The sequence below is a fragment of the Equus asinus genome, chromosome 4, assembly GCF_041296235.1.
Source record: "Equus asinus isolate D_3611 breed Donkey chromosome 4, EquAss-T2T_v2, whole genome shotgun sequence".
NCBI classification, from domain to species: Eukaryota; Metazoa; Chordata; class Mammalia; order Perissodactyla; family Equidae; genus Equus; species Equus asinus.
Window position 1 is genome coordinate 19,991,077 of NC_091793.1, and position 281,639 is coordinate 20,272,715.

Here is a 281,639-nt window from a genome sequence, read left to right on the forward strand (position 1 = left end):
TCGGTCACCCCAGATCCTTGACATGCCTGCTCTGTGCCAGGGCCATGCTGGACAGAGCCAGGCTCTGCTGGCCATAGTCCAGTGAGAGAGACAGAGTGGGACACAATAAGAGGACAGAGTGATCCTTGCCAGGGCCGAGGAGTGCCCCGAGCAGCTGGGGGGACCAATCCAGCATCCAGGGAGTACTTGGAGAGCAGGAGGTATGCCCCAAGTCCTGCCCGGTTTTCTGCTGGAATGGAGCAGAGAAAGGGCACTCCTGGCCCAGGGAACTGGCTACAAAGTTGCAGAGGAGAGGGGCAGGAAGATCACGAAGCAGGAGGAAGGGGCAGGGGCTGGAGAGCTGGGCACCACGGCCTCTGAGTGCCAGGCAAGGCTATCATTACCTTCCCTGTGCCTGTGCCTGCCCCGTGACACATAGGAGCACCTACCCTCCAGGCACCCAGTGCTCACCCTTCCCTGTCCCCTCTGAGAAGCCACCAGACCTCTCTGGCACTCCCCTGGGCACAGGGTGGGAGGTCACTCTCATTTGCCCTGTTGTGGATGACTCCTGCCGAAAAATTCTTCCTCTCCCAGAGCTGAAATCTGACCGCTCTCCAGTCTGTGCCGCTCCCCGGCTGCCCGGTCCTGACTCGGGGCAGGGAGTGGGGGCGGGAGGGGGGGGGGTAGGAACAACTGCCCAGGGCCACGCGGAGTGTCGGGGAGGAGCCGGGGCACACAGATGTAGCGTTCCTGGCCCCTGCTCTTTCCCGGGATTCTGCAACGAGGGGACGCTGCCCATGGGACTCTTCAGGGGTCCCGGGGCCCAGAGGGCCTCTGAGCATCTCCTCACTCCCTGAGCTGCAGAGATCTGGGGTCCAGGCCCGGCCGTCCTGCCCGCATCCAGAACAGTGCCAGCGACCCGCCGAGGCAGGCGAAAGTCTGTCTCCGCGGCTCCTGCGGTCAGCCCCGCCGGTGGCACCTTGACCGCCGGCTGACGGGCGCCGGGAGGCGGGGCTGCGGGCCGGGGGGTGGGGCCGGGGCGAGGGGCGCGGCCGGGCGGGGTCAAGGAGCCGCCTTAGGGGCCCCAAGCCTCAGGGTTGCAGGAAAGAGGCGGGGCCGGAGGCAAGTGGAAGAGATGGGTTCAAGGCCGAGGGGCGAAGAAAAAGGGAGGTGCCGGTGAGCCGCGGGACTAAGATCCACGGCGCACTCTTCAAACTCTGGGTCTCCGCGCTCAGGCGGGTCCCTGACCGCAGGCGCGTCCCCAGCCAGGAGGGGCCCGGACGCAGGGCATGGCCCTGACTCTGGGGCAAGGTCGGGGTGCGCGCAGGAAGCCTCTCCCGGGACTCTGGGCTGGAGCTGACCTCCGAGTTGTGTCCCCGGAACGGATGGGCTTGTGGGGCAGGCGGGCCGGTCCCGACTGGACGCGCTGGTCGGCCGCCGCCGAGCCCAGTCCTCTCTGGGTCTGTCCCCCGCGGCGGACCTAGCGGGCGGCTCCGGAAGGCACGTTCTCTACGGCCTCTGGAGGGTCCTGAAGGGGGAGACTATTAGGGGTAAATAGGGCAGAGGGATTAGCTATGACGTCTGGAGTGGGAGTCCCCGAGGCAGGGGAGGGGAGGCCCGGGGACAGGGTGCGTGGGGAATTGGCCGGGAGGCTGAGCCCGAACTCCCAGCACCCCCCTCCCCCCATTCCGCCTCTCCCTCGCGACCTCAGGAGCCCGGGCGCCCCCTCCTTCCCACAGGCAGCTGGAGCCTGAGTCACGAGCTGCCTTTCAGGGAGACAAAGGAGCCGTGGGTCCTCCCCTCCAGACCCCCTCCCGGTCCTGACGTCGCATCTGCGCCAGCAGGGAGTCCATAGTCCCCTGGAGTCTCTGCTTCTTGGGTAACCCTCCATCATGGAGGAAGCGGAAGCAAAATGGGCTTGGGAATGAGGCCTTCGAGGCTGGTGGATGGCGCCGCAGGGGCCATCGCCATCTTCTCAGCACGGGGTTGGGGGGGGGGGTGTGGGGGGGAGCTGCCCACGAGGCTGCATGTACCTGGGTGTTTTTCCGTGGGGGGCCCATCAGCTTGTCCCTGCAACCCATCTTGCAGATGAGAAAACTGAGGCATAGAAAGGTTGAATGGCCCTATTAGAGCGGGAATTCCATCCCATGTTAGTCTGGCTTCAAAATGAAGAACAAGTAGGAACTCTCCGTGTGAGAGGCTGGAAAGGCATTCTAGGAAGCAGGAACAGCCTGTGGGAAGTCCTGGAGGCTCCTGTAGGAGTCAGGGCTGGGCAGGCATAAGGCAGGAGTTGGGCAGGCATTGGTGTGCTGTCAGGGTGTAGGAACACTTCCCTGGGCTCCGTGCTGGGCTCCTCCAGCTGCTTTCTGTACTGAACTGGCCAGAAGGTAGGTTTGGGGCTCACAGTGCAGGTTCCAGGCCAGGCCCTGGTCCTTCCTGGCTGTGTGCCAGTCATGGAAAATCATTTCCCCTCTCTGGGTCTAGAGTTTCTAGAAAATCCCAAATCCCCTGGCCCAGGGGTGGGCAAACTGTCACCCACCATCTCAAGTGGGGACTCTGAGGCTGGTCGCAAGCTTTCCCTAATGTCCACGACCTCTCAGGACCCTGAGCCTTGCACAGCAGAGCTGGGCACTAGGAGAGAGCTCAACAGTGAGGGAAGAGCGTGTGTGCCCAGGGGCATCCACACTGACACACTCGTGTACATATGTGCCCACAGCTAGCCCCAGACAAGCACACTCTCGCTCTCATTCGTGTGCACACTCAGACACCCGCACGCTCGAGCTGCCAGCACTCGGAGCTGGGGGTGGGGCGGGTGCCCTTCAGGCAGAGACACGGCTCCTTTGCCCGCCCCACGGGGCTTGCTGCAGATGCCAGGGGATATTTTAAGCCTGGATCAATGGATGATTTTGGTGACAAAGGCTTGAGGGGGCAGGCAGAGGAGACAAGGGGCAGGTGCTCCGGTGCCTAGCTGCGGAGAGAGAACCCACAGTCCAGGGAAGGCGGCCTGGGCAAAGGGGTCCCTCCTCCGCTGGGCTGCTCCATCTCAATCCCCTTTCACAGCACCTGGCTGGGCACCTGGGGAGCAATGTCAGCTGAATGGATGGTCAGATCCCAGGGCTCAGCCAGTTAACCACAATCTGTCTTTGCAATTGCCCTTTTCGCCTCCCCCCTACCACCCCCAACAAGGCTGTGTATTCATAGGAGAAGGCATTGAGTGCCTGGCAGAGACCTGGTAGATGTGTGCGTCTACGGATGCTGGCTGACCGCTGAAGCAGACTGAGATGAGGAGGAAGCCATAGGTGTGGGGAGGAGCTGGGAGTTGGACATCAGTCCCTGGGGGGTGAGGGGGCTGGAATCCATCTCATTGGACAAATGGATATATAAACATAAGTGTATATATATATAGGCAGGACCCGATGGGAGTCAACATGAGAGGGCAGCTGAGCAGAACACCCAATGATGCCAGGACAGTGGGGCAAGAGAAGGGCCCAGGGAGGGGGTGAAATCCAGGGGAGAGCATTGAGAGACTTGCTCTGGACCCAATAGTGTCACCCTAACTGGGAAGAGGCCACAGTCCTCACAGGGCAGAGACAAGCTTCTGTAAACCTAATGCCCAGCAGGGGGGTAAGAAAGGGGGGAGAAGTGACCCCCCTCAGAGCTTGGTAACCTGGAAGGCAGCTTGGCAGTGTGAGGTGGGGGCATTGACACAAACCAGATAGTTCGTGCCAGGAATTCTATTCCCAGGAATCCCCTCTAAGGAAGCAGAAAAGGATGCACCAGAAAATATAGCTACAAAGTTCTAAGCAGAATAAGAGACTGAAAGTTTGACAGCAGAAAGTAAACTAGAAACCAGTTACAAAACAGTCTGTAAAGTGTGACACAGTTGAGCCTCAGCTGTCCCTGGTGATGGGATTAAAGCAATTTCATCTCAGTCTTTTGCTCATCTATTTTCTTTTTCTCTAAAATTGTGATAAAGTCTTTTAATGGGGTGAGGTCTACTGGATCCGAGGCTGTTTATGGGTGGATGGGGGGGCAGGCTGTCTTTGGCCAGGCACAGGATTCACCCTGAGGGGGAGGGCCTTGCAGGAAGGTCACCACTTCCTGTCTCAGCCCACTAATACCTGAAATCAGCCTGTCAGCCCCTCATCCCGGCAACAGAAAGACTTGATCCTCCTTTAAATGTAAATCCTTCTCCTTCTTCCTGCCTCCACCTCCTCCGTTTTTATAAGCTGATCCCTGTCGCTGAGTGAAGGGAAGATGCAAAGGGGAGCAGGAAGGACCCTAGGAGCCCAAATTCTTCATCTCATAAAAACTAGAGACTAGAGTCACTTCATTCATTCCTTCAGCAGATATGGAGAAGCCTGCGCCGTGTGGGGACACGCAGGGTGAACTGGACGCCCAGTCCTTGCCTTCCTGGTGTTCCCATCCGGACAGTGGGAGGTACCATATTGACCTCTGCTTCCTGGAAGGGGCGATTATGAATCTGCTCCCCAGGATGAGTTTTTGACGTTATGACGAGAAATTGAGGCAGAGAGAAGCAAGGCGCCGCGGCCCGGCCACATTTTCCAGTTACACCCAATTTAGAGAACAAGATGGAGCCACGCTCCAGGCCAGGTCCAGGTTCCATGCCCGCCCCCCAGTCTCCTTGACCCTGGGCTAGAGAACGAACCCAAAGGTCCTGCGCGGTGGCCATCTGCCAACGGCCCCGCCCCCAGGCCCGGCCCCGCCCTCCCCATCGCAGACTGGGCTAGCCCAATCCCCTTCACCTCACCGGAGGGGCCGAGAGATCCCGGGAGGGCGCCCGCCAGGCCATGCCCATCGCTGTAGCGGTGGCGACACCCCCAGACCCCAGTCCGGCGTCCAGGAGGTTCTGGGACCAGGGCGCGCGCCCCGGGGTTAACGCTGCGCCCCAGGCAGCACGGAGAGAACTCATACTTGGCCCTCTGCGGCGGCTCCGTAGGAGGTTTCCTTCCCATTTGACAGGCGGGAAAATCGAGGCGCCAAGAGGGGAAAGGGTCTGCCTCACGTCACACCTCTGCCTCGATCAGAATTGATGGAGGGGACGCGAAGGAGGTGGTGCTGGGGCAGCAATGAGCCCCCGGAGCGGCTCTGTCCCCTCTGTGCGCACCTGTAAAACAGGGGCGCGCCGGTGGCGGGCCCGAGGTCCGAAGTAACAGTCCCGAGGGCCGGGAGCTGAACCCCCTGGAGCGCCTGGTTCCGAGGAATGTTTTTGGGCGGCTTTCGGGGAGGGTCCCCGGTGGGGCGCCCCAGCCGCGCGGGCCCCGCGGCGCCCCTGCCCTCCCCTCGCGGCCGCCGCGCTCCTCCCCCGGCTCTGCCTCGCGCCCGCCCGCCCTCCTCCCTCGCTCCCTCCCTCCCGCGCCCGCCCGAGCCCGCGCGGAGCCCGAGCCGCAGCCAGAGCGCGGGCAGCGCGGAGCGGGCGGCGGGAAGACCTCAGTGTCAGGCGGCCCGCCGCCCCCGCTAGGCCCGGGACCCGCACACCCGCCGGGCCGGGGACAGGCCGGGGACGGCGCGCAGTTGAAGACCCGCCGCACGGCCCGCGGGAGTCTCAGTGCGCGGACGGGCCGGCTCGGGTCCGAGGGGAGCCCCGGCCGAGGACGTGCCCACCGGAGGTGCGGCCCCCCGAGCTCCCGGCCGAGCCCACCTGGGGCTGGGGTGCTCGGAGGAGGCTGACGGCCGAGAAGGCGTCCGCCGGGGGCGAGCGCGATCCCGGAGAGCGCGGAGGAGCCGGCCGGAGCCCGGGCGGGAGGGAGCCTCGGCGCGCCGCCATGCGCGGGGCGCTGTAGCCGAAGGCGCGGGCCCGATGGAGCGGGCCGGGGCGCGGGGGCTGCGGGTCGGCCGAGGCCCGCCGGGGCTCCAGCTAGCGCTCGGGCTGGCGCTGCTGCTGGCGCGGCCGCCGTCGGGCCGCGCGGGGGCCCCCGAGGCACAGGAACCCGCAGCACCCGGGACAGAGGCCCCGGCCGGGGGCGACCGCTGCCGCGGCTACTACGACGTGATGGGCCAGTGGGACCCGCCCTTCAACTGCAGCTCGGGCGCCTACAGCTTCTGCTGCGGCACGTGCGGCTACCGCTTCTGCTGCCACGACGGGCCGCGGCGCCTCGACCAGAGCCGCTGCTCCAACTACGACACGCCGGCCTGGGTGCAGACCGGCCGGCCGCCCGCGCGCGCCCGCGACACCGCCGCGCCCCGGGACCCCAGCCGCGAGCGCAGCCACACGGCCGTCTACGCGGTGTGCGGTGTCGCAGCGCTGCTCGTGCTGGCCGGCATCGGGGCGCGCCTGGGCCTGGAGAGGGCGCACAGCCCGCGCGCGCGGCGCACCGTGACCAGGTGAGCGCGCGCCAGCCCGGGCCAGGAGCCGGGATCCCCGCCCGCCCAGCCTGGACGGCCCTGCTGCCAGCTGGGCGTCCCCTCGCGACCCTTCATCCTTCCGGCCTCTCTGGAAACTCTGGTCCCCTCAGCAGGGTCCTCCTCCTGGTGTTTCCTCCCTGTCTCTGTCTCCACATCTGTGTCCCCACCCCCACCCCCCACTTCACGGAGCGCGACAGCTGATACCTCCGTGTCTCCCCTTGACCTTCCGGCGGAGCAGGCAGGGAGGGCTGATCGTCCCCGGCCAGAAGGCACAAGGTCTGCGCGCGGGAGAGGGGGCCTGGGGCCGGCCCCACCAGCGCGGAGTGAGGGGTGTGGGCTGACAGAGTGTTGGCGTCTTGGGCGGAAGGGAAGGGGCCTTTATTATAGCTCTGGGCTCTCTCCCCTCGGGCTTCTCTCCCCTTTTCCCTCCCTCCTTCCAGCTCCCTCCGCACCCCCCATAGCTGTGACTCAGGCCTGACCTTCTTTCCCTCAGGCCTCCCCCCCAACCCCACTCAGTAACCCCAGGCGGAGGTCAGGGTCTCCCCCCGCGCAGAAAGGGTGCGGAGGGCGCAGATTCGCTGCTGCTGAGGACAGGACAGGTGCCGGCTGAGTTCTGAGCATCGTGTGAAGTGAGCTCTACAGGACCCAGGGTCCCTTCCTTAGCTGGGATGGGGATTCGGATTCTGTGTCCTGACCTTGGAGCTCTTACTCACACCCCCACACCCCTATGCCCCAGCCCACCTCTGTGCCCTGCGGCCTGCGCCCTCCTCACTCACCCAGGTTCGGGCCCCCTTGGCCATGTGGGCTGCTGACACAGTGTGCGACAGGCTGGTACTTAGAAGTCATGATAGAGAGAAGTGCCCATGCCTGGGTGGGCAGGTGAATGCTTCCCCCTCCTAGACCTCAGGGGCAGGTGAGGAGGGTTTCCTGGGCACTCCACAGGGCTCTTGCCCGCCCCCTGCCACCTAGCCCCTCCCCCGGACTCTGTAGGGCAGAGCTGGGGCTGGAACCCGGGCCTCAGCTCCTACACTGCCTCTGCAACATGGAGGCTGTCAGCCTGGGTGCTGGATGCTTCAGCCTGGGTGCTGGATGCTGCAGAGGCAGGGCCCAGGTCTCCTGGGCTTGGAGTCCCTCATTTTGGGTGAGGGGGAGAGGACAGGTCATGTCCTTGACCAGGATGGGGCAGCAGGAGCTGAGGGCCATGATGGTGTAGAGGAGGCGACTGGGGCAGCGTAGCCGACATATTCACCTGGAACCCACTTCATCCGCAGGGCACAGAGAAGCAGGTCTGGTTATGCCTGAGGAAGAGCTGCCCCACCCCTGATGTGCTGTGTGGCCTGGGACAGTCCCTTCCCCTCTCTGGGCTTTAGGTTCCCATGTGCCCTGATTTCCTTTTCTCCTCTGGGGAGACCTGGAGCCCCACTCGAGCTCATGTATGAGTGTATTCTGAACCCCTGCCCTCCTCCAAAATCTCACCTTTAATTCTGCCATGTCGGGGTTGATGGGCAGGGAAGGCTTCTCCGAGGGCTCGGAGGGGAGATGGAGTCTGTCCCTGGAGAAATTCTGCGCAAAGGCCCAGAGACATGGAAATTACTCAGGTGTTTGGGAGAGCTGACTGGTGGATGCTTCCAGAGATGAGACCACAGGAGTGGACAGCTGAGGAGTGGGCAGGACACAGAGGTCAGCTCAGATGGGCACTAGGAGGCTTTGAGCCTGCCACACTGCAGCCAAACTGCGCCCACGCCAAGTGTGTCCCACCTCCAGTGTCCTTCTTCATGACCCAGCCATTTGAGGCCCTGGCCCCAGAAGGAGGGTCAGACCGAGCTAGGAGAGAATCACAGGTTTGGGGCACTGAAGGCAGCTGGGCTGAAGGCCGGGCCCGGCTGTCTGTGGGGAAGGCTCAGTCAGATGCTGTCACAGCTGAGTGGGGACTGGGTGTCCTGGTACCCGGGGAGGCGGCTGCCCAAGGTCACACAGCCTTTGGTGCCAGCCTGCTACTAGGGGATCTCCTGGCTCTCTCCTCCCCTCATCTGTCTGTCCTCCATACCTGTGCTGGTAGCAACGTCCCAGGACCTGGTAGAAGCCCCTGCTGCAGGAGGGGACTTAGGTAGGCAGAAAAAGAAGGCTTCCTGGAGGAGGAGGGATTCTGGTGGAGGTTGAAGAGTGAGCAGGAGTTCTACGGGAGGAAAGGATGTTGTCAGCAGAGAGAGCAGCACGAGCCAAGTCCAGGAGCCTGATAGGCTCACAGAGCTTGTGTTGGAGAGGAGGCTCCACTCGGAGGGTCTGGGAGAGTGGGCTCCAGCAGGGGAGAGGCGGGGAGCCTTTGGAAAACAAGGTGGCCCTGGTTACATGCGACCCCATTAGAGTTTCCTGATCTGTTCTGGGAAATGGCTGTGTTGGGGCCACAGGTTGTGCCTGGCAGGAGAAACTAGCTGTGTCAGATCAATCACAGGGCAGAAGGGAGGCCCAGAGAAGGTGAAAGAGCTGCACGCAGGGAGACAGTGCTGGCTGGGCTGGCCTTTGATGGGCAGGGCCTGGCAGACAGGAGAGCAGGGGACTGCGAGGCCTGCTTCTCACCATTCTCTCCCCGCAGGACACTGACAGAACTTCTGAAGCAGCCGGGCCCCCAGGAGCCACTGCCTCCACCTCTGGGGAGCTGTGTCCAGGTGCAGATGGGCGATGGCCTCCCCGCGGGCTCCCCCCACAACGGCACAGGTGAGTGGGCTGCTGGGCAGGCATTTGTCATCTACAGCACAGGGCCCCCCTCGGCTGCCTCAGGCCTGGGAGCCGGGAAAGGGGTGTGCGGAGGGGTAAGAGTCGGTCACCTCGGCTCGGGAGTGGAGCCTGTTTCCCAGATGGAAATGAGCTGCCCACCTCTGCAGGTGTGTGAGCAGGGGCTGGGCTAGCAGGTCAGCCCCCTTGGTGGAGAGGGACCCTCCTAGGGATCCTGCAACCTCTAGCCTCAGGAACTTCGTGAGGAAATTTCCAGATTCAGGGATCCCTGGCTGAGGCTGTGGGTCTAGGCTCTGGCTTGGTGCCCTGGGGTCTGCCTGGCCTCCTGTAGGTCTTTTCTTCCAAGTGGGCGCCTCATTCTTGGCCTCTCACTGGCCAGGCGGACTTGACAGCATCCCTCACTCCCCCATCCTAATCTGAGGATTAGAATCCTCAGACACTCCCTCCATCTCCGCGGAGGGCAGGGCCTGGGTCAAGGGCCTGGTTGGAGCCAAACATTCTGGCAAGTTCTCATCCAGTAAGTTAGCACCCACTCAGGGCTGGCTGCCACTATCCCTGTGATTCCGAGCCAGGCCCTGTCCCGGGCGCTGGCGATTCCGCCGTGAAGACCGCTTCTGCTCTCAGTCTCCGCCAAAGAGCCATCCCACAAGCTCCCATGGAACTGCCGTTGGGGAGGCAGCTGCGAAGAGGTGGTTGTGCAGGTGCAGTGTCCTCGGGTCAGCGGCCGAGTCTCACTTTACTTGTCCCCTCCCCGCTCCAGACAAAAAACGCCCCAACAACGCGCCGCTAGGGCCGGCGACCCCCGGACCCCCGCGCGGCCCCCGGCTGCAAGGCGGCGGCAACAGGACACTGCAGCCCGACTACGCCAAGTACGCCACCCTCAAGGCCGCGGCGCTCAAGGCCGCAGGTGAGTGGCCGGGTTTGTACCTGGAGCGCCGGGTCCACTGCACCCCAGATATCCGAGTTCCTAGATTGCAAAGCTCCGGTGTCCCAGTTCGGAGTTACAAAGTTCCCAGCCTGGCGGGTCAGCGGCTCCAGGCAGTTTCTGTACCGCCCCTTGCAGCCAACCAGCTCCCACGCCTCGGCCGTACCCCACGTCTGACCGGCGCCCGGCTGGGACGCCACCGCGCAGCCAGAGCGCCGGGCGCGGAAAGCTGGGTCTCCCGCGGCCTGGCCCCGCCCCGCCCCCGCCTCCCACGGTCTGGCCCCGCCCCGACTCGCCCTGCCCTGTCGCCCGCAGAGGCCTCCCCGCAGGACTTCTACCAGCGGTTCCCCGCGACCGAGCCCGCCCCAGTGACCCTCCCGGCGCGGGCCCCGCGGCCTCCTGAGGACTTGCCGGCGCTGCTCAACGCCTGCCCCTGGGCCCCGCCGGGCTACGCGCCCCCCGCCGGTGCCGCCCCGTCGGGCCACTACAAGGCCTGGACCGCCGGCCGCCCGGCTCGGCTCGCCCCCCGCGGCCACCTGGCGGCTCAGGCCTCCCCCGCGCCCCGGCGGCCCAGCCATGCGCCCCGGCGCCAGTTCAGCGTGGAGAAGCTGCCCGAGGCCTTCAGCCCGCAGCCTCCCGGCCTTTACAGCAGCGCGAGCCGCGGACCCCGACATCTGAGCACCAACAGCAAAGCGGAGGTCACCGTGTGAAGACGGGGCCGCTGGTTCTCCTGAGGCATCGCATCGCCAGGAGCCTTCGTCTACCCGGAGTCGCCATCGGCCCGGTCCAGGGACGAGGCCACGGGGAGGGGCGCCGACCAGAGGCCGGCCCTTCCACCTGCCCAAACTGGACTGCGGGCTTTGGAGCCTGCAGGGCTAAGAAGGGGCCTACTGGGTAAGGCCAGTGGTTCTGTCCTGGGGGTCCCAGGGCCAGGGTTCCTCGTGTAAATAAACCCTTTCCTGTGGCTCCCACCCCAGAGAATAAAGGCGCCCCAGCTTGGCTCTGAGAGGCGCTGATGGCGGAGGCATTGGTCATTGACTGGACAGACGGCAGTGTGGGCAGAGAGCACAGCATGTGCAAGAGCAGAGGACTGCTCCCGGGAGCCGCTAGGCCTGTTCTGGAAGCCAGGGGGAAGTGGCTGGAGAGGGTGATGGGGCTGAATGCCAGGCTTAATGTGCATAGCAGTGGGAGGCCTGGGAGAGGGGGCAGTTAGGCTCCAGCCATCTCTAGGCTCAGGCACAGGGGAGGGGGTCCGTAGCCCTCCAGAGGGTCCATGCCCCTTACTGGAGGTGAGCCCCCTCCAGGTGGTCACCAGCTCTACAGCTTGAGTTGGCTTGAGCCTGGCTGCTCCTCATAGACATAGTCTGGCCCTGAGCCGGCCCCTGGTCTGCAGGCCACTTGGCCAGCTTGGTCCAGGGCCACCCCCCTAATGGGTGTGGGCAGTGGGCCGGGCAGACAGCTGGCGCTCAGGATGGGGGAGCCTCCTCCCAGTAGATGCTCTGGGGGAAAAGGGGATGGGGATGCTGGACCCAGAGCCTTGGCAGTGCCCCCACCAGGGTGCACACCACACATGCTTGGCACTACCAGCTCACCCGCTTCCTGCCAGGCAGGCTCCCAGGGCATTGCCAGCAGCCTGCATGCATCAAGTTCCTCTGTGCCAGGTACTGATGGGGAGGTTGAGGCCTGGGCTGTGCCTCTCCTTGTGACCTCAACAAAGCCACCCAATTGGGCCTCAGTTGCCCTCCTGTGTACCCTAGGCGTGGTATACTCTTTTAATAACAATGGTCACCATTTGTTGCTGCTTTTCTTCATTTAATCCTCACAAAAGCCCCAGCAGTGTGTAGCTTTACAAATGAGGACCCTAAAGTTTTGAGACCTAAGGAACTTGCCAAGGTCACCCAGCTGACTTCAGTTTAGGACTGTGTATTCTGCCACCACTGTGACACCGATGGTGCAGTGGCAGTTGGGAGAGAAGGGAAGGTTATGAACATGTGTGTTGGCACAGGGGCCCCTGCTCCCAGGGTGCAGGCAGTATCAGACATTCCTCCTGCCTGCCAGGCTGCCCCGAGGCCCCCAAACTCACCAGCTCTTCACCTGTAGGAGGGTCCACTTCCCTGAAGGCTGTTGAGGAAACCAAGGCCCAGAAGCCCTGGTCCTGCCTGCAGTGATCGTCCCCATGGTTTGTAGGGGAGACAGCCCTCACACCCTCAACCCAGGGTGGGGGAGGGGTGCCCCCAGGGTCTATCCCGCAGCTGTGTAGAGCCGGGGGAGGGGGGTGGGTGCTGAGTCATGGAGCCTGCCGAGACACACAATAGGATCAGATTCCTGGGTACATCGGCCACCCACAGCCACCCTCCCTGGTGATGCAGGCCCTGGCTGGGATGTGCCAGGAGGTGGGGGCAACCTCTCTGTTCATTCTCACTCCCAAGGGTCCTGGATCTCCATCCCAGGGGGCCAGACTGAGGCCATGGGCATTGCCTCCACTGGGAAATCTGCTGTAATCACTGTGGACAGGGACCAGCTGCAGCTGGGTCCCTCCTGGCTGCTCTGGCTCTTGGGACAATGTGGCCTGCTGTGGCTGCCCTTGAAAGGGAGTGGCTCAGATGCCCAGGGGGCAGGCCCATTTCTCAGCCCAGGCTCATTCCCACATGGCACTCCTGAGCACCTGTCCACAAGGCCCGGCACCCTCCCATCCGCACCACTGCCTGTGATCTTGCCCCTCACCAGCCTCACAAGGCACTTACTGTAAACTGGCACATAAATGAATCATTAACCGGCCAATAAACCTATGGGATTATAATCAAAGGCAGGGATTGTCATCCCCCTTCTGCACATGTGGCAGTGGAGGCCGAGGCGACGTCCTATCCAGGGTGTCCCAGCTGGGAAGTCCAGGAGCTGGACGTGGATGTGACTTTGGGGCCAGTGAGCCCCCTCAGCGGCTCCCTGCCTCCAGGGAGGATGGGGAAACTAAGGGGCGGTCTACTCAATAGGCAGGAAGTTGATCTCTGAGGGTGAACTCAGAAGGGCTTAGCACCACAAATCCCAGAGAACTGCCTCTGTCAGCCAAACGACCAGCTCTACGTACTGGATACAGTGACCTCTGACCCCAGCAGCAGCATGGAAAGCCCTTTTATCCCAGGCCCTGTCCCAGCCCCGCAGAGTGTGCTAGGCATCTGGCACTGGAAGGAAGGGGCCAGGCTGCAAGGGCGGGCAGGATCCTAGTGAAGCCTCTTGGGGGCCTCTCAGCAGGCAGGGAAGGGCTGTCCTCAGTCCCCAACCCAGTGGAGGCCAAGCCGTGCAGCCACCCGGCAAGTCACCACAGCAGTCACACTACAGACCCTCACACACCTCATGCTGGGTGGCACCAATCTGTGTTTATTGAATATCCTATGTCCAGGACACGGTAAATGATTCCACATCAAGGAAGCCATAGGTGTGTATCCCCCTTTTCAGTGAAAACCCACCCCCTCCCACCCCTAAACAATGATGAGAAAAGGCACAGTATATACACATGACACAAGGGCTGGCTCACCTGGCAGTGGGCAGGGGCCGTAAATTCCAGTGAGGGGGAGGGGCATGAGAAAGTGAGGGAAGTAGATGCTGTGTTTCGCCTGGCATTAGGCATCAGGGGAGCCCCTGATGTGTACACCCCAGTCTGTGCAGGTTTGGGGGGGCCCTGCCCACTCTCTGCCCCAACCAGCCTGAGGGGGTGAGAAGCACAGGGAGAGAGGGAGGGCAGCCCCTTTGTCTCCCAGCAGGCTCTGGGGTCCCAGGTAGTCCTCAGCCCCAGGAGAAATGGCCTCAGGGGAAGCACCGAGCCAGGGGATCCAGAAAACTGGCACCACTTTTCCTCCCAGGACCCCCATCAAGGCAGGGGACCTCTTTCCTAGTGCCTACCTTGGGCAACCCTGTGCCCACCCTAAAAGGGGCCTGTCAGTGGGGAGGGGTTGGGAGCCAGTCCCTGCCATTCTGGCTTACTTTCAGGTCAACAATTAGGGATAAAAATAGACTATGGAAGTAGGAGTTGGTGTGGGCGGGAACTGAGGACCCACACTGAAGGCCCCTGGTCCCCAGTCCCAGTGGGTGGCTTCATCTCTCCCAGCCCCCTGGGACTACCCTGAGCTTAGGCTCACATCCCGGGGGGGGCAGGAGAGTGGGAAGGAACAGGACAATTAAATAAGATACCATTTATTTTTTAAAAAATTAAAAAATAATGCCGACATTATTTCATCCATCCCCAGGCCTGCCCCCTGCCTCCCACCCGCGTCCCCAGGGCTGGGCTCCCTCCTTCCCTAGCTGTCCTGTGTAATAAAGAAAAAACAATGCACTGGCTTTGTCAGGCGCAGGGGAGGGGACACAGACCCAGGAAGAGAAATAAAGATGCCACAGCAACTTAGCCCAGCAGCACGGCAAACCCGAGCACACTGATATAAAACATTCGTATAAAAAGGAGGGGAGGGCGCATGCTGGGCACAGTGCCAAGGGCAAAGCGCTCTGGTGCCCAGAGACCGATGTCCCTCAGCGGGAAAGCCTGATAAAAAACGAGGAAGCAGGAAAGGGGGGAGAGACGTCCAGAGGAGAGAAAACCTTGGGAGGGCTGGAGGCAGAGGCCGGGCAGCTCGGCAGCTCCCCCTGCTGCTTTCAAGTCAGGGTACCCCCAGTTCCTGCCCTGCCCTGCTCTCCTCTCTCAGGCCCACCAGGCCCTAGACCATGGGCATCTATCCAAGCACTTTAAGGGGCTCTGCCCAGGGGCCCACTGGCATGAGGTGGTCCAAAAGCTCGGCAGGTGACAGCTCAGAAGATAAGGCTCATGCCACGGCTCCCAGAGTGAAGAGGGAGAGAGAGACGAAGAGACAGGGGGAGTGAGGGAGAGACTGACAGACAGAGGGAGGACAGAGAGAAAGACTGAGAGATAGAAGAAGGAGGGGGAGAGACACAGAGAGAGAGGGAGGCGAGAGGGAGAGGGAGAGACAGAGGGAGGAGGGAAAGAGAGACTAAGAGGCAGTGGGAGGAGGGAGGGAGAAAGTGAGAGTCAGAGGGAGGCGGGTGGGAGAGACTGAGAGACAGAGGGAGGCAGTGGGCTGAGGCGAGCAGAGCCCGGTGGTCAGGAGGCGGCGATGGCAGTGCCACCCCCCAGCTTGACAATCATCTGCTGGCAGTCGTTGCAGGAGCGCCGGTCGCCGACCTTCTCCAGGGTACGGGCTGCCTCGGCCAGCAGCACGGCACGCTGGCCCGGGGAGGAGAGGAAGGAGAGGGGAAGGTGGCGGCAAGCCAGCAGGATGGCGGTGGCCCGCTCTCGCTGGCCGGGCCAGGCGTCCACCTCTCCTGTGGGAAGGATGAGATACAGGTAGGAACTAGCCACGGAGAGCCCACTAGGATGCAGGCGCTGTTGCAGGGGCTTGGTGTGGACTCATTTATTTAATCCTCACACCCACCCAGGGAGGTGGGCTCTAACGTCAGCCCTAGTTCACAGATGAGAGGAGATGAACTTGGCTGGCATCACAAGCCTATCACTCTGTGATGGGGTCTGAGATGCAGTCTGCCTCTGGGGCCCATGCTTCTACCCCGGCTCCTGCAGTGGGACAGCCTCAGCCCTCTCCTCCCCACTCCTGAGGCTAGACCCACAACAACTTGACCAACGTCCACCCCTAGCCTCACAGTGCCTTCATGGATGCTCCCCAGCAACCCACCAGATGAGGCCTTGGATGTCTTTTATTCTCACACCCTCTGAGAACACTGCAGCTGTGGTCACACGCTACGGCTGCTCTTAAACTGGGGTTTAAGTGCTGGGCTGGGCTCCTCCCCTGCTCAGGCCAGGCCCCCACCAGGCCTTTGAGCTGGAGTGCTGGTTGACTCACCGTGCTTGGTGTTCTGAGCAGTGCGCCGCCGCAAGCTGTGCTCCAGCAGCTGGTGGGTGCGGGTGGGGCTGGCTCCTGCCATCAGGCGCACAGTGGCTTCATGCAGGAACACCTGGGGAGGTGCAGGCAGGACGCACTCAAGCCCTGGGTCCTCACCGTCGGTGCCCCAGGAGGCACGTCTCCCTGCGGCATCTCGTCTGCACCTGACGACACCCCTCTTCCTCTCCACACTACCCTGCCCTGCTCACCCCTTGAAAACGACCTCTGTCTCCTCACTCTGACCCCCGATACAAGCCAGAAACCTGGGTGAGCGGCAGGGTAGTGTGGAGCCCAGCACAGGCCAGCTGGTGGGGACAGAAGCAAGACAGCGAGCTGAGCAGGAAAGAGGCAGAGGGCTGCGTTCCTCTGCTGGTGAAGAGGAGAGCGCCAACCCGCCCTCTGGGGTGGGAGGACAAGTACCTGGGTGAAGCCTCAAGTCCTGGGAGCTGCTAGGTGAGAGTCAGCAGCTCTTTTGTAAATATGAGTCACTAGGGGGAGAGGGGCCAGGCCCGGGTCTCGAATTTCTTAAAATCTCAAGTTTCTTTTATCCCTTAATATCTCAGGCTGTGGGGAGGGTCTCAGTGCCACCGAAGAGTTCCAGCAGGGGACGGGCAGGATGGAAATGGTGTTTCAAGAGGCCTTTGATGCCTGTGCCCTGAGCAGACAGAGGGCTACCAAGCCTTGGGGCATACTTCCTCTTTTCCACAGTGAGGGGTGGTTCTCTGATGATTATGTTTGGTCTGCTGTGTCTGTCCTGGCTCGCTGCAAACAGTGGCCACAGTGTAACCCTGTGAGGGTCCCCATAGCACTGCAGAGTGAGGGCAGCCTCACTCTGAGCCCTTCTTTTTCATGCCCTTCCAAACACAGCCCTTCCCCCTCAATGACACTTCTGGGTTCCTCACTTGAGTTTTTGGAAAGTAATTCAGGCAAAAATATGTCAATTATATCACTCTAATTAGCATTAAAAGTAAAACAAAGAAGGAAATGATGTGAGTCTAGTAAGCCAAGTTATACAACTACCCTCAGAGACTCATCTCAGATCCTGTGGCCTTTGCCAAGGGGATGTTATGCAGAGAGTCAGGCAGCAGAACTGAAACCCCCAATGGCTCAGAAAAAGGATTAAATGCAGTTCCAGGGAGATTCTGCCACTCTGACGCCAGTTATGAAAGCCAGAGTGGAGCTCCCTTGTGTCCTCCCCGCCCTACTCCACCAGGAGCCCCTCCTTGCTCCCTCAGAGCCTGTCCTAACCCGGCGTTTGTCTGATGAAGTGGATCTGTGCTGGCCTCTCTGTAGGCCATGTAGCCTGCTCACCACCACGCTCCAGGGCGGGGCACATGGCAGGTCCTCAACTACTATGAGCTGAACAAAGGGACACATGCACCAGCCCACTGATTGACAGGTCACCCAGCTGACCCAGAGGGCCAGCTCCACAACCCCACACTGGTGCCGGGCCCTGGGACCTCAATCTGCCCTCCCCTGGCAGCCGGCTGGCCCTCACCTTGCGGTAGGCTGGGCGGAAGCTGTGCGCTAGCCTACGCAGGCTGCCCAGGTCCCGCTGGAAGCCAGCCAGCTCAGTGCCCGATGCTTGGTAGGTCTCACCCAGGGCCTGGCTGGCTCCTGCCTGCTTTTGCCAGAGGGCTGTCCGCAGCGACAGTAGCAGGTCACAGGTCAGCAGCTGGACCACCTGTGGGATGAGCCACAAAGGAGGAGTCAGGTGACGGGCGCATTGCTGGGGCAGGGGTCTCAGTACCTACTGGACCCTCTCCAGCCCAACACTCGGGAGCCCCGGGAGAAAGTGGAGGGCAGTTGAGGCGGCCTGGAAAACACTGCACAGGGAGCAGGAGAACAGCCGAAGGGCAAACTGAGGCTCACGGCATCCAGTCCTTTCCATGGCCCCAAGTGGGAGACCTGTTCTCCCCATTCTGCAGGTGAGGAAGCCGAAGTTCGGAGAGGGACAGAGCTTGTGTGGGTACAAAAGTGGTAGGGGCAGGAATAAACCTTTGTGGGTCTGCCAGGGTCTGCCAGTGTCTGCCATGGGTTCCTCCCACCTCATGGGAGCCCCACCATGGCTGGCCTGAAGACTGATACCCGAAAGGTACCAAGGCCCTGCCCCTCCAGTGGAATCAAGAAGCCTGCAGTGGCAGCATAGCCTGGAGATGGGGGAAGGAGAGGAGAGGAGGGAGGCTGGGCTCACTTAACAGACGGCAGCCAAGGCTCGGCCCAAGTGGCCTCTGGGGCGGGGGAGACAGGAGCCCAAGAAGGCAGGACTGCAGAGCAGTTAATGCTCGGGTTTAGACCCACTGACCTGGATCAATCGTGCTTTTGTCACTGACTAGCTATACAACCCTGGCACATAACTGAACCTCTCTGAGCCTCATTTTCCTCATCCACAAAATGGGTACCAAGGGCTCTTGTGAGCGTTACATGAGAGCACTGGGTGTGGGCACTATGCCTGGCCCTCAGACACATTCAGTCAACACTGGCCACTATTAGGCACGGATGCCCCACCAGAATGGACCTCACTCTGCACAACACCCATGAGGCTGGGCCGCCTACCTGGCTCCCGAGGCCCAGGGGAACCAGGCAGCATTGAGAGTGAGGAGACAGCCGAGTCCTTTCTGAGATGAGTCACATGTGGCCCTCAGGATCAGACCAACTCCCCCAGGCCATTCCTCATCTCATCCAGCGTGGCTTTCCCCTTCTGCAGGGTGCTGGAACTGGGGAGGTCCCAGTGCTACCCCAGACCCCATCCTGGACCCTGCCCTGGGCCTGCTCGGTGCCCTGACCCTTGGCCACACTGTTTTCTGGCTGCTGACAGCCTCAAGGGGACAGGGATGAGGTCCCCTACCCCCCTCAAATAAAACTGGGCAGTTCTAAGTGGTGAGCCCTGGGGGTACCCCTTTGGGTAGGGGGGAGCAGCCTCGGGCTGGATTGTGCCCTCTGAAGGTCATCAGGCTCCACGAGGTCCCCCTTTTCTAGGCCCACTCTCCCACACAGAACTGCCACCCAGGAATCCCAGCCCCAAGGATGCCCGCAGTCTCTCTCTTGTTCCCCTGACTCAGCTGAGACTGTTCTCTCATGAAGAGAAATACTACGAGAGACCAGCAGAGGAAAGGCACAAAGTGAGAGGCGGCCCCCACAGGCCTTTGCTTTTGGGCCCTTTCTGCACATAGTGTCCTAGGTTCACCTGTGTCCAGGGCCACTGATGACCTTTAGCCAGAAGTGCCAGCCTAGTCACCTGGGACCAAACCCCAGTGAGGGGCTCAGAGTCTGACCCTCCAGGATATACCTCGCCCTCCATTTCTGGAGTGAAACCATGCTCCTCTCAGGTGAGCAGACAACACTGCCCTTCCAGTTGCATGCATCCCACCTCTCCCCTCTCCTAGGATGGCCATGCTTTGTACCAACAGTGACAGGAGAGCCCTCTAACAAGACATGGGTGGGTAGTCTCTCGAGGGCCGGGCAGGCCTCTGTGATGCACTGTGGAAACATTGCATGGGTACCGCCAGAACATGCAATGCAACTACAATGCACCACAGCTGCCCACCAGGAGGTGTGCAGCCAGCCACGGAGGCACCCAGGGCAGCCAGTCGGCTCAGGGACTGTGTGGGTGAGGGGGCAGAGGCCCACTCCAAGGCTGGCCTGCAGGGGCCTGGGGAGTCATGCAAGCTGCCTGGAGCAAATGCAGAGCCCTGGCCAGCTGCGGCTCACCTGGGCTGACACAGAGCCGAGGGCCAGCAGGATCTGGGAGTCAGGGAGCCCAGGAAAGGTATAGGTGGAAACACACTTGCCCCGAGAACTAAAAAGGGAGCCCACCTGGGCTAGCAGGCTACATTCTGGGGAAGGGGGCTGCTAGCCTGGTTTCTGTCTCTCAGGCAGCCTCACAGGCTGGATAAGTTCAAGGCGGGCTGGAGTGTTCTTACCCACCAGAGCTGAGCACCTCCCTGAGGAGCCAGGTAAGCCCCGACTCACGTGGTTGAGGGCGGGGTCGCAGGTGGCCCCGCTGACATTGAGGCTGCTCCACAGGTGGCTGCTGGCCCTCTCACAGTGGCAGAAGGAACTCTGCTGCCCATCTGCCTTCCCAGAGAGTGAGGCGTGTATGGCTCTGCAGGTGTGGAAGACAGCCTTCACCAGGGGGCTCCTGGGTGGTGAGAGGCAGGAGGTCAGTGAGTGTCACCTGGGTAGCATGGCCAGTAACCACCAAACCCCAGACCGCCATGACATGTGGGTCTGTCGACTCAAATGCTGCCATAATGGTTCCAGGTCCCCAGTTCTAGATCTGAAATGCTGGCATTGAGTGAGGGTGGTCCCTCTACTCCTAAAGGACTTCCTTCATTCCAGGATTCCCAGGGACAAGTCCCTACCCACAGGCGATCACTCTCCAGTGAGGGAGTTGGATAATAAAGGCATCAAACACTGAATATGCAATGCCAGGCAGGGCAAGCGCCAGGAAGAAAAGTCAATCAGAGGAAGGGGGTGACATTTTATAAAGGATAGTCAAGGATGAGCTCTCTGGAAAGGTGACACTTGGGTAGAGACCTGAGGGAACTAGGGGAGCGAGCCATGTAGATTTCTATGGAGGAGGGCTCCAGGCAGAGGAGCAGCATGTGCAAGGGCCCTGGGTGTCTGAGGCATGTGAGAATATCCAGGAGCCAGAGAGGGTGGAGAGAAGGAAGTGAGGGGAGTGAGGGAAAGCAATCTGCAGAGTCAATCATGGCCGCGCAAGGCCCTTCCCAGTCTAGCCACGGCCCAGCTCTTCTGACCTGGCTCCAGGCAAGTGAAGCTCATGCCCTCTACCCTTCCCACTCCTGTGCCTCTGCTGACACTGGCGCCTTTACCTGAAATATACTTTCTCACTCATCTCCTGAGACTTGTTCCACCACTGGGCCCCTGGTCCACCTTCTCCTGTCCTGCCCACTCCATTTCCTGCCCCTATAAGCATCCTCTGCTGCCCACTGGGTCAGGCCCTTTGTACCCACCTCTGCTCCCCCAACACCAAATCTTGGTTTTTTGGGCCTCCCTCCCTCACCAGACGCTGTATGAACTCTTGGAGGCTGATCTACCTCTGGCCCAGAACCCCTCCTAGTGAAACTGAAGAAATGCACTGGCTGCTTCATGGAAGGTACGGCTGGCCTGGCAAAGGAATTGGCAATAGCCCCCTCCACCCCCAAGACGAGCATCTGAACAGGACGGGCCACTGCCTACTTGCTTATGGCCATAACTTGTTAGCTTGTTCACTGCAGCCTCCCAGAGCCTAGAATGCAGCTGGCACCAAGTAGGCCCTCAGTTATGTATTTGCTGAATAAATGATACAATCATGGAAGGGCTGCAGGAGACCCCAGGATGGGGCGTGTGGCCAAGAGGAAGGGATTAGAGACCCAGGATCAACCACCAGGACTACCACTAAGAAGCCATCTAAGACAGTCATTCAAACAATCTGTACCTCAATTTCTTCATCTATTGAGCGGCCACAATACTACCTGCTGCTACTTGTGGTGACATAAAGTTGGCTCCATTATTTGCACCTATTCTCTAAGGGGCCATTCCCCCAGAAGCTGGTGTTAAGCTCTCTGGGGAAACTTAGTCCGTTTTCACAGAGCAGAGGGGAGAGAAGGTGGGAAGGCTGGGGTTAGGGGAGGGTTCCCACAACATCATTATCCCTGAAGAGCAAAGGGACCCCAGGGTGATGATATTCAGGGGGACGGAATGCCTGCTGAGGGTCTTAGCTGTATGCCAGGGCTCTGTTGCTTAGAAGTGGGGTGACTTTAGACAGCTCACCCATCGAGCCTCGGTTTCCTCAGGCGCATTGGCTGGGAGACAACACACAGGATGGAGTGGAACACCGAGCTGGATGCAGGGTGGGTGCTCACTAGTCAGGGCGCTTAAGAATGGGTTACTTAAATGAAACTGGGGTGTCAGACCTACTTTAGGGAACCTACCCAGACCCACTTTTCTCAGCTCCCTCCTGCTCTTCTGGTTAAGAGTCTGCTTGACAGGAAATCCTACAGCCTTGGCACTGAGGGAGGACCGTGTGGGGCCTTTTTGCCTTGGAGCATTTTAAAGTTTCTCTCGAGTGGCAGAAGATGTCAGGGACACTCAGATCTAGTCAGACACAGCTAAGGTGTCAGCAGGCAGGGTCTGCCTGTCACTACAGGCCAAAGGCCCGCAGGCATGAGTCCCCAAAGAGGAATGTCAAAAGCTCTCTGGTTATGCCTTATGCCTTGTGCTAAAAGTCCTTTTAATGATATGGCCGACGGGGGGAACTGGCGACAACGCTGGCACATGAGCGAAGGTTCCTCGGGCCCTCACAAACCCTGTGCTGGCTTGTCACTACCACCATGAGCTTCCGAAGAGGCCACCCAAACCACTCTCCCTCCCCAATAGCCTGTGGCCCCACGGAGGCTGTGGGAAGAGGCCCTGGAAGCTGGGACGACACATAGAAAGATGTGCCCGCCAAGCTAGGTTTCTCTGTGGTGCCCTCTTCCTCCCTCACTTGATCTGTCTACCATGCAGTCCCTAGCCTACCTGACCCTACACCCCGATGGCCCCCCAGGTCCAAACCTGCTCCTTCCTGCTAACCCAGACAAGCGAGCCTGGCACACTGGCTTTTGAGATTCCCCTGGAAAGAAGCAAGTAAGTGATCAAGGAGGCCTACGCACTCTGTCACTTCCAGGGCCTTGGGGATACGCTCGACTTCAGTAAAATGAGCGCGCACAGCTGCGTCGTCTCCCTGGAGCCAGCTGATGGCCATAGTGATTGCAGATGTCCACCACCGACAGATGACGTCTGGACCTGGAGGGAGCAATACCAAACATTACTTACAGGAACCAGACCTGTGGCACTCAGCCTGACTGGCTGCACCTAGTTCCCACATGGCACAGGCCACCTTTACCTTCCGGGCACAGGCTAGGGGCCTCTGGGATGCCCTCTCACATTGCTGGTGGAAGCACCAACCAGCACAATCCCTCAGCAATACGTATCAAGTGCCTTAAAAACGTTCACTCCTCTTAACCTAAGAGTCCCATTTTTGGCAAACTATCACAAAGAAATTGGCCTACCTAGAGAAAAAAAATTTAACAAAGATGTCCACTGTAGTATTATTTTTAAGTAAAAAGCCGGAAACAACCTAAACTTCCAATAGCCATGAAAAATGGTGTTTCCAAAGTCTCTGTAGTAATAGGCTCCTGTTAGAATCTTTTAAGTCTTTTCCTCTCTGAGGTTTAGTTTTCACAGCTGCAAAATTATACTAGTGACCTTGCAATGCCAGTGGGATGGACGTATAAGATAAAAGGCCCAAGAGTGCATTCTTTTCTAAATTCTGAAATAAAGACTGGCCGTGAGATCAGTGGTCATGATGGGGTGGCTGTTTTTCTGGATCCTTCCCTCTGTAAGGAGACTGGCCAGACAGAAGCTTGACACTCCCTTTCTACCAGCTGCCTTAGAAGCTTGAGGGGTGGCAGCTGATGTGCCATCACCCTGATGGCAGTTCAGGGATAGAAGAAAAGAATGTACTCCTGTCAATTCAGTCAGTGGGTTGCGCTGTGTCACCCAAGGCAGTGGGCAGCTGGAGCAGTACAGACACCCAGATAAAGGTCTCTTCAGCACTGTGTCGGGTCCAAGATCAGCCTCGGGGGTTGCTCCGAGGCACAACCTAGAGGAAGGGGCACTGTGCATCTGAAAGGTGGGCCCCTACTTGCCTCCAGCGCCTGGAACATTTGCCCCCATTCTGAGCATTTGGGAAGGTTGCTGACTTGCCCCACCAGCCAGGGCCCAAAGAAGACATTCACTCACTTACCATCCCACTTCTAGGAGAATCATTATTTCCTGTCCCTAGAAAGCTGCCTAGCAGGGGCTAACTATGGGTCAGGGCTGTGGGGGAGCCATACATACAAACCTCAGATCCAGAGAAGATTCTCGAGTGTACACTCATAACTAACCCTGGTCCCTGGGACAAAAGAGCTGTGAAGCACTGGATGAAGAAACCTGAGGCCCGTGGAGCCGCCCTGCAAGATACTTACCAAGGGCTGACTTGAGCACAGAGCTGCTGGAGAAAGGAGGGGTCACAATCCCCACAGAGTCCACAAAAGAATTAAGTAATTTTAGGTACTCCAAAGCACTGGAGAATTCACTAGAAAGAGAAGAAAAGGTCCCATATACATCAAAATGTACACAAGGATCACACTCACGGCCTGGCTGTCCAGCCTTCTAGCTCTAAGAGCCAATGGACACTTCTGGTCCCTTCTTCCCCATCATGCCAGGCATCTCCTAAGCCCTGCCCCCGACACCATTCACACTTTCCACAGGCCTTCCTTCTCACGTTTCTGACACTCTTCCCACTGCCAGGAGAGCCAGCTATTCTCTTTCATCCTTGGCCCCGACACCTGACTCTTCCCCTCAAAGCCCAATTCAAATGTCGTCTCCTCGCAGAAGTTTTCTGATCTCCCAAGCAGAACTGCCCTCCCCTCCCTACTGGGGTGCACTCCAGTCAGGACCTGGGCCTTGTATAAGAAAGACTTTGGCACCTGTCTGCCTCTCGGGTCTTAATCTGTGAAGGAAAGACTGTGCTACTGGGGTGCCCAATAACTATGTCAGAGCTCACACAGGGCTCTCATAAGGCTGCTGGGTTTGAGAAATAAATACGAGGGACCATTCAATTTCCCTGCAGACCCTACACTGGGCTTGTTTCACAGCTGCCCTTGAACTTCCTGAGCAGACGGCCCAAGGCGAGGGTGTCCTGGGGATGTTACCAGCTCTCTTCTTCCTGATCTCCACCCTTCTTCTTGGCCTGAGGTTTCACCAAGGACTCCACAGCTTGCTCCAGCAGGTTCTTGCAGAAGGCCTGGTGAACCTGGGCAATGGGGTCAGCTGAAGAAGAGAAAGGCCAGGACAAGTGTTAAATGGGTCTTACTTATAAGCCCATTTTTGTCTTTATAGAGAAAATGGAGAGTGGATAGAGGAACCCAGGGAATAGCTGTCTCCTCTGAACAGGTAACAACTCCCATTTCTCAACCAAACCTCAGAACTACCTTGTTAAAAGGTCGGAAGGTGGGGGCAGGGGTGGGGAAGGTGGTCAGCCCCAGACTGCAGAGCCCAAGACCACCTGTGGTTCTGGACTGGTCCAGTGGGGGGGAGTGTGTGTTGTGGGGGCTGTGGGTCGGGGGGGAGGTTGCTGTGTCTCCTGGCACGGAGCTCAGTATTTCCATTCAAGGTTGGGAACTGTAAGGTGGTGGCCACAAGCCTTGCCAGAAAACGGAAAATGGAGAGCTCCTCCAAGTCTCAGAGGCTGCCTCTTCCCCTGTGGCTCAGGAAGACAGCCAGCTGAGGAGAAAGAAAGGGTGGCTGCTGCCTTGACATGACAAGGAAGACCCTGCTCCTGTTCTCCACAGCATTTTCATGGGTCTTGAGGTCAGTGATGGTCTGGTTGAGCTGATTAAACAAGGGGCCCTGAAATGCTTATGACAGCTGACTGTCACTGACAAGTCCCCACTGGCAGGCCCAAAGCAAGGCATCACGAGCCCCTTCCCTCCCCTTACACGCACAGATGTGGGCCTCAGTCTGACAAGGACAAGGAGCCAGGACACTTAGCCAGGGCATGAACACATTCTGGGCAACAAGGCCTAGAATCAGAGCCTGCAAGAGGTGAGAGAGCCAGTCATAGTCTACGGTGTAGACAAAGCAGACAGCAGGGACGGGGTGGGGAGATTTAGGATTGCTTTGGCTTTCATCCTTACTTTCTGGTGTTGCACACCATTCTTATATCGTGCAATAAAGTTATTAAAAAGGAAATACAGTGGAACTCCACCAAATGTCTGATACACACCCCTGTACCTGCCGAACATGCTTCACTCTCCTCAGACTCCCAGTGTAGAGAGGGGAAAAGCATGCAGAAGGCAGAAAGCCACTGGTCGCTCCAGTCTCAGTTAACCCGCCCAGCCTTTACAGCTCTGAGGCTGGGCGAGTCGACTCCAATCACTGTCAAACACCAGGGACAGCAAGCTAGCATCCCCTCCCAATGCCTGGAGCCATGTCTCTGCCACCACTCTGAGCACTTGACGACCGCCTGTCGCCTGTTGTTCCTTAACTGCTCCATACCTGTCTGTCTGCTTTTCAATGGGACCTGGAGACTAGGGCTAGAGAACAACTCCACACAACCTTTGTTCCTCCAAAGTGCCCAGAATGAGGGCGAGAATACAGTTGGTGCTCAATCACAATTTAGTAATGTGTGGCAGTGTGACTGATGTTAAGATCCCCAGGCTTTCAATGTCAGAGAGAGGTGAGCTGCAAACCCAGCTAAGGTGCTGACCAGGCTCATGACCTCCCTGAGCTTTGGGGAAAACAAGACTGAGACATCCTGTCTCTCTACACAGCTGGAGCGCACCCTGCAGCACTGGTGGCTTTCATGGCTTTCCTCAATTCCCAACAGCTGCAAAGGTGTTCTCACCTGGGTTCCTCTGGGCACAGTACAGACTCTCCTTGGCAGCTGACTTCACTGACCAGCTCCGCTCCATGAAAAATTTCTGGCCCAGGGGGTGGCAGAGCCAGCGCAGCGAGTCAGGGACAGCACTGCGTTCGGGGCCACACAGACTCTGGGCTCGACTGAGGAAGTAGCTCTGTGAAAGGACAAGAACCATGGGTGACACCAGGGTGGTAGAATGCTGGCTGCAGCCATCATGGGGCCATCAGATAGCACTGCCACGGTGGAGGCAGGATGAGGAAAGAGCAACAAGAGGGCTGGGACCCTCATGTAGCTGGAAGTAAATACCACCTCTGAAACTAGGGCAAGTGGCTCCAGTGGAGCCTGCCAGGCTTGATGAGCAGCTACAAACCCCAGCAGGAGTGGGGACAGAGCCTCAAGGCACCTGTGGGGCCCCTGCTGCAACCTGTCCTGCTGGGTCTGCCTAACCCTACTAAAATCTTGTTCTCGGCCCTGCTGGCATTCAACCTAAAGAGCTGAGGAGGGGTCTCTGAGGCCTCCCAGCTACATTTCCACCCTCAGCCCCATGAGGGTCATGGTGCCCAAGGTAGGTAGGCCCTTGCATCCTGGAACTTTTTCTCATCTGTCATTTTAATTACATATCTTCTAGGGTTTTCTTTTTGAGGAAGATTAGCCCTGAGCTAACATCCGCTGCCAATCCTCCTCTTTTTGCTGAGGAAGACTGGCCCTGAGCTAACATCCGTGCCCATCTTCCTCTACTTTACACATGGGATGCATACCACAGCATGGCCTGCCAAGCGGTGCCATGTCCGCACCCGGGATCTGAACCGGCGAACCCTGGGCCGCTGAGAAGCGGAATTGTGCGAACTTAACCGCTGCACCACCGGGCCGGCCCCTCTTTAAGGGTATTTTTTAGGCCAAATTGTATTCTGCTTTGACTAATTTTTCATCTCTTTTACCTCTGAGTGTAAAGAGTTTAGAACAGGTACACAGCAAGCGGTCAGTAACTGTCATTTACCATCCACTGTCACACTAGAAAGTCACGAGGCAGCCCCGAGGCTCGTCCAGGACCCACAGAGGCATGCGTGTGTGTGTGTTTGTGTGTGTGTGTGTGTTTGTGTGTGATGCCCTTCCCCCAAGGTTGGCCCTGCAAGGGCTTTGTCCAGCCCCCTAAAGAGATCCCCATGCCATCCCTGGATAAGCCCCTGACATGAACACTGGCCTGCGAGGAAAGACCAAGAAAGACTTTGAAAGCCTCCTTGCTGCACAATTCAAAGAGTCAGTGTCCCAGTCTCTCGGGCCCCTCCTTTGCCTGCAGGATAACATCACTCCAGGGCCCCTGGAACAAGAATTGCAGGGACAATGCCGTCTATCCATGTTTTCAGAAATTCCATCGTTTTTTATTCTTTATTCTAAAACCCATGATTTCCAACCCATAAACCCACTCAATACAGGCCAGCCTATTATTGAATGAGGAGCTTAGCAGAGAAGGATGGAAGGGAGGGAGAAGCATGAGATGCAGGGAACTCAGGCCTGCGGACCTCTACCTTCACACTTCAGCCCTTGCCTCCATAATGAGGGCTGCTGTCTCCTTGTCTGGTTCGGTCTGATGGTTCTGACCTTTACTGGGCTCTAAGTAGCCATCAGCTAATATAGCGGCTTCCGAAGACTTGAACGCCAGGGTCAGAAATAGCACCGCCAAAGTGCCACTCAAGAACACAGACCAAGAAGACTGCCTCTCTCCAGGGGAATCCAGCAACGGCTGCCTGATTCCAAGAGAAAATGACCTGGCCAAACTGCTTTACAGACACACTCTAATATTATCACAGCACTTACGGGACCAAGTGGAGCATTTCACCTAAATCTCTAGTCACAGGGCCAGAGGTACTAGTGGCCTTTCCTCCTCTTTGCTGACCGCCATATTTGAAAAAGGGCGCCGGAGAGCAATGCAGAGGATCCCAGGACCTTCTCCCGACCCTCAACACAGCACTCGCTGAATCTGAGCTTGTAAGTGTGATGGCTAGAGAAGAGTAGCTGAGCAGCCTGAATGGGATGGAGTTTGGGGGTGGGGTGGTGACAATTCCAGGCCCTCTGAAGTCTGAGAACCCGAACAGTTGCCCCCAACTCTCTCCCAAGAGCAGGTGCCTGATAAGCCAAGGAGCCTGATGCCTGCTGCAAGGGAAACCAAGGACCACTGCCTCCTCAGAAGGGCCCAAACATCACCAACAGAAGCAGAAACAAAGCCTGGTTAGTTGGTATTGCAAGAAGAACCCAGAGAAACCATTTAGAAAGTCATTAAGTTAAAATATATTTTTAAGCTTAATTGTTAAAAAAGAAAAGAAAAACCTTAGTTATAACAAATCTCAGTGGGAGGGGGAGCTTGAGTTTAATGGTTTGAATTAATAAGAAATATAAATCCTGGGATAGTGATCCACAGTATGGCTTCTAGAAGGGAAATTGAGAAAATAACTTCTGTTGTTCTTTTAATTTTCTCGGCATTATCACCCTGTGATAATTTTCCTAAATTTTACAGACACTGCAAGTCTCCCAAGCTGGGGCCTAGGAGCACTCCCTATAACTTATCTGCTAACTGCCAAATTGAGCAGCTGTGGCAGGAGACTCAGAACTGCTGAGATCCTGAGGGCCACCCTGTACCCCCGGGCCAGTCCCAACTCTAGGTTGTGTCCTCCTCCCATACTGGTCTGACCCTACGGTTCTCAAATTCTGTGCCAAGGCACTCTGAACCACCACAGTGAATGCGAAGAGGTGTCTAGACAGTTTACGTTTTTAGGTAAACAGAGCAACGCTCAACAGGAATTGGACACCATGTAAACTACTAGATGGAGGTAATTCACAGTCTCAACATGAGATTGCATGATCTTCCTTTGGATGGTGTCCGGTCTTGTGAAGCTGAGTTTTCGAAGGTTGTTGTAATAAAAAGCAAGTTCTGTGTGAAAATTGACATGAAACAGGAAATGAAGGTGGTGGTGTCCAATCTGATTTCAAAGTTTGATTTTTTTTCCCCTTTTTCTCCCCAAAGCCCCCCAGTACATAGTTGTAGATTCTTCATGGTGGGTCCTTCTAGTTGTGGCATGTGGGACGCTGCCTCAGTGTGGCCTGATGAGCAGTGCCATGTCCGCGCCCAGGATTCGAACCAACGAAACACTGGGCCGCCTGCAGCGGAGCGTGCAAACCTAACCACTCGGCCACAGGGCCAGGCCCTGATTTCAAAGTTTGAGAAAGCACATGCAACAGGCACATGCATCCCATTAGTAAGTAAACGGTTATTAAGAATAAAATAAATGGGCCCAGCCCCCTGGCTGAACGGCTGGGTTCACACGCTCCGGTTTGGAGGCCTGGGTTCACTGGATTGGATCCTGGGCAAGGACATAGCACCCCTCATCAAGCCATGCTGAGGCAGCGTCCCACATAGCAGAGCCAGAAGGACCTACAACTAGAATATACAACTATGTTCTGGGGGGCTTTGGGGAGAAGAAGAAAAAAAAGAAGATTGGCAACAGATGTTAGCTCAGGTGCCAATCTTAAAAAAAAAAAGAAGAAAATAAAAATATTATTTCTTCTTCATTTTTGTGTGTTATTTTTTTCAAATAGCTAATAAGTTGTCAAGACACAAGTATCTATTAAGATGTTTGTACCTAACAAACAGAACTGTTAGGTATTTCTTTTACCCAGGGAAACCATGAAAAAAATTACTGAGATATAAAGGATGCCATGAACTGAGAAAGACTGGGAACCTCTGGTCTAAACCATTTTTACAGAGGCCAGCATTTCACGTGGCCCCAAAGCCTCGCTCATTTGCTAGCTAAATATATTCCACCAAATTCAAAGCTTCTTTCTCTTTAAGAAAGTACCATCTGGGTCTCTTAATCTATGCCCTCCCAGGAAAAGCAAACAGATGAGAGGGGCAGTTACTTTCCTAGAGATCAGCTCCTCTCTTTTTCCTACCCTACTGAAAAAGCACATTTAGCAATACCATTAATGTTGCAAATATTGATACCTTTTGACCCAGCATCACCACCTCTAGAGATTTAACCTCAACAGGTCCTTGTACAAGTGGGTAAGACAGTGTGCAAGGATGGTCCCTGTAGCACTGTCTCTAACTGTAAATGCTGGAAAGAACCCAAACGTCCATCAGCAGCAAACTGGCTTAATCAACGTGTGGGAGCACCAAGTACCTCTATGGAATAATAAGGCGACCAAGAAAGAGGCCCAAGACTTACGGTTTGGTTGAAGAAAGTAGGCGGCAAATAGGGTTTCTGGTAATGATCAGATTAAATAAATTCTAATGCATATATATCTTAGTACATGCAGGAAGAAAATTCTGAGGAAATACACATCAAACTGTTCACTACTTTTTCGGCATATCAAATGTTTTCTGGGGGGAAACCATTAAGAGAACCATTCTCCTGATGCCACACATATGCCTTCCTCAAATGGAATCTCTAATTCTCTTTAAACGGCAGCTACATCTCAGCAATAAGGACAACCGAAACCCCAGTGGGACTTTTGGGATGACGAGATGATCCTAAAGTTTATATGGAAAGAAAAGAGCAAAAACTAATCACTAATGCTGAGAACTGACACTCCCAAATATCATCCCATATTATAAGACTTGACCATTAGGGTGTGAGGTGTTGGTGCACTGTGTTCATCCAGAAGCAGACACAACATACAGGGACAGTCGATTTATGAAAAAGGTACAACCCGGCGCAGAGGGGAAACGATGGTTATTTTAATAAGATTCTGGGGCAGGGAGATAGCCACATCGAAAAAAAGTAGATCTCGCACCCTTACCCCTAACTCAAACAAAAATCAATTCCAGGTGGGTTATGGACCTATGTGTGAAAAGTGAAAAATAAAGCACCTAGCAGATAATATAGGAGAATATCTTCCTGACTTTGAAGTAGGGCAAAGATTTAATAAACAAGACATAAATGTCTAGCTGTAAAGGAAGAGACGAATTATCTGGACCTCATGAACATTAAGAACTTGTGCTCATCAATCAACACCATTAGGAGAGAGAACAGGCAAGCCACAGAGTGGGAGAAGGCGTATGCAAAGCACATATCCAACAAAGGATCATAGCCAGAGTAAAGAACTCGAATCAATAAAAAGACAGACATCCCAAATGAAAAATAGGTAAAACACTTGAACAAGGTTTCCACAAAAGAGACTATCCAAATAGCCAATAAACTACCCAAGTGGCCAATAATAAGGTGCTCAACATCATTCATCACCTGGGAAATGCAAATGAAAACTACAAGACGATACCACCAGAGGGCTAGAAAACCAAAATGACACTTTCATGTGTTTGGTGAGGGTACAGAACAGCAACAACTGAAACAACTCTCCTACACCGCTGGCAGAGCGGAATTGGTACAACCACTCTGGAAAACTGTTAGTCGGCGTGTACTAAGGCTGAATTTCTGACCATGCCACTCCTAGAAATGCAGTCACATGTTCACCCACGGATGAACGAAGACATTCACAGCAGCCCTATTCATCAGAACCAAAACCAGGAAACAACTCCAAAGTCCACCTACGAGAGTCTGGTCATACAACGGAACACTGTAAAGCAATGAGAATGGACAGTCTGCAACTATACACAACAACATAAATGAAACTTAACATGACACTGAGTGAAAGCAGCTAGACACATACAGTACATTCTGTACCACTCTCCTTATATAAAGTTTCAACAGAGGCAAAACTTCTGAGGTGATGGACGGCAGTTACCCTGCTGGAGGGCTTGGGGAAGGGGTCCAGGGAGGCTTCTGGGGTCTTGTTTCTGGGGTTCTGTTTCTTGATCTGTCTGCTGGTTCTATGGGTGTGTTCACCTTGTGAAGTCACTGAACTGCGCATGAACTGTATCCTTTCCTATGTGCACACTGTACTTCCGTATAAAGTTTACAGGAACAAAAAACAGCAGATTAAACTACGCGACAGAATTCAGAATAATGATTACCTCTGTGGGGGCAGGGGGACTGGAGAAGGCCTATAGGAGGCCTCTGGGGGTGATGAGAATGTTCTACTTGATCTGGGTGGTTGTTACACAGGTGAATTCACTTTGTGAAAATTCATCAAGCTTGTAAGTTAAAATGTGTGCATTGTTCTGTATGTAGGTTGTATTTTGATAAAATTAATGTCTTCAACGTACTTTTGGGGGGCAGAGAAGTTATAAGTATGACATCGGCCCAGAGCACTAGGACAAATAAATGGAAGGGGGGAGCAGCCTGGTGGATGCCTCCTGCTCTGGGCCTACATTCCCCTTGCCCAGAAAGCCCCCCTGACTTCCCTGAAGCCGGGGTCAGGAGTTGAGAGTGCCCTCTGGGCAGCCAGATCAGCCCCACCCTCGCATTCATCCTACTGTCCTGAAGGCCTGGTCCTTGTCTGGATGCCCTGCCAGACTGTATGCTCCCCAAGGACAGGGCACATGTCCTGCTCACCGCTGCATTTCAACTCCAGAAAGTGCCTGTCCCAAAGCTGGGACTCAGTAATGTTTGCTGAACAAACATCTTATCTGGGGTCACAGAAACAGGGTCAAGACACAGAAAGCACACTGGGCTTTCCCATGCCCTCTCTCACCTAGACTATGGTGATGCACTTCAGGAAGCATCAACGTGACCACAGGGCACATCCCTGATCATTCTCAACTCATCAGTACCATTACCGAGATATGGAAACAAACGGAGACGTGAGCTCTCTGTTCTGAACACAGCTGATGTATTCAGCAGCCTACCCAAAGTGGGCACTGAATAAAAGATGCCTGTTTCGGCTGAAGCAACAGAAAGCCTGAGGTCAGCAGATGCTGTGAACTAGTTGATAACAGGACAGTGAATTATCCAATTATGAATTCCCAAAGCTGGCTCCATACCAAGCACCTTGGAGGAGCCTGATAACCACAGTTCCCCACCCTGGGCCTGACCTGAGCTCCTCGCAGACATGCACTGTTTTACATTTCTGGATCCCTAGTGCTGTGGGATCAACAACCCAACAAATACCTTTTGAATGAATAAAAGAACAAGGAAACACAACCAGAAAATTCCAAGAATTTTTATGACCACTTGAAGGGTAGAAAAGTCGCATATTAACCCTGAATATGGATCACTCTGTATCACTGAATCAACCTTCTTACCTCAGGGCACCAAAATGTCCCACCTCTGCTGGTAAGGGCCAAGAGTGAGAACTTTGGTCTGTTTTGTTCGCTGCTGGAAGTATTTGTGGAATGACGCATTGAGTAAATGTCTACCCCTCTAAGTGGTTAGCAGTGGAGGGCAGGGTTCACAGCTATATTTGCATCTTAGCTCCTGGCTGGGGAAGGCACTCAGAGAAGGTGTGCAGAAGGTTCGCAGAAGGGAACTCACCGCCAGGAAGCCCAGCTTGCCTCCACACCGGGTCTGGAGCCCCATGGCGGCAGTCAGATGGATCTCAACCAGCATACTTGGCGGGATTTTCTCCTCTGCACATTCGGCCAGGTTCACAGCGCACAAAGCCACGTGTACATCTGAACAAGCAGATCCTGCAGGAATCTTTCCTATGGCGGGCAGAAACAGACACTAATGTCGACAGATCCCCCAAACTCAGCTTTTTCCTGCTTCCTCTAGCACAATCAGAGCAATAGCAGAACCAAAGGAGAAAGAACATGAACTCTGATCAGCCGGCTCTGGAGAGGATGTCAGGCCCTACAACTTAGTAGCTGTATGTTTCTTTTTACCTCCCAGGTTGTTGGGAACAAGAGAAAATGCACCTCATGGCATACAGTTCTGTATAAACGGGAGCAGTTACGGTTGCAGGTCGTTGTACAGGACTCAGAGATATGCGCTGCAACATTTTCCAAAACAGTGTCAACAGCACAGCCATATTCTGCTAATACGGTCCTGTGTCTCCAAACTTTGCGAGAGGTAATGAAAAATTTAAAAATAACCTGATCTGAATTTGTTTTCCTTTAAACAGACCCCATAATATATAAGCACACACCCTTTCGAGGGGAGAAATTACACAAAACTGAGCAACGACGGCCAGATACATCTTGGGTTAGCAGGTGGACAGCCAGGAAAGGCTTACTACACCCTCCTGCACAAGGACTACACAGCTCATCTGGGGTGACCCTGAAGTCAGGGGCCAAAGTGCCCTTGCACAGGCACAAGGGCCCATCAAGGCTCTGAGGCTTTTGCATTATCACCTGCTTTGGTCCTCACTACAGGGCCAGGAGGTGGCCAGGGCAAGCAGTCTCCTCCCTTTGCTGAGGGGAAGGCTGAGCCTCAGGGCTGGCCCCATGTCAAAGGTCCAGATGATGGCCAAGCCAGGCCTCTCATCCTCACCCAGCCCTGCATGCTTCCCACTGGGCCACCCCGCCTTTCTGGCCTTTTTATGACAGCAGAGAGACCTTAGCCTCCATACTTCACTCTGCACAGATGAGAGGTGTCAGTCTCCCCTAGAGGCACCACTGAACTTTCTCCTTTGGGGGAGGGAGGATGGAGGGGAGTGTGGGAACCACGCTTCAGTCACCTCTGTTCCCTTGGTGCCTTGCACAGGGCCTGGCCCATGGAGTGCTCAGTGAACGTGGAGGGAACGAGTGGCATGAACTGTCCCAGCTGGAATTCTCCAGAACTAGACAGTTAGGAGGATGCAGCCTCCTGATCAGAGACCTAGGATAGAATGAGCTCCATTCCCCAAGAGCGCACTGAGGGGCAGAGAAGAGCAAAGAGGGGAAGAACTGCAGATAGGGACCCTCTGCTAGACTCTACCATGAATTAGGTGCTAAAACCCCACAGCTGGCCCCACTGTCTCATCTCCCATTCACTCCTCCACCCCTCGGCCAGAAGCTACCACAGCCACCAGGGCATTTCCACCTTCCTGTACCAGTGCCCACTGTTGCTTTCTGGCCCTCATTTGATCAGACATCTCAGCAGCAACCTCCCTTCTTGAACCCTCCCTGACTGCTTCCCCAACACCAAGCCTCCTGGCCTTTCCTGGCCCCTCTGGGGCAGCCTCCACCCAACCTCCCTGTCCTTGGCCTGCCCTTCACATGTAGGCATTCTTCCAGATGCCCTTGAGGGTCCACTTTCACCACAAGCGTCATCAGCTCCCAAGGTTTTCATTCTCACCTGTAGGCCAAAGGCCCAGCTCCCTTTCTTGGACTGAAGATCCAGCACGTCCACCTGCCCGCTGAATATTTCCCCTCAACATCTCACGGCAAGTGTCCCAAATGGAACTCCTCCCCTTCTCCCTGGAAAATTGCTCTTCTTCTTGTTTCCCTCACCTTTCTTAGTGGCAACACTGTTTACCCAAACTCTCAAGCAAGAAACCAGGGAATCATCATAGCTGCTCCTCTCCTTACGCTTCACATCCAGTGATTCTCGAGTCCTGTCAATCCCACCTTCTACTTTCTGTCTGTCTGTCTTCTTGGCATCTCTCTTCTCATCTGCATTAGCTCCTATTCAGCCTCCCCGACGCTAGCCTGAATCCTCTCAATCCACTCTCTACCTGCCATCAGAGTGAATCTTCTAAACTCCAGGAGCACAAATCTGATGATGTCATCATTTTCTGAATGCCCTTCACGCCCTGGCTCCCATCACTCTCCCCTTGCACGGCTCACTCTAGGACTACTGAAATATTCTTCTCAAGAGCCACCCCAATAGGCCAGCCTGGTGGCTGAGTGGTTAGGTTCGCAGGCTCCACTTCTGCAGCCCAGGGTTTCACCGGTTCGGATCCTGGGCGCAGACATGGCACTGCTCGTTAAGCCATGCCGAGGCAGCGTCCCACACAGCACAACCAGAAGGACCCACAACTAGGATATACAACTATGTACTGAGGGGATTTGGGGAGAAGAAGAAGGAAAAAACAAAAAAGACTGGTAACAGATGTTAGCTCAGGTGCCAATCTTTAAAAAAAAAAGCCACCTCAGGTGGGGCTCCTCCTTGGGAACATCCCTCTGCCTGGAAGGCACATCCCCTTCTGGAGAGATGGTGAACCTGAGGCACGCTTCCATGCAAATCAAGACTGTCCAGAAACCCTTTCCTGAAACCCTCCCCAACAAGTTCCTCTCCTTCCCAAGTGAAGCCCGATCCTTCTGCTACCTCTGCCGCACTGAACTGTCATTCACTTGCTGACCTGTCTGCTTCTCTATTAGAGCAGGAGTTTGTTGAATGAAATAAATGATCATATTTCACTGAATATAAGATGCTATCAATTTTAAGTTTCACCATTAATTTAAGTACCATTCAGGAAAAAACACTGCCAACTCAACCATGATATGCCATTGTGTAGAGGACACAGCCCAAGTGTAGGGATGTTACTATGAAAAAATGTGCACCTTAAATTGATGAACTACAGTAATGAGTCATCTTTACAGCTACGGATGCAAGTGGAAGGTTTGTCTAACCATTCTAAAAGAGCAGTGTTCAAGGGGCTTCAACTGGGGCGGAAACTGGCAAACCCAGCCAGGGTGGAAAGCTGGCGTGGGGCCCCGTGAGGCAAGCAAGCAGTGGGGGCCACCCCTCACCCGTGATGTGCAGCTGGTGCAGCCTGTGATAGGCCAGGGCTGCATCCCGGGCACTGGTCTTGGCTTCGTCCTCAAAGCCTGCTGCAGTGGCCCGCCAGCGCTGGAAGACCTTCCTGAGCAGCCAGCGCACCAGGCGCAGCTTCTGCAGGCTGTACCGGATCACATTCCAGGAGAGGCTGCAGGCCAGGTCCAGGCGGGAGGTGGGCAGTGCACGGCCCAACACTGATAGGCACGTTTGCAGGTTTGCAGCGGCAGCTGCAAAATCCCCCTAGAAAGCAGCAAGAAGGTGTGATGTTTACTGGCCTTGCTGTGGCCCTTTTGTTTTCCTTTAACAGAAACTTCTACTCTTCCTTCATGCTCCAGATTATCAGATGCTCCGTGAAGAAAATCTGGGAAAATTCAGAAAGCTACAAAAAAGTAAAACAAATCACCTGCAATTTTATCCCCCAGAAAGACTGCTGACCTTTTGATATATTTCTCCCCAGCCTTTTTACTATATTGGGATTGTACTGCGTTCTGTCTTTGAGCAAACAGTATTCAGAGTTTCCCATAGTAGCTGTTATACATAAGATGATAACATGGATTTAGATGAATTACGTGATCTTTTAGGCTTTTAGGTTCTCAAAGTGTGGTTCCTGGAGACCAGCCACATCAGCCCCTGGGATCTTGTTAGAAATGCAAATGCTTGGCACCTGCTCCCCAACCTACTGAATCAGAACCTCTGGGATTGGGGCCTCCAGGTGACTGTGATGCCTGCTGAAGTTTCAGAACCACGGTTTTGGGCAAATACACACAGCTAAACTACTCTAGGATCTGGATGAACTACTCTTTGCCAACCTGAGAGGATCTAATGGGAAGTCTGTGCTCTGCACTGAAGACTTCTTTCTCTCTGTTTCTCTCATTACAGGGGCTAGAAGACTCAGGCTACACGGTCTTGGGAAACAGAAGTAAATGTTCGTCTCCTTTCCTGTCACGCAGCACGTATGGTACCTGCACTTTCCCTCCTGCATCACTGCAGGAAAGTGAACCACTACGAGGGGAAAGTGGATGACAATGTTCTGAGAGTGACAATCTCTAAGGTGGTGGCAGTGTCTTTCCAGCCAGGAGAAGTACCTGTATTTGCACATTCCAGAGGAGGCGGGCCTTTCTCTGTGTCCCTTGGCTCCTCTTCCCTGACTTTCCCTTGAAGGTTGGCTGTTCCCAGGGCTCAGGCTTTGGGGCTCTTGCCTCTTCCAACTCACCAATCCAACTCTCCTGGCAGATGCACAGCATCCAACACATTGTCCTGACCCATCTCAGTGCCCACGGCCTGTCTCCTGGTTGCTTCTCTCTCTGCAGGGTGCTCTCACAGCAATTCCGAGCAACATGGCTTCGACAGAGCCCACCACATCTTCCAGCCTCCTCCATCTTTGAGCCAATGTCACTGTCACTTTTCTTCCACTTTACATTTCAAATATTTCCTGAATTCACACTTTTCCTTTCAATTTCAGGTCCCTGCCATCTCTCACCTGGCCTATTCTAAGAGCCCCCTAACTTACTTCTGTGCACTTCATGTTTTCGTCCTACAACCCATCCTTCATACAGCTTCCAGAACGACAGTCATAAAACAGACCTGAACCTGCCTCTGGGACATACATCTCGGGATACAGTTCTCTGGGAATAGTCCTGCTTCACGGGGTAAGCCCCCAAGAACCACATCCATATTCCAGTAGCCACAGCCCCTGGCATGACTGACAGATCCAGGCTAGTCAATCAGATCCTCTTGTGGGCACTGCCGCTTGCAGCAGGGGAGAGAGGTCCATGGTTGACTGCTGCTGAGGAGTGTTCTGGTTCTTGTTCCTCCCGAGACATGGATGTTTAACTCTTCCTTCAATGCTGTGAGTTGCCCCAGAATCCTTCCCATGAACTCTCTTTTGTTGATTTCAAAAGAAAACGCTCAGCTAATTTTCCTGCTCAAAAATCTTCCTGGTTCTCCAGAGAATAGGGAAAAAAAACCCAAATCAGTCACTATCAAAGACTTCTCCAATTTCCGCCCTAGGTGCACTGCCAGCCTTACCCCTCATCATTCCCTGACATAGCCTATACTCCAGACATATCCAACTACTTGCTAGTTCCCAAGCAGCCCATCTATTCATGCCTTCTTCTTTGCTTGGAAGGTCCCTCCGGCCCTTGACTGCTCTGCTTAAGCCCCAGATTCCCTCAGCCAGAACGCCTCTCTTCAGCCCCAAACTCTTACAGCACTTTATTCTTCCTCTGTCACACTACAGACTGCAGGTCATCTCGTGTCCATGGAATTATTTACGCATAGGCGCCCTCTGCTCTGCTGCCCTGTGACTGTTAGGGGCGGGGTCCCTTCCTCCTCTCACCCCCATAGGCACTGACCACAGGACTATACACTGGGGTATTCAGTCTAAGTTGCTGAACTATCAGCTGAGCCTTGGAGAGGAAGGGGAAAGGCAGACAGCAGAACTTACCCTGGCAAGGTCCAGGTCTGCCTGCTTCCGGTGCCTCCAGAAGGTGACTGAGGAGCGTGAATGCGGCCGGATCACTGGCTCCCCGTGGACCAGCAGCTTCACAAAGACGCTCAGGACAATCACACCATTTACCAGCCATAAGAGAAGTGTTGGCATCATCCAGTCAAACCAGCCCCCAGAACCTAAAGAGCAGTGTCTCAGCTGAGCCTGTGAGGAAGCGCCTCCTGGAGCAGCCCTGGGAGACTACAGGGTACCTGACTGACCCTTGGCATTGTGTCAGGGAAGAGCCTTCTACCTCATTTTCAGAAGAAAAGGCCCATAACAAGCTTGCTTCATTTAATAACAATGTCTAAGTGCCTAGGATAGGAATAATCAGCAGTACGGGCAAATCATGGACAATGCTACAGCCTAAACAGGAACCGGTAGCCCTTGTCACTGTGGAGCTGAGGGCCACAAAAAGCTTTGTTAGCCAATGGGTGGTTAGGCCATTGGTTTCATGACTCAGGCAAAAGAACCACATCCTCCTTCAAATGGGTACACCATCCACTGTCACCCCACCCCACCCCCCATAGTTACAGCAATGCAGGGTCCTGATTTGTTTTGCCTTTTCTGACTAAACTTGGGTTTGCCTTGTTACTTACAAAATGCGATTTATGCCAGTCCCTATCAGACGCCTACCAGCAGGTGGGGGCTTACTACAAAGCCCTTTGGGACTTGGTGGACAAGCCGAGCAGTTTGCACACAGGGCCCTTCTCTTGCCACAGCAGTCTACCCATGCCCAGGTGGCACGAGGGCCCCCCCACCTACCTGACTCAAGTGACAGGACGCTGCGACCAGAGCCTGAGTACGAGTGCTGGTCAGAGTCGTGGGCCCCTCCCCATTGCAGCAGGGCAGTCAGGGGGTTAAAGGAGAGGCACAGGAAGGTGAGGACACACAGCAGAATGCGAGAGCGGTCCACCATGCCCAGGGCTACGGGAGGAGAGTCCGGCTCATCTTTGACCTTCAAAACAGGGGCGCAAGATTAGAATGAATACTGCGCGGGTTTTTACAGTATTTTACTTTTATTATATATTTTGGGAAACAGATTATGAGATTTACATTCAAGATCACTCAGTCAGGCAGAAATGAAGCCAGGAGGGATCTAAGACGTCCACAACTCTCCGACCGCTACTCAAACACCGGTGCACTCACTCACCTGTCGCCTGGGGAAAGAACACGTCCCAGGAGCAAAGGTGGACAAGATCTGCTTTCAGAACAGAGCTCTATCACAAAGAAACACACCACACGATTCTGTTTCTACGTAATTCTACAACAGGCAAAATTAATCTAAAGCGACAGAAAGCAGATTAGAAGTTGTCTGAGGCTGGAGAGGGGTGTGTGAACTTCCTGCAAAGGTATACGAAGGAGCTTCTTGAGTGACGATTACATAAGTGTATACACTTGTTAAAACTCATCGTTCTGTACGACAGGACTGTATGATACTGTAAAATAGGAGTATTTTATCACATATAAATTATACCTCAATAGAGCTGGTTAAAAACCACCTTCAGTGTGGATCTATCTAAAGGGGATTGCCTGTTCTAAAACCATAACATGGCTTTTTTTTCCTCCCCCATTTCACAGAGGGAGAATTGGAAGCAGAGCCCGCCTGCCTGGAAAGCCTAGAGGAGCAGCAAGGGAGGGGGGCTGAAGCCGAATCTCCCCGGAGTCCAGCGTGTACACACCACACCACTCCTTTTCAAGATTTTAAGACCATTTGAATATTTCTGATGATTCAGACACCTACCTAATACAATATACATGTCATATGGCCTTTTGTTACCAAACAGAATCACATTCAGGAAATATTTCAAAAATAGAGCTTCCTTAGTAAAATTAAGTACACGATACAATAAACAGTTTGGTCAGAAATATACGCTAGAAGGGAACTTTATGCTTTCAGAGTCAGAAACCGCCAATGTCAAAATACAGTGCAGAACCCAGTGGTCTCCACAGGTTCCCAGGCAGATCCTTAGGCTCGAGCCTCTTTTAACTAATTCCATTAAACAACAATTGCCAGGGGCTTTCTTCCACCATTAAAGGCCCTTGCTTGGAATGTTATTTGTTAGACTGCAAACTGTAACCATTTTCAGAAGAGGACCCAGAGGCAGCCTTGTCCTAGATCAACCATCAGCCTCACAAAGTCGTCTTGCCAGGCCCATTACAGGCGGAGGGAAGTAATGAGGCGCCTCCAGCAGCTCCCAGCACCCACAGGACAGCTGCTGTGTTCTCGTTCTGGATCTGGCCCTTATTCCTCTCTCATGAGCCCTTTCAGCAAGGACCAGTTAAACCAGACTACATTTAACCAGTTACACTGACTCTGGGGGGAAATAGTAGGGGCTGTCTTCTTTCTTTATTCTCAAAGACCGGGCTAATTTCACAGAATTCCTGTTCCTGCAAACAGGCCCTCTGAACACCTGGCCTGGCCCCCTGTCTGCAGCCTCCCCACTATTAACTTAGGGGAGATGGGAGAGATTCTAGGGGTCGGGGGCTTTCGAAACCTCATACCTTTGCATCATCCAACAGAGGACTTCCTGGCTCAGAGTCGATGGAGTAGGGGGAGAAGCCGGCCTGGGACCCTGAGTCAGAGGCCGGAGGGGACATCAGAAGGACATTCTGATTAAAGTCATCGATCTTCAGGTCCACATCATTGTCCACCAGGCTGCCTAGGTCGATGCCTTTCAGGAACTCTGCAAAGAAAACCCCACCTGGCAAACAGTCTGTTTTCAAAGAGCCCCACCTAGGCTGGGGCTGGGCTGGGCCGGGAGGCGCATGGTCCCTGCTCCTGCTTCACCCCAGAAGGCACCTCATACACATCAGTGGGCCCTCCCCAGTGCCCAGCCAGGACTTCTCCTACAACCAGAAGGCTGATGACCCTTTTCTCAATGAGCACACTCACTGTTTTTCTGATTTGCCAGCTTCAGCACCATGTTCTCCTGGCGCAGTTTATGATTGACCTGTTGCAAGTATTTGATGTAATCAATGGCCTTCCTCAGAACGCCAGACTTGTGCATCTGGGAAGGAAGACAGGTGAAAAAAACAGTGTATCAGTGCAGGCTGCACAGCGAAGAGAGCAGAGGCTGAGAGCTCATGGAGTGAAAGCATGGGTCTGGAGTAGGAGGTGCTCTCCCACTGATTAGCTGTGCTACCCAGGACAAGTTACTTGATCTCTCTGAACTTCACTTTCCTACTCTGTGAAGTGGAGATAATGACGGTCTATGGATCATAGGCTTGCAGTGAAGACTAAATGAGATAATATGTGTAAAGAGCTTAGCCCCTGGCCTGGTACATAGCGACAGTAAATAAATATTAAATATTACTTCTACGTCCTATAATAATCCTAGCATCAAAACAAACTTTAAGGAAAACAAATGACAAACAAAACCCAGAGCATTGCTGGATGGTTATCTTCAGCAAAGGCATACTAGTACCTCTCAGATTTGTAGGCTACAGGGAATATGAAATTTTGTTTCAAAATAGAGGTGAAGACAAACGGATAACAGGTAAAATCTCCTATGTGCCAGAAGACACATTCACAGAAACACCAGAAATATATGCAAAATCAATTTCTCTGTTCACTGGTGGTCAAAGACCCAATCGTCATTTTCTCTCTTCCTTAAAAGGTAAAAATATTGCTAGCCACTCCTGAACACAATTAAATATATGCCAGCAATGCCATCAGCTGACTCCACGGCACACACAATTGTGTACCTGGCCCCTGGTGAGTGGCAAGCATCTCTCTGCTCGTGACGCTAGGGTCTACGATCACTGCAGAGCAGAGTCCAAGGTCCAGACAGGGCACTGCCTTACTAATCCCCAACAGTCCCCTTATGTTAGTTAATATTTTACAATCTTGAAAAACACCAAGATGCTTTAATAAGAAAGCACCTCTAACTCTTCTTGAATTCACTCTGCTTGGGCCTGGGTCTTCCCTAAATTCCTATGGCAAAGATAGGTAGAGGGGAGATGGCAGGGCACCAAACACCATTTTGCTTGCCACCTACTTTGGCATCCGTCCCCATGACCAGATCCTTCAACTCAATGATTTTGTCATTGATGGAGGAGCGATACCGCTTCTCAATGATGTTGTGTGTCGTCCGCCTTTCTCCTTCTTTGGGGGGCTCCAGCTGCTTCACTCCCCCGGGGACCTGCTTAATGGGCACTTTTTCTTGTCCCATCATCACAGGCATTGTGGTCAGAATGGTTCCACTGCTGCCCACCAGAGTCTAGAACAGGCACAGACACAGGGCAGAATGACCCCTTGGTTAGTCTGAGTAAAGCAACCTCACAACCCACACCTTCTAGCCTTGGACACACAGCATTTCCTGGCAACACTTCGTGTGGTCTGACACCGTTCCTGGGATAGTTAAGTCAAGAAGCCTTAGGAGCCACAATATCTCAGTTACCTGCCCCTTTCAGAATCAACGCTGATAAATCACACCGCAATAAGACTAATGTGGATAAATATGTCTTAACCTTTGATGTAGGGGTGCCAGAAACAAGACAAAGCAAAGTCTGCTTTGCTGTCAATCCAGTAACCACCTCTGAGCTCACACAAAGCGCACTACAGCCTCTGGCCCTAAGGAAAAATTTCTCCCGGTGTATGACACATTTTCTCCTCTCACATAGCAGTGAAGTAACTTACTACATTTCCCCATACAATTTGGCCATCAAAAGGCTCGGGGGCAGAGGTGACACTCAATCAGGGCCATTTTATTAAATAAATAGACGAACCATACAAGCTCCCTCTTTTTTCTCCCCTCAACTCTGCTTTCCCTTCTCTGTTTCTATTTGTACTAATTTTAGTTTTATTTTCTTCAGTAAATGGTCTCAATAGCCAAATGGTCAACAAACAAATAAAAAGCTGCTAACTTCCACAGCCATCAAGAAATAATTCATATATAATAAAAAACACATTTTAAGTGTACAGTTTGATGAATTTTTACGTGTGTATATAATGTGTGTAACCAAGATAACCCAGACCCAGACAGACCATCTCTGTGCCCTCAGAAACTTCCTCATGCCTCCTCCCAGCACTGCCGGCCCCTTCCCCACTCTAATCACTGCTCTGACTTCTATTACCACAGCTTAGTTTTGCCTCTTCTTGAACTTCATATAAATGGAATCTTCAGCATGAACTCTTTTGTGATAGGCATCTTTTGGTCAATACACTATTTTTGAAGTTCAGCCATGTAGTTGTCACGTATCAGAGTTCTTTTGGAGGAACATTTGGATTGTTTCCAGTTCTTGGCTTTTATGAATAAAGCCTACTTTTGAATTTTGATTATCTTTTACTCTGTTAGACTCTCTTCCACGAGACGCTGAAAGTGGCTGAGACTCTACAACTGAAGGATGGGTGCCTCCCATGTCCCTCACCTCGGAGCCCCCCACGCCTGACGGGCCTAGGGTCCTTCAGAAGGCAAACCTCCATCAGAAGGACCTAAGAAGGGGATGGTCCTGTGTGGAGCTGTTGCCCAGGAACTGGGGCTCCTCTACTGTACCTCTGTCTCCCTCATAGACCCTCGTACTTCCATATAACATGCATTGGTGGTACTTCTCAAAGGGAAAAAAAAAAACTAAAAGGGGGGAACATTTGCAATTTGATACACTCCATAGAGCTTTGCACCTACTCAGTATGTAGAGGCTTTGTTAACATCTCTGAGGCCTGACACCTCCAAGAAAGGAGGAGGAGGGTGGGTGAAGAGGGCAAGGGGGAAGGTAGCTCTTACTGGTACTTGAAGGGCAGCTGTCTGGATGGGGGTGGTGAGGGCAGTGAGGGCAGGGTTCTGGACTGCAGCCATTACAGGGCTGCCATCTGTCTTCAATGTGGTCAGAACAAGGGAATCAGTCTTGATGATCTGAGGCTGTACCAGGACCTGGATGGAGAAGGAAGGCAAAGAAAAGGCAGGTAGCATTATTTTTCTATTTTGCATTAGCTTCTTATAGCATCGACCCTCCAAGAGAGAATGAGAAAATAAAATTTTCATGAAAGTGAGAATCAAAAAACAGGAAATCTCCTAGAAGCCATTTCAAAAGCTGGCTAATTTGTACAGTTCAAATACTGGGTTGAGAGGGAGAAAGTGACTATAGCTAAAGAGGGTCTTGGTTTTAAGGATGAAAGGCTTCAAGGAGAGCAGTGCCAGTGGCCTAGCAGGGGCAGAGCAGGCATGGCTTGGGGTGGATGGCAGAGGGAGAGAGGTCTGATTTTGGACAGATTCAGGAAAGCCAGGAACATGGCTGAGAAGCAACAATGATAAACCTGGATTACTTTTTAAAGATAAATTAGTTCATTAGTAAGAAAATATAGCCCACTACGATACATGACTTAAAAACACTCTGACACATTTCTTTCTAGTTTTATACCCGTTCTATGTGTAAACGAGTTAATAACCCGCATTTACTAGGTCTATGTGAGAGCTAGCGTACATCTACAAATGCGATCTCAGCCAGGTCTAGACACCAGCTCACTGGTGCCTCTCAGGGTCCAGGTGCCCCTACCTGCCCTAGTTTGTAGACCACCTCTTCAACCGAGGACCAGCCGACAGCCCCAACTAATGCCTCCCTGAATCCTTGCCAGCCACCTACCGGGACCTGCTGCACCTGGGGCGCAGCAACTGTCTGCACCGTGGCCGGGGCGAGGGTCTGCAGCGTGCCATTGGCCGTCTGCGTCAGCACCCTCTGGGCCTGCACCGTCTGCACCTGCTGCTGGATGGTGACTGGCTGCATCTGGGAGGATGTCACTAGGCTTTGGACTTGAGGCTGAAGGACTTGGGAGAAGAGGAGAAAAAAGTCACACGGATGAAGAATGCATTCTGTCACCGTAGCTGCAGCAATAACCGAGGACGGAGCGCCTCATGATCCCCACGCCCACCTGCTGCTGAGGAAGACATGCACAGCCATTTACGAGCTGGTCTAGATAAGGAGAACATCCCATCAGGGCTGCATCAATTTCTGAGGGAATGAGTACATATTATTTTATTACTCTGGGTGCTGGGGTGGTGAGGGAAGCTAACCAGCAAATGACTAACCCTAGCAAGGGAACTGACAGATGTTAGGAACCAACAACTCCCTGGGGCTTCATTTCCTCCCACGAAATGGAGGGCAAGTGTACTTTAGGATGACTGTCTCAGCTTTTAGCCTTGATGCCTCCCCCCCCCCCCCCAAATCCTCCAAGCCCATTGAAGAACTGTCAGATGCTTTGATATTCAAAGCAACACTAATCCCGCCCAGGGTTCCCCACAGGGTCAGAGGGAAATTTGATGAAAAGGCACTGGAACAGACGCAGCACAACACAGACAGCCATTCACTCGACACACACCGAGGGCCGAATATGAGGCTTGCTATTCACAGATGTAGCACCTATGTTAAAAGTCATATTCTTCTCCGTAGTGGATCCTTGGGAGATGTTTGTTGAGTGAATGGTTCTCAGTCTATAGGTGCCCAGGGTAAGTGTCAAGACTAATTTTATTCATGCCTCCTGCTCTAGTTACCAGGACAGCCCTGCATCTGCTATGCTTGCTGGAACCTTTGACCAAGCATCCTTGAAGCAGGCAAAGTAGATATTAAGGTATTTGAAGAGGCAGAAAGTGAACCATTCCTGCACCACTGTTCTTACTGCTAGTTACCAAAAACTCCCTTAGATGAGACCAAACTGATAGATTCTGTCATTCCCAAAGAGGACAGAACTATTTACAGTCTACCTCAGAAATGTCTGCAAATTGTCACATAAACTTTTGAACCAACCAGTCACTATCATATATGACTTCTGAATCACCTTGAAAGCTGGTAGCTGCATTCTGGTATATCAAAGGCTGCTGGATGATCCTTGTCTGGGGAGCGGTGCTGAATGTCGGGGTGATCATTACTGTCTGCTGCTGCAGCTGAGCTTGAGGCTGGGGCTGGGGCTGGGGGCGGGGCTGAAGAACAGGAGTTGCCCTCGGCGGAGTGGGAACCGTGGGAACAGTAGTGGGGGGAACCTTGACCTGCAGGGCTGGAGTCTGGGGGGAGGCAGCTGAGGGAGAGAAGGAAGGTAATGGGACCTGGCTGAAGGACCGCTGCATCGAGGGGTCCCCAGCTCCGCCACCACTGCCACCGCTGCCCCCGCCACTGTTGCTGCTGCTGTTGCCACTACCACCACTGCCAGAGAAGGAGCTGCACAGCTGCTCTGAGAACAAGTCGGGGAATTCTCCCACTTGATTGCTGACAAACTGCAGCATCTCTGTGAACAAATGAAAAGGAGTCATTTTATTGCCATCCAAAAAATATATTAACTTTCAAATTTGCTTAGAAACTGAGGCATGAAAATCCAATGGCTTTCCTAAGACTATATCAGAAATGGGTTAGGAAACCCTCATCTCCCTCTTGTATGGGGAATCACCTGGACCAAGATGACCAACCAAGGGATGACAGGACAGGACTTCATCAGTTGATGTTCTTTTTCCTCCTCATCCCACCTCCAGGCCCTTTCTCCCACTTTGCTGATTGTTTGTATCAGGCCTAATAGGAGCTACCTCTGTGCTAGGTGAGTGTTGCTTCTGGAGAGTACTGCTGGTCTCATTCTACAGTTGGGGACACTGGGGCAGAAAGTGGGTAGTCATTGTCCTAAGGCTTTAGAGCTCAGAGGACACCTTCAGTCTCAGCACTGCTCCCATGGCAGAACAGAACAGCTGCAAAGCTGTGCCAGACCCTAACTCTCCTTCACCCCAGGCAGCCTTCGCTCCTCACCACAGGCAGGCTCTGGCCTTCTCTCCAAGATGGGCATAGTCCTGGGCACTGTTGGTACCCTCAGGACTACACAAGGATGATGAAGTTGATGGCCCCTGACCCATGGATCTTTAGAGGTGGGATGGATGGAAAAACCATCCATAAAGTCCAGAACAGGGAAATAACTTGGCCAAGGTCACACAGCTCATCAGAGCACAGCCAGGATTAGAATCAGTTCTCCACCTCCCAGCTTTGTGTTCTGCTACTACACCACAGTGCACTCACTGCCAGAAGGTCACGGCAGAGCAACCTGGGCCCTGGACTCCATGCTTTAGAGGGCCCACTCTGACCCTCCTCTGGTTGTGTCCCTTCCCTTTGGGCACCGAGTCTGTGAGGCCAAGGGGATATCCACTTAGAGACCATGCCTCCCTTCTAGATCACGCTCCAAGTACCTGGGACCCCCAAATACCCGGCCCAAAGAGCCTCAAGCCTGTGTCCAGAGACTCTTCCCCTGTTCATCCTCCCAAAGATTTACCAAAACTCAACTTAACCCATGACGTAATGCCTTGACTCCTTCCTTCTCATAGGGCTGGCCCCCATGAGGAGTCTGGGGCCTGAGCTTCGTCCCAGGGGTTTTCAGATCTACAATTCTCCACACTGTCCGCATTCCCTCCTCTTTCCTCTCCAATGCATTCCCAGGAAGCTACTGCTTGTTCCTGAACTGTGGCACCCTCCCTTCCAAACACTCAAGGCCACACAATGCTCTGATGTGGTCACCAAAACAAAAAAGCAAAAACACCATCTCCATTCATTCCCAAACCTCCACCAGCAAGTCCCTCCCAGGCCTCTAACAGTGTGTGTGTTGGGGGGCGGGGGGGGCGGGGGGGGGGTCTGGGCTACGAAGAGCCTGATGTTAGGCAAGCAGAAAGCTACTGGGGGTTTCTAGTGTGACCTCCATACAGGATAACTGGAGTTTAGCAGTTCAGCACCGCAAGTGTCCAGTTAGTTCAACCTGCTGCCAAAACAGCATCTCAGAGGATTAAATGACAATGTAATAGTAGTATTTCCCAACACCTCAACACTCTGCTCTGACCCCACTCAACCTGTTGTATACAGGAGGAAGAATCGGGCAGATTGCCACAGATACTGTAAGTTGTACCAACCAATTCCAATTCCTGGTAGATGATTAAACTAAGAAATGTCCTCAAACTCAGCAAAAAATGTAAACAAAACACAATTTAGAGCTGACACGTTCCAAGTACAACTCAAGATTATGAAAAGCTTTAAGAAAATGATTAAGAGAAACCTAATAATTTGTTGAGCTTTTCTCATAAAATCCCAACTCTGGGGAATCAACAGAGAGGTCTGCTTTGTGAGCCAAAAGAATGTCACTCCCTGGCTGATTGTTTTAATCCATGGAAAGCTAAGGAGGGTAGAAAGCCAAAGAGGCCAGAGGCCTGGAAGATGGGCACAGGCTTTGGCACTAGGTGGGTCTCAAGGGGTCCACCTAACCAGCTGTGTGAAGGTGGGCAAGTCACTTCTCTCTAACCGCGGTTTCCTCACCACCAAAGGCTGCCTTAAGGATATTCACTTGGCTTCTTGGTTGTGGGGATTAATACAATAATTTATGCAAGTGCCTGGTGAGGGGCAGACCCTTGTAAAGGTCCCTATCAGTGGTGCTTCGGGAGCACCTACTACACAGAGCACTTGGCTCCACTTCTCTCATCCCGGTCGAGAGCTCTTCAAGACCTTGGGGAAGACGTGGGCTGGTGTGGTGAAGTAACCTGCAGAGGTCACAAAGCAGGTTAAGAGTGTGTAGGCAGATGGGATAGGAATGTTTAAAGTAAAAAAAATCCTTTTCAACTCACACATGTCGAGCTCTACTGGAGCCATCTGCAGCCAGGCAGATGGGCACTGGGCTGAGTGGCGTAGAGGGGCCCATCAACACGGAGCACTCGAAGGCAGAAGTAATGGGAAGAGGCTCTTTGAGCCACTGCTCCAGCAGGGTGCACAGGGCCTCCCCGGGACCCCATCTGGTCTGTAGTGACAGAGAGGGGGAGGCCCCACCAACGGGAACGAGGCCTGGAGAAGGAGACACAGGAGGCCTACCCCAGGCGCAGTTTTGCTCTGTGAAACCGAGCTACACCCCAGGGGAGCATCCTAACGTCTCCTTGCTGTTCCCTGTTCCAATCGTTCGTGTGCTGTGATTATACAGGCTCTCATTTCCACAGGGAGCCCAGAAACCGAGGAGAGGGAGGCCTGGGAGGAGGCACAGCTTTCATGAAGCTTTGAAAAGAAATTCCAGTGCCTGCATGATGAGCTGTGGCCCCCAAAGCTGAGGGCCAGACAGGCCCTCTTTGGAGATGGGCAGGCCACCTTCAAGGCCTGCAAACCCACATTCACCTCGCAGAGGTGCTCCTGGCGGTCACCCTCCCCCACCCAAGCCACACTCTCGTTTTTTTAGCTGCTTCTTAAACTAAGGGTTAAGTTGCTTAATAAAGTAAGCTGGGTCCCAGGAAACTATATCTGGGTGTTGGTCTCTTTAAAATCACGTAACCAAAATTAGAGGCTCGGGCTGTCACTCGTGCATTGTAGCTCAACCAGGGCCTCATCCAAAGAGACCTCAAGTTCACATGTACTTTATGAAGCTTGTGACCTAGAGGTAACATAAATCACTTTGCCCAGCTCAGCCTAGTGGCATCAACCTGAGAATGAGGTAGCCTGAAATCTGGTTGGAGTAATTCTGGCCAGGAAGAAGGAATCTGTGCCCCAAATAGAGTAACAGTGTCTCCAAACTGTAGCCAGTCAGTCAGTCAGTCAGTCAGTCAACAATCCTGTAGTGGGCGTTTGTTACCTAGCCCTGTTAGGTGCTGGGAGAACTATTTTACAAAGGTCATTTACTCTTATATTTTGTATTTACTATGCATCTTGTGTTAGGCAATGTTTTAAAGTAATTTTCTTCTTTAAATCAGAAAAGTAACAGATTCACTACAGAAAAATTTAGAAAAAAGGTAAATGAAAAAAATAAAAATCAAAAATCATCCAGCAATTCTACCTCCCTGAGACATGCACTGTCAGTGTCTTGATGTGTGTCCTTCCAGACTCCTTCTATACAAGGCTTGCTTGCACACACAAGCAATGCACACATATGCAAATGGTTTTACAAAAATGGGATTACACTGAAGATGCTATTTGGTACTCTTTCTTTTGCTTAATAAAACATGAAGAGTTCAGTGCCAGCCATTCTGGATGTAACGTTATCCTTTCTGAGAGCCCCACAGTACTGTATTGTATTGATGCACTAGAATTTAACCACTTAGTGATGATGGATGGGTGTTTTCAATTTTTCAGCACTAGTAACAACTCTTAGAAAAATCTTTTCCCACTTATTGGATTATTGTCTTAGGATAAATTTCTGGAAGTTGGATGGCTGGGTCAAAGGCCAGGTGCTTTGGAAAGGTTATAACAATCTATTATGCGCCTGCCAGCATTTCCACACATCTATTTCTGCCCATCAGATAGTGGGAAAAAACAATATCTAATTGTTTTGACTTGCATGAAAGAGTACTAATTAAGGCTGAATGTCTCCCCCAATTTTATTGGCCATTGTATTTCTTCCTTTGTAAACTGCCTGCTCTTGACCTTTGCCTATTTTTCTATTGAGCTATTTGTCTCTTTTTAATGATTTGAAAATGTTCATATATTATGGACATTTGTTCTTTCTTATATATTTGCAAATACATGCCCCACTTTGTTATTTCTCTTTTAATTTGTTCAGGAAAAAGAACAACATGGTGATTTAAGAGTTACCATGGGGGCCGGCCCTGTGGCCGAGTGGTTAAGTTCACATGCTCTGCTTCAGCAGCCCAGGGTTCGCTGGTTCGGATCCTGGGTGTGGACATGGCACTGTTCATCAGGCCATGCTGAGACGGCATCCCACATGCCACAACCAGAAGGACCCACAACTAGAATCTACAGCTATTACTAGAGGCTTGGGGAGAAGAAGATGACAAAAGAGAGAAGAAAAAAAAAAGATTGGCAACATATCTTAGCTCAGATGCCAAGCTTTAAAAAAATAACATAAAAAGAGTGACCATGTGCTAACCTTGTAACATGCGGCAAGTTTTACCTCTCTGAGCCACAGTTTTCTCATCTATAAAATGTGGCTAACAATTATACTGAACTCACAGGGTTGTTCAAGAGAATTCCCACAGAATCAACAGCATGGTACGTGGCACTTAGTATTAGCCGGCACGTTATTCAGTGTTTTTTTGACAGTCAGTTTTGCTTTGAGTCTTGTTTTGAAAATGCAAATTTGTTCCAATGCATTGGATATATTAGGAAACAATTTGAGCATAACATGAATTTTGTGTTTACTTATGCATGAGAGAAACACTAGAAAATGCTGAAATGAGCCACATAGGAATACACAAAGGGTACGTACACACCCCCCAAACATCTACCAGCTTCGCTGGGTTTCCGCATGTGTTATAAACCATTATCCATCCACATCTCGGGTCAGAACTTTCCATTCGACTTTAGGGAGCCCTCCTTCCATCACTTCACAATAACTCACAGGCTATAACCTTTCAATGTCCAATTCCACAAGCAAACCTCAGGTCTTTTTCAAGGTAAAGTACCATATTTATTGTGGTATTTATATATTTCTTAGGCACTTAACACCTGTAAAACTGTTTTATGAGGTTCTTATCTTTTTTTAAAAGTCTTTTTACTTATTTATTTTCTTTTTTCATCACCTCTGAGGTTTTTGAGAGTTGTGATCCTAATCCCATTTTCCCCATAAGCCCTGTGGTTTTTATTGCATGATTTTGCACAGTGCAGTGACTTTTAGGAATGCACACATTGCATTACAGCAGAACTGACTGTACACAAAGCTTAACATTGTGTAGTGGAATTACATGGTTTTGTGTTACACTTTAAAAGTCCCTAATCTCCAAGATAATAAGGATATTCACCTAAACTTTCTTCATTTACTTTTGTTGACTTATCTTCCAAATTAGAGCTGCCCAACAAACTTAAGAACACAGAAATAAGCACGGTGTGTGATGTGTGTAGGCCGCTGGGAATGAGATGGACCACAACTAGAGGGGGTGAGGGAGGTAACCACAAAATCTAACTCCCAACAAGTATCTTTGAGCAACAAGTGTCCTGCTTACAAGCTGATGATGCTAACTCCCCTCCTAGGATGTTTTTTCTAATAATGAAAAAAATATTAAAATAATTTTTAAAAATCAAATGTAGACCAGTATCAAACATGAAGGTCAATAAGGAGATAACTTTTCATTTCTCCACCATTCTGCTATTTGTGACCTCTACTGCTTTCTCAGGACCTAAAATATCAATACCCCCATTCAAGTCACCCAGAGGAGCAGTTAAGGATCTGGGGCTGTCAACCACACCCTTCAACTCAGAAGCCCTGAAATGCAAGCAATAACATAAGAAGTGTAGGAAGAGTTGTAACAGGCAAATTGGTGCCTAAAATCACTCCACTCAAACACCAGGCGGCACCTTCATTTGGTTAGCTCGAGCACAGGGACAGCCTCGTGTACTTCAAGGGGGTTCTGGGTCACCTTCCTGGGGAAAGGGAATCTGGAGGAGGTGCGGAATGACACAGGATGGCAAACTAGTGATGACTCAGGCATCCTCTATTTTAAGTTAGGCATCAGTGAGCTCCTGTTACTGGAAAAGAAACCACAAAGGAAATTTGGGTGGGGAGGTGGGAGTTCTCAAATGTTTGTGTCTCATAACATACACAAATGTGTCATATATTCCCTTGCGTACATTAAATATTACATAAAACGTAAAAATCAGGAGAAAAAGAAAGCACAAAGAGAAGCCAAAGTCATTTTCAAATGGTCTTCTGGTCTGATCTGTCCCCACCTGCTCCGGGTGGGTGTCAGGGGCAGCCTCAGAAGGCCCCAGCTTGGCTGGCCAGTCCTGGCTTCTCTGGTCCAACACAGCAGGGGACCTGAGCCAGCTCTCAGAGTTTCAACCAGGACAGTGATCTTCAGCACCACCTTCAATTGCTCTTTCTTCTTTCCTCTGCTCTAAGTTCACTATGAATTTCTGGCAGGTCTCCTGTGGTATCACTGAGTTCTCCCTTTGCTCCACTTCCACACTCGGCCTTGATTTCAGCCACAGCCTCCTACCCAGTGACAATCATCTTCTCTGAGTATCTTGTTGGTCCAATAGTCTTTCAAATCAAATCAAATCAAATTTCTCTCTCTTTTTTTTTTAAAGATTTTATTTTTCCTTTTTCTCCCCAAAGCATCCCCGGTACATAGTTGTATATTTTTAGTTGTGGGTCCTTCTAGTTGTGGCATGTGGCACGCCGCCTCAGCATGGCTTGATGAGCGGTGCCATGTCCGCGCCCAGGATCCGAACCGTCAAAACCCTGGGCCACCAAAGCAGAGCAAGCGAACCTCACCACTCGGCCATGGGGCCAGCCCTCCCAAATCAAATTTCTTAAACATGAGCTTCAAAGCCTCCTACCAATTGCTCCCTCCTACTCCAAGGGATTTCACTTCCCACTCAACTGAGCTCATCATCCACCCCAGAAAAACACCCACTCCCTTTTTGGCAAATGCCTTTGGAGGGTGGGGAAGCTTTCTCTGAATGCAATTGCCATGCCTCACCTTTTCTGCTTCTTACCACCTTCTTCCTTTCTGAATTTCACAATTCCATTTCAAAACACCTTAAAATTATCTTCACCAAGGACTCTTTTTCACCTCAGATCCAGCCATCTTTTAGCTCCTGAACCTGGATGACTTATTTGTTAAGAAAAATCACCCAAAACTTGAAAACAAGGCAAAAATACTACAGCACTGTCTAACCTGCCCACCTTAAGGTCATCTGATGCTCTATGGAAACAGAAATTTGTTTGACTTTCTATTTACTACTGATTAGGCCCACATTCTGTAAAGTCAGATGTTAACTTGTAAAAAATTGATAAGTTGCAGATGATTTCTGTCTGGTAAAAAAGATAATCTCAAAGGCTTTGTTTTTATTGCCCTGTAGGAATTAACTAGTTTTGCATCTAAATTTGCAATCTTATTCCTAAATTTGTTTTCCTGCTATGCAAGTATCAGTTTCTTGCACTCTCCTTGGATCCAGCTTTGTCATTCTGCTGGTTTTCGCATTAAAAATCTTAAAAAAAACCTTTGACATATGCTGATGATATATTAGTATGTTTTTAACTTTTTAAAAATTTTATTTTGCCACATTACACACAGTAAGTTATATTTTTAAATGCTTTTCTTGTATCTTGTGCTCCATAAGCTCATGAACAAAATCTTCCATTCCTCTGTACCTCTCCAAGCACTAAGGACTCTGATAGTTAAAAAACCTGGCATTACTTCACGGAAATGATTCCAAAGCAACTTTCATGCAATCTATAAAACTGGCAATCATGTTTTCCGAACCAAAACTGGAAGGGACACATCACCTCACAACGGGACAAGATATTTTTGACATTTAGATTATCCTGGAAAATCTGGACAAGTCTATGCAACTTCTGTAAAGCTTCCACTTTTGGTGAAGTAGGCATACAAATGCAAAAGGATTTAAGTGTGTTGAGCATCCACTGTGTGCTGACCCACAGAGATGGCAAAATACCCCTTGACCTCAAAGAATTAAGTAAAGTAACACAATACCATCTGTGGTGATTGTCATAGCAGACAAGGAGGACGCAGGGAATGTGATAAAATCCCTGACTCCAGCAGGAGAGCAGCTTCCTGAGGGAGCTGGATTGAAGGCTGATTGGGATGCAAGATGCTTTCTAGGCTCAGGGAATCTCATAAGCCAAAACTCAGAGGCAAAGAGCTGCATGGTGGGCCACTGAAGAGAACAGGTGACTGGCAGGGCACCAGGCTGGGCAGGTAGTCAGGGCCAAATTATGAAGGGTTCTGTAGCTCATGGTAGTGAACTTGGTCTTTCTCCTTATTAAAGAAAGAAAACCACAGCAAGTCATCCAACAATACCCTAGTAAGGGGAGCCCCTCCAGCTCAGCAGTTGCCCACTCTGGCTTGTACAGGGGGCCTGCTGGCCTGCCCAGAGGCCCATAATTTTATGAACTCATTAGGAATCATTCTGAGCAAAAACCAGGGCTAAATTTTGACCTGGGAGGAGAATATCAGAATAGCTGAAATTAAAACTCCAATGACTTCATTAGCTGATGAAGAGAACCTTCTGAAAATCGATTAAAGAAAAGTTCTGGTTGTGTATGAGGCTCTAAAAAATGATTAGCACCAGGAAACAGTCCACCTCTAGGACTGTGTGAAGGAAGTGTGGCAAAGAATCAGACTAATGGAGGAAAGCGGGATGTGAAAAAGCTAAACCAAGAACTAACTGGAAGGCCAAGCAGAATGGGAATTCCCAAATTTAAATTTGAAGAGAACTGGCTAAAGAAGAACTGGCTATAGAACCAGCAAGACCGGACCGTGAATCTAGAAATGTAATGGCTGTTCTGCCCTTGGAAAAATTCTAATGACTCTCCCTGAGACTCAGTTTCTTTACTTGTAAATATGGGAATAATCCAGGTTCTGATGGGAAATATATTAATATATAGGAATATGTCCAACACATAATAAAATGTATTTGACTCTTTCATAGCTTTTTTTTTTTTAACATAACAAATTTGAAAAGGGGAACATCTCCAGGTTAGAGTCCAGTTTAACCTTTGAATAAAAACCAGTGGACAGGGCTGGCCCAGTGGCGTAGTGGTTAAGTTTGCATGCTCCTCTTTGGCAGCCCAGGGTTTATGGGCTCAGATCTTGGGCGTGGACCTACAGGGCCAATCTTCCTCACCAAAAACAAAAAAGAGAGAGAGAGAGCCAATGGTCATACTACTGATGTTTAAAAGCAAAAACAACTCAGTGACAAAGCTAATAAACTTTTCTAATTAGAAATCATATTTATATTTTACTTAAATGTAAAAAAGGTGGTTACGACTGAAATTAAATTCATTTCATATTGAGTCTATTGGACAATGTAATTAGAGCTACCACCAATCCCTACTTAGTATACTTTACATCAATCCTGAGACCAGTATTGTTATTCTGCTTCACAAGTGAGAAAAAGAAGGTTCAAAGGAATTAAATAGCTTGTCCAAGCCCCTAACACAGGCTCCTAAGGGACTGAGCCGAGATTTGAATTTAGATTTGTATTTAGGTTTGTCTGAGTTTCTCCTCTATGCACACCAATTTCCCCTATAAAACAAACACTTCTTGGATTTTACGTTTATGCTCATCACAACTTGGGAGAAAGATGCAAGACAGACCTGGGATAACGATAAAGTAAGGAGAATCTGGGGGTGTGTGTGGAGGGGGGCACTTACGTAATCCAAGGCATTCTTCCAATATTAAGTTCAACGCTAACAGAAGACTAATCTCAGGGTAAGCACCCATCTAACTGACTCGTCAGGGGAATAGGGGAGAGATTTTGGCTGTGTGTATTTTGCAAATACAGCTTCCTATCCAAATTATTAAATTATTCTCCAAATGAGACCTTCTGCCCTGAGAAAATGCTCCTTTCTAGAACAGTCTCTGTCTCTTTTTAAAAATAAAGAACAGGGGCCGGCCCCGTGCCTGAGTGGTTAAGTTCACCCACTCTGCATCGGAGGCCCAGGGTTCACTGGTTCGGATCCTGGGCGTGGACACGGCACAGCTCATCAAGCCATGCTGAGGCGGCATCCCACATGCCACAACTAGAAGGACCCACAACTAAAAATATACAACTATGTACTGGGGGGCTTTGGGGAGAAAAAAGGAAAAATAAAATCTTTAAAAAAATAAAATAAAAAAGGGGCTGGCCCCGTGGCCGAGTGGTTAAGTTCGCGCGCTCCGCTGCAGGCGGCCCAGTGTTTCGTTGGTTCAAATCCTGGGCGCGGACATGGCACTGCTCATCAGACCACGCTGAGGCAGCGTCCCACATGCCACAACTAGAAGGACCCACAACGAAGAATATACAACTATGTACCTGGGGGCTTTGGGGAGAAAAAGGAAAAAAAAATAAAATCTTTAAAAAAAATAAATAAATAAAATGAAATAAAAAATAAAAATAAAGAACAAATCAATAAAGACACATCCCTTAAGTCATGTATTCAACAAACGTTAACTTAGCCTACTGTGTGCCAGACACAAAATTAACCGCCTTCAAGAGGCATAAGTTCTGGTGGAGAAACCCTGCGTAAACATCTGCCAGGGATGGGTGTTAAGCATTAGGGTGAAAAGAGGTGCAAACTGCAAGAGGAATCTGCTGGAATATGATGCATAAAAAGCTTTGTTGGGGCCAGCCCGGTGGCACAGCGGTTAAGTGCGCACGTCCCCCTTTGGCAGCCTGGGCTTGCTGGTTCAGATCCCGGGTGTGGACATGGCACTGCTTAGCAAGCCATGCTGTGGTAGGCGTCCCACATATAAAGGAGAGGAAGATGGGCATGGATATTAGCTCAGGGCCAGTCTTCCTCAGCAAAAAGAGGCGGACTGACAGCAGATGTTAGCTCAGGGCTAATATTCCTCAAAAAAAAAAAAAAGCTTTTGTTGTTGATTTTTACTACTATTTATCTCATGTCTGTGTGTGAGTACATGGTAAATTTATATGCAAAATGTAAACATGATTTTTATTGGAAAAGAACTTCATTAGCACTGTCACCCAGCTGTTTTTGCTTTTAACATCTTGCTAGCACTTTCACACACTGTGTTATATAATCTTCAAATCACCCTGTGAAGTAGCTGTTTCAAGCGCTCATTTAGATGAGTTAATATTCGTATTATTAACAGTGCCTGGTGCATAATAAGTGCTTGAAAAGTGATGGTGGTGGTAGTTGTTAAACAGGAAGAAACAAGTCCAAGTCCAAAGACTCAGGCAGGCGGGTAAGCAAGTGGCAGACTGAGGTAGGAACCTCCTTCTCCCTCTTCCAAGCCTGGTGCTCTTTGCGGAAGCACCCTGCTCCAGGAGCGGTCCAACAACCACACTGGGGTGCTTCCTCTCTGGAGTCCCTCACTGTGGCTGGGCTCTAGAACACTGCAGTCAACAACCAAATGCCACACCAAAAGTCCCCACCTGTGCAAGAGCCTCACTCTGTGTCCCAGCCAGGGAAGCCAGGCCTCCAATCCTTACCTAACTCCAAATTAGAGGCATCAGATTGTTGGCACCCTACGTTTTAAAGGCTGCCCATCTTATTCCATTTATTACTTTTAAATGAATGCCTAATCTTAGAAAGGGGTCCAGGCTAGACTCTGAGAACAACAACTAAGAAGAAAAAACTCAAGCCAATGAGCAGTAGTAATAATAAAAATAGTATAGGAATTGTTATTTACTGAGCTCTCACTGTATGTCAGCAACCGTGTTAAGCGCTTTGCACAGATTTCCTCATTTAATCTCCACAACACTTTGAGGTAGATGCCACTATCACCTCCACTTCACAGGCAAGAAAAATGAGGCACAGAGAAGTTAATAACTTGTCCAGCGTCCCAATCAGCAGCTGGTGGAGTGAGGATTTAAAGCCAAGCTCTCAGCCACCACACTGTACAGGCGTTTTGGTTCTATTATTGTATGGATGTCACCAAACAGAGCCTGGCAGCAGGCAGATGCTCAGTAAGTGCCTCATTCAAGAATGAGAAAACACCCCAAGCTCAGGAAGGAAAGGTGTGTCATCCAGGTCTTCCTGTAATTCCCAGCTCTTCGTCTGCTCCCGCCCTGCACGGGACTGTTCTCTGTTTCACTCTCCTGGAACAAGAGACTGAAAGGTGAGCAAGACGCAGAGAGTGAGACTCCAAGGAACCGATCCTGCACGATCTTGTTCTGTAAGACGAGGGTCTCGTCTTTCACAATGCCCGGTGACGGGGTGTCAACAAAGTCTAGCACAAGCCACTTCGCCTGAATTGTCCTCCTCCTGGGGGCAGAGTCTCCATAGCAGGGGATCTCAACCTTTTTCAGTCCTTAAACCATTCAGGCAAAAATGAAAGACTCCAACGACCCATCATTCTATCCTTCCACTCACTACCACACCTCCAAATCTCTCTAAGACTAAAAACAAAATACTTGCAAAGCAGCTTATTAAATCACGCTACAAACATCCACCCAGCGCCTGCGTATGCTGTGTACTATGGTGCTGGGAGCTGAAGGATCCTGAGTGCCTTGCGTGGGACTCGGCACAGAGCAAGGACTCCAGAGTGTTGGTTCCCTTCCCACCCCCCAATCTCACAGGGAAGACAGAGAAACCCAACTAACTCCATTGATGGTGAAAAGGGCAAGAACAGACAAGTGTCTCACAAAGAACAGGCTTTCAGAGAGTAAACCCTGGCAGGCAGTAAAAGCTGAGCCTGGAAGAACGAAGACAGCATTACCAGTTAGAGAGAGGTATTGAAGGCAAAGGAAACAGTCTGAGCAAAAACCACAGCACCAGGAAATGCCCGTAAGTTGCTGAAGTCGAGAGTGTGGAACAGAGTGGAGAGGTGGAGCTGCTTACAGTTAAGCTGTGAAAGGCCTTGATGACACCATACGGCACCAGGCTTTTATTTCAGAGGCAAGGAGAGGCACAGAAAACCTATGGGACATTCGCCGCTTTTGTTTTGTCTGTCCACCATCTGACCCTCTTCTCCATCAGCACCCTAATCTTCCTTTTGGAGAATTCCATTTGGAATTCCAATTTGGGCGGTCTTGGTGGGTGTCAAGGCTTCCTGCCAGTTGGCTCTGATTAACGCATGTTCCCACCAGGAACGTGACTCTTGCAGGAATGACCCAAGAAAGCAGTGGACAAGGCAGAGATCACCCAGGAAAGCAGGGACAAGGCAGAGAGCACCATGGCGGAGGGGTCCTAACGCAGTAGCCCCTGGGCTTTCCTCAGCTGCACTCTGCTGCTGAGCCTCCCTTGGTTCTGGCCCATTTCCCAAATCCGGCCCTCCAGTTTTTCTGGTCAGTTCATGCACCATCCTTCTAATAAACTCCTTTTCTGTTCAAGCTAGCCAGAGGCAGTTTCTGTTGCTTATCACCAAGACTCCTGACCAATACAGAACACACTGAAGACCAGAGGGACTTGAGCAAAAGTGTTTGACAAAGATAACAACAGTTATCAAGACTATAGTCTGCAAATCACCACACACAGGAGCTCCAGCGCAGGGGTGAAGCCTGTCAAAAAGGGCTCTCTGCTCAGCTTGAATGCGGCTCCTCTCTCCTTCCACCTCTTAACCCTTAAGACCTCAGCTTACCAGACACCTCTACTCTGCAAGAAGCCTTCTCTGATGCCACCTCTCCCCTAGTTAAGTGCCCCTCCTGGACGCCATCCCAGACGTTCCAGACTCAGATCTTTGGGGGTGTACCCTGGTGGGTTCTTAGGCACATTAAAGTTTGAGAACTTCTGTCCTGTCCTGTACTCTGGCCACAGTGAATCACACGTTCCTGGAACACGCCACAGTATTCCCAGCTTTGGTCCAACTCTGTCAAAATGAACACCCAGCCCCTTCTTCTAAAGCTTGTTCACTCATCCTTCACAACTCAGTTCAAATGCCGAAGTCCCTGGGAAGATTCTCCTAATTGTCTTCCTTACTGCTCCCAAAACTTGGAGTCTGTCCCTCTGTTATGGCCTCTGTTGCATTTTGTTTCATATTATGACTGGTCACTTAGTTGTCAGCTCCTTGAGAGTTGAGACTTATTCATTCCTCTGTAAAACCCCAAAAAGTTTATAGCACTGTGCTGGGAATAGAGTGGATACTCATTCATGCTGAACTGGATGGAACAAACTTTAAAAATTAAATTAAAAATTTAAAAAACAACTTCTTGGGGCCGGCCCAGTGGAGTAGCGGTTAAGTGCGCACATTCCGCTTCGGTGGCCCGGGGTTCGTGGGTTCGGATCCCAGGTGCAGACATGGTACCAGGTGGCAAGCCATGCTGTGGTAGGTGTCCCACATATAAAGTAAAGGAAGACGGGCATGGATGTTAGCTCAGGGCCAGTCTTCCTCAGCAAAAAAAGGAGGATTGGCAGGGAATATTAGCTCAGGGCTAATCCTCCTCAAAAACAAAACAGAACAAAACAACTTCTCACCAGAGCAGGGGCTCCTAGACAGGCTTCTTGAGTCAGGGTATCTCGTACCTCATTGCCACAGGGCAGGGAAGAGTCTGGGATCCCATGTCAGAGGCCCAAGTTTAACTCCTGACTCCATTCCATCCGCATGGGAAACCTCGGGCAAAACATTTTCTCTCTGTCTCAGTGTCTTTATCTGCAAAATGGGAATAAAAATGAAGCTTCTACCTCACGGCACTATTAGGAAGACAAATATATCAGCAGGACTTTCGTAAAATGGAAGACCTCATAGGAATGTTCACACAGGAAGAAGCCTTAGTTCCCCTTGCTGCTGTGGGGTGGGGAGGGCTTGAGCTGAGTAGACACCAGTTTAACAAGGCAGTTCCACATCTGGTTCAGCAGCCATAATTTCATCACTGTTCTAAACCAGACTCTGAATTCAACAGACCAGTTCCACAAAGCTAGATTATAAGAGACATTTAGACACATATTCATCAGCAATTCCAAAGGTCTGAGAGATGCAGAAAGAGTTCTGTTTTCCAGTTTCCAAGCCCTTCAATGATTTAGGATTAGTTTCTAAACAGAGGTTCCCCAGAGAGCCTTACCATGAGGCCCAGGCTCTAGGATCCTGCTACTTTTTAAAAAATTCCATCATGTCAACAAAGTTTAACCCTTGAATCTTGTGGCTAGAAATGGAACACTTTACCCTGCACTCTGTGACTACTCCTCTGTGTCCTGCCCACCACACCTATAAAAGCTCTTTCAAAGGAAAAAATAAACATTCTAAAACTGTATTCTAAAAAAAGGCTCCTTGGCCTTAAGAGTCAACTTGCAAACTGAAGTTCCTCATTCAGTCTCAGAATCAAAAGAGAATGTTAGTTCCTGTCCTCTTCCTTGTATGTGCTTTAGCATACTTAATTCTTGCAGCACCTGTGATGTAGAAATCCCCATCACCACCTTACAGCGGAAGCTCAGAGAAGTGCTGCAGAACCAAGGGGAAGTCACTTTAAGTGCCCAGCAGAGCAGACCCTTCATGATAAACACACATTGACTGAATGTGCACCTGAGCAGAAGACCCCCGGGGTCTCTCTAGCTTCAGCCCACCATACCACCTTGTGTTCACAACTTAGCAGCCTGCTCATATCAAACAGGGATGTGCCAGGGAGTAGAGGAAAAGTACATGGGTTTGGGGGTTGGGCCATTCTCCCACTTACTAGTGTGATCTGGGCCTCTTCATACCTTGAACTGGAGAAAGCATTAAAAGCAAAAATGTACATGGGACAACACAGGCGAACGGTTGTTCACACTGTCTGAGGGCAGGGACCTGCTCACCCTGCCAGCGCTGCACCCAGAGCCCAGCACAAAATAGGCCCCAGGTAAAGGTCTCCACTGCAGGTCTGACCAGACAGTGTTGGGCATGTAGTGGCTGCTGCCCACACAGTAATTTCAAAACCTGGTGAATACAGGTTTTTTGGAGACAGTCAATAACTAATAAAGGCCAAGATGAGTCACATTCACCCAGAGAACATCGATGCCCCTCAGAATAAATGACAATACACCTGTGGAGGATCAAGATGAAACGGCCCCTATTCACTATCAAATATATGCATGTAAGAAGAATTAAACACAACAGAAAAGAGCTATCACAAGTTGAGGTCTAGCTCTGCCCAAGAAATAATTACAGAAAGGTCACCCAACTAGCTCAGAAAAACTTGATTGGCTTTAAAAAGTTCAAAGGAAAGTATTATGAGAAATGAGCCTATTCATGACAAAAGGGCATTTCCTAATATTCTGTAGATTTTGGTGAAAAGTGGTCTTAAGAGAAATACAGTGAAAGGAAGCAACTTTCAGAACACCATTTATAGCGATGGAAAGCCCCAAGAATTTTTATGTAAGGATGCACTGAAATTTCAGGACAGCAAGGACTGCCACCTCGAAACTGCATGAAAGAGAACGCAGACAGAACAGAGTCCCAGTGAAACAATGTAAAACGAGAAACCATTTTTCAAGTCTCCCAAAGCAGAGGGCTGAAAATAAGAAACTGCCGTATCTTAAGGAGCAATTTTAAAAGTAAAGAGAGTGAGCAAACCAGATAAAGGACCATTCCAAAAAACCAAAAGTGGCAAAAGTGCAAGACAACTGCAACCACTAGGGTCCTGGGTAAGCAGAGGGACATCTGAGGCATGGGACAAGATGGCTCAGAAAGTTGGTTGCTACCCACTGACTGTCCAGTGGTTGCGAGTACAGAAAAGTCAAGTGAGGACCGGGAGGCCAGGACAGAGGGGTACTGTATGTGTGCATTGTCGAGGGGCTGGAGTGGCGTCAGCTCTCAGCTGGCCTACATGTGGCAAAGGGGCAGAATAAAAGGCCTAGAGTTCTGGACTCTGGCTGGAAGCTGAGGGAAACAGGCCCTCTCCTACACTGGTGGGGTATAAACTAGTACACCCACTGTGGAGAGCAGTCTGACAGGATCTCTCAAAACCACAAATGCACAAAGAGCCAGAGAGAGTGTTAGTTCCGCCCCTTCCTTTTATGTTTTATTTCATTGGATTCTTGCAGCATCCATGGTGTGGATATCACCATCCCCACGTCGACCCAGCAATCCCACTTCTGGTCATTTTTCCTGCACCTGCACCTGTACCTGTGCGAAATGAAGAATTGACAAAGCTATTCAACACAGCATTGTTTTTAATGGTAGGACTGGAAACATCCTCAAATGTCCACTAAAAAGGGACTGGATTAATGAATTATAGCACATCTACACAATGGAAAACCACGCAATAGTGAAAACGACTGGAAAGATCTCTAAGATATATTGTTAAGTGAAAAAAAGGGCAAGGTGCAGAGAAACAAAGCTTACAGCAGGCTACCTATTTGTGAAAAAATAAAAAGAGGAGCAAAACTGAAAATCCATACTTATTATTTGCTTGTATCTGCATTAAGTAAGTTCTGAAGGAGGTGAAAGAAACTAAAAAATTAATTACTTGTGAGGAGGTGGGGGTTGCGGGCCCTAAGCAGATGGTGAACAGGACTGGGAGCAAGCCTTTTCACAGGACTCTTAAATACTTTTAATTTTGCCATATGAATGCATTACCTTCTTGAAAAAATAAAAATATTTTCCAAGCAGTAAGTCCCAATCACCACAGTAATCTATAGCACGGGAAAAGTTTTAAAAATGAAAGGGCTACAACTGGCAGTGTGTAAGAGCTGTAACACAGCTCTTGCCTTGAAGAGTCCTCTTTGGGAAAGACACACTAATGAACCAACTACTCATCGCTCATAGGTGTTCCGAGTGACAGTCCTTATATTAATGAAAAACCACAAATGATGCAAATGTTCCACAGGGACACGGATATGCCAGTGTTTGCCTATTCAGATGGATTGTATTGCATTATATGGCTATTATCCCTCAACTAATTCAGCATTTAGCAACCTGTAAGTGAAAATGCTGCAGCAATTTGTATGTACATTGATAAAGTTCAGGCCAGAATTCAGAGAGATACAGACAACTTAATATTCAGGAAGTGTTATTTGAATAAAGTTGCTTAAGAATTTCCTTTTTTAATTACAAAATTGAGGAGAAAAAAGATCTAGTGGAGACAGAAGAAAAATATATATATTTTAAAATGCCAAGACACGAGCTGAGTACTCATACTCATCCTCAAATGACATGTCATTCTCAAATGACAGAAAAGACTGCTCAGTGAGAGGTAGGCAGCACCCAAGAGTATTAGGCCAAAGGCCTGGGTGTGAATGTGAACGATGTTTCTCAAGGGCGAGGCCAAACAGACCCAGGAAGAAGGAGAAACCCAAACAGACCAGTTCAGTGGTCTGAGCAGAAAAACGTGTCCCAGGAAATGGAACTAGATGATAGATGAGTTCAGGAGCTAAAACTGGGTGGAAAATAAATAAGCTGTGAGCAACAGCAGCTCTTTCAACCCAAACATTAGCAACAGTGATATATATTCAAGTGTCAAAACAAAGCTAATGTCTTGAAAAAGGTATACACAGGGATAAAAAGTAGATCTGTGCTTCACCTCACCAAGCAGTTTTTCCAAAGTATGACTCACTGGAGAAATGTGAAGTTGGTTTCCACTCCTTCTCCTCACCTCCAGCTCTCAGTGGTGTGCTGGCCACACCCTCCCAACACTCACCCCTGTCTCAACAGGCAGGCCACTCCAAACTTCCCAGTGATGTGGACACCCAGACTGGGGGCCCACCCAACACCCTGAACTTGAAGTGCTTTCCTTTCCTCATTAGACACACCTTTGCAGAGAGCCTCTTCAGGGCCAGGTAGTCAGGGGACTCTGCCAAAGATGGAACTGACTGTCTGCAGGGAAAAGGCAGCAGAGGCCCAAAACAGTACCACCAAAAGTCTCAGCAACTGGAAGTTCCTCTGGGTGTAAGGTGGGCTGCCGGCAGGAGGACTGCATGAATGCAGGTATCTGACAGAGTGAGCCTTCCAGAGCCCACCAAGTAGGGAGAGAGACTGACAGCTCAGTCACAGCAGTGTACACCGTCATGGAATTCAGAACACCAAGGATAAGACACGATCCTACAAGCTTCCAGGGGAGAAAACAGGTCACACGCAAAGGATCAGGAATCAAAATGGTATCAAATTTCTCAACTACTAGAAGCTAGAAGACAACTAGGCAATGCCTTCAAAATTCTGATAAAAAATTATGTCCAACCTAAAATTCTAAACTCATCCAAACTGCCAAACTGGAATGACGTTAGAATAAAGATGTTTTTAGACAAGCAAAGCCCCTCAAAATTTACCTCCAATGTACTCTTTCTCAGGTAGCTTACTGGAAGATGTGCTTTATCAAACTAGGGAGTGAAAAAACCCAGAACGAGGAAACGGGCATCAGCATCGCCCCGGGGGATGATTAAGGGCAGTCCCAGGATAAGTGCAGGGAAGCAGAGCTGGACAACCATCACATGGGGCAAAAAGAGGGAGGGCTTCAGGAGACACATTAAAAAGGGGGATAAAGGAACTGACCACCATATTGAGAGCTTATGTCACAAGATTTAGGGCTGAACTGTTAGTCATGGGAACATGGAAAGTAAGCAAGCAAATAAATGGGGCTATTATAAGTCCTAGGAGAATACAAACAGCCACAAAAAATATAGAGGATCTACCAAGAGACATGAAAACATATGTCTACACAAAAACTTGTACGCGAATGTTCACAGCAGCTTCATTCTTAATATAGCCAAAAAGTGTAAACAACCTAAACGTCTATCAGCTAATGAACGGATAAACAAAACACTACACTGCAACATGGATGAACCTCAACCTTCCTTCTAATGAAGGAAGCCACATATTGTATGATTCCATTTATATGAGTAGGCAAATCCATAAAGACAGAAAGTAAATTAGCTCAATGAACAGTTTCTTCAACCTTCTCCAAAGAGAACAGCTGCCTCTATTGGCCCATCACCCACTCCCTCCCAACTCCTTTCTGGTTTATCTAGTCTTGGACTCCTTCATCTGACTGCTGTGTCAAAGGGCAACCTCCTAAGTGCCAAATCCCACGACTCGTTTCACGGCCTTGTCATCCTGGCTGTCCCCTGCAGTACTGTCTCCATCATCCATCCACTAACAGCTCCTCAGAAAGCTCACCTCCTCTTAGTTTACTGTTCTACCCTCGCCTGCTCTTCCCTCCCGGCTCTGTCTTCTCCTCTCTCCTCGACTTCTCAACAGTGACTACTCCTCAATCTCCATGCCCAGTTTTGACCTTCCCCTGAGTATCTGCCTCACATTTCCTACTGGAGGGACCTCCCCTACCCCAGCACCTCAATTTCAGCCCACTTAAGACACATTTTCATAATCTCCCCAGACCAGCTCTTCTTGCTGGCTTCTGAACTTTCCCAATGTCCCAGGATCAAAGCCTTGATGGGATCTTAGAATTCCACCTCCGCTCTGCCCTCAGGGCCAAGTCTTCACTGATGCCATTCTTGTCGCACCCATCATCTTGCACAACAGCCACTTCCTACCCAAATCCCATCATTCTTAGTATCGTTGTCTCACACTCATATAGCTGCAGGTCCCCCCTAATTGGTCTCCAGCCTCCAATCTTCCTTGCCCATCACCACAGTAGAATTTTCTTAGAACCCATGCTTAATGTGTCATCACTCTACTTGAAAATCCTCAGCAGTTCCCCGCCTACATTCCACAAAACATGTGTCTGGTATGAAGACTCTCCATGATTTCACTCCAACTCACCTTTCAGACCTTATCTTCTACCGTTTGCTTACACACACCACAGACGACAAGAAATCACTAGTCCTTATTTATTTCTAAGGCAGCTTGATCCTTCTTCTTCCACATGCTTGTCATGCTGCTTCTGCCACCCATTCTTTTGGGACCAGCAAAAAGGTCACCTCCATGACTGTGCCTTTCCTGATCCCAGAGAAGAAGATCCCACCTCTCTGCCCTTCCAGAAGACCAGGCTTATCACATTGCATGTGGCCCTCTCTCATAATACAGATATCTACCACAAAAGGCGTGCTCTAGCTATTCTATCATAAGAGACCTGGGGGTCTGGGACAACAGAGCATTCTGCAGTGGAACAAGGCCCTGGAGATCAACTACACAGGATTTGTTGGGCCTACAGTTTGTTTCTTAAAAAATAAAACAAAACTTGAGCCAACATTTAAAAATCTGGATATTTCACATGAAAAGCTAGACCTGGACATCTCTCGAGAGAGAGGGTAACCCCTCTTCCAAGAGCCCTCCCTTGCCTACCCAGTCTACATTAGGCTACCCCAATCACTCTCTAGAACAAGGACCCATTTAATTTTCTTCACGGTGCCCTGCCAAAAGTGTTTGTTTATGTTATTTGTTCAGCTTGTGTTTCCTCCAAGAACTTAAGTTAAGAGACCTTGTCTGTCTTGTTCAAAGCTATCCTCTGCACTGTGTCCATCATGTACTTAGAAGCCACTCAAGAGATGTGCTGAATGAGCGAATGGATACTGCCTCCTTGGGCCCATACCCTCGAAGGGCACTAATGGACTGCAGCAGGGCAGATGTTGCCAAATGAAGGATTCTTGCCCACCCAGATCTCCTAGAGGTAGGCACGAGCTCTCCAGGTTGCAAGTACCCCTTCTCCCCCACCACAAACATACAAAGGAAGTATATGTATTCGTACCCAGACTCCCTTCTTCCTCACCTGACTTGCTCCTAAAAGCACATTGGCTAGCCATTCCTGATCTAACCCAACCCCAGGGGCTGTGTCTAACACAACTTAAAATCCTGCCCAGCCTGCTGGATTCCATGTGCATTCTACAAATATTTAGTTCTAGGTGTGAAAAATACAGCACGAACAAAACGAAGCCCCTGGCCGTCATGGACCTGACCTTCTAGAGGAACGGATGCATAAGTATTCAGATATTTGTATCTGCAGACTACTGGCCTTTAGCTTGCCCAACCCTTCTTATCCTTCAAGGCCTAGGTCAAGGGCCACCTCCTTGGTGTGGCCTTCCTGGTAAGGCAGACTTTACCGAGCTCCCTTGACGCTGACTTTCACTTACTGCTCTACACAACTGTGAGCTGTTCTACACTTGGCACTACAGTTTTACTGTTATTCATCTCAAGCTCCATGATGCCATAAAATTCTATCTTTTCTTTCTTTTTTCTTTTGAGGAAGATTAGCCCTGAGCGAACTACTGCCAGTCCTCCTCTTTTTTGCTGAGAAAGCCTGGCCCTGAGCTAATATCTGTGCCCATCTTCCTCTACTTTCTATGTGGGACGCCTGCTACAGCATGGCGTGCCAAGCGGTGCCATGTCCGCACCCGGGATCCGAACCTGCGAACCCCGGGCCACCGAGAAGGGGAACGTGCAAACTTAACCGCTGCGCCACCGGGCCGGCCCCAATTCTATCTTTTCTATCTTCCATGTTCCCTACAGCTCAGAAACTACAGCTGGCACTTGAATACCTGTTGACCAATTGAAGACAGGGAGCCACTTTTTCCCAAATCTGATATGGGGGCCTGTGAAGCCACTGAACCACTGTGGTAGTTTCCAGAACATACATTTTACTCAAAAATCTATGGGATAAAGTTAACACTTAACCAGTAGATAATTTAACATATTACGAATTAGAACAAATATGGATAGATTACGGAACGGGAGTGCAAAATGCACATGAATTTCTTAGTGTGAACTGGCTGGTAGGCAGCTTTGGACATACTTCTTACTGGCTGTATAACTTTGGGTAAGTTAACGAAGTGCCTTGGGCCTCAGTTTCAGGATCTATGAGAGAGGAGGAGAGTAGTATAATATATTGGTCTCTACCCAATGAGACTGTTGTTAAAGATTGAGAACAGAATGTGTACAAGTGCTTAACACAGTGCCTGGCACATAAGTGCTCAAAACATGTTAGCTGCCCTTGTTACGTTCCAAGGACCTCCCTGCCCCATTCATTAACACATCTCTGTATTTAGGAGCACCTAGTGGGAAAGTCTTCAATTAAGGGTCTTACCACACTACTGGGATGACCAAAAATGGAAAGCAAGGACAGGCCAAGGGATGAAACATTACAGAAGCAAAATGGGAAAAGAGGATCCTTTTCAATTAGCTGCTGCCACTTATCTCTTCCCCTAGAAGAGAATCTGCTGCTGCCTTGGTTTCTTCATCTGTACAATGGGATGCAGCCATCACACCTGCCTGCGAGGCTGTAGTGAGATCCTAGACATAGAGCACTGTGTAAACTCAACAGCACAATGCACCTGAGTTACTGCTTAACAGCATGGGTTCTGGACAACCTAAGGTGAGTGACCTTAGACAAGTTAACACCTCCCAGCCTCAGTCTCCTGTAAAATAGGAGCAATTAGAATATGTATCCCGGGGAATGATAGTGAGGAATAAGTGAAATAGTATAGAGTATTTGGGGCCTAGAACATCAGAAGAGCCCAACTATTTAGAGTTATTATTATGATTACTAACCTATTCATTGGACTCCTCACCCCCAGGGGTCAAGTGAAAGCCTGATGTAGCGACACCAACACTAGCCCAGGAACTGGGCTCTGTAACCAGCTGGGTGACCTTGGGCAAGTCGCTGCCCCTCTCCAAACTTTGGGTTTCCGTGACCACAAAATGAGAGCATTGGAAGAGAGGATCCCTGAACTCCTACCAGCTCTTCCACTCTGATGTTAAGGTCGCCGGAACAAAGGCCACCCGCTCCCCAGCCTGTCCCCGAGGAGCCACAACACAAAATCGCTGCTGCTCAACTCCCTGTGTAGTGCCACAGGAGGAGCGCCCAGGTCTCCATCCCGGAGAAACGTGTCCACATTCCGCCGCCACCCCTCGCTTCACCAGCAACTTGCTTCTGCAGCCCCTCGCTGCCCAAAGTTTCCCCAAGCACCAGGAGACCCGGCCATAGCTCAACCGCGGGAAGACCAGGGGTGGGAGCGCGGAGCCCGAGGGCTGGGTCCCAGGAATCCCAAAGCTGCCCCGCGGCCAGGCGGGAAGTGACAGGTGCGACACGGGACCGCGGGCGACGCGTGTAGGCGCGCGGGGGAGGCCGCCTCCGCTGGGCCCCCGCGACGCCTCCGGCTCCGCGCTCCGGCCCCACGACTCGCTCCGCTTTCGGACACGAGGCGCCCGGAGCGGATCCCACGGCCTGCGGAGCGGAGCGGCCGGGCGAGGGCTCAAACCCGCAGCGCGGGGACGGGGACGGGCAGGGCACCGCCGGGGCGACCGCGTGTGCCGGTTCTTCCCGCGCGAGCCGGGGCGGCCGGGGGGTGGGCGCACGCGCACCCGCGCGCGCCGCCGTAACCCCTTCCTACCCGCGCGCCCCCGCACTCCCACCCACCCAGCCGCCCCTCACCGTCAATGTCCCCCAGGGTCAGCTCGTCACCCAGCTCCGTGAGCGTTTCCATCGTCTCCAGACCGCCCAGTTCGCCGCTCTCGTCCATCGCCCAGCTCGGCGCGGAGGCCCCCCTGCCGTCCCGCTCAAGGAGACGTGGGGGCGGTGCTGCCGCCACCGCCCATGACACCCGACAGCTCCTGCCCGGTACCGCCTCACCGGCTGGTGCCAGCCGCCGCCATGTTTGCGCCGCGGCGGGAGGGGCGGGGCGGGCTTCCCCCGCCCCCACCCGCGCCCTCGGCGGCCCCGCCCCCAGGCCGCGCGCCCCCTTGTTTGTTGTCAATGGGACCAGGCTCGTCGAGGCCAATCGGCGCGCGAAGTGGCGCGTGGGGTGATGGCGCGTCATCGATCAGCAGCTCAGATTTGCATAGCGAAGTCCCTCCCCTCGCGGCCTCGTAGCGGCGGCGACGAGAGCCCTCCGGATCCTCAGCCCAACCTCCTTCTCCTGGTTTAAAGGAGCCGCTCCCTTTTCCGTTACGTCTGCTCCACAAGCTACTCCATCCACCGGCCGGGGGTTGAAGGGTTAATAGGCTCCACCCCCGCCCACTGGCCGCCTCCGGAGCAAGTTGTAAGCACATTACATCATCTTCCCAGCTGCGCCCCCGCCTGCCCGCCTGGGAGAGCCGGCAGAATCAAATCTGCTCCCCCAATACTGGGGCCCGGAGGAGTCGCCTTCCTCCCAAGCCTCTTACAAAGGCGGAAACAGAGGCCCGGCGTGGACCGCGAACTGCCCAAGTGCAGAGCGCATTTTACAACCTCCGCGCCTTTGCACCTGCCGCGACCACGCTCTTGCTCCAAAGGTTCTCACCCCGGAGCCTCAAAACCGCCTGCAGACTTTCAAAATGATGCCAGTGCCCGGGCCACCGCAAGCCTCCTGAGGTGGGGCCCGGGCATGAGCGTTTTGACAAAGTTCCGCAGGGATTCTGACGCGCAGCCCACCCACGGATTCTCACTCTTTAAGCACCTCATTGCCCCATGTTGCAGCTGGTCACGATGTAAACAAACTGCTAGGAATTTATTCTAAGGAATAAAAATACGAGAACTTAAAGAAGTGCACAAGAATGTGTTGCAAGACGTTCATCACAAAGTCCCCTATAACTGGGAAAAATTGGGAAGCCCAATATGCAACTGGATGAATAAATTCTATCCACACGATGGAGTACCATAGCATCGTTAAATATTACGTACATAAATGTATATCTATTGACAAAGACTTTCACAATATATTGTTAAAAGTGAAAGTACGTTCCCTGCCAGTCTGTGAGAGGCAGATGTTTCCCTGTTAACGGTGCACAGGCTGTGTGGAGGCAGATACGAATGCACTTATGCAGTGTGACCTGGGGCTGGTTAAATAATTGTTCTAAGCCTCAGTTTTGTCATCTCTAAAACGGGGGCAAGGGAATAGTGCCCCCTCATAGTTGTGAAGATTAAATGAGATCATTTGCACATTCGACAGTATTTATTAAACATCTCTGGCAGGCAAAAAGACAGTTCCTGCCCTCTGAGAGCTTCCAGTCTAATGAAGAAAACAGACATTAAACAAAAATAAAAATAAGTAATAGATAATGGTACAAATGATCAAGGGAAAGGAATGGGTGTGATGAAACTGTAACAAGGAACCTGACTTGGGATGTCAGGAAAGAACTCTGAGTTTAAGATAAAATCTAAAGTTATGAGGAGAGAACCGCATCTGGCATAGCCAGGGGAATAGACAACATGGACAAAGGCCCTGAGGCAAGATGATCTGCTGCCAGCCAGCACTTGGCATAAAGCCTGGCATATAGTAAGTGCACATACAGATAGCTATTGTATTGAAAAAACAGGGATCTATGTGCTCACATGAAGGGCAAACAGGATGGAAGGCCCAACAGCTGAGTGTTAGTCACGATTATGGGAGTGGTGGGATTTAGGATGAACTGGTATTTCAGTATTGTCTAAATTACTTTTTATAATGAACATGTATGTGTAACATAAGAAATCAAGTGTCTTATTTTTTGGAAAAAAAAAAGATAAGAATGTTCTCTTCATTGCTTACATGCAGGAGAGTTGGTGTAGGCTATACCAATCTCACCCTGAAACAAAAAACCAAACCCTGCTGCCGTTTTCTGGACCAGGCACTGAGCTGGACAGTACCATCTTCAGCTGCGCCTCAATGGTTCTCACAGGGTCCCCACCCTGTAGGGTAAGTGTCTGCTAGCCTACCATATGACTCACTTTGGTCCAGTGCCCTCCCATCCCAGAGCCTCCGTTGCCAACTGCAGAGGGCTGCCTGAGCACCAGGAGGTCAGGTAAGTGGGCACAGTGCCTCCCACTCTGCAGCTGTTCCCATGGCTTCCACCTGGACCTGTCCCAGAGGCTGTGGTGCCTAGTAAAGTGGCTTGAGGGGGCACAAATGAAGGCTCAGTAGAAACTGCGGAAAAAAGATGGCTGCACTAGACCCAGCCTCAGCAAAAACACGGACATTCTCCCTTTGACCCTGGATCTCACCTAACTGAACATCTCTTCCAGTTAGCACTTGCCCTGGCCAGGAAGACAACAGAGGCTGGCTCTCAGGGGTGGAGCAGCCTTAGACATGTCAGGACCTCGGTTCTTCATTTGAAAACCATTACGTCCGGAACGTCCACCACAGACTGGGTACTGACTACAGGTCACAGAAGAGAACTTTGCACGTTTTTTCATTTGCTACCTTTCACGCCTCCCCTTTTAGGCCTCTGCTCACAGTGCCTGTCTCCTTCTCCCTCCTCCCACAATCTTTTAGGATTCAGTTCAGGTGTCACTTCCTCCAGAATTAAGCAAGAGCATGTACCCCACTGTTCAACACAGAGGTGAGGCTCAGAGGTGGGAAATAACAAGTCAGATTTTGGATAAGCTAAAACATAAGGACTGAGGGTTATCATCAGATGGCAACAGGGCAGGTACCATCAGCTTTGGGGTCTTAGAGGATGCAGCTGCCAAGAACAAAAGAGCAGAGAGGACAGACTAAGCTGAAAAAAACTCTTCATTTAAGGGGCAGGTGAAGAAGGAGGAATCAGGATGAGACAGAACAGACTCAGACTGAGGGTAGAGAACGAAGACAACAAGTGGCCCAAAAGCCTGGGAGGATCATCTCCAGAAGAAGGAGCTGTCAACAGCATCTCTCTGAGGGCAGTGATTGGGGACAGCAGAAGATGTGAGGCTGGGATAAGGAGGGAAAAGGGCTGAGGACCAGGGAGATTTTGCCCCAGGGGACATCTGGCAATGTCTGGAGACATTTTTTGTTGTCCTGAGAGATTCCACTGGCCTTAGTGGATAGGGGCCAAGAATGTTGCTAAATATCCTACAACACACAGGACAGCCCTCCTCACAAACACAACAAAGAATTATCTGGCCCCAAATGTAAATAGTGCCACTGTTGAGAAACCCTGCGTTAGAGGATATTGGGGAGCTCCCAGACTCTCCAGGGATGCCTCAAGTTGGGCCTGGAAGCTCAGCAGAAAGAAGCAACATCCAAGAGCACTCTGAAAACACCACTGAAGACATCACTGTTGGCCACCATTGAGCACCACTGGTGCAGCTCTGGCCACCAGAATGTCCCCACTGCTGCCCCTGGTACCTGTGGCCCCTGCCTCCCACCAGCACAACTTCCACACAGGCTGGTGCATCTGGTTGGTGGCACTTCAGTCACAGAACTAAATCCTAGCTGCAAGGAGGCTGGACAAAGAAGTGCCCTCAGGCCTTTATAGCTCCTGGTGGGGAGGTGGGCAGGTTGTGCCTGCAGTAAGACTCAAGGTGGAGTTCTGCGAACAAGTGATCACAACAGTCAACAATGGCAGCAAAGAGAAGGAGAGCGGGGAAAGCAGAATGGTTCTGTTTGTTTGTTTGAAGGTGTCAGATGAGAAAACTTGGGCCCATCTGAGGGCAGAGAGGAAGGAATTGACCAAGATGGAGAGAGGCTGAAGGTGGTGAAGGAAGAGCCCAGGAGGATGAAGGTGCCAGATGGGGCAGAGGTGAAGACAGGTAAGACTGGGCCCCTCTCTTTGGCTGCGCATACAGTGGGTACCCAACAAGTCTATGGGACAAACAAAGAACCACCTGTCACTGACAAGTCCGGCCCCAGCCTCAGAGAAACAGTTTAGGGCTGGGCAGAGAGTTCAGACATTATCAAATTCATTTTGCCAGTGAAGCCACAAAACAGGGAAGGGGTGGCCAGGGTCACTCAGCAAGTCTGATGGGCTGAGACAAGCAAGACTCAGGTCTCCCTTGGGCTTTGTCAGTTGTGGGGGGCTAGGGATTCTGGGGATGGGCGTGTGTCTATCTCCTCTGAAGAGGCAGACCCTGGCTTGGCAAGGTCAAAGAGGCCGGGCTAGATTTCCCACCAGAGCCCCTCCCTCCTCTGCCTGGGAGGGGCACAACTGAATGGCAGCTGCTCACTCAAGGTCTAACTCCTTCTGAAGCTTCCCTGCCCTATGGCCACTGGTCTCTGCTTGCACAACTCCTGAGACAGGGAGCTTGCTGTCTGACCAATCCAGGTCGGGGCAGCCCTGCCATTACAGGAGGATTACAGCACATCCTCCTGCAGAGCTGCAGCCTGTCCCCCAACAGCCCCTACCCACAGGCTAAGGGTCTCCCAGCGTTGTCAGAGAAGACAGGTTGACTCTTCCCTGTGCCTGCTCAATGACTATCCCCAGATATCTGAAGACAGAGATCATGTTGCTCTGAGGTCATCTTGAGCTAAACACCCTCCCACGACACTTCTGATCCTTTCCCAATACTGATCCTTCATCAAGGACAGTGATAAGAAAGGAAGAGGAGGCCTGAGCCAAGTCCCTGCTTTGCTGCCCAGCTAGGGCCAGGGGCTCCTCCTGATAGGGCAGGAACATCCTCTAAGGTGGTCTCTACATTTCTCAGGGTCCATGGTCGTCCCACCCAGACCCTTTGTCACCTGTCCTGTGGAGGGGTGCACAGATCCCTGGGGCCCAAACCAGCCTCAGTTAGCGCAGAGGGTTGGCTGGCTTTTATTATGTCTCTGCCGAGGCCGGGGGCTGAGACCTGTGCCTGGTGGCTTAGTGACACAGTGGGGCCAGCAGCCAGCTGACCAGCATTCCTAACCCATGGGGAGGGTCCAGCCCAGGATCCCTTCTGCCTCCCCCAGTATCTCCACAGGGTTAGGTTTGCAGCGTAGCATCCTCTAAAGGCCCCCTCGACGCCTCCTCCAGGGAAGCCCCTGGGATGAAATCCAGCCCTCTGCGACCCAGTCCTTTCAGCGGGAGCTCAGAGCCGGCTGCAGGGGGCCAAGTAAATGTGGCCTCCCCTCTCACAGGGACCGGCTCTCACCACCAGTCGATGTCACTGCATCCTGGCCATGCTGCCTCCTCCTCTTCCTCTTGACTGGCCTCCTTCTGACCCCTTGAACCCTGGACTGCTCCAGGCCTATAACTCAGACTGGGATCGAGAGATTCGTGGGCCTTTTCGGATCTCTTTCCGCTTCTCCTCTTTCTTTCGGCGTTTCTCTTCTTCCTTCAGGGCCTTCTGGAATGGGTCGGTGCTGGAAATGAACTAAGGGGAAGAACAGAGCAGTCCGATTTAGTTTGCGAGCAGCAAACAGTACGCTCTGGGCTAAGCCACTTGGGGCTGGGGGGACAGGAAGGTTACTTAGACATAGGCCCTGCCCTCAGGGAGCCCACAGACATGGAGACAGTTAAATGAGCTTGGGAAAAACTGCTGAGTGGGTCTTGAAGCTTGTGAGCAAACAGGGTGAGGGAAGAGAAGGACATTTCAGGGAGAGGGACAGGTGCTGAGTGAACCTGCAGGGGGCATCTGAGAAACAATAAACAGACTCCTCCCAGGGTGAGGGGGCAGAGTCCCCAAGCCAACCACAGGTCCCTGGAGCCCTGGCTGTCACACCCTCAAGCAGCAGGGGAGGGAAGCCAGGTGAGAGTAAGGGACAGCAGGTGTCTTGCTGCTTGCAAACAAGTTGCAGTGTCTAGGCAACGGAGTGCACAGGAAGCAGGTAGATCAGAGGTCAAACTGGCAGACCCTGAAAAAGAGGTGGTAAGAAGAGGAGAAGACAATGGTGCCCAGGACATTGATTCTATAGTGGATGGATGGCGGTGCCAATAAGGAGGCGGAACACGGCGGGAGCCGGGGTGGGAGGAGGATGAGGACTTCAGTTGGGGCATTCTTCAAGTGCAATCCCCAGACCCTTTGTTCTTCTCCCTCGGCTCTCTCCAGACTGGCTCATCTAAACCTATGGCTTCTGTTACGCCTGTATGGTCAGTTAGACCCCAAATCTACACTTCCATATCTAAAGGCCTGACACGTCCACTAGGATGTCCCAAATGTGCTCCAAACCTGGCATGGCTCCATCTCCCCTAATCTCAGTCCTCCTCCAGCAACCATCCTCATGAACAGTGGTGCCCCAGACCCTAGTCTAGGCGAGTAAGGCAGAAACTGAGAGCCCCCACCCCAGCCCTCTCCCTCCACACTGAGTCCATTGCCAAGCCTGGCTCACTTTAAGCCCTAAGTATCTCTCAAACCCATCTACTACTCTCTGTCTCTCCTATTGCTACTCCCATCACCATCTCCACCTCTTCCCCAATGACTGGGAGCCTCCCAAGGTCTCTCCACACTCACTTTGGTCCTTCTCAAGCCATTCTCCTCACTGCAATTAGATCTTTTCAAAATGCAAATCTGATCATGTCACACCCTTGCTTAAACCTTTCCACACTCTCCATTACTGGGGATAAAGTTCCACACGGCTGTATCTGCGGGTCCACCCTACCCTGCCCACCTTCTGTTCCTCCCTCACACTCCCCACCTTTTGGTTCTTGGATTCCCTGTGCACTCTCCCTTCCAGGCCTCTGCACATGCTGTGAGCCCAGGCCCAGAATGCTCTTTCCAGCCCCCGCCCCCTTTGCCACATTAGCTCCAGCTCAACTGTCACTGCCCTGGGGGACCTGCCCTGACTCCTGGGTGGGGTGGGGACTGCCTCCTTCTCAGTGCTTCTCCCTTGTGACCACCTGCTTCGTGCCTGTCGTCCCCACTGGATGGCACACTTCATGACAAGAGGATGGTGTCAGGTGTTGCTCACTGTGCCACGAGCCCCTAATGCAGGGCCTGCCTGGCTTATATAGCACTCAGCATGTATTTTTTAAATGAATGTGTCATGTTAGAATATGAAATACAATAGTACCCAAAACTCAGGTAATTATGATGTAAAATATGCCCATTTTATCTGTCCTTTGGGGAAATTTGACAAATGTTTGATCAATGTAGACATTAAAAACAAACTAGGAGCTCCACCTTGTAGAGTAATCTACCTACCATGTTAGATTGAACCATGAGCCTGGAAGATTGGGTGAAACCAAGGTGTGGTCCAGAGAGGATACGATGTGCTCAAGTCACACAGCAAGTGGGAGGCCCAACTGGGACTAGCCCGAAGGCCTCCCACCTCCCTGCCCAGTGCTTCCCCTACTACGCTCTACCTCCTATCCCTACAAGTTAATTGTGATCCCTTTGGGAGGGGTGAGGAGCTGGGAGACCCCTCAGGCCACAGAGGACCCCACACCCTCTGGCTCTGGCTTGGGAAAAGCAAGTCCAGAGATCCTGGCTCCCCGAGTCCTAACTGGCTCAGCCTCATCAGGGGAAACCAAACCTAGTTCAGTTAGAAGAGAAACACTGCCTATCCCTTTCCCAGATCCCTTCCTCACTAGGCCTAGCTAAGGCCTACTGTAAGTTCCTGATGCTAACCTCAAGCAGGCCCTTTGTGCTGCCTGGCAATCCAGGACATTGCCCTGGTCAGCCCGCTCTCCTAAGCACACCTTCTTTTAGAGCCTCCTCACTAGCAGACCATGCCCTTACTTCCGATTTCACAGAGAATGGAAGCACTCAGGAGACAACTTCCTCAAGCTCCCACCGCCACACTCACCAACCCATTTGCTTCTGTGTCCACAGCCTTCCAGGCAAGGCTGACCCTTCCCCTTGGTACCAGATCTCTTTTTCCTTCCTCACTTCCTTAGGGATGAGGCTCCAGCAACTCTCCTACCGCTGCACCATCACAGTCCTTCCTGCCTCATGGGTCTCTCCTATCTGACTAAAATTTCTCCTGGAACCCACACTCTCCACCAGCTATTCTCCCATTGGTCTGCTCCTCTTGGGAAAAAAAAAAAAGTCTCCAAAAGGTTGATCTGTACTTGCTGCTTCCACTCCCTTACCCCTCACTTTCTTGAAATCCAATCTTTTGTCCCCACCACTCCACCAAAATAGCTTTTGTTAAGATCTCTAATGGCCTGTCTCCATGTTGCTAAACCCGGCAGCCAATTCTCAGGCGTCATCTTCCTTGACTTCCAGCAGTGTTTAACAGGCCAATCGCTCCCTCCTTCCTGTAACTTTCTTCACATGGCCTCTGGGAAACAACTCTCTCTTGGGTTTGCTACTATCCTACTGACTGTTCCTTCTCGGGATTCTTTGCTAGTTCTTCCTCACTCTCCTACCTCTAACTACAGTACGTACGTTCCAGGCCTCAGTCCTCAGACCACTGCTTTATCTGCCCTGACCCCAACCCTCCCCAAGTGATGGGACATGATCTGCTCCAGTGGTATCAATATCCTCTTCGTAAGCATGACTCTCACATTTGTAGCTCCAGTTTCAACCTCTTCTCTGAAATTTAAAGTCATATATTCAACTGCCTCCTTGACATCTTCATTCAGATATTCACCAGGTCCAGAAACAAAGTTTTGATCCCCAATTCAGGCCTCAACCTGGTCCCACCAGAGTCTGCCCATTTTAGGAAATGGCAGCCCCATTCTTCCACATGCTCAGACCAAAAATCTGAGTCATCAGTGCATCTCTCTCACTCCACATCTGCTTCCTTAGCAAATCTTATTGGTTCTACCTTCAGAACAGAACCAGAATCTCACTATTCCTCACCAGCCCCACTGTTATCACCCTGGTTCAAGTCATCATTAATTCCTAAATGGACAAGCATAGCAGCCTCCTCCCCAGTGTCCTTGTTTCCACCATGATCCCCCAAACTATTCTCCACACAGCAACAGGCTGATCCTTTAAAGGGGTCAGTCAGAGCTCATCACCCTGCTCTCCATGTCTTGGATTAAATGCCAAAGCTCCTGAGAAGACCTCCAAGGGTCTTGTGATCTGGTCTACAACTCTGACCTCATCTTCTCACACTCCCCACCTCTCCAAATATGCTTCCAACTCAGGGTCTTTGCACTTGCCACTCCATTAGCCTGGAATGTTCTTCCCCCAGATACACAGCTGGCTCCCTCACTTCTTTCAGGTCTTTTCAGTCAGAACTTCAGTGCCCAGTCAGGTGAAACAGCAACCGTACCCCCACCTTGTCCATGGAATTCCTTAACCACATCCCCCTACTTTTTTCTCCTTAGCCCTTGTCACCACCTACCATACTATATATTTTTAATTGACCATCTGTCTCCTCCAACTAAAGTGCCACTCCCAGGAGACAGGGCTAGTATGCTTCTCTAGTGGCTAGGATTCAGTTAGATGCTCACTAAATGCTGAATGAATGCATCTCCTATGCCTCTGAGCCTTTGTGCAAGCTAGTCCATCTGCCTGGAAGGTCTTCCCTGAGCTGGTCCACCCAGCAACTCTTATTTATCCCAGAGCCTCCATCGCCTACCTGCTGAGGCTGAGTCAGGCTCCCTCTCAGGGGTCCCAAGGCTCATCATGCTTCCTTCATCCACTGATACAGTGATCACACTGGATAGGGACTGTGTTTCCCTGCAGCCTTCCCCAACAGACTGAGCATCTGAAGAGCAGGGAGAGGGCTAGCTCCTTCTGGACAGGGACAGTGGGCAGCACACCACCTGATACGAGTTGGCTTACTGATGGGTACATAAGTAGGAGAGGACTCCCAAAACACTCACCAGCATGGAGGGAGCACATGAGGGGAGACGAGCAAACCTGGGCTGCTGCTGGTGGACAGGTCCACATTGGATACCAAAACGGGAGTAAATTCTTTGGACAGTCCACAGCCAATGAGAAGTCAGGAAAGTATGTTGCTGCTATGGTTATATCCAAGCACAACACATATTGATGAAGCTAAACTAAATGTATCCTGGCACCCATCCTCTCTGTGGTCCATGTTCTCCCTCTCCTCCTGTATGAGGCATTCATGACCTGCAGGGCAAGGAGACCCAGCATCACAGCAATAAAGCATCTCCATGGACGCCCCTTCACTGGGAAAGGTGATCTGCCATGGCCTTGAGCCTCCCTGCATGTTCTTGCTGAGTGCACCAAGAACCCAGCCCTGACTGTTCTTACCCAGGCCATTTATCAGGGTTGTGATTGCAGCAAGCAACTTTGGGGCATGTGTCATCTCAGTTTTACATGAAGGGGTGGCAGCTACCCTAGTGGGGAAAACCATATCCTCCACTCTGCTGCCTGAAGCAAAGCCACTGACTCAACAGGGCCCATGATTCAGAGGTTCCTCTAAATACTCAGGCTTGGTACACTGATTGTTCACCTAAATTAAGAGCTAATGGTGCTGTGCAGAAAAAGAGTTAACATAGCCAATGTGACTGCTATCCTTGAAATGCCTGCTTCCAAGGTCGGCCCTTGGCTGACATCTGAGAACTTGGATTTTCGAAGGGTTCCCACCACACTAATGGATAAGAGTGGCTCACTGTGCCTAAGCTATTTGTGTAAACAATGTGGTTTATCCTAAACACCTGCTTTCCTTCTGGGAGTCTGGAATTTTGGTATGCATGAAGCAGAGGGTACCCACATGACCAGCTCCCAATAAAAATCCTGGGCACTGAGTCTTTAATTGGCTTCCCTGATAAGACAACTATTCACACGTGTTGCCACAACTTGTTACTGGGGGAATTGTGTCCTGTGTTACTCCACTGAGCAGACTCCTGGAAGCTTTACCTGGTTTCCCTCAGACTTCGTCCCAGGTGCCTTTCCCCGTGCTGATTTTACTTTGTATGCTTTTGCTGTAATAAATCACAGCTGTGAGAACAACTCCATTGAGTCCTGTGAATCATCAAACTTGTGGTGGTTTTGGGAACCCTCGACACAGGTGTCTGGGCAGCAACAGCCATCTAGCCCCAGTGACAACACTGGAAGGCTAACTGTCATAAAGGCCAGTCAGACAATGATCTTGACAAATGCACAGTCCTGGTCACTCATTTAGATGCCCAGAGTAAGGCCCATTCTCTGATGAGACTGACCAGGATCAAAATGCTGACCAAGCCTACACTGCCCAGTTGACTGGCATTGCCACCTAAATGCATCATTGTATCAGATGTGGCAACACACCTGCCACCATGGACTGGCACAAAGCAGAAGATTCTGTTTTTCTGGTTTGACCACCTAGAGTCCCTGGCTGGAATAGTAGGGCCCATGTGGGCCAAGATGGAAGATATAATGTATCTCCAAAAATTTTGTAAAAATGCCCTTGTCTCATTCACATCTGACCCTTCTGGACAAAAGGTCTAGGTGAAAGTAAGGGATGATTGGAGAAAAAGTGAAATTATAGGTCCTGGGATATAACACATGGATTTTGTGCAATAATCCTGGCATCTGGAGAGGGGACGCCTTAGATCCCAGGAGGTGTGGGGAACAATTAATCCTCTTTGTCCCTTAGATCCAGCACCACCACTTGGCAAAACAATCTTAGGGTCTGCCCAAGCCAAGTGGCAGCTGCAGCTGACAATCTGACCAGCTGTTGGGTGTGTCATTCTCAACCACATGATAGGAAAACTCACATGGACACAGTCAGTACTTTTCTGCTGTGCCTGCTCCTGAAGTGACCCTGTGCAGACACACAGGCCAGTGCAACCTTGTTTCAATTTGACAGATACAAATCCATCTGCTTCTCCTGATGCCTGAGCATCCTTAGGTTATGCCATGCAGGGCAACTGAGGCTGCAATTCTGCAGTGACACTGCCCTCGGGGCTCAGTCAAATAATGTAATGGTGACCCAAATCAAGTGTAACATGTGGGAGACCGTGGGCCATAGAATGTCTCTCCACTGGGGATGAGGGTTGCTTTGGGTCCATCCAGTGACCCCTGTAATTACTGACATCAAAGATCAGCAGATCAGTCTAAACTCTTGTGTAGGTGGTAATGGATAATAGATTGGCCTTAGACCACATTCTGATTGTCTAATATAAGACCAACTGGTCCCCCCAGGACTTATCATAGCTGGCTGAGTCCAGGACCCTGGAACATATGGTTGAGATCAATACTGCAGGGTGGCCTCGTCCTGCTCGAGTTCTGTTGATGGCAGCCTTAATCAAATGCAGTATGAGACAAATTGAACAAATTTGGTCCTAGCCTCTACCAGTTGGATTAATCAGACTGAATAGCACGTCCATGTGGAAATTTGAGTTAAGCCAAAACATGAAGGCCTGAGGGGTAGACCGTGGGGGAGGCAATCTGCCACGGCCCTGAGCATCCTTACAAGTTCTTGCTGGGTACACCAAGAATGCAAAGCCCTGACTACTCTGTACATGGGCCATTTCTCCAAGTTGTATTTACAGAGAGCAACCTTAAAGGAGGAGGTGATGTCTGCCCCCAAAGAGCAGGTTTGCTTCTGCTCACTGTAAAGGCAGTGAATTTCCCAAGCTCAGTGTGTTCCTTGGCTTAATGCAAACACACTGGATGCAGAGCATCTGCCTGGGCCCCTCTGTGTCACCCCTGTGGGACTTGGGGAGCAAGGGGAACCCACATGATCAGGCCAACAGTCTAGATACTGCTTTCGCTGTAATAAACTCTGATGTCTCCAACCTGTCAGCATCTGTGAAACAGTAGCAAGCTAGCTTGTTAGCTCACAAGCAGGGTAAAATCCTAGACCCCCCCATAGACCCTGACGCCCCTCCTTAAACCAGGAGAGAGCCTGTGACTTGAGTCCAGTCCTCCAGCCCTTCCTTCTTGCCCCTCTGGCCCTGCGCTGCCACCTCTGATCCCCTCCTCCCTGCTACTCTATGTGTCCCTATCTGTCGTCCTACCCTGCAGCCTCCAGCCCTCAGAGCACACCTCAGCCACCCAGGACAAGAGCATGTGCCGGAATGGGGGACAGAAGCTCAGCTGGGTGCTCAGAGATTCAAGGGCAGAGGAGAATGGCTTGACCTCCCCTGGCTTCCTTGACATTCGCCTGATATGTGGTGTCTATCATGCACTGGGACAGGTATGTGCACAGTCTATGAGTGCCCTCATAGCTGGGGTCCACAACCCGTGAACAGACAGGGAGCCTGAGGTTAAGACAGTGGCAGCAGCTTGTCCAAAAGCACCAGTGAGTGAGTGATGGTTCCTGGACCCAGACCCAGGCAGGTCTGACTCCAAGTCCAAAGCCCTCATACTCCACCCTAGGTGCCCCAGCCCCTGCAGGACCTGACCTCCCATGGCCCAACAGAGACAGAGCAAACACAGCCACAGGCCCCCAAAGCTCACCTCCGTGCGGTCTACTTTAAATGGGTTCTGGAAGTCAGAGTCTTTCTCGCTGATCCCCAGCTCCTGGGCCATCTGCAGATGAGGAAAAGCTAGTCATCTTCTGCCTTCTCCCTCTTGCTCCCTGCAGGCCACTCCCTCCATGTTGGGACCCAGGCCCACTGCTTAGGCAAATGTGAGCCAGGTGACAAACCCAAGTCAGCACAGAACCCCTTGAGATGGCACCTCAAGGTGCCCTGAGGGTCATCACAGAAAAGGTAACCAAGGGCTGACATTCAGGCCCAAGTGAAGGCAGATGTGCGGCTCACAGTGCACCACAAGACACAGGGCTCCCGGACCTCTTCTGCCGTAGTCCTTACCAGGGTGAGGATGGGCGAGTGGGGCCCCTGGTCAAAGACGCCTGACTGGTTGCAGAAGCTGATGCCCCAGCGGATGAGGAGGTTCCAGTTGGAGTTGCGGTCAAAGTAGTGGTGCACGATCCTTGGGAAGCGCAGCACCACATCGCCGAAGAAGGCCGTGTTCTCCACCACTTGGGAGAAAGCTGGCGAGAGGACTCTGATGAGTGGCCAGGGCAGATGCCCTTCTATTGCCCTCCTGGCCAGCCCCATGGAACCCTCCAGAAAACTGAGGCAAGCCCACTAATCAGAGAAGGGAACAGTGCCTGCTGCTCATAGGCTGCTGACCATATGTGCACTGCACGCTGAGGGCTATATGTCCACCAGATCACCAACTCCTCAAAACCACCTTTAGAGGGAGATGTGGCTGCTGTTCCCATTTTATACATGGGAAACTGAGGCTCAGACGCTAATGAGTGGCAAATCTGAGCTGCAAACCCAGACCATGCTCTTTCCCCTGCATCTCAAGGCTTAGGAGACTCCTTTGCTTTGGGGACCAGAGAAGTGGATATCATTTTGCACATGAACGCATATGCATCACATGAGGCTTTGCTGGGCCTAACCTCCCCAACTTGGTATCCAGATGTCCAGAGTTGGGCCCTGGTGTTAACACAAGTACAGTGTCTATGAGGGATCAGGTGTTAGGATGACCAGGGAACATGTCTGGGTTTTTTGTTGTGTTTTTTAAAATGCTCTTCCAACTTTATTTTATTTTAAATGCTTCTTAAGTTTTTATTTTGAAATAATTTTAGACTTACATAATACACCACAAAATTCCTTCACTTGGCTTCCTCTAATGTTACCATCTTGCATAACCACCGTACAACTATCTAAACTAGGAAATTAACATCAATTCAAGACTATTAACTAACCCATAGACTTTATTTGAATTTCATCAATTTTCCCACTAATATCCTTCCTCTGGCCAACAGGTCAGTTTAGACTGAGTTTAGTGTCCATTATGGTGGCAGGTCCCCCCCAACCCAAGCTAGCATGAAGAATAACTATATACCCAGCCCTAGGGGTGGCCCCTGTTCAAGTGACCCCTGCAGATAAGGCCCAGGCAGCCCTCACTAGCACTGGCCAGGCAACACACAGAGATAAGCAAACTCCTCCAAAGAGATGCCAGGTTGGGTCTGAGACAGGTGGGGCAGAGACCTCTGGGCTTCAAAACAATCTTGAACCTCAAAGAACTCAGAAGTTATCTTGGTTTACACGTAAGAGCCAGGGCAAACCACTTGTCCTCTTTCATCTGGAAAATGGAGGTAATAGTGCCTTCCTCAGAGTTACGGTGGAAATTAGAGATGATATTTGTAAAGTGCCCACCATTCAATATGTAAAGGCTGCTTCCATCCTCTCTGACAGCGTAATCTCAGAAATTTTATTGTTAGAACATAACCAGTTAACAGGGGGGAAATTAACACTGGAGAGAAATTCTTGGAAGGGGGGATGAAAGGGCACAGAATATTCTTTTATCTGATTTGTCTACGTGTGTCCCACCTTGTCTCAAAAAGGATTTAAGGGGATTGGGGCTTTTACAATAGTAGTAAAGAGCAGTGATAACTGACCCACTGGCCAGTCACCACAACAGGCCTCAATTTTTTCTCCTGTGAACGGGAACAATCCTTATCTTCTCTACCAGAAGGATCAGGGTGGTGGAGAAGGCAATGATCCTGGAATAGAAGTGCGTAGAGGCTCCTCTCTGGCTCCCCTGCCCCCAGCACAGGACAGCACAAGGGAGTACATCTGCATCAGGGACAAAGAAACTAGCTCTGAAGTGCCCATCCACCCATGGGGACCACTTGGAAGGTGCCACAAGAGGGTACTTCCAGAGAGAAAAAAAGAGTGACAAGAACAGGAGGGAAGAAGCAGCTAGTGAAGATCAAGGTGGTGGGAGGAGAGGGCGAGATTGGGAAAACCATACCATCCTTCAGTTTCTCGTCCTGGGGGAAGAGCCCATCAGGGACCACGTCTGCAGCAATGAGCACTGTCCGGGAGTCCTCCAGCACCTGAGGGAACCCCACCTGGGCTGAGTGGCTTTGCAGAGGCCTTCACAGACTAGCCCCAGCTCCATTTACTTAAACCCTACTTCCAATCTTTTGTGCATGCAGCTCCCCCCTCACTGAACACCATCCCCTTAGGGAACTCCTACTCATCCATCAGTGCCCAGATCAAAGACTAGGCCTGCCATGAGCTGCCCCCTGCTGTACACACCTTAAAGAGCCCCTTGAGCATGACATCAAGGATCTTGTACTGCTGGTGGACATCATTCAGCTGTGCCAGGTTTTTCAGCGCCAACAGCTGCTCCCGTCGCTTCACCTCAAACATCTTCTTGTCTGAGCAGCACTAAGTTAAGGAGCTGCCACTGATACTCCTGCCTCGATAATCTAGCGGTCCAGATCCAGAGGGCCCATTCTTAATCAGTGAGTATCTGCAAGGGCCATAGATGCCCATGGCTGAGACCCCCCACACCCCCAGCCCAGAACAAACGGTCTGAGGAGCTTACGAATCCTGCAATGTATCATTTGTCCATTTCACAGAGGATTCCACACCAACAGCCTCAGGATCTGGCTCCCATCCTCCTCTCCCATGGTTTTCCCACCATCTCTCACAACTACCCACTGTTCCCACAACTTCTGTTCCTATGCTCACACTGTACACTCTGCCTGGGATACCCCTCACCCTTCTCCATGAGTTTCTATTCTTTCAAGATCTAGTTTAAAACCCATAGAACAGTATTTCTCCCTGACCCCTCCCATCTTCCACTGGAGTGCTGATCACAGAGTACAACGTGAGGCCTGTCAACACCTCAAAGCCAGGGACTAATCCTGACTAAACTTTGTGTCCCCAAGGCCTAACCCAGAATAGGTGGCCCAGTATGCCAGGGCCTGCATCTCCTCCCAGGGTCTCATCCACAAAGTGTAAGGCACATGTATAATCCTCAGAGCCCTCATGGCTCTGAGAGATATGTCTTGCTCTCTCCATTTAATATATGGGGAAACTGAGGATTAGAAGAAATTGACTTAGTGAAACATCTGGTTAGAGCACCTTACCTTTCCTTCCCTGTTCCCATCAGCTGAGTCTGCTCCATCCCTGGAATCTCCCAAGGGGTAATGGGTACAGAGAGACCTCATCTATATACCTCTCAGAAACAGCTCATTAATCCCACCTCCAACCCCAAAGGATACAGATCTCCAGGCTCGGGTTCAGGGAGGTCCTCAGGGTGCCTGTGACTCCTGTCCCAGAGAGAAGCAGGACAAAGAGGAAGGCCAGGAACTGAAGAAGATCCATATCCAAGACCCTGGAGCTATGGGGGGAACCCAGAGAAAGGAGGTAAGACCCAGAGCTTGGTGCTATGTAAAATAAAGAATGAGGTGAACAGCAAGGAGGGAGTACTGGGTGAGGCATTGTGCCTGGGGAAGGAGGGGCTGGTCAATATCATTCCCTCTCAAGACCCCCATCCTGGCCTAGCAGGACCATATCTGGTCAAGGAGGCCCAAGCAGTCAGAGGGGACGTAAAACTTGTGGGGTTTCCCTCCTTCTTTGACTCTGTCATAAGAGAGAAAGAAAGGATTCAGAGCAGGAAGGGAGGCAGGGCAGCCTTGGAGTAAGAGGGCTGCTACTCACTCACTTTGGAGCTACAGGCACCACAAGCAACACCTGCTCCTATTCAGGCAACATTCTCCAATTATTTATTGAGTACCTGCCATGCTCTAGGCACTGTTCTAGAGCTGGGAATATAGCAGTGAATAAGACAAACAAAACACCCTGCATTCGTGGTACTTATGTCCCTAGTAGGGGTAAGATAGAACTAATAAACACGTAAAACAAACACAGAAACAAGAGAGGGAGTCAGTGGGGTGCAATATTAAATACAGTGGTCAGAGGAGGCCTCACACTCAGATAACAGCTGTCCAATTTTACCAATGTGGAAACCAAGGCACAGAAAAGTGAGGTTGACTGCCCAGTCACTTCGCTATTCCCAGGCTAAACTAAGTCTAAAGAGCATAGGCTATCTGAGAGCCGGCCACTCTTCTACCAGGACACCTGCCCTAGGAGAAAACTGCTGTTATTGGCAGTGAAGTCCCAAAGAGGTCATCCAGAGAACCGCCCGCACCCCATGCAGATGAGACAGCCGAAGCCTAGAGAATGAGTAGTCCAAATTTACCCAGGATCCCCTATCGTCCAATGTCAGATTCAGATGAAGCAGACCCGGGCTAGGGTAGATTTTGGGGCCAAGGGCATATCAGATATAATGAGTGAAGCGAGGAAGAAGTGGAAAAAGAAAGCCACAAAAGCCTACGACGTGGGGCGGATCCTGCTTTCTCTATTATTTCTCCCCCTTATCCCGCCTCTCAATCCTGCTCCGCGCCCCGTGAGTCCCCAGAACTCAGAGTGTGACTCTGAACCCATTCTGCAGGAGTAACGTGATGGCAGGCACTGAGCCCGCTACCCGGGCTGGCGGACCCGGGTTGCTGCCCAGAGCCTCTGGGGCTCCCGGAGGAGAGAACAAGTCTTTCCAATGAGAGGAGTCCGGGGCCGCGAATCTCACCCTCAACCCCCTGCAGCCGGCTGGGGAGGGGAGGCGAGAGGGGAGAAAGTCCGGGGGTCGCTCAGTCCCCACCCCCAGCTCCCACTGGGAGCCGGCCCCCCCGACGTCCCCGTCCCCACATACCAGGCCGGGCGGTGCGGGAAGGGGCGAGCGAGCGGGTGAGGAGGCCGTCAGCATGCAGCTCGGCTGGAGGGTCAGCGGGTAGACCAGCAAAGGCGCGCAACCCAAAAGTACCGGCAAGCGGCAGCTCAAGGAACGCCGAGCGCCGCCCCGCCCCCTGCCCCGCCCCCGGCCAATGAGCACTGGCCGCGACAGGCGCTCCGCTGGCCTCACTTCCGGCCCCGCCCGCCAGGCTCGGCGCGGTCGGGCGCGCGGTCCTCCCACCGCCGCGCGCGGCAGCTCGGGCGCCTGGTGCTCTGTTACCGTCGGTTGGAGGAAGTTAAGTCTGCATGGGGTCCGTGCCCGTCTCAAAGGGCGCGTTAGCAAACTGGGGCCTTGACCCCGGCTGGGCGGCCTTCCACGCGCCCTCCTCGAAACTTTTTCGTCAGCTCACAGTGTTTTAAACTGCACTTGGCAAGATGAGTTCAGTGGGTCGTGACTGGCACCTTTTTTTCCTGAAGTAACCTGCAGTGCGGAATTGGCGCACCCCCTGCTCGCCCCCGGTCCGCCACGCTCCAAACCAAGTACGTCGGGGCCTTCCTCGTCCGTGCGTTAGGGCGGCGTGCAGCCCAGTCTCGTGCAGGGCTAGCACAGCCAGGCCTGAGGAGGGAGGGTGGGCGAGCCAGTTACGGCGCCAGGGCACTCGGCAGGCAGGCGGGAAGGGAGCTGGGGGCGCACGTGGGCTGAGCCCGGAAGGAGCGGGCAGCTGTGGAGCGCAGAAATTAAAAGAACCGCACACGTGGGTAACCAAGTCAGCAGCTCTGAGGAGGGCCGGGAGCCAGGGAAGGCCGAGCCGGGGCAGTTTCACTCAGCCAGGAAGGCTGAGAAGGATTTGACCTGCTCGCTTCCTTGCCTGGAAATTGTACCTCTCTGCACCTTCCCGTGAGGTGAGGCAGCATTACAGTGCCTCTCAGAGCACCTGGAACACAGCAGCCCCGGACACGTGGACTTTCCATGCCCTTCCGGCCCCGAGGATGGCCTGACGGGGGTTTTCTAGGTACGACGGAGGCAACCAGCTGGCTCTGGTGCTCCTTATGCGTTACCCAAACAAATCCGTGCCCTCTCTCCCTGAGGAGGCCGTCCATCCCGGCTGAGGATGGAGGAGCCAAGGTAAGCTGACAAATGTTTTCGGAGAGCCCACACAAGCAGGTGAGTGCATCCTTTTATTTCCTGATTCCATTTCAACAATGGAGTAAATGGCTCCAGATGAGTGGCTGCAGTTGTCATCTCTTGTGCCCTGGCTTTGTCTTCTCTAGGTCTCAGTTCTGTTTCTGGGCCTTCAAGTCCTGAGGGTCAGTCTCTGATGTGGGACAGGGATACAGCCACCCCTCCCAGGCAGCTGGCAGCAAACATGAGAGGAGAACAGCAGAGAGGTGGGGCCAACCATGGGAGAAGCACACTTCAGAACCCAAAAAGGGCAAAATGGTCAGAACAAGAACAGAGGTGCTCCTAAGAATGGTGGGATGGATTAAAAAATTGGGACCTGAACACCTGGGCTAGGTTGTTGCTATACAACAGGGAACTATTCCGTGGAAGGGAGGAGGAGGAGAGCCAGGGAGGCAGCCGGTGGGGTGGGGAAGAAGCACCCCCATACATACACATACACACACACACACACACACACACTCACACACTCTTCCACACCAAAGTGTCCCTGGAGCACCACAACAACCCCGGAGAAGGCCTCTGACCACTGCCCACAGCCCCAGTCTTTCTCAGGGCCATGCCAGTAACCCAGCACTCCCCATGTTGGGCTGAGGGAAGCACCTGTGCCCACCGGAGTTGGGTAACTTTGTCCAAAGCTCTTGGGGAAGGACTAGCTCCTTCCTGAGTTCGGTGATATGGCTTTGGAGACAGGCAAATCTGGGGTCAAATCCTGATGTTGTCACTCTGTGATCCTGGGCACATCATTTGACATCCCTGGTCTAAGATACAACTACAGTAACACTCTTAGCTGCTGTGAGTATTACATACAGTGCATGTAATGTGACTGGCCCTTGGTAGGAACTTAAACATAACAAGTCATTGTCATTGCTATCACTGTTAATTATTCTCACCAACCCCTGCTAGCTTTAGAGGACAGGACTGTAGACAGTACAGCTCTCTGTCCTGAAGCATGATGCCACAGCCTCCCATAGCCTGGGTGACCTTGCCCAGGCCAAAGCTCCCAGATGCAAGAAAGGATACAGCATGTCCTGTAGGGGTGGCTGTGCTGAGAAGGCCCTGGGGAAAACATCCTCCAAGGAGGCCTGCAGGGTCTGGGCCATGCAGTGATCAGCCAGGAGGCCCATGCTCTGGACCTGATGGGAGAAGACGGCAAGAAAGACTGGCCTTCTCAGTGCCCCCTCCATACAGGCCCTCTCTACCCTCACCCCCCTGCACACCTGACCTCCCACTGGCTGCTTTGGCCAGGGCTCCCACCCTCCACAGAGAAGATGGTGTGGAGGGTCTGTCTCACAGTGGCTACACGGTATCCCCTTCCGACCCACCTGCAGAAAGAAGCCACGCAGAGCCTGGAGTGTGATGTTCGAGAGAGTAGAGAGATCAGCCAAAGCTGCACCTTGCAGAACGTGACCCACCTCTTCATGAGAGAGGACGCTCCTGCTCCGGAACCGCACAAACTGGCCCAGGGAGAGAAGCCCCAGACATGCAGTCATTTGGCATCTCCTTCATTCATAGTCATTTCCTGTGCTCCTGCTGTGCCCAGCACTGGACCAGGGACACATCTGAAGTCCCCCAAACCCTACCTTCAAGGAGCTCAAGAGCTGGTGGGCAGGGGTGGGGTTGGGGCATGAGAGTGCGGTAAATGAGGCAGACCTGAGAGAGGTGGCCCTGCTGACTCCCTCAGTCCCTGCCCCCACCAACCACCCCTCAGCCTTGCTCTCACACTCATGGCCAAAATGGACTATGTGGTTACACAAACACACCACTATGTGCTCGCATACCTGCTTCTCACTTCACTACCTGGAATACTTTTCCTCTTCTGCCTATTAATCCCACAAGCCTCAGCTAAAATGTTACCTTCACTGCTAAATGTTCTTTCATTTTATTAAAGAAATACAGGCATTAATTGAGTGCTTACTACATTCTTATTCACTTCTCCCTCCCAGCTCAGGCAGAAGCACCTATTTTCTCTGTGTTCCCACACCAACCACTGATTAATTCATTGATCCACTGCACTATTATTCACCGGCTTGCTGCTTTGTTGTTTATCTAACAGGCACTAACTACATGCCAGGCACGTAGCATATCTTCTACTATACTCTACCACTAATAACATATTTTAACGATTAGTTTCCTTGTCTGTCTTCTTCTCTATACCAAGGGACCATTAAAGGCAAAGCATTTGGTTCATCGACATCTTTGGTACCTAGCATAAGACCTGGCATACAGTAGGGAGCCCTGGTCAATGTTTCATGAGTGAGTGAATGAAAAAGAGTGTCCAGGGCTTCCGGGGTGAGGAGATGCGGACATTTAGAGAAATTCTCTGAGCAGATCTCTTGTAGAGTGAAGGCCTGCCTCACCCCTCTACCTTCTTTGAGGGCTAGGGTTACCTAAAGTAAAGTATCCCTGGCTTCCTCAGGACCACCCAACTCAAGACATTCTTCAGACCACAAGACCATCCTTCCTGCACTTACCAGAGTCATGAGCCTCAAGATCTCAGGTCTAAGGAAGGAATTCTCTCCAGCATCCAGGAGGGTAAACAGCAAAAACCGATTCCAAGGCTGGGAGGCCACATGGAGTGCTATGGGAAACATCAGTCACCCTGGGTTGTTAATGCTGCCTTTCCAAAGGTCTTGGGACACTGCTAAAGAGGACTTTCTCCTATTGGCTCAAAAAGGGGCTGCTCAGCTAGAGGGAGGACATTGGACAAGCTGACCCCAGGAGGTTTCTTTCTTCTCCAGGCTTCTGTCCACCTATGCTGCCTGGCTCGGGGAGACCACATATCCCTCTATTGTGAGAAGCAGGCAACAAGAAGGGCATTGCCACTTAAGAGCTTTGTGACCTTGGCTGGGCAAGTTACTTGACCTTTCTGAACCTCAGTGTCCTCATCTATATAATGGGCATGACAGTGTGTTTGCAGTGTTGTTAACAGAATTAAAGTGAGTGTGAATCACAGAACAAGGGATGGGTGTCTGGAGCAGGACGGTGGCAGGGGCTGGCCTCCCTCCAATCTCTCGCATGGGAACATCAGAAAATGGAGAGGGTTTCTACCCATATCTGGGCTCCGGGCATGCAGGTAGTCAAGCAAGGCCTCCAGGCAGCCAACACAGGCATGGGACAACAGAGGGTCCTTCTGCAAACAAATAAAACCCACAAAAGTTCATGTTAGATTTTGCTGCCAGTGAGTTTTGCTGCCAACCAAGGAAAAACGTGGTTTTCAGAATAATTTGGACTTCAGAATTTTGGATTTGGGATTGTGGCCCTGTTGAAGAAACGCTTACTGGTTTCTTCTCTCACCCACACAGAGAGCATTGTGCTTATACTGGTGATTCACCTACATTCAGAGACTGCTTTGTTTCAGAAAAAGAGAGGTGCCCTGGGCCCCACTAAGAGATTCAGAGATAGTAGACTCTAAGAGCCTCACAGTTTATCTGAGCTAGTGGGTTTCAACCTTTTTTAAAGCAGCAGAACGTTTCACTCAACAAAATTTTAGGCTCTAATAAGCATATCAAAAGTTCTCATTATCAGTCATTAGGGAAATGCAAATTAAAACCACCATTACCACTATACACCCACCAATAGCTAAAATTAAAAAGTCTGATGATACCAAGTGTTGACCAGAATGTGGAGCAACTGGAACTCTCATATACTTCTGATGGGAAGGTAAAATGGTGTAGCCACTTTGGAAAACAGTTTTATGGTTTCTTATAAACATATACTTACCATATCTGATAGGCAGAATTTTAAGATGGTCCCATGACCTTTGCTCCCAGTTGTTAGTCCCGTGATTATGTTACATTTTATGGCAAAAGGGAGACTGAGTTGGCCCAATATAATCACACCAGCCCTTTAAAAGCAGACTTTTCTCTGGCTGGTGGCAGAAGAAGAACTAGAGAAACTGGAAGCGTGAGAAGGACTCAACATGTATTGCTAATTTGAAGATGAAGGGGCCTGTGAAAAAGAATGTGGGTAACCTAAAAGAGTTGAAAGAGGCCCCTGAGGAGGAAGTGGATTCTTTCCCAGATCTCTGGATAAGCACCTAGCCTGGCCTACACCTTGATTTCACCCTAAGTGAAGAAGCTCGTGAAGCCCACCCAGACTTCTGACTTAGAGAATTGTGAGATAATAAATGGGTGCTGTGTTAAGCCATTAAGTTTATGGTAACTTGCTACACAGTAATAGAAAACTAATAAGTCATTTGACCCAGCAATCCTACTCCTAGGTATTTACCCAAGAGAAATGAAAACAGACATCCACACAAAGATTTGTACTTCAGTATTAAGAGTAACTTTATTCATAATAGGCAAAAACCTGGAAGTATCAAATATCTATCAATAGGTGAGTGGATAAACAAATTGTGGTACAGCCATATAAGGGACTACCACTCACAAATAAAAAGAAATGAAGTACTGATATACACAACAATATGAATCTCAAAAGCATTAAGCTAAGTGAAAGAAGCTAGACACACAAGATCACATATTGTATGATTTCATTTATATGAAATTCTAGAAACAGTAAAACTAGTGACAGAAAGCAGATCACTGGTTGCTGAGGGAAGGGGACGAGGAGAGGGGACTGACTACAAAGGGGAACAAGGGAACTTTTTGGGGTGATGGCAATGTTCTATAACATGATTGTGGTGCTATTTACAAAACTGTATATATTTGTCAAAACTCATTTAATTATACACTTAAAATCTGTGAATTTAAAATTCATGTAAGTTATAGCTTAATAAAACATTCTTTTACATGTAAAAACAAACAGAAAAATCCTATGCTCTCCTCATGCTACTCTTTGGAAGGCAGCAACCTGGTGGTTAAGGGTATGGGGGGCAGATTTGGGTTTGGATCCTTGCTTAGCCACTTACCATCTGTGTCACCCTGGCCAAGGTTACTTAACCTTGCTGAGCAGGGATAAAAAGATTACCTGGGTTGCTGAGAGGGTTAGATGAAAAATGGATATAGAATGTTTAACCAGTGCCCCGCACAGAGTTAACACTCAATAAATGGTGAACATCTTAGTGAAATGCCTAACAGGGGAAACACTCTCCCTCTTTAACAACCCCTGAGTCTCCTCCACAGAACCCCTAAGGCCCCCAAGGCACTCAGTTTGAAGTGGTTGAGCTAATCCATTCACCTCATTCTACAGCTGAGAAAACTGAGGCCCAGTGAGAAAATACTTGACCTGAGGACACCTGGCTAGAAGATGGCAGGTCTAGAACCAAATCCTAGACCTTGTGCTCTTTCTCCTTCTCTAGTCTAAAATTAACTCTTAACCAGTGGGCATTTCCAGCTTCTTGCCTGGAACCTAAGACCACACAGCCATGAGCCAGCATGCCCCAGTTTCCCCACCTAGTGAGGAGCTGTGGTGCTAGAGCCACTCTCTGACCCTGAGTCCATATTACCCCACACAACCAGCAAGGGCCCCCTGGATGGTGGGTGAGGAGCTGGGGCTCCTGGGTGCTAGGAAAGCCAGGAATTACCACTCAGGTAACAATGGCTCCTCTTCACAATGCACTTCTTGGGACACTGAAAGAATATGGATTTTGTAGTCAGAAAGACAGGTTTGAATTCTGACCTAAAAGTGTGACCCTAGGCAAATTACTTAACATCTCTGGGATCAGTTTCCTTGTCTATAAAACTGAGATGATAATTTCTACCTTACAGAGAAGCTATGATGAATAAATAACATGTCCAGTGCTTGCACAGAGTAGGCACTCAGTAATGTCCTCTCCCCTTCCTCCCCACCTCCTACTCTCCTAGAACCTTAATCTAACATCAACATCTGCTCTTCTAGGAATGATCCTTGAGATCAAAGCCTAAAGTCTTGTAAAACTAATTAGCTCACTGATTTCCAATTTGGTAACAATACACTCCATCCTACCCCAATCAGAAAGCGAAGTCTGAGCACAGAAGATATCTGTCTCTTTCCTGCTAAGGTTCACCCTTTCCCCTTCTCCAAGGCTCCCCATGGATGTAGCAGCTGGACTGGAATCAGACAAGTAAGCCTGAAAGCACTAAAACCAGCTGACCCTGGTTACCAAATTATAGAAAGAAAAACCAACCAGTCCAGAGAAACTCATTCTGAACCTCCAGGTGCAGGGCTAAATGAAGACCTCTAGCTGCTCTGAGGGGGCTAAGCCACTTCAAACCTGATACTTGTCAACACCTGTTTAATGAATACTTAAAGGTATGGCTGAGTACTGGGGCAGCAGGACTGAGGAAGCAGCCTGTGGAAGCGCCTCTCTCCCCTCACTCAGCTCACTCCACTCAGCCAGTCCAAGTCCCTGCAATCTCACTCTCCTCCAGAGATAGGGACTAACCAGAGCATCCCCCTGGACTCACATTTCCTTTCCTAGATAGAGTAGCACCCACCTCTCCCCTCCACCAGCTTCTCTCTATGGAAGGAGGAGTGACTAGTCCAACTGATACTCTGAAAGGAGAAACCCTCAACTCAGCCTCTACAGCAGACTCTCATTTGAACCCACTGTCTACAGAAAGGGTATGCTTTGGTCTACTCTCACCCAAAGGGTAGGCATACCAGGAAGTGAGGCATGAAGTCCCAGGGTTGTCCAGCTTTGCCTGTGACTTGGTAAATACATTTAATTCTGGGGTGAGGTTGTTGGAAGGCCACTGTGGCCATATATACAGCCACTTTCTCCCATTGGCCTTACCAATAAAATAGAGGTTTTGATCTTTGTCCGATTTCTGTGTCTACTACCCAAATAGTTTCAAATTGGGAAATGGTAGGATATGGGACCAGCGCACTCCTCATTAGTCCTCTAATCCCAATCAGGGTCTCTCCTCTGCCCCAAATAGTTTATGCAGTATTTCCTTCTAAATACACATGATTCCTGGAGTTCTAGTCAGTACGTTTTTTTCATTACATCCCCAGAGCTATTTGTGTGCTCCTAGCAGAATGGAGTACCTCCCATCTCTGCCCAGGAAATGAACCTCTGGGAAACTTCATTTGCTCTGCTCTTCCTCCACCTCTTCCCAAATCCTTTACATCTAATCCAGGTCACCTCACAAGTTCTGTGACTGTTGCAGTCACATGACCTCTCTGAGCTGCAGTTTTCTATCTCATAGGGCTGGCTTATGTGAGAACCACATGAGATCGTAGGCAGGAAAGGGCTTGGGAAACTGAGAAGTGCTAACTGTATGATGTTTGCTGACATTCCTATTTTTAATTTTACTTCCAGTCTCTTTCACCTCAGTGACTTGGGTCTGTCATCCTACAGTGCACTCCTGGACCTCTGTTTCGTGAGTATTCCCTTCCCCAAAACAGAATCCCAGCCTTGGAAGAAACTTTAAGGGTCACCCAAACTGACACCCTTCAAGCCCTGAGACACCTGGTTTCTGCTTAGAAACCCCCAACCACCAGCCACTCCTCTCCATTCCTCCCAAGGCAGCCCATTCTATTGTTAAACAGTCCTGGCCATGAGAAAGGGCCTCCTCCTGTAATCACTGGTCCTGTAAGACCAGTTCAAACTGACCCCATCTTATCAACAGAAGGTTTTTCAGGGCCAAACCAAAAATTTGCAAGTCCTGTAGCCAGAGCGTGCACAGAGGAGAAAATCTTGACCTGAAATGACACCAGAACCAAAGATTCTCCCCACCAAGGAATCAAAGGACCAGACACAATGTCAGACTCTTGTCAGAAGCAAGGGGTGTCCATTAACTAGAAAGATCCAGTGTTAAAGCCCCTTCCCCACCTTACCATAAATGTTTAAAGCCCTCCAATTGACACCTGCCCTGCTAGCATTTCCTTGGTACCACGTTTCAGTGTACGAGCCTATTCTCCCTAACCTCTTAAATTTTGCCCCAAACCCTGAATCGGGGAGACAGATTTAAGAGCTTTGCCTCCTGTCTCCTTGCTAGTCAACTTCGCAATAAAGCCTTTTCTTTTCTCAAAAACTGATGCCCTAATAATTGGCTTTTTATGCACATTGGGAGGGCAGAGTACCCCAATTTTGTGTGGTAACGCTCCTGTCTTCCTGCAGCTCTACCCGCTGGCCTAGGTCTGCATCTCCGAAGAAACCCAGAACAAACTTACTTCATTTCTACTCTGGAGACATTTAGAGACTTACAGTCTTGTGGCCCCTCTGAGAACTAAGCAGAAGGGAAGTTAGCCTCAGCTCCTTCCCACCACTCCCATGCCACCTAAATCACTCCAGTGACCACGGCCCTTCTTTGGACCCCTCCACTGACCTGCTCTCTTCCCCCAATGTGTCCCACCATAGTGAACCCTGGACATCCTCTCCATCCTCACTTCAACTAACACTTCTCTGTGCTGTGCTTCATTCCTGGAGGAATGGAGGCTGTTCTTATAGGCCCAAATCGCTTAATGTTGAAAGACTCTTTTTATTTTGCAGATAGAGAAAATGAGGATAAGTAAGGGGAAGTGACTTGCTAAACTCCTTCAGAGTTAGAAGCTGGGCAGGGGCTAGAATGCAGATGTGTGTGACTCTGGCCAGTGCTGGTTCCATTGCACTGCACTGGGCCACCTCAGACTACTGAAGATTCTGCACACTGCAGGTGCATTCAATCAGTGATGCCATGTGACTGCTTTGGCCCAGAGAAGTCAGAGAGGACCAGCACCCAGTGCCCTAGTTTAGGCCTCATTGTCATTTTTTTCCCCTTGACACCATTTTTGAAAGTAACAGCTTTATTGAGATATAATTCACAAACCATAAAATTCATCCTTTTAAAGATATAATTCAATGGTTTTAGTATATTTACAGAGTTGTACTGCTATGTAATTCCAGAATATTTTCATCATCCCAAAAAGAAACCCCATACTCATTAGCAGTCACTCCCTATTTCCCTGCCCCACGCCCACCAGTCCTAGCAACCACTAATCTACTTTCTGTCTCTATGGATTTGCCTATTCTGGGCGTTTCATATAAATGAAATCATTTAATATGTGGCCTTTTGTGTCTTGCTTCTTTCACTTAGCATGTTCTCAAGGTTCATCCATGTTTTAGCATGTCAGTACTTCATTACTTTGTGTGTGTGTGAGTGAGGAAGATTGGCCTTAAGCTAACATCCATTGCAAATTTTCCTCTTTTTGCTTGAGGAATATTGTTGCTGAGCTAATATCTGTGCTGATCTTCGTCTGTTTTACGTGGGATGCCACCACAGGATGGCTTGACGAGCAGTGCTAGGTCCGTGCCCAGGATCCGAACCTGCAAACCCCAGGCTGCCAAAGCAGAGCACCTGAACTTAACCACTACACCACCAGGCTGGCCCCTTATTACTTTTTATAGCCAAATAGTTTTCAGTTGTATGTATATACAATTTGTTTATCCATTCATCAGTTGGTGGACATTGGAGTTGTTTGCATTTTAGGGCTATTAGGAATAGTACTGCTATGAGCATTTGTATACAAGTTTTTGTGTGGACAAATGCTTTCAATTTTCTTGGGCATATACCTGGGAATAGAAGTATTGGGTCATATGGCAATTCTACGTTTAGCTTTTTGAAGTACTTCTAGGCTATTTTCCAAAGTAGCTGCACCATTTCACATTCCCAACAGCAATGTATGAGGATTCCAATTACCCAACATTTGGTATTATCTGCCTTTTTTATTTTAGCTGTCCCAATGGGTGTGAAATGGGCCTCACTGTCATTCACTTGGGTCATTGCAACAACCTCTTGCCCAACAGTCCCCTTGCCTCCAGGCTTTCTCCTGCTACTCATCCCTTCTGTGACTGCCAGAATGATCTTTCAAAAACACAGTCTGACAGAAGCCCTTCCATGGCTCCCCACAGTACTTCTTAGCCTGGCACAATCTTGCCCCTGCCTAGCTTTCCAGTCTGATCATCAACTTCTCACCACACCCCCACACCCCACTATGCACTGTCATATTATGTGATTTTACTCATGCTATCCTCCCTGCCTGGAATGTCCTTCCCTATACCTCTGCCTAACACCATTCAAGGCTGAGTTCAAATGTCGCCTTCTCTGTGAAGCCTTCTCTGACCCCCTATGCAGAGGAAGTTTTTGCCTAAAAGGAGTTTACAGTTTTCAGAAGAAGACAGAAATGCAAACTACTGACTATATAATAAAATATGATAAATGGGATCCTCAATACAGCGCCGAACAAACCATTCTGGCTGCTTGGGAAAGAGAGACTTCCTCTATTCTTGGATTACTATGGAATAAATGTTTGCTGACTGGATGAATGAGTAAACGAATCAAGAGCTGTTTTTAGACAACAAATCTGTGGAAGGCTCTGAGGGAGGCTTAACTCCACTCCTGAGGGAAGGACAGAAAAACAGAATGACTCTTCCACGTACTTTCTCAGGTCCTGGGCAGTGACAGAAAGGGCATTGTGGCTGAAAGCAGGAGGCCAGGGAATTTCTCAGGAGGGTGGCAGTGAGAGAAAGGAGGAAGGGGCTCTTTGGTCCTGTAACAGGCAGTAACAGGGAAGTGACTGAGGATAAGCCAGGCTCCTCACCAACACTCTCCTATCACCAGTGCAGGCCCAGTAGCCTCTACATGTGGGATTTATGAGTTACTCCAGTTGGTTCCCCTTTCCAGGGACTGCTGAGGGCGGTCACAAACTTTCAGAGACAAATACAGTTTGATTCTACTTATATGAGGTACCTGGAGGAGTCAAATTAATAGAGACAGAAAGTAGAATGGTGGCTGCAGGGGCAGGGAGGAAGAGGGGCAGGAATGAGGGGTTATTGTTTAACAGGGACAGAGTTTCACTTTGAGAAGATGAAAAAGTTCTGTAGATGGATGGTGGTGGTGTTACACAACCGTGTGAATGTACTTAATGCCACAGAACTGTATACTTAAAAATGGTTAAAATGGTCGATTTTGTTATGTATATTTTACCACAATTTAAAAAAAAAAAAACTGCCAGAGGCAGAGGACAGTGTCATAGGCCTGGTGACACCTAGGCTCTTGGGCAGGGGAGGTGAATGGTGATGGTGCTACAATAAATCACTGGCCCCTTAGTGTTTAGGTTATTGGTTTGAAAAAGGCTTTTTATCACTTAAGGCCTAGTTCAAATGCAACCTCTCCTGTGGAGCCTTCTTTGATTCTTTGATTGTGTTTCCTACCATCTGTGAGTGCTTACATGGCTGAAACTGTATCATATTCATTTCTATGTCCTCATTCATTCATTCAGCAAACATTACTGGATACCAATTCTGTGCCAGGCTTTATGTTGGGTATCGAGTTTAAGGAATCATTTTTCCCCTATGTTCTGAATATTAAAACAGGAACTTCAGCCCTTTCAGAAACATTGGAGAGAAAGCATTTGCTCTTCCTCCCACCCTTAACTAGCTCTTTCTCACCCAAGGAGAGATTTACCTCACAGGTGAGATGCTACCTTAACATCTACTGTGCCCTCGGAGCAGGATTAAGGTATTAAAGGTCATGCTCCCATGAACTTAAACTCTTAAGACCTTGGCCAGCTGGCTAAGTGCCCATAATGAAAACACAATTTTTCTGCTTCTGGTCTCCTGGTCTGGCCTAGGGGAAGGAGGGTGGTTTAAAAGCTCCTTTTGGAGAGACATGACAAAGCTAGTACAGTAAATTGTTAATGGTAGAATCTAGGTGGTAGGCGTATGAGTGTTCACTGTAAAATTCTTTCATCTTTGCTGTATAGTGGAAAAATTTGAGACCGAAAAAAACCCATTCTGACCTTAAAACTTAGCTACATTCTACTATGTGTTTACCAGCAATAAAGCTGATGTTTTGGTTCTCATCTGATTCCTGATTTCTCGATTGGTTTTGAACCCACCAGGGGAACAAGACACAAAGATTAACCGGACACAGTCCCTACTTGGGGAGCTCACAGTCTGGGGAAGACTGATATGAAAATGGGAACTTACAACAGAAAGAGTTAAGTACTACGACATGATAGAGGTTGGATCCATAAAGAGCACAGAACCTTGTGCATAGATGTGCTGGCAGCACAAGACTCAGCGACCACAGAGCCAGCACAGGGGCCACTCTTGGAGCATCCTCCATCTCTTTACATTTCCCAACTTCCCCTCCCTTGTGCACAGGCCTAGGGGGGATCAATCCTTGAACATAATCTCCCACAATCAACAGCCATATCATACATGTGCAGTCATTATCTGGGCACCAAGTGGAATCTACTCAAATCAAGGCTCCCAACCCATCCCTGGGAAGTCTCCACAACTCCTCTCACTCATTTGCTGGCTCCCCCTACCTCCCCATCTCTTGCTCCATGAATGCCTTGCCATCAGATCAGACCATGTGGATCTGTGACTATACTGGACAAGCTCCAAAGGACAGGAAAAGAGAGTCCAAGTCTAACTAAAACAGCATAAACATGTGGGGGTTCGGTCACCCTACAGTGACCAGCTCATATTTGAAAATAATAGACAATAAGCTCCTTGAAAGAGAAGAAAGTCCTGGGGAATCAAAGGTGGGAAACAGGCCGCAAGGTCAGGGACAAGGAATGAGTTCATATCAGAGAACGAAATGGTGCTGCCGTCAAGATCAATTCCATCTCTGATGCCGCCTGCCCTTGGGGACCTAGGACAAGTCACTTGGTCTTTCCAGTCCAGCTCAAGCACCTCCCCCATGAAGCCTTCTCTGACAGCTAGCCCCAAACTCACCTTCCAACAGCCTATTACTTACATCCTGAGACCCCACAGTGCTGTGCGCCCCTTTAGCCAAGCACTGACCACAATGAGTTATCACCTCCTGTCTACATGGCACCATCCCCACACCCCCAACTGTTAACTCCTCAAAGTCAGGCACCTGACCTATCTCCATGGCCCCACCACTCTTCATAGTATGTGATGGCTAGATAAGCAATGATCTCCAAAAGTCCTCTAAGCTGTAAAACACAAACTCCCCGGGGGTGGACATCTACTGTTTTGCTTGCCCAGGATCCATTCTTCCTTCTTCTGGGAACAATTTTCTTCTGCAGAACCATCCCTCTCTCCTGTTCGTGTGGGTTATAGAGAGCTGACCATATGCCCCAGCTTCCAGGACATTGACCCAAGCCAGGTCAATCAGAGTATCCCATGCCCTGGCCATAGTGATTGGCATATTACCCAAGCCAGGCTAATGAGACTCAATTCTGGGGACTACTGGAAAAGAAAAACTTTCTGCTGGAAGGATATAAGCCAGGAGCTACTGTTGGTCATCTTACCATCCCATGAGAATAAAGCTGACAGAGAGAAATGCAGAGCAAAGAGATGGAAACAGAGTTCTGATGACATTGTCTGAGCCTCTGGGATCCAGCTGTGCCTGAAGCCAGTATTGATCCCTGGACTTCTGAGTTATAAAACAATTTGAGTTTCGTTTCCATCACTGTAACTTTAAAAGTCCCAATCAATCCACCCGCCAGGCCTGGAGGGAATACTGAGCTCTTTACAGGCAGCCACCCCTTCCTGCTCTTGTCCTGAGAGAAGCAGGCTGCACTTCACGGGTTCTGCTTAGCAAGGGCCTTACCTGCACCAGGAGGTTCTGCAGTCCGATGACCAGGGACAGCACTTGTGATGTTCCAAGTGGAGCTAGGACAGTGTCCTCAGGAGCTAGTGGTGGCTGGGTCCCTGAGGGCAGCAGGGCCACCAGGGCAGAGGAAAAGCTTTGTTGCAGGGCTGTCCGCAGGAAGCATAAGATGGCAGCTGAAAGCAAGAAACTCCTTATACCCAGTTCCTGACTCTTTCCCCACCTCCCACTCAGCTCTGTCATAAGGAGAAGACAACGGAGATAATAAAGGCTAATCTGGGATGGGTGGTCCCATCACAGAATCTAGGAAAAAGCTCTTCTTTTCCTGCTAGAGGCCCCGGGGCCCACACCTGAGAGCAGCGCAGCCTTTTTCTTGGGAAAGCTGAGGGCCTTCAATACTTGGTCCAGTTCCACGGACAGTGTCTGGTGAACCTGGCAGGGCAGGGGGTAAAGGAATAACCCCCACATTCTGGGAGCTTGGCCAGAAAATAACCTGCCCCAATATCTCTTCTACCCACCCACACATACCCGCTGCATCCAGAAGGACAGAGGAGGCCACACAGAATCCTGTGAGCCTCACCAGTCCTGGATTCAGGAGTGTGAGGAGGAAAACCAAGCCCATACCTGGAGAACCCTTCTTTTCTCAAATCTCTTCCATCCTCAAGGACCTCCTCCACCAGGGAGCCCTCCCCGGCCATCTATGGTTCAGTCTCTGCCTCAGCCAACCACCCATCTAACTTAAATCTGGAATTAAATGGCCTGGAATAAAAATCCTGGCTCTACCACTTGCCAGCTGTCTGGCCATAGGCAAGTCACTGCATTGTACTTCTCTCAGCCTGCTTCACTTTCTTCATCTATAAAATGGGGACAATGCACCTGCTTTCACTCCCTCCAGAGCTACTGGGAACAGCTGAGGATCAGCATTGGTGACTCTGCTCCTTAATGTCAAAGCAATGTCCAAACTGAGGGGTTAGTCAGGGTGGCAGGTTCAAAGCTGTGAGTCTGCTCGGCTCTCCTCCCTCAGAACACAAGCTGCCTGAAGGCAGAAACTTCTCCTCTGCTTGGATCTATCACAGTCTGACACAAAGCAGTTCCTCAAAAATGCTTGTTAGCTAGTGAAATCAGCAGGTTCTAGGCAGAAGAACCAACTTGTAGAAAGGTAAGGAGATACCATACTCATGTAAGATGTTAATAGAGGAAACTGCAGGGGATATATGGGAACTCTGTGCTATCTGCTCAATTTTTTTGTAAATCTATAACTGTCCTAAATATAAAAGCTATTAAAAACCAGTCAATCAATCAAAAACAAAGGTATGGAGATGTGAAAGAGTGCAGCTGACTGGGAGAAGAAGAAACACTTGGTCAGAGGTCAGGGAAGGAGGGTGGAATGGCAGAAAGTAAGGCTGCAGGGGAGCCAGGTAAGAAAGGTTTGGCTGGCCATGTGGAGAACAAAGGGGCCACTGAAGGAGTGTGGACAGAAGAGACGAGCAGCCAGACTGTGGCTGCAGCGAGAGGAGATGTAGAGGAGGGAAGAGGCTAGGAGATTGTGAATAGGCCACATTAGTGGTGAGAACAATGATGCCTGAGCTAGGGCACTGGGGAGAACTTAGAGTAGAGGTAGTTAGTAAGTAATTGTCTAGGAGTGAGCTGAGGGCCAGGGCAGAGCCAAGGACAAGGTGCAGGCTTCCACCCAGGCAGGTGACTGCAGGGGTTCGGGTGAGCCCAACAGCCTCATGCAGAAAAGGAAGATTGGTTCCTGTCCCAGATCAACACCACAGGCAACAACCTGCAGATCTGCTATAGCATAGATCTGCCACAGCTTGCAGCAACCCTGGAGACCAAACTTTAACAATGACTTCATAGCTTGCCACCCAGCACTTCGAGGTCACAGGCTGGCTTCTGCCTTCCTGTCCAGTCTGACAGTCCACTTCCTACATTCTAACCACTCAGTACCTCACCACTCTCCAAATATGTACACCATGTCCTAACTTTGTGCAGCTTCATGTCTTTGCTCATATTGTTCTCTTTACTTGGAATGCCTTTCCCCACTATCTTTGCCTGGTACAATCTTACCTTTCAAGGCTTTGCTAAAGACTACAAGTTCCTGAAGTATAGGGTAAATGCTCTATTCATTTTTTATTCCTCTGTGCCTAGAATACCGCCTAGCATGTAGGTGATCCATATGTGTTAAACAGATTAATGTAAACCAACGTGACAACAAACCTGCATGTTTTTTCCCCATTTTGTAGGCAAGGAAACTAAAGCTCAAAGAGTTAAATACCTTGCTGAGGTTACGCAGCTAATAAGCCACACAGCTGGGACCAGAACTCAAGATCTGTATCGCTCCTTTGTGTGCCCCAAAGGCACAGGGGTTAGAGACTAACCTGCAGACTGCCATCGTGCTGCTGGGCAGAGAAGGAGGCAGTAAGCAGCCAGGCAGAGCAAAGGAGTGCTGTCCCAGGAGAGCCTGCCTCGGCCCAGGTGAGCGCCAGCATCTTCTCCAGAAGCTTTATCAGGGCCGTGCTGCTCAGGAGCACTGCAGCAGCTGTGGATGATCCAGCAGGACAGGCACCACGTGAGTTATACAGGAGCTCCAGCTCAGTGCCACCACAGTGGTTAGTTAACACCCAGTGGGAGCTCCACGCATATGTGGTAAATGAACAAAAGGATCAGCTTAAGGCTATAAGGATCTCAGCATCATTCCAGAACTACAGGTTATCAGAACCAAAAAGGATCACATGCCCATCTGATCCAGCCACATCTACCTCATTTATATATATATATATATATTTTTTTTTTTTTTTGGAGGAAGACTAGCCCTGAGCTAACATCTGCTGCCAATCCTCCTCTTTTTGCTGAGGAAGACTGGTGCTGAGCTAACATCCATCCCATCTTCCTCTACTTTATATGTGGGATGCCTACCACAGCATGGCTTGCCAAGCGGTGCCATGTCTGCACCCGGGATCCAAACCGGTGAACCCCAGGCCGCCAAAGCAGAACATGCGAACTTAATTGCTGCGCCACTGGGCCGGCCCCCTCATTTATATTTTTAAGATGGAAAAATTGAGGGCAGCAAGGGCCTCAGACACTGCCCAGCACCCCTCCTCTTCACTATCCCAGCCTGGGCCCCAGCACCTCTTTTCTGACTGCCTGGTGTGGTTTGATGAAGGCTCCAATAGAGGAAGTTGAAGGAGGGCTGCAGGACGTCCACATCAGTGGGGCTGCATTTTCCACACAGCTTGCTCACTACAAGAGATCAGAGTCCCCAGGCACCCCATCACACACCAATCTATGGCTTTAAAGCATACCAGCACTCACACTTCTTACAGATAATGGCCCTCAACTGGCTAATTTCAGATGTCAGTCTTGGGGACTAAGCACAAACTAAGTGTCCCTGGTATTATAGCCTACGGAAAGAAACAGTGACAAACCTGAAGGCATGTTCCCACTCTCCATCTGAACAAACATCAGGCAAGCAGCCCACAGCTGCATGTTAGAACAGACTGCACAAGTTTAGGTTGCCAAAAGGTATCCTATAACAGTGCTCATGCCAGCACAGACCCCAGGTTGGAGGGTCTGCAAAGGTCATCTAGGCCAACCTGTCAATCTTAGCAGGAAAAAGATCCAACCTCTGAATCCTTCCAGCAATGGGGCACTCACCACCTTCCCAGGGGAGCTCTGTAACCATTGATGTGCAGTTCCCTAAACTTGCCATAGTCTCTCTCTCACATCAATCCCATCCGGCTAACTCCTTAACTCCTATTCAGCAATCAAGATTCAGCTCAAAGTTCACTTCCCCCATGAAGCCTTCCTTAATCTCTCAAGGCAAGACTAGATGCTCCCCCAGCCCTCATCAGAGCAGTTACTACACTGTAGAGTAAACATCTATAGAAAACATTCCTTTCCTCCTGGGAATTGCCACTCCTTGTTCCTCCACCCTCCACCATCCCAATATGACACCTATCTAAGTCTCTATTCACTTTTTTGGCAGCCACATCACACTTGACTTCTAATTGGCTCATGGTCAACTGGACAAGCAAGCCCCTCCCACATCCTCATCCCTGAACTGCAGTCCTCTATCCACAATGCTCTCAAGTAAAAGTACTTAAGGGTTATATGTAAATATATATTACATTTCAAGTGTATGTTTCAGCCTGTTATTCCTCCCTGTCAGAGGCCCTTTTGACAGCTGATTTTGTCTCACACAGACCTCTCTCCCAGCTGAGCATCATCCTTGACCTGACAGACAGGCTGGCAATGATCAGCACTAGGCTGGGCCTAGAAGCCCTTGTTGAGCCTGACACTGATCTTCTCATGAGGAGGTCTGGGCTCAAGGCAGGGAAAGAACCGTCCTGATCTGTGGCCAGAAGACCTGACAGTCCACAGGTACCAAAGACATGCCATTTTTCCTATTAATTTTAACCTTTCCTCAACTAATCTTCCTGAAGGTACTGCCTATGAAGTGGCAACTGCACCAGTGAGCAATGAAAGGTCCTAATGAGGTTTGGGGTGTGAGTAGAAAAGAGCCCTAGAGAACTGAGAACTGGATCTTCAGATCCTGAATCAGCTGTGGAGTGAGGTGGAGAACTGAACCCGTGTCAGGAAAAATCAGTTTACACAGATAGTATCTACTGAAGGCCTACTAAGTGCCAAGCACTGTGTGGCATTCTACATCTATAGTTATTCCTTATCTCAACTTTAAATCAGGCAAGTACTATTATTTTACCTATGAGGAACCTAAGGTTCATAGAGGCTAGGTGATTGCCCAAGGTCGCATAGCTAGTGCCTAAGCTGAGAACAAACCCAGGCCTTCCTGACGCCAGAGCTTATGCTTGTCACACAATGATATATATATATATATATATATATATATATATATATATTTTTTTTTTTTTTTTTTTTTGGTCTCCCAAACACTCCCAGGGAACAAGCAGAGAAAGATCTGGAAGGTCCCTGAGCAAGAAGCCCACAGGAACAGACTGACCCACTAGCTTCTTCCAAAGGGATAAAAGGATAAAGAAAGGAGCAATGCCACTGCTACTGAGGGAGCATCCACAGCACACCAGCCCTAGGCCCTCAGACACAGTCCCAAGACACCTTGGTGAAGGAGCTTCATGGCCATGCTGTCCAGTTCTTGCTCTGACTCATTCCTCAGCTGCACTAAGGAGAGGAGGCTCAGCAGCAATGGCAGGTTCCCTGAGGCTGTGAGGAACAAGGAGGGCTGGTCAGGGGCTGGATGTTTAGATCACCTCAAGGTCAGACAGACACCCCACCCTGCCGTAAATGGTTTGTTGGGATTTACCCCTACTCCCTACCTTCTTCTTTCTTCATTGGGAACAGGGGCATCTGATGTACAGAGTGCCAACTCTGGGTTGGATATGGAATTCAATATTTCACTTAATTCCCTTAAAACTATGTGAAACAGGGATTGTTATTCCTATTTTTCAGTGAAGAACATTGAAACCCAGAAAGGCCAAGCGACTTCTTCAAGGTCCCACAGCCAGTAAGTGGCAGGGCCAGGACTTGAGCCAAAATGTGAATCCAATGGCCACAGTCTTTCCACTATGTGTTTCCATGAAATCTCATGGCTGTTAAACACTAGTGTCAGTTAGATGTGGCTTACCCTTCCCTGCAAAGGAACGACTCAGCTACTCCAGACACCCTTATACCTACCTCCAAACCCCCATCCTCAGTCAAGACTGGACCAAGTGCCACAGCTCTCCTCATACTTCCTGTTAATTGCTTGGAAATTTAATTTAAAAATTCAACTTTCTTTCCTTTATTTTTGAGGAAGATTAGCCCTGACCTAACATCCACTGCCAATCCTCCTCTTTTTTGCTGAGGAAGATTGGCTCTGAGCTAACATCTGTGCCCATCTTCCTCTACTTTACATGTGTGATGCCTGCCACAGCATGGCTTAATAAGCAGTGCTAGGTCCACGCCCAGGATCTGAGCCAGTGAAGCCCAGGCCACTAAAGCAGAGCCCACAAACTCAACAGCTATGCCACCGGGCCAGCCCCAAAAATTCAACTTTCTAAACATAGGAAAAGACATACCAATCCCAGCCTTTTCAGTGTCTTCATACAGTACCAAACATCAAGCTTCCTTGACTACAGAGAGTCCCATTCCAGATTTGGAAACAATCCTTCTGGATCTCACTGGGAGCTTCCAATATATCACAGATCCACCCCCTCCCTGGCCCCTACTGGCTGCTGTTGCCTCCTTGTTCGCCCCCATATTTCCTGCTTTCCCAACAGGGGCTGCCATTCTTGTGACAAACAGCTCTGAGCACATGCTGAGCAGGGTAGGGACATGCAAGCATACATCAGACACACCCACTTATGCTAAAAACACAGAGACATTAAACATAATTAAACACACTTACACCACCACCAGACACACACACACACACACACACACACACACACACACCCCAAACCAAATGTATTGAGCACTTACTTTCCAATGTGGGGAAGGAGATAAAGTTTAACTTGATGCCACACTGGCCTGACTTTTCTTTTGCAGAGAAAACGCTGATTCTCTGTGCTGGAACAGACCTCATCAAGGCAGAGATGCCTACTCCTTACTGACCTTCAGGTCAAAACGTACCCCCAGCAGCTGCAGACTGACCTCCTGAGGGGGAGGCCCCATGCTCCACCAGCAGATGCTGCAGGATCAGCAGGAAGTGACCTCGGATGAGACCACCCACTTGGACATCCTCATTCCTCCTCAAAAAAGTCCTCAGGATGATCAGTACCTTGCGGGCTGTGTCCACTGGGCTGGAATAGATGAGGTCCTGAGCAGGAGAGAAGAAAGCTAGAGCTCAGAGGGCATCATAGTCGGGGACAGGTAGACAGTGAAGAAGAGAAGGGCTGGGAAAAGACCCAGGATGATGGTGTCACAGAACCTGGGGAAGGAAGTGCTCACTTACTCATCACTTATTATGTACCATCCTGTCAAATCAGTCCATCCTAAACAGGAGGAAACAAAGGCTCAAAGGGATGACATGATGTGCCAAAGGTCACATAAACCAGTAAACCGCACAGCTAGGATTTGAATGCAGGTCTCCTAACTCCAAGCCCAAAACTCTTTCTATTTTCCAGGATGTCTTTCTCATGCAAATGGAAGTATTAGGATCAAGAAGAGGTTATTTCAGGACAGGGGACCTGAGTGTGCCTTAAGGGAGAAGAGAGGAGAGGGATGGAGATGTCACAGGGCAGGAACAGGATAGGTTAAGACAGATTCAGGGCAGGAAGGGAAGTGAGGACCAGGTCAGGCCCCTTCTTTGCCATGGCATCTGGCTATTTCTGCCCTAAGCTATAAAGGCCTTGGGTTCACAAGGTGGGAAAAGACATTGCTTTTTATTTGCTTTTGCAGTTATTTTAATGAGTATATGTTAAAGGCAAAGCCGGTCAGAAGCTGCACCAGAGGCTATCCCACAGCTCCTGGCACCTACTAGCTCAAACAAGCCAATTCCTTTGGACAGGCTAACGTACCAGGTCAGTTAGGGCTGGGTGCTATGAATCCAAGATCACACACACTCCCTTTCCAGGGAAGACAGCTCTTGACACACAGAGAGACACAGCTACAGGGCACCTGGCCAGACAAATCCAGATGTGCTAATCACTGGGTGGCACCAGGGTGTCCGGGCTTGGCTCTTCACAAAACTCCACAGCTGACAGAGAAATAACTATATCAATAGCAACCACCCAATTAGAGCCTCATAATGTCAGGTACTGTGCTGTGTTTAAACAGTAGCTGTATGTTTGTTTATACATTATCCATCTCTTCATAATAACTCTTCCAGGTAGGCGTCACTCCGATTTTTCAAATGAGGAAACTGGGGCAGATAAAGTAGTTTGCCTATCAAGAAAGCAGTAGTGTTGTAAATTCCACTACACTGAGTTAATGAAGGGCAGGGATGAGATAGGTTTTATCTTTGTCACCCTGTAGGGACTCAGAAAACATCTCTAGAAAGAGAGGATCATGAATGGGAGGGCTAGAGGGAATATCAGTTTATTTCCATCAACACTTTTACTTTACAGAGTATGAGACTGAAGCCCAGAGAGGGCATGATTTGTCCAAGGTCACAAGGCCCAAGGCCAAACCAGCTTCTGGGTCCTGCTCCTTCACCACATGGCTGCCTGAATGTCAGAGCTAGTCTCTCAGAAACCTGAGTTAGTAAATTTTAAAGGTCCAAAAGGAAGGGCCTACTCGGCCTTTGGTGGCCATGGTGAATGCCTGGAGAAGGTGTGCACCCCACCACAGGCGTCAGTGGGAAGGCTCTGGTGGAACACAGCCCACTCTGCAGTCTCTCCTGCCTACAGCTGTCCAGAACCTCTGGGACTAGACTCACCAGGGTGATGTGGCCAAGCAGGGAACAAAGAGAGCTTCTGTGATATCACTGTTCTTCACATCTAAAGAACCTACATGAAAGACCACCTGCTGATAAGAGTGGCAATTAACAGCTTTGTTTTCAGCTGTTAATTACCCACAGCAAAAACAGAAATTGGTACCAACACATATTTTTAGACTCTTCTCCTCCTGTGGCTAGAAGCTGGGGAGAAATGGTAGGAATTACATATACTAACAGACAATAAAGCTGTTCCTCACCAATCTTTTTTACCACTGATATTTCTAGGACCTAATTTCAGTGAAAAACTCATTAATTTTAGGTTCCAGTCATGGTCATGACCCTTATTAGCTATATGACCTTGGGCAATTCAATAAGTTTCTCTGAGATTAACATTGTTTATCTGGTTCAGAGTCAGTCAAAAATTGGGGAATGATAGCCTACTGTATATAGCATATCAAGAGTCTTCCTACATATTCTATGATTTATCCTTACGTTATCTCTATTTTACATGTGAGGAAACTGAAGCTCAGAGAATCCTTCACCTTCCTGGATCTCTATGCAGCATCCAGTCCTAAGGGCAGCTCCTTCCTGTTGAGCTCTACCTGGTGAAGCACAAGGCTCCTCTCTGCCCTGTCCCCATTCCTCCAGGAAGGAGGGGTGATGAGGGTGGTGTACATTCAAGAACAAGAACTGGGTCACCACAACAAAGGGTGGGGCACCTGCTCCAGCTTGCCAGGGGCAAGGACTCTAAGGATTTGGTCTCCTGAGATTCATTTTCTCTTTGGCTTGTTTCTTTTAAGTATTTATGTCCTTTGAAGCTAGTGGCCTAGCATAGCCTTCAGCTAGGGAGGGGCCTCCACCCTAGGGAGATCCAGACTGAGAAAGGGAACTTGTGAGAGGAAGATAATGAACTCCATTTTAGACAGAAATGCTAAATAGATGGTTAGCTTTATGGGTGTGCAGCTCAGGAGACAGGTCAGGGATGGGGGCAGAAATTTGAGTCATCAGCATACGGCAAGAGGCAACTGAAGCCATGGGAATGAATGAGACAACCCAGGGAGAATGCACTGAGTGAAGAGAGCCTAGGACAAAATCTTGAGGAACATTAACTTTCAAGCGCTAGCAGGGAGAAAACTACGAAAGAGACTGGGAAGGATCAAGAGAGGTAGGAGAAAAACTAAGAGAGCTGGTATTACTGAAGCCAAGAGTGAGTCAATAAAAAGGAAGTGGACAACCATCAAATACTAACAGGTCATATAAGGTGAGAACCAAAAAGTCCACTGCAATTAGCCACAAGGACATCACTGCTGATCCTGGTGAGAGTTATTTCAGGTAGCAATGGGGGCAGAAGCCAATGGGTGGAGGAATGAGTAAGACATGATGATTTTGAAAGCAGCAAACTACTTCTAGGAGTTTGGCTGTAAAGGGAAGGACGTGAGAGTGGAAAGGGTTGGGAGGGCAGGGACCAGTGAGTCTGGGTATGGGTCGAAGACATCCAGAGAAACCAGGAGCAAGTCTAGAGGAGCCTAGACTCTCCTAGCACTCCACAGCCTAGTGTCATGACCTGAGACTTTTTTCTAGCCTCATCATTCTCTGATTCTCTCCCTGCAGTGACGCTTCATTAAGTCCCTACAAGAAGAAAGATGTGAAACAAGCATCTATGATTTCCTCAAGGGCAAGGACCAACCATATCTGAATTCTCTTTGAATTCCCAATGCCTAGTGCCTAGTAAGTACCAAATAAATGTATGATCAATGAAAAAGTGAGTGAATTCAAGGCTTCTAAAAATCTGTTCCTCCCTATCTTTCTCTGACCTCATCTCCTATGATGTCCATCCTCCAAGCTCCAAAACCACACCAGACCATTCGTGGTCCCTGAATTACAGTAAGCACTTTCATGCTGCTGTACTGGCCTGGCAGGATCCTCCTCCAGCCGTTTGACTTGTCAAGTCCTTTGAGGATCAGCATATATGATATCTTTCTGCCCTCCCTGCCACCCAAGTACTCTGCCTGATCTTTACTGCCACACTGTCAGTACAGTTGTGGTTTGCTGTATCTAATTGCCTCACTGTCCTGTGGGGCAGGGACTAGGTGCAGTTCTTCCCTATACCCCCAGTGTTCACACACACAGCTCTCCCATTAGATGGAACAGTGGATCAGGGTTGGTTTCTTCTTTGTTCTGACAGTCAGCTTTGTTTACTGGAAAGAACGTTAGACAGGGAGTCAAAATCTGGGTTTTAATCTCAACTCTTGTGACCTTGGCAAATCTCTCTAAACCTATTTCTTCATTTGTTTAAAAAGAAAAAAAAAGATACCATCATTAGTATCTCTCTCAAAAGATCTGAATTCATTTTTTTTGAGAGAGACTTAGATCCAGATCCCTAATTCAATGGGTCAGCAAATATTTTAAGTACCTACTATGTGTGAGGAACTGACCCTGAATACTTCATCTGGCAAAGAAAATCCAACATCTTAGGTCTGTCCATTGCTGCTTTCCCTGGAGTCCCATCTTGCCTTCTTCCCCTATGCACTAATGCTTTATTTTTAACCCATTCCTTCTCCTTCTCTCAAGGAAGAATTTGAGCCAAAGCATCAGTGTGGCCCCGATCAAGCCAACACATGTGCAACCTCACAAAAAGACAGATCTCAGGGATGGGAGGTGAAGATTTAAGTCTGAGTGGAGAGTGAGTGTGTGTGTGTGTGTGTGTGTGTAAGTGTGAATGCAGACAGATGTAGGCACTTAAGGGCGTGAGAAATATAATGCAAGTGTTATTTCCACCATAGTCAAACCAATAAAGTCAGGGAATCATGTTTGTTGATGATAAGAACGTCATCTCTATCAGGCTGTGTCATTCTTCCTGGACAAGGGAAGGCCAAATAGGTGAACTGGCATTGAAGGCAGAGGTTCTAAACCAAGTGTCTCCTACGCTGGCATCCTGCAATTAGTTTGGGACCTGCCACTAGTAATTGCTCACTAAATACAAAGTGTCAAATGTACAAATAATTTTCTTTTTTAAAAATATATAAATCACAGCAGTTACTTCTACAGTAATGTCACCCTCATTAATTTCTTTTCCAATGTGCTTTCTTGAGTGGAAGGAAAAAAGGTGGAGTTAAAGTCAGTGTATTAGAAACTGCAGACAACAGGCAGCCTACTTATCTAACTGATGTACCTGATAAGAATTACAGGGGCCGGCCCTGTGGTGCAGCGGTTAAGTGCGCACGTTCCACTTCGGCGGCCTGGGGTTCACCAGTTCGGATCCCAGGTGCAGACATGGCACCGCTTGGCACGCCATGCTGTGGTAGGCATCCCACATATAAAATGGAGGAAGATGGGCACAGATGTTAGCTCAGAGCCAGTCTTCCTCAGCAAAAGGAGGACAATTGGCAGTGGTTAACTCAGGGCTAATCTTCCTCAAAAAAAAAAAAAAAGAAAGAAAGAAAAAAGAATTACAGAGATGTATTACTTCATAATAAAGCACTGGGGTTTCTAACAGTTCTGGGTATGCCCAAGGAACTGTGTTTCACATGTACCATTATCATGCAAGTCATGGCAGAAAAAAGGCTGAGTCCCTCTGCAAGCAGACATCTCCATCTACATGCCCCAGGGGTTTCCTTTGACCTTAAACCCCTAGCCAAATCTACCTTGAGAGAAGACAGGGAGGTCAGAGGGAATGGTAACTGAGATCAGCATTTCATAGTTATAACCCCTGGAGAGTAGAAAGGAACATATCTCTCAGTGAGCAGACCTCCATCAGACTTAGGACAGGGTATAGATTTACAGAAATCAGGCATCTGCCAGCCAAGAGGACCTCCTACTCACACGGAAACAGCAATAATTCCAGAGGTGACCAGAAGCATCTGCTGATGCCTCCTGACCTCAGTAAACCAGCTCCCAGAGACAGAGGGCCCACCATCTCTGAACGCAGAAATGAGCAAGTGATCACCTACTAGCAAAATAAGCAGGATGCTGGGGCTGCTTCTGAGTATGTGGAACAGGGCTGCTAAGCTGGCAGGAAGTGTGGGCTGCCCAGCAGAGGGGAGATCATCCAGCTCCTCGTAGCTGCTGTCTTCCCAGGAGAACCAAAGTTCCAGGACACGGTGCCCAAACCTACTCATCAGCTCTGGATACAACAGGAAGAACCTGAGCAGGAGGGGGTGGTGGGCGTAGACTAGGTGCAGGTCCGGAATGCCCTCTAGGAATTTTCTGATGGCACTGACCACAGCCTGGAGGCAAAGAAAGAAAGAGGCTAAATATACCTTGCAGAGGACCCAAGAGACCCCAACAAACATAGCCAAGACGTGACTGGGAAAAATGTACTGGCATTTGAGTACTCTAGGACATCTTCACTGGGTCATCCCAGCACCCTCTTCTGAGAAGAAAACCCCACTGTGCTTACCTTACGACAGTGCTTCTCAACTAGGGGTGATTTTGCTCCCCAGGGACATTTAGAAATGTCTAGAGATATTTTTGATTGTCTTGATTGGGGACATGCTACCAGCATCTAGTGGGAAGAGAGCAGGGATGTCCTAAATATCCTACAATACTCAGGACAGCCTCCCACAGGAAAGAATTATGCTATACAAAAGGTTAATAGTGCTGACACTGAGAAAGCCAGCTCTATAATGATACTTACCACAGTGTGTTGTACTTGTCAGCATATGTGTCTACCTCCCACACTAGACTTGAGCTGTCTGAGGGCAGGGACTGTGGCAGATTAATCTCTGCACTTGGCATAGGGCCTGGCACAGAGGGGGCAAAGGTATGTTGAATCATTTATTAACCTTCAAAAACCTATGTCTTCCCATTGCACATATAACACAGCTCAAATTCCTTAATATGTTACTCCAAAAGTTTTATAGTTTATAGTTGTGGCTCTTTTATTTAGGCCTTTGATCCATTTTGAGTTAATTTCTGTGTATAATATGAGGTAAGGGTCCAACTTCATTCTTTTGCATTTGGATATCCAGTTGTTCCAGCACCATTTGTTAAAAAGAGTATTCTTGGGTGCAGCCTCGCGGCCAAGGGGTTAAGTTTGCATGCTCCGCTTCAGCGGCCCAGGGTTTTGCCGGTTCAGATCCTGGGCGCAGACATGGCACCACTCGTCAGGCCACTCTGAGGCAGCATCCCACATGGCACAACCAGAGGCACGCACAACTGGAATGTACAACTATGTACTGGGGGTGCTTTGGGGAGAAGAAGGAAAAAAAAAAGATTGGCAACAGTTGCTAGCTCAGGTGCCAATCTTTAAAAAAAAAAAAGAAACTATTCTTTCTCTATTAAATTGTCCTGGCATCCTTATCAAAAATCAATTGACCATAAATATATGAGTTTACTTTTGGACTCTCAATTCTATTCTATTGATCTAGATGTCGATCCTTATGCCAGAACCACACCGTCTTGATTACTGTAGCTTTGTAGTAAGTTTTGAAATCAAGAAGTATGAGTCCTACAACTTTGTTCTCTTTCAAGATTATTTTGGCTATTTTGGGTCCCCTACATTTTCATGCAAATTTTAGGATCAGCTTGTCCATTTCTGGAAAAAAAAAAAGGTAACTTGGATTTTGATTGGGATTGTGTCGAATCTACAGATCAATTTGGGGAGTACTGCCATCTGAACACTATTAAGTCTGTTTCCCTAGTTTTATTGAGATATAATTGACATATATCATTGTATAAGTTTAAAGTATATAACATAATGATCTGACATATGTATACATTGTGAAATGATTAATACAATAAGTTTAGTCAATATCCATTACCACACATAGTTACAAAATGTTTTTTCTTTGTGACAAGAACTTTTAAGATCTACTCCTTAGTGACTTTGAAATATACACAACAGTATTGTTAGCTATAGTCATCATATTGTACATTACATCCCCAAAACTTATTTATCTTATAACTGGCTATTAAGTCTCCTGATTCACGAACACAGGATGTCTTTCTATTTATTTAGGTCTTTAATTTCTTTTAACAGTGTTTTGTAATTTTCATTGTGCAAGTCCTTGCACTTTTGTTAAACTTATACCTGTGTATTTTATTTATTGATGCTATTGTAAATGGAATTTTTAAATTTTTTTTTATTTTTTATTTTCTTGCTGAGGAAGATTCGCCCTGAGCTAACATCTATGCCAATCTTCCTCTATTTTGAATGTGGGCTGCTGCCACAGCATGGCCACTGATGAATGGTGTAGGTCTGCTCCTGGGAACTGAACCTGAGTTGCCAAAGTGGAGCATGCCAAACTTAACCATTAGACTATGGGGCTGGCCTCTTAATTTCATTTTTGAGCATGTTATTAAAGACATAAGTCTACCTTTCCAGCTTCTCTCCACTATCTCTCATATGACTTAGAGAAGGCACCTAGGCTTCCTTCCTTGAATGGATAGACTAGGTAACTTACCAACTCTGTATCTTAAATCTTGCTCTACTCTCAGCCTGAAAATTCTCCCTTTACCACCTCTGTCTCCTTCATGAAGCCTCTCCTGATGCAACAATAAGATACAATCTCTTTCCCCATGTATTTCTATAGCTCTTGATCAGGTCTCCTGCTCCAGGAGAGCACTCATTGCTGTTGTTGCCTGCCTTATAGGAGATCTTTTTGTCTCTCCTGCCAAAATGGTGCTCCCTGAGGGCAGAGAATTTGTGTGATTCCCCCTAACCCTGACAGGGCCCCATATAGCACCTGGCACACATCAAGTGGTCAAGCCACATTGGTTGAGTTGCTAAAATGTTGAGAAGCAAATAAACAATCACGTGCACTGAGTAGCGTTCAAGGGTTTAGGAAATGCTGATCAAATTGGAGACAAGTTACTAAAAAGAGCTTCCAGGAATAGGTAGGACCTGACACTCTGAAATGTCTATTCCCCCAGAGACACCCACATTCCAGCTATTGGAGGGTCCTCACACACACATCCAGACGCACACCAACCCATCTTCTGTACTGCTTCCTATAGAGGCTTAAGGACTAGGAGAGTCATAAAGGATCTCAGAGATGACTCTGGCTTCTCCTCTTCACTTCTAGATGGCATGCCCAAAGCCCAGAAAGGGAAGGAGACTCCCTCAGGGGTGCCCAAAACATTAGTGCAGAATCAGAATATAGATCCAGGAGTCCTACCTTTCAGTGCAGTGCATGTTTATAAGGTCATCCTGCTGCCACACAAAGAGTACTCACAAGTTGATGGCATCAAGGAAGTCTTCTCATAGAAAATACTGCACAGAGAAGGGAAGGTCAGAGACAGAGGCAAAGGAAAGACCCAGGAGCCAGGAGGCAAATCTTCTGAGGAAGAGGTCCAAAAACCTCCTTAATGTGTCCCTTACAGCACCACTCACCTTAGGCAATCCCATTGCCCACCAAGGCCTTGATGACTTCCTGAAGGGTGCTCCTCTCTGCACAACTCCTCAGCTCTGCCAGGCTGACCAGAACAAAGAGTTTCCCTGTCTCCAAAAGCTTCATGGGCTATGTTCTGCCCTCTAACCTCTCTTTCACCTCTCTCCTAACCTTTCTTTTCACTCCATTCAGAACAACTTCCTAATGAACTAGGGCACCATGAATCTACATGCATAATTCTCAAAAATAATGTTGAGTACAATGAATCAATAAATAAATGAGAAAGAAACAAAAGCTCTTCCTAACAGTAGAATTCCAACTAAAAAATACAGAAGGATGGAGTCAGAAAATCACCATTTTGCAACTTCATTCCAGCTTGATTCAGCCAGTAATCATCATTGTATGCTAAAACTAGTGGGAGAAAGTTTGATGAGGAGCAGGATATATAAACAGTCGCAAACAATCTTCCAACTAGATCATTATTAATTACAAAGAAAAACATATCGTCACAGTGGAAAAATCTAGCAATATCACATATTCAACATAAACATCACCGATAATAGGAAAAACCATCACCATATGCCTCCTGAGGACACATCAATTGTGTAGTATTCTTACCCAAAATGCATAACCTAAATCTAATAATGAAGATACATCAGAAAAACCCAAACAGAAATTAACATAGGAGGTGCAAGACTTGCACAATGAAAACTACAAAACATTTCTGAAAAAAGTTAAAGAAGACATAAATAATGGAAAGACATTCCACGTTCATGAGTCAAAGACTTAATATTGTAAAAATGTCAATACTACCCATTTATTCCTCAGATTTAATGTATTCTACAGATTAATGTAATTATTCTACAGATTTAATGTAATCCCTACCAAAATCCCAATGACTTTTTTGCAGAAATAGAAAAACCCATCCTAAAATTCATATGGAATCTCAAGGGACCCGGAATAGCCAAAACAATCTTGAAAAAGAACAAAGCTGGAGGACTCAAACTTCCTAATTTCAAACCTCACTACAAAGCTACAGTGACCACCACAGTGTGATACTGCCATAAAGACAGACACATAGACCAATGGAATAGAATAGAGAATCCAGAAATAAACCCTTGTATATATGGCCAAACAATTTTCAACAAGAATGCCAAGACTATTCAATGGGGAAAAGACTGTCTTTTAAAAAAATCCATCATCCAGCCTCCCATCATATGCTGGGTGCTGGAAAAACTGGATATCCACATGCAAAAGACTGAAGTTGGACTCTTACCTAACACCATGTATAAAACTTAACTCAAAACAGATCCAAACCTAAATGTAAATCTAAAACTATAAAACTGTTAGAAGAAAACATAGGGCAAAAGCTTCATGACATTGGATTTGGCAACGATCTCTTGGATGTGACACCAAGGCACAGGCAACAAAAGAAAGAATAGACAATTTAGACTTTAGGAAAATTTTAAAATTTTGTGCATCAAAAGATGCTTTCAATAGAGTAAAAAGGCAACTAACAGAATGGGAGAAATCATTTGCAAATCATATACTTAATAATGGATTAATATACAGAATATACAGAGAACTCCCAAAACTCAAAACAACCAAAAAAACCAAACAACCTGATTCAAAAATGGGCAAAGGACTTGAATAAACATTCCTCCAAAGAAGATACACACACGGACAAGAAACACATGAAAAGATATTTGACATCTCTAATCATTAGGGAAATGCAAACTAAAACTATGAGATAAAAACTTCACATCCATTAGGATGGCTAGTATCAAAAGAACAGAAAATAATAAGTGTTGACGAGGATGTGGAGATATTGGAACTCTTGTGCACTGGTGGTGGCAATGTAAAATGGTACCATCACTGTGGAAAATAGCATGGCATTTCCTCAAAAAATTAAAAATAGAACTAAAATGTGATCCAGAATTCCACCTCTGGGTATATACCCAATAGAACTGAAAGCAGAGTCTCAAAGAGATATTTGTACACCCATGTTCATAGCAGCATTATTCACAATAGCTAAAAGATGGAAGTAATCCAAATGTCCATTGATAGATGAAGGGATAAGCCAAATGTTGTATATACATACAATGGAATATTATTCAGCCTAAAAAAGGAAGGAAATTCTGACACATGCTACAAGATGGATGAACCTTGAGGACATTATGTTAAGTGAAATAAGCCAGTCACAAAAAGACAAATACTGTGTGATTTCACCTATAAGAGATACTTGGAGTAGTCAAAATTCCTGGGACAGAAAGCAGAATGGTGGTTGCCAGGGCTGGGAGGAGACAGGAATAGGGAGTTACTGTTTAATGGATACAGAGTTTCAGTTTTGCAAGATGAAAAGAGTTCTGGAGATGGATGGTGGTGACGGTTGTACAACAATGTTAATGTACTTAATACCACTGAACTGCACACTAAAAATGATTTAGATGTTAAATTTATTTGTGTATTTTACAACAAAAAAAGGATAAAGAAAGAAAGAAAAATAAAATTGAATTAAAAAATCAAGTTGTGACTATGTTGCCATTTATATATTTATATAAAATTTTAAAACATGGAAAACAATGTTATATATCATTTATAGATGCACACCTAAGAGGGGAAGCCTGGAGTTCCCTCAGCTACCTTTCAAGTTTCCACACCACCACTGGTAGATGTGAAGAGAAGGCCCCCAAAATCCAGCCTTCCCACCACTTATTAGTCTTGAAGCCATCAAGATTATTCCTGTTGTGTCCTTCTCTCCTGTTTACATTAGTGACCTCAGGAAGCCCAGAACTTACAGGTTATTCCTATATGGCTCAGAGCATGTCTTTGTTTGTTTCCATCTCTCACACTTAGCCAGCTCCCAAAACCCTTCCCCTGTCCCCTCTAGAACTCACTCATAGTTCCTTATTTCCTGTACCTCTTCTTTGAATAGTCCCTTCACTTTGTTGCTTTGACTCTCTGAAAGACCTGTTTTGCCTACAATCTCTTGAGTGGGGACTATTTTCACTCCCACCTCCCTAATTCCAAAACCTTGGCCTCTAAATTCTCTGACTTCCTGCCTTCTAATCTCCTCCACCTACCTCAGCCATTCATGCCCATAGTCATGCCCCTAATTCTTGTCATTACCAAGAACTGTACCCTCCCCAATAATCCCAATTTCAAGCATCCCACTTTTACTACCATCTCTCCTATCTTTCCAGCTTACTCCCTCTATTATGTCAATCCAACGATTCTTTGACCCCCATCAGAATCAAAATCTTTGGACATATCTTTTTATTCTCTCTTATTCTCACACCTCACACTGATCCATCAAGAGATCCATTGGCTCCAGCTTCAAAATACATTCAGAAGCTGACACTTTTCACCACTTCCTCTACTATCTCTTGCCTACATTACTGCTGTAGCCTCCTAACTGGTTTCTGCACTTCCATCCTTGTACCCCTTTGGTCTATCGTCCTAGCAGCCAGAGTGATCTTATTAATTCAGCTATGAATTAAACCTTGGGACTGTATGAAATCATCAAAGCAATAAGTTTAGAGAGAAAAGAAAAGCAATTAAAGACTGAGCCCTGGGGCATTGCAACTCTTAGAAGTGAGGGAGATAAGAGAGAACCAGCAAAGGACACTGACACAGAGCAGCCAACCAGGTAGGATGAAAACCAAGAGAACAGCCATTCTAGAGCCAAGTAAAGGCAGTGCTTCAAAGAAAAGAGATACTGTTGATAGGTCAAGTAAGATGATGACTAAATACTGACTATTGGCTTTAGCCACACTGTTGGTGACTTTGATAAGTGCATTTTCAGAAATGTGGTAAGTGTGAAAGCCTAACTGGGGTAAGTTCAAGAGAGAATGAGAAAGCAGGAAATGCCAAACAAGCCTGAAGTATCTTGTCAGACTAGAAAGCCCAAACTCTGTCAAAAGGTTGTGTGAAGAGGACTGAGGAGCTACCCTGAATAGGCTCCCACAGGCCAAAGATAGGACAATTTGAGCCTTGAAGAGATAATAACTACAGTGGATTAAAACATATCAAAAATTTTTAAATCCATGAGTTCATAATGATCTAAAAAAATCTCTTGGTCACCTTTGGAGAATGCTAGGCAACCAACTCGTGTTTTTGAAAACTGGTAATTAAAGGGAAAGAATCAAACTTTCAACCTATGCTTCCTATACAATGTACTGCTCAGTGTAACCGATAGTTGATGAGAGAAGTTTCTTTTTATACTAGTATTCCAGTTAGTAAACAAAGAGAGAATGACAGAATTAGGATATTATTTTGCAATCCCTAATGAATTAATGGATCTAGGCAATGATCACCAATGGCTGCTAATACCACAAAAAGAGAGACAATGGGACATTGTATACCAAGGTCTGTCTTACTCGAAAATTCATGCACTTCCACTATATCTTCCAGCTTCCATTCAAATTAAACCAGGTCTGCTTACATCACATGTGCCCCAACAGTAATCAAAAAGAGGCACAATTAATAATCAGTGAAAGAATACCCTTAGGTTGAGGCTGAAGGGTCCACATCTAAGGAATAGAAGCAATCGTCAATGAAAAAGGTAAGAGATTCAGTGATGAATCAGACATAGTTCTTGATCCCCAAGTTTATAAAGAAGCTGGAGAGAGAAAGCTTGTACACACAGAACCACCATCAAAACAATACAAGATCAGCCTGATTAACAACGAATCTGGGTCCCAGCAACCCATTTTGTTTGATAAACCATTACCCGAAGGAGGTAACTCACACCCCTCTCCTCCTGCACAAACCAGAGGTGATACTAAGAGCCTTGGGATTTGGTCAAGTCTGAGTTGGAGTCCTGGTTCCTCCAACAATTCACTGTGTGAAGTAGAGAAGTTACTTTAACCCAAGGCTTGATTTTCTTATCTGTAGAATGCAAATAATAATCTCCACCTCCCAGGACTGTTGAGAGAATTAGGTAAGTTACGTAGGCTCTGTATATCCAGCACCCTACCTCCCTCTACTCCCCCAACTTTCTCCCTCCCTCTCTCTCTCTCTCTCTCTCTCTGCCACCCACCTTCTTTATACATATATCATCAGGTATCCCAAGGAACCATAATGTAAAGAGGTGCAGGAGGAGGAGGAAGAGCCCCAGGCTTTTTGGTCCATACCTCATCTAGTGCACTGTCTTTATCTTGGCAAACTGCAAGCAGATAGATGGAGGCTCTGAAGACCACCAGTGGAGGCTGCTCACCCTGGTCCTGCAGAGACAGGAGGAAGCTTTGCACAGCCACAAATAACTCTGCCTCTGAGACAAACCTGTCAACCAAGGAGAATGAGTGAGAAAGACAGAGATGGCTGTCCTGCCTGCCATATCCTCCCTCAGCCACTGTCCTTTTGCCCCCAGCATGTCCACAGCCTAATGACACCTTACACAAACAGCATGCTGTATATACTTACAAAGCATTGTTACACATGCACAGCATGGTTCTATGCTTTATGCAAGGATCTGTTAGGGGCCAGGGACTCCTTACTCACACCTAAAAGGTGAAGGGTCACCAAGTTGGACCAGTACTATTAAAAAGAAGGATGCTGCTTCTGGGGTTCAGGAGGCCCTGCTTTGGCAGCCAGTCCCCTCCGCCCCCGCTTCTTGTATTTATCATTAAACATTTGTGTGTTCAGTGGGCTACTTTCTAGAGCAGAGACGGCCATGTTTGTACATGCAAGGGAGATGGAGGTGAGGAGGAGACTGACTTTTCACTATATATCCTTTTATACCTTTTTAATTTTCTCTCATGAGTATGTCTGACCTATCAGATTAAGTACCAAAAAAATCTAAACACTTTAAAATGAGTAATACTAAATGCAATGTGGTATTCTGGATTGTTTCTGGAATAGAAAAGGGACAGCAGAGGAAAAACCAGTGAAATCTGAATCAAGTCTAGTTAATAGTATTGTACCCTCACATGTATGATCAAATGATTTTCAGCAAGGGTGCCAAGACCATTCAACGAGGAAAGGACAGTCTTTTCAACAAATGGTGCTGGGAAAACTGGATAGCCACACACACAGGAATAAAGGTGGACTCTTACCTAACATGATATAAAAAAATTAAGCCAAAATGAATCCAGACCTAAATGTAAACCTAAAACTATAAAACTCTTAGAAGAAAACATAAGGCAAAAGTTTTATGATCTTGGATTTGGCAACAATTTCTTGGATATGACACCAAACGTATAGGCAACAAAATAAAAAATAGACAAAGTGGACTTTATGATAAAGTTTTAAAATTCTGTGCATCAAAAGACACTATCAACAAAGTAAAAAGGTAACTCACAGAATGTAGAAATTATTTTCAAATCATATATCTAGTAAAGGATTAATATCCAGAATACATAGAGAATTCCTATAACTCAACAACATCAAAAAAACAATTTGATTCAAAAATGGGGAAAGGACTTGAATAGACATTTCTCCAAAGAAGATATACAAATGGCCAATAAGCACATGAAAAGATGCTCAACATCACCAATCATTAGGGAAATGCAAACCAAAACTACAAGATGATAACCTCACATTCATTAGGATGGCTACTTTCAGGAAAACAGAAAATAATAAGTCTTGGTGAGGATGTGGAGAAATTGGAACCGTTGTACACTGTTGTTGGGGATGTAAAATGGTATAGCCACTGTGGAAAACAGCACGGCATTTCCTCAAAAAATTAAAAATAGAACTACAAGATGATCTAGCAATTCCACTTCTGGGTACATACCCAAAGGAATTGAAAGCAGGGTCTCAAAGAGATATCTGTACACTCATGTTCACAGCAGTACTATTCACAATAGCTAAAAGGTGGAAGCAACCCAAGTGTCCATTGACAGATGAAGGGATAAGCAAAATGTGGCGTATACACACAATATATTTTCAGCCTAAAAAAGGCAAGAAATTCTGACACATGCTACAGCATGGATGAACCTTGAGAAAATCATGCTAAGTGAAATAAGTCAATCACAAAAAGACAAATACTGTATGATGCCACTTACATGAAGTACCTAGTGAAGTCAAAATCATAGGGACAGAAAGTAGATTGGTGGTTGCCAGGGGCTGGGGAAAGCAGGGAATGGAGAGTTATTGTCTAAAGGGTACTATAGAATCTCAGTTTTGCAAGATGAAAAGAGTTCTGGAGATAGATGGTGGTGACGGTAGCACAACATTGTGAATGTATTTAATACTACTGAACTGTACAAAAATGCTTAAATGGTTCAAAATGGTAAAGATGGTAAATTTTATGTTTCTGCATTTTACCACAATGAGAAAAACTGGAAAAAATAGTAATGTATCAATGTTGGTGTCTTAGTTTGATAAACGTACCATAGTTGTGTTAGTATTAGGAGAAAATGGGTGAAGATTATAAGGAAACTCTGTATTCTTTGCAACTTTTCTGTAAATCTAAAATTACTCAAAAATAAAATGTTTATTTAAAAGATAAAAATAAAATTGATAATAGCCATAATATAAATATTATGCTACCAAAGGAATTTAGCTACCAAAAGAATAAGATAGACCTATTAATATATATACCGTCATGGAAAGATGTCCACGATACACTGTTAAGTTAAAAAGAAAGTTGAAGACCTTATATAATATCCCATTCTGTACACTTCAAAAAGGAAGCATAAATGTGTTTGTTAACACACAGACAAGTTCACAGAGGGTACCTAATAGCAGTTAATGCTGGCAGGTGTATGGCGAAGTATTTTAACTTTATACCTAACCATTTTACTTGAATTTTTACAATAAGCATGATTTAAAAAATAAGAATAAAAAACTTTTAAAGAATCACATGGTCAAGTGATTTTCAATGAAGGCGTAAAGACAACTCAATGGGGGCAAAAACAGTCTTTTCAACAAGTGGTAGACAGGTCGTGCTGGAGCATTTGTATAAGCCACATGCAAAAGAATGAAGTTAGACTCCTGTCTCACAACATATACAAAAGCTAACTGAAAATAGATCATAACCTATATGTAAGAGCTAAAATTGTAAAAGAAAAGGACTGTAGGGGCTGGCCCCATGGTGTAGGGGTTAAGTCTGGCATACTCCGCTTCAGCAGCCCAGGTTCATGAGTTTGGATCCTGGGCGCAGACATACATCACTCCTCAAGCCATGCTGTGGCAGCAGCTCACATACAATATAGAGGAAGACTGGCACAGATGTTAGCTCAGGACTAATCTTCCTCAAGCAAAAAAAACAAAAAAGAGGAGGATTGGCAACAGATGTTAGCTTAGAGTGACTCTTTTTCATCAAAAAAAAAAAAAAAGAACTATAGAAGAAAATATAGGAATAAATCTTCACGACCTTGGGTTAGAAAATGGTTTCTTAGCATTAACACCAAAAGCACAAATGACAAAAGAAAAAACAGAGAAATTTCATCAAAATTAAAAACTTTTGTGTTTCAAAGGATACCATCAAGAAAGTGAAAAAACTAACAGAAATGGGAGAAAAAATTTGCAAATCATATATCTGATAAGAGACTTGTATGTAGAATATATAAAGAACTCTCACAATTCAACAATAAAAAGACAACTCAGTTAAAAAAATGGGCAAAAGATCTGAATGTCTCCAAAGAAGATATACAAATGGCCAATAAGCACATGAAAAGATGCTCAACATCATTAGTCATTAGGGAAATGCAAATCAAACCACAACGCAAAAACCACTTCACACCCACTACATAGACAATAACATGTGTTGCAAGGTTATGAAGAAACCAGGACCCTCAAACATTGCTGGTGGGATTATAAAATGGTGAAGCCACTCTGGAAAACAGTTTGGGAGTTCCTCAAAAAGTTAAACATAGTGTTCCCATACGACTCTTCAATTCTGCGCCTAGTAGATACAGAAAAGGAATAGAAAACAAGTACCCAAACAAATATGTGTAGATGCATGTTCACAGCGTAACTATTCATGACAGTCAAAAGGCAGAAACAAACCAACTGCCCATCAACAGGTGAATGAAAAAACAGAGTATGCTATATATACAAAATGCTACATTGTTCAGCCGTAAAAAAGAATGAAGTACTGATACATGCTACAAACATGATGCTAACTGGATGAATCTTGAAAATATTATGCTAAATGGAAGAAGCCAGGCACAAAAGGTCACATACTGTATGATTCCATCTATAGGAAATGTTCCAAATAGATAAATTCATGGAGATAGAATGCGTATTGTTGGTTGCCAGGAGCTGAGCAGAAGAGGAATGGGAAGTGATTGCTTAATGGATATGAGGTTTTACTTGGGAGTGATGGAAATGTTTCGGAACCAGATACAGGTAGTGGTAGCACAACATTATGAATATACTAAATGTCACTGAATTGTTCACATTAAAATGGTTAATTTTATGTTTTGTGAATTTTACCTCAATAAATTACTTTTTAAAAGCTTATGGGAGAATAGTCCTTTGATTTTAAAATTTTAATAAAATGTATAGTAATTCTTAAAACCAAAGTAAACCACTGACGTTTTTTTCTATGCACAAATGACACCCTCCAGATACCAAGGAATTCTCATTAGCATTCTAGGCTTCTCTGTCTCTCAGCACTGTGACTACACACCTGTCTTTACTCCCCCTTCCAAGATATGAGCCCCTCAGGAATATAAGCCATTTCTTACTTGTTATCTCTGTGTCCCTGGTACCCAGCACCAGGCTTAGAGAGGATGGCTTTGTAAATATTTATTGAACTGAACTGAGCTGCAGACATGGGTCCCAGAACCCACCACCAGCCCCCAGCTCAAAGCACTGACCTGTCCTCATGGATGTAGGCCAGGTAGAAGAGGAGCAGGATGCAGTACTGTCTCTGGCGAGCAGCTTGCTCCACATACTGATGATCTGACAGGAAGGCAAGGCTTTCAGCGCCCCTGCTGCTTATCTGGGGCAGCCCGTGCTGCAGGAGCTCAGACACTGCAGAGAGTTCTGGGGAGGGAACAAGCAGGAGAAAGCCACACAGAGAACACAGGAGAGCAGGTAATGAGCATATGAGTGAGTATCCACTACCTGAAGAGTACTGCACAGGGTAGCAAGGGTACATCCAGGATAAAAGGAAATCAGAATCTCCTCTTCCTTTATGCAACTTTCAGCCCACCCAGAGAGACTAAAGGTAACATGTGGAAGGACTTGGTTACATCAATTCATTCATTTGACAAATGTTCACTGAGTGGCTACTCTAGGCCAGGCTGTGAGACACAGGCCAGACCTCCAGGAGCTGGAGGCTAGTGGGAAAAAACAGGTAATGAGACAGATAATTGCAGCACATGCGATTAGTGCCTTGTTCAAGTGTGGAAGAGGGAGTGACTCACGCCTCCTGGGGTGGGGAGAGCAAGATCAAAGAAGAGGGAACTGTGGAGGGTGAGCAGAGAACAGGCGAGAAGGGAGAGAAGAGAATCCTAGGGACAGGAAGCAAGCTGTTCAGAGGCTGGGAGGCATAAGAACACATGTCACATTTAGGGGCGGCCAGGAGTTCAGTGTAACTGCACAGTCAGTGAATAGATGTGGAGTGTCAGGAGTTTCGAACTGTGTGATGTAATTTGTAGCTAGACTGTGAAAGACCCTGAATGCCGAGTAAAGATTTGGATTTTATCCTGAGAGCAGATCACTAGATGTCTTATGAAACCTCTGTTTCATAAAAGAAAAGGACCTCAGAGGTTAAAATTTGAATAAAGTCAACTTTATGGAAAATTCACTACATTACCCTTATTTTCCACATTTCATCATGAACCAGAGAAAACTCCATCACTGTCTGACAATGCCCCACAGACTGATGTTTGGGGACCACAGCTGAGGGCCAGGAAAGTTGAGATGTTAAAACTTGGTTTTCTTAGGGCCAGTCCAGTGGCGCAGTGTTTAAGTGCGCACATTCCACTTCTCGGTGGCCTGGGGTTCACGGGTTCAGATCCCAGGTGCAGACATGGCACCGCTTGGCAAAAAAGCCATGCTGTGGTAGGTGTCCCACATATAAAGTAGAGGAAGATGGGCACGGATGTTAGCTCAGCACCTGTCTTCCTTAGCAAAAAGAGGAGGATTGGCAGTAGTTAGGTCAGGGCTAATCTTCCTCAAAAAAAAAAAAAAAAGACTTGGTTTTCAGATAGACCCTTCTAACAGTGGGTAGAGATTTTTTGGAGGATAAGAGACTGAAAGCAGGGGGCCAAGTTGGAGGTCAAATGAAAGGAACCATTGTGCCAGTGCGGTAGACCTAGGGCCAAGTGGAGGATGAGAATGGAGAATGGCCCACAGCAACACGGTAGAAGAGCCAGGTCAGGTTTCCTAATTCTAAGTTTAGTGCTTTTTCCACCAAAGCATACTATGAGCATTATGATAATAATGAAACTAATGTCCCTGAGCCTCACACATCCACCTGCCCTTTCTCCTGATATATTAAAGAAAGAAGCAGTCTGCATGTAAGTAACGTCTGCTGCTCTTCTTAGTGCTGTGAGATTTGACAAAGTCTCAGGGTCTAAGGAGGCAGATATGTGGGGTTCCTCCTATACTGATAAGAGAGGGAACTGCCAGCAGCAGTGGCACTGCCAACATGGTCTTAGGCTACCATCATGGCAAACGTCATTGTGCTATTCTCCCTGCAGGCCAGACCACACCTGAACAGGCAGAGAGCCGGACAACACGCAGAGAGGAGTGGCCAGTATGTGAGAGAAGTAGAAGCCAAGCTGGAAGGAACGAAAATGCTCACCTGGGCTTCCGTCTCTCTCAGCTCAGTGTCTGAGAAAGACAAAAGAGAAAGACAGGTTTGGGAAGTGGAGGGAGATGATACAGTCTTCATAAATGTAAAAAAAGGAAAACACAGCCAGCACCAAGTCTAACCTACAAGAAGGTATAATATTTATTGAATGAATGAATAAAACAATGATGAAATTGTTTTATGTTCCCAAGAGACAGAAGTCTATGATAGAGGAACTCCTTAGGGCAGAGAACATATCACAATCAATGTTGTATCCACAGCAGCACCTAGGCCTCCCCTGGCATGTAGCAGAAACTCAATGAATATTAAACAAAAGGAAAAACTTCCATCACTCAGCCCTGCATCTGCTGTCCCTCTGCCTAGACTCTACATGGGTCTCCTTAACCTCACTCAGACCTCTGTTAAAATGCCACCTCCTCACGAAGGCCTTCCCTGATCACCCTATCTAACACACACCTCCTTCCTCCATCACCTTCTATCCCTTTGCCAGGTTTTATTTTTTTCATAGTACCTATCCATCCCTGACATTGTATCTATGTGTTTATTGTCTGTCTCTCCCACTCCATGAGAACAGGACTTCGTATTCCTAACTCTATGACCAGTGCCTAGAATAGAGTCTGGCACACAGTAGATGATCGAGAAATATTTCTTGGAAAGAGGAACAAAGTAATGGAAAAGGCTATTCAAGATATTTTGAGCAGAGGTCTCTAGAGGTAACAAGCAGACAGTAAGAGGCCTGGTGTGAGGGATGTTGCAGAGGATACAGTCAGGGGAAAAACTGGGCTTGATAAGCTTTAGGGTCCTTCTCAACCCATAGAGTCTAAGGGTCCAGGAGCCTTGGATTCCATCATTTTCTGATTCTGTTATCTCACCTCCCTGGGAATCAGCCTATAGTTCCATCATTCCATGAGTCCATGGTTCCTCCAGGCAGCTTCAAGCAAAGGGATCTTAACACTGTACTGACTCACCATCCAGGCAATCAGCAAGACATCCAGACTCTAAAAGATCACCACAACCTCATGAGTGGTCAAACTGCAGTGTCTTACCTTCTTGGGACAGTGGTCCTGTCTTCTCTGGAGCTGAGAGGAGGTTGATGGACAGGTAGTACAGGAAACTGGAACACACCTGGTTTAGGGCTGAGTGACTTACAGGGAGAAGAGGAAGACAGAACACAAGGGAGAACATTGCTGCTTTGGCTGGGACAGCATTATCCCTGCCACGTACCAAGGCACCACTGCTTTGTGCCAGAGCCCAGTGAAATTCTAACCATGGCCCTGGTAGAAGAGGTCCAGACAGGGCTGTGAAAAGTAAATATGGAGCCTACTGCCCACAGCTGTAACTTAGACACTTGGCCCATATAAGCATTCACTAAAAATTTACTGAAAAAAATAAACCAAGGAATACTAAGCTCCACTTTAACAAAACATACAAACAAAAAAGTGCTCCTGCGTCAGGAAAGGGCTGCGTAATATTAGAAAAAGAAGAAGGTGTTGAACCCAAGATGGGCAGTTAAAAAGAACTACAGACATCCAAAATTGTGACTTTGAATCCAGATGGATCCCTGAGTTCTCTCCTGAACGTTGGGTGTTCTATTTAGAGATAGGAAGGAAGAGCTGGATACTGCACTGTAATGACCTTGCAGGTTGTAGGCAGTAACAAATGGAATCTGCCAAGTAAATGCAAAGACAGGTGGCAAATCATAAATGGAAAGGTCCAGAAGGCTGTTCTAGAAACCTAACATGACAGAGACTGAGGTGGCAACCTCTCTAATCTGAACAAGAGAGTTTCTCCTCTGGAATTTCTAGGCTGGCAGCAAACAGAACATTATTCTTTCTTGGTGGACAATGCATTCCTTACTCTCTGAGGGCATCAGTTTCCCTCTTTGTAAAATGAGGGGTTAGACAAATGACCTCCATTCTTCCAGTTTTGATGTAACAGGTGACCATCCAAGTCTCACATGGCATGAGAGCCTTACCAGAATCAGATTAAATAAAAGCTATACAAGCATGTCAAGCTCATACCACCAGTTGCTGAGCAATTTTGACACTGTGTCAATCCCCCCACGGTCCTATGACTAAACCACCCTAGTCAGAAATTTCCACTTGTTCAATCAAGAAGGATGCTGGGCCCTTGGCCACTAATTTTGCCTGGAACCACACATACCTCGGGTCACTGCAGAACCTGGCCTTCAGCTCCAGGGTTAGTTGTATGAAGGATGAGGCAGCTTGGGAAAAGAGGAAAGAAAGCAGAGAGCAGTTTAAACCAGACTGTTAGAGAGATTCCCAAGTCTGGGTGGTACCAAACAGTACTAGTTTTGAAGTCACGCAGACCTGGGTTCAAAATTTGCTCCATCGCTATCTACCAGTGTGACTCTAGAACACTTATTTAACTTCTCTGAGACCCTATACTTCGATATCTATACTTCACAGGTTGCTGTGAAGCTGAGTGAGACAAACGTATGCAGAACATCTAACAAATGCTTAGCTCAGAGTAGGTGCTGAATAACTGTTCATCTTCTTCCTTTCTGAATTATCTTCCACTACATCTGGTACATTTGACAAGGACATAGGAAGGACACATCTGCTTGTTCCATCCCTTCTCCCAATTTTGTTGAAAATAACCCAGTTTCAGATTCAGGAAGAATCAAGGATAGTCACTGCTTTATCCCCATCTCTGAAATGCCTGTGAAAAAGGAGTGGTTCTCAGACCCGAGGTCAGGTAACAGTTTCTGTGTTAGCTGGTGACCCGGCTCCAGGTCCCTGCACTGCCTACCGCTTCCCAGTCTCCCCCAATCCATCTCATCCCGCCCCAAGCCTCTCTGTCAAAACTGTTCTCTATCTTGCCTGTCCTGGACCCCTGTAAAAGCAGGATTCTAGATAAGGAGAATATCAAGAGCTCCCACTGCACCAGCTCCAGTGTTGGGGATAATCTATATCCTATCTTGGGCTTAAAGTATATGGCAGGGAATTAATCCCTCAGTTTCATATCAACTTTCCAGAACAGCAGTTTAATCCATGACTCCCCCGGGAAGGGGGTGCCCACCTTGCACGCTGGAAGGGGTCCTCCTTCCCAGTCTCCTGGGGACCCAGAGTTTCTCCATCCCCTCCTCCAGGTCTCTGTCTGCCTCTTGGCTGGCAGTGCCTGCTTCCCTCTTCTGTCTTGCAGGTTAGGCCTGATCCTGTTCTATCTGGCTTCATGCTGCATAGATCTCCCTGTACACAGCCTTTCTTTACATTCCTTGCTCTCCACAACTGGCCCCCAGAGATCTACACTTCTGAGCTGCACCCATCCAGCACCCCAAGACTGATCCTCTTGGTTCTTGAAGTATGGCAGGCAGGTAGAGTAGACAGAAGGAAGGAAAAGTATATGTCAATTGTCACAATAACTATGGGGTAACAGTCATTCAGGAAATCTACATATGTTATCTCCTTTTAATTCTCATTATTATTACCATGTTCTAGCTGAGGACATTGGAGCTAAGAAAATTAATTTGCCCAATGTCAATAAACAAGTAAGGGATAGGGTAAGAATCCCAACCAACATGTGCTAACGACAAAAGTCCTGCTTTTTTCTCTCTTCCACACAGCCTCCCACCCTCCCCTAGAAGCTCCTACTCACACTTTCTGGGTAGAATAGCTTCCTGAGGGTTTCCTGTGCTCTGTTCCTAAAGAGAACAACAATCCCTCCGAACTGTGACAAGGGACCTCCCCAGGATGGCCGAAACCATCAATCAGAAACTCCCTCAAAATCACAATCAAATTTTCAGACAACTGCAAAAGGCATGCCCCTTGTCTCCCCAGCTCTGGATCCTGACACCTTCTCCTTTCCAAGGACCCTGCTCTGCTGATTACCCATGAGTCTCTCTACTGCTCCTTCCTCTCAGCCACTAATCAGAAAAAGTGTTTCCAGTGTTAGGGAGCAGAAAAACCCTTCCTAACTCCATGTCCCCAACCAATTATATCCCCCATTTTTCACCTCTTTCTCACACCAAACTTATCAAGAGTTGTCTGTCTTACATCTACTGCCTTATCTTGCACTCACTCTTCAACTCACTGGAGTCTGGCTTCCACCTCAATCACTCCACAGAAACTGCTCTGGCCAAGGTCACCAACAGCCTCCATGATACCAACTCCAACAGACATTTTTCAGCCCTCATCTTACTTGACCTCCGGGATGCATTTGACACTCCTACCACTCCCTAATCTATAAAACTCTCCTCACTTGGCTTCCCTAAAGTCATACTCTTCTGGTTTTCTTCCTACCTCTCCAACTGGTCCTTACCAGTGTCCTTTGGAGTCTCCTTCTTCTCCTGACCATTAAACACTGCTCTTGATTTTTGTCTTGGTCCTTTGATCATCTCATTTTACACACTCACTCTTGAGGAATCTCACCTGCTCCACACTAGAGAGTCAGCCCCAAAAGGACAGGAGTCTGTTTTATTCACTGCTGCATCATCAGCCCTAGGACAGTGCCTTTCACATAGTAGGTATCCAATAAATATTTGTTGAATGAATGAAAGGCTGGATGCTGAAGACTTCTATACCTGAAGACCGGATCTCTCCCCTGACCTCAGACTCAGAGTTAATTACGTACCTAACGTCTCCACTGGGACATCTCACAGGCATTTCACACTCACCCTGACCCAAATTGATCACATCCTCTACTGCCTTCCCAAATCAGATCCTCCTCCAGTGATCCTCACTCCATAAAAAATATCACCACCTAGATAGCAGCTGGAAGCCTAGGCATTACCCTGAACCATTCCTTCTCTCTCATGCCCTACATCAAACTGTTCCACGCCCCCAACACTACCTTAGTTCTTATCACCAACCTGAGTTAATGCAAGAGGTTAAACTACTTGCCTCCAATCTTGCTTCCTTCTAACTCAGGGTCCACACTGCTCCAAGAAGGATCTTTTTAAAACAGAAATCTGAGCATGTCACTCCCCTTCTTTAAGACTCAAAGCTCCTAGGATAAAGTCCAAATTCCTCACATGACCAATAAAGTCCTGCATGACTGAGTCCTGGCTACTTCTCTATAGTAAACTTTCCACTGCATGCTACGTGACATTAAATGATAAGAAAAGACATTAAATGATAATGATAAGAGGCAAGCATAGCATAGAGATTAAGAAAGCAGGCTCTAGAGCCAGATTCCCTGAGTTTGAATCCTGGGCACACCACTTCCAGTGTGACCTTGGGAAATTTATTCAACCTCTCTGAGTTTCAGTGTGCTCATCAGCAGAATGAAGATAACAGTACATACTTCCTAGAGTTTTTCCGAGAACTAAATGAATTAATACATGTAAAGCACTTAAAACAGTATCTCACCCCTAGTAAGAATTTAATAAATGCTAGTTATTATTAGTTATTAAATATTACTACCTTTCTCCCTCCTTCCTTTTCTATTTTTGTCTAGCCCTCCTTCTCACTATCACTACCACTTGCTGAGGAAGATAAAGGAAATTCTGACTCTGATTCCCGGGCTTATTCTGCAGATTGAGGTATTTATACAGTGAAAACTGGAGAAGTGGGAAAAGAAGGTTCACATTTAAGAGAGAAAAAATGACTAGAGAAGAAAATAAACAGATGCAAGAAGGCCTGGAGAAGGCTGAATGAGTCATGAGCCATTTGACTCAATTTTAGGAAGGTTCAATTTTAGGAAGGCGTTTCAGTGTATAGGTAGACAGCAGCTTTCACACGGTGCTACCACTCCCCTAGAAGGCATTTGGAAGTAGTTGGGGATGTTTTTCAGTTGTCACAATGACTGGGGGTACTTCTAGCATTCAGTGCTCAGAAGTCAGAGATGCTAAACATTTTGTGACATATGAGGGAATATGGACTATGAGAGTATTGTGGAAAGAGATATATTGTGGGCTCTGAACTGGAACCTCCTTGACATTCTCAGAGAAGTAGCGATAAATTTGAGAACTGCCTTTACAGACTTTTGGTTGCTAGATGATATTCCCTTCCACTTAACACTGGGCAGAGCATGGACATGGATTCTGCCTGAATATGTAAACCTCGCATCCACGGGTTATTCTCTAAGGTCTGAGTACTCTGAGAAGCTGCCTAAGGTGCCTGCCTTCCTCCCAACTTCCACATTTGCCTGCTGCCTACCGAGCTTCTTGGAGAACTTCTCCTTCATGTGGGGAACGATGACAAACAGGCTGTGTAGAATCGACAGGAAAACTTCCATCAAGCCTGGGTGAGTGGCCTCCTCTGAGTGCCTCTGCAAAGAATCAGGAAGGAGAACACAGCCCAGAGGACTGAGCCTCTCAAGAAGAAAAAGCATCGGCAAAGCCGTCATCAAATCTAGCAACAGTAGACTAAAGCTTTTCATGTGAAATGTACAAGACAAGCTAGGGAAGCTGAAGTCACAAGCCTATATCCAAGGCTTACAACTACAACTTAATAAATTGTGTAAGATGGGGCCAGCCCTGTGGCCGAGTGGTTAGGTTTGCACGCTCTGTTTCAGCGGCTCAGGGTTTTGCCAATTCAGGTCCTGGGCACTGACATGGTGCCTCTCATCGGGCCATGCTGGGGCGGCATCCCACATGCCACAACTAGAAGGACCCACAACTGAAAATACACAACTATGTACTGAGGGGCTTTGGGAGAAAAAGGAAAAATAAAATCTTTAAAATAAATAAATAAATTGTGTAAGATACTTTACCTCTCTGGGCCACTGTACCAAAAAGAGTAAAACAAGAATAACAAGACCCATCTCCCAGAAACAAATGAGATCTGATGTGTAAAAAGTGCTTTCTAGACTATAATGCAGAGTGACACTCAGCCATAGTAATAATAATATAGCTTACAAACTGCCTTCAAATTTATTTTTCATGTGATCTATGAACAAAGTCATGAGGCAGCCAGATGTACTAGACAGAGCTCTAAACTAAGAGTAGAGAAACCTGGGTTCTAGTTCAAGCTCTGCACAAAGCCCCTGTGTGCCCCTGGGTCAGACCTCCTCTCCCCTCATGGTGTCTCAGTTCCCTATCTGTAAATAGCTAAGCCCTCAGAGACATTGTTCTTATAGATACCTTTCCTTTAGTTTTTAAAACAAGTTTTTGTTTTTTTAATTAGAAAAATAATACATGCTCATTAAAAAAATGTGTAAAATACAGAAAAGTAGAACGAAGGATAATATAATTCTACGATCTGGCTCTAGATCTAGCTCTAACACTTCATAAATCTAGGAGGAATGAGCAGATGAGGAAACCAACGTGAACTGCTCAAGTGTTACTGTTAGGGCACGCCACCTCAAGAGCCTGGCCTTGCTGGCTCAAAGAACTTCAAGGAAAAGAGGCTCGCTACCCTCAGAACCAGAGGCTGCCTCCCTGCTGCCACCTACTGTTCCCAGTAAAGATTTTGGAAGTGACCTCCCCCCACTAACACAGGACTCTTCAAAGGCTCATAGGATGTCCAAACCTCAAACAGGATAGGACCCATCCAAGGTCATCTGGGCAATCAGCATTTCTGGTTCCTGCTCTTCCTATCACCTCCATCTCAAGTCAGCCCAAAATGAAGCTCTTCCGGACCAGGTCTTTCTTCAGAGCGGCCATCTCTCATTTTACAGAATACACATATATATTCCTTAGGGAAGCCTGGATCACAGACACTCACCGCCGCCCTTTACTAAGCAGAAGGACGCTTGGGTTCAAATCTCAGCACCATCATGCACTTGCTTTATAACCATAGGAACATGACAACCTCATCTTTAAATCAGGGGAAATTATAGAACCTATCTCATAGGGTCATTGGGAGGATGAATTAGGTAATCAATAAAAGGCATTTATCACTCCATAAACATTATATATTTATTATTTTATTATTACTGCTTTACACTTTTTCTTAAGAGCCACCTATTAGTTTTAAAATGAAACACTATACTTTGTTTTTAAAACCAAAGGAAAAGTGGCTGAAAGAACAACCCTGCTGAAAACCTCACAAGGTCCAGTTGAATAGTCACTGCCTTGCATCTCTCAGCCTGGCTCACTCTCACATTCTTCTCTACCGCAAACTTTATACTGGGGGGCTGGCCCGGTGGTGCAGCGGTTAAGTTCACACATTCCGCTTCGGCGGCCCTGGGTTCGCCAGTTCAGATCCCAGCTGCAGACATGGCACCGCTTGGCACGCCATGCTGTGGTAGGCGTCCCACATATAAAAATGTAGAGGAAGATGGGCATGGATGTTAGCTCAGGGCCAGTCTTCCTCAGCAAAAAGAGGAGAATTGGCAGCAGTTAACTCAATGATAATCTTCCTCAAAAAAAACCCAAACTTTATGCTGCCCATGGCTCAGGGGAACCCACCATCACCATGGGGATACACAGGGAGTCACAAGCACTGAGAAGAAATTCTGAGAAGTCCTCCAGGGTGTCTTCTTTCTCGGCAGTGGGAGCTGTGAATGGATTCTCCTGGGCTGAAGGCTCATTCTGGAATTCCACAGCCAACCTGAGAAATCAATGTGTGAGTATATCTACCACCACCTATGCAACATAAAGGTTAGAAGCATCCTGCTAGAGGGATGCTTAAGCTCAGGGTCCAGGGAAAGTATACCTATCAGCAGATCTGAAGAAAATTCAAGAGGCCCCACTAAGGGAGGACCTGGTGCTTGGCTACCTCTCCAGCTTCGTGCTCCCCACCACCTCTCCTGTAACACATGACTCTTCCACTCCACTGAACATACCATGCTGTTCACTGTTTCACATCTCCTTGCCTTTATATATGCTGCTCTACCTGGAATGCCTTCCTCAGATTTGTCACAACCTAATAAATTGCACATATGTACACAAAACTATCTCTTCCCCAAGACACTGTGAGCTCCTTGCGGGCAGAAGCCAATCTGCCTTATCTTTCTACTTTCACTATCTAGCACCAGGCCTGGCACACAGCAGATACAACAAACATTTGTTAATGTGAACTAAATTAATCCAACAAACATTCGGTGAACACCTACAGGGTTAAGTTATTTGGGAAGAGGAATAAAGCTGAATGAAACACAACCTCATTTCACAGTAACAAAAACTTCACTAGGAGGGAATCTTTAGAAACCCCCTCCTCTAGCTACCTGTGCTCAAACCTCCTCCACACACCCCCTCCATACCCTATACACACTCCCACTCCCCGCCCCAGCCAAAGTCCTCTCACTATGCAGCAAAGCATGAGAAGTCAAGTGTTGCTTCTAGAACTTCATCCTTTGTCTGAATCCCTTCTACCTCCACACTACTGCCTCAAACCACAGAGGGCCCCTCACCTGCAGGCATTTCTAAATCCCTCCAGAGTGCTCAGGAGGAACTTTCCCCTTCGAAGAATGCCCTTCTCCAAATCTCTGCTGGAGGCATGGCCCTGAGGTGAGAAGAAGAGAGGGGAACCTATTGGTCAAGTGAGTACTCTGTGTCCCAGTCTGTGCTACAGACTTCTTCCTGTCACAAAATCTGGCGTTCCCATATACCTAACACTTTCCAGGGGATCTTGTTTATATCCTCACAAATCTAGCCATCTGATAGCTCTTTTGAAAAATAGTAGAAGGGAACCTTAACCACCTGTCTCCCTGTGAACCACAGAAGGCTGTCATAAGCTGGGGGACATAAGCCTAACTGGCTGTGATACCCATATTAGTTTCTCCAAAACACATGAAAATCCCCACCCTATCAGGTGTGAAGAGCTTAGTTTCCAAAGTCAATCCAAAAGACATAATCAGCATTCACATTAACAGTATCCTTCCTGATATTTTAAGTCCATGGGCCATTAGAAGCCAACAATTCCAACACATTGCACATTGGTCAGATTCTTTCTAAGATTCTAGTGAATCCAGCCTTGAATAATTTTGTGAGCATGTTTACCATACCTGCTTGGATGATATAAAAGACAAAGTGTGTAGTAGGCTTGCGTACAAACACCCTAGGGTTTACTATCCAAACTCAGATACTTGCTCGTTTTTGACCTTAGAGAAAAATTATTTAACCCCTGTGGTTTGAGTTTCCTAATCTGTAAAAACAAGGATAGCAATTACTAAGGCTCACAGCCTTGCAGTTAGGGAAAAAATAACATCTCATTGTAGGTGTGTATACATGCGAAAAAGCTATAAAGTGGCATATAAATGTAAGGCAATGTACTAATTATCTTGTAAAAACACATTACAGCATGATCTCCAGAAGAAGCAGGCTGCAGTGCACTGACCAGGAGCCTCCTGTTCAGCGGAGTCTGGGAAAAATCTGCACACCGGCTCAGCATGGCTTCAAGTAAGGCCCGCAGTTCCCTGTACTGCACAGGTAGAGCACTCTGATGGTCCTTCCTGCATCCAGAAAGACAAAGGCAGGTTTAGGGCAAGGTAAGGGTACTCTAAGATACCCTCAGGTTCTTGGGCGATGGAGGGTAGTGTGGTGGATCAGAACACAGGTCCAGGATCTGATCTGATAAAAATCTTTGCTCCAACACTTATCCAGCTACATGACTTTGTACACAGCCTTCATCCCCTCTAATCTTCAATTTCCTCACCTATTAAACGAGAGTTAATAGTACTCCCCTCAGAACTGTTCTAAGGATCAAATTACATAATGTATGTCAAGCACTTAACACGATGCTTAATAGACGGTAAGTCCTTATAAATAACAGCTATGGCTGTTCTTATTGTTACTAAGGATACAGAGGGTTTTCTCACTGAGAAGGGCCTCCTGGTGAAAGAAGTACCATCTAGAACTAAAGGTGCATCGATGTGGAAAGTCATGCTTAGGGTCCATTTGAACCCTCACATTCTATAGACTCAGAAGAGGCCAGAGTCACTGACTAGTCTAATTCTGAGCTCCAAGAGGTCAGGGACCAATTCCATCTTTTCACTTTACCTAAACAGAGCTGGACGCATTGTAAATTGATACTAAATAAAAAAGACGTTAAGTGAATGAATGACAGGCTAGGGGACATAAGTCAAGTTTGAGAGGGTATAAGGTAGCTGTGTTGGTTATCTAGGGATGTTGTAACAAATTACCACAAACTTTGTGGCTTAAAACAACAGAAATTTACTCTCTCATCGTTCTGTGTGTTAGAAGTCGGAAATTAAGGTGTTGGCTCCTTCTAAAAGCTCTACAGAAGAATCTTGCCTTGCCTCAGCTTCTGGTGGTTCCCAGCAATCTTGTCATTCCTTGGCTGGTAGCTGCATCATTCTAATTTCTGCCTCTGTCTTCATGTGGCTGTCTTCCCTCTGTGTATGTCTGTCACTATATGTCCAAATACCCCTCTCCTCATAAGAGCACCAGTCATTGGATTTAGGAGCCCACACTGGATGACCTCATCATAAGTTAATTATATCTTGGTGGGCATGAATTTTAGAGGGATGCTATTCAACCCAGGGCAGTAACTAAGGAGAAACCTATGTTGACCCTCTTCTCTGGGTCTTTTCTGAACACTGAGAGTAATCTGTTGGATCTTCTAACAGGCACTCAGTTAATTGTATACAGTTAAGGCTTGATTTTCCCTTTCCTTCTTCATTTCTGGAAGCTCTAACTTTCTACCCTACACTGATCGTCAGGCCCTGCTTCCAAACTCTTTAAATTCTTTTCAGTAGTTCTCACTCCTCCTTCCAGTTGTGCTTCCCAGAGACCCTCTGAACCACTCTACCTCAGAGGGTCCACTTCAGTAAACATTCTGGGAAATTAAAATCATCTAAGGATGAATAACTAGCCCCCTACCTATCGCTCTCCACAGTTCTGACCCAACTAGCTTTCCAGGTTCTTCATGTACTACTCCCCTCCACACAACCTGCTGGCCACACTGGCTACTGTTCCCTCAGTAATCCCTAAACTTTCCCACTCACATGTTTTGGTCAACCATGGTCTTTCCACCAATCTAAATCTCTCTCATCCCTCATTGCACAGTTCAAATACCACCTCCTGCCTGAAAGATGCTACCAGTGCCTCTTAACACGGACCTCCTGGGAGACTTCCACCTCTGTATGGGTAACTCTGATTGACATTGCTCTCATTCTATGCCTTTTTTACCCTGTTGATTTACTCATCTCACTCTCCCTGGGATTCATGCCCAAGATTCAGAGATTCAAATCCAGGAAAGGACAGAAGGGAAAAAGAGACAGACTGACGTTATTGTAATGTAAATGCTATTTTTTGTTTCAATTTTTAGAACCAAGAGTCAAATCACAAAGATTTAACTAGGGCTACAGAAGAGACTATAAATATTAACGACCTTTACAATGTAAAATTAAAGGCATAGTTGACTGACATTGAGAAGTAGAAGGTAGGGAGGAGAGGGGAAAGGAAGAGCTGGGGTGCTAATGTACTCAGCTAACCATGTGGGGAGCCAAGAGATACTGCCTCAAGTTAAGGGAAGAAGAAATATAAGCTTTAAGTATCTAACAGTTTGAAGACACAAAATATTAACTAGCAAAAATGCTGAGGAAGGGGCCAGCCCTGTGGCCGAGTGGTTGAGTTCGTGCACTCCGCTTTGGCGGCCCAGGGTTTCGCTGATTTGGATCCTGGGCGCGGACATGGCACCGCTCATCAAGCCATGCTGAGGCGGCATCCCATATGCCACAACTAGAAGGACCCACAACTAAAAATATACAACTATATACCAGGGGGCTTTGGGGAGAAAAAGGAAAAATAAAATGTTAAAAAAAATGCCAAGGAAACGTAGAGAAGACAAAATAATGTGAGCTAAATCTTGGTCTTTCTTACTGGTAAGTCAATGAATAATGTCCTAAATTGACAAATAAAGAAACAGCATTAAAAGCATATTGTTTAGATTTAGGGAGATAATCACCAGAACTAAAACCCAAATGGGTTAAAATTAGTTTCCCTTAGGAAGTGGGGACAGGAGACTGTTCCTTTTCCTTATAAACCTTCTGTATATTTTATTTTTTACTATTTGAATATATTACTTTGCTAGATTTTAAAAGGGAAAACATGGAAACAAAAGTTACTATATAAATACATATGAGTTTCCTCCATCACTTTTTCCCAGGATATCAAGCACCTTGCTAAGGAATAATTTCCCATCTTGACACTAGGATCTCTTAGTTTCACCATCCATTTTAACATCTTTCATTCATATACTGACTATCTATTAGGAGCGAGGCATATAGCAGTGAAAAAACTGACATGGTCTCTGATCTGTTTGTGATAATATTATGGTGCAAGAGAGACACAGAGAAAATGAATAAACAAAAAGTATGAAGTGTTTGGCAAGTGCTATAATAGCCTAATGGGTCAATTAAGGAAGGATGCTCTGAATGAGACTTGAATGATGGGAAGAAGCCAGTCATGCAAAGATTTAAGAGAAGAGTATTTTAGACAGAAATCAATTAGCAGAAAGGAAGTGGGGGAAAAGTCTGGACTAAAACAAAGACTGAGATTAAGAAAAAATACATCCATGAAATAAATACAGAATAAAATGCTATTAAAAAACGCAGTCGGGGCCAGCCCAGTGGCATAGTGGTTAAGTTTGCGCAGCCCAGGAGTCATGGGTTCGGATCCCAGGCACAGATCCACACACTGCTTATCAAGTCATGTTGTGGTGGCGTCCCACATATAAAACAGAGGAAGATTGACACAGATGTTAGCTCAGCAACAATCTTCCTCAAGCACAAAGAAGAAGATTGGCAACAGATGTTAGCTCAGGGCCAGGCTTCTTTACAAAAAAAAAAAAAAATGCAGAGATTTGGAAAGAACTCTTCCAAATTAAAAATACTAAAGCAGAAATAAAAGACTCAGTAGAAGAATTGAAAGACAAAGTCAAGAAAATCTCCCAGAAACTAGTGGATAACAACAAAGAGATTAAAAACTGTCAGAAAACAAAGAAAATTAGAGGACCAGCTCAGGATCCAACATCTGAAAGGCAGTTCCAGAAGCAGGAACAGAGTAAATTGAGTAGCAGAAAGAAAAAATTCCAGAAAACTTCCCTGACGTAATGGAGAAGTACCCTCTGGAAGCCGCCCTGGCCTTGACAGGCCCTCAGGTACATGCAGGGATAAATCTCATCCTGCCTGGGTCTCTCACCTCAGAAAGGCAGAAGTGGCCTTCACTGCCTCAGTAGCCACCTCCAGCACTGGGCTGCTCACTGCCACTTGGAGAGCACGGTTAGCATCTCTGCAGATGGCTGAGCTTGTGAACAGCTTGATCTCCTCTGGCTGCCTGAGAAGTGGCAAATGAGAAATGAGTGAGTGAACTCTTATTACTCACCCTATCAGGAATAAACACTTCACTTCTTTCCTTCTCTGGTCTGGCCCTTACAGGCCTGACGCTCCACTGCTTTGCTCACCGAGTCAGGATCTCAGCAAAGAGCAGCAGGCCCTGCTTGTGCAGCTCTGTGTTGTTCGTCCTCAGGCTTCCCTGTAGGCTCCTCACCACCGACTCGATCCCTACGTCAAAGTGACATGGCAGAGGCCAGGGATCAGTGTTTGGTAATTCCTTCACTGCCTGCCCAGGAAAGGTAAGAGGCTCTGGACAGCACATATTTGCTGGAGGCCCCTCATGGAGGGGCCCTGACAAGTTGAGCTCATGGAATGGGACTGTGAGATTTTCGAGGGCAAGCCCTTATCTGATTTATCTCTCTCTCCTGAAACACAGCACATGCCATAGCACAGGCCCTAGTACTCAAGGTATTTAGTGAATGCTTAATGACTGAACTGCACCTTCTCCACTAGACACACTCCTGTTCCTCCTCAAAGAATCAGGTCAGACCTCCACTCCTCCAGGAAGCCTTCCCTGATCCACTCAGGCAGAGCTGTGGGCCTCCCCTGAGCTCTCATACCTCTTGTACTTCCCTCTAGCAGAACCCTAATCAGTTTGCTTATCTCTCTCTCCCCTTCCAGAGGACAGGGACCATGTTATATGTACCTCTAAATCTCCAGGTCCCAGCCTGGTACCTGACATAAAATAAGAACAGAGAATATAAAATGAATGAATGAATGTGCCCAGTCTAAAAATTCAGATGTGATATAAAAAGTCCCAGACAAGGAAAGTACCACCAGGAAGGAAAAGAAAGGGACAGTTTCAAGAAACATTGAAAGGATGAATCAGCAAACCTTAGGGACTAACTAGTTGGAGAGATATCTGGGGCACAAGAAAAGACTGAATCCAAGGCTGAGTAAAGTTGCTCTTAAGGTGCAACAGGAATTCATCTAGTGGCTAATAGGAGTGCCCGTCTCTTGCTAAATATATATACATCTGCTAATCAGTGAAGAGAAGAACTGTTTGGATATCACTGATTGTACATGGGATATGGTAATGAGTTTGGGCTGATGGAAATGATCAGGCCCAGCACCCCATCCAAGGTGTAGGAGACCCTCCCCATCACTGCTGCTGCTACCCAACCTCAAAGTGCTGTCCACCTGACCCAGAGCTAGTATAGGACAGCCATTACCCACCGTACACCGTGTGGCACTTGGAAAAGAAGAGTGGCTCTTCTGCCAGGAGTATCAAGCAGTTGTAGCTGGACCAGACAAGCACTTCGTTGGAAGAGGAAAGATGCTCAAAGAGGAACTCTGGCCGGGGAGAAGGGGAGAAAACAATAAATGACAACTGTGTAATCATGATCCCATAACTAATGCTAGGGCCTTGGATTTATTCAACATCTCACACGTGTTACTTCATTTGTTCACACATCCTTTCCAGAAGACATTATCAGCAATTCACAAATAAACTTGGAAAATGCCCTCAGGGTATGGTCTAACCTCATCTTTCTAACAGACGGGGAAACTGAGACCCGGAGAGAGGTATTGTTAGTGGTGGAGGTAGGACTGGAACTCAAGTCTCCTAATTCTCAAGATGGGTAGCAACAGGATACAGAGAAAAGTTTTTAGAGCCAGAGAGACTTGAGTTTATACCCCTTCTCTGTCAATGAAAGCCTTGTCGATTTAAAGCAATTATTTCCCTTCTCTCACCCTCAATTTCCTTATCCATAAAAAAGAAAAGATGAGGCAACATTTACAACACACCTCAGGACACATTTCCTGGCTCATAATAAGCCTTCAGGAAACATCAATTGCCCTCGCCCTCCTAGTCCACAAGTCTTTCCACCACCCCACACTAGGTGTTTATTCATATAAATAGATGGTTAAATAAATGACAAAGATCAGTAACAAACTGCTCAAGGTCATGTAAGAAATCTGTAGCAAGAGGATTCAGACTTTACGAGGACCGCTTCCTAAAGTCTGTCATGTACAACTGAACCTGCCAACAACACATCCCTCCAGTATGCATTATCAAAGAACCCCCGACAGGACTGCTGCTGGTATGATTCGAGGGTCTCCCGTCAGAACTTTGGGGTCCTTGGAGGAGAAGATTAGAAGGAGTCCCCTACCTGGGATATCAGCATGGATGAAGGCTGAGGCATGCTTCGCTGGGGAGTGGACCAGCACCGCAGTTATACAGTGGGCACTGGCTACCTGCAGAGTCTCATCTCTAGAGAGGAGAAGCTGGAGAAACAGGCAGCAGAAGTGCCACAGTCACAGCACTGACAGGACCAGAGGGAAGTGGCCTCAGGGCAGGAGCCTAATTTGTGTCTGGGTCCCTCCTACACTACAGGGCGCCAGGCACAAGGATGGTGCTCAGGGAGAGCAGTTATGTATTATGGAAAGGAGTTTCTGTGAACAGCAGCAAATGAGAAACAGAGTAAAAGAACACAATGGCACTCAAAGAATACTAAAATCGTCACCAAGTAGGGCTCAGACCTTCACTGACAAAAGTACTTTCACAGCCCTTATCTGGTTTCGATGTTTGCCACAAGCCTGAGATATAACAAGGAAAGGTTCTACTATAAGCCTCACTTTACAGAGTGTGCAGAAAAGAGTTAACATAGCAGACTGGGGACTGTTTTCCTTAGAAAGGCCTGCCTGCAAGGTTGGCCATTGACTGGATTTGGGAAGTTAGGTTTCAGGAGAGTTCCCCCCACTCTCAGAACTGATAAGAGTGGCACACTGTGACAAACTATTTGTATACACTAAACTATTTGTACAAACAATGTAGCTTATGCTCAGCACCTGCTTTCTTTCTAGGAGTCTAGAATTTTGGTGTGTGCTAGGCAAAGGGTACCTACGTGGTGAGCCAGTGCCCCAAAAACCTTGGCAGTGAGACTCTAGTGAGGTTCTCTGGTAGGCAACATTTCACACACGGTGTCACAGTTCATTGCTGGAGGAATAAGGTGCCTCCTGTGTGACTCCACTGGGAGACTCTTGGAAGATTGTGCCTGGCTTTCCCCTGGACTTCATCCCATGTGCCTTTTCCCTTTGCTGATTTTGCTTTGTATTCTTTCACTGTAATAAATCATAGCTGTGAGTATGACTATACACTGAGCCCTGTGAGTCCTCCTAGCGAATCACTGAACCTGGGGTCTTCTTGGGGAGCCTCAACACAGAGGAAGGACTTATAAAGCTCACTGAGGTTAAGTCACTTACCCTAGGCCACACAGCGAATAAGTGGCAAATCTAAGGCAGAAACCAGGTCAGTCATGTCCAAATCTAGGAGTCTTCCCACAACTGAGATGCCTCCCTCATCAAAATTTTAGATCAAGTTTCTCCTGTGCTCAAAACATTTCAATGAATTTCCATTATACTCTAAATAACATCCAAACTCCTGCTGGACACCAGAGCTATCAGGAGTCCCTATAACATTTTCAGAAATCAAGGAAAGAGTTAACTGCAACAACAGATTTTAAATGTAGTAGAAACTGGCCTTCTGGTGGGAAAATGATGAGTAGAAGATATATTAGATGGTTAAAGAGGAAGACACAGGAGCGTGTGCCTGGTTTTGGAGCTTCCAAGGAAAAGGACCAAATCACACTCACAGCTGGTAGAGATGCATCTGAGGGCTGCAAGCTTAACCCCATCTCAGTCATGTTGACTTAAAAATGGACACATAAAAAACCTTTCTGTTAGTATGCAAAGGAGTTTCTAGATATTAACCTTTATCTTGTTCTCTTTTATATAGGAAATGACATGTATTTTAAGACACTACTGATATAAGGCAAACCATTATATTATGTACCACTAAGAAAAAAAAAAGAGCTATAATTAAACTATGACACACCATTGGTAGTAAAATGTCTCCCAATTTCAGAGCTGTTAAAATGTGAAAAAAAAAATGTCTTAGAAAAATGATTGGGGCCAGCCCCGTGGCCCAGTGGTTAAGTTTGCGCACTCCCCTTCAGTGGCCTAAGGTTTCGCCGGTTTGGATCCTGGCACCAACATGGCACTGGTCATCAGGCCATGCTGAGGTGGTGTCCCACATGCCGCAACTAGAAGGACCCACAACTAAAAATATACAACTATGTACTGGGGGGATTTGGGGAGAAAAAGAGAAAAAAAAGGAAAAAGAAAAATTATATTTAACCATTAAGCAAAACAACGAGTCTTGGTTTAAAATGTATATTCCTTATTTTGTTGAGAAAGAAACACTCCAATCTTATTTTTCCATCATAAACAAAATTAACTACAAAAAATGTATCTTTAAAAAAATCCTAAATTCTTACCATGACCTATCAGGACTTGCATGACTTTCCCTGCTTAACCTCCAGCCTCATCTTGAGCCGCTTCACTTCACCTCCCGCTCACCCTCCTATCCCACCGGCCTCCATCTGTTTTTGGAACACATCAGGCACTTCCCTTCCTCTGGCCTTTACTTGCTATTCCCTCTGCCTGAAACTTTAGTGAACTTTTCTGCCCACTCTTTGTATCACTGGCTTACTCACTCACTCACTTACTTACTTACTTTATTTATTTACTTTCAGCTTCACTAAAGTATAATTGATCACTGGTTACTTTAATTCTTCAAGTGTCAGCTCAAATGTCAACCCTTCAGAGAAACCCTGCCCGATCACTCAATCTGTAGACAGCTTTCTTCATACTATCTCATCTCCTCTTTATTTCTTTTACAGCACTTATCACAATCTATAATTACTTTACTTATTCATTTACTTGTTTATTATTTGCCTTATCCCTAAAACAACTGAGGTAGCTTTGTTTCTATTACTACATGTATTTTCTATTCTCAAGCAGCCCAGATGTGAAGGGGAAGATGTGGATATAAGAGTTCATGACTGAAAAAAACCTACTTTGGGTCTTCTAACAGCATATGTTTTGGCCAGTAAGAAAATACTGTGGAAATTCCAGATAGAAAGAATGGTGGATGAGGACAAGGCTCAGGAGGTGTTCAGGTTCCCATGTTATTGAAGCTAGAGACCAGGAATCACAAGACAACTACCTTTTTGAGCACCAAAGGCAGTGAGGTCTCTCCTAGTGGCACCTCAGCACTCTCATTACTTTCTGCCAGCACAGACTTCTTCATGATCATGGACACAAAGAGATCATACTTCAGCAGCTGCCTCAGCAAACCTAGAAAATGAAGAGGTTAGGAAGTGAGGCAAGAGGAGCACAGGCACCAGAGTATGCCCAACATAGCCCCTCATATATCTCCTAGAAATTTCATGCCTCCACACATATTCCTAAGTATTTTATTCTTTTTAATGCTATTGTAAATGGGATTGTCTTCTTAGTTTCTTTTTCAGACAGTTCATTGTTGGTGTATAGAAACACAACTAATTTTGTATCCTGCAACTTTACTGAATTCATTTATTAGTTTTAACAGTTTTTTGGTGGAGTTTTTAGGGTTTTCTATAAATAAGATGACATCATCTGCAAACAGAGACTATTTTATTTCTTCCTTTATGATTTTAATGTATTTTTAATTTCTTTTTCTTGCCTAATTGTTCTAGCCAGGGCTTCTAGTACTATGTTGAATAGAATCCCGCCCTTTTCTGTGCAACCTCCATGACAGCACTTACCACACTGGACTATGAGCTCCTTCAGAATAGAGCTTGGGTTTGACCATCTTTATGACCCCAGAGCCTAGCACAGGGCCTGGCACAGAATGAATGCTTACTATGTGTAGCTGTACTGTTCATAACAGAGTTCTTGGCCAAAACTGTGAAAGTAAACTATTGTTATCCACAGAGTATGCTTTTTCCTCCAGCTTCGGCTCTGGAGCAGGCCCTCACCCAGTCACCAATCACAGTACCCATTTACTCTGTCCAAAATATAAAAGCTCCCTGCTCAGAAGCATTTGATAGATCTTGTGTACTTAGGTAATCAAGTAGCAGGAGAAGAGGCTGAAAGGGTACACTGGGGCTCCTAAGGAGCCTCAAATAACAAGCAGAGAAACCTGGAGATCACCCTGGAGGCCAGAGGGAGCCATAGATGATTTTCCAAATAGGAAACTGACAGGACGTGAGCTGTGCAGTGTGAAGATTAACTTGGCAGCAAGTACAGGATGCACCAGGGCAGGCAGTAAAGACTGGAGGCAGAAAAATTGCTGTCCCACTTTCTTTCCTCTTCTCCTTCCAAAGGAAACATTTGTAAGATGCCACACCAACTCTAGGCATCTTTTGCAATCTGTGCATCTTATCTCCCAAACCTATGGCTTCTACCCTTTGCAAAGCAGCAAACTTCCCCACCACTAGAGAGCCAATATCTCAAGTCCTCAAGCAAAATCTCAAAAGTTTTCTCTCTCTTTTCTCCCCAGTCCCATGTCTTACCCAAGCAGTTTATCTGTAGCTCCTTTGTCTGGGCACCATCCAGGGTGGAAAGGAAAAGAGGACACAGCTTCTCCCGGAAATGGCCTGAAAGCATCTCAGCTGCCATTGGTGAGGAGTACAGCTTCCCATAGAGGTAACAGACAGAAGCTTGCACCCCTTCATTAGGGTATACTAAACCTCTCAAGAGATGTTCCATCAGGTTACCTGTCCAGAGAACAATCAAGGGGCTGGGGGAACCTCACAATGTCTACTGGCTATATGAAAATCCAAACTGTTGCCCGCAGTGGGGTAGTAACTACAATCCCCCATAATAAATGATTTCTGGGCCCTTAGTAAAAAGGGAAAACCAAGGTTTAGAAATACTTATTTGCATTTTACTGAAGGAAAAATGTGCATCTATATTCCAGAATTAATTCCTCCTTCTACCCAAAAGAAAGGTTCATAGTAGGTACTTAATTAGTTTGTGTTAATGTAATGAATAGAAATTGTCCAAGACCAGAGTTGAGAAACACTTTTCAAATTGGCCAACATAGAGCACATTTTGCAGATGTGGAAAAGCCTAGAGAAGAAAAGTAATGACTTCCCAGGCGTATGGGAATGGACCCATACATTGGACCACCCAGATGGAAGTGTGATCAAAGCAGGTGAAAGGGTAGTGGCAGCTCTTTCCCAAAGGTCACTCACCATGCTCCATTACAAGCTTGTCTGCCAGAGCAGGGATGGCATCCACCAACTTGCCGAGAAGGGTCAAGGTGGACAGGCTGCCTCGCATGGAGGGCATGTTGCACAGCTGCAGAAAGTGAATACACTCTGCTCTATAAATTAGGATCAGGATAGATCTTTTACCAAAATTTATCTTGCCCTATCCACACCAAAGCCTGTATTGTGCCTGTCTCTCACCACAATCAGTAATCAGCTTCTTTAGCTAAGTGTCTGCCTCCCCTATCACACTGGGAAGCCCCTAAAGAAAGGGACTGAGTCAGATTCCTGTCAGAGTCCTCAGTACCCAGCTCAGTACATGTTTGTTAAACTGAATTAAAATTAGCATATTTTGCCTCCTATAGAGCCAGAGGGGTAAAAGTTAGGAATGTGACAAAGACAGAATTCTGGATCAGTGGGAAAAAAATAAAAATAAAAATAAAAATAAAAATAAAAATAAAAAAAAATATATATATATATATATATATATATATACACTAGTATTATCATCATTAATTTAGCTACTATTATTGAACACTCTATTTGCCAGGCACTATGCTTGATGCTTTACAGGGAGAGTTGATATATATTTCACCTTTTCTATTGACTAGGTACAGCACCTTAAATAAGAGTCTTAACTTCCCTGGCGGGAAATAATAATAGTACCAACTTCATGCGGTTGTTGGGAGGAGTGAATAAGATATTGCATGTAAAGCATGCAACACAGTGTCTAGCATATAGAAAGTGCTCAAAAGCATTAAGTGGGGGCCGGCCCTGTGGCCAAGTGATTAAGCTCGTGCGCTCCGCTTCGGCAGCCCGGGGTTTTGCCGGTTCGGATCCTGGGTGCGGACATGGCACCGCTCATCAAGCCATGCTGGGGCAGCATCCCACATGCCACAACTAGAAGGACCCACAACTAAAAATACACAAGTATGTACCGGGGGGCTTTGGGGAGAAAAAGGAAAAATAAAATCTTAAAAAAAAAAGTGTTAAGTGGCATCATCATAATGATAAGTACTGATGCGTATAATTATAAATTCAATCTGATATATTAATCATATGCAGAGTAATTATAATGATACAATTTAATATAATTTATAATTAAATGTTGCTCTTGATGGTGTTAAGATGAACATTTGTCTTCCCTTTGCAAAAAAATAAAAAGTGATTCTGATATTATTCCTAAATCTTAAATACAATGCAAAAGCTGCATCCTTAATTGATATCTTTGACTACATTGAAGAAAGTAGGTTAAACATAGCTACTCAGTGCTTACCGTAGATGTTGACGAAAGCAAATGCCTTCAGTACAAAATACTGTATACTATTCAAACCAAATAAAAATACTAAGCTAAGACATGGTGAACATATTTCCTAGATAAATTCAAGGAAATCTGTATTGTATTTAGGAGGATATAGAGAATGGCCATTGGATGATTATGCCAAAAAGATGGGACTTCACCACATCAAGGCAGCATTTGGGAGATTGAAAGAGGAAGGAAAGAAGCTGCAAAGAGTACTGGAGCAGGATCAGAAGACCCAGGCCCCAGCTCTAGCTCTGCCACTGACTCAATGACCTCAGGCAAGTCCCTCTGGATTTCAATCTCTCCATCTATCCAAAGAAGGGCTGGCCCAGCTCTGACATCTGAGGATTCTGAGGGGTACTCAAGAACCCACAGCTATTTACTGACCTCTTTGTGGCACTCATCCAGCAAGCAACGAACGGTCTGCTCTAACTTCAGCTGAGTTGTTAGCTGGATAAGGACTGAGCAGACAGAACAGCATTACTAATCAGAAGACAACCCCTGCCCCAGAGCTCACCTTTCATAGCCCTTCTACTCAAAGTCATTTGCTTGTGTTAATTGGTATTAGATTTGTCTATCTCCTCTAATAAACTATGTGTGCACATCCAAACCAAAGATTTCTGGCTTCTTTATTGTTTTATATCAGTGGTTCACAACTAGGCTGCACATTAGAATCACCTAGGAAGTTTTCAAAAAAATACTAATGTCCAAGTCTCATCTCAGACCAATTAAATAAGAATCTCTAGAGAAAGAGCCTAAGCAGCTGGACATTTTCAAAGTTCGCCAGAGAAGTCTAGTGTGTAGCCAAGGTTGAAAATTACCATTTTATCTTATCTCTCCTTTTTCCTTCCTCAGAATTTGTTCCTTCATATACTAGAAAACAGAATTATGAGTGAATTCCTGTACCAATAATTGCCAATAATATTATCTCTTGACCCCAAACCCACCCTTCTATACAATCATTTGTGATACTCTGCTGGTGTCTTTCAGGAGGGGTGGAGAAGAGGCTGGCTCTGAAAGTGTGGCAAAAGCTGCAAACCAGACTCAGCTGCTGCTGTGGGAAGGTTCTGCCACTTCCAGGGTAAAGAAGCATTCTAGGATAACACTCAAAAAAACAGGGAGAAGGCAGGAAGCAAACAGGAAACAGTGAGGAGAGAGTAAGTCCTTTTCCCTCTAGCTTTGCAGTCTCCATCTAGTGAAGACCACCTCAGTGAAGTTCTTGAGGTGTTGAGGGTTTTGCAAGCTATGCTGGCAGCAACCAGAAGTGGATGGCTTTGGGATTATAACCCCACTAAGGAGTGGCCTTGAGGAAAACGGTGAAGGGAAATCTCCCACCCCTGCCAGTGGTCAGAACTTCAAGCGGTCCATTTGTTTGTCCACACTGTCTAAACTGAGAGATGATATTGACTTATGATCTATTACAGCTGCTGGCTGTTACAGCTGCTTACTGTGTGGCTAGATGATCAGGGAGCCAGCAACAGCCAAGCATCATCCTCTCTTCAGAGGTCTGAGTTTCATATATGGGGTTCTTCCTCCAAACTTGTAAATTTTAATAATTCCAATCTCCCCTTTTGTTTCCCCAGCCCTAGAGATGGGAGCTGCTTTCTGAAATTGCTATCTCTGTGAAAACTTGGTGTTCTCTTTTTGACTTCAGTTATCTAGTTAATATTTCTTTATATTAAAGTTTTTTTCTGTTCAAATAACTTGTGTGGTTTCTTTTTCCTACTAGACCCTAACTGATACAGTTCTTGCTCTTTCTGCAAGAATCCTCTCATCCAAATGCTTGTCTTCCTTCTGCTTGAGCCCTTTATAGGTAAACCCACATACTTCCACAGCTTTAACCACCACCTATGTGCAGACAACTTACAACCAACCAATATGAATGCCATAAGAATAGAGTTTTGTACATGCCTTTGTAAGAACACTCATCGGCTCTCATTATTTACCAGCTAATCTCTCCTTCAGACTGTAAACTCTTAGAGGGCAGGGGCCACATCTTATCCATCTATGTATCCCTAGTGTCTGATACAGTACTTGGCACAGAGTAGATGCTCAAGAAAGAAATGTAGAATTAACGATTGACAACTAACTGAGTTTTCTTTATCTGTCTCTAAAATGGAAGATTTCATCAAGGTCTCAAATAACCAGGCTCATGTCCTCAGCTTCAAATGCTAGGTATACACAGCTTCATCTTACCCTCAATACAGAGGTCTGTTACACTCCCATCTTCCACATTGCATAACAGTCCTTGGAGCAGAGGGAGACAAGAGGGAGATAGTTAATAATTAAAAGAGAAACAAACTCACAAAGGCACAATGTGAATTCTAAGACTAACAGCAGCTTTAAGCAATGTCTAAGACTAACAGCAGCTTTAAGCAATGTTAACCAAACACCTAGACTTTCAATGACCCACTCTGGCTTTAAAAGGATAAAAACAGTCAGTGTGGCACAGCATAAAAACTGTGTGCTCTAGAGTCTGTAACAGACCTGGGGTAAAATTCCATTTCTGCCAGTTGTTAGCTATGACCTCCCTGAGCCTTAGGGATTATCCTCTCTCCCTTAAAGGATTGTCTTGGCAGTTAAAAGCCTGAAAAGCCTCTAGCAGAGAAAAGTACCCAAAACGAGTTAGCTCCCCTCCTCTCTGAAAGGGCTCATTCCATAGGACATTATAATTGTATTAAAAGAAGGGACATTTTAATCCATCTCATTTTACACTTGAAGAAACTAAGGCACAGAAGAGGGGAAATAACTCAATCAGGGTCATACTCAGATCAGCAGATTCTAGTCTGGAGCTTCTGATCCTGTTCAAAGACTATACAGACTGGACTCTTTGAAAGATCACACATTTCCCGTATTTATCTTCACAATTTTACTAACCTGTTAGTTGTGACAAAGGCAGTTGCCATACAATGCATCACGTATCTTATAAAGGGGACCATTTCTTCATCATCATGACAGAACAATTTGCTAATAAATTAAACTGTTACATCACAAATAGTCTAAATTATCTTTCCAAGAACATTTCTCTAAGACCCCAAAAGCAAATATACATGCTATACATGCAAAATTCATGCCAAGTTTCCCTTTTAATCTCACCGAAAAGCATGCTCATGAAGTGGATACAGACTCTTTGATCCTGAGCCACCAGCTGCACGACCGGGGAGGCGTGCCTCACGAGGGCATCTCGAAAGCAGGACAGCACATGCTTCTTGCGCACCATCTTGAGGCAGATGAAGATAAATACTCAGTAGCAGCCAAGTCTCAGCCATTCTGAACCCAAAGAATTGTAATTTTCAAATGCAATTAGAAGATGATACTGAGGGATCATCTAAATTACGGTAAGATAATACTCCCTGAAAGGAGTATGGAAAGGGGTGTGATTTACACACAGGAATCCATGTGCTCACACAGAGGATTATACATGAGCTGAGGTTCCTAATACCCTATATTTACCTAGCACTTTACTGTTCACAAATCACTCCTTCGTCTGCTGGCTCATTTAAGCCTAACCAGTTGGGGAAGGAAGCAAAATCAGGAATTATTATCACCATTTCAGGGAAGAGAAAACTGAGGCTCAGCGACTTTCCCAAGGACTCAAATCTAAGTCTCCAACCAGGTTTTGTCCAAGGTCAGTCAGTGCTCTTTCCACTTCAACAGTCCAGGAGAGTGACACTGGGGACCCTTCATAAGCCTTACAGAGATAGGTAAAGAAACTGCATCCTTCCAGTCAATGCAGACATAAATCGTCACACTCAATTCACCTCCCTGTACAGGAAACTGGGTAGTAGTTGTGCAAAGTGCTCAAGATAGTAGCAAAAAAGGGGTGTGCACCAAGGATAGAATAGGAAGGTGGGGACAACTGACTACATCACCCCTTCAACTGGCAGGAGCTGAAGCTAAGAGAAGTGCATTCAATAAAAGGTGAAGTTGCATCTCTTATTGCCTCTATCCTGTGCTATTCCAAGTCTCCCGTTCTCCTTCACCAACTCCTCCCACATAATACATTAAGCTAGTGACCTAAACGAGTTACTCAAAAAAATCTCAATGACTCTCTTTCCTGACAGATTAAGTCCAAGGTTCCTAGCTGGCATTCAAACTCTTCAAGAAACTGATCTTAACCTGGCTCTCTAATTGCACCTCCCTCAACTTCCAAACACTCTGATTGCCTCCCCAAAGTCGTCCTTGCTGGTACCTACCTCCTGAGATAAGCTCCCCTGTCTCCTCTAGTCCAAATCCCACCCATCTTCTCAAGCCTAATTCAAATGCTTCCTCCTCTAGAAAACCCTTCCTAATTTCCATCTTTATCCCACCCAGCACTTGACCACAAATATGTCCCCTCTAAGTTCCCTGTAACGTGTTCCATTATTTTCTCCCCTACCACACTGTCTTATTCATCTCCGTATCTCTGACTCACTATCCAAGAATGGCTGCCTCAGAACTTCTGACCTCAACAATATCTCAGATGTTATCAGCTAGCCCAGTGGTTCTCAGAGTGTAGCCTGGGGACCCCTGAGGGTGCCCAAAACCCTTTCAGGGGATCCACGAAGTCAAAATTATTTTCATATAATATTAAGATGCTATTTGCCTTTTTTACTCCTATTCTCTCACAAGTATACAGTAGAGTTTCAAAGATTACATGACATATGATATCACAACAGATTAAATGGAGAAATACATGAGAGGGGCCGGCCCAGTGGTGCAGTGGTTAAGTGTGCACGTTCCACTTTGGCGGCCCTGGGTTCGCCGGTTCAGATCCCGGGTGTGGACATGGCACCACTTGGCAAGCCATGCTGTGGTAGGCGTCCCACATAGAAAGTAGAGGAAGATGGGCATGGATGTTAGCTCAGGGCCAGTCTTCCTCAGCAAGGAGAGGAGGATTGGCAGCAGATGTTAGCTCAGGGCTAATCTTCCTCAAAAAAAAAAAAAAGGAATACATGAGAATCCAGCCGTCTTCTATTAGGCCAGACATTAAAGAGACTTGCAAAAATGTAAAACAAAGGCACTCCTTTCACTATCTTTTTGGTTTTGGAAAAGACAGTTATTTTTATTTTTTAAATTACTCATGCCACAGAACCATACCCTTAAAACGGTTAAAATGGTAAATTTTATGTATATTTTGCCACAATAAAAATAATTATGTTAATATGTAATGGATTTACTATTATTTTTAAATGAACATTTTAAAATTTTGTTTTCATTTCTAACACGGTAAATATCAGTGGATATAACCTACATAAGCAAAAGCTCCTTGGGGTCCTCAATACTTTTTTCTTTGGTGAAGAAGATTGGCCCCAAGCTAACTAACATCTGTGCCCATCCTCCTCTATTTTGTATGTGGGTCGCTGCCACAGCATGGCTTGATGAGCCGTGTGTAGGTCCACACCCGGGATCCGAATCCACAAACTCCGGGCTGCAGAAGCAGTGTGCTGGAACTTAACCACTTGCCACCAGGCCAGCCCCATTACTTTCTAAAAACCTCAGAACCGCTGATCTAGCCCATCCTCCACAGCCGAAGCACAAATTCCCCTCCCAGGAATTTGAGAGATGCCTCCAAGGACAAAAAACTCACTGCAAAGGCAGCGCGTCAAGGGAACAGGCAGCCCACGTTTCAGCCAGCTCTGCCCACTAGGGGGCTCTTCCCCTTCGCCCTCCTCCCGCGTGGTTGTAACTCCCCCTCGTTCCCGCCATAGAGCCCCAGGCAGCCCCCTGCTCGGCATTTACACCCTCAGACACCTGAAGGGAAGGAGGGCCCCCGGCCCACTGCTGCGCGCGGACTGAAATGGGAGGAAGCCAGAGAAAATGCTGGAGAAATGGAGAAGGGGCAGCGGCAGGGACGCGGGAGGGAAGGTGGGAAGCGCGCGGCGGAGTCCGGGGGTCCCGGGGCCCCAGACTGAGCGCGGACAGGAAGAGGCCCCGCTGAGGCACAGAGCCAGGGGCAGGGCCTGCTTTGGAAAGGGGATACTCGGCTCGCGGCAGGGCGGCCCGCGGGGTAAACTGAGGCTGAGGGGGTTCAGTGAAGAAGGTCGCTCTGGCCGGGTGGGGAGCAGGCCTGTGGGAGGGTGGGTTTAACGAGGCGGGTGGGCCGGTGTGGTTTCGGGAAGAGGCGTCGGGGTCTAGGGAGCTGGTCTCACGGGGGGCGGCCCCGTTTGGGGAGGGAGATACCACGGCCCAGTTCGCACCGACACGCCGGGCTCCGGCAGCAGCTCCAGCGCGCAGGCCAGGCAGAGGCGTGGGGGCACCGGCAGCAGCCAGCGCGGGTCGTGCCGGTAATGGGCCCTCTCGAAGAGCAGCGCCGCCTCTTCGTCCCTCCTCAGCCGCGGAAGGCCTGCCGTCGCCTCCCTCTCAGCCATCTCTCAGCTCGCACTTCGCCGCTGCTGCACCTTTTCCCGCGCAGTTTCTGCGCAAGCGCACTTGGAAGAGCCCTGAGCCTGAGAGCGGGAGGGTAATGCGCCTGCGCAAACGGAGGGCAACGCAGTCTCAGAAGAGCAGCGGCTGCTGAGGGCGCCTGATGGGCGCCGGGAGGCTAGAGGGCGTTCAAGTCAGTCAGAGCTGGTTAGCTCTGAGTCATCAGGAGTTGGTCTTCACCACACTGAAGGTTGAAAAAGCATTACAGGAGCCAAACCAGTGGCCTAGTGGTTAAGTTAGGTCCCGTCCTCTTTGGCGACCAGGGTTCTGATCCCAGGCACTGATCTACACTGCTTGTCAGCAGCCATGCTGTGGGGGCGACCCACATACAAAGTAGAGGAAGACCCGCACAGATGTTAGTTCAGGGCCAACCTTTCTCAAGGGAAAAAAAAAGCACTTATAAAGCAGTTATCGTTAGCCTTAAGAAAGAAAGGAAAGGAAGCATTCTGTTTCTACAATTAAAAAATTACAATCTCAGAGATTCTTATCTAAAAGCTATTAGTATTATTATTTAAAATTTACGTGACACTTTTCAAAGAATCTAAGACGTTCCCCTTAAAATATCCTCTCACAGACAGCTACACAGCACTTGAGACTTTGTGAGCACACGAGGAATGCTGAAGAAGAAAAAGTGGTTTATCATTAAATACAGCAACAATAACAACCTGTCAATCTGCAAGGATTTATTTAGCACCAAAGGGCCCAGCAATGGGTTAATGTTGAAGGAGATAAGTTCAAGAGGTATTTTCTACGCTCAGAAGCAGTGTGACTGAGTGGAAAAATGCTTTCCATGGCAGAATAGTTTGGAAAACAATGGTTTGTTATTCCATGGAGTGTTATGAAGTAATGTTCGAGAAAAGTTAAGATGGAAAAATTCTTGTTAAAATGCTAAGTGTACAAAAGATGCAGAATTATGTATACAAGTATATAAAATAAATAAGCAAAAAACATTTATTCAACACATGTTAAATACGTTATACCAGTAATACATGTTCAATGAAGAAAATAAAAGAAAAAATATTTTTATATTTTCTTCTAATCTTTTTCTATACATTGTTACAACAGCAACATACAAAGGTATGTAAACTGCTTTTCTCAGAGGAAAATATATCATGTACATCTTCCATATCATTAAATACTATTCATGTATTTTCTAAATGTCAACAAAGGATGTATTCTTTTTGACAAAATTTTGACCCAGGAGCTATGCTAGGAGCTAGAAAATTCAAAAGTGAGCAAGAGACAGTCCCTCTCCTCAAGGAACTAGAAGTCCAGTCAAGGAGACAGACAAGCAAATTATTGTAATAGAGTATGTGTGTAGTAGTTATCTATTGCTGCATAACAAATTACCCCATATAACGGTTTGGTGACCCTCAAAGAGCTATCTCCATGTCTGCTATGGACTGAATTGTACCCCCCAAATTCAGATATTGAAGCCCTAAACCCTGATGTGACTGTATTTGGAGATAGGGCCCTCAGGAAGTAATTAGATTAAATGAGGTTATAAGGGTGGGACCCTAATCCAATAGCCTTGGTGGCCTCATAAAAAGAGGATAAGAGAAAGATCTCTTGATCTCTCTCTCCAGGTCCATGCACCTAGGAAAGGCCATGTGAGAACATAGTGAGGTGACCATCTACTTGCCAGGAAGAGAGCTCTCCCCAGAAACTGAACCAGCCAGAACCTTGATCTGGGACTTCTAGCCTTCAGAAAATAAATTTCTGTTGTTTAAGCCCCCAAGTCTGTGGTGTTTTGTAATTGCAGCTAGAGCAGACTAATATAGCATCTGAATCCCCGGAACCAGTAAATGTTACCTTACTTGGAAAAAGAATCTTTGCAGTTTTAATTAAGTTAAGGATCTTGAGATGAGGAGATGGTCCTGGAGTATCCAATGGGCCCTAAATCCAATGACAAGTGTCTTGAGAAGAGACACACAGAGTAAAGGAAGATGCAGTGTGACCACGGAGGCAGAGATTGGAGTGATGGTGCCACCAACAAAAAAATGCAGCCACCAGAAGCTGGGAGAGACAAGGACGTGATGTTCCCTAGAGCCTTTGGAGGCAGCGTAGCCCTGCTGACACCTTGACTTCAGACACTGACCTCCAGGACTATGAGAAAATAAATTTCAGTTGTCTTAAGCCACCAATTTGTGGTAATTTGTTACAGTAGCTATAGAAAACTAATATCCCCCAACATTTAGCAGCTTAAAACAACAAACATTTATAATCTCCTAGTTTCTGTGGATCAGGAATCCAAGCACGGCTTAGCTAAGTGACTCTGGCTCAAGGTCTCTCCTGGGATTTTAGTCGTCTCAAGACTCACTAGGGCTGAAGGATCTGCTTCCACACTCACTCAAATGGTGGCATGATTCAGTTCCTCAAAGGCTGTTGGATTGAAGGCCTCACTTTATTGATGGCTGCTGTCCACTGGCCTCCTCAGTTCCTTGCCACATGTGCCTTCTCATAGGACAGTTCACAACATGGAGGGCGGCTTCCCTCAGCAAGCAAGCAAGAGACGAAGAGAAGTGTGTGCCCAAGATGGAAACTAGAGTCTTTGTAACCTATTCTCAGAAGTTACATTCCATCATTTCTGCTGTATCCTATTTGTTAGAAGTGAGTCACTAGATCCAATCCATACTCAAGGAGAAGAGAATACATAAAGGCATGAATACCAGGAGGTAGGGAGCATCGGGAGCCTTGTTGGAGGCTGCTTACCACAGTCTAAGTGCTATCTATAGCAGAGGTAGGCATGAATTGCTATGGGAACACCCTATGGGTAGCAATGCATAGGAAGAAAGACATCAAAACATTAAATGATGGGATTATGGATTATTTTTCCTTTTCTGAATTTTCTAAACTCTTTAATGAGCATACATGGGTTTCACAATTAATTAAAAAATAGGAAAGCTATGCCCATCGACTGATGATTGGATAAAGAAGATGTGGTATATATATACAATGGAATACTACTCAGCCATAAAAAAGACAAAATCATCCCACTTGCAACAACGTGGATGGACCTTGAGGGTATTATGTTAAGCGAACAAGCCAGACAGAAAAATAAACACTGTGTGATTTCACTCATATGTGGGAGATAAACTAACACACAGACAAAGAGAACAGTTTAGTGGTTACCAGGAGGAAAGGGGTTGGGGGTGGGCACAAGGGCAGAAGGGGCACATTTATATGGTGACTGACAAATAATAATGTACAACTGAAATTTCACAATGTTAGAAACTATTATGACCTCAATAAAAAAATAGGAAAACTAAATGAAAGGGAAGAAAGGGAGGGAGAAAGGAAAGAAGGGAGGGAGGATAAAGGATAGAAAAGGAGAAAATCTGAATTAAGTTCCCAGCTCCACCACTCACTGATTTAGGCTCTGTGAATCTGTTTCCACCTGCTGAAGCTGTCTACAGAGGTATCATAAAACATACAGCCCTTTGGCTCAGAAGTTTCAGACTTGATTAAAACAGTTAGCTCCAGGATGTCCCACAGGTGGACCAGGCAAAGCAACAAGTAATCATGGTTGGCAGTGCTTGAGAATGGGGGGGAGGGGGGGTTTCCATGAAGTCTGTTTATGGGCAGCAGAATCCCAGCAGGACAGATGCCCAGTGATCAGCTCCCTTCCTTGTGATCAAAAGGACCTGAATAATTGTGTCCAGTGCAGAGCGCCACCCCTCCCCCCAAGCAGCTGAGGCTGTTTGAATGTCCTACCTCAATCAGAATTAGCTTGGAATAGGGCAGGGCAGAACCATGACAGAAACCTCAGTGAACCCTACTGTGAGGAGCTGGTGAGGGGAAGTACTTAGGAGATGACAATGGGTTGACCCACATTCCCCAAACCTTCAAAACCATAGGGTAGAAGTGGCTTCTATCCACCAACAAAGTGTCTCAAACCCCAAGGGGGCAGGTCAGAAAACACATGCCAAAGAAATCAGAACCCCACGGAACCCAAAAAACCAATTTTATTAGAGACTTTGAGGGTGAGCAGCCACTCTCATGCCTTCTCTGGTGTATTCTGAGAACTCTGTGTCTGCCACCTACTTTCTAAAGCCATGTTGGAGCAGAAAACACCTCAAATGCTTCATAAAACCAAACTTTTTGGAGGCTAGTGGATTTTGTGGGGCACGATGGGGGTTCTCAGTTTCCCCTTGACCCTGGGGGCTCTCTGTCTTGGGAAGAGCAGCCCCAGCACAGCAGTGACCTGGTGGCTGAAGTTCCCTCTCCAAAGAAGCGTGGACTCCCATGCTGTCCTTCCTTGCATGTGGGTCACCCACTTTGGGAAGCACGGTATGATCAGGATCCCTCAGGCTCAGGTTGGGCGCTGAGTGCTGGGGATTGGCCGGGTGTGAGGACCAGGATATCTTGTCCAGAAGGGTCATGCTCAGCCTCGCTACAGCAGAGTGAAGACTCCCTTTGAAGCTGGAGGCGTCTGTGGAACAGGAGCAAGCCTGCTGCCCAGGCCCTCTGCCCTCTGCAGGCTCCAGTCTTCCTCTTCTCCAGTGGGTGGGCTGCTGACATTTGAATCTGGGGGGCTTAGAGGCCTCCTGGGATGTGTGCTCCTTCTTCCAGTGGCCGTGGCCTATCCTGGAGTATGAGGTCCTCACTCTGCTGGGATCCCTCTTTGCCATCTGGGAGACCCCTGGCCTGACCATTTTCCTGCCCCTGCTATTCTCACTGGAAGGCTCTCCAGCTCTTTCTTGGCCACACCAACTCCTAGATTCTGCCGCAGGCCTTGGATTTCTGGGAGCAGGGAGGTTGGCCCTAGGAGGAGCCTCTTCCTGGACTTTCTGTGGTTCTCTGGGGCCCCCTGGTGGCCTGACTCTCCTGGGCTTTTCAGGATGGATGGAAATGCCCACTGGCTGTGACCCGTGTGATCCACACTTCTCCAGAGCTCTGGCCTGTATAGGAAGTTTTGAGCTTTTTCTTTCTGGGGGCTGAACCCTCTGAGACCTCTCTGGGGACTTAAGGCCTGGCCTGGAATCCTGGGCCTCACAATGACTTTCCTGCTGCCCTTGGAGCTCACAGGCTGTGTATAATTTGGGGAGCCTCACCTCAGCAAGGGGCAGTGGGCGTGGTTCTAAGACATTAAAGAGCACGTGGGACTCCAGGATCCGCTGCGGGAGGCCCCACTTCAGGTGCGCAATCTTTCGCCGCATGAGGGACTCCAGGAGCAGTCGTTGGCTCTTCTTGAGAACTGGCCACTTGGGAAGGATTGTGAGGGCAGTAGGAGCAACCACCAGAGCTGTGGCAGCTTGAGGGGCTTGGCTACAAGAGACAGGGGAGTAGGCAGAGGGCAGGCCCAGGGGAGCAGCCAGAGATGGTGGGTTCTGGAGCCGCTGAGTCAGGCCAGAGGCCTTCCCTAGATCCACCCCTTTGTCCCTTTGTCGGCTTCTCCGGGGTTTAGGTTGGGCCTGCCGGGAGGCTGGACTGACCCTCGTTCTGTGCTTTCTGGTAGGTGCCATCCTCTGGACAGCCAAATGTTCTCCCTCCCCACTGGGAAGCCAGAAGAGTTCACCCTGGTCAAGGAGAGGCTCTATCTCAGGACAGGGAGCAGAGGCCACTGCCTGGTCTTGTCCCATGGCCCCATATCTGGAGCCAATGAGAGTTGGGGACTCCTCACCCTCTGAACAGTCAACTTGGAAATTACCTTTAGCAGCATCCTTTCCTCTGACCTTGTCCTTGTTTCCTCCCCTTGGAACTTGAGGCCCACCAGCATCCTCAGCTCTGCACTTTCTCTGGCTCCCTATGTCCCAGATTTCTGCAGCATCCTCATCTCCACCCTTGTTCTGGTTTCCTTGCCCTTGTAGCTGGACCTCTCCATCAATTTTACTTCTTAACTGTCCCTGGTAATCTCCCCCAGGAGCCTGGGTCTCTGTACCATCATCACCTGTGGTCCCTCTCTTCCCTTGTATTTGAATTTCTGCACCATTCTCACCTCCAATCTGCTTCTGGTGCCTCCACTCTGATAAACAGGTCTTTCTATTAACTTTACTTTTTAACAGTGTCTGGTTCCCTCCCCTAAGGCTCTGGATCTTTCTATCATCCTCGTTTCCAAACTCTCTCTGGTTTCTCTTCTCCAATATCTGATTTTCTGCATCATTCTTTGCTGCAGTCTGCTCCCAGTTCCTCCTCCCTAGTGAATGGCTCTCTCCGATTGTACTATCTAATTGTCCCCGGTTCTCTCTCTTAGGTTTCTGGATCTCTACCCCATCCTCACCTCCAGCTTCTCTCTGGTTTCTCTTCTCTAGTGCCTGAATTTCTGTTCCATTCTCACCTCCCATCTGCTCCTGGTTCTTCCACTCTGATAAATGGGTCTTTCTTTCAATATCACTTCTTAACTGATCCTGGTTTTCTTCCCCAGGTACCCAGGTCTCGTTATCACCCTCACCTCTAGCTTCTCTCTGGTTTCTCTTCTCTGGTGCCTGAATTTCTGTTCCATTCTCACCTCCCTTCTGCTCCTGGTTCTTCCACTCTGAAGCATGGGTCTTTCTATCAATATCACTTCTTAATTGACTCTGGTTTTCTTCCCCAGGTACCCAGGTCTCAGTACCATCCTCATCTCCAGCTTCTCTCTGGCTTCTCTCCTCTGGAGCTTGAATTTCTGCAACATTCTCACTTCCAACTTGCTCTTTTTTCTTCCATGCTGCTGAATGAGTTTCTCCATAAGTTTTACTTGTTAATTCTCCCCAGTTCTGTGCCTCAGATGCCTGGGTATTTGCACCATCTTTGCCTCTAATGTGTTCCTGATTCTTCCACTTTGGCGTGTGAATCTTAATCTTTGCATTAATTTCACTTCTTAATTGACCCTGGTATTCTTTCCCAAGTTCTTGGATGTCTTTACCATCTTCACCTTTAACCCCTCGCAGATTTCTCTGCCCTGGTGCCTGAATGTCTGTACTGTTCTCATCTCCAAACTGCTCCTGGCTCCTCCTCCCTGGTGGATGGGTCTCTACGTGAGTTTCACCTCTTAATTGCCCCTGGCTCTCTGCCTCAGGTACCAGGGTTTTTGTACCATCTTCGTCTCCATCCTTTCTCTGGTCTCTCTTCTCTAGTGCCTGAATTTCTGCTCTATGTTCACCTTCAATCTGGTCCTGATTCCCCCAGCATGGTATCTCCAATTCTTTGTCAATTTCACTTGCTGCTGGTCTCTGGTCTTCCCACCATGGTGCCTGGATCACTACCCAATCCTCTTTTCTTATCTCCCTGAGGTTCTTGCTTCTAGATATCTGAGTTTCCCCTACATGCTCCCCTCTTCTCAGGCCTTGGTTTCCCCACCCCACTCGAAGTTCATGTTTTAGTTGTTTCTGGATCTTTCCTCTAGATGCTTGGATCTTCCCAGCTTTCTCACTTCCAACTTGATCCTGCTGCTCCCACCCCGGTGTCTGGATCTCTGTAACATCTTCACTTCCAATGCATTCCTGTTTTCCCCACCCAAGGGCCTGGGTCTCTATGCCATCCTCTTTTTTTACTTCTCCCAGGTTCTCCCTCTCAGATATCTGGGTTTGCACAACAGTCTCACCTCCATCCTGGTCCTTGTTTCTCCTCTCTTCTGCCTGAATTTCTGTACCAGTATCACATCTAAGCTGGTCTTCTTTTTGCCACCCTGGCACCTGGGTCTCCTCACCATTCTCACTTCCAGTCTGGCCCTGCTTACCTAATCCTTGGGCCTGGGTCTCTCCTTCATCCTCCCCTCTGGCCTCTCTCTTTTTCTTCTCAAATACCTGAGTCTCTACAGCATCTTCATTTCTACTCCCATCCTGGTTCTCCCACTCTGGTATTTGGGTCTCTGCATCAATTTTATATCTTAACTGTTCCTGGTTCTGTCCTCTATGTGTCCAAGTTTCAGGAGGATTTTCGCCTCCAGCCTCCCTCTGGTTTCTCTTCGCTGGTTCCTGAATTTGGGCTCTATTCTCAAATCCCACCTGCTCCTGGTTCTCCCAACCTGGTGTCAGGATCTCTCCATAAGCTTTTCTTATTACTAGTTTCTGGCTTTCCTGCTCCAGGACCTTAGTCTCTGCATTGTCCTCCATCCCAACATTTATTGGAAGTTGCCTTCCAGATGCCTGCATTTCCCAAGCATCCTCCCCTTTGCTCTCTCTCTGCTTCACCCACCCTGGAATCTGGATCTCTCTACTATCCTCTCTGCCTAGTGTTTGGTTTTCCCTCCTTTGTGCCCAGGCCTCTTGGGGGCAGCCCCAGGACTTCCAGGTGGGCATTCCTACTTGTTGGTTGGAAGGAACAGGCAGGAACTCTCTGGAACGGAATTGCAGCCTCTGAGCTGAAGGGAGGTTTGGGAGAGAGGCTAAAGTCATAGAGGTAGGGTGGGATCTCATGCTGACAACATGCTCCAGTGGCACCAGTTCTTCCCGGGAGTGGATCAGCAGCTGCTCCATCCTTTGGTACATGTCCAGGGCAGGGGGCAGTGGCTTGCAAATCGGGTGAGTCTGGTCATCACTGAGACACCAGGGTACCTGCCGTGCTTCCCAAGAACTGTCCTGAGGGAGCATACAGGTGCTTGAAAAGGAGGTGGTGCAAAAGATGGGCTCAGAAGGGGTGTAGAAATCCCAAGGTGAGTCCTGACCTGAGTGCTGCCAAGAGAACAGGTATTTGGTCCATGATTCCTGGAGGCTCCTCTGGTATTCCCATCTCTTCTTTTGTGCCCATTGTTGGATATGAGCATCCAGGCCCCTGAACTTGCCAGGACTGAAGAATTCATGGATCAGACCAAAACAAGAGTCATGTCTCCTGAAGGGCACTGCCCACTTCTGTGGTGGCACCTGTAGGTGAGAACAGAGAAGCAAAATCCTTGCACGCACATGTCTCATAGATCAGAATTATAATCCCCATTATCCATCCAGATGAGGATGCTGGGGGCCAGGAAAAGGTGAGTCACTTCCCTTAGGGCTGATAGTATTCATTCATTCAAGAAAGATAGTTTATCCCAGGCCAGACACTGTTCTGGGTGCTGAGGGTACCAGCATGAACAAGACAAAGTCCTTGTTAGGAGCTATCTTCTAGGTACAGAAGACACAATAACCAAGTATACAACATAATGCTAGTTATTGAAAGTGTTCTGATGGCAATAAAAGCAGAGTAGGAATGGGTTAGCTCCTTTGGACAGATTGGTAAGAGAAGGCCTCTCAGAGGAGGTAACATTTGACTGGAGACCTGAATGAAGTGAAGGGTAAACCAAGTGACATCTGAAGAAAGAGCACTGTAGGCAGAGAAGACATTAGTGCAGAGGCCCTGAGGCTGGAACAGGTCACACGTACAAGAACAGCAAGGAGGCCCGTGTGGCCAGAATGGAACGAGTGACAAGGAGAGCACTGGGAGACTAGGTCAGAGAGAAACACAGGACAGATCATTCTGGGCCTTGGAACTGTGGTTAGGAGTTGGATTTTATTCTGAGTTTGATGAGGAGAGTATCCATAAGAGCTGTCGGAGGGTTTTGAGCAGCAAAGTGCTATGATCTGTTTTTAGAAGTTTGTTCTGGCTCACAAGCATAATGTTAGGCTTAAACCAGGTGCACAAGAATAGTTACCACATGATTCCCCAGAGGCAAAACCAGTCTATGCTATTAGAAATCAGCATCGTTGCGACTGCAAGCTTCTGGGCTGCCGGTCATGGTCTGTTTCTCGATCCGGGTGCTGCACATGGATATGTTCAGTTTGTGAAAATTCAATGATCTACACACTTATAATCTGTGTAGGTATATTATCCTTGGATTAAATTTGTTTTTTAAAGAGAGGGCAAGAAGAAGGTCATTCCATCGGCTGCGTGGAGCGCTGACTGTGGGTGGGTGAGAGGCAGCAGGAACCAGGCAGGGGCAGTGCCTACAGTCCAGGTGAGACATGAGGGCGGCTTTGCCCAGGGGTGTGTGGTGAGGTTGCAAGAAGTGATCAGATTTGAGATATGGTTTGCAAGTAGAGCCTAGAGGACTTGTAGATGGATTAAATGTGTGGAGTGAGAGAGAAAGGAGTCAAGGGTGACTCCTGGGTTTGGGGCCTGATGGTGCTCTCCCTGACCAGTCTGAGTTCTCCAAGGTAATTCATCTCTGGTATACAGGGCATAGAACAGGGTTCTCATAACAAGTGACCGAGACAATCGTAGTGCTAAGGGGAGGAATTTTGTGGGGTCCCTTCACCTTGATGACCTTCTTCATTCTGAGATGGCTCCTGGTGACCTGGCGCCAATACCGCTGGACCTGCCAGATCAGAAAGAGGCAGAAGATGAGTAGGTTGCCGCAGCACCGAGGGTCCCTGCAGCTGCGATCCTCAGAGAGCAGGTCCTGTACTGGCTCCCATTCAGGGCCCTGGAATGGCCCCACCACAGCACAGGCACCCAGCAGTGGCAGCAACATGACAAAGCTTAGGTTAGGCAGGTGGTGTGAGGGAGTTGGAAGACAGGACTGGTATGGCTGACCCAGCCAGTTTGGGGGGTGTAGTTCCTGCCTCATAGCACCTATGTCACTGAGGCCACCTCACAAAGGAGCCTGATGACCCAGCCTCAGCTCCAGCTGCTGAACCTGGCAGCAGGGCTAGCTAGCATACCTTCAAGGCAGCTAAGTACAGCATTGGGGAACTGCCCAAAAGGAATTAAGAGGATCAGGAATTTGTTTTAAACATCCTTGTCCTCTGGAGTGAAGAGATTAAGGTCTCCCCATGTATGATGGGGTGATGTAACCTGCAGTCTACTTGATTTCTTTCTTCCTGTCAGATATTTTCATCCATTTGTCCATCTGTCTATCCAATATCAAACATTTAATGAGCACTGTATTAAACATGTACATTCCAGTTTGACCACCCAGCATCCTTTCCTCTGTGCTCACAGTATCCTGATTTTCTATTGGGGAATTACTTTTCTCATCTCAGGATCAGTGTTGGTGGGAGAATAAATGCTGCCCTGAAGACTGTCTTTCATCTAAAGGTTATATTTCAAAATATTGACTGAGCAGGCAAGGACATCAGCTAGTAAGAATGGGCCAAGCCTTAACCCTTTAATAGCTGAATTGTAGGTGGTCCTGAGCATCCCAGGAGAGGGGCATCACCTATTTGCCAACCAGTTGGGAAGTATTTCTCTATTTTAAGAACACAATACGCCACATGATGAATCCTGGCTGAATGTCACCCTAGCTTATACCTAATACTCTCTCACAGACCCAGGACAACCAAGGAGTGGAGGTGTGACCTAAGTTGGGCCAACTGGGCTTTCTCTGCCAGGGCTCTGAATATCAAGAACAGAGATGCAAAGTAGGAATAGGAATCTGGTAAGAAAAAGAAAAGCAGCCCACGGCTGCTAGGAACTGGCTCAGCTCTATCAGTTAGGCCTTGATGTTGCTAGGAGCTGGCCTGACACTAATAGCTAGGCCTTAGTGTTCTCCTATTGAACATAAACAATTTCACAGAACATCAATATCAGATAAAGCCACTCTAACTGTGAAAATCAAGACAAACACAAGACAAGTCCTTAATCTTGTCTGAATACAGACAACAACAAACTTTATCAAAACTACAAAAAGCACCAAACATCCCCTTATCCTGTTTAATATGAGTGACTACTATTCCTTTACCAGTTATAGCTTTAGCCTCACTTCAGTCCTTCCAACTTGTAGGTAAGATTTATTAAGATGCCCAACCATAGAGTTACTCATACTTCTTTTTTTTCTTTTTTAAAGATTGGCACCTGAGCTAACATCTGTTGCCAATCTTTTTTTTTTTCTTCTTCTTCTCCCCAAAGCCCCCCAGTACATAGTTGTATATTGTAGTTGTGGTCCTTCTGGTTGTGCTATGTGGGATGCCACCTCAGCATGGCCTGACGAGTGGTGCTGTGTCTGTGCCCAGGATCCGAACCGGTGAAACCCCGGACCACCAAAGTGGAACATGCGAACTTAGCCACTCGGCCATGGGGCCAGCCCCACTCATACTTCTTAACAGCGTCTAATCCAGAGCAAACCTCTCTTCCTTGAACTCTCCCCAAAATCACCCAACATGAGCTCAAATCCTATAGTAAATCCTTTATAACACCCTCTTATTGAGAAGCCCCACAGCTCCCCATGATGTGAATTCTCCCTTGTTGCAGCGAGTGATAACACCATAGGGGCGCTCCTGGTGGTCTTTGGCTGGAGGCCACTGACAGTGGAGGAAGTCTGTAAGGCTAGTCCCGCTCTCACAACCAGCTCCCTTTGAATCTCTGGGCTCTGCCACAAAGTCTTTTACCAAATTCCTTTTTGGTTGTTTGCCACCAAAGATCCCTAAGTGAAACAAGCAGTTCTTTTGGGCCAGGCATAGTGCCAGAAGATAGGTATCCAAAGTCCAAGGTAGCTAAAAGGCTTGCTCTCACAGAGTTCTCAGTATGTTTGGGAAGGTGGACACTGAATAAAGATAAGATCAAAGAGTGCTATAAAGGGCAAGTACAAGGAGCTTGTGGATGGGACCGGCCCGGTGGCACAGCGGTTAAGTGCACACGTTCTGCTTCGGCAGCCCAGGGTTCGCTGGTTCAGATCCTGGGTGCAGATATGGCACTGCTTGGCAAGCCATGCTGTGGTAGGCATCCCACATATAAAGTAGAGGAAGATGGGCACAGATGTTAGCTCAGGGCCGGTCTTCCTCAGCAAAAAGAGGAGGATTGGCAGCAGATATTAGCTTAGGGCTGATCGTCCTCAAAAAAACAACAACAAAAAAAAAACAAAGGGCTTGTGGGTCCATCCTCCAGGGGCAATTACCTGGTCTAGGTGATCAAGGAGGCTTCACTGAAGAAGTGATGAACAGAAGTTAGCTAAGCAGAATAATGGAGCATATCACTCCCAACAAAGGGTGATGGATGGGGTTGGAGAGATTGGGTGTGCTCAGGGTAGAAAAAGGAGGTGGCTGGGCCTGTAATATGGGGTGGGGTGGGGAGTACTGATGGAGAGGGGCCTAGTAAGCCATGGCAAGGATTTAAGGTTTTAAGTGCAGAAGTGTGACAAAGGACAAATTGATCTTGAGCATATGTCAATATTTATTAACTTACTAGCAAGGAAAACAGCAAGATATAAAAGGGTAGGCTAGTTTGAGAGAACATGGGAATTTAGTTATTAAATAGTTGGGAAACAGAATTAATTATGTAAAGTGTATTGTATCATTATTCATAGTCATAAAAACATCAAGCCCCTATCAGTCATTACTGAGGAGATCTGGGATATGATGGCCCAAGATGCCAGGAAGGCCAAATAATAATCAGAAATTGTTATAAAGGACATATCTATGACTGTAAATTGGAATAATAAGGTTTCATTACCCAACAGTGATGGCTCATAGGTCCAATTAATATGGAAACATGAAACAGGATCCAAGAGAAGTAAGGAGGAGAGTCCAAATCACAGGTTCTACTCTTAAACAGGAGACATCAGTGAGCTTTCTTAATTTGGAGACAAGCTTTTTTTCTTTGACAAATAATTTCGGATTTGCATGAGGTAAACTTTGATTGAGGGGGGCGAGTTGCTGTAACAAATGTTCAGTCCTGGATCCAGTTCAAACCCATCCTGTTGCCCAGGGCCACAAGTCATCTCAGGCAGAGCAACCAGATGTGGTGGAAGTAACCAGACCAAGAGCCAAAAACCCCAGGGTCCAGTTCTGGTTCTGCCACTGCCTCACTCTGTGACCCTGGGCAAGCAGCTTCCTTTTGATATTGAACCTGAAGTGAGTTCACTCACCCGCTGCACAGCAAGCCAGTCTCTGACTCTGGGTGTAGTGGAAGAAAGTAGGAACTTTATTATTGCACAGAGCTGAGCAAGAAGTGAGAGCAGCTAATGCTGAAATCCCAAACTCCCCGAAAAGCTAAAAGAACAGGTTTTTATTTGGGGTTTTAGGTAGGGGATGGGGAGCATATGGCCTTGCTGGTCAGCAGCTTTCCCATCAGCCTGTATCTCTTTGCCAGGAGGAGATAATGAATGCAGGTGCTTGTCCTTGGTGGTGTCTGTCTCCATAGAGGATAGTGGATTCTGGAGGCAGGAAGCCAGGGAGTAAGCAGGGAATGAGTGCTTTGGTTTTAACCCTATATATGCGGGGTTTAATGTAGGGAAACTGACATCAGGGCTGGCATCACTTTCTCTGGGTCTCAGCATCTGTAAAATGAAGCGGTTGCACTGCATTATTCCTAAGGGTGCTACCAGGTCTCTGCTTCTAGGTTTCCAAAGGAATTAACTGGAACTAGCCCATAATGGTCTAGTTTTGGCTAGAACCAAATGGTCCCAAGATGTGCCTGGCATCACCTTGAAGAGAGATGACAAAGGGCCATAAGGAACAGGGAGGACCTCTTAGAGGTAGTGAGGCATGAGTCCAGCCTTAAATAAAGTCTATTGAGAGCACATAGAGAAAAGAGCAGTATGTTGGCCAGAAGAAAACGGGTGTCCTAGGACATCTCCAAACTCAACCTTACAGAAACTCAATCCCCACCCCCAAACCTGCTCTTCTTCCTGAATTCCCTACTCAATGAATTCCATTTCCAGTGGACTCCACTCTCCCTCAGAAATTTTAACAAGGATCTCTGAATATGAAGGAAAAGATTTAGGATTACCTATCACCTCCATACCTTTCCCTCACCAGTGTAGGGTCACAAAGATGATTGTGAAAGCACAAGAATGTGCTCAAAGATAAACTGGCAATGGAATGAGGACACCATTAAAACCTTTGTTTTGGTGTTATTTTCTGAATGTTTAATTCATTGTTTCCGCCAATAATTTATAGTAAAATGATAATAAAAACAGCAAAAAGTACCACCTCGCCCACAACTAAAGCGCATCCCCCTCGGGTGCCCCTCAGGGAGTGAAGGCCGGCGGCTCGCGGTGACGTCACTTCCGTTTCCTGCCGCGCGCGGCCATTTCCACTGCTTCTGTGCGACTTTCCGGCCCAGGAGACCGCTCGAGTTCTGACTTCGCCTGCGCTCCGAGGGTGGCGAGACCGCGGAATCGCAGCCATGGTGAGTACGTGCTTCTGGCCCAACAGCCGCAACCCGGAGACTCGGGGTTCCGATCGCTCACTGGCCTGTCGGGGGCTGGAACGTGCGCGGTGTCGTCCGCCGGGCCCGGGGTTAGAGCTCCGGCCGCCGCCGAGTCCCAGCCACCCGGCCCGGAGTTAGAACTCGCGCAGCCGTGGGTCCCAACAGCCCGGCCCGAGGAGGGAACACCCGAAGCCTCAGGGTCCCAACTGCTGTGATCGAGCGGGGCTTTGCAGCAGTTTGTGCGCATGGCCGAAGGCCTCGGTGAGTGGATGGGGCATGGGCCGGCCTGGGAGAAAGAAATCAACCCACGTGAGAGAAAGTAGAAAGTTGGACGTGAAAACTTGGCTCCATCTTTTTTATTTTTCCTTTTGGGGGTCGCTAGAGGATGATGTGGAACCCTGGTTTGGGATCAACTTCCTCCTACCCCACCTCCCCATTGCTGATGTTCAGGAGCGGGAGAGATCTCCATGGGTCTGCGCCTGGTGCCCGCCGCTTGTTACACGTGCCAGGGACTTAAAGGAGCCTTTGACGTTTGGGGGGCTCTGGGGAATGTGGAGTGAGCCCGAACCCTGGCCTGGAGTGCAGGAAAGGCTCCTCCTGCGAGGCGGTAGTCTCAGAAATCAGAGGTCCTGGTAGCACCACGTGCAGCTCCTTTGAACTCTCGGTGGTCTCCAACTCTTAGTCACATCGTGTAGCCTGGTAGCTAGTTTTGGTTGGCACTTGGTAAGGAGGGAAGAGTTTGCAAACCGCTTCCACTTCCATAGTGAGGTTTAATCCTTCCAGCGGAGCTTGGATCCCTGCGGGTATCTTTCCCCCTTTTCACTCCCTCCCTCCCGCCTCCCCCCCTCCCCCCCCCCCCCATTTTGAGGCTAGAGAGTGGCTGAGCGTAGAACTTGAAGCTTCTAAACCAGTGCTCATCTTAGGCAGTTCCGAGAAAAGTTTTGGAATTGGATGGTCTCAGGTGGAACTTAAGAGAAATTTCCTTCAACTGTAAAATGGAGTTAACAATGCATGAGGGTGTTGTGAGGATTAAATTAGATGAGATAACACATGTTAAACACTCGTCCTGATACTTGGTTGAGAGTCAGTGAGCACAACGTATTTGTTTTTAAATCAAAACTTTGCAGGTTTGGGCTGTCTGGTGTACAGGGAGACCAAACCAATCAAGCTAGGAGTGAAAGCTAGCAATATAATTTCATTCATTCACTCATTTAATTAACCGTTGAAAAAATTAAAAGATGAATAAATACCCACTAAGCAAAGCTCCTGAAGTCTTCCCTTTTTATGCACTTGATGTTGAGAGTTGAGAATCCTAAATTCCAGAGATGGGCTGTTGGAACCACAATGGAAATACTGACATATTTAAAACTATATTTTTGAGGAATGATTGCAATGAGTGTTGTTGGGTCCTTTATTGTTTAGGAGGAGGGTGATGGTGTTGATGAGCATTAGACTTTGATAAGTTAAGGACATGTGTTATGAGTTCTCAGGTGGCCACCAAAAGAATAATGATGTATAACTCTAAACCAGTAGAGGGAAGAATAGTGAAAAAATGATAACCCAAAGGAAAGAAAGAAAGAAAAAGAAACAACAGTTGAGACAAATAGAAGGCAAAATGAAGGAAGATCGGAACCCAGTATATCAGTACTTAAATAAATATAGAAAAGGATTAAGTGTTCCAGTTAAAAGACAGATGGAAGTAAAAAGAAGGGAAAATATATGCCAATTTAAACAGTGTGGTGTAGCCTATGTAAACATGAGAAAGAAAGAGGTTTTAAGGCAAAAGGCATTCGTAAAGATAGTGTCTAAAAAATAAGGTATGATTAAAACGAAAATGACATAATTACAAGGAGAAATACACAAATAGGCAATTATATATAATTTAAGTATATAATTGATAAATTATGAAGCCAAAACATCAGTATTGAAATAGAGGATTTGATCAATATTATAAATAAACTTAATCTTAGGGTTGTAGTGAATCTAGTGAATACTGCACCCAACAACTGTAGAAGGCACTTTTCAACATTTATGAAAATTGGCCACCTACTGAGTCCATAAAACAAGTTCAACAAACTTAAATAGATTGATAGTAATACGGACTGTGTTCTTCCAACCAAAAGGCAAATAAATTAGAAATCAGTACCAAGTGTTTGAAAAGAAGATATAAGAGAACTTAGGGGTGAGATAAGTAAATTACAATGGAAATTTGAAAACAGAACTGAGCAATAATGAAAATACCACATACCAGAGCACGTAGGATGTACTTGGAACCGCAAATGCTTATGTTGGGAAAAAGGGATGAAAAAGGCAAGAAAAGAACAGAAGGACAAAATAACATCAAAGAAAGTAGACAGAACCGAAAAAAACAAAAGCAGAAATTACTAAAATAGAAAATAAACCCTAAATCCTAAGGGAAAAAAAATAAGAGGAAGAAAGTCTTACTTATCTGAGTCAGTACAAAAAATCTGATAGGATTCACCACCAGTTCATTTATAAAAGAAGAAATTCTTGGTACATTAGGAGATAAAGTGAATTTTCTTAACCTGAAGTATCTAGGAGTAAATCAAAAAGATATTAAACCTGTTGGAGAAATTGTAACGGTTTCTTTAAAAGCACTAAATTAAGTATAATTGTTTAAATAGATTGACAGATTCTGTATCTTAAAGGTGTTTTACCTGAATCGAGATTACATTAAATCTACAAATCGGCAGGGGTGGTGTTTTTTTTTTTTTGTGGCCCTTCAAAAGCTGATTCTAAAATATATGGAGAAGAGCAGACAAATAATGAGACCTTTCTTCCCCACTTCTTCAGGGAACTCCTCCAGCCCTCATCTAATTCCTCTTCACCCTGGGGCCATAACAAATTCACCCATCGTGATGTGTTAGGGACCAGGCGTCTTGGTGCAATCTGCCTCCTGTCACTTCCTGCTCCCAACGGGTGGGTCGTTTCCATGTCCTTACGGTATTCAGGCAGGAGACCACTGGGGCAGATGCAATGGTGAGTGTTCTCGCCTGGTCTGCCCCCAGTGGGTCACTGCCTAGAACCGCGGTGCCGCCTCCAAACCCAGGGTTAGCCGGACCACCACAGACAAACCACTTGTGTACGTGATGGTACTGGGAGGCTGCACCCAGATTATATATACAGCATTAACATATACTCACATGTAAGTACATATTTGTAAAAAGAATCACATGGAAAACAAATGAGAAATTAATGAAAATGGTTAAACTCCAGAGGTGGGAATGAAGTGGAAGAAATGGAATAGGTGAGATCCCAATCAGTTCATTCCCTACATGGATTTTTTTTTTTTTTTTTTTTTTTTGAGGAAGATTAGCCCTGAGCTAACATCTGCTACCAATCCTCCTCTTTTTGCTGAGGAAGACTGGCCCTGAGCTAACATCTGTGCCCATCTTCCTCTACTTTCTATGTGGGGCGCCTGCCACAGCATGGCTTGTCAAGTGGTGCAATGTCTGCACCCAGGATCCGAACCAGCAAACCCCCGGGCCGCCAAAGTAGAATATCCGCACTTAACCACTGCGCCACCGGGCCAGCCCCATACATGGGTTATTTTGAAGCAAATCCCAGTGACATCACATTTTATCCATAGGTATTACAGTATGTATCTATAAAATAAGGATTTTTAACAACCACAATGCTGCTATAATACCCCCAAATTTAATAATTCCTTAATATCAGATATCTAGTATTGGAATCAAATGCTTGGTCAGATTTTCTTTTTCCCCCAAGACTACTTGATCATAGATGTTTTGTTCTTTAAGAGGGGTCATCATCACGTGGTATCTTTTGTGATGTTGGTAGCTGTTAATCAATGTCTGGATTGATAATATGAGTTGTAAGGTGGTGATACTTAATTGTATCATTCCTCTATTATGTGGAATAACGATACAAGGGAAACTTCTCATCTACTGTTTGCTTACCTGGATACTGTCTGTATAGGAAAGGCAGGATAAATGCTTTGCTGTTCACCAGCTTTCAAAACACTGTTGGCTCACTAGCATAGCTTTGACTTTGGAACCAGGTAGATGTTTTATATATTTGAAAAGTCAAGTTTTAAAGAATTTTTTTTTTAAGCAAGCTGAATACAAAAGAACCCTAATTGTGTATCAAATTGCTGACCACAAGGATCTTTCCTCACAGCATCTGACTGGGTGGCTTTAGTTAGATAGATAGATTCTAAGAACAGAAAGAAATGTTGACTTGGGTGAGTTTGTTGTTGGTAGAGGCGGTATTGGTAATAGCAGTTCTGAAGCCATTTTGTGTGTATTGTAGGGTCGAATAAATGAGAAAATATTTTGATGTTTTGAAAACCAGGATTCTTGCTGAGAACAGAGGGTGATTTGAATATTAAATGGAGAGAGAGAACTTGTGCTCCGTTTCTATAAATTATACCTGAATTTTGATTCAGTAAGTTTGGAGTGGAGTATGGAAATTCAGATTTAAAGATTACCCCCATGTGACTCAAATGGATACTGAGCCATGGGAGCCCATTATAATCGACTTGCTGTAATATTACTAAGTATTAGGCTAAAGAGAAGCAAATAAAAGTACGTAAGCTTTAGTATACATTACTGGACTATGTAATTGCTAACTCTTTTTTTATGCTAATATGTTTCAGTTTTTCTAAGTTGAGAGTGGGCAGGCCAGTATCAGTTATTAGATGTGTGTGTTTGAGGGTGAGGGAGCAGGGAAGCTGACCGTTGTGTCTCTCGATCAATGTTGATTAAAGTATTTTGTGATTTGTCTGGAACAACTTCTGGTTCCGTTTGACTGATGCTTTGATTTCCCCCCATAGACTGAGGCTGATGTAAATCCGAAGGCCTACCCCCTTGCAGACGCCCACCTCACCAAGAAACTATTGGACCTTGTTCAGCAGTCGTGTAACTACAAGCAGCTTCGGAAAGGAGCCAATGAGGGTAAGGCAGCCAGAGAGTGCTCCAGGGAGAGTGTCAAAGGCACTGTCCCTGTCTGGGATCTCTGATCTAGATTTCCAATATGGAAAGAGGGCTGGATACTACTAATTGGGACCAATGGGAGGATTTAGAGGAGCATTTTGGCATTAGATGCTAAAGGTTAGTAGACTAAGAACTTTTTTCGATCCACCAGTTGTTCACATTTGCCACATTTACCTTCTAATGAGAATGAGAGCCAGGGTTTGAACTCGGGCCGGGTGGCTCTCGAATCTGTGCTCTTTTGTCCATCACTCCAGCATTAGTGCAGAGTGTAGTTGTGGGCTAGAGATGGGCCACAGGGATTAGCAGTCAGGAACACGCATTTGAACAAGGCTGTGGGGTGTTGAACTTGTTTGGTGAGTTGCATGTGGTGTGCGCTTTCCAGAAGAATTGATCGCGGCAGATTGGGATGGTAAAACCCTCATCCTTGATCAGAGTTTGAGAAAATGCTGCACTACACTGCTTCGTGCTGGTGGAGCTTGTGTGAAAGCTGTTTCAGTCCACCAGGCAAGAGACGGTGGTGACTTGGACAAGTGTGACAGCAGAGGAGCGGAAAGAAGTGGTCTCATTCAAGATGTGTTTTGACAAAATTGATGTGTTTGAGAAAGGCATTGAGGATGACTCATTGGTATTTGAATCCATTATCACTTCCTAAGGCTGCTACGGGACACACAGAATGGCTTATGCCTGAGGATTCTGCCCAGCTATCTTGCGCCTGTGTATCTTTTCCTTGCAAGTTGCTTTGTTGTAGCTTCCCTGCCCAAACCCCACATCACCTATTGGTCTCTGTCCTTCCCTCCACAGCCACCAAAACCCTCAACAGAGGTATCTCTGAGTTCATTGTGATGGCTGCAGACGCCGAGCCCCTGGAGATCATCTTGCACCTCCCGCTGCTGTGTGAAGACAAGAATGTGCCCTATGTGTTTGTGCGCTCCAAGCAGGCCCTGGGGCGGGCCTGTGGGGTCTCCAGGCCTGTCATTGCCTGTTCTGTCACCATCAAAGAAGGCTCACAGCTGAAGCAGCAGATCCAGTCAATTCAGCAGTCCATTGAAAGGCTCTTAGTCTAAACTTGAGGCCTCTGCTACATTTTTCCCACTGACTCCTCCCCCAGAAGTTGTGTCTCGTTTTGTCTGTTTTAGCATGTAGTATTTCCAGCTACCTTCTCCTGATATAAAATATTGTAGTACTAAATCTGGTTTTTGCATTTTTGTATTATTTTTGTTTTGATTTACAGGTCATCATCCCCCCACCCGAAACATCCCCTTCCACTCCCTGAAAATGAGCTAGTGCGCAGAACAGGGTGAAGCAGAGTGGTGATACCATTCACAGGCAGAGAAGAGCCAGGATAGAGCTCTGGTTCCAGCTTCCAGGCGCTAACTTTGCTACTGTGTGCCAGCATGATGGAAGTAAATGCCACCCACTTTGTATCCCTTGTGGCTGGCATACAGAATCATTCCATACATGTTGAAATGACTGAGGGGTTTCCTTTGCTCTCTAGGGGCTTATATAGCATTTGGGGAGGGAGCATGTATTCTGTGAGGTTGTTAGGTGTATGTCCAAGTGTCATTTGCTAATGTACCCCTGCTGTTTGCTTCTGGTAATACAATATATTTCCCCCTCTCAACTTCCAGCCCTGCCCCTGAGGGTGGCAGGGGGCTAGGGTAGCAGCATACCAAAGAGATGTGCTGCAGAATTCCAGAGGTGGCCTGGGCGAATGAGACATGGGGCAGTTGGCCTAAGTCTTCAAGGAGTCCGGAGTGGCAAGAGAAAACATCAACTGGTGCTGGAATGGAGGATTCTGGGCAAGTCATGGAGACCTGAATAGAAGCTGCAGCAGAGATGATGGAATCCAAGGAAACCTCCTCTCTGGTGGATGGAGATTTCTTCAGTGGACACTACCAGCTCTGAGAGCCCTACCCCTGTTTCCTGCCACGGTGTGGGTCAGATGTATATATTCTTTATTACATCAGAAGGACAATGCTAATATGTCATTCTTGTGAGTGTCCTAATAAAGAAATATATTCATATTTCAATTTAAAGAGTGTCATTCTTGATAGGTATCCAGCTAATACTTGAATGAAGAAGTGCTTAGCATTATAATGGTTACAGCCTCTCAAACTTTTAACCAAGAATCTGGAAAAGCGATCACCTCCCAGCAGATGATTTCTGGTAGTTCACAATGTCTTGTACAGACTTAATCATTGAGGTGTTGCTATCACTCTAGAACACGGCTTCTCAACCTCAGCACTATTGGATCTGGGGCTGGATAATTCTTTGTGGTAAGGGGCTGCCCTCTGTGATGTAGAATGTTTGGCAGCATCCTTGGCCTTGACCCACTAGATGTCAGTAGCAGTCTTACTCCCTCCCCGCAGACATTGCCATGCATTCCCTGGTGGCAAAGTCACCCCTAGCTGAGGATCACTGTTGCAGAACTAGGGCTCTGAGTAGCCCTCAGCATGTGCTAGACAGTGGAGAGGAATGGTGGTGGTGACTGAAGCCACTGCCACCTCACCCACCTCATCTACTTTTTATCTAAGGGTAAGGACCATGAGAACCTGATATTTCAGCTTGAGAAATTTTCTTCCAAAGTACAAATAAATGGGTACTGTAATGGTCACTCTAGTGAGCATAGATTATATTTAGTTCCCTCTCGGCTGGCTTGGGTCAGTGTACCCCTCCGGTAGGAAGCATTGCTAGAAGGGCTGGCAATCCCCCTGTCTCCTAAGGCCTATTCTGTGCCTACGGGGCCAGTCAGTGCCCCAGCTCCTCCCAATGTTAATAACCCCACTCCAAGCAATTTCATACTGGTGGGTGGTGGAGTTTGAGGTAGTAGTTAACTTTCTTCTTTGTACTTTGTTTTGTTGGACATGTATCTTTATAATCACACTCTAAAAGACATAATTTGGGGGTAGAGGGAGATGAAGGAATTCAGCCTCCACCTAAATGGAAACTAGGGCTTACCCACTAGAGCCCTAAGAAATGGGGTGGGGTGGGGGCTCCTGGGATCTTCATCCCTAGTGTCCAGTCTACTCAAGTGTAAGCTCAGTCCCTACGGCTATGTCATCAGTCTTCAGAGAGCAGAGCATCAATTTGAAATCACCTGAAAAAACTCTCCCATGGCTCTTTCTGCTCCTAATGGCCTCCACTGTCTGTCCGGTGTCTACCTCTCCACCAGGTTCTCTTTGCTGAGTGTTTCACATTCGGTTTCTTGAACATTCCAAACCTGTCTCAGATTCTTTGTACTTGGTATTCCTTTACTGCACTGGTGGTTTTCTCATGCTCGCCTTAATTCAAGCATCACTTCCTTAGGGCCTTTCTTAGCTACCCCATCTCATGTTTCCTTCTTCCCCCAACACTGTAACATTCTGTTTTTTAACTTGTCCTTAACTAAACTAATATCAGATTGTTTTCTGATGATTGCCCTCATTAGAGAGCAGGAACTTGTGTGATGCCCCTGCACCCACAGCAGTGCCCTAACATACATGCTCCAAAAGTGTAGAATGAATAATTCCTAAAGCCTAGACATGAAAGCAAGAAGGAAATCTAGTAATTTCCATCCAGCTACTTGTGAAGTAGGTTGCAAAATTTTACATATAAACATTTTTGTCAGAGAGAGAATCCAGTGGCTTTCATCAGGTCTCAAAGGGTCCTCTGACCCCAAACAAACACTGGTTAGGAACTGTTTTAGAATAAGTTTCCTGAAACTGTTTTCTGAAGAGGATTGATGATTAAGGAATATTTTTACATTTACAACAATAATCTTGTTAAAGAGATTGCTCATTTGTAGTATTGTTAAATCCTAAACAATGCATTTCCATTATCTTTAATCCCAAACTGATGTGATGGGGAAGGGAGGGAGAGGAGCTTGTTCTAGGCACTTAGTATCCCTCTTCGCAATGTCAGCGAAGTTGCATTCTGAAAAATCAAGTTTGTGCCTCTGCCTTTAGCAGATACATCTGCTTATGGTGGGGGCAGAGGTTGGTGGGTATAATTGTTTATTCTCTTCTGAAGGAAGGGAGGAAAAAAAAGCAAGGAATATTTTCCATGATGTCCTGTGGCAGCCAGCCTCCGAGATGGCCCCCAATGATCCTCACCTCCTGAAATTCATGCCCTGTGGAACCTCAGCCCACACCAACTCAGAACTGGGCTGCAGGACTCAGAGTATTATGGAATGACATACGACTTCCAAGGTTCCATAAAAGACATTGCAGCTTCTGCCTTCATCTCTTCGGATCACTGGCTATGAGGGAAATCGTAGCCATGTTATCAAGACTTTTAAGCAGCCTGTGGAGAGGCCCTAAGGCCTCTAGCCAAAAGCCAGCACCAACTTTGCCAGCCATGGGAATGCATCTCTGACTCATTTGTACTCAAGGGATTTTAATTTATAAAGGTGACTGAGTGATGACATGGAGAAGACAACGTATTGAAAGAAGAATTTAGGGGCCAGCCTGTGGCCGAGTGGTTAAGTTTGCGCACTCTGCTTCGGTGGCCCAGGGTTTCACCAGTTTGGATCCTGGGTGGAGACCTAGCACCGCTCATCAAGCCAAGCTGAGGCAACGTCTCACATGGCAGAGCCAAAAAGACCTACAACTAGAATATACAACTATGTACTGGGGGGCTTTGGGGAGAAGAAGAAAAGAAAAAAGAAGATTGGCAACAGATGTTAGCTCAGGTGCCAATCTTTAAGAAAAAAAGATGTCAAAACAAAATACAGAAAATGAAAAAACATGATTAATACAGCCTCCCTGCAAGCAGATCCTCCCTCAGTGGAGCTTTCAGATGACTGCAGCCCAGGCCAACATCTTGAATGCAATCTCCTGATTGACTTCAAACCAGAACCACCACAGCCTAGTCACTCCTTTTTTTTTTTTTTTTTTGAGGAAGAGTAGCCCTGAGCTAACATCTGCTGCCAATCCTCCTCTTTTTGCTCAGGAAGACTGGCCCTGAGCTAACATCCATGCCCAACTTCCTCTACTTTATACGTGGGATGCCTACCACAGCGTGGCTTGCCAAGCGGTGCCATGTCCGCACCCGGGATCCCAATCAGCGAACCCCGGCCGCTGAAGCAGAACATGCGAACCTAACCGCTGCGCCACCAGGCCGGCCCCCCTCCTAATTTGTTAATAAGATATTAAAACAGGACATTACAGATGTTCCCTCTGCATCTGGCCTGAAGGTATATACGCATATGCACGTTTGTTTGGTACAGGTTTGGCCAAAGAGATTCGTGCTCTCCAGCTGTTGCCCCGCTGCTCCATCACCTGCCCAGGCCCGCACTGCTGGGTGCGAACGCGCCTCCCCCTCCCTCCCTGTCCGGGTGCACCTCCCGCACCGCCCGCTCCGCGGCGCGCATGCGCGGGCCGGGCTCTCCACTCAGCGCCCCAGCGTCCCCAGCACCTTGTGGACTGAAGCTTGTTTGCAGTCAGAGAAGTTAAAGGATAAGAGCTGCGACCTACTGAGCACCGCGCCGGTTTACGTCTTCTCATTTTACTCTCATCATTTCGCGTTATTATTCTTATTATAAATATGAGGAAACTGAGGCTTGAAATTGCCTACGGTCACTTGTATGTATGTGATGGAGCCAAGAGGCAAATTTACTAAATCTGACTTGTGAGTTTCCAGAAGCCCAACCAAATTACGTTTGGACGTGATGTTTCTTCTCTCCTGGGAGCTCAACAGCGAAGGCAAGCATCACTAATTTACAGAGAAATGGAGATCACGCAACTGCTATTTACCACAGACCTTTAGCACTAGATGTTAGTTTTCTTTTTTTTTTTTTTAAAGATTGGCACCTGAGCTAACAACTGTTGGCAATCTTTTTTTTTTCTTTCTGCTTTTTTCTCCCCAAACCCCCCCAGTACATAGTTGTATATTTTAGTTGTGGGTCCTTCTAGTTGTGGCACGTGGGACACTGCCTCAGCATGGCCTGACGAGCAGTGCCATGTCCGCACCCAGGATGCAAACCAGCGAAACCCTGGGCTGACGCAGCGGAGCATGCAAACTTAACCACTCAGCCATGGGGCTGGCCCCGTAGATGTTAGTTTTCTAACATTATTCACTTTACCTGTAGGTATTTTGTTGTTTGACCCTTGAACTCTTTCATTCTCAGCATTTTGTAAATAGAAGAGAGGGGAAGGAGCCTAGACTTGGGTAAGGGCACTCAGGAGTGCATAGAAAAGCCTAGAACTCACTCTAGGGCTCCAACTTACTAGCCCTGAAATCCAAGATTGAAAACAATAGGGCCAGCAATGGTACTTATTCTTACCGTCCTACTGGCAGACTTAGTCTGATTCTAACCTGTCTTTGTAGTACAGATGTCCCCGACTTAGGATGGTTCAACTTATGATTTTTTTTTTGAGGAAGATTAGCCCTGAGCTAACATCTGTGCCCATCTTCCACCATTTTATATGTGGGCCGCCTGCCACAGCATGGCTTGGTAAGCAGTGTGTAGGTCCATGCCTGGGATCCAAACCGGCAAACCCTAGTAGAGCATGTGAACTTAACTGCTATGCCACCAGACCAGCCCTCAACTTACAATTTTTTTACTTTAGATGGTGCAAAAGCAACATGCATTCAGTAGAAGCTGTACTTCGAATTTTGATCTTTTCCCAGGTGAGTGATACGCATTATAATACCATACTGTCTCATGATGCTGTGCAGTGGCAGCAAGATGTAGCTCCCAATTAGCCCCGTGATCATGAGAGTAAACCACCAATACACTTAAAACCATTCTGTACCCAGAAAACTATTCTTTTTTTCACTTTCGGTACAGTAGTCAATCACATGAGATATTCAACACTTTATTTTTTGAGGAAGAATAGCCCTGAGCTAACATCTGCTGCCAATCCTCCTCTTTTTGCTGAGGAAGACTGGCCCTGAGCTCACATCCGTGCCCATCTTCCTGCACTTTCTACGTGGGACGTCTACCACAGCATGGCTTGCCAAGCGGTGCCATGTCTGCAGCCAGGACCCAAACCGGTGAGCCCCCGGCCAGCAAAGCAGAACGTGTGAACCTAACCACTGAGCCACCAGGTGGGCCCCTCAACACTTTATTATAAAATGGGCTTTGTGTTAGATGATGTTGCCCAACTTCAGGCTCATATAAGTGTTCTGAGCACATTGAAGGTAGGCGAGGCTAAGCCATGATGTTCGGTAGTTTAGGTGTATTAAATGCATTTTTTACTTAGAATATTTTCAACTTATGATGAGTTTTTTGAGACATAACCCCATTGAAAATCGAGGAAGATCTGTATTAATTACTCCCTCTAGAATCCAGTTTCCAAGCATGCTTCATTTAAGAGGGATGGCCTAATTTCCCAACAACAAGCATGAGCACTTACTATATTAAATGGTCTTGCATCATCTTCCTGTATCCTCAAAAGCATCTCTTCTAATTGGGGAATTATCTTCCCTCTCCCTCAGACAAGGAAGGAAATCCAAACAAGAATATAACATCTTTCCAAACAAAAACAAAAGCAAAAATAAAAAACTTAGAAAGCTCAAAGCAAAGAATCCAAAACTGAAAATCTCCTACAAGAGTAATTTGATTCCTCCTACACATTCCTCATCAGATGTCCCTTCTAGTCCTGAAAGACAGAGGACCTATAAACCCTGAATCTCAAGCAATCTTGGGAGGATCCAAACCCTTCCAGATGCTTTCCTTCCTTCTCTCAGGCTAATTCTTCAAAAGCAGTAGCAGCAGAAAGAGCAGGAAAGGGACACGGAGGATAGAGGAGGGAAGAACAGAAAGAGAAAGATACTCCCCTCCTCCTTCCCCTTCTCCTAATACTAGGACCCCTCTCCTCTTCTTGAACTTCCTTCAGCTCCCCTGAAAAATAAGAGGAATCACTTCATTTCACTTACACTAGAACCCAAATTCTCAGGGCAATAGAAAATGTTTATATCTTCACATACCTGAATGTCACATTAAGAGGAACACAACATGACAGGGGTTGCTATTTACTCATGAAGCAAATGATAGCAGAATTAGAAATGTTACATTCTTATTGCTTCTGAAATCTGATCTTTAGATCTTAATATGACACACTTAAAGGAAAACAGGTGAGAAGACAGAGGATGGGGAGAATATAATCTTGCTTATGATTCCTGAAGCATGTTCTCTTGTCCTTAATTGTGACTCTCCTACCCTCACTGATATTTGTTTTGTTTTCATTGTGGTGATGGGCTCCCAGAGGGAGAGAGAATTAAGTTAACAGCCAATGGCAAGTGATCTTTAGATGCAAGGCAGACATGTTTCTCCTTCACACTAAAGAACAGTATACAGTACAAAGTTAGGGCTCTTTATTCCAACAGCAGAGTAAGGCACAGCAAAGTGGGAGGGCTACACTGTCTCCATGGCAACAGAAAGTCTCAGAACCATAAAGTCCTAGGCTTTTGTCAGGCGGACTCTTCCTGGCTCAGGAGAAACATTTTTTAACTTGATGAGAAGAAAACCAGGCAGCCTGGCTACAGTTTGGAAGGGTGGCTGGCTGTATCGTCTCTGGTCAGTTCTTCTGGAAGTGCTTGGTGAGTGTGTCCAGCAGCTCCTGCTTCTTCAGCCCACCCTTCAGCCCGTACTCCCTGCAGGCTTCCTTCAGCATGGGCACAGTGAACTTACCCAGTGTGCCCTTGCTGATATGGGCCTTCAGCTCCTCTTCAGATACCTCCACCTTGGGCCTTTTGTTTCCAGAATCTTCATCATTTGGGGAAAAAGGTCAGGAGAGAGTGATTGGAAATGCTACCAGTGGCATCCCAGCTACCCTGCACGGGAGCCCTCACAAGATCTGGGCTGCAGTTAACCATTTTCCATAAAGCTATGATGCCTACCTAGAACACCATGGACAAGATAGGTGTCTGGATAAGGCTGGTTCATTTAAGCATAAAATAAAAAATGTATCACACCTAGGAGGGAGTTAAGTAGTGTGAGTGCCATCTGTTTACTCAAATCTGTTGCTCGCTCTAGGTGAGCAAGTCATTCCTTCCTTCCTTTATTCAAAAAGCCTTTACAGGGGCCGGCCAAGTGATTAAGTTTGCAGCTCCACTTGGGAGGCCCAGGGCTTCACCAGTTCACATCCTGGGTGGGGACATGGCACTGCTCATCAACCCATGCTGAGGCGGTGTCCCACATAGCAGAGCCAGAAGGACCTACAACTGGAATATACAACTATATACTGGAGAGCTTTGGGGAGAAGAAGAAGAAGAAAAAAAAAGATCAGTAACAGGTGTTAGCTCAGGTGCCAATCTTTAAAAAAAGTAGCCTTTACAGAGCACATGTAAACACCAAGGCACCATGCTAGGTGATAAGAATGTACAGGCTGAGCGAGATAAATAAGTAAATCACTAGGGCATGCACAGATGTGAAGAGCTGTGGCGGCAGTTCACACAGGGCACTAGAGGAGTCACTTCTTTTTTTTTTCTTTTTTTAAAGATTGGCACCTGAGCTAACAACTGTTGCCAATCTTTTCTTCTTCTCCCCAAAGCCCCCCAGTACACAGTTGTATATTCTAGTTGTGAGTGCTTCTGGTTGTGCTATGTGGGACGCCACCTCAGCATGGCCTGATGAGCAGTGCCATGTCCACACCCAGGATCCGAAACAACGAAACCCCAGGCCGCCGAAGCAGAGCGTGTGAACTTAACCACTCGGCGACAGGGCCCGCCCGAGGAGTCAATTCCGATGCAAAAGGGAGAAAGTACCATAACCACCAACCTAACCTCTCACAGCTCCACTTCCTCATAGGTCTTTTAGGCAAGCAAGGCCCAAATTTGGCTTCACTTGACCAAAACAGCCAAAAGGAATATATCCTAAGAACTATTCCCAAATGGTGAGGAATGCACAATGTGCTGTCCTGAAAAATCTGACTCCTGGTAGAGTACTTTGGCTCCAGCGGTAAGAAAAAGGACCGTTCAGGGGCCAGCCCCATGGCCAAGTGGTTAAGTTCGAGCGCTCTGCTTGGGTGACCCAGGGTTTCAACAGTTCAGATCCTGGGCGCAGACACGGCACCACTCATCAGGCCACGCTGAGGCGGCGTCCCACATGCCACAACTAGAAGGACCCACAACTGAAAATATACAACTGTGTACCAGGGGGCTTTGGGGAGAAAAAGGGAAAAATAAAATCTTTAAAAAAAAAAAAGAAAGGAAAAAGGACCATTCAATACAAAAATGAGAAAGGCAATAACCGGAAGTTCACAAAAGAAAAAGTTCACTGAAACTACATCTCACTCATAACTGGAGAACTGCAAATCAAAACGGGATACAGTTTTCCCTCTATTATTTTCTGTGGAAATTAAAAAATAATAATACATATAAAGTGAGAGGATTAGTGAGAGCATAGGTAAACACACCCATCCCTTCTTGGGTAGCATATAAATCGTTGCCACTTTTCCAGAGGCAAACTGGCAATTCTTTTTTTGAGGAACATTAGCCCTGAGCTAACTGCTGCCAATCCTCCTCTTTTTGCTGAGGAAGACTGGCCCTGAGCTAACATCGTGCCCATCCTCCTCTACTTTATATGTGGGATGCCTACCACAGCATGGCTTGCCAAGCAGTGCCATGTCCACACCCGCGATCCGAACCGGCGAACCCCAGGCCACCGAAGTGGAAGGTGCGCACTTAACCTCTGTGCCACCGGGCCAGCCCCTGGCAATTCTTATCAGAATTTTAAATGTCTACAGCTTGACCCAGCAATTCCTCTGCTAAGAATTTATCCCACGGATCTCCTCACACAAGTACACAATGGTGGTTCATGTTCACTGCAGCATATCCATCAATAAAGGTCTGGTTGAATAAATTGTGTATATCTACCCAATGGAGTACTCTGTAGCCTTATTTTTTTAGGAAGAGGAGCCCTGAGCTAACTACTGCCAACCCTCCTCTTTTTGCTGAGGAGGACTGGCCCTGAGCTACATCTGTGCCCATCTTCCTCTACTTTATACGTGGGACGCCTACCACAGCATGGCTTTGCCAAGTGGTGCCATGTCCGCACCTGGGATCCGAACTGGCGAACCCCGGGCCACCAAGAAGCAGAATGTGCAAACTTAACTGCTGCGCCACCAGGCTGGCCCCCATGTAGCCTTATTTTTTTAATGAAGTAGACATGTAAGTGTGGGTATAAATAACTGTCCACCATATACAGGTGAATAACAAAATAAATTAGAAAACAACATGAATACTATTCCATTTATGCTCAAATATGTCTGTTCATATGTGTAAATATCTAGGTTTGTATAGAAATTTCTGAAGGGACATTATCCTCTGTGATAGGATCAGAAAGGCAACTTTTTAAAATAACCCACTGACCGTCCACACCCAGCTCCTCACCTTGTTTCCTCACGGGAACTTCTGCCTTCGGGCTGTAATCTGGGGGGTAGACAAGTTCCTTGAACTCGTCCACAAGGAAGCCCAGTCTTTTATCCATCGCCTCCACCTTGGGCACTGGAAAATCAACACACAAGAAGAGTGGCCAGGTGAGTCCCAAGCCCCGGTTCCCTGTCCAGCTCCAATTCTCTGGGGACCAGAGAAGGCACCTAACTGCTGGGGTGGGGGAGGGTGTGGAAGAGGCCACGACAACATTCAATAAAGTCTTTCTAACATTTACTAAGTAGCTTCCAACAATTGCATTTAATGAGCACTTACTACAGCCAGGCCCTCTTCTAAATGCTTTAAAGCTATTATTTTTATTTAACCCTTCTAACAACCTCTGGGTAGGGAAATTTGTCTCTCACAGAGGAGGAAAGTGGAGAGGTTAAATAACTTGTCCGAGGTCAAAGAGCTGCGAAGCGGAGAGCTGAGAACTGGGCTAGATTCTGGGGATTCAAATGAGAGTCCGTGCCCTCAGTGGGCTCCAGTCTAGTCGGGGGAAGGAGGTGGTAAAAACATGAACGCAGTAGAGCTGGGCAGTGCCATGAAAGAAGGGACTTAACAGGGCACACAGGAACAGAGGAGGGGTCAGGAAAGACTTTCTGCAGCAGAGTCTGGAAAGCTGAGTGTCCTTCCTCAGGCAGATACTGTTCCAAGCAGGGGAAGGCCTAGGGGGAGACCTTATTCTAAGAACAGTGGGGGAACTTAGAAGAGCTATGAGCAGTAGAGCAACGTAATCAGATCCACATTCTAGAAAGATCACCCTGACAGCTGTGTGGAGTATGAATGGAAGGAGGGTAAGACAGGGGGCTGAAGTGGGGGGGTGGGGATGATGGGACTATAAACAGGAGAAGTGATAGAATGACAGGATTCACTGATGAAATATGAGAGGTGGGGTGGGCAGGGGGGAGGAGATAAGCAGTTGGGATGGCAGGACCATTCCCCAAGACAAACACAACAGGAAAAGGAGGCTTTGGGGAACACTACTATTTTTGTTACTTTTTTTGTTACCTTACAACTATATAGTTTGTAGCACTTTTGATGTGAACTGTGTCACATCAAGGGCAAGGGTGATGAGATGAGTGTCTCATCACGTCCTCCTATGACCACACTTGCAAAGTACTGAGGGGAGCTCCTGCCCTCTGGTGTACCTGGAAGACGGCATAATGTCGCAGCCGCACTGTGCTCCCACTGTGTCAGAAGCCCAGTGTTCCGCGCTACAGTCTCTGCTGGAGCTTTGGTTCTCAGCCTAGGAACCACCTGGAGGCTTTTAAAAAGTACTGATGCCCAAATCCAACCCCCAGGGATTCGGATTTAATTGGTCTGGGGTGAGGACTGAAGAGGCAGATTTTTAAAGCAGCCCAGATGATTCTGTTGTATGGCCAAAGTTGAAAACCAAAGCATTAGAGAATCATGTCTCAGAATCACCTGGAAGGCTTGTTAAAACACAGGTTGCTGGGCCCCAACCTGAATTTCAATTCAGCCAACTTTGGGTAAAGCTCAAAATGTACATTTCTGACAAGTGCCCAAGTGATGCCAGTGCTGCTGGTCTAGGGACCACACTTAGGACCACTGGTATAGCCTGATGAGGCCACCCAGGGAGAAGTGAGATGACAAATAAAGATAGGGCTCAAGATCACCTAGCACACTCGCATGTTTAGAGGAGAAAAAGGGAAGCAGTTCCAGCAAAGGAGTCTTAGGGTCACCATAGGTATAGGAGGAAAACCAAGACAGTATGGCGTCACAAAGCCAAAAGAAGAAAGTGAGAGAAAAATTTTGAGTCTTCGATAAATTATTTATGAAAAGAAAACCAAATCACTGTGTCAGAGGGAAGCAGACACATGTTTGATTCTAAGTGAGGGATGTCAAGCAGTCAGATGTTTGAGCAGGATATCCAAGTCCTATAGTAGATGTCAACCAGGCAGCTGGAAATTCCAGCCAGAGCCTAGAAGAAAGGACTGGGCTGGAGATACAGGTTTGAGAGTCATGGACATGAGGTGATACTTGAGGCTGTGGGAGTGGACAAGACAACCAACAGAAAGGAGAGAAGAGAAGGCTAAGGATAGGAACCTGAGTCATACCACAGCAGCCAAAACTATTTTGAAAATAGAAATGGAAAGAGAAAACAGAGCCTTCAGTAAAATTACTGGGCTGGAAGACAGAATGCAAGAGGTTGAGGCTCTGGAGAGGAAGTAGGGAGAGTGCTGTGGAATAAGGGAGAAAGTGTTCTGAGCACTTCCTGTGTCAAGGCCTATATTACACCTTGTAAGAACAGTATCATTATCTCTATTTTACCAATAAGTTAACCGAGTCTTAGATTAAGCAATAGAGTCATCCCTCAGTATCCGAGGGAGATTGGTTCCAGGACGCCCTGTGGATACCAAAATCCACGGATGCTCCAATTCCTTAGTCTGCCCTCCGTAAACGCAAGTTCCGCGCCCTCAGATATGGACGGTCAACAGCATTTCCAAGGCAACTCAATTTAACAATCGGCAGAGCTTGTTAATTCAAATCTGTACCAGTTGTTTCCAAAGCCTGTGTCCTTCGCCATCTTGCTAGAGATCAGGTAATTCCTGATTTGCCTCAAGGCCATAAAGGAAGATATGGGCTGCTGAACTCACGGGTTCCTCTTCCGCCAGATCCAGCTAACAGTCACCACCATAACACGGGTCCAATAACTCTGATGCTTTTAATGCTGGGGCAATTTTGTCTAGTATAAAAGAAGTCTTTAATTACTTGGAAGCTAAGCAGGCCAAACTAATTGTTCTGATCTTGTCAACATCTGTCAAGAGTCTCCATTAAATCCAGTCCGTTTCCTGGTGGGTATTTACTTACATCACTAAACTTCACATGTCCTCTTATGAAATGCATGAGAATCACAATCAAGAAAGGGACTAGCAGCGAGCTCAGACAACCTCACCCCAGGAGGTGAACAGATCGCCCCGATACTGGGGAACATGAGGTGGATTTTCTCAGGACAGAGTATGTAGTCTGATGGAGAGGCAGTAAGCAGTCATTCAGAGCAAGGGCTCTGGGCCAGACTCATTGGATTCTAAACCTAGATCCACCACTTACTCCCCAGTGCCTTAGGCAAATCACTTCCTTCTAGTAGTAACAGTGCCTACTTCATAATTATGAGGAGAAAATGAGTCAACACATAGGACAACAGTGCCTAGCACACAGTAAGCACTCAATAAATGTTACAGATTGTTTTTTAATTTTTATTTGTTTATTTATTTTTGGTGAGGAAGACTGGCCCTGAGCTAACATCTGTTGCCAATCTTCCTCTTTTTTCCCTCCCCAAAGCCCCAGTACATAGTGGTATATCCTAGTTGTGAGTCATTCTAGTTTTTCTATATGGGATGCTGCCACAGCACGGCTTGATGAGCAGTGCGTATGTCCACGCCCAGGATCCAAACCAGTGAACCCTGGGCCACTGAAGCGGACTGCATGAACTTAACCACTCAGCCACAGGGCAAGCCCTCTATTTTTTCAGTTTTTACCAATATGTAGTCATGGGGTGGCCTAGTTCAGAAGCAGGTCTCAGAAGCCTGCCACTTTCTCCTCCTCTCTCTGTAGAACCAGCCAAATCCATTCCCAGGTAGTCTAAGCTGGTCTAGAAAATCTCCCAAACAGACACAGTCGGGATGACAAGGTTAAGTATTTAGAGGGTGCATGCACATTACTGGTCCAAAGTGAAACTGAAAAGAAAGCCTCCCATGAAAAGATCTTCCTCCCAACTCAGTCCCAGCCTGCTTACGGGTCAGGTCGACTGCTTGTTCGGGCTCCATCAAATCCAAAGCCAGGGCCTCCAGGTTCTTGAAGTGCTGCTGCAGCACCGGGTTCTCAAAGCTGTCACTTCTATTAAAACAATAACACAAATAAATTAAAAGATAAAACTTTAAACATTTCAAAAATAAAATAGTAAAATTAAATAAACCCTAGCACAGGTCCAAGGTCAGGTGAGAAAAATACCCCAAACAGAACAGTTGGGAATTTTGTCTATGGAATCAACTTCTCTCTCTCCAATTTTCCTCTTTTTTTTTCAGATTTTATTTTTTCCTTTTTCTCCCCAAAGCCCCCCGGTACATAGTTGTATATTCTTTGTTGTGGGTCCTTCTAGTTGTGGCATGTGGGACGCTGCCTCAGCGTGGTTAGATGAGCAGTGCCATGTCCGCACCCAGGATTCGAACCAATGAAACACTGGGCTGCCTGCAGCGGAGCGCGCGAACTTAACCACTCAGCCACAGAGCCAGCAGCCCCCCCTTTTTTTTTCAGTCCAATTTTCAATTTATTATCTGATGCTAGAGATCCAAAAGCTAATTTAAATGCAAACGATACCTGCCCACCTGCCTGTTACTGGAAGCTGTGGGCAGAGACAGAAATGGAGGAGGCAGGGCCATGGACATATAGAAAAAAGACCAAGGAGGGATGGTGAGGATGGGGAGACAATGAACCTGGGTCTTCTTTCTTCCCATACTCAGTAGCAGCATGACAGTAAAAAGAGAAAGAATCTCAAGTCAGAAATAGCTCTTTCCAGCTGGGTGAGTCTAGGCAAGCTGCCGCACTCCTTTACGCCTCAGTTTCTTCATCTGCAAAATGGGCATAAGGGCCGGCCCCGTGGCCAAGTGGTTAAGTTCACATGCTCTGCTTTGGCGGCCCAGGGTTTCACTGGTTCGGATCCTGGGTGTGGACATGGCACCGCTCATCAGGCCATGCTGAGGTGGCGTCCCACATGCCACAACTAGAAGGACTCACAACCAAAATATACAACTATGTACTGGGGGGATTTGGGGAGAAAAAAGCAGGAAAGAAAAAAAAAGAAGATTGGCAACAGTTGTTAGCTCAGGTGCCAATCTTAAATAAATAAATAAATAAAATGGGCATAAAACCTAGCTTTTAGGGTTCCTACGAAGAATAAATGAGATAATGCTGGGACCAGATCTAGAACAGTGCCTAGCACATGGCAGAATCTTAATAATGCTTTCATTTGCCTAACAAAGGACCACCAGAGGTGACATTCGGAGGGGGAAGGTATTACATACTTTGCCCAGAGGTAGGCAGAGATAGGGAAGTAGCTTAGAGACAAAAGATGGAATTGAAAAGATTTATGTTTGGTGTCACGGTTACATAGGTCCTGAGAGAGAGTCTCTTTGCATGTGAGAGGGAATCACTTGAATTATGTAATCATTCTTTTAATTCCGTAACAATTTACGTTGGATTTACTTATGTTTACTCACTGTGTAACCACAAAGTATCAAGCAAAAGGCCAAGTAAGAATCTTCTCCTTACTGCTGCTTTTTTTGAACTTGCTCAACTAACTAATCTGGCTTTCTAAGCATAACACAACAGGTCAACCAGCTGTAAGCATTTAGCACAATTCCAGAGTCTTCAATATAGTATCTTCCATTCCCTTATAGCTTTTAAAAAGTAATAATCCATCGGTTAACTGAAAAGAGTAAAATCACATTCTCTTGGTCTATGCTTACCTAACTTGAATTTCCATAAGACTCTCAACTCAGGAGGCAGTTCCAGAAGAAAGCCTGCAACTGACCCACTATTTACCTGTATTTGAAGCGGAGCTTCTGAACAATAGCCTTCATCTTGTCTACCTGCTCTGGGTTTGCCATGACTTTTTCAGTAAAGGGCACCTTCCGTTTATCATCAGCATAGGGCAAGAAGACAAGGTGGAAGCCTGAAGAAGGGAGATAAGTTTTTTGAGACTTAACGAAAGGTTTCAGTTATTGAGTTGTTGTTTGTCTCTCAACCCCAAATTCACCTTTTATGTCCTGTGATGCTGGGGCTGGAACCCTGCAAACCCTCTCTCTCCTTTACCAGCTGGTACATATTAGCATCTGCCTAACAGACTCCCCCTAGAGTCTCCAGAGGGAGACCTGAAGGCAGGAGTGCTCCTTCCCATGTACTTCCTGTCTCCGTCAGTGTTGCCCCAGCCAGGGCCCTTAAGCTGGCAGCAGCAGTTGGTTCCAGCCTCCAACCATCTGACACACCCATAGCCAGCTGGAGAGTGCCCCCTCCCTGGAGGGTTAAGTCTCAGCTCCATGGGGTCCTCCTCTGAGCTTCAACCTCTCCCCTGTGTTCCCCCACCCTGTACCACATGCTAAAAGGGAAGAAGTAAGGGACCTTGTTCCATTTACTGGCTGGTTCTAGAAAGACTGAAAAATCTAGAGACTGGAACCAACTGCTGCTGCCAGGTGAAGGGTCCTTGCTGGCAATGCCGACAGCACTGAGCAAGAGGAAGGAGCAAGTCCTTTGGCTCCCCCCTGCCCTAATGTCTCCCTCTAACACCGCTATTAACAGAGCCTCACCGAGAGCTGGCTGGCAAAGGAGAAATTGGGTTGGGAGAATCTCAGCCTCATCTGCACTGAGCATAAAGGATGAATTTGGAGCTAAGAGACAGTAACTTAATAACTGACATACAAAAGCTATTCTCCAGCATTCTGATGACCAGGCTTAGAAATATAGGATGTTCAAAGAATTACTTCATAAAGTTAATTTTTATTAGCCTTGTTAAAGAAAGAAGACTACCATCCGTTGGGTCCTTCGTGCAAGCACTTCCATGTTTATTAACTTATTTCAAATGTGAAACAACACTAAGAGAAAATTGTTGCAGAATTCTCATCTTTGCAGATAAGGAATATAAATAATAGAAAGGCTGAATTATTTGCCCAAGTTGGCCCCCTAACAAGTGACAGAGATAGGCCTGAAACAAAAGAAAGTAAACTTTCAGACATATAAGATAAAACCAAGTGTGACTTTGAAACCCATGGTCCTTCCACTATATTCACTGCCTTGGTGTATACAGGAGATAAATCAAACATTAAACATTACAAGGGTGCCAAACAATGGCTTTGAGTAAAGCCAGGTGTCAGCAGTGAGACCCCACGACCTTGTGTCAGTAACCTGCAAATATCCCCATGCAGTCACTTCTCAACCCTGGCTGCAGAGCAGCCTTGGACATGCCTTGTGCACGCTGTGCACTGTACAACCGAATCTGGCAGCCTTACCTGACTGTGCATCAAATTCACCTAGGAAACCCTAAAAATACACATTTCCCAGCCCCCATTCCTAGAAACTCTGGTTCAGCATGTCTAAGTTGGGATCCCATGAGTATGATTCCAAAGCCTGAGCAAGGTTCAGAGACACTGAAAATCTCTCTTCCACATACCTGGGGGAGTCACCTGAATTTTCTGGTCATCCAGCTCCTCTTCTTGTGGTATCAAGGCCACAAAATAAGGGGGGATGTTTTTGCGGGGAGTGTATCTGCACACTGCCATGACCTCTTTCTCCAGACACTTGGTGAGAAGAGCAATGAAGAGGGTTGAGCTCCCTGGAAAACAAATGTCCCAGTGGTCTACACCCTAAAGGTGTCTCCTCCTTTCTACCCTCTTAGTGCATGTCATAAACCTACAATTTCTCTTCCATTTTCTTAAAAGGGCTTCTGATACTTCAATAGGCAAGAGGTGACGGACCCACAGCTGAAGGGAAAGTGGAGGCAGCAGAGGGATAGAAATGAAGAGAAAGGAAAGGAATAAGAGGTTTGGACGCCTCAAATACTCCATTTAGCAAAGTGAATTATTAATATCAGTTCACTTTCACTGACATTAGCCAATGACATAAGCCCCAGCTGCTAATGAAAACCAATCGGGTCAAATCCAGGGGTGCTGATCAGCTACAGCTCAGAGGAATACAGGTCCGGACGGCACAAATAAACACAATGGACGAGTTCATATCATCTTTAATTGCCAACATTAGGGAAGATGCTAGGTGTTTTTTTCCCCCCAAACTATCTGATGCCTCAGAGAAAGAATTCTATAGGAAGTAAGTTTTAAAAATGTTAATTCCATATGCCCTCTTGGATATTTGCAATGCCTATCAGTGTATTATGGATCTTAAAAAGATCTCTTTAACTTCGTTTAGTCCCACCTTTCCAAAATTTATTTGAGCATAAAATACACGAAATTTGAGCATGAAATACAGTTTGCAAGCAGCACCCATTCAGAAAATGCTGCTCAGTAGCCGCCTTCTGTGTTACTCCTTCATTTCTCCTTGGTCTGTGCCACTTACCATTGACCAGAGATTCCTCGGGGTACACGAACAGGGAGGGCCTCAGGTAATGGTGCTGCTTCAGCATTAGCAAGGGCTTGAAACCGATGAGAAGCAAACCTGGTTCATCAAACCGCTTTAGCGCTTCCGTTTCCTCTTTCTCTAGTACAATCTGACGGCTCCCATAGGTCTAACGGAGGGGAATGAGAGCCACATAAAGAGGCTACATCGAGATGCAAAATGGTTACCACACGACACTAGCAACTTAAAATCAGCTTTCTTCTAAGGAGCAGGAAGATGCCTCACCAGGGACATCTTCCTCCTACCACAGGGAATTACCATTTACTGAGTGTTGGTGAGGAACTTTACGTTGTCATCCAAATTATCTGCTCTAACAATCCTAGGCAGTCGCTGTTAAAAACTCTGTTTCACAGGTAAGTAAACTGAAGCTCAGTGGTCAGTAACTTGTTCCAGGTTACACAACGCAGATCTCTTTGGTGCTAAAGGCCATGCTCTGCAAGCATTTATTCCTTCCCTCATTTAACACGTACTGAACTCTCAGTGTCATCCCCAACACACAAAGGGTGTTCAAACCACACCTATTTATTGAGAGGACCCATGTCAGATTCTGTGCTAGGTCTCAGTTAGAGTGGGAGGCAGATAAACACATACATACACACACACACACACACACAAACACTTCCAAACTTTACTGTTTGCATCTTGATCCTAGATATGTGATTAGTAACAGAGTCAAATTTGAGTTTTATGAACAAAAACAGAGCCCTTCAAGTTTTTTATGGGCACACTGGATCAGGAAACTCAGTGACCCGAAGAGCTACTGCCTATGAATAAACCAAAATGGAAAACTAGTTACTTCCAAAATGGAAGAGGCAATTTCTTGTTGTCTTCTCCTTCAGAAAGTAGAGCAGAACACTCTGGCTTGAAATCTGTGCTCCAAAAGACATCTCTTGGGTTGAATCAAAATGATACTTAATTTTAGTCATTTAGTTGATCCTTCTAGGTCCTGAACTTATGCAAAACCTCAGATTCTTTCCCACATTTTGCATAATTAAAAAGGAGAGATGACTCATTTGGTTTTAATTTTAGATATCAAATCCTTCTACAGATTGAACAAAAGCGAGAGGATGAAGAAAGATAAATGTTCTGCATTCTAAGTCTGTCTTACAGATTAAGACATATGTTTTATCATTTCAAAGCATAGGAAGAATTTGGCTAGTGTGGCAAAAAAAAATTCTCTCCCTAAAAAAAGGAGTGCACTTCACACCTAACACACTGTCCCTTGCTCCTCATCTCCCTAGTTAACCATAAAGCATTTTTTGTTCCTGTACCCAAGCAAAGAATTAGATGGTTAGACCCAGAGCAACAGGTGCTGAGTGCTTAGGGGCTGAAGTCACTGACATCTCTTTCAAACACTGACTCTAACCTTCTAGCTCTCAAGGCGTCACTGATCTAGATGCCACAGTTCCAAAGAGGAATGACTTTGGAGTTGTGCTTTTTGTGAGGACGATTGGCCCTGAGCTAACATCTGTTGCCAATCTTCCTCTTTTTGCTTGAAGAAGATTGTTGCTGAGCTAACATCCGTGCCAATCTTCCTCCATTTTATGTGGGATACCGCCAGAGGGTCGCTTGACAAGTGGTGTGAGGTCCACGCCCGGGATGCTAACTGGCAAACCCCAGGCCACTGAAGCTGAGTGCACAAACTTAACCAGTATGCCACCAGCTGGCCCCATGATTTTGTGTTTTAACAGCTTGGCTAGAAAGATGTGCATGTGAAAGTTATTTAACTGGTTAGGCTGATCAGTGTCTCCTCTCCCCATTAACTCTTCAGTAGGACAAAATTCAGTGAGAAGGCAGGCCTACCTGAGACCTCTTGGTGTCACTAGGCAGAAGCAAACTGCCTGTATTTACGCTAAATGTCCGGGTCTTGGTTTTCACTGGTTCATTTGTTTCCCGATAAAGCTTTATTGGAGGAGGTTTGTGAGCCTTCTGGACCATATTATAAATGCCGACAGTGAATGCTATATCCTTGTTGAGCTTAAACTTCAACCTGAAGGAGAGAAAAATAAAAGCACAGACTGAAGGATTATACTTTCCTATCTAAAATTCCTTCATGGCATCCAAGGCTTAATCAGTTTTATTCTCTCCATAATACTAACCTAGCTCTTACAATATAACACAATTTTAATACAATAGAGTTTGCTATAATATCATCTCAGAGTCTATACCACAAAAATTAGTTTCGGAATATATTTTTAACTGCTTAAAATAATGATAACGTACTGTAATAAGAATAATAATAATGATTGCTTTTATTGAGCGCAGCACTATACCAATCTCTTTACAGCTACTCTTTCATGTAATTGTCATAACAACCCTCTGAGTACTGTATTGATTATCCCTTATTTCTGCTTGTCTAGTATCCTTTTCCCCTTCTTTTAACAATGAAACTCCAATTTCTCTTTGGGAACCACCCTTCCCACACTGCAGTTTTTGAGGACTGTTAATCAAAGTGCTGGCCAAGTGGTGGGCATACTTGACCCAGGGTCAGGCCATCAGACCTTCTCTCTCGCGAGTCAGGGTCTTAAGCAGTGACCAAATAAGGATATAGCTGGAGGAGCTGCTCCAAGGGACACCCCAAAGACACTGTCATTAGTTCTTACTATCTAGATTCTTGGAGCCACCCTGATTCTTACACTACACCCTCTATTCAGGATTTTGTTTGAACATGCTGAAACTAGTCAAGAGTCAGTTTCTGTTGCTTGACACCCAAGAACCTTATTATTGTCCTTTTTACAGATGAAAACATTGAGTCTCCGCGATGTTCTTTAACTTGCTCAAGGATAGACAACTAATAAAAACTAGGGTTCAAACTCAGGTATGTCTAATTCAAAGCTCACGTACTTTTCCATTATGACATACTGCTCCAGAGTATTTATACCAACATCTTAAGCAGCAATAGGATGTCTTGAAAATGTGTTTTGTAATAATGACAATGTGCAACAACATTTACAATATGATATTATGAAAAAAAGCAGAACTCAAACATAACCTATGTTACACATTCTTTTCAAGCACAAGTGGAACATTCTCTAAGATAAACCATATACTGAGCCACAAAACAAGTCTAAATACATCTACAAAGACTGAAATCATACCAAGTACCTTCTTTAACCAAAATGGAACTAAGTTAGAGATCCACAACAGAAAGTAACCTGGGAAAACCTCAAATATTTGGAAATTAAATAATACACTTCTAAATATCCAGGTCAAAGAAGAAATCACAAGGGAAATTTAAAATTATTTTGAACTGAGTAAAAGTGGAAACATAACATATCAAAAGGTATAGGATGCAACTAAAACAGTGCTCAGAGGGAAATTCATAGCTTTACCTACCTTTATCATATAGAAGAAAGGTCTCAAATTAATAGCCAATCCTGTGGAATGTTTAGCAGTATTTTATTTTTTGAAAAAATATTTTATTTTTCTTTTTTCTCGCAAAGCCCCCTGGTACATAGTTGTGTATTTTTAGTTGTGGGTCCTTCTAGTTGTGGCATGTAGGACGCCACCTCAGCATGGCCTGACGAGTGGTGCCATGTCTATGCCCAGGATCCAAACCAGCGAAACCCTGGGCTGCCAAAGCAGAGCATGCAAACCTAACCACTTGGCCATGGGGCCGGCCCCAAGTATTTATTTTAAAGAAGAGAACATGTTTAAACAAGTTTTAGCTAGTTCAAAACTATACTGGTTCACATAGTGAAAAGAACATTGGTTTTAGGCAAAGCCTTAACTAGAAATTTTGGTTCCTGGAGCAAGCAATTAATATGCCTCCAGATCAACTTGGAAATGCATGATGTGGCTCACAGGTGAGTGTTCATAACACACTGGCATTACTAACGCCACCAACCATTCAGTGGCTTCCTAGGTGTTAAATTTGGCTGTCTAAAGGCTGCTGAAGGAGAGCTAACAATAAATGGAACCAGTTAAAAAACTGCACAATCTCAAAAGTAATTCTTAAAAACTGTTATGTCAAGGCCGGCCCAGTGGTGCAGTGGTTAAGTGTGCACGATCCACTTCAGCGGCCCAGGGTTTGCCGGTTGGGATCCCGGGTGCAGACATGGCACTGCTTGGCAAGCCATGCTGTGGCAGGCATCCCACATATAAAGCAGAGGAAGATGGGTATGGATGTTCGCTCAGGGCCAGTCTTCCTCAGCAAAAAAGAGGGGGATTGGCAGCAGTTAGCTCAGGGTTAATCTTCCTCAAAAAAAAAAAAAAAACCTGTTATGCCCTCTAAATTTTAATCTCCTTGGAAGAAGCACTGGTAAATGTGGTCCACTCTGGCTTCAAGTGACCTTGGTTCTATGCCTAACCCAAAATAAATCCATTACTCCCCCCACTGTGTCATAAATTTTCACATTTATATACCAAGGTACCTTCCAACCCTGAAAATGTCACAACTCTAAGTTAAGATAAAATTACAGTTTAATGTCATATGATTTATGTCATACCTTGGAAAGGAAAATGTGGAAGCCCACAGTGAAAACAAGTTGCTTAATATGTTTAATTTCATCTGAAATGTCTTAAGGTTAACAAATGTTACAAATAGATAGGTTTCAATCTACCTTAAAGGGTTGTCATAAAGATTAAGTGACTTAATTAATATGTTAACAAAGAACTTGGGACAGTGACTGGCACACAATAACCATGCAATAAAAATAATTCTATTATTTGATTATAGCAAGAATAAGTGTAATAATTTTCTAGGCCTTAGCCCTAAGGCATTATTAATTCTCAAACAGCTCCAAATTATTATTATTTATATGAAGTGTCCTAAAATGACTTTTCCACTAAATAATAAGAATAGCTAACATTTCTCAGTAATTACTATGTGCCAAGCACTATCCCTAAGTTATCTCACTTAATCATCACAGCAGTCCTATAAGGAGGTACCACTTTTGCTCCCATTTTACTGAGGCTCAGAGAAGTTACATGCCTTGCCCCAGGTAACACAGCAAAGGGGCCAGGACAAGAATCTAAGCCAATCTGACTCTAGGACCTACATTTAACCACTATTTTATCCTCGCTGCCATCCCCATCAAAATGTTTAATAGATTTCCACATTGTAGTAGTAACAACATTCTATTGTTTCAGGAAGGGGGAAGAGGTGACAGGGTGCTTGTTTGAGGAAAGAGAAATAGTTCCCAGGGGGAAAAGGAGAGCAATGACAAAACTACAACTGTAGCCATGAGCTGGCTCATGGTTTTCTTAAAATAATTTCATGGGTTCTTCTAGTAGAATTATCAGTAATTTCCTGAAAACTGCTCAAAACTACTAATGGTCATATTCCCCTATATTGAGGAAACTGGTCTAAAGCAAAAGCCAGATGCTCTTTTAGGAAGAAACACTGAGGATCCCTTACGATTCTAACGTCAAAGCTCTCTAAAAGAAGATAAGCTAACAATCTGGTTCCTGTTGGTTTCAAGTTGATAAGAAATCAGAATACCAATTTTGACAAGGACGACAACTAACATTTATCGAGTTTGTGCTCTATACCAGATGCTATCGTCAGTCTCAATTTACAGAGGAGAAGAAAGCAGACATCATCCTAGTGAGAGCAACTGAGGCTACTGTGAGGCCACAACTGTTGACCCCGAGGAAGTAGAGAGCTGTGTTCCTTTGGAGAAATAGCATACCAGCTCTTTCCAGAGAAAGAGAAGCAAATCGCTTGCACCATCCTGAAATGAAGCAAATTTTTCAGAGGAACACAGTGAGGCACAGCGCCGAGTTAAGTAGACAGGGAGGTCAAAGCAACGCACTGCTGAGGACTAAGTGGGGGACGTGTGGGCAGCTGGCCCAGGCTCAGTGCACACCTGCAGAGCACGCGCTTCTTGGTCTCCTTGGCACGAACCTTCCTCAGCAGGTCTTCTAGCTTCCTCGATTCCTCAAAGTGAACCCCTAGGTCCTCATCCTCTGCTACGCTGATAATGTCTCGGTAGAACAAGGATATGTCAAAGCCCCCAGGCTTCTTCAGATGCATCAAGTCAAGGAAGATACCTGGGGCAAGGACAGATAAAAGTGAGGGGAAACAAACAATTTTCAGCAAGTGAGAATTTTTTCAGCTAAGATCAAACATGCTTTTAAAAGCTCCCAAAGAACTAGACTGACTATTAACATTTTCAGGACTTAGTGAAAGTGACTAAGGGAATCAGCTGCTATAATGACTTCAGACAACTTATTCAAATAACCACCATTCATGGTAGCATTAAAGTCAAGAAAAGCTCATTCTGGGAGAGTCCTCTAGACTGCTAATGGCCTGGCTATCTCCACTGGGAAAGTTACATAGGTGTCTCCCCCGGCTTCACTTTATTCTTTCAGTTTTCCCTGAATGGTGAAAAGCAATGTTTGACGTGGTCAACTGTAAAGAAGCAATAAAATTAAGTGCCAATTTAAAAGAACAGGGAAGGGGCTGGCCCAGTGGCACAGCAGTTAAGTTCACACCTTCCGCTTTGGATCCTGGGTGCAGACACAGCACCGCTTGGCAAGCCATGCTGTGGTAGGCGTCCCACGTATAAAGTAGAGGAAGATGGGCACGGATGTTAGCTCAGGGCCAGTCTTCCTCAGCAAAAAGAGGAGGACTGGCAGCAGATGTTAGCTCAGGGCTAATCTTCCTCAAAATAAATAAATAAATAAATAAATAAATAAAAGAACATGGAAAATGCCAACCTGTGTCACGGAGATCCCCAGCCTTGGTCCTGGCTCTGCTGGCTTTGGCACTGTCACTGCTGTGGGGGTCATCTTCATTGGTGAACAGCATGATCCTCTTATGGCTCATCTTGAACTGGACATTGCTAAAGAGGTTGGCACAGACCCACAGCACTTCACTTAGTGAGTAGTCAGATCCATGGCCAAGCAGATCTTGGAAATGTTTTTTCCCCTGCTGCCCCTTAAACCGGTCAAGCTCCAGCACTCGTTTAGCACCTGATCAGAGACAGGGAATCAAATTGGCAGAAAAAACAGAGCAGGCTCAGTGGCCCCCTTTACGAGGCTAACAGAAGGACCGAGCGTCCTTTTCTCACCCCAGAGCTACTTAACTCATAAAGCAAAAGTCCACACCCTGCTAAGAAGGCCCAGTTCAATGCAGGAAAGAATACTCTTAGTCAAGATGTCATCATCCCTCTTTGTTCAGGGTAGTGATCTTCTCATATAAGGGAAAAGGTGATCTCAAAATACTACTGACCTGGATTATCCAACTCCTGTAAGACATAAATATTTTTGAAATTCACTGAATTTTTGTCCTTCTCGGTACCATAGAACACCACTGCCAGGAGATCTTGATCACTGCTTATGATCTTATTGGTGTACACACTCTGGATACACTAAAAAAATAAAAATAAAAATTCAATTAATATTTAACTACTTACCACTAAATTTAAGCTCTGTAAGTGCCTGGCACATGGTAGGTGCTCAATATATATTTGCTGAATTTGTACATGGCACTAGCATAAGACACGAGCATTACCTTCAGGAAACTCACAAATCAGCAAGAGTGATGAGTATGTATACTAAGCCATAACAAAAAGCAGAGTGTAGTAAGTATATAATAGAAATATAAGCAATCCCTCCCATAAGAAATCAGAGAATTAACATCATGTATATTTTCAGGGAGGAAACTGCTATAGGAGGAAAGAAAGCCTAATATTGGGACCAGAAAACCTGGATTTGAGTCCCACTGATGTCACTCACATAATTGGCTGAGTTTGTACAAGCCAGTTGATCTTTCCTCAAGTAGCTTGATACCAAGAAACAGAACTTACATATACAAAATAATTACATATATAAAAGGTTTAAGCTAACAATAAGTATTTGTAAGGTGAAAATGAGTCTATAACAACTAACACCATCTTTTGAAATAAAATTGCTTAATTACACAATTAAAGATATGAGTATCCCAGAAAGGGTCTACCTACCCATTGACACTAATGTTAGCACCTGGTAAATCAGCATCTCACAAGAGTTGGTGTGTTCTGGTGGCCTATTTAATTCTGGGAGCACTGACAAAATTAAGTTTCTGAATCTGCAAGGCCGAGGAATAAAAGCAAGCACAGTGACCCCCTCCATGTCCTGCTTGAGACTAACCAGCCTTCCTCCACAGCAGTTCTCTCCTTAAATGCAGAATTTATAGTATGTCATTGACAATAATCTGCATGGCAAGTAGTCATTTCTATAAATATTTTAATTACTCTTTGAGCAGTCTACAAACTTTTACAAAAATCTGGCGAGAGCTCCTTTTAGGTTCTAAGAATTTAAAAAACAAAACTAAAAATAGAATTTTAGATAACGTTTCTTCATTGGGTATCAAAAATACACTATGCTCATTTGTGAATGTCGCATTTATTTGCTATAAAATACAACATTTTCTTCTGGAATCTTGAGGCATCAAGAGCTCCAGAACCCCTTTGAAATTACATGTAGAACTGTGAGTGTATCTTTTTGGGGAGAGGGTACACAGCTTTCATCACCTCCTCAAAAAGGACCATGACCCAAAAAAGGGCTAAAGCAGTGCTCCTTCAAGACTGAGCTCCAAACCAGCAACATCAGCATCACCTGGGAACTTGCCGGAAATGCAAATTCTTGGTCACAGCTCTACACCTACAGAATCAGAAATTCTGACTGTGGGGTCAGGCCCTGTAATCTAGGTTAGCAAGCCCTGCAGGTGATTCTGATGTAGGTTAAAGTTTGATTTTTTTTTTTCTTTTTTTGAGGAAGATTAGCCCTGAGCTAACATCTGCTGCCAATCCTCTTTGTTTTGCTGAGGAAGCCTGGCCCTGAGCTAACAGCCATGCCCGTCTGCCTCTACATTTTTTTTTTTCATGTGCGGACACCAGCCACAGCATGGCTTCACAAGCGGTGCATAGGTCCACACCCGGGATCCGAACCGGCAAACCTAGGGCCACAGAAACTAACGTGCGAACTTAACTGCTGCGCCACCGGGCAGGCCCAAAGTTTGAAAAACACTGCTTTAAAGTCAAGATTGTTTTTGTAACTCTCTTTTTAGATGCAAGATATTCTGATTTGCCAACTGCAAGAACTGTTTGTATGCAAATTAGGACATGAGAAGTTTCTGTTCCGTTATGAACTCTAAAAATATGAGACGTGAGATATATAATAAATCTTTAGAAACTGTTCTCTGTGAAGCACACAAAATAGTAATCTTTTTAACTGAGGTGAAATTCACATAACAAAAAAACAAAATAACCATTTTAAATGAGCAATAAAGTGGTATTTAGTACTTTCACAATGGTGTGCAATCACTACTTCTATCTAGTTCCACAACATTTTCATCACCCCAAAAGCAAACCCCAAACCCATAAACAGTTGCTCCCTATTCCTCCCTCCCCCACCTGCCCCTGGTAACCACCAGTCTGCATTCTCTAGGGATTATCTATTCTGGGTATTTCATATGAATGTAATCATACAATATGCGACCTTTTGTTTAGCCGTCACTTAATATATATAATGTTTTCAAGCTTCAATCACCTTGTAGCAGTACTTCATTCCTTTTCATGGCTGAGTAATATTCCACTATATGTATAAATATTAGGTTTATTCATTCAAAACGTTTTGGAATGACACAGAGGTGTTGGTTGCACAACACTGTGAATGTACTAAATAACACTGAATTGTACACTTTAAAATGGTTAATTTTATGTTATGTGAATTACACCTCAATTTAAAAAACAAAAATATTTAATCCTCACAATTTGATGAGGTAGGTACTATAATTCTATTTTACAGGTGAAGAAACAGATAGCAAGAGGTTCAGCAACTCTTTCACCATTACACAGTTTCATAAGTGGCAGAATCAGGAATTGAGTACCTGTCCTGATTCTATTAGGTATATACACCTAAGAGGGGAACTGCTGGGTCATATGTTAACTCTGTGATTAACTCTTTGAAGAACTGCCAGAATGTTTTCCACAGCAGATGATCCATTTAACATGCCCACCAGCAATGTATGAGGGTTCCAATTTCTCCACATCCTTGCCAATACTTTTTTTTTTTTTTTGTAAAGATTGGCACATGACCTGATGAGCAGTGCTACGTCCAGGCCCAGGATCTGAACTGGTGAAACCCTGGGCTGGCAAAGCGGAGCACGTGAACTTAACCACTTGGCCACGGGGCTGGCCTCACCAATACTTCTCATTTTCCTTTTTATTAATTATAGCCATCCTAGTGGGTATGATACGTCACTGTGGCTTTGATTTGCACTTCTCTAATGACTAAAGATGTTGAGCATCTTTTCATGTGTTCATTGGCCATTTGTCTATCTTTAGAGAAATGTACATTCAAGTCCTTTGCCCAGTTTTAAATTAGGTTGTCTTTTTATTGTAATAATCTTTTTCAACCACAAGTTATGCTCAACTTTCAAATCTCACTTACAAGAGGACTCGTTTCTACACCACACTTGCTGGAACTTCCTTTACACTCCCATCTCAGCAGAAGGAGAAGCCCACTTCTACCAGTAGGGCTAACGCAGAAGATGGGAACAATGTATTCCTCGGGTCCAAAGTTCAAACCCAGAATAAAATGAGCCTGTTCTCCAACGCTGCTGCTCTTTTTCAGCTGCAAGTATGGGTAGTCAGTCATTCTGGGAGGCGAGCCACCATATATCATTCACAAACAAATTTTTCAAAGAGTCCCTATTTTTTAAAGTGGTGTTAATACTTTTTCTCTCTTTTCTTTTTTAAGTTAAAAAAATAGGTAGTCTTACCTGGATGCTCATATCAAAAGGAGTCAATTCATCTTCATCTTGAGATTCAAACATGGCCTTAGAAGCATCAACCAAAAAAATCAAACTATCTCTTCCTGAATATTTATGTTCTCCTATGGGGAAAAAAATGGAAGGAAATGTTTGCCCTTGGGTTTATTTATCCTGTTTATTTATAGAAATAGAGAAAAGCTCATTAAGGAAAAGTACAACCTGATGAGTTATTATGAGGTGAACACCCACATCAGGAAATTGAATCTAGCCAGTCACCCCAGAAGCACTCTCCATGTCCCCTCCCAACCACAACATCCACCTTTCTCCCCAGAGAACCACTATCCTGACTTTTACTAACTACTTCCTTATATTTCTTTACAGTTTTATCATTCAAGTGAACATTCCTGAACACGTTTTTCCTTAAAAAAGAAAAAATGTGGGGCTGGCCCCGTGGCCGAGTGGTTAAGTTCACGCGCTCTGCTGCAGGCAGCCCAGTGTTTCGTCGGTTCGAATCCTGGGCGCGGACATGGCACCACTCATCAAGCCACACTGAGGTGGCATCCCACATACCACAACTAGAAGGACCCACAACTAAGAATGTACAACTATATACCGGGGGGCTTTGGGGAGAAAAAGGAAAAAATAAAATCTTTAAAAAAAAAAAAGAAAAAAGAAAAAACGTTTTTAAAGTCTCTTAATCTATAGATACGCCCTCCATCTTTTGTCTCTCATAATTTATTTGTTGAGGAACCAGGATGTTGTGTCATGTACAGTTTTCCACTTTCTAGATTTTGCTGACTGCATTCTCTTGGTGTAGATTAGCATAGTCCTTGTCTTTCCTACTAAAGACCTAGAGAGGCTTCATCAGATTTGGGTTCTCTTTTTCCTTCTTCTGGCATGATTACATCATAGGTGATGTTGAGTTTTTCATAAAACGGCATATAATGTCTGATTGTCTCCCTTTTTGACACTGCTGCGTCTTAATATGATAAATTTAATTACTCATCTTTTATAAAACAATATGGCAATATGTGTCAAGAACCTTAGACAAAAATTCTACTTTGACCCAGTGAATTCTACCTCTTAGCAATCTACCTTAGGAAAATAAGATATGGAAGGGCCAGGTCCGTGGCCTAGTGGTTAAATTTGGCATGCTCCACTTTGGCAGCCCAGGTTCAGTTCCCAGACATGGACCTACAACTCTCACCAGCAGCCATGCTGTGGTGGCAACCCATATAAAAAAATAGAAGAAGATGGGCACAGATGTTACCTCAGGGTGAATCTTCCTCAGCAAAAAAAAAAAAGAAGAAGAAAAGAAGATATGGAAAAACCCTTATGCAAAATTTTCCAAAGTGTTGTTTATTAAAGGAAGAACTTGAAAATAATTAAAATATCCAACAGCAGGTAGACTGAATAAATTATAGTACATTTAAAATAAGTTATAAGGGGCCAAGTGTTAAGCTTGCATGCTCTGCTTTGGCAATTCAGGGTTTCACCAGTTCGGATCCTGGGCGTGGACATGAAATCACTCATCAAGCCATGCTGAGGTGGCGTCCCAGATAGCCCAACCAGAAGGACCTACAACTAGAATACACAACATGTACTGGGGGACTTTGGGGAGAAGAAAGAAAAAAAAAAGACTGGCCACAGATATTAGCTCAGGTGCCAAAAAAGTAAATAAAAAATGAGTTATAAATACTATATATATGTAGTTACATGGGATGATACATCTATAATGCAATAAGAAAAAAGCAGAACACAAATTATGGTTATATATTTAAAATTCTTTTTGGAAGAAGACTGGTGTAAATTAAAATGGAAAAATGTATATGCACTATGATTACAATTACACAAAAAATCAGATACAAAGAAAGACATGTTGTTAGGAAATACACAGAATGAAAGCTATATGAAGGAAATATGCAAAATGCTAAAAAGCTGGTAGTGGTTGTCTTAGGGTGGTAGATTACATAGATTACAGTAAATTTTCTCTTTTATTTTTTATATTTCCTATGTTTCTCACTTTTAATAAAAACAATTTAAAAATTTCTATCCAGGACTGAGATTAACCAGCACATAGGTTACATGTACCCTTTATCTTCTTTTGTCCCATGTGTTACTCTGTTGCCTGAACACATACTCCCAAACCTGGAGGCTATGGTGAGGGAATGACTCTTGTAACTGTGTTGCTAATGTTTACTCTTTGGTCGCTGCAGTTATGGAAGGTAAGGGCATTTTTATACTGAGGTCCTAGAATGAGAAAAACTACTTTCCTGGGTGAGGAAGGGTCTTACCTGAGTCTTAGACGGCGAGGGATCAATGTTCAAAGTCATCTATTGGAGGTCAAGAGATGTCAATCTACCAGTGCCCAACAAAAGTTTAAGGCTAGGAATGTCCCAAGCACTAGAATAGGATCTGAATAAAAGAGCCTAGGGTTGCTCTGCAAAGTTCAAAAAGAGTCAAGTATTTGAGATTCTCTGGGAAGAGAAGTGTAGACCATTAGACAGCAAAGCTCACCCAGCCGAGATAGGCAGGGAAAGTCTTCCACACAGAACAATGCACGTTGAAGTCACTTACCACCTGCTTCAAGGCCCTCCTCTTGTTCTTCTTCCTCTTCATCGCCTTCGTTTTTGTAGTAAGACTCCCACCCTGACATGTTGGTTACTGCTCTCTAGGCGAAAGAAAGTTAAGATCAGCAACAAGCAAGTTTAAACCTAAAAAATATCGACTCCTAGGCTTCTTTGAGATCTGTCCTCAGGTCTCGAGGTTATTCGTGGGGAATGTGGATGAGAGCTCGCGACCTCTCAGTAATTGAGACGCAGAGGTAAATGAGCATACGGATCATTCCAGTAGCAGCCTCCCCTTAGCTATCCCTTAAGGAAGCTTCAGGGCCGATGGTGTCCCAAGGTGGCCTCTCTGATCGCTGGGCTGGGGTAGCAAGACCTGGAGGTCCAGTCTCGCCCCCATCACTATCTAGACTTGAGGGATTCCCGGTCCAGGGTACTCCGTCCTCTAGGGGACCCACTTGTACTCATCCCGCCCAAAAATCTCCCCCAACTCCTCAGCCAGCCATGCCTAGTGGGGTCTCACAAGCAGGCGGACCTCCAAGGCCGGGTGCGGCCTCTTCCAGGAGGAAGGGGGACCAGAGGCTATCTCTAACCCTAGGGTCCGCACCCTTCTGGGTGACGCGCAAGACTGAGGGGGCGAAACAGCATCAGCCCGGACCCGGTCAGCGAGCAACACAATACCCGGCTCTTCCCGCCTACCTTGGGGGCAAAAAGTCGATCACGGACAGAACGCTGGGCGCCGCGCACGCGCGGGCGCCAGATCTCGCTCCCAATCAGCGCTCCGTACGTCATCACGCTTAGTGCGCACTTTTCCGGTCAAGCTGACACGCCCACTTCCACAACCCGCTTTCTACACTCGACTCTAACAACACCCCGTCGGCAAAGCCCCGCCCCCTCCTGCGAAGCCCCGCCCCTCGCCTCCCGACAGGACAGCACGCACATGCGTGAGAGTGCGTCTCCGCCCCCGCCCCCTCTTCCGCGCGGACCCTGCCCGTCCCGGCTCTGTCACCTCACAGTAGTCGTTGCCGGTGGCGGGTGAGGGGGCGCGAGCAGCGCTGGGCCCCTCAGGCCGGGCCCCGGCTCGGTCCCTCAGCTCCCCTCGCTCCCTCCGCTCCCCACTCCCGTCGGGTACGGGAAGGTCCAAGCCACTGCCGGGTGCCAGAGGGACTTCGTGGCCGCCGCCGCCACGGGTTCCGATGGAGCCGCCGAATCTCTATCCGGTGAAGCTCTACGTGTACGACCTGTCCAAGGGCCTGGCCCGGCGGCTCAGCCCCATCATGCTGGGTGAGGGGGCTGGGGGCGGGCGAGGTGGGGAGGCCTGGGCCACGCCTCGGGGGGGGGGCGTCGCGGAGTCCCGAGGATGGAGAAAAGCACGCGTGGAGAAGGGAGGGGTCTGAGGTTTGGGCCCCTAAGCCCCACTTTCCTGTCTTCGCGTTTAAATCCAGGAAGAAGGGATGGAGGAGTCACGCCCTCCCCTAGCTGGGGGCTCCGGCGGCGCCTGAGCCCTTCAGAGCCCCTTCAGCTTGGGGTGGGGTAAGCCGGCGGGGTCCCCGCCTCGCCTGGGGAGGCCCCTACCCTCCTTCCTCGGTGCGGAGTAGGGGAGATGAGGATGCCTCCCGCGCGGCGCGCCTCGTGGTGAAAGGGACACTGCGGAGGGGGTGGATTCTCGGGCGGTCCTCGAGAGCCTTCCCTCCGTGCCACAAGGAAACTCTTTCTGCAGTCTCTGGGGTAGGTGGGAAGAGAAAGCTAGAGGTGAAGTGAGGTCTGCTGGAGTCCGAACTCGAGAATTCAAGTTCGGCCCGACAGTGCGGTCTTTTCGACAGTTTCTAAATTGGTAGCTTTTGTCTAGATGGTAAGGAAGCAGTTCTGGGGGAGGATTGGATGCTGTTGTGTCAGTAAGGATTACTCAACGAAGTATTTCGACTGTGCTCTATTAAACTACTTAACTGCCAGGAGAGAAAAACAGCCCCAGTTCAGTGTAAATCACACTTCATTATAACCCAAATACCAAAATCTCTTGTGTAACATAGAAGTTGTCATGTTTGTGATTTCAGGTGACACTGGGCGGGAAAGGATTACAGGAATTGAAAATTGAACAACTTTGATAACATCCATTTCAATGGCTAGTTTTCCCTAGTTTAGAGAATGGAGACGTTAGACAATGTTTTAGTTCATCTGGGTGAGATAAGAGGGCAGAGGTCAAGTAAGCAGGGCTACTTTTGAGGGTATCTTTTCAGCGTCCTTGAGTTGCTAGTGTGTCATAGTGAGTTGAACTTAATCTCTTAACCCTGGGCCAGTGAGTGGTTCGTATATTTGGCTTCACGTAAGAATTACCTAGGTGCTTGTTAAAAATACAGATACCTTCATTTCCAACATATATTGTTAAATGGGAATAGAAAAGGCAAAGTTAGAACAGTTCTTTATGCAAGTGTGTGTTTAAAGCAAAAGATATATACATGCTTGCCTAGACAGTTGATTATCTGGAAGAATATATAAGAAATTGGTAACAGTGGTCGTTTATGGAAAGGGGAACTTGATGTGGGGGGCAGGAGTGAAAGGGAGACTTTGCTGTAAACTTTTGAATTGTATACTACATACATACACTATTCAAAGTAAGCAAAGTTTTAAATATATGGATTCTAGAACCTCATTACACTAAATAAGAATCTTCTGGAGTTTTGATCCAAAAATCTGTATTTTTAATAAGCTCCTCAGATAATTCTTACACAGCCAATCCATTATTGGATAGAGGTTTGAGCCTAGATCACCAGTTGTTAAAATGACAAAGGCAAATCTGAAAGCAAAACTTACAAAGTCGCTGTTGGGGAAAGATGGTAGTCACTAATAGATTACATCAGTCAAGCTGTAACTAAACTTCTTGGAATGGGGCCATTTGGTTCACTTGATCATAGAGAGGCATTACTTAGATATTTCCTAGACCCATAAATGAAAGTTGTCCATTTTATTTTATTTTATTTTTTATTTTTTTTATTTTCTTTGAGGAAGACTAGTCCTGGGCTAACATCTGCTGCCAGTCCTCCTCTTTTTGCTGAGGAAGACTGGCCCTGAGCTAACATCCGTGCCCATCTTCCTCTACTTTATACGTGGGACGCCTACCACAGCATGGCTTGCCAAGTGGTGCCATGTCTGCACCCGGGATCCGAACCAGCGAACCCCGGGCTGCCGAAGTGGAACGTGCACATTAACTGCTGTGCCACCGGGCCGGCCCCAAAGCTGTCCATTTTACACTGGGTATTTTTTATTCTGTTATCTAACAGTTATTGATTTTAGCTGAAAGGAGCCTTAGGGATCATTGCTTCATGATTTACTGAACAGATATTTATTGAGTGCCTACTATGTGCTAGTCCATGTGTTAAGCTTAACTGAGGTGATATATCGAACAAAGATGTTCTCTCCCATCATAGAGCTATTTAGTGGGGAAGACATTAAAAATGAAGCAAATAAAAGAATTACATATTATGAGAAGTGCTGCACTGCGCAGGAAGCAAGCTAGGTGCTGAGATAGGAAATAACAAGAGAGACCTGCTTTAAATAAGGCTCTCAGGAGTAGTGACTTTTAGGTTGAGAATTTAAGGATCAGGAAGAAGTAGCCACAAGGAGGGGTGAAGGAGTTAGAGTGTTCTAGGCAGAAGGGCGATGAACCTGCCAAGGCCCTGAGACAGCAGGAAAGAGCCTTGCCTGGTCCTGGAACTGAAAGAAGGCCTTTGTGGGGTATAGTGGGTGAAGGGGAAAGTGCCATAACTGAAGATGGAGTGCTGGACCTGCCCTTACTTCGTTTAATAGATGTGAAATCCTAGAAGACCTCAGCCGGAACGTCACCAGTTTAGCACGTGTGATCGCAATGCTGTTTCTGAGAACATTGCCTTGCTGCAGGTCTAACTCCTCTGTCCCTGTCTCTCATATTGCTTTGATGCCTTTTGCAAAACTAATGAAGAAAGGGTTGTCAAAGTTAATAGTCATTACTTTCTAGAATTGAAAACTTAGGGAAAATCGTCATTGTCTTACTGGTTCATCCCCTCCAGACATCACTAACCTTAAAGTTGAGTATGTCCCAGTTCTGTTAGTAGCCATATATTTATTTCCCATTCCTAAAAATATTTGAACCTTTAAAAAATCTGTTTCCTGATTTTTGCAATGACATCTAGAAGCATATTAATAGCTAGCATTTATTGAGAGCTTACCGTGTACCAGACCCCCTTTTTCTGAGTACTTTGCGTGTGTTATAATCCTCACGACAATTTTGTGAGAAAGTTCCTCTTACTACCTCCATTTTTCATTTAAGAAAGCTGAGATATGGGCATTAAGAAATTTGCCCCAGGGGGCTGGGCTCGTGGCCAAGTAGTTAAGTTTGCACACTCTGCTTTGGCAGCCCAAGGTTTCACTGGTTCGGATCATGGGCACGGACATGGCACTGCTTGTCAGGCCATGTTGAGGCGGCGTCCCACATGCCACAACTAGAGGGACCCACAACTAAAAAATATACAACTATCTACTGGGGGGATTTGGGGAGAAAAAGCGAAAAAAAAAGATTGGCAAGTTGTTAGCTCAGGTGCCAATCTAAAAAAAAAAGAAAAGAAAAAGAAATTTGCCCCAGGTCCTGCAGCTAGGAAGTGGCAGAGCTGGATTGTGAACACAGGCAGCCTGACTTGCAGAGTTCCTGTTCTCAGTCATTTTGCTGTACCACTTCCACTGTGTAATATGTTCCCTTATAACTGATGTAAAGGAGGTACCTTGTTCAAGTCTCTAAAGGTATATTTAGCCAAGTGTTTCAGTTTGGATGAGAAAGAAATCTGGGTTCAGTGTGCATGTGCCATTCATATTCACAGATTTATGATCATGCCTCTTAGCCTCATTTTCCCAAACTAAATTAGTGTGACCTCATCAGCAGTACCCTCTTATTCTGATTACGACAGTTTCTCATTCTAAAACCCCATTTACTTCAATTAAGGTCATGATTGGACTAGATAACACCCAGTATAATTCCCTTCTCCCCTGAAACAAGGTGGACCTCACAGTTTTACCCTTTCCAGTTTCAGTCTCCTAGAGTTGCTTCCCATGAAGGTGATCCTGTTCCACAGTCCTTCACTCACCAGGAAAATGTTCCCCAAATTATCCTTAGCGTTCTCATCTAGCAGTCAGCCTGATTGCACCGTTTTTTCCATAGTCACTATTTGCCTAAGATAATTAGCTATTATAATTGTCCTTCAGTTCCTCCTCTTAATAATTTTGGCTGTTCTTTAAATTTCTTGACCTCTTTCTGTGTTAAAGTACATAGAGATAAATGCAGAGGGTTTTTTTTTTTTTAATTGTGGTAAGAGGTACTTTATATTTGTTGATTGTTTTCTGATCTGAAGTCTTGTGTACATGCATGTATCCCAAGGTCACATTTATTTTTCTTTACAAGCCTATCTCAAAATTGCTCTCAGATTTAAAGACAGGCATATAGAATACACATAATGGCAGAATGCAGTCTAGTGAATATTTGAGATTTCACTCAGTTCCTTACTTAATTCTGTAGTACAAATAGTAGTGAAATAAAAGACATGAACTCTGTCCTCCAGGAGTTTATTTCACTAAAAATAATGTATGTACACATGCAACATGAGATAGCACAAAAGAGATTATGATTAGATGTGAAAATGAGTGAATGGTGAAGCAATTATTTTAGGCCTTGAAAGAAGGGAGAGGCTGTGGTGGGCTGGATGTGTCAGAAAGACTTCAGCAGGAACCTTGAACTATGTTCCTAGTGGCCTGTCAGAGCTGGTGCTCAGTAAATATTGATTATGAGAATGATTGAGACTTGAACTCAAGCTTGAAGATTAAGTAGAATTTATTTGAATCTGAGGGATTTTTTTTAAATGTTTTAATGCCTTCTATTGTGCTTTGTTTTAGATTTTTATTGTTCATTGTCTGAACTGTTTTATATCAATCTAATGAATTAATTTAGTAATCATGCAATGCCTTTATGGCAAAAGGAAAACTAATATGACTTACAAGGCTCTTCCTGATCCTACTCCTGCTTTTCTCTCCACTTACCTGTCTCCACATACTGAACACACTCAACACGAGCCTTTCTCAGCCAGATTCCACAAGAGAATTAAGCCCTATGTAGTTGAGTGCCTGTTTTCTCAGTTCTCCCAATAGATACCTTGGGGCATTAGGGCTTAATTCTCTTGCAGAACCCCTGTGGAGAAGGGCTGTTGTACACCCTAATAGGACTGAACCATTCGGTTCTTTTCTACCTCTAGGCTTTTCAGAGGCTGTGCCCTCTGCCATGAATACTTCCCCTCCCCATCTCTTGGCGTGGCTAACTTCTGCTCATCCTTGAGTTCTCAACTAAAATGTCACTTCCTCCAGGAAACTTTCCCTGGCCCCTCAACCCCTAGATCTTGGTCAAGTGTCCCTATTATGTGCTGATAACATCCTGTACTCTCCTTTAGTAGCATCCATCATTCTATTTTATAATTGCTTGTTTTCTCATCTATGTCCACCCCCCCGACCCCCCCTGCCCCATAGACTGGAAGCTCCACTGGGGTCAAGAGCTCTCATTTGTATCCCCAGAGTCTAGCACAGTGCTTGGTGTTCAGTAAATACAAGCTAGGTGAATAGTGGGATGTTGCATACCTACCTCAGAGCATTGCTACAAGGCCTGACTAATAAACACAAGCAGTGATCAAAAGGGAGCCCTCTGAGGGTGCCGGTCCAGTGGCCGAGTGATTAAAGTTCTGTGCGCTCGACTTCAGCAGCCCAGGTTCATAGGTTCGGATCCTGGGCAGGGGCCTACTTCATTCATCAGCTGTGCTGTGGAGGCATCCCACATACAAAATAGAGGAAGATTGGCACTGATTTGAGCTCAGGGCTAATCTTCCTGAAGTGAAAAAAAAAAAAAAAAAGAGGATTGGCAGTGGCTGTTAGCTCAGAGTGAATCTTCCTCACCAAAAAAAAAAAAAAAAAATGAGGAAACCCTCTGAGGACTGAGGAAAAGCACTCAGAAGCCAGTTATTTTTATGCTGGGAAAGAATCCTGTACTAGCTTAAAGGAATCCTAGTACTAGAGTTTTTTGAGGATTAAAATACCCAGTCAGTTTTTAACAATGTATTGCATTTTGATTTTTGTGATAACCTTCCTCTGCTTAAAGATGGGGCGGGCCCCCTTACCAATAGACATTTTTTACAATATTGGCACAGAGGCCCACCTATGTTATACAAATATTTCCTTCTACCTCTTCCCACCTAGATTCCATATTTATCCAGTAGTTCCAGTTAACTCCTTCACATTGCTGGAATCTGGCAAGTCACCTAGCCAACCAGCTGATTAAAACACTGCCAATTAAAAACACTTTGTCACTAGGGGAAGAATCTTTGAGGTGAGCTGGGGCTACAGTTGACTTATACTAATGAGGGGCTGCCTGCACAGAAGCCCCTGCTCCTGGAGCCCCATCACCATCATCCACTTTATGCTTATTAGTAGACATTGGTTTAGCACCAGCAGTATTCCAGGTGCTGATCTTGAGCATGTCCTACAACCAGTATTTATGTATGTATGCACAAGCTCCATCCATCCTAGCTGATGGGGAGGTAGACGGAGGGTTTTTTCCCCTGGCTTTTATAGGTTTACTTTACAATCAGCGGAAAGCTGACTAATGTGGACCTCACTGTGCATTCTTTGTTATTCATGATGAAAAGCAGAGCTGATATCCATATCTTCCACTTATTTTCGTGTGCATACTTCATAGGCCTTGAAATCAATGCAGTGGATGTGGGGACGTGCAGCCCTCTGACCCATCCGCTCTCCAGCTTGCTGAGGAAATCCTAGTGGGAAAATAATCTACTTCTATAGTGTGCTAATATCCACTGAGCCTAATTCATTGTCCCAAAATGGCCTCTTGCCCTAATTCAATCTCAAACCACCCCCTCCTATTCACCTACTCCCACCCAGTCTGGTCAAAAAATTTAAAAAATCAATTCAGTCCCTCTTTCCAATGCCTGTCGCCCTGAGGAGGAGGCCCTGGCCTTCGTTCTTTTCCTCCCAAGAGCGGGCTGCTGAACAGCTACCCTCACATTTCTGCCTGAGCTGCTCCAACAAGTATATAGTCATAGTTTTCTTTTTCTTGTTTTATGCTGGACAAACCACGCATCTTTATTTTTTAAATGATGTTAATAAATATTTGCCCTACTCTACCCTTAAAGATGTTGTGAGAATAAGGATAACTATGAAGCACTTTAAATTAAGAAGGTATGTAAATCCACTCAATTTATTTTATTTTATTTCTTTTTTCTGCTTTTTCTCCCCAAACCCCCTAGTACATAGTTTATATTTTAGTCGTGGTTCCTTCTAGTTTTGACATATGGCACGCCACCTCAGCGTGGCCTGAAGAGTGGTGCCATGTCTGAACCATCGAAACCCTAGGCCGCCGAAGCAGAGTGCACGAACTTGGCCATGGGGCCAGCCCACTACTCAATCCATTTTAAATGTTGTCCTTATCACCATTCTAGGGATGGATGAGATCTTAAGTGTACCTTGATGTAGTTGAATAAGGAGGAAGTGTAGTGGCCAGCTTATAGGGAAATGTCGTGATCAATGCAGAGAATATCAAGGAGAATAAAGTAGGGCTTGTATCCTGCAACTTTTAAATTATTTTTCAGGTGTACAATAATGGACAGAATGATCTCTGAGGCCCCTCTGCAAAAATCCATTATTTTAGCAGGGCTGGGTTTCACTTGATGCATCTGTCCAGCTGTCCTCCTGGGTCATTGAGCGTAGGCATCTGAGAGGGCAGTAGCAGACTTCGCATGTAATATGCCACGGTTGCAAAGTTATTTGAACGACAGGTCAGGGCAGCCAAGATTGGGGTTAAGAACTTTGGCCTCAGTAGCACTGTGTGTTGACCCACAGAGCTAACAAAACAGAAGAGCTCCTCTCAACAGCTGTGCTTGTACTTTGCTAGGTGCTGGAGTTACAAAGATGCATAAGAAACTGCTCTTGTCTTTGAGACAATTGTAGTGTAATCAGAGAGAAAGACACATAAATCAGTAGTTTGGATACCAAGTACTATAAGAGCAGCCATAGGGGGCCGGCCCCGTGGTTGAGTGGTTAAGTTCGCCCACTCTGCTTCGGCAGCCCAGGGTTTCGACAGTTCGGATTCTGGGTGTGGACATAGCACTACTCGTTAGCCCATGCTGAGGCGGCATCCCATATGCTGCAACTAGAAGGACCCACAACTGAGGCCTGCCCTGTGGCGCAGCAGTTAAGTGTGCACGTTCCGCTTCGGTGGCCCGGGGTTTGTGGGTTCGGATCCCAGGTGCAGACATGGCACCAGGTGGCAAGCTATGCTGTGGTAGGTGTCCCACATATAAAGTAGAGGAAGATGGGCATGGATGTTAGCTTGGGGCCAGCAAAAAGAGGAGGATTGGCAGATATTAGCCCAGGGCTAATCTTCCTCAAAAAAAAAAAAAAGGACCCACAACTAAAAAATATACATCTATGTACTAGGAGGATTCGGGGAGGGGGTGGGGAAGAAGGTTGGCAACAGTTGTTAGCTCAGTTGCCAATCTTAAAAAAAAAAGAAAGGAATGAGTGTTTTTTTAGTGTGTGTGTTATGTGCCAGGCACTGTGCTTGGCATATTTCATTTGTCATCTTTTTTAATCTTGGAAATGATATGAGGTAGACGCTATTATTATGCTATATTTTTTAACAGAATAGGAAAATAGGAAACTAAGGTTTAATTTTAGCTCAGTTTGGATAAGGGCAGAGCCTGTCCCACAGTCTCTAGGGGGCTACCCCAGAAACCCCAGGCCAGAATCCTTCTGTCCGTTTGTGATCTTGTGGGCCAGGGCAGCATCTCTTAGTGAAAAGCCAGCTGGTCTCTGAAACTGGAAGAGAGGCAGAAGAACTCTGCTACGTTGCATTTCCCTGTGTTACTTCATTTAGCCAGGTAACACTAACAGCAAAGAAGGAAATGTTTACATGTAAAACAGATACAGCATTTCATATTAATTTGCTGGGTACCGAAATCTGTTCTTAGATCTTACCCACCAATCTTGAAGTAGAGTTTCTTTTATCTTTTGGAGGTCTTTACCCTTTTCTCCAAGGAGGCCATTATACCTAATACCATCTCCATTTATCAAACTTGTGTGTTTTGCACAATGTAATGCTTTATATACATTATCATTACTGGTCACAACAACTGTATTGAAGAAACTGGTGCTGAGAAAGGTTGAGTAACCTTCCCAAGATCCACTGCTAGCAAGGAGAAAAGCTAGGATCTGAACCTGTGTCGTATTCTTAACTGCCTCTGATGACACTATGCTGAGCCCTCCGTAGATTGTCATGGAGGGGCCATGGTTTCTTTTGTCTCTTCCAAAGAAGAAAATTAGATTAATGTTATCTCATTAAAAGTTTTCTTAAAGGGGCAAGATATTTATTCTATTTATTTCCTAGGAAAGGAGATAGTGTGATTTACGCAAAGGGAGAAGCACAAGCTCACATCTGTTTTACCACACAGTGCTGAGAGTTTCATCCTTTAGAAAGTCACAGGGCAAACACTGAAAGTAACATGTAGCAATCAGTAAATAGTTAAGCTGAAATTACAGGCAAAGGTGAGTGATGTTTGGTAATGTTCCCACATCTCTCACTGCCCTTCCTCTTCATCCTTAGCGCTGTTGTGCAGTGTCTCCCACGGACTACTGCAGAGAACTCCTCACTCTCATCTGCTGTCTCTGCTCTCTTCCCTTCAAACCATCTTCTATAGTTATAGTTGTCTTTTAGAAGATATAGTTATCTTTTAAAAACATGGATCTGTACTCCACTGTAACAACCTTCAGTGCCCCCGCAGTGTAGGACAGCCTTGAGTCCAGGCTTACTCTGCTGTGCCCTTGCTGGCCACTTTTCCTCTTAGCACCATCACTGCACCCTTTGCTCTACGCTGCAAGACCTTAGTCTTTTTCACAACTGTGTATTTGCACATACTATTCCCTGTTGACAGAAACGTCCACCCCTGCCCCTACTTGTTGCCTGGTTGAATTGTAGCTACTGAAGGGCGTTCTTTGTCTTTATTATATAAAGCACCTTATTCTTACCACTATTACAGAGCCTGTCAGCATGTGTTTTAGTCAGTTATGTGTGTGCCTCTCTTTCCATTTGACTTTGGACTCCTTAAAGGCAGCCCAGTGATCTGTTCGTATTTGCATTTCCATACCTAACATTTTTTCTGGCATATAAAGTTATAGAATACATGTGCATTGACTGTTCAAATGGATGGCATTGACAAAGTTTTGCTCTATTATTTTCTAAAGGCTCTTACCTCACATATGCTCAGTGAAGAAGTGGATAATAGCTTTTCTATGCTGTTGTTTTACTGTAGTCTCTATAGATGAGACAAAGAATTTTATTTTTTTTATTTTTTATTTTTCCTAAAGATTGGCACCTGAGCTAACAACTGTTGGCAATCTTCTTTTTTTTTTTTTTCTGCTTTTTCTCCCCAAATCCCCTCAGTACTTAGTTGTATATTTTAGTTGTGGGTCCTTCTAGTTGTGGCATGTGGGACGCCACCTCAACATGGCCTTGTGAGCGGTTCCATGTCCGCACCCAGGATCCGAACCAGCGAAACCCTAGGCTGCCAAAGCGGAGTGCACGAACTTAACCACTCGGCCATGGGGCCGGCCCCGAGACAAAGAATTTTAAAAAGCAAAGTTGAATTGACCCCAAAGGGGAAAGAAAAGCAGCCATAAAATTGGAGTACATCTATACCAGTGTTTTTATCTTGCATTCTGATGAAAGATTCTTATCACTCTTCAACATACTGAACACAGCATATCCATGTCACCACCTAAAGACCTTATTAGAGGAGAACTGCATTCCTAGAAAGTCCCCCAAGTGGTTTATAATGGGTCACTCTGGACATGAGTGATGTTCAGAATTTACTCAGGTTACAAGGCTATTTAGTCCCAAGTGGCTAAATCTCTTCTTTTCTCCACAGGGAAACAACTGGAAGGCATCTGGTAAGTTGGTGGGACTCCTTTCATTGACTGGTTTATGAAACACAGCAGGACCTGTGCATTTCAGGTTCCAGTCTGTGGCTTCTAGCTTGACATCTAGCTCTCTGGGCCATAAATCTTCAAGTTCTGAAGCAGTGCTTCTCAACCAGGGGTCATGTTGCCCCCCTCCCCAGATGTTTGGCAGTGTCTGGAGACATTTTTGGTGGGTAGGTGGAGGCCAAGGATGCTGCTACAAACATCCTACAATGCACAGGACAGCCCTCCACAACAAAGAATTATCTAACCAAATATGTCAGTGGTGCCAAGGTAGAGAATCCCCTAAAGAAAGGCAGAATGATGTCATGCCCACCCCTGACCAAGCTTTCTAACTACAGAATTCTCGAGGGCCCCACATGTCTGTCTTAAAATACATCTACTTTGGTCTCTCAGTACTGGACCTGTCCCTGTCAGACAATAAGATGGTGGCTGAGCTCTCAGTTCCATTTAGGAGGAAACCATAGCAGGTGTTCCATCTGGACTCCTAGAGCCTTCTGACATTGGGGTTGACCAGAATGACACTTTGCTTTGTTTGACTCAGACCAAGAAGTAATATGAGCACTTTTACCTGTGGTAGGTCTACATTTACCATCATCTGGTCTTTGCCTCAGCATGGTCCAGGTTAACTGCTCCTGTTAGCTTAAAAAGCCTGGAAACACACCTTGGTCTGTAGAGCTTTATTTTAGTAATTGATTTGTCAATATCAGGGTGAATCTCCAGGGACTCCCCTCTGTTCACATGATCTACAGCAGTGCTTCTCGACCAGGGGCGGTTCTGCCCCAGGAGACATTTGGTAATATCTGGAGACATGTTTGGTTGTCACAGCTGAGGGGGGATGCTACTGGCATCTAGTGGGTAGAGGCCAGGGTGTGCCAGAGATCCTAGAACACACAGAACAGCCCCTCACAACCAAGAATTATCCAGCCCCAAATGTCAATAGTGCCAAAATTGAGAAACCCTGATCTGTAGTATTTATCTTACCTTTGTTTGGTTGGTTTTATAAGGGTATTGGCCTTTTATAACGCATATCCTTGGGCATAAATTATTCTCATTGCGGTGTGGTTTGCTTTTTTCTCAGACCAGTGTTAAGTTTTCTGGCTTATTCTGTCTCTTCTCTGCGTTGCAGGCACACTTCCATAGTTGTGCACAAGGATGAGTTCTTCTTTGGCAGTGGCGGTATCTCCAGCTGTCCCCCGGTGAGTGTCTTCCCCCCACCATGTCCTGCAGTCTCAGGTTCCTGGGGGTTCCCACAGACCAGGAACTTTGCTACTCCTGTATACATTCTGGCTTCTAGCCCAGTGTATATAGGCTTATAGCATAGTTCCTCATAGCCATCCTAAGACTCAGCTCAAGAAAACCCTTCCAGACCCTCCAGCCAGTTGCCCTCCTCTCTGCTCCCACACTACTTGTGGATCCCTCTGTGTCACACTGAGCATATGGTGAAATTAACTATTTCTGAGTCTCCACAGGGAGCTGTTTGTTAGCTCCTTGTGGGCTGAGACTGTCTCTCACTCCTCTGTCCCCATCACCAGCTCAGTGCCTTGCTCATAGTATGAACTCAGCCAATGTTAAGCTGAATGAGGAGGACCCTGAGAGGTAAAGTGAGTTGCCCAAAGTTCCATGGCCAATAAGTGGTACCAGTACTAAAACTCAGGTCTCTGCCTCTAATGCCCACGTCCTTTTCCAAAAAATTTCTGTTTGAGCTATCTAAGGGGTATCACAGAAGGTGCTCAAGCAAAGACCAAGCAACCATTCATTTTGGTACTCATAAATGGGAAGTTGTTCTTGATTTCTTCCCCTTTCTCACTAGCTCCCCACCTCATATAACAAATCCTTCATTAAGCCCTGTCAGTTCTACCTTGCAAATGTATCTTAAGTCAGTCTGTCTCTCTTCATCTCTTCCCGTTTTTCCAGAGCTTTCACCTTAATTAATCAGGCCACCTTCATGCCTAGCCTGGACCACAGCAATGCATCTACTCTTCTTCCTCAGTCAGTTCTCCACACAGGAGGCAAAGTCATCTTTTCGAAATGAAAATCTGATCATGACATTCTCCTGCTTAAGCCAGAACTCTCCCCTTTGCTCTTGGAATAAAAGCCAGAAAGCTTAGCATGGCCTCCAAGGCCCTTCCTGATCTGGTCTCAGTCTCCCTCTCTGGATGGCCTCTTTTCAGATTGTGCCCTTCCCCATCCCCTCTCTCTTCTCATCCTTGGAACACACCTTGGACATTGAAACCTGTCCTCTGACATCAGTCCACCTCCCTGATCCTTCACCTGGCTGTGCCTCTCCGTCCTTCCTCTTAGAGCTCAATGTCACTTTCTCAGACAAGTTTTCCCCCACCCTTCAGACTGGGAAGGTCCCCTGTGATATGTGCTGATGGCATTCTGTACTTTTCCAGCAAGACCTTATCACAGCTTGCAATTATACATTGGTTTTTGGGATTTTTTTGTCTGCCTTCCCTGGTAGACTGTAACCTCCATGAGGGCAAGAATCTCATGTTTTGTCCCCATTGTACCCCCAGTGCCTAGCATAAGGCCCAGCACAGAGTGAATTCTTAGGATGTTTGTAATATGAAAGTAATATTACATAATAATATGAAAGGAGGTCGAATAGTGACCTCTTAGTCTCTTGTAACACTGAGATGATTATTCTCAGACCACCATAATGATCGTTCTCACCATGCTTTCCCCAGTGCCCGGAACAAGGTCAGGCACATAGTAGCTGCTCAATAGCTACTGTGTCAATTAATGATCTTTTCAGGGAGCTCTGCTCTGGAGTGCTCTCCTTTACTCCCTAGCCCATTCCCAGCTCTGCAGCAATCCTGTTGCTTCCCCCTTGGCTAATTTCCCCCGGGCCTCAGTCTCTCCTTCAATCTGCTGTGGCAGTCTGCTAACCTATGGCTGAGGGTTTTCTGTAGGCCTTTCAGGGGCCATTAACTCCCTTGCCTGGGGAATCCTATCACCCTTGTTAGATTAGCTTCACAGGTCAAAAAAGAACTGAATTGTGGAAATATTTGCCAGCCTGCCAGATTTCTCACAATCCTTCACATTTTCCCACTGTTACAAGGGACATCGAGTGTGTCACAAGAAAACCCGGCTGCACACATTATGAATACAGGCATGGTAAGATGGCCTATCAAGTGTGAGCCATTTTTAGTTGTCCTGTTCTGCCCTTGTGATCAGGCATGTTGGGGACAAAGCGAGACTTCGGATTCTGGGATTTTATCTTTTTATCAGCCGAATGAGTGGACACCATCAGGAGACTGACCTGCAGAGACTTGGCTTCCAAGGGCCCCACCAGAAACAAGAAGCCCGACTTCTTAGCCGTGTTGCCAGCACATGGCAATGGAAATTCAGCAGGAAGCTCTAAGCCATTATAGCCTTAACACAAATAGGAAATAACACTCTTCATCTGCCCTGGGTGCTCTGAAAGTTGAAAATGAAGTTGTTGGAACGGAGCATTTGTGGTCTTCTGTGGGAAGCCACATTAAAAAATTCAATGGAGATTGTGATTTAATGACTTTCTTTGGGTTGGCTCTTTTAGGGAGGGACATTGCTTGGGCCCCCAGACTCTGTGGTTGATGTGGGGAGCACAGAAGTCACAGAAGAAATCTTTCTGGAATACCTGTCCTCCCTGGGGGAGTCTCTGTTCCGGTGAGTGGAGACAGGGGTGGTGGTTAGTTGTGTCTGTCTCCCCAACTAGATAATCGGCCCCAGAGGGCAGCTACCAAGTCATATCCCCCGAAGCACTCAGCACAAAGTCTGGCCCAGTGTTTGCTGAGTGAATATGAAGAGAAGGCAGTTTTCGTGCCATAAGCAGAGCTCAGTGTTGCTCCGAGGCTGATGTTCCATCCCAGCATACCTTCTGCTAAAACTTTGAGTAAAGGAAGGGCTAGTTATTCCTTCTGATTAAAATCAGCTGCTGCTATTTCAGCAAATGCTGCTCTCAACCCCTACTGGCCAAGTATTTTGTCCTGAAAATCAAAAACAGGGTTTGTAGAGGGGTTGGGATGAAATACAAACTTGAACAGATTTTCTCTTAAGGAAGCTTTAGTTGATTTCAGTAAGTGTTAAATTCTAACCCTAGAGCTCTGCTTTTGTGAATGGGAAGGTCTCCTGAAACCGTAGAGGAGCTACATACAGACAGTCCCTGACCTATGATGGCTCGACTGATGATTGTTTGACTTTACAATAGTGTGAAAGTCTCACATGTTCAGTAGAAACCATACTTCAAATTTTGAATTTGATCTTTTCCCAGTACCATACTCTCTTGTGATGCTGGGCAACAACAGTGAGACAGAGGTCCCAGTCAGCCCCGTGATCACAAGGGTAAACAATCCATACACTTGCAACCATTCTCTACCAAGACAGCCATTCTGTTTTTCACGATCAGTACAGTATTTAATAAATTACATGAGATATTCAACATTTTATTATAAAATAGGCTTTGTGTTAGATGATTTTGCCCAACTATAAGCTAATGTAAGTGTTCTGAGCGTGTTTAAGGTAGGCTAGGCTAAGCTGTGATGTTTAATAGGTTAAGTGTATTAAATGCATTTCAACTTATGTACAACATTTTCAACTTACGCTGAGTTTATCTGGATGTAATCCCATTCTAAGTTAAGGAAGATCTGTATTTTTATTTCATCTTTACCTTAAAAATCTGCTATTGACAACCAGAAGGTCTTACAACTAGAATATACAACTATGTACTGTGGGACTTATGGGGAGGAGGAGAAGAAGAAAAAAAAATCTGTTATTAATGGTGCAGAGTGGCAAATGAAGCAGTCCTTTTGGACTGTAAGAGAGAAGAGAAATCAGAGCCTTCACATTTCAGCTGTGCTCACCATTTCATTACTTGGATTTGAGTTATTTCATATAGATGCTTGCTAACTATCTGTTCTCCAAACCTTTCTCACAATGTACAGAGGTGAGGCCTACAACCTCTTTGAACACAACTGTAACACCTTCAGCAACGAAGTGGCACAGTTCCTGACTGGGCGGAAGATCCCTTCCTACATCACTGACCTTCCCTCTGAAGTTCTCTCCACGTAAGTGGCCTCTGTCTCTGCCCCTGCCTTTGAGATCCCCATTCATAGTCAGTGCCACTGCTCTGCCCTCCCCTGATCTCAGCAGAGTCCTCCCAAAACCTGTCACAGTGGCAGCTTCTAACAGGGATGGCCACCATCTCTCCACTCACTGATGCTCACATGTGTTACCTTCACCCTCCTTGGAGTTGGACCAACTCTAGCCTGGCTGGAGTGCAATGGCAGAACTTAGAAACCCACTTGACACTGGCTTCAGTATTTGTACAGCATCCTGGCATTTGTCCTTCCCCTTGCACATGAAGCATGCCGCTCCTTAGAAGTCTCCACTTAAAATGCACTTTTAGATAGTCAAGCAGAGAGTAGGTCAGAGATTTAGTAGGGTGGCTTGTTTTTTAACTGTTGTTAGTCTTTCTTCCCCTGCTTCGTGACCTCTCTGATGCCCTCAAAGACAACTCCTACCTGCCCTTGTACCTTGTAGCACAAAGTCAGCCCTCAGTAGATGTTTTCTTCAAGAACAGTCTGTAGGCCCTCCCTACCCTGATGTGGTCCACACCTTGTAGGCCATCATCCAGGTGGTGTCCCTGAAAGGGGACACACACACCCAAAGCCATCACACCCCTCCCTGCCTTTGCTGTTGGTTGGCTTCAGGCAGCCTCTGCCCACTCCAGGACCATATCTATTTGCTGCCTCTGACTCAGTTTCTCCTGAACTTGGGCCCTGTCCAACGGGGATCCTGGCAGGTTTAGCAGGCTCTGCAAGGTGAGCTGTTTTTCACACCTGGGTAGGAACCCCTCAGGAAAAACTTGCATAGGAAACAAGGCTGATGAGGAGAACCCCATCTCCCAGCCCTGGCCCTGCCTTCCTGTTCCTTGGTGTGTGTTAAACCCCATAGCCTTACTGAAGGATCTAGGTCATGGGGCCCTGAGCAAACCAAGCAGTTGGAACGTTCTTGCTGTTACCATTTGATGGGTGGAGTTCCTGGACTTGTCTGAATTAGGGTTAATATTTCTTGGTTTCATCTGTTTATGCTTTGGAATACTTCATTCCCTTTGAACTTGAGGATGTTTTTCAAAAATGGCAGTATCCACTGAAGAAAAAGAAAGCCAGTAAGTGAGATGTGTTGTGGGAAACCTGATTTAAGGTTGCTGTAATCTTGGAAAGTCTCTAAGACTAAAGTATTTGCAGTGTTTTTTTGAGCTGAGCTACTCTGAGAGCAAACTGGGAGCCCTTTAGAAAGCAGCATTAACAGCTTCTGACAAGCTGCATTTGTCATTTTTCCTGAATATTGCCTGTACTTCCCAGAAGACTTCAGTCCTGGAGGGATCCAGTTGTGTGCCATTCTCACTCCTAATTATCTTGGTGTGTGTGTGTGAGGAAGATTGTTGCTGAGCTAACATCTGTGCTAATCTTCCTCTATTTTATGTGGGATGCCGCTACACCGTGGCTTGCCAAGCAGTGCTAGGTCTGCACCCAGGATCTGAGCCTTTGAACCCCAGGCTACCGAAGCAGAACACGTGAACCTAACCACTATGCCACTGAGCCGGCCCCCTATCTTTTTCATATCCTTTTTTTTTGCCCCAGCTTTCTCACTCAAACTTTATCTTATTGTACCATGAGAATTAAAGATACAAGTACAGAAAATAGAGAAAGCTCTAGTTCCCTGTACATAGCCAGCCTGTTTACACCACAGCTAACCAGGATCTAGAGGCAAAGATAGTAAGATGGTAGCTTCTACTGAGGAGGGGACCCCAGGAGTAAAAATGCAGAGCAGGCTATTTAGAGATCCCTTCTGTGAAAACTGGTGTGTGAGGTAGGGGAGAAGATGAACTGAGGTAATGGTGTCCTCCTTCCTGGTGTGCTGGTGCTGCTGCACCTGTGGGCAGAGCTGGGCGCACTGGCCAGCTGTGGCAGTCTACAACAGAGAGCCCACCCCAGCTCCCATGTCTGTTTTCTCCACAGGCCCTTCGGACAGGCTCTGCGGCCCCTCCTGGACTCCATCCAGATCCAGCCTCCTGGAGGGAGCACTGTGGGCCGACCCAATGGCCAGAGCTAACAGGACTGCATGGGACCGCCCTGCCTCACCGGGGCTTTTCCTTTTTAAACAAAACAAACCCTACCAGATTTCTATTTTATAATTTTACATCAGAGCTAACAACCAGGGGACGGCTTTTTAAATTTTCCAGGGAAGGAGATCATCAGGCTGCATGTAGGACGATGCTGCTAAGAAACAGAACAAAATGCCATCCCTTCTAATAGTATTATACTAATTTATTAAGGCTGTCTTGTCTGTGAGTTCACTTTTGACGCTGTTTCCTCAGCGTCCTTCACACTGGAGAAAGGGAGGGGGTTTGTTTAAGCAGAAAGCAAGAGGCACAGTTTGGGGGAGCCCCAACCTAGAACCTCTTTCCAGAGAAGACCCACACTCTACCCAGGTTGCCACCAACTGTGGAACCCAGGTGAATTTTACAACATCCATGAGCCGGAAGGAGTTACTCTCTAGTGTTAAATGAACCAAAGGATTTGGTGCAGTTGGGATCAGTTTCAGGATGACTAACCCAACCTAAGTGAACTCTTTAGCCACAATCTCTCTCACCTTCCCTCTGCTACCCCAAGCAAGGCCATGGGGCCAGGGCTTGAGCAACCAGAAGCATTAGGATCGAGAGAGTGACAGCAAGTGTCAGGCCAGAGAAAACAGGATAAAGCCATTCCTCCTTCCATCTAGACTGATTGCTAATCCTCTGACATCAATTTTGGAGAACTTGCCTGGCTGCCTACAGGCTGCTCTTCCTAAGCATAGCTGACCTGTGAAAGTTAATGAAGGCCTGGGCAGAAACCCAGGCCTTTTGTCTGCAAGTAATAATATAAGTTATTTATGGTCACTATGCCCACCCTACCCAGACCAATATGCAGTATTCAGCTAGGACCAAGGGGAAATGATTCCCTGCTCTAGGAAAATATCCCTGATGTAGAAAGAATAATAGTACAGAATCAAAGTGGCAAAAAAATTTAGAGTTGTTTCTGATAGGGATTTTTACAGTATCTTAAATGTGTTTTGAAGGCAAATGTTGTTTCCGTTGTCATTCTGACTTTAAGGAAGCATGGTTGGGGGTGTGAGTGGGCATTTTTCTAATGAACTGCTGCTAGGAGCTTATAGGCAAGGAAGATTCTGGAAGCTTCTTATCTCGAGAGGCTTTCACATTCCCTTTCTTCACATGAGCCTCCCTTAAGTTAGTTTTTGAGGAAGTTGAGTGTGGAGAAGGGGCTCAGAGCTGCCAGGTACCTGAGTCCCAGCCCTGGCATCCTCGGGCCCCTCCTGCCAAGGCTTCTGCCACTTCTCAGACTTGAATTATGTTCTCTTTCCTGGGGTCTGGCCTGCAGCAGTGCCTTTCCTCTCCAAAAAGCTGCTGCTCATCTTTGGCCTCATCTCCTCCTATCTCTGCTGTTAGCCATAGCAGTTGGCATCTTCAGGGTCTCAGCTAAAGGAGATGTCATTCTGCCTTAGTGTTTGCCTGTGGCCTGACTAGGGACATGCCCATGATGACCAGCTGTGATGCCAAGTGATATTTTGGAACTTTTAAGGTTGGAGGCCGAACAATGAGCAGTTTTATTCTTCTCAAGACCCACTGATTTGCCAGTGTGCATGGTAGAGCAGAAACCAGCAGAGACTGTTATTTAATGCTGACCTACTGGCAGAATTGGGCCGTGGAGAATGGAGTTCAGGCTGGGTTTCTCCTGGGAGGGCACCACATTGGTTGAGGCCATCGCTCTGCTTCCCACCTGGGTTTCTTTCCTTTTCCAGCTTGCCTTGCCCTGCCGTCTCTCTCTTCCAGGCTCCTGCTCCAGACCTCTCCTCCCAGAGTTCTCAGCTCTAGCCAGAGGGTGTTGGGCATCACAAACTCCCCTTCTCTCTCCTCCCCCATATCCAGGCTCACCTGGTTTCATTCCTCCCAGCAGTCACCTCCAGACCCAGGGCTATACCAAGAAGTTAGCCTAAGTGGCTCCCTTGAGAGACTTTGAGTTGCTTAGTTCGTTGAATAGCCCCCCTTCATGCCCAGCAGCCATTCGTGCCAATGCCTGTGCCAGGGTTTGTGGGGAGAGATGGAGGGATCAGTGAGCTGTCTTCTCAGAACTCTGCAGGAAGGCCAGCTCTCCCTCTCCCACTGGAGCCCCACCATCACTAAGTAGGGGCTCAGGTCAGGACCCCCAACCCCATCCTCACATTTCTCTGTCTATCCCAGAACCTCAGGAGCATGCTCACAGGGACCATCTAGCTCTACATGGGCATGAGCAGGTGAGCAGAGTGAGAAATGAGCCGTGTGTGTAATTGTGTTGCACAGTGGACACCTCTATAGAAGTCCGTCGGTTTAAAGAGACAGGGAAGGAGGAGGGATGAGACCGTCACCCCTCCCAGAAATAAAGCTTCTACCTTTGAGATTCCTTTTTCCCTTGAAGTCAAACTAATAACTGTGTCTAGTATGGAGGTGTTTGCTGGTTTTCTTTGGTGTTTTTTCTAATGCAATAAACTCATTTCTGCCTGCTGCATTTGTGTAGTGCTTGAAAGTCTGGGTATGCGTCCAACATGAACCAACCCTGGGCTTCTCAATCTTTCTCCCTCTGAGCTTAACTTTGCTGAGTCTGGATATGCCACCTTTGCTTGGTTGTACACCTTGTCGATAAGGAGTGACAAAAGCAGGGAAGAATGTATGACTTTTACCATTGGTTTATAAAGATGGGGAAAGGACCCAGAGAGAATACTGCTTGCCCAAGGTCACCTCATGGCTGGTGGTGGAGTGAGAGTCAAAAGCCTGGTCTGCAGGCTCCAACTTAGGAGATCTTCCCCTTGAGGACTTTGGCCATGAGGGGACATCTGGCCTCCCCAGAAGGTGTTCACTTCTAGTTTCAGTTGGCCATAGGCTGGGTCTGTGGCCTCAGGGATCTCTCCCCACCATGTTGCCATGGCCTCACCATGGCCTCACTGAACAAGTGTTGGGGCAGGTGGACAGCTCTGAGTGCCCCTGGTACTACCTGACACCAGCTTTGCTGCAGGTTCAGTCAACCTTTGAGTGCTGTCGACGAGCCCAGCCTGTGCTAGGCACTTTCACACACAACGGACTTGAGACGTGGGTCTTGGTCCCATTTTATAGATGGGGAAACAGGTGTAGAGAAACTAATCTAGGTGGCAGGTGGCTGAGCCGTTGAATCCAACCATGTTCTCGCCACCACACTGCTAAGACCCCATCATTGAGGCATTCCTCTTTCCAGTGTGCCAGCTTAAGAGTAAAACAAGAGATTCTGTCCTCCAGAGGACAGGGCAGGTGGCTTTGCCTGATGTATTTCCTTCCTAAGAGCTGACACGTTCCGAGGCAGGAGTCCTTAAGAATTCCTGCTCTGAGATCACACAGCCTACGCTTAAGTCCTAGCTTTGCCACTTGTAGGCCAGTCTGTTTGTCATCTTATCTGTAAAACTGGGAATATGGTACCTCCCTCACAGGGTGGCTTTGAAGAGAGTAAAGTGCCCAGTGTTTGGCGCAGATTAAATGCTCAGTGAGTCAGGACAAGAGGGCAGAGTCCATTCAACAGCTACTGACTGGGGACTCCTGCGAGCCAGCTCGTGCAGAGGCTCTGGCCAGTCCTCTTTGCTGAGGACAGTTTACAAGACAATACTGCAGACATGCACTGCCTGCTTCTGCAGGAAATGGCAGAAAACGGATGTTTTACCCTTGGACTTTGTGACTCATGGCAAGTCAACCTGGGGTAAGTTCATTTCCGTGGGAGCCTACTGTAGGAAGCAGCCCTGGGCGCTGTGCTAGGGGGACAGTGGAGAGCAGGCCAACAGGCCCCTGCCTGGGCAGGGATTATATTCTGGCGAGCTGGGGGACAAAAGGGTAGACAAGTTCGGTCATCTCAGGTGGGAATGATGCTAGGGAAGAAATGAAACCAGGTGGCAGCATCATGTGTGAGGGGGATGTGTGTTAGGAGGTTGGGGAAGGCTTGTGTGATGAGGTGATGTTTAATCTGAGACCTGAATGACAGAGCACAGATCTAAGGGAAGAACTTTCCAGGGAGAGGGAGCAGCAAGTGCAAAGAATGATGGAGGGGGCAATAAACCGTGCGTTGCCAGCATCAGGGCCCTGAGGTGGCCGCACTCCAGGAGAACTATGTCATTTTTGGGTCAGGACTGGAGGAGGTCTGGATGGAGTTGGATTAAAACAGAAGATGGCTGGAGAAGATATGAATCTTGGAGTCAGGAACTTGAGAGAGAGAATGAGCACTGTATCATCAATCACAGCGTGAATGTGATGACCCCCAAACAGAGAGTCTGTGCTGACAGCCATCATCACTGACGACTGAAAGATCTGGTGCCGTGACTCCCAGTGTAACACCAGAGGGGCAACATTCCTATCTCCCTCCGCTATGACCCACTGGCCTATATAACTGCTTCAAGATTCTGCGCCCCTCCTTAAGATGGTTCTTTAGGATGCTCGTCCCCCATCTTCCGATTTGCTAGCTTATCACTTAATAAATGCCCTTCTCTGCCACCAAAAAAAAAAAAAAAAGAATGGTGGAGGGACTGAAAGGAGGCCAGAGTGGCTGGACTTCCAGAGCAAGAGGGTGGTGGGAAGTATTGAGGTTGGAGAGGCTGGTGGGCCTGACGGTGCACGGCCTTGTAGGTCAAAGAATGAACGACATGATCGATTTGCTATGCTGAGAACAGACTGGGGGTGAGGGGGCAGCAGAAAACCAGGGAGGAGGGCAATGTAGTTGTCAGGCAAGAGGTGAGGTGTGTTGTGCATCTCTTATGTGCCCGGAGCTGAGAAGAGGCCCTGGAAATTGTTTTGGTCCCTGCGCCCCAGGAGCTTAGAGTGTGGGGAAGAACAACCTCCCCTGCAAAACATGAGATGGCCACAGCTCTGGGGACTGCAGAGCCACCATCAGCCGCTTGCCTGGCTCCTGCGAGCTTTTACTGGGCTACTCCAGCTCTGATTTGGGTGTGCTTAGATTTCTTAATTTGTTTTTTTCCAAGTGAAAGTAATTTTTTTGTGCTTTCACGTGAGTATAAGGATAATACAGATCTAGAAAATGTAAGCAGCCAATAAAAGTACAAAGATGAGAGGAAAAAGTCACCAAAAATTCCATCATCCTAAGAGATGTTAACATTTAGTGAACATCCTTGTAAACGTCTCTGTGGATTCGAAGACACACGTGATAGACATGCTGTGTGGTACCTGGTAGTGAAGATCTGTACAGCCCAGCAAGGTGGGAGGAGAACCATGGAGGGGGGAGTGGTGGTGCTGGTGGTGGTGACAGAGGAAGCTCTAAGGAGACATCATTCCAGCAAAGTCCCCCAAAGACTGAGGGAGCTGTTAGGTAAGAGTAGGCCACTCATCACAGACGTGCTCATGGAGGTGGGACCTGCTCTGGAGTGGGATGATGGTATAAGAGGATGCCCGCCCAGGCTGGCAGGCTGGACCACGAGACCCATGTCTCCTTGCACTTGCATAGGGGCCCTGGCCTGAGAAGGCAGGCGAAGAACCTAGTAGGAGTCTGGCACATCACTGAATGTGAGTCCTTGACCACGGAGCCTGGCTGCTTTGGAAGGGGACAGAGTTTCTGGGACTGGTCCTGGTTCACAAGTTTGCCTGGGAGCCTGGAGTCCCTTGCAGAGATGTCTGTCCCACCGTTTCCCCAGCTTGAGAGGCCGGGCAGGGTCACGCTGCAGTGAGACTGATGGACACCAGGTGGTGCTGTGGGCTCGGGCGGCCTTGCCCACCACCAAACTCAGCTCGTCTCTGGTACCCGACCCAGGTCACATGAGCACGCCCTGCTCCCCACACACCTCAGCTCCTCCGTGGCCCCCCAAAAGCTCACGGGTAAATAGTCAAGCTCCTTGTCTCACATTTATCAAGGCCCTTCTCAAACTTGTCCCCAGACCTCTCCACCCCCACTCCCTGCTGCAAGTGCAGGTCCCTAGCACTGCAGGAGGTTTCGACTTCCTGCCCCCCATTTACCGTTTGCTGGACCTGGATCCCCTCTCCCTGCCTATCCTCAGAGCAACCCCTCACTCAGCGCTAAAGGCCTAGTGCCACCATTTCCTCTACAAAGCCTGACCTCTCCCTCCCCCAGAGCGGCCCCCTCCCTCCCGTGGGTGCCTGTCTGAACGCTCCCACCAGCTGGGGCCCTCTCCAAGGGTAGGGCCCAGCTGGGATCACCGGAGTGCCCAGCACCCGGGACAGGGCTTGGCACAGAGCAGGCATATCTGAGTAAATCAGTCCACGGGTTCAGTCCTGGTGGGGCTGACACTGAGGGGGAGGGCAGGTCATAAAAAACCCTGGACTTGGATATGGACCCATCTGGATTGAGCCTCTCACTCAGATACTTTGATCAAGGCCTTCCTCTCCCTGAGCCTCAGTTCCTTCATTTGTAGAATGAAAACTGTGGGTCAGGGGGCTGGCCCCATGGCGTAGTGTTTAAGTTGGCATGCCCCGCTTCAGCAGTCCTGGGTTCACCAGTTCAGATCCCAGGCACGGACATACACGTAGCTCATCAAGCCATGCTGTGGCAGCATCCCACATACAAAATAGAGGGATATCAGCACAGATGTTAGCTCAGGGACAATCTTCCTCAAGCAAAAAGAGAAAGATTGGCAACAGATGTTAGCTCAGGGCCAGTCTTCTTCAGCAAAAACAAAAACACCCACTCTGGGTCAGATAGTCTCTCAGGCCCCTCTCAGCAGGACTCCTCTCCGCACCCCTGGGTGAGAGGTGAGGAGTGACTTGCCCAAGTTCTCACCATCCTAGGGCTGAGCCCTAACTGGAAGAGATCACGAACACCAGGTGCTGGGGGAGGGAGAGCCATCCCTGTCCCCACTGACTTTGGCTGAGGGAGCCCCAAGGGGGGGCCATACCAACCCAGCAACAGCCTCTACCCTCTGCAAAAACCACCTCTGAGCATGCGTCCTTCAGCTTGTTTAAATTCAATGGACTTGTTTATTGTGAAAGCAATGAAAGCACTGCAGGCATTTTGAAAAACGAGAAATAACAGCCAACATCCACAGTCTCCCCAACCTCCATCCAGTGACTGCCCCTGAACCAAGACAGAATTAAAACCAGCAACCAGCCTGGACTTGTTCTTCGCAGAGCCCCTTTAAGCACATCTCCTTCCGCGCAGCCCTCATCTTCCTGACAGCCCAGAGAGGCTGGCAGTGGAGGCCCCATTTATAGATGAGGAACAGGCTCAGAGAGTGGGAGGGACCTGCCCAAGGTCACCTGGCTAGGGAGGGGCAGCCCCAGGAACTGTCAGTCTGACTGTCCCCTCACTACACTGAGGCTGCCCCTTGGGCTAGGACTGCCCACTCTCAGAAGATCACACTCCAGGTAGGGAAAAAGAGGGTCAATAAGCCCCTATATTTACTCAGCAACACAATGACACTTGGCTTTCCACCAAGGGGCCAGGGAAAAGCATGGGCTTTAAGGGAACACAACTATGCAAATCCTGATTGTGCTGTGTGACCCTGGGAAGACCACTTCACCTCTCTGGTGTCAGTACCTACTTCTGGAAATTGAGTAGAAGAGTACTCACCTCAGAGGATTCTTGGCAAAAGTAAGCGAAATGCCCAGGTAGGAGCTACACTGCCCAAACCAAACACGGAAGTCAGTAACCTCCAAACTTCAGCCAGCTGTCTGGCCCACAAGAGTCCAGAGTCTTCCTTCCTGAGCAGTGTCCTGCCAGGCTGGAGTCTCAGGCCCCCTGCCTTCCGGCCTGGCTTCCTTTGGTGCTCTGGAAACATCCCTCTGCCAGTCCTCCCAGTCCCGGCTCCCCAGTCCTGCTGCTGGCTCTCCCCAGGGCTTCCCCAGGGCCCCATCTGAGCACCAGTTGCCAGGGATGAGCCTCCCTCTTAAAGGGACATACTATTGGCCACAAAGGCTACCCCATCTGGTCCTCAAGGGTCTGCGCCTCAAGGCAATTCACTTTCGCTCTCTGGGTTTCAGTGTCCTCTGGTCTGTGAAATGGGTCATGGTGAGAATTCAGGAAGAGACTATGAAAGATATTTGTAAGGAAATGAGTTCCCTCAGGTCTAAGGCATAGGTGTGCTATGGTCAGGAGCTGATCTTTGTCTTTGGAAAGGTGGACCCAACCCATAGGAGACAAAAACCTGTCCTGCCCTGTGGGGCCCTCCTACAGCTTCCAGATCCCAGCACCAGGGGTAGGGCCCAGGTATCTGCATTTAACCAGCTCCTAGGAATTCTATTTTTTTTTCTGAGGGAGATTAGCCCTGAGCTAACATCTGCCGCCAATCCTCCTCTTTTTTGCTGAGGAAGATTGGCCCTGAGATAACATCTGTGCCCATCTTCCTCTACTTTATATGTGGGACACCTACCACAGCATGGCTTGCCAAGTAGTGCCATGTCTGCACCCGGGATCCCAACCAGCGAACCCCGGGCCACCGAAGCAGAGTGTGCACTTAACCGCTGTGCCACTGGGCCGGCCCCTAAGACTTTCTTTTTACATTCAGAATTTGTCCCATGTTTTCTTTCTTCCTTTCTAGTACTTTAGGACAAATTGATCTTCCTTAACCCAACAAACAAAAATAGTTCCATTCTTTATACCTTCTTTACTGGAGACATACATTTTAACTTCCTTGTATACAGAGCTATTTTTCTTATTAATTTCCAGTAGCTTTAATTACATATATTAATTAGAATTTTTAACCCTTACGGATCCTAGTAAAAACTAAAAAGGTAAGCAATTATGAATTATCTTTTATATTGGCATTCTAAACACTTCATAATTTCTAGAAACACATTACTTCATAGTAACAAAACACAAGGCGTGTTTACTAATAGACTCAGACATCCTCTAGCCTCTCTGCAATAAGCCAAAAGTAGATAAACTTAGACATGTTCAGCAATAATGTTTCAGTGTTCCATTCTATCCAAAAATGACCCGGATACTCAACAGATTTTTATCGTTTAAATTAACTTGGCCAAACTCTAAAGTTTTAAGTTACCAAAAAGAATTTGGAAGCTGTTTTTTACCCCAGGTATACAGGCCATAAAACATAATTATTGTACGCACAAACTCTTACCCATTTTTATCTATTTAAATCATTTATTTCCAACACTTATGTTCGGATTACCCACAAAAACTTCATGAGACATTAAACAAAATTAGCTATCATTTAAAGCTGTTATTTTGCTGACAAATTTCTAACAGACAACGTGAGCTTATTTGGTCAGTAAAACCAGGCTACATGTCTGCATCATATCCAAATACTGACAATTCTGAGAACACGCCTATTTCAATCAAACCAACAAACTTAAACAAGCTTTCATTTACCAAAGGTTAATTCACATCATGTTAACTTGAAAGATATTGGGTTAATTTCTACTACATTTAGAATTTATGTAAGCGCTTACTTTAAGCCAATTAAACAGAGCCCTTAATTTTGGCCATACCATCCAGAGGTAAAATATCACACACATGTGACATACATATAGACATATAGACCAGTTATGAATCCAAATTTTGTTTTCAGCCTTTTTACTAATATTTGTGGAGAAAACATTTAAGATGCTAGATTTTTTGGCAAGGGCACGCTTATGGCTGTTTTTTCCTTTTTCCCTTTTTTTTCTTCAGTCTTAGGAATTAGTGATGGGCTAGGTAGTCCCCAGAGGATTTGCAAGCTCTCTGAGAGAAGGGAAATGGGTGGAAGCGGAACCACCTCTAGAGCTGCTTTTCCAGCCTTACAAGGATTTCCCGAGGATGGTTGCTGTTGATTGCTCAGAAACTGGGTTGCAACTCAAATGACATTCTAGGTTGATCTACCTGTCCAACGACATCACTAAGGCACAGAGAAACCCCTCAAGTTTTCTCCATGATGCAGTTTCTAGGGCATAACCCATCCAATTGAAAGTGTTTCCAATTAGTTAAAATGCACCCAACAGGTGAGTCTCTGGGTATGCTTGGGGTGTTCCCCATGGCAGTAAAGACAGTGTCCAACTGACAGCTGCTGGAGAAGGATGCAGAGCCCGACTGCAGCCATCAATATAGTTAAAAGATTTAGTCAAATCCCACTCAGCCCGGGCACTTAGTCCCTGAGCCAGCACAAGGCGAGCCAGGGAGGCAAGAGGCAAAGGCCTAGAGCTGGCTGGGGGCTGGGGCTCCCAGCACCAGGGTTGAGAGTTAAGTCCCTGGCAAAAGGATTTCAAGTTTTCAATTTTACAGAAGGTCCAGGTTCTGCTCAGGTCCAGCCTGACCTTAACCTCAACTTGCTGACAACAGAGGAGGTGACAAATGAGACAGACAAAGAAAGGAAAAGAAGAGATCAGGCCTCGCCCTCATGGCCTCTTCCCAAGGATTATCAAGGGTCACACAACAGTTCCCGTGCCGGGACACACAAACCCAGCAGGACAGTTCGCAGAATAAATCACAGGTCTCCTATCCTCACAACCGACTCAGTAGGCACCCAAAATACTCAATGAATCAACCGCCAAGAGAGGGCACCCCACTTAGGGTCGCTGGGAGGGGATCAGGCCCAGAAACCAGAGCGGGGGCTCCCAGGGGTGCAGCCTTTGACTCTTTAAAGATTCCTCATTTCTCGGTTGCAAAGCTCAAAAGGAACCCAAAATGGTCACTGTAACTTCAAGAGAAATGAAAGAAAAGGGTCCATTACCTTCAAATCCCCCCTGAGCCTAGGGCAGCATCCTACCCATTGGTCCTCCTGTGGGGTTCCTATAGCAAGGGGTGACAGGGCGTCCCCTGCATTGCATCCCTGTATATCTTCCCTATTATGCCTGGCAGTAATAGGTGCCTGGTGAATGGTCCCAGAGATAAAAGAAGAATAGAGATAAACAGTGAAGAATTTTCCACTGGTCTAGGGGACATTCTACTGAATGGCATCCTGGAGCCGTTCTCCCAAGAAGGGGTTCCCATACTCAACCGAAGGTTAGAGTTTGGTACTTTCCTTGAACTGGAGTCCCGATTGGGACTTTCCCACGGCTCAGAGTGTGGTGAGGAGCCAGAGGGAGGGATACCAATCCAGCCTTAGGAAAAGAAGCCTGCCACAGGAGTCTTGGAGATTGGCGACCATCCTAATGACTTAAGTGGTCAACCTGTGCCCATGTAAAATTTATATATTAGAGACAGGATTAGGAAGGAATGGATAAATTCATTCTTCATCACCCTCGGGCTTAAGGTACTGATTTTCTTCAAGCTGAATGCCATGTTTTGCCCACAGAGAGGCCATGGGCAGCAAACGTGGATTCATACAGCTGTCCGAGAAGGTTCCCAATGAAGAAGTGAATTTAAATCCATCCTTGAAAAAAAGGAAGGCACAAGAAAGAAAAGTGCACTTACAAGAACTTTAGCTCACAAGCCGGTGAAGCAAGATCCCAGTACAGGCCCCCAGAAAAAATGACGTGGGCTCGGTGAGCCAAGGAGGCGAAAGAAAGATTTCTTGGACTCTCAAGGTCTAGTGTTAGAGCTCCTTTACTCAGAGACTAGCATGGAGGAGCATGGGGACAGGGCCCATGGGTGGTGAAGAGCTGCAAACATGGGTTGAGGGCAGGGCTAAATTTATGAGGCCTAGGTATGTGTGTTATTTCTTTACAAGACAAAGGAAAGATCATGTAAAAACGTCGTTAAAATGGTATCAGTGCAGGTGGGGTCCGGGTTATTGGGTGGTCCTATAACTTTGGATACAAATCAGGTCGGATCAGGTCAGGGCGTCCTGTGCTTCCTGGAGGATGATGTAGATTGGTCTGTAGGGCAGGATGCCTTGGGCTTCTCTCCCTGGGGCAGCCTTGATCTTCATCACTATTCATTTTGATTACTGAGCTTTTTGGTGTCCTCTTCAGTTTTCTTCCTGTGGCAAGTACCTCACCTTACCCAGCTCACCCCAGTCTCAGCCCTGCCGGCCTCTGAGGTGCTCTCTGCAGCCTTGGGCACATCCTTTTCCTTTTTCTTCACCAAGTGGAGACAATAAGACCTCCTAGAGCTGCTTTGGGAGTGAATGAAGATTTGTGGTCAACTGTCCAGTCTGATGGCTGGCACACAGTAAGGGATCACTAAATATCAGTTATTCCTATCTCCCTTCATATTCCTTTCATGTGGGGATTACATCCCCATTATACAGATAAAGAAACTGAGGCCCAGTGAGGGAAGGAGGTCTCTCCAAGTCCTAATAGTTAGCAGGGAACAAACTGCAGGTCTCCTGACTCTGCCTCCAGTGATCTCCCCAGGGCACCGCAGCTCCCAAGACAGAAGCAAACAGGCCTATCACAAGCATTGTGCACAGCAGCACCACTCTGTAGGTGTGCGGATGTGTCTCTGTATCACCAAAACGGCCTGAGTTGATCACAGGCATCAGAACAAGGATGGTGGATGCAGCAAAAATGCCCACCCAAGCACAACCTCCAGCAGAAGGGCAACCCCTGGGAGCACAGAGGGAGGCAGACATGGGCCTTTGGCCCTGGCAGTATGGAAGCAGGAAGAAATCGAGAATCCTGGAGAACAGCAAGCTGCAGTCAATACATTTCCAAGGAGGGGAAGAACTTGAAATTCACCATAATACCAACACCCAGAGTCAGCCTGCTACTTATCCACCAAAATGGGATCATGCTTTTTCCGTTAAATATTCTACAACACAGATGTTTATGGCTTCACACCACTTCATTTATAGATGGACCATAGTTAATCTAACCAATCTCCAACTTTTTTCCTTTTCTTCTTTTTTTTTTTTTCTTCGAGGAAGACTAGCCCTGAGCTAACTACTGCCAGTCCTCCTCTTTTTGCTGAGCAAGACTGGCCCTGAGCTAACATTCCTGCCCATCTTCCTCTACTTTATATGTGGGACGCCTACCACAGCATGGCGTGCCAAGCGGTTCCATGTCCGCACCCGGGATCCGAACCAGCGAACCCCGGGCCGCTGAGAAGCGGTATGTGCGCACTTAACCGCTGCGCCACCAGGCCGGCCCCTTCTTATTTTCTAAAAGTTGAATTGCTGGCTCAAAAGTTCTGCACATTTTTAAAACTTTTGACAGGCAACAGCTGTTTAATCTCAAGCACATCTATAGAAATTCTCCTTTGGAGTGGGCCTGTCCTGTGCCAGGTACCATGCGGGCTCTTCTACGTTCAGTTTTTCTTTTCACATGCAAAGCAACCCTACAAGGTAGGTGGTGTTCTTCCCATTTCACAGATGGAGACACAAAGCCTCAGAGAGGTGAAGTGACTTGTCCAAAATCACATAGCCGTGGAACTGGGGAAACAACCTGGAACTGACTCCAAAGTCAACGTGATGGTTAAATAGTTGTTAGGAGAAGGATCCAGGAAGGTTTCTCAAAGGAGGTGGACCGTGAGCTGGGCCTCATGGGGTGGACAGAACGGCAGCAGGAGGAGTAAGAGTCTGGGAAGGCCAACTGGCAAAGTCCAGAGCTTGAGCAAAGGCTATCTGGAGATTTCTTAAAGCTCAAGATTTGTAGGGCAAAGGTATAGCGGGCAGGAGGTGAGTCAAGTAGTGACCGATGGCGGGCGGACACGGCCCGGGCTCTCTGAGTCCCGCCCTCGCCCCACCCGGCACTGCACTGCGGGTTCGAGGCCCTGCCCGCGTCCAGCCCCTCCTTGGCCAGATGCAATCAGAATCACCCCGCCAGAGTACCCATCTAGTCCCTCCCCGTTCCTCCGGGTTCTATGCCTCACTTTCCGCCTCAGGCTGGTTTGGGACCAGCAGGCGGAATGGGGCCGGGCTCTGCCCCGCCCTATGCCATGCCCCTTCTCCGCCTGGTGCAATGAGAATCAACCCCTCTCCCGCCAAGATGACGCACTGGCCCCGCCCCTCCGTTTGGCGCAATCCGGCCCGCCTGCTGGCCCCGCCCCCAGGCCCCACCCCATCTGGCGTCCTCCCGACGCGGCTCCGGCGGCCGCCTCCTGCGACTCTGCCCGGCGCTGAGCTGCAGCCATGGCGGTCGCCGCTGAGGGCGCCCGCAGGAAGGAGCGCGTCCTCTGCCTCTTTGACGTGGACGGGACCCTCACGCCCGCTCGCCAGGTAGGGCCCCGACGTTCGGAAGCTCCCATCGGGAGTGTCGCGCGGACGCCCCGAGGCGGAATGTGGCGCCTGCAGCGACGTGACCCCTGAATCCCCGGGACCGAGCGTGGGATGCAGTGGTACCCGGCCCCTCACTGCCTGGGGCCGCCTGCTGGGAGTGATGGGGATCCGGGCCCCCACGTCACAGCCCCCACGCGTCTGCGCCCACGTTCTGCCCCGGAGCGGCGGGACTGGGTCGGATTCTGGAGGGAGGAGGCTGCGAGCGGGGGCCTCGCTCCTCTCCCCAGCCCCAGGCTTCCACACGCCAAGGCCTGGCTCCGGGACGCCCCCGCCTCCCCAGCCCGGGCTCCCACCCCAGTTCAGCCCTAGGGCGCGCCGGTAGCCCTGTGGTGCCAGACAGGGTCTGAGCGCACCCAAGCGTCAGAGTCGCCTTCTGGTGGGAGGCACGGGGTCTTGGAGCCATCCCGCTGACCTTTGCAGGCCTGCGCCGGCGTCTAGTTTCTCAAGCCCCTCCCCACTTTACCTCCCACCCCCTGTCATAGAGGGAGGGAGGGCTTCTGTATCTTTTCCGTTGAGTTTATGGGCTCTGCTCACCTGGAGGCCAGCGGCCTCGGGCCTAGTCTGGTCACAGTGAGGATACTGTGGCACAGGGAGGCTGGGAGTGCAGTTTCCTTCTAAAGGCATCTCACTGTGTTGATCCTCCAACGTCTGCTCCACACTCAGTTTTTCTCCCTTTGGATCTCAGCCAGGATGAGCCCCCAGACCCACGCTCACCAACTGGGTGCAAAGATCAGCAGGCCTCTTTCTTGCCCACCCTGAGGGTATTCCACCCTCCAGTCTGGGGCCCCCAGGACCAACAGGGGAATCTCCTGGAGCAGGGAGCCAGTAGGGTTGGGTTGCAAGGCAGAGGCTGATGGGAACCCAGGTCTTAGCCTCCCCTCTTAGGTCCTGAATGCCCCATCCCCTCCCCTGTGGGAGGGCCCTGGGGGCACAGGGAGGAATCAGGTCCCTCTGCCTTCCAGCTGCTCCCAGGGTCCTCAGGGATGGGAGGCAGAGGACAGTGGAGGGAGGGTGGCAGGGTCTAGGCACAGCCCCACCCTTCTCTCTCTGACCCTTTGCTCCACTAACCCAATAGCCTGAACCAGAGCAGTGTTACTGCTGTCCACCAGCCAGGCCCTGTCCTTAGCCCTTTTTAAAAGTTAATTTTTAATTATACGCATATTCATGAACACATTCCCTTGTAAGAATGAAAACAGAGAAGGCTAAAATCCCCTCTGACCACGTCAGGATTCCAGGCCTGGCCCCCTCCCCAAAGTTCTGTGGTTGCTTCCTGTGGCTTTCCAGACCTTTAGCCAAATCTGTTTGCCCAGAGGAAATATTAAGCATTGTTTAGTTTTGTTTTTAAATAAGGGATATCATACTGTATGTGCCTCCCTGCAACTTGCTTTTGACAATTGACAGCACGTCTGGGACTCTCCCATGTTGGAAGCACAGGCTTGCCTTATTCCGTGTAACCACAGTATAGCAGTTCAGAGCAGGCATGTGCCGTTCTCTGATTGACAAGCATGTAAGTTGTTTGCAGTTTTTCACTGTTACAGACCCAATGAACCTCCATGTACACCTGGGCAAGAGAAGTGGAAATTCTGGGTGAGAAGGCACATACATTTTAAGTTTTAATAGATCTTTCCGATTGCCCCCAAAGTGGCCATACAGTGTACACTCTGACCGTAGCAGTTGAGCGGGCCTGTTTGCCCAACATCGTTGTCCACTCTAGAGGTCAGCTTTGAATATCTGAATGTTGGAAAACTTAGATTATAACTCATTAGTTTACGTTTCCTTAGTGGGGAATCCCTTCACCTGATCAGTCACCAGTGAATTGCTTGTTCATTTCCAAGCTCTTTGGATGCACTGTCTCATTTAATCCTATGAGTAACCTCCACTCTGATCCCCATTTTCCAGATGGAACAGCTAAGGCAAAGAAAGGCAAAGCCATTTGCTCAAAATCATCCTACTCTTGAGGGACTTGAGCGAGAGTTTGAAACCAAATGCATCTAATTTGACGTCTGGGTTCTAAACCTTAAAGTGCCTCAGATCCAGGTGGAACGTGGGCTCCCTGGGTTCTGAGTACTGATTGAGGGCTAAGTGGGGGTCCCAGACATGCTGCCAAGCAGAATCCTGTGCTTCTTCACCCCCCTGCAGAAAATTGACCCTGAGGTGGCTGCCTTCCTGCAGAAACTGCGAAGCAGGGTGCAGATCGGTGTGGTGGGTGGCTCCGACTACTCTAAGATTGCTGAGCAGCTGGGAGACGGGGACGAAGGTAGGAGGAGAGGGCCTGAGCCAGTTCCTTGTCGGGGTGCAAATGGAGGGAGTGAGGAGTTCAGGAGATCCCTGGACCACTGTGCCTTCAAAGACCCAGTCCTGCTTCTGGGATGTGGGAGGAATAGCCAGATGTTTCCCTTCCTGATTCAACACACGTTTAGTGAGCTCCTACCGTGTGCCAGGCTCTGTGCCAGGCTTTGGAGAGACAGCAGGTAACGAAGCAGGCAGAATCCTGTCCTTACATAGTTTACATTCTCACTTCTCCCTGCTGAGTCTTGATTTCCTCATCTTCAAGTGGGCATAATCAATAATAGCTACCATTTTTGGAAATGACCACGCATTAACTTCCTTTCGTTTCATCCTCATAACCACATTTTAGGGTGGGCCTGATTATCCCATTTAAGAGAGGAGGATTCTGAAGTCACCCAGGAAGCTGTTTGGACCCAGAGCCCCTGTTCTCAGCTGAGTTCCTGGTCTCAGTTCATTTGAGGCAAATGCCTCTAGTTCTTCCAACCAGAAACTTCCATGACTTTTCCCTTTCCCCACCCCCTTGTTCATTCCATCATTGAGTCCAGAAATATCTCCCTTTGCATGCATGTCTCCATCTCCACCGCCCCGCCACTGTCCAGGTGATCGAGCCCTCCCACCTGGGCCCCGCACCAGCCTCCCGGCTGTGCTCCCTGTACCTCCTCACTCCCGCCCACTCATGCCACTTGTGGCAGCCAGAGCTGAAAACTTCCGCATGCAACCAGCCTTGAGAACGCGGTGATGGAAGCCGTAAAACAAAACGGAAGCCCCTGTACAGAGGAGCTGAGGGAGCACAGAGCGGAAACGACACCCTCTGCCGGGGAGTCCTGGGAGGCTTCCAGAGGAGAGAGCTGGATCGTGGAGGAGGAGTGGAGCGGGGAGCGGAGGGGAGGGGTTACAGGCAGAAGGACCTGCATAAGCAAAGACCCAGAGGTGTGACTGGCTTGTTTGTTTGTAAAAAACCAAAGCTGCAGAAGGAGAGGAGGCTGGAAAAGTAGGTTCAGGGTGGAACTCATGCCTTTGAAGGCCAAACCAAGGAGAGTGGGCTTCATCTCTCTCCTTGGCTCTGGGTACCTGGTCTCATGCTCTTTCTTTCTCCCCTGGCTGCTACATGGCCCTGAAGTCATCGAGAATTTCGATTATGTGTTTGCTGAGAATGGGACGGTGCAGTATAAGCATGGTCGACTGCTCTCCAAGCAGGTCAGTGCCCCCCAGGGCATTAGCCTGGGACAGTTTTCCACAGGGGGACAGTCTGTGGGTGCCTTCTGTCCTGGGCTGGGGAAGGGGCGCCGTGCCCACCACACTCAGAGCCATGCGTTTCTTGCCCAGACCATCCAGAACCACCTGGGGGAGGAACTGCTACAGGACCTCATCAACTTCTGCCTCCGCTACATGGCCCTGCTCAGACTGCCCAAGAAGCGGTGAGATGCCACCTAGCCCGTGTCCAGCCCCTCCTCCCAACCCTAGGCCTGAGGGAGGAAAGGGGCGGGTCTCAGGTGGAACCTGGAGATGCATGGACCCTGGTTTATTGGTGGGTGGATCCCTGTTCCCTGTGAAGTCCCAGGAGGCTATGGTCTCAGACAGGGCTGGATTTAAATTCAGGGTGATTCTCCTTCTCTTTGGCTCCCTCCTCTCCCTCCCACTTCCATCACCACCAGCGGAACTTTCATCGAGTTCCGGAATGGCATGCTGAACATCTCGCCCATCGGCCGGAGCTGTACCCTGGAGGAGCGAATCGAGTTCTCCGAGCTGGACAAGGTGCCACCAACTGTGCAACCTTAGGCTGTAGGACCTCAGTCACTCAACCTCTCTGAGCCTTTATTTTCTCACCAGTGAAATGTATTGATGGTGGGCGGTGTTCTGTTTCAACCCATACCCTTTTGGACACCTACCGTATGCCCTGGTTGTAGACATTTCTGCATCTGTCCAACACTGCTGGTTTCCCTCCCTTGGTGACCAGCACCACCAGCACCTGCTTATCTAAGCCAACACCTAGGGCATCATTTCCACCTCCCCACCCACATAGGGTCCAACGGTAATTCCTACTGATGGAGCCTCCAGGGCTGGTTTCAGATCTGTTCGCCTGTGTGTGTCTCCCTCCCACCCTGATAAAACTTGCCAGTCTGTTCTGCTGCAGTGCCATTGAGAACCTTTAAAGCACATCTGCCCTGTCTGCTCCCTGCTTGAGTCCTTCCATGGCTCCCCTTGACAACTGGACACTGTTGCAGCCCCCTCCCGTGGTGCCCCTGCCCTGAGGGGTCTGCCTGGTTCAAGCCCATCCCTTGAACTTCTCCCTGTGCATCTGTTCTTAGAGCATCCCAAGGTCCCCGTCACCTTTGAATGTGCTGCCCCTGCTAAACCTTGACGTGCGTTTTGCTTGTCGTCCCCACCGCCCGCCGCCTCCCTCTCAGGGATGGAGGAGTCCAGCCAGCCAACCTTTTCACGCTGGCCCGTGTCCATCCTGCTCTCTCACCTGACCTTCTGCTCTCCCCTTTCCTCTCTCTGCTGCAGCCACGTCATCCTTGCTGACTCTAGAGATGGCAGACTGTTTCCCACTTCAGGGCTGTCCCTTCTGCCCCAAACACAGTGCCCTCTGACACAGCTCATCCTCTCACCTCCTTCACATCTGCTCAGATGCCACCTTCTCAGTGGGCCTCCTCTGGGCATTGCAGTTCACATTGTACCCCTCGCACCTCCCGCTCCTCACCTCTGTGTTATTTCTCCCCAGCAGCCATCGCCACCCTCTGATACCCTTATGACCTATTTTTAAATCGTGGTTAGTGTTTGGTTCCTCCAGCAAAGCTATAGGTTCCTTAGGGCCGGGATTTCTGTGGCTCTTCATTAATGGGTCCCCTCTGCCCAACACATGGCTGATACATAGCAAGTGCTCAAGAAATACTTGTGCATGAATGACATAGGTGGTAGAATGCCCATTTTATGAATGAAGGAACTGAGGCTCAGAGAGGGGAAGTGACTTGCCCAAGGTCACACAGGAAATTGGTTGCAGAGCAAACGTTTGAACTTCAGACTCCGCCTGCTGCCCTCTGATGCTTCCCTGAGGGTGAGTGGGACTCTTAGTGACACCTCCTGATTCACTGACCCCCACCCCCACTCCCACCCTGTGCCCCAAGGCTTAGAGTAGGCAATGCCACAGGCATGGAGACTTTTCTGGTTGGAGTGGTTAAGACTGACCCTTGGCAGCAAACCCCCTCCCACACACAATGGAGAGGGGGCTCTTCTCAGGCCACCCCAGTTTCCAGTCCCAGCTTCACCTCCTACTTGCCAAATAACCTGGAAAAGTGGCCTCACCACTGTGCCTCTGTTTTCTCATCTGTGAGGTAGGGGCAGTCATGGTTCCGTCTCATGGGCTGTGATGAGGGCTGGGCCAGTGGAGTCTGCACACCCTGACTCCTCCCACCGCCCCCAGGGTCTTCTCTTGTCTTTTTGGTTCTTGTCCACCCCGTTCTGGTTTTGGAGAAGAGCGTGAGCCTCCTGGTCTGTGCCCTACACTGGTCCAGATCCCATGCCAGCGCTTTACTCTCCTTCAGTCCCTCAAACCTGAGGATAGGTAGTCCCGTTCCGTTGATGAGGACACTGAGGCCGCAGGGTAAGTGACCAGCTCGAGGTCACAGTGCTGGTCCCTGCTGAGGCTGGACTTGGCACGTGGGGCTGTCCAGTGACCAGCCTGGTTCTCCAGAGACAGAAGGTACAGCCATCCTGGGCCATGTGGGAACATTTATTCAGCACTTGGGGCACCCTTAGCTCTAACCCTGGGCCAACAGAGTGGCCTCTGGCGGGGACTCTGGCCTCCCTGGGGGCCCACCTGCCTGCTAAGAGGGCAAGGCCAAGGCTGGCAGGGGGCTCACATCCCTCATCTCTGCTTTTCCGTGAGAGGGAGGCAGGCAGGGGTCATTCACTACTCCTCCATCCTTTAGCCCAGGAAATAGGCTCAGAGAAGTCAGGTGATTTGCCGATGGTCACACGGCCAGGAATCACAGCAGCCAGGCCAGGAAGACAGGCCGCCTGCCTTTGTATCTCAGGCTGAGTCATCTGGCTTTATAGCTCGTATCCTCTCTGGAGCACTTCTGTTGGCTCCGAACTGCTGGCTACCACCCGCCTTTCCATTCCAGTCCTACCAACTCTGACTGACTAAAACTCAGCACTAGGCATTCCACTCCACTCTCATGCTCCAAAATCCTCAGTGGATCTTGGTCCCCCAAACTCCCCAGCTGGCCTCCAGGCCCTCTGTGAGCTGCTCATCCTGCCGAGCTCTCACTCCCACTTCGGCCGCATCCAGACTGCCCGCTCCGTACCTGGGCCACAGTGAGCCTGCGCTGAGTCAGCCATCTGCTCCTGTGGCGCTGGCCCCCGTTAGCACGGCAACCGACTCGGGTACCCCTCCAGGCCGGCCATGGCTGTTCCCCTCTGTGGCCTCCTCAGGGCCAGGCTAGTGAGTAAACGTTCCTTGCTCCGTGTTTATAGAGATGCTGCAGACTTCAAGGTCCTGCCCAGAGGGGCAGGGGCCAGGGACTCCTGGGTACTGCTGAGTCCCCCAGCCCAGACAGCCCCCTGCCCAGAGGAGGTGCTCAGCAAACGCACGTCGTCGCTGCATGGTTGGTGCTGTGGCTGCGCCAGGGCTCCTGCTGACCTCTCTGAGCACTCACTGCCGCTTCTTCACAGGTCTCCCGTGCTCTTGGCTCCTCATGCTCATTTCTGGAGTCTGAGCCATGGTTTGCTGCATTGAGCTGGGCTGAGCCCTGCCCTGAGGTAGATGCTGGGACTTGGGACTCAGACTCTCCCCTCCCCGAGACTTCCCTCCTCAAGCCTCTACTCCAAGCCCTGCTCCAGAACACCCCGTCCACACCCCCGTTGGCAGGATCTGGCACTGAGTTCGTCACGGACCTTCTGGATTTAGGCCCTGGCTCTGCCACTAAGGCTGGGTCACCTTGAACAAGGCACAGCCCCTCTCTGAGCCTCAGTTTCCTCATCTGTAAGGTGGGGGTCATGTTCTCCGCCGGAAGACTTAGTGAGCTCACACAAGTTGTGTGCCCAGCACAGGGCCCGGCACACAGCAGCCCTCTGAGCCTCCGTCTGTCCTCCCTTCTGCAGAAGGAGAAGATCCGGGAGAAGTTCGTGGAAGCCCTGGAAACAGAGTTTGCCGGCAAAGGGCTGAGGTTCTCCCGAGGTGAGTCTACTCGCAGAGGGCCTCAGAGGCCTGGCCCAGGGGCCCACCCCGGGCCTCTGTGCTCGGACCCCCTCCCCTTCCCAAGGCCAGGCTGCACTCCCCAGCATCTTTGAAGACCCCTCCCGCCCCTCGGCACAGCAGGGCAGGCTGAGCCCAGGCAGGCAGGGACTCAGTACGTTACAGGGCCCCCAGGCTTCCACCTAAACCCCGTCCACGCCCTGCTGCCCGGCCAGTTGCTCAGGCCACAAACCAGTCTCCCTTGAGCATCTCCCTCACCCCTTCCCAAGTCCAGTCTACCAGCAAGTCCTAGGGCCCTATGTCCAGGACGCTTCTGGAATCCGACCGTTGCTCACACCTCCACTGCCAGCAGCCCCACCCCAGGCTCCAGCTAACTCCAACGCAGCTGGTCTCCCACTGCCACCTCGTCCTCCAGTCCATTCGCCATGGTGCCCAGAGGGATCCTTACAGAACAGACCATGTCACACCCCTGCTCACAGCTCTCCAGAGGTTCCTCCTCACGCTTCTGCTGAAACCCTGGGCCCCAGGGCCTGTATGCCCTCTCCCAGCCTTCTCTGTGCTGGGACATGCCACGCCCTTCCCTGCCTTGGGGACTGTACTTGCTGTGCCAGAGCCTGGAACTCTGTTCCCCAGCCATCGCCACTCTGGCTCAGGCCTCGGCTCGGTGTCACCCCCTCGGAGAGGTCTTCTCTGATCATACTGACTGTGGGGCTCCCCTCCCCCACCCCTTTGACTTGTATGCTCTGCGGTGGTCTGATCTGTTCACCGCCTGTGATCCCCCTGGATTGTAACTCCCATGATCCTGAGTCTGTGCCCTGTTGTGTGCCTGGCTCTAAGTAGGCATTCAAGGGTTGTCGAATGAATAAATGAACGAAGGCCCTTGCCCAAGCCCACCCAGCGAGTCGCCCCTCTGTCTGCCCCCCACAGGAGGCATGATCAGCTTTGATGTCTTCCCTGAGGGCTGGGACAAGCGCTACTGCCTGGACAGCCTAGACCAGGACAGCTTCGACACCATCCACTTCTTTGGGAATGAGACCAGCCCCGTGAGTGTGGCTCAACCCAGTCCCTCCCACCCAAAGTCCCCCCCAGGTCAAGGCCAGGACACAGGGCGACAGAATAGTCCTCCTGGGAGACTCCCAGAAACAGCCAGTGCTCTCCAGCCCCATTACACAGATTGGAAGGCTAGGGCCCAGAGCTGGCTGGACACTTGCGGCATGTCACACAGCAAGTCAGGGCAGATCTGGTGAAGGCTGAGAAGGTGGGCTTCCTGGTGGTTCTAAGGGGGTAGGAGGAGGGGCAGCTCTGTAGCAGCCAGTGTAGCCAGGGTGCCCCATGTCCGGTGGCTGCTGGGCCCCAACCCTGGGAACCTCTTCGAGGCACCACCTATCTATGTGCCTTCTCTGCTTTTCCTCTGTGTGCAGGGTGGGAATGACTTCGAGATCTACGCTGACCCCCGGACCGTCGGCCACAGTGTGGTCTCCCCTCAGGACACAGTACAACGATGCCGCGAGATCTTTTTCCCAGAGACAGCCCACGAGGCATGACCACAGCCATATCGGCCCCTCAGGACTTCCAGAGAGCTCCGTCCAGGCCTAAAGAAAGCCCCTGGCCCTGGCGTTGGGCCGGGTAGCCGGGCCCCAGGATGCCTGCCTCGTGTTACCTGCTGCAAGGCCCACCTTGATATTCCCAGGGTCTGTGTGGATGACTACCCCCAGCCAGTCCGTCCCTCATGGAACTGGCTCCGTCCTTTACCCCGATGGCCCTGGCTACTGCTGCTGCTTATATTTCTGAACAGGACAGGGTCCTGTCTACTTGGGGAGGAGGCGTGTGCGAGTGCTGGGACGAGATGGCGCCCGCCCTGCCTGCCGGGCCCAGATGGGATGCAGAGCAGTGGGGAAGGTGCAAATGGCGAGAACTTTATCTCACGAATATTAAAGTTCCCGGAACAAGGTATGGCGTCAAACCCTTCTGAATGCATAGTCAGACCCAGTCACAGATGCTGTTACAGCCACCACTTTGCAGATGAGGAAACAGGCACAGATGGCAAGGACTTGCTGTAGGTCACACAGGAAGGCTTTGACTCGGTCAAAGAGGGTAGGCCATTGAAGCCCCCAACAAGGGCTGGTTTGGGGCGTCCTCCCCCAGCCCCTTCCCCCAGGACCCAGACGGACAGAGGCAGCTCTGGGCCAGGCTGAGTCACAGTTGAGGGTTTATTGCCAGTGTTAGGAAGGATGGGGCCGTCTGGGTGGCTGGGGTCTCAGGAGGAGTTCTGACTGGACACTGCAGGGCTGTGAGCAAGGAGGGGCGCTGGTGCCCCTCTGCCACGCCCGGCAGCCCAGGGCTGACGTTACTACATCGTACCTCCTGGCTAGTGCCTAAAACAGGGACCTACTCATAGGAGGGGGTCTTGGGGGGCTCCCAGCAGTTAACCTGCACCAAGGAGGCCAGGGGGTCCTCAGGGGAAAGCCCTCAGGCCTTACTGGAGTAGACCCAGCCCAGAGTGGGGCATCAGGCTGGGCCATTCTCAGTTTTGGGGGGCTGGTCAGCACATCTCAGCAACTCTGGGCTCCCAGCCTCTGGTCGGGGACTGGGGCAGGGGTGGGATGCACATCTGATGCACAGCTGATCTCTACCTGGGACCTTGGGGCACCTTCAGAGCCAGGGATCCTCCTGACAGTCAGTGATCTCCTCATCCTGGGCATCTGAGCCCCCAGTTTTACTCACAGACTGGGTCACCTAAGGGTCACTGTCCCTGGCAGGCCCTCTCTTCAACCTCGTTTCTCCCCCTGTCAGGTGATGCGTTCTATGGAAGGGAGTATGGTGGTTCAGAGGGGCTAGACGCTGGCCCTCCTTCCTGGCCTCCCAGGCTAGGCCAACCCCCCACCCAAGAGTGAATGCAGACAGAGACACACACACACACACATCTTAAGGGACAGACAAGATAGGGACCACACCTCAGCCACTGGCCTGTTGGGGGCCAGTGGGAGCCGCAATCTCGCAGCTTTGAGAAGAGGGTCCAGCAAAGGGGCTGCAGGGCTGGTGGGCTCCCAAACTGAGAGCCGTCCTTGTGAGTGCCCTTGCCTGGCTGTGTGTCCATCCATCACTGGGGCCTCAGCAGCCGTTGTGGCTGAGTACTGGCAGAGCATCAGTGGGGTCTGAGTCAGCAAAGGAGATGGCTCCATCCAGGCTGGGGGAGACGGGCTCCAACCCTCTGGTGGAGGCAGCACAGCCCAAGGAAGGGGACATGGCCTCAGTTTGGGGTTCACAGAGCCATTGCCAGGCCAAGGAGGAGGGACTGTGGCCGGCAAAACTGGAGTCCCCAAACTGCCTTCTGCCCCCAGGCCCCTCTTCCTGCCTCTCCTGTGTGCTGAGAGGAGAGGAGGAAGACTGGGCCATGGAGCGGGGAGGGGTCTGTCTGCCTCCACATTTTGCCCTCTTCCCCTGCCAAAGGCTAGGAGGCCGCCCCAAAGCCCTCACTGGCCTGGCTTCTGGGGTAGGGGGTCCAGGCCACAGTGGGAGACCTGGCCCAGAGTGGGAGGTGTAAGGAGCACAAGCAGAGTCTGGTCCCCAGGCCAGGTCTGGGGCCGAGGCGGCGGGGCAAGCTTGTACAGACAGGGGACCCACTGGTGCCCCCTGCCTCCCAGCCCCAGGCCTGATGCAGGCATCAGAGGCTCAGTGGACATGTGGATGGGTGGGCAGGAGGTGAGAGGGTCCTGTAGTGTGTGGTAGGGGGAAGGATGGAGAGCAGACAACCCGAGAAGGCGGGTCTAGTGGCCTCCCCGTCAGTCCAGCTCACACAACAGTCACAGGTCATGGGGTGGATGGAGGCACATGCTCACGGCCACAAGCACAGACAGACAGACAGATGTGCACACTGAGGCCACTGGGTTAGCCAGTGCAGTGGGGCACAGAGCCAGCTGCCACTTGTCCTCCCTATGTGGCTCCCCCAACCCGGCGGCCGGCACGTGAGCCACCCAGCCTAGGAGCCCACGACCTGGCCCGACCACGTCTCGTGGGGAGTGTGTGGGGCCAGCTGGGTAAGCACCACCTCCACGGCCTGGAACTTCTGGTTCTTGGGCGGGATGGGGCACATCTTGTAGGTCACCTCGTCGCCTTCCACTGGCACGTACTCCCCCTCGATGCTGGTGGGCAGGAGAGGGGCATCAGCCCAGCGGCAGGCCCCGCTCCCCCGACACCCGCTGCGGCCTGGCCTGATGGTGGCCCAGCCCTGGGCCTAGCTAGGCCGGGAGCCTGGGCCAGCCTCCCTTCTCAGAGCCTCAGCTCTCTCATCTGTAAAATGGGAATCAACAGTCCCTTCCTCTGTGTTGTTTGGGGACTGAGTGAGATGGGAGAGGGCGCAGGGAGTTCTCTGAGGCTTAGAAAAGCCCACTGACCTCCCCAGCTCATGCCTGGCGTTAGGGCTGGGGGCTGTCCCGGCCCTCTCAGCCCCCGTGATGCTGAGACAGCGTCCCAGGGCTCGGTCAGTGGTTCCTGGGGCTTCTGGAGTCTGAGTGCCCCCTCCCCACCTGGCCCCAGCCCACCTCCTTCCACTTGCCCTCAGCCCATACTGAGAGGAAGAGACCGGTGCCAGAACACAGAGCTCAGCCAGTGAGGGGAGAGGCGTGTCCTGAGGCACTGCTGGGGACCCTACAGCAGGTGCCCAGCTCTGAATGGGGAGGCGAGAGGGACTCACTCAGACACGTGCACGAAGATGTCCTCGGACCCGTTCTCGGGGGTGATGAAGCCGTGGCCCTGTGAGCGTGAGAACTGCTTGCAGACGCCCTTGAACACGGGGCCAGCCGAGGCACGGGCTGTCCTGAGGATAGGGTAGGGGGGTTGGAGTTGTGGCCTGGGGAGCCCCCCTCCCTGGACCCCCCCCAGCCCTTCTGGGCCCTGCCTGTGGAGCCTGCCTCAGGGCTCTGGGAAACCCTCCCCAGGCCCCAAACCACACACAGTTACACCAGCTTAGTCCTCTCATCCCGTTCGACAGATAAGGAGACTGGGGCCCAGAGAGGGGAACTGGTTCTCTCAGGGCACACAGCAAGTGGGTCTCCTGACTCCCAGTCAGAGCCCCTGTCTCTGCACAGCACCCTCCCCCCGAGGTAGTTCGGGCTTACATGGATTCCCGCTGAAAGATTTCTGAGTGAAAAATGTCCAACCTAGGCTTAAATACCTCCCGAAATGGGGAGCTCACTATCTCCTGAAGCAGTGATATCCTATTCACTCATTTGTCATCATCCGTTCATTCATCGTTTATTAGGCATCTGCTCCGTAACTCGCCTTGAGTTGGACACAGAGAAGAATCAGCACTTACCACCAAAAACTCCTGCTTTGGCCGAGCCAAGTCAGTCTCCCTGCGGCTCCCACAAACCCTCTCCCCCATTTGATCCCACCTGGTAACCTACCCCAAAGGCCCAGGGCTGGTCTCCCTCCAGCCTGCCCACCCCGCTCCAAAGGTCAGCCCCGTGCTTCAGCTTTTGCCCAGGCTGTTCCATCGGCTCAGAACCTCAGCTTCCTCCTTCACTGATACATCTTCCAAACTCATCATCTTCCCCGATGGCCAAGGCTGGGTCCTCCCCCCAACCCTGCCTGGTGGTAGTGAATGCTGGACAAATTCCCTCTGGCCTGTAAGCAGCCCACAGGCTGAGACTTTGTCCTATTCATCCTTTGTCAGGAGCTCGATAAATCTTTGTAGAATGAATGAATGAATGAACACTTGCAGTTACTGGAAGGTCCATACACAGCTCCCCTGTCCTCGGGTGAGGATAACGGGTTGGAGAAGGATGGGGCTGAGCAAGCTGGGCCTGGAGCCCTGTTCTGGGGAAAGCACTGGGACCCGGGCGAGGGGCAGGTACTCACGCTGAATATGTCCTGGTCCGTTTGGTGGGCAGGGGACTGGGCAGGTCCCGAGATGAGACACTGCCCCTCTCCCAGACCCTGCTGCCCTCCCGGTGGAAGGGGAAGGTGGGCCAGACAGGGGACTTGGGAGAGTGGAGTGGGGGCACGACCGGGGGCGATGTGGGCTCCGAAGTCATGGCAGTGCCAGCAGGAGAGCCTGGCGGGCTCCCCGGCGCAGGGGCCGGCAAAGGGCTTGGGCGTCCTTGCGGGCAGGGCCCGGCCTGGCCCTGCTCGGCGGCCTCACCAGCCACAGGCTCCGTCTGGAAGGAGGAGAGAGATACAGGTGAGTGTGGTCTCGGGTGGGCCCCTTCTGGACGGTGCGCATAAGTCTGGATGGCGGGGCCTGCCTACCACTCCTCACAGAGCGACTTCAGGCCACTCACAGCCCCTCCCCGACTCAGTGTCCTCACCAGAAGGACAAAACCATCTGTGACCTTGCTATGGGCTGAAATGTGTCCTCAAAAATTCCTGTGTTGAAGTCCTAACCCCTAATGTGCTGGTGTTTGGAGGTGGGGCCTTTGAGGGGTAACTGGGTTTAGATGAGGGCAGGTCATCTGGTCAGGTTAGGGGGGCCCCCATGATGGGAATAGAGCCCCAGGGATGAGAAGAGACCCCGGCGAGGTGGCTCCCTCTCTCCCTGCCATGTGTCAACACAGCAAGAAGGGGGCTCTTACTGACCACGCTGGCCCCTGATGTGGCCTTCCAGCCTCCAGAGCTGTGAGAGTAAATGGCTGTTGTGTAAGCCCCCAGTCTGTGGGATCCTGCCCAAGCTAAGACTAACCTAAAAGTTCTTCCAACTCGAAGTTCAATTCTCTAACTCCGGGGGCCTGGGAGGCGGGATGGGTAAAGTGGTCAGTGACGATCTGGAACATAGTTTGGCACGAGCGTTAGCCGTTTCAAATCTACAGACCTGGGTTCGAATCTCAGCTTTGTCATCTATAACTCGGTGACCTCAAGCAAGCTACTCAACAGCTCCAACCTGGGGGGTGGGAGGGCAGGCTCCAGACCTAGATGGCCTGGTTTTGAATGCTGGCTGCTCTGCCTACCAGCTTTGCAGCCTTGGTCAACCCTCTTAACCTTTGACTCAGTTTCCTGCTCTGTAAAATGGGAATAGCATTGGTCTTTATTTCATAGAGAGGTTGCTGTAAGGATTAAATGACTTTCTACATGTTTAGAACAGGACCAGTTCATGGTGATTGCTTGGGAATCTTGACGATTTTTTCTTAGCCCCAGTTTCCTTGTCTCTCAAATGAGGCCGAGAATACTTACCATGCAAAGTCGCCAAGAAGTCAATGATTTAGTTTGAGTGACACCATCTGGGTATCTCGTAGATACCCAATAAATTTCTATTATCAATGGTAATCAATAGAAAGTCCCATGTCAGTAGCTCAGTGCCTGGATGACCTTGAAAACATTCACACTATATTTTCCTCTACTGAGGAAGAGAACAGAGTTCCCGCACCGTGTGCTCACCCACCCTCCCTCCACGCAGGGGTTAGGAAGTTTTAGACCCCAAGAGGCGTTGCTGTGGAAGCCTGGAGAGGTAGTGAGCCTGGGGCCCATGGGCTGCACAGTGGGGCTGGGCAGGATGCCTAGACCCCGGAAGCTCCAGCCCTGATGCGTGTTAGCTGCTGGCCTTGGGGAGTACTTCTCCTAGCCTCAGTTTACTCCTCTGTACAATGGAGCTGATAGACCCTGTCTGGCTCCCTCACGGGCCATGGGGAGGCTTGGCTAAGCCTGGGCATATACAAAAGTTCCCACAGTCCACGGTCATATAGGAATGGGGGCGACATGTTCTCCACCTCCTCACCCCAATTCCTCCACTCCCCCAGCCCCTCACCCAAAGGCCCTGGGGTGAGAGGCAAGTCCCTGAGCTGCAAGTCTGTTTCTAGGCTCCATCTTGTCGTCACCCCCTACCACCAAGCCTAGAATTTCCAGGGAAGAATTTAAGGTTCCCGAAGAGCCCAGAGCCCAGGAGGCCCAAAAACACTACAGGGCAAGATGGAAGGGCCATGGAGTCACCGACTGAACCCTCGTCATTGAAACAGGTCTCCTGGCCGCTGCTCAAGATCACGCAGCAAGAGAGATTTTTCTGGGTCAAGATGATGAGCTGGCGCTGCCCTCCCTGGGGTGGAGACACAGCCTCTGTCCTCCCCAGCAGCCCTGTACCACAGCCTCTTCCAGCCCGGGGAGCTGCAGGGGAGTGAGAATGGCCCCTTACGGCCCCTTGTGCCCCCTCACGGCCCCACAGCCCCCTCAAGCTGATGTGGGGCTTTTCTCTCTGAGCTGACTCCGGGAGGCAGGGGTGGGCCAGGTTTGGCATTTTTATCCCCATTTTAGAGGGAAGAAAACGGAAGTTTCAAGAAGAGAAGCAATCACACAAAAACTTGTACAGGAATGTTCCCAGCAGCATTCTTCCTAACAGCCAGAAAGCGGAAACAGCCTGAATGACCACCAACCGATGAATGGATAAAGGAAATGTGGTACAGCCATAAGGTAGAATATTATTCAGCCATAAAAAGCAAGGAAGTACTGATACTTGCTACAACACAGACGGACCTTGAAATCGTTATATCAGTGGAAGAAGCCAGGCCCCAAAGACCGGATATTGCATGATTCCATTCATCTGAAATGTCAGAATAGACAAATCCAGAGACAGAGACTAGTGGTCACCAGGGGCTGGGGGAGGCGGAAGTGGGGGTGACTTCCAATGGTTACAGAGTTTCCTTTTGGGGTATTCAAGAGGCTCTAAAATTGACTCGGGCCAGCCTGGTGGTGCAGTGGTTAAGTTCACGTGTTCCGCTTCGGCGGCCTGGGGTTCACTGGTTCGGATTCCAGGTGTGGACCTGCACACCGCTTGTCATGCCATGCTGTGGTAGGCATCCCACATAGAAAGTAGAGGAAGATGGGCACGGATGTTAGCTCAGGGCCAGTCTTCCTCAGCAAAAAGAGGAGGATTGGCAGCAGTTAGCTCAGGGCTAATCTTCCTCAAAATAAATAAATAAATAAAAATAAAAATAAAATTGACTCTGCTGAGATTGCACAACTCTGTGAGTATACTAAAAACCACTGACTTGTCCGCCTCAAGCAGGTGAATTATACGGTACATGGATTATATCCCAATAAAGCTGTTACCAGAAAGGAAGGCAGGCAGCAAAGCCAGGCAAGACGACACCGCCAGGACAGCACAGGATGCCAGCCCCTGCAGCACGCTCCTGGGTGCCCCCTACCCAACCTGGATGAGGGTGGCAGGCGGTGGGGACAGAAGCTCTGCCTCCCTCTCTCTAGGGAGCAGGGCAGTCCTGGCCTGCCCACTGCAGTTTCCCTAGGCCTGGCATTGTGCTTGGTGGTGACAGCCGGTGCTGGGAGGTCATGGAGGGGGGAGGGGAGGGAAGGGGGTGGAGGAGGGGTGGAGACAGTCCCCAGCCGTTACCAGGGAGACGCCGCTGGGCCGGGCCTTGCTCTGGCCAGCCAGGCCTCCCAACCCAAGGCCCCATGCCAAGCAGGCCGGGGGGGGGGGGGGGGGGGGGGGGGGGGGGGGGGGGGGGGGGGGGACGGACAGGAAGGATGCACTGATGACCCAGGGTTCAGTGGGGGGCAGCCCTCTTCCCTCCCCGAAATGGGCCAGGCAGCAGAGGGGAGGGGGGCGGAATAACAGCAACGACCACAGGCGTTCATTCCCTCGAGCCCCACAGGACTCCCTAAGGCTGCCCTGCATCGCATCAGCCCTGCCCCCGGGAGCAGGGGGCCCTGGGGAGAAGGCGGGGAGTCTGCCTAGGGCAGCACTCAGGGCAAGAGGGGCAGAGAGCAGCCCCCACCGGCCGGCTGTGCTGGGGTCCTGCCCCGCCTCCTTCGTCTTCTGGAAACTGAGGATGACAGAATCCCCCAGACTCCTGTGCAGACGAAATGGGTGGAATGTGGGACACTGGGTAGGGCTGGGGCAGAGATTGCTCCTCCCAGACAGGGCGGCTCAGCGGGGCATGAGGGGAGGAGGGAAGGAGGGAAGGAGAGACCCAGCTGAGCTGAGCCAAGCCCGCCTTCACTCTCCTCGTCCCTGCTTCCCCAAGGACTTGCACACCCATTTGCTCCCTGCCTCATCCTCATAGCTCCATAGCTTCTCCTTTTATTTAATCCCTGAAACAGCCCTTTAAGCCTGGTGCTGTTATCATCCCAATTTGTTGACAAAGAAACTGAGGGTCAGAGAGGCTAAGTCGCTCACTCGAGGCCACACAGCACTTAATATCTGAGCCAGACTGGAACCAGGGCAATCTGACTCTGCAGCCCTGCAGTGGGAAGCCAGGAGCCAAGGTTCAAGTCAGGAAGTCAGGGTTCAAGCCCTGCATTGCTCTTGACTTCCTCATGACCTTGGGCAGAGTCTTCCCCTCTCTGGGCCCTGCCAGGGGCCTGGACTTGAAGGAGCAGCACAATACCAGCAGCCTGGGAGACCAGGGAGAAGGGAACAAGGGGACGCAGAGCAGGCCTCCAGTTCAGACCCTTCCTCGACAAAGTTGCTGCAGAAAGGGGCGAGTGAAGATAGTGCTTTTATCATGAGTGCTTTTATCATATACAGTGCGAGAGTCTTCACAGAGACTATTTTCCATTTTTCAACCTCCCAGTTGTCCTGAAAGGTTGAAATTACAACAGTTGTCATTTTACAGATGAGGAAACTGAGGCCCAGAGAGGTTAAGTGACTTGCCCAAGGTCACACAGCAGATAAGTGACAAAGCCCAGAGTTGTCTGAAGGTCAACAGTGCTCTTCCTGTGAGGATAAATTCTGTTCCTAGTTCAGCCAAGATGAGGCTGGATTTTTCCCAAAAGAACTTTCCCTGAGAAACTAAGGGGGAAAATCAACTCCTCCGGGAGCAGAGAAACAGATGTGTTTGTAGAACATCTGTTTTAACTCAAACAGAGCTCAAGCCCTGCCCCCCAGGGATCCGGCGTGCCCGTCTGGGGGCTTCTCCTGCCCAGGATAATGCCCTTCGGAACTAGCCGTTGGAGGATGAGAGGACAGCTTGGGACCCAGACAGCTGGGTTTGAATCCTGGCTCTGTGGTGTCCCAGCTGAGTGACCCTCCCTTTCTGCGCCTCAGTTTCCTCATCTGTCAGATAGGGCTAATCGTCGCACCGTGTCCAGGGTGGGAGTAGTCGAGGAGCTGGGAGTGGGCACAGCTGTCACTGTCCACCTGTTTTGGCTCTGACCCTCCCAGCCAAGCTCGTCTTCATTTCCCTGCATGAAGGCCAAGCCCCAGCTGACCCGTGATTCTGTAGACAAAAGGACCAGGGGAGGTAAACACATCAGGGCTGTTCCCAGATAACCCTGAGGCCGTTGGAGAGGCTTTGGGGCTGTGGACACGGTGACTCAACCCCATCAGCGGATGACCATGGCCCTGCGGCTGGGGCGCCTCCAATTCTCAGCTCCCCAAAAAAGAATGGGGCAGGAAATAGTCGTCAGAGTCTCTCCTGACCACGTGAACCCCTCTCATTCTGAGCAGATGAGGGAAAGCAAACTGGCTCTACCCTCCAGTGCTGTGTGACCTGGGGCAAGCATCCACCCTTCTCTGGGCCTCACTTTTCTCCTGGGCTACACAAATCATCACTGCTCCAGATGACTAATGATGGTCAGTCCAACTGTCCTCTGAGCTTGTCAAACACATACACATAACTGACAGAAACTTGAGTCTCAGGCACCGGGACAACACCCACGAGAGGAGACAGCCCTGCCCTTAGAAGGCCCGCAGCCCAGTGGGAGGAACAGACGGACAAGTGGAACAGTGTGGGAAGTCCTGATATGACAAGAGTCACGGCTGCCGTCTGTCGATTATTAACCATGTGCCAAGTGGGGTGCCCAGACCTTTGCCCCATTTCCCCATCTCGTCCTCACACATCCCTTCGTGACAATCACCATTATGATCCCCATTCTTCAGAAGAGTAAACTGAAGCTCAGAGAGGTGAAGAGGCTGCTGGGGCCTCACAGCTGGTCAGGGCAGCCCTGGAGACATTGAAGGGTGCAGAAAGGCCTCTGGCAGGAGGCGGGGAGGGAGGGCCAGCCAGTCCCTGAGAGCTCCTGCCCCTGCTCCCCCCGAGAGGGAAGAGCGGGGTCTCAGGAGAACTGGGAGTCAGGGCGCAGGTGCTATTCCTGGCTTTGTGCTGACTCAGACCATGACCTTGGATGAGTCACTTGCCACCTCTGACAAACTTAGAAACAGCTCCCCAATAAAAACGTCCCAGCCCCGAGCCGCCATCGTGGAGGAGCGTATGGGGGAGGAAAGGACATGGTGGCTTGAAAGTGGGAAGGACAGGGAACACAGGACGACGGTGGAAGGGTTTTCCGAACATCAGGGTCTTGTCCATGGGCCCTAGGAGGGTGAAGAAGCAGCCTCAGGACCACCAGACAGAGGCTGGCTCTGCCCGCCCCTCCCCCAGCCTCCCAGACACTCCTTAAAATACATCAGCGCCAAAGCGGCCCCAGCAGCTGGAGGTGACCTAATTAAACCTAGTTCTTTCCCCTCCCACAGCGTGTGCGTGTGTGTGTGTGTGTGTGCGTGTGCGTGTGTGCGTGTGTGTCCGCGTGTCTGCGCATGGGGAAGGGCTGCCCCAGCTAATACTTGAGTTTAATCGAGACCCTTTCACACTCCTCCTTGTCACATGCCCGCGCTGCCCTGGGGTCTGCTGTGATTTAGGTCTCTGGCATCAGTAGGGGTGGGGATGGGCATCAGCTGTGGCATTAGATGGGCAGGATGGGCACCACGAGAGCCATGCTCACATGCCAGCTTCGCCAGGCTGCGTGACCCTGGGCAGGTCACTTTCTCACTCAGTCTCCCTAGAGAGAGGAACCGACCGGTCAAAGTCACATCTAGAGTGGCTGAGCTGGAACTCAAGTCAGCATGACCCCAAAGTCCCTGAGCTTTCCAGAGTGCCCTGCCACCCATCCTGCTGACCAACACTTCACTGACTTTGGGGCAAGGGAAGAGCCCCCCCAACACTGCTTTTTGCACCCTATCTTGCTTTCTCTGCATAGTCAAAGGTCCAAACTGCCCCCAGCGCCCTTCCCACCAGACTCTGGGTCCTGGCCTGCTGGTTGTGACCAGTGGACGTGACCACTTCAGCCAGGCCCTGAGCGCCCTCTGCTGGTGTCACTCTGGGGGACCTGCCTCCAGACCAGCCTGCAGGTGTCCCCTCCCCAGCAGCCAGCTGTGTGGGACGCCCCCCAGTTCCCCCTAGGGATCTCCCCTCCACGGCCAGTGGGCATCTGTGAACACTGTCCATCCGTCTTTCTCCAGGCCTGGAGAAGCCTCTGTGGCCGAGACTGTCCCCCGGCCTCTCCAGGCCCCTGTGCGGCCAGTTCCTGCTTACACCTGTCCCTTATTTTTGGATCCAGAGGGGTGGGGCCGATATGGGAAATAGATGTTTTTGGAAAAGCCCTTCAAGGAAATGGTTCGGGGAGGTTGGGGGAGGCTGGAAGGAGGAAACATCCAGAATTTGAGGACCCAGAAGCCTCTGGGACAGAGTCACATTTGGGAAACTGGCTCCCCATCCCCCAGGGGGCTGGAGACAGCCCCTTCCCAGGGAGAGGCCTCTCCTGGAGCACAGCCAGGCGGGCACAGGGCCAGGCTTTCAGAGAGGTTGCCCACCCCCCATCCGGGCGCGCTTCCTCCTCCCCTCCCCCAGCCCCAGCGGATGCAGTAGTTCACACTCTGTATTTATTATTGTTCTCGCTCTGCGTCCCCCTCCCCTCTCCCTGGGAAGTGTCTGCAGGCTGGCAGCTTGGCAGGAACCTGCTGTCTCCCTTGCGGCTGCCAGCATCGCCCCCTATCTCCGCCTGGACTCCTTGTGCCGGGGTCAGGCCACTCAGGGACTTGGCGCTGGCCAAGGCTGCCCGCCAGAGTCTCAAGGCATCCCACAGCACGGGGGGCCAGCAGCTCTCGCTTATCACCCCTCTCTCCAGGCTGTGCCCTGCAAGGGTGGAGGTCAGAGAGAGCCCGGCAGGGGAGAGGGGTGGCCTCGGGAGAGGCAAGAGCTCTGGGTGGGGGTGACTCTGCGGTGAAAATAATAACATGGAGCCACCTCTTCAAGCCAATTAACACAATTATCCTATCACCTTGGGGAAGAAACAAAGTCAGGGTAAGTCAGCTGCTCCAGGCCCCACTGTCTGCCCTCCCCGGAGGTCCCTGCCCAGCCCCAAATTCCCGGGGAGAAGACCCATATGCGCCTGCCCCGCTCTCCTTTTGGCATCTGGTCGGAGCATGATTATTTCTCCAGTCATTTCTGTCCCCCTGGTTCCCAGACAGGAGGCTGCGGCTTGGCAGGTGTCTGCTGTTCTCTGTCTCTTGAGCCAGACATAAGTCCCAGACACTCGCAGACACACGCTCTTCACAGGAGCCACACAGCCTCAGCTTCCCTGGGGGGCCGGGAGGCGGAGGGAGGGCCGGAGGGCCGGGGGCTCATCTGCATATCCTTCTACATCCCCTCTGTAAACTGAACTGGGCTGGGCCAGCCCCCGGGAGGTGCCCACCTTCCCAGCCCTCCCCCCCAACAATGTCACACCTCCCTGCTTCGCTCCTGCCAAAGCCAGTTTCCAGAGCCCATGTGCCCTCTACCCCCATCGAGCCCCTTACCTCTCCCTGGCAGCGGCGGTCGGGCACTGCCTCCTGCAGCCGGCTTCAGCACCCCGCCTCTCTCTGGAGCTGGGAGCTGGCGAGCAGGGGACGGGTCTGGGAGACGTGCTGTGTGTATGACTCTGTGTGTGTGTGTGTGTGTGAGCATGCGGCACCTCAGGCCCCTCACTCACTCACACACGCCTTCCTCCTGACGTCAGGAAGAGCAGGAGGGAGGGACTGGGATGGGAATTTGTACTCCCTGCTTAAAGGGACATGGGGCCCTGTCGCCTCTGGCCCAGACACCCCCTCCTGAGTCAGGCACAGGCTGGGTGAGAGAGTTAGCTGCGTCTCTCAGGGCCCTAAAGCTTCTTTTTTTGGAAAGTGGCTTTTATTGCCAGGCCAGGGTATAATTTGCCCTGCCAGGTGGGAGTCGCTGCTGAGGAATGCAGGGGAGGAAGGGCTGAGGGCAGCGCGGCATTCCTGGCAATTAGAGAGCAAGTGGGGTGGTGAGTGTGTGTGAGTGTGCACTGGGGTGGGGGCGGGGGGCCAGTCTGGGAGAATGGAGGCCACAGAAGAGAGGAGCCCTCCCTGAGGGCACTCCGGATAGGGGTGGGGGGAGCCAGGTCCCCAGGGACTCTCAGGCCTTCCACTCCCCTCTGGACCCTCAGAGTGTCCCCTGTCCTCCTTTAGCACTGACAGGGCACTCAGATCCGTCCTTCACTTGGCTCTGAGATCACTGTGAGTGAATGACCGTGGCAAGTCAAGGAGCTCACCTCTTTCTCCGTCTGGCCCACACTAGGCCCTTGAGATATTTCTATTGAAACAACTTGAAGAGGACCTAAAGGGAGTAGTAAGCTTGTTTCATACACACACACACAGACACACACACACACACCCACAGCCTGGGAAGCTCTCCGGGCTGGACAGCCTCCACTCCTGGAGAGGGCCTGCTTTCCACATCAGAATCTCAGCTCCAGCACTTCCACGCTGTGTGCCCTTGGGCAAGTCTCTGAAGATTCTGGTCCTCCACAACCTCCTCCGCAAAGTAAGGAAGAGAAGGCTGTTGGGGGTTCCCGTGTAATCGGTGCATAAGCCCCGGGTCGGCAGAGGCGGCTTCCACAAAGGGGTTTCTCTTCCTTCTCCCCGTCCCTTCTCCTCGGCCGCGGCTTGGAAAGAAGCTCAGGCACCCCTAGTACTGCTGAGGCAGGCTGGCATCTTCAAAAGAAGTCTTATTGAAATAAAAAGGAGGGGGGGAGTTAAAAGGGAAATAATTGAGAAAAATACAAATAACTAATAAAAATAGCTAGTAAGATGCATTGAGGGCTTCCTGCTTGTCAGGCAACACGCTTTGCCCTCACTTAAAGCTCACAATAGTCCAATAATTTATTACTATCATCCCTTTTTTGCTGGTGAGGACATAGAGGCTCAGGCAGGGGGAGCGACTTGCCTGCGTTCAATACATGGTTAGAGAGGTATTTGAACCAGGGCCATCCAATGCTACCACATATCCCTGACCTTCCAGAACCTTCCAGAACAATCAGGCTCACACAGTCTGGGTATCTGATTCTGAAAGAGCAGTGGTGATACATGTTGCCCATTGTCGCCTGAGGCCCGGAGTTCTGATTCTATTCCACCTGGTCTGAAGACCCTGCCCAGAGGAAGCTCCCCACTCTAAATCCTCCTCTTCCTTCTTGCCTTCCTCTCTTCCGAAGATGATAATAGCTTTCAAAGTGCCCTCACAGGCATCATCTCACCTGCTTCTTATCACAACTCTGCGAGGTTTACCTGGATGAGGAAATAGGCTGGGAGAGATGGTGGGGCTTCGCCGGGTCACCTGGCTCGGAAGTGACCGAGTGATGGAGCGGGGGCCTGAGACCTGGGCTACGGACTCGTGATCTTTACACCCCGGGAGAAGGGCTGGGGCCGTGGTGGACGCCTGGATTTGCCCTGCCCATCACCCACTGTCCTCTCTGCTGGGAACTGCCTCCCTGCTTTCACCTGGGGAAGCCCTCTCCCATCTCTGGGTCCACAGGACCCCTGGCGGAGGCCTGACCAATCGGCATCAGTGCCAGGACTTGGGCTGGCACGTCGATGCCGAGATCAGCTCCTCTGCCTGTGGCTCCGGAGCTAGGAGAGCACCGGCTTCGGGCTGTGGGCTGGCGGAGTGAGGGATCACCGGCGATGGGCCAGCAGAGGGGAGTGTCCAGGGAGCACTTCTCTGACATGATGCTGTTTACGTTGAGCCCTGAGTGACAAGACGGAACCAGTCCTGCCAGAATTTCGACAATGTGGGAAGAGGGGACAGTTGGCCGGAAGGCCCTGGGGTGCGTGTGAGCTTGGTGTCCCAGAGGAAAAGGAAGGAGGTTGATGTGGCCACAGGGGGTGAGGGAAGTGGGAGGTACAGTGTGAGACTGGAGGCCAGGAGGCAGGGCCTGGTCTGCTGTGGACAAGGCCAAGGCCAGAGCCGAGGGCCCACCCCCCGCTTCACATCCAGCCTCCTTTCCCTGAGGCCCCTCCCGCTGGCCTGCAAACATGTGCTGGGCTGCCAGGCAGCCAGAGAGCAGTGAATGAAGGAGGCTGGGCCGAGGTTTGAAGGAGAGTTATGATTATTCTTGACAACGGGGAGAGGGCACAGCTGTTCATTCAGGAAATGAGCAGCCCGTGGCGCTACCCACCCACCCACCAGCAGCTGAGTAACAAAGAAATTGTCTGCTTGAAAGCAGGGGCTCCGCCGTGGAGGGCATTTTTGTGGAAAGCTGAGAATTCAAAAGCTCATCGCCTCAAAAACCTCCCCTGCCTTGGTGGAGAGGCAGAGCTGGGTCAGAGCAGAGCGGTCCTGAAGCCCATCGAGTGCATCTATGTTATAATTCCCGCTCCATTACTGACCGTCAGCCCACCAAAGGGGTCAGTCCTTGAATCGACATAACTCTTTAAGGTCCGCGCAACACGAAGGCATTGATGCCGCTTGACAGATGCAGAAACTCAGGCACAGAGAGGTTAAGAAAATTGCCTAGTATCACACAGCTGGTAATGGAGCTGGGATTAAAACATAGGAACTCTGGCTTCATTACACTCTTATTCTTTCTGCCACTATTCACACTGCCTTTGAAATGTCTTTTCAGTTCCCTGGATGCTCATCTCCTGTGTCCTGGGACTCACCTCCAGCCTGTACTAATGCTTTTGCCCAGGAAATCAAGGTGGTCCTTCCTTCCTCTCTCCTTGGCCCCCAGTCATCTTCTCCATTCTGACGACTGCCCTTTTGCCAGGAAGATGGTTTTCTGCATCTCTGACCACCTCAATTGTTCACTCATTCATACATTCAACAAATATCTATTGGCTACTTACCCTGTGCCAGATGGCGTAGGCTGGAACTCAGCAGTGACCAAGACAGATACCCGCCTTGAGTTTCCAAAGCTCATGTCTCACCTAGGAAGAGACATAGTACACAGTATAGAAACAAATAAATGTATAATCACAAAGTATGAAGACAACAAACAAGCAGGGCGAGACAAAGGAGACTAGTAGGGCTGAGGCCACCTGCTGAGGACCACTCTGACACGGTACCCTGTAAGCTGAGCCCAAAGGGGGCGAAGGAGCGAGCTTTGTAAAAAGAAGGAGGAAAGTCTTCCCAAAGAGGGAACAGCATGAGTGAACTCCCAGAGGCAGGAAAGAACTCTGCCTGTTCAGGGAACTGCAGGTCACCGATGTGGCTGGAGCAGGGAGAAGAAGGGCAGGGGCCACATCCTGTAGGGTTTGGGGGGGCGTGGCAAGACGGCTCCTCCTTTCTGAAACGACATGGGAAGGCACGACATGCTCCTGCCTCCAAGCAGTATTGTGGGCAGCCTCGCAGCCCCGTCGAGGGTAATGGTCAATGCAGGGGCGTGGAGCGATCCTCGGCCCCAGGGCTGGAGCCTGTACTTTGGCCCATGGGTAAGGGTCTCCTTGTGCTGCAGCTGCTTGCATGCCCTCAAGTCACCGGGGGGAGCTCTCTGTGACCAGGTGAGGGGCTCCCTGGCCCCAGACAGCCTCCCCTGCACCCTGCCCTGAGGACCTGGGTCTGGAGCAGCCAGGCTGACCCCCAGCTGACCCAGGGGTGGGATGGGCTGTGAGCCAGGCCTCCATCAGACATCTATCCACACACACGCTCCTGAACACCACGCTGGGCTGTGGGCCTCCAGCCTTCTCAACACTTAGGGCTCAGCTCCCTCCTCACCCTCCGAGCAAGGCAGCCCCTGACCGCCCTGGCTAGGGCGGCAGTCCCCACTCACTTACTATCACACAATTCATGTGACTTTTCTTGACAGCAGTGCCGGAAATGACCCCCCGCATCTGTTTGTTTCCTGTTCCCCTCCCCGGAGCACAAGTCCCCACAGGAGGGCCTCATGCACAGCAGCCCCAACAAACACCTGTTGACTTTCTTCACTTTGCTTTTGGCTAGAGCCAGAACAGAGAGCAACATCCTGGGCACTTTGTGTAGGTCCCTTCTATAACCACCGTTCCCAGGGGCACTTCAGCTCTGCCTTCGCCTCCATGGGGGGTGTTTTAAAGATTTTATTTTTTCCTTTTTCTCCCACCCCCCCCCCCCCCCCCGCCCAGTACATAGTTGTATATTTTAGTTGTAGGTCCTTCTAGTTGTGGCATGTGGGATGCCACCTCAGCATGGCCTGATGAGCAGTGCCATGTCCACACCCAGGATTCAAACCAATGAAACCCTGGGCCGCCGAAGTGGAGTGCACGAACTTAACCACTTGGCAATCGGGCCTGCCCCTGGAGGGGTGTATTAAAGATTTTATTTTTTTCCTTTTTTCTCCCCAAAGCCCCCCGGTACATAGTTGTGTATTCTTCGTTGTGGGTTCTTCTAGTTGTGGCATGTGGGACGCTGCCTCAGCGTGGTCTGATGAGCAGTACCATGTCCGCGCCCAGGATTCAAACTAACAAAACACTGGGCCACCTGCAGCAGAGCGCGCGAACTTAACCACTCGGCCACGGGGCCAGTGGAGGGGTGTATTAAAAAGGCCCAAATGAGAAGCGTTCCTGGGCCTGTTCAGACACTGTCAAGGGCATCGTTCCACTCCTCAGAGCCTTCATTCCTTGAGAATCTGGAGAAGGTCCTCTGGGGGCTCAGAATCAAGAAAATCTGGGGGGCCGTCCCGTGGCTAAGTGGTTAAGTTCACGCACTCTGCTTCGGTGGCCCAGGGTTTTGCCGGTTCGGATACTGGGTGTGGACATGGCACCACCTGTCAGGCCATGCTGAGGTGGCGTCCCACAGGCCACAACTAGAAGGACCCACAACTAAAACAAATACACAACTATGTACTGGCGGGCTTTGGGGAGAAAAAAGGAAAAATAAAATCTTTTAAAAAAACACAAAATCTAGACCTCCCCCCAACCTCTGGTTCGTTTCCATATTGTAATGGAAAATGTTTTTCTCTTTGCTGTGGCTGTTAGAAAGCTTGGAACCAAATTCTTCTCTGCCACTAGCAAGTTCACAGGACTGTACTTATCTCAGGGCTAATCTTTTCTTTTCATCCTTCCTTTTAATCATTCAACAAATATTTGTCCTGGGTTTATTGTGTGCCTGGCACTTTTCTAGGTACTGGGGAGTCAATAGGGAAGAAAATCCTTGTCAATGTGGCATTTACACTCAGGAAGAGGCAGAGAGGTCATAAAACAACCTAATAAATGACTATGTCCTATGTTGGGAGGCGACAGATGCTGTAGAACAGAGATGTGGGGGTGGGAGCGGGGGGGGGTGGAGTTGGATGGTTTGTAATTTAAAATGTGGGTGGGAGTGGGGAGTGTGTCAGGGAAAGCGTCACTGAGGTGACATTAAAACAAGGACCTGGAGGAGGTGACGTTACCGCACAAAATTGGGGTTCTCTGCCCGATACACTTAAATAAGCCAATTAATTATGGCATCAGCCTTTGGGGGAGAAATCAGCTTTCATTCTGTGAGTTCGATCTGCAGGGAGACTCGGGGCGTGTACCCTCAGATCTGTCTCCTTGATTCAGGATTTGGGGCAAAATTTAAGAAGTCAGGGGGAACAGGCACGTGGAAACTCTGGTGGGATAGATTTTTTTTTTTAGGAAGATTAGCCCTGAGCTAACATCTGCTGCCAATCCTCCTCCTTTTGCTGAGGAAGACTGGCCCTGAGCTCACATCCATGCCCATCTTCCTCTACTTTCTATGTGGGACGCCTACCACAGCATGGCTTGCCAAGCGGTGCCATGTCTGCACCCGGGATCTGAACTGGTGAACCCCAGGCCGCAGAAGTGGAACGTGCGCACTTAACCGCTGCGCCACTGGGCAGGCCCCAGGGTGGGACAGATTTGATTGGTAGGCTTCAAGCATTTATGGTAAGGTTTTAAACATTGATGGTAAGGTGGGGAAAGAAGTTTAACCCCGGATCTTCCTGAATGAGGGTCCCCTTGCTTCTGATAAGTGTCCAACTTTCGAGTTCTGGTTGTGTCCCGGGCCTTGGGTTCCATGGGGAGAAAGATTTTCAGTTCTGAGGTCGTTTCAGGTCACGATTTCTTCTTTTACACATGCCCTGGCTACGTGACTTTGCAGATTTTCTGGAAGGCAATACTCACTCACTCTGTTGATAAGAGATGGGGTCAGTTGAACTGGTCTCGGAGGCCCGTGGTTACAGTGAAAGATGAAGACATGAAAGCGCTGAGAGGAAGAATGTTCCAGGGAGAGGGAACAGTGGCAGGCAGAGGCCTTGAGTGGGGAGTGTGCTTGGGGTGTCAGAAACAGCCACCAGGCAGAGGAGTGGGGCATGCGGTAGGAGGGGTAATGGGCGGGGGACCCCCAAGGGCTATGAAGGCGGTCCCAAGGACTGGCTCTTCCCCTCAGTGAGATGGAGCATTGCAGCGTCCAGACGGGAAGACTGAGAATTTCTTTTTTTTTTTTTTTTTAAGATTTTTATTTTTTTCCTTTTTCTCCTCAAAGACTCCCGGTACATAGTTGTATATTCTTCGTTGTGGGTCCTTCTCGTTGTGGCATGTGGGACACTGCCTCAGCGTGGTTTGATGAGTGGTGCCATGTTCACGCCCAGGATTCGAACCAACGAAACACTGGGCCACCTGCAGCAGAGCGCACGAACTTAACCACTTGGCTACGGCGCCAGCCCCAGGACTGAGAATTTCAGAACAACATTTTCTTTTTTTCTGGATTGAGTTTTTGTTTATTAACAGATTAAGGTGCTTTGAAAGGGCCGAAACCATCAAAATTCCGCAATGTACAACGGGCCCCCTTACTTGTGGTTTCGCTTTCCATGGTTTCAGCTAATTGGTCAACCACAATCTGAAAATATTAAGTGGAAAATTCCAGAAATAAACAATTTATAAGTTTTAAATTGTATGCCGTTCAGAGCAACATTTTAACAGCATCTCAGGTTAAGCTTGGGTTGCCAAATGGAGACGTGGAACAGGCAGGTGGACGAATGAATCTGGTGCGTGGGGAGAGGGCTGGCTGGAGATGGACAGGTGGGAGCCATTGGCAGATGGATGCTGCTCAAGGCCAGGAGGTCCCAGGAGGTCCCAGGAGGTCACCAGGCATGCGCATAGACTGCAGAAAGGGGATCCCTGAGGCCCATTAATATTCAGAGGTAGGAGCAGGAGTCTGTGAGGTGGAAGGAGGACCCGGGTGAGCATGGGCTCCTGGAAGCCCTGTAGAAAGAGTGTGTGAAGGAGGAGGGAGTCATCAGCTGGGACAAATGCTGCTGATGAGGACTGAGAATTACCACTGGGTTTGGCAATGTGGAGGCCATTAGTGACCTTGAGAAAGCAGTTTGGGCTGAGAGGTAGGGCCAAAACCCTGACTGGAGCAGGTTGAAGAGAGGACAAGAAGAGAAGATTTGGAAAGAGCAAATGCAGACGACTCTTTCAAGCAGTTTTGCTGGTAAAGGGAGCAGAAAATGGGGCACTAGCTGGAGGGAAAGGGGGCGGAGAGAGAGTTTTTTTTAAGATGTGAAAAAATCTTAATTGCTTTTTTAAATTTAAATTCCACTCATTTTTCAATAGGTAATACATTCTCATGATCTCAAACACCAAAGATTCCAAAGGACGTTTGGTAAAACATTCTCCCTCCTGCCCCCGGCCCTCTCGTGCACTCCTCAGCCAGTCGGTTCCTTGCCCCGGAAACAACCAACATAATCTGTGGCTTGCATGCTTGCCCAGAGCAGGCACACATACGTGCAAAGTATTATTTTTCTCCTTTTTTTACACAAATGCTAACATCCCACTCATACTGCTCTGTGCCCTGCCCTGCATTTTTATACTTAATGATGTATCCTGAACATCATTCTATATCAATATGGAAAGAGCATTCTCATCCTTTTTTATGGCTTCATATTATTCCATTGTGTGATATAATGTATATTTTTTATCCAGTCCTCCACTGATGGACAATCATTTGAGATCGGTTCATTATTACCTCCATTTTGCAGAGAGGCAGCCGAGGCCCTGAGCCCTTCACCGGCTTCGCCCCGGTTGCTCAGCTGGTGCACCGCGGCATGGGAACTCCATGCCCTCACCCACCCATATCACTCTCCTCCTCCTCCTGGGTTAGTTTCCAACCCTTATTTCTCCCTCACTCCCATACTTTTAGCAGTATTTTTGCTATCCTTTTGTTCATTCAAATAACACATATTTACTAGCCCTGACCGTGTGCCAGGCACAGGGCTAGGCCCAGAGGATGAGGCGGGACATGACAGAGACGTCCTCGCTGTCAAGGAGCTTGCAGACGAAGTCTTTGTGTGTTTTTGTAAGCCACCTCACTTCCACAGAACGAGGCAGAGAATTAATAAAGAAGCCTGGTCCCTGTTTTTACTAACAAGGAAACCAAACCTGCCAAAGCTCCATGTTGCAATCCTCTGAGCTGAATACCATCAAAGAAGGCTGGGAACGCGAAATACTGAACTCTATGATGCTGGTCCCATCCCCCCAGCCTGGCCCTCCTCCAGTTTCCCATCTCACTGAAAGGCCCACCACCCAGCCAGTGGCTAAAGCCCTCAGCTGCTGGCTCCTCCCACTTCCTTCCCCGGGTCATCCACCCTGTGGCTAAGACCACCCCCTGGAGACCTCTGGACTCTGCCCAACTTTGCTCTCCATGGCTCTAGGCTTGCTCGGGCCTTCTCTTGCAGGGGCCATCCAGTAACATGTTTCTTGGTCTTCTTGTCTCCATCCCAGCCCCTTCCTGTCCACTGTCCATCAAGCTGATGGGTCACTGTGTCATTTCCCTGTCCTAACCTTCTAAGGCTTCCCTTTGCTGCCCTTGGGCTAGTGTTGTGGCACGTCCCAGTGGTTAGGATCACAGGTTCTGGAGCCTGAATCCCAGCTCTGCCACTTATTAGCTGTGTGACCTTGAATGACCTACTTAACCTCTCTTTGCCTTAGATGAGGCAAAATGAGATGACGAAATAAACAAGAATGATAAATGATAAGGAGATAAATTAGATAATGATAATAACAGCCCCCACCTTATACAGCTGTTGTGAGGATTAAAAGTTAAAGAATATTATAATAATAAGGCAATGGGATCTGGATCCTGCCTAGGTCTCCAATTTCACCAACTCTCATTTCCTCTATAAATCAGCTAAAATACTTTTGATTCCATGAGAACATCGAATTCTCTCTCTCCTTCTGTCCTACCCCCAACCCTTCTGAGCTGAATCTAGGCCGGAGGCCCAGTTCTTCTTCCCCACTGAATCTCCAATAGCTGGGCACACAGAACGTTGAATGAATGAATACAAAGGGTATTGTATTTGGGTTCTGATGAATGAGTAGGAGCTTTCCAGGTAAAGACGTGTTCAAGGCAGGGCTATAAAAGGGCTTGCTCTATCTGAAGCCGGGTACCTGAGGGTTACTGTAAATATTCAGTAAGAATGTGATGACTTGGGCCAGCCCAGTGGTGTAGTGGTTAAGTTTGTGCACTCCACTTCAGCGGCCCAAGGTTCATGGGTTTGGATCCCAGGTGCAGACTTACACACTGCTCATCAAGCCATACTATGGCAGCATCCCACATACAAATAAAGGAAGATGGGGGCCAGCCCCGTGGCCAAGTGGTTAGGTTCGAGTGCTCTGCTTTGGCGGCCCAGGGTTTTGCTGGTTCAGATCCTGGACGCAGACCTAACACCACTCATGAAGCCATGCTGAGGTGGCATCCTACATGCCACAACTAGAAGGACTCACAACTAAAATATACAACTATGTACTAAGGGGCTTTGGGGAGAAGAAGGAAAAATAATAATAACAAAAATAAAACCTTGAAAAAAATAAAGGAAGATTGGCATAGATGTTAGCTCAGGGAACTTGTTCCCAACCAGACATAGATGCAAAGAATCTTGTCAATTTGCTATTTTCTTATTTAACCTGAGGGGTGACTCAAGGGTCACAAGGATTTATAAGCTTTCTTTACAGAAGAAAAAGAATGCCTTCAAGGATCACCAGATATCCAGCCCCCAGCTGCTGCTGAGGCCCAGAAGTCGGATTGCCCAGGGGCTTACCTGGAGTGAAAGAAACACAGATTACCCCTTTGTTTCTCTGCAGCTCCTCCTCCCAAGCCCCTTAGCTCTATAAAACCCTCCTGCTTTCTCTCCTATTAAGGTGGATCTGAGAGAACCTATCCTCCTGTCTTGTCTTCTTGCGCTTGCCAATTCAAATAAACCTTTCTCCATCTCCAAGCTTTTGCCAATGTCTCAGTGATTGGCTTACTGCACATCAGGCACTCGAATTTAAGATTAAGAGGTTCAGTATCTTGCTGGCCTGGTGGCCTAGTGGTTAAGTTCAGTGTGCTCTGCTTCTGCAGCCTGGGTTTGGTTTCCTGCCACGGACCTACACCACTTGTCTGTCAGTGGCCATGCTGTGGTGGGTACCCACAAACCAAACAGAGGAAGACTGGCAACAGATGTTAACTCAGGGCAAATCTTCCTTAAGCAAAAAAAGAGGAAGGGGGCCAGCCTGGTGGTGCAGTGGTTAAGTTCACACATTCTGCTTTGGCAGCCCAGGGTTCAACAGGTCAGATTCCAGGTGCGGACATGGCACCACTTGGCAAGCCATGCTGTGGTAGGCGTCCCACATAGAAAGTAGAGGAAGATGGGCATGGATGTGAGCTCAGGGCCAGTCTTCCTCAGCAAAAAGAGGAGGATTGGTGGCAGATGTTAGCTCAGGGCTAATCTTCCTCAAAAAAAAAAAAAAGAGGAAGATTGGCAACAGATGTTAGTTCAGCGTGAATTTTCCTCAACCGAAAAAAAAAAAAAGAGGTCTGGTGTCACATCCTTGGAGCTTGAGGCTCCCAGTGCTTGGAGAACAGAAGGAAGGTGAGGCTGGAGAGGAAGGCTGGGCTCAGTCCAGGTCTTGCTGTGTGGGCAAAGGAGGTTCATGAAGGGGAGGCTGTGACAGTGTGGATGTTGCCTACCGAGAGTCTGATGCCAGGAGCAGGGGCGTGTGGTGAAGCTTTGGAGGAGCAATGAAGAAGCCTGAACCAGGCCCTTAGCAGGGAATGAAATGAAGGGGGAGGATCTGAGCGATATTGGAGAGAAAGAATTAATATAATCTCCCACACACTTTTACTGAATGCCTCCTGGGAATGATGTGAGGGGATTGTGGGACAAAAAGCTGAAGCAGCATTTTCCCTTGTCTTCAAGTAGCTCAAATCCTAGGAGAGACAGACAGACCTATAAATAAAAGTATGGATGCCACGAAGGCCAAATTCAGTATTACCACAGTCAGTCTCATAGAGAAATCTCTGTAAAGAGATCAGCAAATTAAAGAACTGTGCATATCTGAGTGCCTGTCATCTACCCCAAGGCTCTTTTAAAAAGAGCTTAAAGTTTTCAAATTTTTGTTCGGTCAAAACACGCTACAGTGTATTTCCACAACCCACCGACTTTTAGAGGCAGGGCAGTGCAAAGGTTTGGACAGGGCCCTCTTCTATCTCTCAGCAGCCCGAGATCTTGGACAAGTTATTGAATTCCCTCAGCTCATGTTAGTTATTATCCGAAGATGAATGAGACTGCAACGTGGCGGAGAGAGGACAAGACGGGGCTGGAGGCCTGCGTAGCGGCAAGACCCCCTGTGAGCCACCACAAAGGTTTTAGACTTTATTATGAGTTCACTGAGGAGCTACTGAGGTGATATTCTGTCCTAATTTATTATCACTTTTCAGTTGAGATGCAAATGCAAAGATCTTAAGTGTTGAATTCAAGGAGTTTTGAAAATGGTATACAACTGTCTAAGAAGACGCAGAACATT

The 281,639-nt window shown here is 48.4% G+C and overlaps 9 protein-coding genes and 2 long non-coding RNA genes across 24 annotated transcripts; 5 read left to right on the top strand and 6 right to left on the bottom strand.

Annotated features, from left to right (window-relative positions):
• The first annotated feature begins 5,389 nt into the window (after positions 1–5,389).
• Positions 5,390–12,790, top strand: SHISA8 (shisa family member 8). Of its 2 annotated transcripts, none has more exons than XM_044778825.2 (4): positions 5,390–6,324; positions 8,939–9,060; positions 9,839–9,985; positions 10,319–12,790. In XM_044778825.2, exons 1-4 carry the CDS (start codon positions 5,801–5,803, stop codon positions 10,711–10,713), a joined length of 1,188 nt encoding a protein of 395 aa, XP_044634760.2. In that variant the 5' UTR covers positions 5,390–5,800; the 3' UTR covers positions 10,714–12,790. The 2 variants fall into 2 exon arrangements, with proteins under 2 accessions (XP_044634760.2, XP_070362907.1); XM_070506806.1 differs by having other exon boundaries at positions 5,535–6,324; positions 10,142–12,790.
• Positions 12,791–14,175: 1,385 nt separating this feature from the next.
• Positions 14,176–72,227, bottom strand: SREBF2 (sterol regulatory element binding transcription factor 2). 2 transcript variants are annotated; one of them, XM_070506805.1, is made up of 20 exons: positions 71,948–72,077; positions 62,184–62,310; positions 47,148–47,591; positions 45,959–46,140; positions 45,103–45,249; positions 43,378–43,599; positions 42,273–42,387; positions 41,882–42,063; positions 40,142–40,334; positions 39,335–39,516; positions 36,861–37,128; positions 33,721–33,890; positions 26,342–26,510; positions 24,648–24,765; positions 23,919–24,028; positions 22,560–22,692; positions 19,873–20,041; positions 17,399–17,584; positions 15,862–15,973; positions 14,176–15,328 (listed from the first exon to the last, which is right to left on the bottom strand). In XM_070506805.1, exons 3-20 carry the CDS (start codon positions 47,587–47,589, stop codon positions 15,108–15,110), a joined length of 3,321 nt encoding a protein of 1,106 aa, XP_070362906.1. In that variant the 5' UTR covers positions 47,590–47,591; positions 62,184–62,310; positions 71,948–72,077; the 3' UTR covers positions 14,176–15,107. The 2 variants fall into 2 exon arrangements, with proteins under 2 accessions (XP_070362906.1, XP_070362905.1); XM_070506804.1 differs by lacking the exon at positions 62,184–62,310 and having other exon boundaries at positions 71,948–72,227.
• Positions 72,228–72,988: 761 nt separating this feature from the next.
• Positions 72,989–90,635, bottom strand: CCDC134 (coiled-coil domain containing 134). Its single transcript, XM_014868456.3, has 7 exons — positions 90,467–90,635; positions 88,980–89,098; positions 88,006–88,127; positions 87,716–87,800; positions 85,756–85,937; positions 85,400–85,471; positions 72,989–77,521 (listed from the first exon to the last, which is right to left on the bottom strand). Exons 2-7 carry the CDS (start codon positions 89,080–89,082, stop codon positions 77,396–77,398), a joined length of 690 nt encoding a protein of 229 aa, XP_014723942.2. The 5' UTR covers positions 89,083–89,098; positions 90,467–90,635; the 3' UTR covers positions 72,989–77,395.
• Positions 90,636–90,702: 67 nt separating this feature from the next.
• Positions 90,703–100,593, top strand: LOC123289310 (uncharacterized). Its single transcript, XR_011502566.1, has 3 exons — positions 90,703–91,026; positions 98,871–98,931; positions 99,672–100,593. It is a non-coding gene; the product is annotated as an uncharacterized lncRNA (long non-coding RNA).
• Positions 91,650–161,418, bottom strand: MEI1 (meiotic double-stranded break formation protein 1). The gene is made up of 31 exons (XM_014868455.3): positions 161,248–161,418; positions 158,165–158,288; positions 157,265–157,315; positions 155,456–155,529; positions 153,751–153,856; positions 153,067–153,270; positions 151,737–151,867; positions 148,840–148,954; positions 147,905–148,021; positions 146,797–146,896; positions 146,535–146,669; positions 142,708–142,822; positions 141,782–141,873; positions 140,838–140,979; positions 138,643–138,754; positions 134,687–134,747; positions 133,570–133,667; positions 130,578–130,746; positions 125,943–126,090; positions 117,427–117,702; positions 111,751–111,916; positions 110,218–110,322; positions 108,256–108,366; positions 107,505–107,665; positions 105,471–105,552; positions 105,121–105,296; positions 94,718–94,799; positions 94,141–94,247; positions 92,992–93,123; positions 92,690–92,802; positions 91,650–91,841 (listed from the first exon to the last, which is right to left on the bottom strand). Exons 1-31 carry the CDS (start codon positions 161,416–161,418, stop codon positions 91,796–91,798), a joined length of 3,822 nt encoding a protein of 1,273 aa, XP_014723941.2. The 3' UTR covers positions 91,650–91,795.
• Positions 161,419–176,305: 14,887 nt separating this feature from the next.
• SNU13 (small nuclear ribonucleoprotein 13) lies at positions 176,306–183,458 on the top strand. The gene is made up of 3 exons (XM_014868457.3): positions 176,306–176,431; positions 181,269–181,389; positions 182,230–183,458. The coding sequence occupies exons 1-3, from the start codon at positions 176,429–176,431 to the stop codon at positions 182,490–182,492; spliced, it is 387 nt and encodes a 128-aa protein (XP_014723943.1). The 5' UTR covers positions 176,306–176,428; the 3' UTR covers positions 182,493–183,458.
• Positions 183,459–189,711: 6,253 nt separating this feature from the next.
• XRCC6 (X-ray repair cross complementing 6) lies at positions 189,712–215,340 on the bottom strand. Of its 7 annotated transcripts, none has more exons than XM_070506809.1 (14): positions 214,897–214,968; positions 214,208–214,301; positions 213,925–214,070; positions 211,640–211,752; positions 208,106–208,244; positions 207,592–207,846; positions 206,739–206,922; positions 202,732–202,918; positions 200,869–201,037; positions 199,970–200,131; positions 198,349–198,478; positions 196,544–196,644; positions 192,745–192,858; positions 189,712–190,117 (listed from the first exon to the last, which is right to left on the bottom strand). In XM_070506809.1, exons 4-14 carry the CDS (start codon positions 211,691–211,693, stop codon positions 189,930–189,932), a joined length of 1,683 nt encoding a protein of 560 aa, XP_070362910.1. In that variant the 5' UTR covers positions 211,694–211,752; positions 213,925–214,070; positions 214,208–214,301; positions 214,897–214,968; the 3' UTR covers positions 189,712–189,929. The 7 variants fall into 7 exon arrangements, with proteins under 7 accessions (XP_070362910.1, XP_070362911.1, XP_070362908.1 ...); XM_070506810.1 differs by having other exon boundaries at positions 214,805–214,899; XM_070506807.1 differs by lacking the exons at positions 213,925–214,070; positions 214,897–214,968 and adding an exon at positions 215,207–215,340.
• A 9-nt stretch (positions 215,341–215,349) lies between these two features.
• DESI1 (desumoylating isopeptidase 1) lies at positions 215,350–235,706 on the top strand. Its single transcript, XM_014868438.3, has 6 exons — positions 215,350–215,481; positions 226,197–226,218; positions 227,378–227,447; positions 229,793–229,902; positions 231,177–231,299; positions 233,256–235,706. Exons 1-6 carry the CDS (start codon positions 215,394–215,396, stop codon positions 233,347–233,349), a joined length of 507 nt encoding a protein of 168 aa, XP_014723924.2. The 5' UTR covers positions 215,350–215,393; the 3' UTR covers positions 233,350–235,706.
• Positions 235,707–247,141: 11,435 nt separating this feature from the next.
• Positions 247,142–256,836, top strand: PMM1 (phosphomannomutase 1). Of its 5 annotated transcripts, XM_044778999.2 has the most exons (9): positions 247,178–247,338; positions 249,538–249,655; positions 250,808–250,884; positions 251,014–251,105; positions 251,343–251,442; positions 252,692–252,745; positions 254,794–254,869; positions 255,815–255,930; positions 256,309–256,836. In XM_044778999.2, exons 1-9 carry the CDS (start codon positions 247,252–247,254, stop codon positions 256,429–256,431), a joined length of 843 nt encoding a protein of 280 aa, XP_044634934.1. In that variant the 5' UTR covers positions 247,178–247,251; the 3' UTR covers positions 256,432–256,836. The 5 variants fall into 5 exon arrangements, with proteins under 5 accessions (XP_014719876.1, XP_044634943.1, XP_070362913.1 ...); XM_014864390.3 differs by lacking the exon at positions 252,692–252,745 and having other exon boundaries at positions 247,142–247,338; XM_070506812.1 differs by lacking the exons at positions 254,794–254,869; positions 255,815–255,930; positions 256,309–256,836 and adding exons at positions 254,365–254,451; positions 254,561–254,614 and having other exon boundaries at positions 247,172–247,338.
• Positions 256,837–257,079: 243 nt separating this feature from the next.
• Positions 257,080–269,767, bottom strand: CSDC2 (cold shock domain containing C2). 2 transcript variants are annotated; one of them, XM_014864394.3, is made up of 5 exons: positions 269,400–269,767; positions 261,567–261,648; positions 260,747–261,045; positions 259,581–259,703; positions 257,080–259,029 (listed from the first exon to the last, which is right to left on the bottom strand). In XM_014864394.3, the coding sequence occupies exons 3-5, from the start codon at positions 260,920–260,922 to the stop codon at positions 258,867–258,869; spliced, it is 462 nt and encodes a 153-aa protein (XP_014719880.1). In that variant the 5' UTR covers positions 260,923–261,045; positions 261,567–261,648; positions 269,400–269,767; the 3' UTR covers positions 257,080–258,866. The 2 variants fall into 2 exon arrangements, with proteins under 2 accessions (XP_014719880.1, XP_014719879.1); XM_014864393.3 differs by lacking the exon at positions 261,567–261,648 and having other exon boundaries at positions 269,400–269,764.
• Positions 269,768–270,162: 395 nt separating this feature from the next.
• Positions 270,163–273,116, bottom strand: LOC139045024 (uncharacterized). The gene is made up of 3 exons (XR_011502569.1): positions 272,946–273,116; positions 272,727–272,807; positions 270,163–270,609 (listed from the first exon to the last, which is right to left on the bottom strand). It is a non-coding gene; the product is annotated as an uncharacterized lncRNA (long non-coding RNA).
• Between the last annotated feature and the right edge of the window lie 8,523 nt (positions 273,117–281,639).

Excerpts from the sequence above, each read along its gene's own strand:
- PMM1 (XM_044778999.2), top strand. The coding sequence starts at position 247,252 with ATGGCGGTCGCCGCTGAGGGCGCCCGCAGGAAGGAGCGCGTCCTCTGC. Across the intron at positions 251,106-251,342 it reads CTCAGACTGCCCAAGAAGCG|CGGAACTTTCATCGAGTTCC; the intron begins GTGAGATGCCAC and ends CATCACCACCAG. Across the intron at positions 254,870-255,814 it reads AGGGCTGAGGTTCTCCCGAG|GAGGCATGATCAGCTTTGAT; the intron begins GTGAGTCTACTC and ends TGCCCCCCACAG.
- CSDC2 (XM_014864394.3), bottom strand. The coding sequence starts at position 260,922 with ATGACTTCGGAGCCCACATCGCCCCCGGTCGTGCCCCCACTCCACTCT. Across the intron at positions 259,704-260,746 it reads CGGACCAGGACATATTCAGC|GACAGCCCGTGCCTCGGCTG; the intron begins GTGAGTACCTGC and ends CCCTATCCTCAG. Across the intron at positions 259,030-259,580 it reads ATCTTCGTGCACGTGTCTGA|CATCGAGGGGGAGTACGTGC; the intron begins GTGAGTCCCTCT and ends CCTGCCCACCAG.
- DESI1 (XM_014868438.3), top strand. The coding sequence starts at position 215,394 with ATGGAGCCGCCGAATCTCTATCCGGTGAAGCTCTACGTGTACGACCTG. Across the intron at positions 215,482-226,196 it reads GCTCAGCCCCATCATGCTGG|GGAAACAACTGGAAGGCATC; the intron begins GTGAGGGGGCTG and ends TTTTCTCCACAG. Across the intron at positions 226,219-227,377 it reads AAACAACTGGAAGGCATCTG|GCACACTTCCATAGTTGTGC; the intron begins GTAAGTTGGTGG and ends TCTGCGTTGCAG.
- SREBF2 (XM_070506804.1), bottom strand. The coding sequence starts at position 72,035 with ATGGACGAGAGCGGCGAACTGGGCGGTCTGGAGACGATGGAAACGCTC. Across the intron at positions 39,517-40,141 it reads CGTCCTGTCACTTGAGTCAG|GTTCTGGGGGCTGGTTTGAC; the intron begins GTAGGTGGGGGG and ends ACTGCTCTTTAG. Across the intron at positions 22,693-23,918 it reads TGTGCTCAAGTCAGCCCTTG|GTCCAGACGTCATCTGTCGG; the intron begins GTAAGTATCTTG and ends TGCTCCCTCCAG.
- XRCC6 (XM_014868445.3), bottom strand. The coding sequence starts at position 214,989 with ATGACGTACGGAGCGCTGATTGGGAGCGAGATCTGGCGCCCGCGCGTG. Across the intron at positions 207,847-208,105 it reads ACAGGAGTTGGATAATCCAG|GTGCTAAACGAGTGCTGGAG; the intron begins GTCAGTAGTATT and ends GTCTCTGATCAG. Across the intron at positions 196,645-198,348 it reads AAGCTCCGCTTCAAATACAG|AAGTGACAGCTTTGAGAACC; the intron begins GTAAATAGTGGG and ends TTGTTTTAATAG.
- SHISA8 (XM_070506806.1), top strand. The coding sequence starts at position 5,801 with ATGGAGCGGGCCGGGGCGCGGGGGCTGCGGGTCGGCCGAGGCCCGCCG. Across the intron at positions 6,325-8,938 it reads GCGCGGCGCACCGTGACCAG|GACACTGACAGAACTTCTGA; the intron begins GTGAGCGCGCGC and ends CTCTCCCCGCAG. Across the intron at positions 9,986-10,141 it reads CGCGGCGCTCAAGGCCGCAG|CCAACCAGCTCCCACGCCTC; the intron begins GTGAGTGGCCGG and ends CGCCCCTTGCAG.
- CCDC134 (XM_014868456.3), bottom strand. The coding sequence starts at position 89,082 with ATGGATCTTCTTCAGTTCCTGGCCTTCCTCTTTGTCCTGCTTCTCTCT. Across the intron at positions 87,801-88,005 it reads TGCTCAAGGGGCTCTTTAAG|GTGCTGGAGGACTCCCGGAC; the intron begins GTGTGTACAGCA and ends GGGTTCCCTCAG. Across the intron at positions 85,938-87,715 it reads GGACGAGAAACTGAAGGATG|CTTTCTCCCAAGTGGTGGAG; the intron begins GTATGGTTTTCC and ends TCCTCTCGCCAG.
- MEI1 (XM_014868455.3), bottom strand. The coding sequence starts at position 161,418 with ATGGCTGAGAGGGAGGCGACGGCAGGCCTTCCGCGGCTGAGGAGGGAC. Across the intron at positions 138,755-140,837 it reads TGTGTATCCCCATGGTGATG|AGGCACTCAGAGGAGGCCAC; the intron begins GTGGGTTCCCCT and ends GATTCTTTGCAG. Across the intron at positions 117,703-125,942 it reads AAGACAGTGCACTAGATGAG|GCTGTGGTCAGTGCCATCAG; the intron begins GTATGGACCAAA and ends CTTTGCCTCCAG.
- SNU13 (XM_014868457.3), top strand. Across the intron at positions 181,390-182,229 it reads TCGGAAAGGAGCCAATGAGG|CCACCAAAACCCTCAACAGA; the intron begins GTAAGGCAGCCA and ends TTCCCTCCACAG.